At 33.8% G+C, this 207,337-nt stretch overlaps 12 protein-coding genes and 3 long non-coding RNA genes across 25 annotated transcripts; 7 read left to right on the forward strand and 8 right to left on the reverse strand.

Annotated features, from left to right (window-relative positions):
• The first annotated feature begins 15,788 nt into the window (after positions 1-15,788).
• On the forward strand, positions 15,789-17,096 carry LOC135133074 (uncharacterized). The gene is made up of 3 exons (XR_010281141.1): positions 15,789-16,302; positions 16,350-16,963; positions 17,020-17,096. It is a non-coding gene; the product is annotated as an uncharacterized LOC135133074 (long non-coding RNA).
• Positions 17,097-23,300: 6,204 nt separating this feature from the next.
• LOC135132215 (uncharacterized) lies at positions 23,301-24,162 on the forward strand. The gene is made up of 2 exons (XR_010280983.1): positions 23,301-23,965; positions 24,103-24,162. It is a non-coding gene; the product is annotated as an uncharacterized LOC135132215 (long non-coding RNA).
• A 10,269-nt stretch (positions 24,163-34,431) lies between these two features.
• On the reverse strand, positions 34,432-35,635 carry LOC135133057 (uncharacterized). Its single transcript, XM_064061308.1, has 2 exons — positions 35,024-35,635; positions 34,432-34,972 (listed from the first exon to the last, which is right to left on the reverse strand). The coding sequence occupies exons 1-2, from the start codon at positions 35,530-35,532 to the stop codon at positions 34,459-34,461; spliced, it is 1,023 nt and encodes a 340-aa protein (XP_063917378.1). The 5' UTR covers positions 35,533-35,635; the 3' UTR covers positions 34,432-34,458.
• Positions 35,636-62,664: 27,029 nt separating this feature from the next.
• Positions 62,665-92,850, forward strand: LOC135133168 (filaggrin-like). 4 transcript variants are annotated; one of them, XM_064061461.1, is made up of 6 exons: positions 62,665-62,800; positions 70,962-71,060; positions 81,711-89,288; positions 89,322-90,820; positions 90,881-92,089; positions 92,143-92,850. In XM_064061461.1, the coding sequence occupies exons 2-6, from the start codon at positions 70,997-70,999 to the stop codon at positions 92,452-92,454; spliced, it is 10,662 nt and encodes a 3,553-aa protein (XP_063917531.1). In that variant the 5' UTR covers positions 62,665-62,800; positions 70,962-70,996; the 3' UTR covers positions 92,455-92,850. The 4 variants fall into 4 exon arrangements, with proteins under 4 accessions (XP_063917531.1, XP_063917533.1, XP_063917532.1 ...); XM_064061463.1 differs by having other exon boundaries at positions 81,711-87,272; positions 87,567-90,820; XM_064061462.1 differs by having other exon boundaries at positions 81,711-82,277; positions 82,509-90,820.
• Positions 92,851-93,088: 238 nt separating this feature from the next.
• LOC135132698 (uncharacterized) lies at positions 93,089-111,342 on the forward strand. 3 transcript variants are annotated; one of them, XM_064060871.1, is made up of 3 exons: positions 93,089-93,153; positions 99,254-99,419; positions 110,417-111,342. In XM_064060871.1, the coding sequence occupies exons 2-3, from the start codon at positions 99,269-99,271 to the stop codon at positions 111,259-111,261; spliced, it is 996 nt and encodes a 331-aa protein (XP_063916941.1). In that variant the 5' UTR covers positions 93,089-93,153; positions 99,254-99,268; the 3' UTR covers positions 111,262-111,342. The 3 variants fall into 3 exon arrangements, with proteins under 3 accessions (XP_063916941.1, XP_063916942.1, XP_063916943.1); XM_064060872.1 differs by lacking the exon at positions 93,089-93,153 and adding an exon at positions 99,123-99,204; XM_064060873.1 differs by lacking the exon at positions 93,089-93,153 and adding an exon at positions 99,131-99,196.
• LOC135132462 (uncharacterized) lies at positions 100,177-101,143 on the reverse strand. The gene is made up of 2 exons (XR_010281034.1): positions 100,999-101,143; positions 100,177-100,944 (listed from the first exon to the last, which is right to left on the reverse strand). It is a non-coding gene; the product is annotated as an uncharacterized LOC135132462 (long non-coding RNA).
• A 950-nt stretch (positions 111,343-112,292) lies between the features above and the next one.
• On the reverse strand, positions 112,293-117,371 carry LOC135131612 (uncharacterized). The gene has a single exon (XM_064059423.1). The coding sequence runs from the start codon at positions 117,369-117,371 to the stop codon at positions 112,293-112,295; it is 5,079 nt and encodes a 1,692-aa protein (XP_063915493.1).
• A 1,266-nt stretch (positions 117,372-118,637) lies between these two features.
• LOC135132139 (pickpocket protein 28-like) lies at positions 118,638-124,820 on the reverse strand. Of its 2 annotated transcripts, none has more exons than XM_064060108.1 (11): positions 124,628-124,820; positions 124,524-124,574; positions 124,267-124,473; positions 123,959-124,210; positions 123,801-123,906; positions 122,187-122,528; positions 121,864-122,134; positions 121,750-121,809; positions 121,505-121,697; positions 118,833-119,070; positions 118,638-118,772 (listed from the first exon to the last, which is right to left on the reverse strand). In XM_064060108.1, exons 1-10 carry the CDS (start codon positions 124,741-124,743, stop codon positions 118,851-118,853), a joined length of 1,818 nt encoding a protein of 605 aa, XP_063916178.1. In that variant the 5' UTR covers positions 124,744-124,820; the 3' UTR covers positions 118,638-118,772; positions 118,833-118,850. The 2 variants fall into 2 exon arrangements, with proteins under 2 accessions (XP_063916178.1, XP_063916176.1); XM_064060106.1 differs by having other exon boundaries at positions 118,829-119,070.
• Positions 124,821-127,174: 2,354 nt separating this feature from the next.
• LOC135131614 (uncharacterized) lies at positions 127,175-132,343 on the reverse strand. Its single transcript, XM_064059424.1, has one exon. It carries the CDS (start codon positions 132,341-132,343, stop codon positions 127,175-127,177), a length of 5,169 nt encoding a protein of 1,722 aa, XP_063915494.1.
• A 2,234-nt stretch (positions 132,344-134,577) lies between these two features.
• LOC135131615 (uncharacterized) lies at positions 134,578-137,529 on the forward strand. The gene has a single exon (XM_064059425.1). The coding sequence runs from the start codon at positions 134,578-134,580 to the stop codon at positions 137,527-137,529; it is 2,952 nt and encodes a 983-aa protein (XP_063915495.1).
• A 1,804-nt stretch (positions 137,530-139,333) lies between these two features.
• LOC135132143 (uncharacterized) lies at positions 139,334-140,507 on the reverse strand. 3 transcript variants are annotated; one of them, XR_010280974.1, is made up of 3 exons: positions 140,330-140,507; positions 140,083-140,279; positions 139,334-140,033 (listed from the first exon to the last, which is right to left on the reverse strand). XR_010280974.1 is itself a non-coding variant. In XM_064060113.1 (3 exons), the coding sequence occupies exons 1-3, from the start codon at positions 140,459-140,461 to the stop codon at positions 139,833-139,835; spliced, it is 516 nt and encodes a 171-aa protein (XP_063916183.1). In that variant the 5' UTR covers positions 140,462-140,507; the 3' UTR covers positions 139,334-139,832. The 3 variants fall into 3 exon arrangements, 1 of the variants encoding a protein (XP_063916183.1); XR_010280975.1 differs by having other exon boundaries at positions 140,083-140,265; positions 140,316-140,507; XM_064060113.1 differs by having other exon boundaries at positions 140,083-140,265.
• Positions 140,508-141,197, forward strand: LOC135132142 (uncharacterized). Its single transcript, XM_064060112.1, has 3 exons — positions 140,508-140,827; positions 140,876-141,035; positions 141,084-141,197. Exons 1-3 carry the CDS (start codon positions 140,582-140,584, stop codon positions 141,176-141,178), a joined length of 501 nt encoding a protein of 166 aa, XP_063916182.1. The 5' UTR covers positions 140,508-140,581; the 3' UTR covers positions 141,179-141,197.
• LOC135132140 (protein HGV2) lies at positions 141,173-180,543 on the reverse strand. 2 transcript variants are annotated; one of them, XM_064060109.1, is made up of 4 exons: positions 180,380-180,543; positions 142,070-142,562; positions 141,560-142,014; positions 141,173-141,502 (listed from the first exon to the last, which is right to left on the reverse strand). In XM_064060109.1, the coding sequence occupies exons 2-4, from the start codon at positions 142,560-142,562 to the stop codon at positions 141,332-141,334; spliced, it is 1,119 nt and encodes a 372-aa protein (XP_063916179.1). In that variant the 5' UTR covers positions 180,380-180,543; the 3' UTR covers positions 141,173-141,331. The 2 variants fall into 2 exon arrangements, with proteins under 2 accessions (XP_063916179.1, XP_063916180.1); XM_064060110.1 differs by lacking the exon at positions 180,380-180,543 and adding an exon at positions 148,201-148,398.
• LOC135132141 (uncharacterized) lies at positions 148,413-180,386 on the forward strand. The gene is made up of 5 exons (XM_064060111.1): positions 148,413-148,771; positions 161,224-161,606; positions 167,313-167,625; positions 179,039-179,158; positions 179,213-180,386. Exons 2-5 carry the CDS (start codon positions 161,574-161,576, stop codon positions 179,620-179,622), a joined length of 876 nt encoding a protein of 291 aa, XP_063916181.1. The 5' UTR covers positions 148,413-148,771; positions 161,224-161,573; the 3' UTR covers positions 179,623-180,386.
• Positions 180,544-181,224: 681 nt separating the features above from the next.
• On the reverse strand, positions 181,225-185,395 carry LOC135132297 (zinc finger protein 184-like). Of its 2 annotated transcripts, none has more exons than XM_064060342.1 (3): positions 185,302-185,395; positions 184,711-185,099; positions 181,225-183,579 (listed from the first exon to the last, which is right to left on the reverse strand). In XM_064060342.1, the coding sequence occupies exons 1-3, from the start codon at positions 185,357-185,359 to the stop codon at positions 182,626-182,628; spliced, it is 1,401 nt and encodes a 466-aa protein (XP_063916412.1). In that variant the 5' UTR covers positions 185,360-185,395; the 3' UTR covers positions 181,225-182,625. The 2 variants fall into 2 exon arrangements, with proteins under 2 accessions (XP_063916412.1, XP_063916413.1); XM_064060343.1 differs by lacking the exon at positions 185,302-185,395 and adding an exon at positions 185,210-185,248.
• Between the last annotated feature and the right edge of the window lie 21,942 nt (positions 185,396-207,337).

Consider the following 207,337-nt stretch of genomic DNA (forward strand, 5'->3'; position numbering starts at 1 on the left):
GTGCAATTTTGACTTTTTTTTTTCAAAACACTTATACTTATAATTCTTAGGCTCGGCAAGCGTGCGAAGTATTCACAATTATTAGATAGTGTTCTTTGCTGGTTAGATTTATTACATTCTTATTTTTAGAGCAAGATAATAGGTTTAAGAAATCAATAATATTCGAAATTATTACGTTGTAATTTTTTGCTTGCTTCGTAGAACCTATAATTATTTATATTTCTACTGATAAAAACTTGAACCATCTAATAAAATACAGGTTTAAATGACACAGCACTTCCGGTGACACCAGTGAAACACGTTCATTAGAACATATATCACCTAAACAAGTTTTAATTTATTCATAAAATTATTAGGTATCCATCCCATTATATAACGCTTTGAAAAATGTGGGTAATATTTCTTTCTCATGATAGTTACTTGCACAAAAAAAAGATTTACCTATAACTTCAGAAATTTCATCAGTCTTTATAACGCACGCAAATATTTGAGGAAGCTGATCCCCTCTTGCATAAATTAAATCAAATCACAATTTTTACTAATTAAATGCAATTCGAATAAAAAACTGGAATGTTGCCAACCCACCACAGCTCCGAATTCTCCGTATTACTGATAAACAAAATTCAAAATAATTTCCCAACGAAATTTTATCTAAAAACGTCGAAGAAACATCCATAAATAATCATAATGGCCTGTTTTCCAATCATACACGTTATTTAAATTAAATTAAACATCGCCGGCCTAACCGCAAAACGACAAACAATCCGTCTTCGAAAATACGAAAACCGTTAGCGCAAGTGATAAAGTTGTTTGTGTAAATAATATTAATGGTAGGTCATTTGTTCGTACTTTAGCGATTTTTAAGGCAAGAGGAGCACTTGGAACGTTATCCGGTCAGGAGACCACCTGCTGGAACATATCCTGGAAGGTTTGTAGGACTGCTGGGATCTATCACGGTTTCATGTAAATCACGTTGAGATTTATTACATTTCGGACACTGTGCACGTGAAGAAGATCGCAGTCACGATTGCATAAACCATCTAACTGCAAATAAAATGATATTATTAATATTAATAGGGTTGTTTCAAGAAAGCTGCATGATCTTGAAACGAGATAAGAAAAAGGAGAACTCGAATTTATACCGAGAACTGGCAATCAATATTGATTTTAAGAGTTCAATAAACTAATGATAACTTATTTTTATGTGCAAGTAATGTGCAGAATTTACTTTGAATAGGAAAAAGTGTTCCCATGCAAAACAGCCCACCAACAAACACTGTTGATAATTATTTTTTAAATATACAGCTGTATACAAGGTGATTTCGAAATGTGTGCAATAAAAAAATGGGGAATAGCTTACAATAAGATTTATTGCACTGTGGAAAGTTCACGTTCCTAGCGACAGGAGTGTCTAGAAAAATTGTTTGAAATTAAATATAAATTGTTAGTCACGGTTCTGGTAGTGTTTCTTGACCTACGATAACTACCATTCAATGAATGGCACAGAACGACTAGGATTAAGAATCAAAAAGGCGGCGCACTGATAAGTAAGTGCAAAAATACGATAAGGCCCAGTTATGTTTCAGATGGTTACCGGAACTTGATAAAATCAAAAATAAGATGGCAGGACGACAAATCTCTAAGAAGTGGACCCTCGATTTGGCAATCAAAGAGGGAAATACAACAGGGAGAGAAGCCATTGCTCAACGAAACAGCAGTTTATGAAATAAGAATATCAACAAAAAGAATAAAAAAATATACGATTTTTTTTTTATAACAGGAGAGTTAAGAGCAACCGAAATGGACCTTTAGAAAAGATTCGCAGGAAGGTCCAGAAGAAAAAAGTGACAAATGGACGTATAAGAGAAGTTATGGGAATTAAACGTTCCATTATTGGCAATATAATAACAACCCATCTGCCAACGACCAATGGATTGCTAAACATACTCTAAAATAGCAACGAGAAGTGGAAAGAAAACGGGATACGGAGAAGCTAACGAGAAGATATGGATAGAGAAGTCAAAGAAATAAATTTAGAAAAATATCTATGGAACGATTGAGGAACAAGACAATATCTTTTGGCAAAATGTTCCAATCATTAAAGACTCTATTCGTTATGAAGCTCTGTCTTACAGTGGTGCGAAATTTGTCTCTGAGCAGTTTAAGTGGACGACCTCTTGTGCGATCAGGTGTGTTCAGTGGAAATAGACTTTTAATTGGTGAAAGATCGTTGCTCAACGCCTGGTATACCTATATAGTTATAAAGTCGCCTCTTTTACGGCTTTCAGCGAGAGAGCATATATTAATTTGTTTCAGCCTATCGGGGTATGATGGTCGATTTTTGACGAATGGAATCCTACTGGCCTTTCGTTGTACAGCCTCCAAGAGGAAAATATCTCTTTGGAGGACGGGACTCCAGATTCCGTTGGCAAATTCCAGGATGGATCTAACGTACGTTTTGTAAAGCTTCGAAAAAACTAAGGGACTGTCTTTGACAAATGTTTTGCTTAAAAGAAAAAGCATTTGATTAGCCTTCTTCGTTACCTGCAAGGACCAAAGGAGGATGGAGCAAACGTGAACACCCAAAGCCATATGACATTCAGTGGTGGCAAGCCCGGAGCTTCCGATATTATACACGCACGTGTCGGGGATTTCCCTTACCAAGATGCAAGGTAACGCATGTGTCTAAGATTATGGGCAATAACCAAACTTGAGACCATTTGTGAATCGAACGAAGGTCAGATGATAAGGATGAAAAATTGTCGTAGCTGTTGTTGAGCTTCATGTCGTCTGCAAAAATGGCAAAAAACGATGTTGTAAATTGTTGTAATATTCTTAATGTCGTATGTGTACGCGATAAAAAGCAGAGGACCAAGTACGGACCCCTAAGGCACTCCACCCAGAACATCAATAGAAATTACCCCGTAGTCCAAGATGGTCTATTTTGGGTAAGAGTCGGCCTTTCGGAACTTTATCGAACGCCTTCGAAAAATCAAGATATACGATATCCAATGGTCGTTTCGAATCTGCATCTTTTTTCCAGTCGGACATATAGCACAAGAGGTTTGACTGTACAGATCTACCGGGGAAGAATTCGTGTTGTTCGCGTGGAATGAGCTAATGTGTCACTAGAAATGCATTTATGGATTCCATCACCTTGACCACAAGAGATGTTAACTGACAGGCCGGTAACTAGAAGCATCAAACTTATCCCTTTTTTTGAAAATCGGACGAATAATTGCCGTTTTCCAGTCTACGGGAACTCCTCCCGACTTGAAAGATTTTTCCAACAAAATTGAGAGTGGAACCGCGAACATTGGCCGAAATAAGATCTGGACCAGGGGATTTGTACGTTTTTATTTTCTTTAATTTACCTAAGACTATCACGCTAGAAAAACTTGGGTTTTCAATACAGTTCGGATTATACTTGCTGGACAAACTTAAATCCTTTAGAGGAGGCTCTACTATGACCCCTCTGGCAAATGTGTCTGAGTATATGTTTGAGTTGAAGTGATCTAACTGGTCCAGATGGTTTGGTACGAATATGTTTAAAAAGGCTTTTTGGATTTTTTTTGTCCGCTATGTACGCTTTTTGTATACAGATTTAGCTTCTCTAATAATACACGAAAGGTGATGTGAAAACTATCTATGGGCTTTGTAGCTGGATTCGGAACCTGTTCTTTTGAAGGTGCGCCACAGCAGTCTTTCTTTACGTACCAATGCTGGAGTTTTGTTATTGATCAACGGTTTGGCAGCCGATCTTTTAGAAACAATAGTAGAGGTAGGTATACTATGTGGAGGTGTTCGATAAAGTTGTCTTAAACAAATTCCAGTTTTCGGAAATCGATACAGCTGAGAGATATGATTCCCAATCCACTTGATTGAGCTGTTTTTCCAACGTCTTGAAATCTGTCACTTCTCTTATAATAACTGTAATGGTTCTCAGTCGCCTTGTACAGCAAAGCTGTATATTAGCCATAAAAGTTAAATGATCAGATTTGGCAACTGGATTAAGATATTCTAAGCTGGCAACAAAATCTTTTTCCGAAATTATTATTAAGCCAAGCACCGAAGGTATTTGGTTTAATCTGTACCTTGTTGGTTTCGTGGCTAACTGGCTGACCTGACTTTCGACCAGCAAATCCACCAGAAGCTGAGCAGATGGCGTATGTAAACGACTGCCGTTAATCGACCAGTCCAAAAATGTAGACTTTATCATATCTTCTAGTTATATCACCAATGTACTCGAATAACTTCCTATCATCGCTAATGTGCAACGATGGATGTCTATAGACACATCCTAAAACAAATGTGGTAGAGTTGTTACACAGCCTTATAAACAACGAATTTAGATCGCCATTACCAATAACAAGAGAAGTAACTGCGAAATCAGCGAGAATTTCATCAGAAATATACATACAAACATCACCACCTCTTTTCAATTGGTCTGCTCTGAAGATTTGGTAACCACGGAAAGAAATTAGCGAGTCCGTCGCCAGAGGGTGCAGCCACGTTTCAGAAAAAATAACCTAATAGATGGTTTGTAAGTAATTGTAAAAGTACAAAAGTCATCGTACTTTGCCATTAAAGATGCGACGTTAGTGTAAGCTATCAGACTGCTAAAGTAGTGACAGGAAAAGTTGTTATTTTTGTTTTTATTTATTGAGTTGAATGTTAGTTCTGTAAATTAGTAGTAATTTTTATACCTAATAATCATTTATTCTTTATGTATAGAACCGAGATATCGGTAGGGTCTGTGGTCGATTTGTCCCGGATTACCTCTTGCGACAACTTTTTTTTTCAGCTCAAGACGTTTTTTATTTTTCTTTGTACTTTTCTGCGCCTGTTTTTTGATGCTTTTATGAGTGACTACTGGATACACGTCGTACAACAAATGGAGTACACCGTCTACGTCTTCGATATTCTTATCAATCCTAAAACATCACTGGTGCCCAGGACTTTGTCCATAAACTCGGTCGTTTGGTCGTAGTTCAGTGGGTACTGACTGGGGCTACTTATTAAGTCTTTGGCTGGAGCAAGTAAGTCGCTTACTGGAATCAAACTTGCACACGAATCGCTCGATTTGATCTTTTAAACCGAATGGTTGTGGCTTTTAGGGGTAGAATTAAGATACAGAATTTCTGCCTCTGGTGAGGAATCATCTCCTAATTGCCTCTTTCCAGCTACATTCTTAAGGGTGGTAACAGATTTTGTAACCGGAGTATGAGGAGTGTCAACTTCAATCGGGCAGTGGTTAGCAAAATGATCGGTCATTTTACACTTAAAAAAGTCGCCAAAAGTAAAGAATACCCGGTAGTTTGTGTCCTCGTACTTTAGGACTAAATTTATCGTCACTATTTGCCTACGAAAGCTCAGTACATGTGCAAATTCGTCTTGAACTCTTGTTTTCATATTTATGAAATTTGTCATAGGAGTTACAGGCGTAAATCTTAAGGATTTAATTCTGTCCTCGAAGACGGTGTGGGAAATCGAGGGACAAACATTTGACAAAATAATTCGATGAGCAGGATTTATTAATCCACGTACGCCAATGCTCTTGTCGTCTACTTTGATGGTGGAGTAGTTTTCAACTACTTCATTTAGTAGCTAAAGTTCATAGAAGAAACAGCACACAACAACAATGATACAAAAAGGGATTTTGAGAAGATAAAAGGAAATGCACGCAAAGAAGAAGAAGAGACACGAATAAAGAACAAAAAAAGGGAATAGAAAGATTTTTTACAGCAAAATAAGATTTGTACACCACATATCAGAAGATTAAAAGAATTTTGACCAAGGTGATGATGAAAACAGAAAACAAAGTCAAAGACCTCTTCAACGGAAAAGACTAAATCCCCACAGAAGAAAAAGCCAGAGTTTGGCAATTATCTTGCCTTAGTGTCCAAGCATTTACATAGGAGAAGCAGGTGGAAACCTAAAAGCAAAAATGAAAGAACACCTTAACTGAATATTCTAACGTCCAACAAAACTGTATTAAATTTAGTAGCAACTTAGTCAAAGAAAACACGAAGCTCCTACAAGACAACGGGAAAAAACTTGTAACCCTGAAGATGCCAAGATTCAAAACAACGGAGAAAAAAGGAAACAATTGTACTAGTGACCACACAGACCCAATGTACAAACATAAAGAGAAGATAGATCAGTTTTGAAAGAGAATGATGAATGAAAATTAAGATAAAGACCGATAGTTGTATAGGTAGATTTGGATGGCGTTTATTCTCTATTAGAAATGGCGATTCATTTTTGCATACCAAACACTGAAACACAAATTTTTATTTTATTTTTTTCAGAATCGTATTCCGTTGACAAGTACTGTTAGTGGAAAATATCCAAACCACAAAATATCGTCACAAAGCCAGGTTTCTGTTAAGAAGTAATAGTTACTCACAATCTAGAAGACAAGGATAAAAATTGTTGATTTTTGAGTTGAAACCTCTTACGTTTTGAAAAGAATTATACAAGTCTTGTATATTAATTGTACGTTGGATAGTTGTACATTTTTGGTTATCATTATGGATATTAAAAATTTCTGGCACACCGTTAACACATTTTAACTTGTTGTTATCTTCGCCGCTATCTTTTCTGGTTTTAAATTCCCTACGAAAGAAATCAGAAATACGATACAGTCAAGTCTCGGATTTTGTATTATATTAGTAAGCTTATAATTCTTTGTCACATAAATAACAGTCGATGCAGTTTTGTATTTTATTAAATGGAAATGGGCCTTTTGTTCACTAGCAGCCAATTCCACGACATTTATGTATAATAATTATTTCGTCGTTAACTTCATCTTCGAAACTTAATATCTTTAAGAATTTACTGAGATGATCATTACTTATTTCTACAGATTCAGGTCGATTACTGACAATGATATTGTTTCCCTGACATTATTGATCATCGACCTCATTTATAATATCTTCTTCCGATAGTGTTCTTCCAGTGGAACACGCTGATGAACTTTGACCGATAGTTTTCATGTCGGATCATTAGTCAAAAAACTAGCAGTGAAATAAAAGCCTTTTGTTATCGGGGGTTCAAGTTAATGACAACGTTAACATTATTATTTTAATGCTGGCTTGATGCTTTGTGAGAGCGCACGAAGCTCGTGACTGTGTCTTTAAAAATAAACTAGTAAGTTACATGACAAAGCAAAGCATGCATTTGTGTTACACACAATTTTTATGTTGTAAATTACTTAATTCATATTAATTCGTATATGATAGATTCCCTGCATTATATATTTGTTATGAGCGCTCTCTAAGAAATCTATCCATTTTTGAAATATGTTAAGTTAAGGGTAATTATGAGTCAGCTTTTCTTCGTAATAAGATGTTATAAACTATTAACCATTAATCATTATTTTCACTGCAGTAATTTTTTTTTGCTGTTCATATAAAAAGTTTTAAAATTAACTCGAACAGAACCAAGACGCTTAACCAGAAATATCGCTAGCGGCGTTTAGTGTTCTGTTTTGTGAATCATTCGTGTCTTAACCTAACAGTGTTTCATTTCGGGTTTCAATCATTAATAATTCATATCGCTGAAAAGATATTTTGATTGTTCTCATTTGCAGCGCAAATGATACGCCACTGGTCAACGCATAAGTGACAGAGTGTAATGTCTCAACATGTATACTTCTCATAGTATTTTCATTCTACAATATTCCTTTTACCAGCCATGTAGAATGCGAATGTCAACACTTTCAGTAAGTTTTCGGATGAGATAATCACTTTCACACTTTAAAGAATACAAAATTAATGTATTTTGTTACCTACTTGAAATCTTCATTTAATTTTTTTATTTTTTAGTTCAGGGTTTTGAGATTATTATTTAAGAAATATGTTTGTAATGAATGAGTGAGATAAAAGTGGTCGATCTCATTAAAGAAAACCTTTAACAAAATTAATTACCTAATCAACTATATTTGTTTTAATCAGAAATACTAGTACAGCTAGATACATATATACCATGCCATTCTCTACAGAATATAATGTAATAGTATTTTCGAAATGTACTTTTCCCAGATTTGTATAAAATTTATTATTTTGATTTTAAAAAGAAGTTAATGTACCCCTGATACTGCAGCAGTTTTTAACACTCGCGTAGTTATTTGTTTTAGCATTTCTGCAATAAATAAAACCCACATTGTTCATACATAGCTAACAATTAATTAATGATCCTATTGTTATTTGTTGCTAATTAATTAGTAGTATTTATAACGGTTTCCATAAATCATAATTGACTTAAATGCCCGTGATTCGTGCCCACTGCCTACCAGTTACTATTAATAAATAAATTATGCCTCCTTTTTTATAAGTTGCTTTGATATTCGTCTAGCTTGACTACCTAAAAATTTATTACTAAATTAAGTAATAAATATATTTTTTTACCATATAAGGAACCTCAGCCGAAGCCTAATCTTGGAACATCATCGCAATAAGTCAGCATCATCCATTATAAAAATTGGCAGTACATGTCCCGACTATGACAATACATTTGCAGAGGTTCAGAAAGTTCAGCAAATTCCATATCAGAATTTATTTGATAGTACCGTTGAGGGAAACGTGTTTAGCGAATTAAAAAATCAATTTCGTGCTCAATTCTCTTACGCGATTTGTTTTGTGCACCGGATTTTTCCGATTTTATGGCTAGCTTAGGTGATAAAACCCGAAGGAACACCTATAAACATGTCAGGTTCCGCAATTTGGAATGTCAACAAACTGATGTTTGTTAGGTTTAGGACCAGTGGCGAATTTAGGACTTTTCGCCCACAATTCCGGAAAATCGGCCAAGTTCGTCCGTTTTGGGAAAGAGCCAATATATTATACAGTTTTTGTGGGTTATTGTAACAGGTGTTTGACCCCCGCAGCCTTAATTCGCGAGCAATGAGATTGCTCGGGTGTGTTTATTCGATTCAGTGGGCGTCTTGGCCTAACTCTTGGGTTGGATTCGTGTTAAAAACAAAGTACAGTTACAATGGGTCATAAGATCGTTTTATGGGGCAGTTATCACTTTTTATTCGCAATTTAGTTTGAAATAATGTTTGAGTTCCTGGTATTTCCCGGTTTACCCGTTACGAGAGAAAATTAAAATGTAGGTAAGCAATGTGAGCATGTCCTGGAGAGCAATTTTGTTAGTCTTCTTTTAACTGTATCAGTTGAAAAAAAGATTTTTTACAGTTACATTTTATTCATATCACTTTTAATTAACAAAAAGTTTTTATTTTCTGATATTAAATATACGATGTGCTGCGTTAAGTGAAAAAAGTATATATATCACTTCATGAAATGTCACTTTTTTGTAATAAAATGTCAACATTAAATTTTTTGACTTATTTGTCACTTTTTTATATTTATATGTCGAAAATTTACTTTTGCGTCCTTGACCTTGATTGAGTTTTTGACCAATATTTTTCTAAATAAAAAATCCAAAGGCACCGTAATTGAACTCCACCTACACTGAACATCGTTATCAAACATGACGGTACCAATTTTTTTCTTACTTGAGGAAAAAAGTAGCACTTTCGTTTTTATCAAATCTGCAGGATTTGATAAAAATTTGCAGATCCTCTAACAACGAAAAAAGATGTTTTAACCTCAAAACCACTTACATAACCAATTATTTTTCTATATGGTCGCCTAAAAAAGTTATGTGTACCTCGGCCAAAGCGAACTTTTTCGGCTTCAAACTTCAGATCGGCCGAAAAAGTTCTTCTTTGTAGCCTTGAGACGCAAATAACTATTAATTTTTTAAATACTAGCTATACTGATACTCTAATAGAAAGAGTTAATATCAATAAGTCATTTTAGGCCTTACTGACTTCTACTAGGTATATATAAGAATATGAAAATGTAGATTACCCTTTTTGGTTTATCTATCTGTTTGTGGTCCATTTCTTCGTTGCAATTCTACATTTTAGACAGAAAATCGCCTAAACTTTTTCATCAAGTACTTTGAAATTGTAAGTTTATTTTTCTTAAGGTTTTCGGAAAGGTGGTAAAGCCGGTACAAGATTTTGCACAGCATATTAAATGTTGATACATAAATCCCATATAATAAAACTGTAAGGTCTTAAAGATTGTCCTAAAAGATAAAATTAAGATTTAGAGTTGGCGAACAATAATAATAATTAATAACTAGAAGACTTGAAGACGTCAGCTGAGAACATTAAATATTGACCTGATAGTACCACGTTTTTAGAATAAGATAAAATTTTTGATATGAGGTTGCATGCATAAACAAATTTGGGGCATTTTTAACTTTTAATTACTATTTAATTGCTTACAAAATCGTTTTCATCAATTTGTCAACGAATATACTGCATTTAAGGAAAATCAGAACCGTTTTATTTTGGATATGATACTGATTTCAGATAACAACCTCAGAATTTTCCTTATCAATCGGAACATTTGTCAATGTAGTTAGTTATAAGTTCAAAGTTACAGTTCAATCGGATGTCAAATCGTTCTGCAATTCAAATGCTTTCCAAATTTTGAAAAATTGACCAAAAAGACACGCGAAATGACTGCCAGGGCTCGGGAGATAAGTTTGACGTCATCGGTGGATCACACAAACAGTCTGAGGGACCAAAGAACTGCTCTTCACGAAAGGACAAGCCAACCAGGACCCTCTGATTATCCACAGTCTCCAAAAGAAAACCGTGGAAAAAGGAACTTCGCGGCCAGAGAAACTGAACCGCTATCTGCCAGTAAGCAGTAAGACCAGGAGCAGAATCAAGTTGTCTACGTGCTGCAGATAATTCTCCTGAATATTGACATCAATCTCATCTTGTAAATGGAAAACTTCAACAAAGGATAATGTATGTAGAGTGTGAAGATGAGCGAATCCGAGACTGGCTAGGGCTTGCTATTAGCGACCTACACTATGTACCAAGTCTTTCCTTAGTTTTTCAAGCTCAAAGAAAGCCTTGGTACTTGTCTAGGGACTCTATGGCCCTCACGGTAACTCTGAGGCTCTTAGAAGGCTAGAATCCTGGAGTAGGGGTCCTTGTTGAGTCATCTATGGAATAGAACGTATCGAGCCAAACATAACCTGGCTCGTAGGCTATGGGGAACATCCATAGCAACCTTAAGGGCGGGGTTTTCTGTGTCTTCAACCCGGCGACTATAAAGTTGCTGAGTAGACAGAAAGATGAAAATGCAGAAAATAATAGTCACGGGCCTAGTGAGTAAGGGCCGGCTGTCATTTCTGCAGCTCAACTTGTATCGCAGTGTCGCAGCCTCAGCCTACTTCTTGATTTCAGAGAAGATGTTCTTCTGAACTACTTTACTACAACAGGTTCGGATATTCTGAACCGTAGAAACGAACCAATTTTCTTCACAAAGTGAGAAAAGAGTTTATCGACTTTGAGCTCAATAGGATTTGATCATGAAAACAAAGCCTGACATGCACCGACACAACTAAGTTCATGCGATTATTATCGATACATCCGATTTAACATTCAAAACAATGAAGAATCGGAACGGGAACATTGAGATCCAAGAGCCACAAACTGGGACTCTTATAAGAAGGCTCCCGCGAAAAAAGTCCTGGGGCTGCCAAATGAAGTTCGATATGTAAAAAGGTAGAAGAAATAGCCCCTTGATACTCGAGGCCATTGTCTGGTATTATAAGGAAAGTTGCAACTCTCGTAGAATCGACTGTGCCCAATGATGGAACTTTCGCCTTAGTATTCTGACACAGACTGCAAGGAAGCTCTAGAATAGAATGTGACTTGGCAATTCACTGAATTCTTGGAAGATCTATAAGAGGGTTTAAAAAGAATTCAAGTTTGCAATTCGACGCAGGAAAACCGACAAATGGAAGGACTTCTATTTATCGCGCGTGCGTATACAAAAAGGGGAACGTTAGCTGTTGTATGGGGCGGTCGCAAAGTGGCGGTGATCGGTAGTATGCAGAATCCAATAGGACACTTACGGTGTGGTACGGTGGACGATTGGGGGGCCAAAATCCCGCCGTATATGCAACTTCGTAGTAGATTAGTTGGTTTATCAGTTAAATGCAACTGGACTAGATAATCAAAGATATTAAAAATGTTTGTAATTAAATATTGTGTCATTTCTAACGTTTAACGTGGGTTTCTTCTACCAGGCAGATCGATTTTTCCAACTGTTGTGCTCCTTAAATTCGAAACGTAATTTAAAGACTTAATTCAAACATCTCTTTTCAACTATGGATCTCTGTCTTTCTTTTACTATGTATTTTTAACATTGAAAAGTAAACTAGTTCTAACGCAAATCAGTGTTATGGTACATTTCTTATTAGCGCCATAAGTTTATAATGAACTAATTCGTGAATATGGCAAATATAGGTTGATAGCATTCACATTTATTTTTTAACAAATATGTAAGAAGTTGTAAAATAAAAGCGAACTTGATTTCTTTTAGACTGATGGAATTTAAATAGTATTTAAATTTAAAATTTTATCAAAAACGAAACCGGATTTAATTTAAAGCCATCGTGCTATGGTGTCTTTGGTTCTAATGGAACTAGTCAGTAAGTCGAACAGTGACACAAATTTATGGATGCAACGATTCATGGAATCGACGTTTGCTATTCCGACCATGTTGAAAAAGCTGTTACGTGTGGTCTTATCTATGGGTTGTCAAAAAATTATGTCAGTGTAACATCTGCTTTTATATCTAGGTATGTTTTTACGAAAAAATTAGTACGCTGAATTTGTGATAGAAAGGAAAAGGAAAAAAGTTTCTAAAAACTGTTTGCTTTTAGTTAATATATGTATCGTTTAAAAAACAGAAAAACTAACATAGAAAATGATACAAGAGAGAAAATTGCATAAATAATATATTGCGGTAGGAGATTAGGACGTAAGTCTGGTTTTTAGGATGAATTTTTTTCTTTTTATGTTTATTTCAAACGTTCTGTCGTCACGGGTAAATTTTAAAGTGTTGTTTTGAATCGGTAAGATGGACTTAATTGTAGATGTTCGATAAATGTTAAATTCAGCTGATAGCATCAAGAATTTCTAGTAGTGCAAGTATAAGTGAGTTCATGGACGTTTGAATTTTGCCTTTTTTTGTGTTCCTGAATTTCATTAGTATAATTAGTAATTGGTCAACATTCTTCTTTTATTATCTGACGAATAAAGAAAAAAAAACAAACAGAAAACTGAAATAGTTATCTAATGGTGGTTCTAAAATTAGATTGTATTCTTATCAATAGAGTTTCTTGGCACATAATGGAAAAACTTTAATTCAGTGTTTATTCTTTTCGCATCTGGAGCAATTAAGTAAACGTGACAAGGTACTACTTTTCTTCTTCAAAAATTTTACCATTGTTGTGTCGTTCGACGTTAATAAAGTCCGCTACAAATCACTGCTAATAAATTTATCTATTTTAAATTATCATGTTATCACATTTTTCATTTGTTTTGAAAATATATGGTACCAAGCATTCAAGTTTAATATAGTTTCATACACTTTTATAAGTAATTTTGGTTCTTTTAAACTGAAATTTTTGTTTTTGTTCAATTAATAATTTTATCCCATTTTAAATACTAATTCTAGTTATTTGAAACTACTCAACACTGGATGGCACTTAGATTTAATATACTTAATATCGTTTAACGACTAATGAAGTTTCTGTTCCATCACATTAGTTTTAAACAAAATTACTTTACTTTTGTAATCAACTAAAATTAATGACTTAATTGGTCTAAGAAACAGCTGAGGTATTTTTATGATTATTGACAAATGCAATTTTATTGCATCTGTTTGTCGTTTATTTACAAAGGTTTTAGGAAGTTCTAAATTTAGAATGCTTTTAGATCATTAACAACAAAATTATTTTTATATTATATTATTATTATTATTTCATTGTGATGTTAGGAGGTTCCAGGTTTCCGGCTATGTAGAATTTTTTCCACGTCAAAAAATTAATATATGAAAAGTTTTAGTTTAGAAAATTAAATTTGTGATGTGAAATTTTGTAAAATTTTGGGATGGACTAAAAGCGTGCAGCAAAGTACAAATCTGCGCCCAGTAAACGCAGGACGTTCATGGTTTCTCCAGGTTTGATGAGATTACAGATTAACTTTTCTTTAATAAACTGTTAGAACAAGAAATGAAGCTTATAAGTTATTCTAATGGGTTGTTTTACTTTTCATCGTATCACAATTCTGGGAACTGAAATTAATATTCAAAACAAATCAAACCTGATCCGTTCATAGTAGTTTCATAAAGTTCATATTTAACCCGACGCAACATTCTTGTAGCAAATAGCATTTGTAATACAGAAAACATCAATAAGAACCGACTGACATGTACCTACAACACATAGAAGTCGTATTATTTTTCTTTATTAAGTTTTCCTTTCTTGTGTTGCTGCCACTAAAATCTAATCAACTCGAGATGGATGGAGACGCTTTTTCGTCATTCCTGACACAAACAAAAGAAAGGGGAAACAGAATAAAAAGATCACTATTGAATTGTATTATAACACGCGGTCTTTCTTAAAATTTAAAGACCAACGAAAGTCATAAATCATACAGACTTAATTTGGACCAAGGTTTTTTACGTGACCCATCGTGCCATGTGAATACATAATAAATAATCCTTCCCTTACTAGTGCATCAAGAAGATCGTGATAACGTCCTAATGACGTCACATTTTGGATGTTTGTGCCTCGTTTTCTCGAATTGGTGATTTTTTTTTAAAGTCACACTTTACGCCTTGATATGTATGATTAGTAGAGTAGTTTGGTACAGACCACGGTGTATAATAAGTTAGGTGTTACGACGAAGCGTATTCACCGTGCATCGACTTGACGCCGGTTTAGTCACGATGAGCGGTCGAGAGAGACAGACAGCGGCGGCCTGTAACCTCTCACTTAGATCTGTTTAGCAGCGTTTGGCGGGCTTTTTCCCTCTCTAGGTGTGACAGATTTTGCTAGGTTTTCTATGCGATTTCTTACTTGTTTTTTGATTTATCAATAAAAATGGGTAAAAAATGTGTTGTGCCTAATTGTTCTAGCGAATACAATAGTAATCCCGAAAAAGTGTCGGTGTTTCGGGTACCTAAAGACAGATTACTGGAATGGCACTTTTATTGCAGTAGTGAACTGCTGCTTTTGAACAACACTTTGCACTAAAAAATACTGGTCGTCGCTATAGTAATAGTAGGCATTTTATGTTGAATTTTATTTTTACTTAAAACAATAACTTCCTTTTTATCGGTTATGTGTTATGTTTAACATTCAAGGAACAGCATTTATGTTTATTTTCAGAGGGTTTTTGAATGCGATATGTATTTTTTCTTTATTCCACATAAACTATATTTATTGCAGAGATTTTTCGGCACAATTCGACAAGCAGGTTGTGCCAATGGACATCCCTTATCTACAACTCTTTGCAGCTATACCGAATGTTATCGGTTTATAAATTATTAAAACCTCCGAAATTTGGTAATTGCACACAGATGCAGGAAAATAGTATGCAAATCATTCGTTATCATTTAATTACTCCAAAAATATTTTTGAAACAAATACCAGAATGCGGGAAAAATCATGTTGAAAAAATAAAAAGGAAAATTAATAGATATTTACGATATGTGTATCGTAATGTGGAATTTTACGATACGCGATGGAAAAATTGTCCAACGAGCCGAAGGCGAGTTGGATAATCCATCAAGGATCGTAAAGAAATATTACGATACAAATATTGTACAACGTTTTATCTACTTTCAATAATTTTCATAAAAATTAACACAGATGTTTTTGTAATTTTTTAAATTGTGTTTATGGAGAAAAAATAAGGCGGCTAAATTAGTAACCGTAGTTACTGATTTGTTTACGTTTTTCACAAGCGTTCAGTGAAAGCAATTTATGTGCAAAAATTAGTGATTCAGAGGATAATTTGCCTTCCGATATTGAAGTGGCTACTCAATCTGTCATCGATACGTTAGTTCCTGGTAAATCTAAAGAACGTTACGAGATAGCGTACAAATATTTTGATGAATGAATGGAAGTTAAGAAAATTGGTGACGTTTCTGAACAAGGTGATGCATTCCTATTTTGCTGAACAAGCAGAGAAGTTAAAACCATCCTCCTTATGGTGCCGATATTCCATGTTGCGAACCCTGGTGTTGATTACGAAGAATGTTGATATTTCTGAATATCATCAGGTTGTGGCTTTCTTCTCGGAAATCAGAAGGTTCCCGACCCAGAAAATCGTTTATTTGTTCCAAAGAAGAGATAAATCAATTTCTTAAGAAAATGAATGATAAGGATTTCTTATTTTTGAAGGTAAATTGCAACTCATATTGATAAAAAACAATCTCAAATTTATATAGTTTCAGGTTGTTTTGATAGTCGGAGTGTTTGGTGCTTGTCGACACGAGGAGATCACAAATTTTACGACACGAGACGTTAGAGCCGAAAAAGAATTTAGATACAGATTCACCGATTAACAAAATAGACGAACAACTATTTGAAGATGTCACTACAACTAAAATTGTTGACATCATTTATTACTTAGCTGGATTTGTCGCAAAAAATTGTACAATACTTCAAAATGTAATATTTGCCGTGAACAGTTAAATATATAACAAAGAGGATCCATGTTCTAGTACATCTGAATTTACTAGTACAAAATCCAGGGGGTGGTTAAACCATCCAGATTTGTTAATGTTTAATATGTTCCGATGGTGGAAGGGATACTTATGAAATATATCTATTTTGTGGATGTATTCGATGCAACAATTGAAGAGCTATTCGTAACAAAAATTTTTATGACTATTTACTTTCCTTTTTCTTGTGAAGAGCATAGAATGGAAATATTTTCAAAGGCAATATATTTTTACACAATTATGCAAATTAAACAATTTTATAAACAGGAACAAGAGAAAACAACCAAGGCATGTGCAGAAAAAAGAAAAGAGTCTCGATTACAGACTACGTAATAATGGTAAATTTTTATTTCTCAAACAGTAAAGCAGATATTGGTTAATGGATATTTTTTAGTTGTCTTGTGAAACGAACAGAAGTGAGTGAAACTAATATAATATGTGAAGACGAAAAGAACTATCTTTAACAACGAGTTTACATTCATCTTTTTAAATAAATTATTATTTTAAAAATGTTTAAAGTTTTTATTTTAATACAACGGATAATTCATTTTGATGATTTTTGGACCTAAATGGCTTTAATTCCGACAAATACTTCTGCCGTCTCTTTCCCGTCAGTGCGATTAAATGATGGCCGCCCTCTTCTGTTTCTCTCACTCCAAATCTGTGACTAGTTGGGGACACGTTTCACGCGCTCGTCGGAACACCTAACTTATTATACACCGTGGTACAGACCAATGACTCGGTAAGCTCTTAAGTAGTTACTGAAATAATTATATCGCACGTTTCCGCTCATTTTAGTATCTTTTGTAAAAGATGTTTCATGATCACTAAACGCCATCATTATGAGAAAAAAAAAAAACAGAGTATTCAGAAAACCATTTCCATAAAACTAGTGGAAAGTTTTAGTTGTTTTAAATAGCCATTTAAGAAACTAAATCCTACCTTTGTAATACATATTCTCTTTTCACCATTACAAACAATATGTAATATTTGCTATTGATGAATAAATTGCTATTTATGAAAAGGCTTCATTTCCTCTAACGAGTGTAAATTTTATGAAATGAGCCAAGTAACTTTTGTTAATGCTTAAAGTTACACCAAATTTTTTGTTCAGACGATTTAGAAAACCAATTTTAGGTCAAATTAAACCTATATCTAGATGACAGAAAGGTCAGTTCTTTATAGCAAGGCTAAGTGCAAAGCATTAAAGTAGTGAATACTTTTTTTAGTGAAGAATACCTGCCCATGTGCAGCTATTTACTGAGGTAATATAACGTACCAGTCATCATAAAATCTTTATGAGCCAAGATAATGAAAAACTGAAAAAGCAACGTGATTCTGTAACTTAACAAAGTTCATTTTCCGTAAGTTGAATTGTCTGGGTCCTTTGATTACTGTGGAACCAGGTAACATTTTTTTTAATGTTAACATATCTATAAGTTATGCAACTATTAAACAATAAATAGCACAATGCTTAACACCTCTTCTTGCCTTAATTTTCCAAAGGAAATTTTCATGGGAAGGCAAAAATTTATCTATAAAAAATATTAACCACATACAGTTATTATTTCGGTACCTTCAACAAGCTTACGACCATTATAAATTAAAGATTACATGGCCTAGTAATTGACTTTATTACAATTTTAACATCATGACAATAATAAACCTGCTTACGATTTTTTGGTGGTTGGTAAAGATTGTAGTTTTACTTCACGAAATTACTGCAATACAATCATGTCATAACTCATAAGGTCATACTCATAACATACAATTCGTTCTTCCCTTTCTATTTGCTTGTTGTTTTTCTGTCTGTTGGCGATTTTGTTGTACAGATAAGGTCCGAAACATAATCTTCTAAAATTTTGGGCGTATTTGATGAAAATTTATATATTCATCCCCCATCAAAAAAATTCCAACATTATTTTTAAGATCTATGATCCAAGATTTTATGGAAAGATAAATAGAGGTACGCGCTTTATTGTGGTATCAATCAAATGTAAATATACATTATTTATAAAAAAATTTTAAATGTCATAATTTTCAAATATGGATATTATATTATTGCATCTTACTCTATTTTTGGGTCCCTTCTTTCTATATGCTTTTAAAGAAGTAAGGGTTCCCCACTGTCAACTTTAAATAGAAAATACTTAACAAAAAAGAAACAGAACGAATAAAAACAGAATAAGACGCAGAAATAAAATACAAGTGTTTTATTTGAAAAACTGAAATCTTGTTGTGTATTACGCCTTATAGATGGAATATTCTGTACAATTAAATATAATTTCAGTGCATAGTCCTCAAAGAAACGTAAAACTTTATTTTTTAAGTTTTTTATCTACATATATTTAACATGAGATATCGAAGAGTGTGCGCTTAGCGACTCACTCTATATATTCATCAACAAACTAACACATATTAATAAAACATTTATTTATTCATCTACCACAAAAAATTTATGATAGCATCTGAAAAAAAAAAATGTTGTTCTAGTTTTTACAACTCTTTACGGTTTACGGTGAATATAAAAAATAATCTTATTTTAAAAACAATTAATTCAATTTACATGAAATTGATAGAATGCAGTAGCTATGACGGTTGCATTACATGTATATGTTAAATTTGGTAATAAATCTTCATTGAATATTAGAGATCCTCTAACATTCATGGAAAATTGGTTGTAATTTACAAGAGAGGGAAATTCTGTATAAAAAAATTTTAAGTAATTTTTTGTTAATACTAAACCACAACATTAGAAATTACTGCAACAAAATGAAACAGTTCTATGTATTCAAATATTTTGTGAAAACGTAGTATATCTTCAAAAAAAAAAATATAAGCGTAATTTATACTCTAAGGTTAATCATAATCAGTTCTTTGGCCATTGGTATTTTTTTAGTGTTTTATAGCTCGTAAAATATAAAATGCAGGTTTCTCGATTCCGTTTGTTGGTGACTTTATTAGACATTTAATCTTCGAAACTACAGATTAGTATAAAATTGTAGGTGGATTTTAGAATTATCTTGATTATGGGAAATAAAACGCTAACTAAAATTTGTTTGTGCATTCCCTCTAAAAAAAATTGGTGACGACCTCCCAAAACTTTGTAATTAAACTGCATTTTAAATGCGGTTATTAACATTTGCTTTTACCTGTGGAGCAACAACCTATTTCCATTTTTAGCTTTGTGTATAAGAATTCTTATAAAAAAGATATGAATCATCGAATTGTATACTGGATTTCTTCGAAATTTGGGTAACATGGATATGTTTTTTTCCCAAAAAATTAATGTAGGTATATTGTATCGACTATCGCAGAAATAGATCGTTTAAATTACTTAGTTGTGTATTGTTAACATTAAAAAAAATATTAGTTTCTACTCAAAAGTTAATGACTCTTATTTTATTATTAGTTCTTTTTTTGCAATTCTCCTTTAGACGCCGAGTTTTGAAAAGAAATATGTGTTTTTTATAGTTTAAAATAGATTCTTATTAGAAACAGTGTTTTACGAGTATTATTAACTATGTCATAAATATTTTATGTACAGCTAACATCTTTTATTATTTCGACCAGAAGCTCTCTGTACTTCATTAAAAGCGACCTTTATAGCTGGCAAACCAGTATTTATAAATCACATCGTGTATTTGTTATATCGCACCATCGGCATCAGAATTGGAACTACAAGATGAACAGGATTATTAAGATGAAAAATGTTGTTATGTTAGTTATGCGAAGGAACCACAAAAGGATGAGTTGAAAATACGGTCATTGTAAATGTAGGATGGCCAAGCACCACCTTATTATAACAAAAATTTCGATCGACGTTCGCAGTTCTTTGTTTCAGACAGACCTGAAATAAAAAAACGGATAGCGATGGATTCAACATAAGATGAATCACCACAGGTAAGTGAATGGTAATAAAACTAATCAACACAAAAAGATTCTCATTAAATTACTACTATTAATATAATTACTTAACACATATCAGGTTATAATTTATACTCCTATGATTTTTTTTTTTCAACATGATATTAGAGTGTTTGCGCAAGAGTATTGTTCGTTATACGTATAACCATATAAGCAGCGCATTTTACTATAACGGGGGAAGAACACAAATTTTACTTTGCTTATATGTGTTAATAAGTTGTTATAGTTATAAATGACAGATGTTATAATAGTAATAAGTTGGGTTATGTGGTCGATTACTGAAGTTTAACACCTACTTCCATGCGCGAGAGCATAACGTCGAGTTTTCTGATTGGCTTCGTTATTTTTAAATAATGTAAGGAATCGGTGTATACGGTGTATATTACACCGGTCGATATGATTATAACCATAACGACGTGTTTTTATAAACGAAAAAGTCCCTTGCGCAAACACTATATTTTCTGTGAAATGTTACACTAATTGTAAGTACGACAAAAACTAATCAGTTCAGAATTGGCTTCATTTAAAAGGTTTGTCATGAGTGATTTAGTTAATAAAATAGTATTATATTTAATCAACTGTGCATTTTAATGATGCATATAATCGTAGATAAAACTCGTTTTCATATTTAACGAGTCTCCTTGCACTTTTATGATTCCTTAATTTTATTTGTTAAATCAGCTTAGAAACGAAGAAAAATGGTGAATATAAATTTACTAACAGGAATGTAAAAAAACAGAGCCAGTTAAAGCCTCCACAGAAATTAATCTAGAAAACAACGCTTTTAAATGCATATTATTTTCCATTAATCCATAATAATAAATTAATCGGAGGGCTATATGTTAAACCAAACAACTTTGATGCACATTTAATTTTAAAATCTTAGGAGTCACTAGGGCGCTTTGAAACGTAAAATTTCTTATAAACTAACATTGTCGCAAAGCCCAATTCACATCATAATGTGAATTGGGCTTTGAAGAAGAGGGTCCGTTACAGAAAGATATTCGTTAAGACCTGTTTTGTTCATTTACATTTACATTCATTTAGAAAAATAAAATTAAAAAAACTACTTAATACATATCTTAAAGTGAAGAAAATCTTATTACAGCGATGCGATGGTATTAAATGTTACTGCTTATCCACTTAAGCCGATTAAAAGATAGGTGTAACAAGAATCACGTATACTTAAAAAAATCAAAACTGGCATTTGCGTTAATAGATTCATAAAATAAACGAATAGCTGTACTAAGTAGGTAAGTATATAAGTAAAATATGAATTATACATTAAATTAGAGGGATCAGAAAATTCGTAAATTAAAGAAAAGAAATAACTCAACTAAGCTAAACATAACTAAAACTTTTTAAAAGCGTTTGTACATGATATCGTTTCTAACAAAGAACTATGGATATGTATGCTCAAAGACAACATAAACCAGTGAAACTAAAAGAAACATCTTTTAGTTTAATAGTAAATAATTAATAATAATTTAATTTAATTTAATAAGTCCGCTTACATAAATAAAATTTCATTTTGCGAATATAATTTTTTGCCGTTAAGCCCCTTATAAATTAAAATAAGATATGTTTGTTTTAAAAAAACTACAAGTAAAAAATCACGTTGTTCGTATGTTTCAAGTACATTTTCCCAATGAAATTTTGTGCTGACGTCATCAATTTTTTTTTACAGATGTATAAATCACTTTGAATCACTTTAGATATGTACCGAAAGGACACAAAAAACACGATCAAAGACACCCATGGATTTTTGAAAGCTGCCTACGATAGTTGCATTTCCAACGCAAACTTTCAATTATTAACAAAACGAAAATTTTATCAAAGACATCTTCAAAAATCCATGGCTGTCTTTGATCAAAGCAAGAGCAATAAAAACACGATCATGTTTTTATTGCTCTCTCGGTACTACAAGAGTAATGTGTTCTCGGTATTTCAGACAAATGAGACAAGTCGTTTTCGAATCAATGAATAAAATATATTGCTTCATTAATCTTTTTGAGACACGTACTTATGGTAACAATTCTAAAAAAATAAAAATACATTTCAATTAAAACTATTTACAAAATTTATAGATGACATAATTAATTGTTTGAAAAACACGAATAGATAAGTTAATTCTATTTGGCAGCAGGGCCGGCTCAACACGGTAAGCGAAAGATGCACCGCTCCGGGGCTCCCGTGACAAGGGGCGCCGGGCGGCGGGCGCCGCCTATGCTTTTATACAGGGTTTTCATAAATGATTATAGGGTCGCAGTAGGTTATGGATGTGTGCCGCCTTTCGCTTTATGTGTACTTTACTAAATGTGTCCTTGGGCACGACAAGCACCACATGCATCTGTATAACTGGTTGCCTAAATGCTTCATGATTAAATATCGAAAACGCATGCGTCAATACACATGTGACTAACATAACAAGGCGATACTGGCGATAACAAGTGAAATTTTTGGTTGGCTGTTGATATACACACGCACAAATTCCAATAACTAAATCATCCACGGAAAAAGAAGTTCCACGTTTAGGAGTATATTTGTAATGAAGTGCAGGAGGCGAAGCGCCCGTGTGTCCTTTCAAAAAGTTAGCACGCGTTGGTGACCATAAAAAGTTAGGTTATGTTAGCAACGGCTGCAATGCTGCAATTAAAGAATGCACGAATGCGAAATTTAACAAATTTTTGTGGCAAAAGGAAGCATTTGCATAACATTTGAAGATGAGGAACGTGATCAGAAGATGCTGTAGAAGAGCTTTGCACAAACAGTTTGTGCGAAATCGAGAAGCGCGTGTTCTGCGCGATGTTACGGAGTTAGATAAGCGCAAATGTAGTTCATTTTCAAACTGTTTTTCAGAAGTTGAAGGCGCATTGATGACCAGTGGGACCAAGGGCCTTTGGTGGTTAAATATGCCTTTATATACATGGACACCAGATGCATGTGCTTAGAAAGATGATTTTTGATTAAGAACTCAGAGCAAGAGTATCTTTAATGGTGTATACAAATTTGACAAACAACGCATTTTAATGTCTGATAACTACATTTCCTATCCATCAGTTCTACTTCATGAAAGTTAGTTTTGGTTTGTGAGTGCATTAAATGTTTTACAGCAGATTCTTTAGCTACATTATCAAAACTTATCTGGGTGGCAAGTTTATGGGACTTACTGACCAAAAGGTCATGGTGAATAGCTGTAAGTCATAAAGTAGATGAAATTCTTGACCAAGATGTATCCTTCAGTAGTTTCTTCAAAGTGTCTAAATATGTTTCCAGCCCTCTATTGGTTTACCACCAAAATATTTGTATTTCAAAGATCTGTGCAAAGATTTGGCGTGCATGTTGGTGTTAATGCCTGCGTTCTTTTGATAACACTGGGCCCATGACTTCATGCGCTCTTTATTTTGAAAGTAGTAAGTGTTTAAATAATTCACAAATTTATTTTTTACCAAAAATTTAATCAGCTCTTGCTTCAGTCTTATAAATTTATTTTCATCTGTTTCTTTTAATACATAATCTAATTTTGTAAGAATCTGATTTATTGTTCCAGGCATTCCAATATGTAGCTGTAACTATCATCTGTCATGAAATAATTGGGTACCAGAACCGATATTAATGATTTTATTTCACCAACCAGAACCTCTTATATGTTGGTGTCCTTTCAGTTGGACAGAATAAATGTTACTGGATAATCAATATTTTTATCATCTAACACATGGACTTGTGGTCAATTCAATGTCATAGAGGTTTGTCCCATGTGTGCCATCTACACAAATGATTTTGGCGCCATATTTTTTTAACATATACTCCAGCTCGCTGTACATGGAAGCTAATGCAGTCATTTTTGTGGAATTTTTCATGTTCTGATGCACAAGATTTTCCTTACTTCATTTACCAGATATATTATTTTTTCTGCAATGTGGGGAATGTCTTTCATAGTCAGAAGATTAAATCTGGTACATGAACTGAATTCTAGATTTTTAACAGTTTCAATTATTTTTTCGTGTGTTACACCAGTGCGAATTTGTTCAACTAGATATGTCGTTTCTTTTGTAGTCAGGGGTTAACAGCGAAGATCATTGTGATGAACAACATGAATAGCAATAAACTGAACAAGTACCACTGAGGAAGAATGATCAAAGTGAGCTGTAATTCGTGAAGGACAGACTCCTTGCATTTTGATACTGCCACTAATTTTAGGAGCTCGTATATTACATTTACTAACAGAATTTGCTAGATTACTTCTGACATTCATAGTAGAAAATAATAATAATAAAAATAATTCATAATGGAATAAACAAACAAATTTATTGTGGTTAAACATCACAGTAAATGTTGAAAATGTTCACCATTTAGTTCAAGGCACATATTCACTCTCTTTTTCTTACTTTCAAAAATGTTCTGTAACATCCTTCCATCAATGCTTTGAACCCATCGTTCAATTTCATGTTGCAACTCTGCCAAGTTATTCATTTGCCGTTGAAACACTTTGTCTTTCAAATATCCAAATATTGAAAAGTCCAATGGCGTAAGATCTGGGGAACGTGGTGGAAATGCATGCTGCACTCCTAAACTTATTACACGATCGTCATAATGTTGTTGTAAATATTCCAATGTAGCAGGTGCAGTGTGTGCAGTCGCGCCGTCCTGTTGAAAGTACCCTAACTGCAGCTCTTCGTCATCAAGTTGTTGAATAAATGGTTCCAAAATCTGTTGCCTATACCTCTCTCCAGTCATAGTATCATGAAAGAAAATAGGTCCATATATTCGTTTACGAGAAACTGCCAACCATACTCCAATTTTTAAAGGATGAAGAGGCGTCTCTACAAAAACATGTGGATTTTCCGCGGACCAAATTCTAAAATTTTGCGAATTGACATAGCCAGATAAATGAAACCATGCTTCATCACTAAAAAATGTAAGGTCCAGTAACTCGTCATCATGAAAAGTATTCTGAAACCAATTGCAATATTCTACGCGGCGTGGAGGATCTATTGGTAAAAGTTGTTGCACAGTAGTTATTTTGTAAGGATGCATATGCAATCGTTTTTTCACTACTTTGTGACATGTGGTTACGGGAACTCCTGACTGTTGAGATAATCTTGTCAAAGATGTTTGGGGATTCTGCTCGAGTCTTTCTCTCAAATCATCAACAACTTCCTCAGATACTGCAGGTCTCCCAGAAGATTTCCCTTTGTTGACATTGCCAGTGCGAACAAATCTGTTGATGACATCTCTAATGTGAGCCTCTAATGATGTTTCTTGAATTTCCAAATCAGGGTAATTGGCCAAATATTCTTGCTTACAAGCGGCTACAGAATACAGCCACGCTCCGTCTACGAATGTCCCATTGCGATAATAAGACATAACGATGAAAGTGTTTTGCTCAACCGAATAAACCATTTTCACGGTCTTCGCTTCGAGCACAAAGTTTTCGCACGCAAGCACCAAGAGCCTTGAGAAAGGCTATTTTGTTGTTTTAAACTTGGATCAACGAGAATTACTGTAAATCACACTTGGAAAGTGGTAGAACAATAAAAGCGATGATTTTAAGTGACAGGTTACAAATGACAAGTGAGAACTGTCAAATGAGACAATTTCAGCAAAGCGGCATTTTTGAAATCCATGGCCAACTACGCCCTTAGAATCATTTATGAAAGCCCTGTATTAACTCTATAAAAATAAATTAATATTAGATTTGCATTGAATCACTACGTACAAAACATTATAGCAGGAACAGACCAAGGCGCCCATCGAAAACTTTTCAGAAAAACCTACATTTTAACATTTCACTATGAGGAGTGGTTCACCACAACAGGTCCTAAGAAATCAATTCCTGGCACTTTCTGACTGTAATAATTGAAAAAGAGTGCGCCTTTGGGTTGGGTGATTGGACTTTTAGATCAATACCGACAAAAAATCTGATTTATGATTGCATTATCTCGGTAACAATTTGACGAGACAGCGGTGTGACCAAAAGCAGATGTTTTTCCTAACATTTGTCACGTTTGTTTTTACCATAAAACTCCATGTTGGCACATACTTAAAAAAATTATTTTCCAAGTCTAGTCGGTTGGTTGTGGTAGTTGTTCAACAGTTTTGTTATATTTTTCACTGTTCCTGTTTGTAGCAGAATTTGGTTCTGTGTATCATTCCGTGGGTCTTTGTCATCATTAATTTTAAATTTCGATTAACATTGAGGTGAGTCTAAATTAAAAATAACTTTGAAATCGTATCAATTTTATACAATATTAAAAATTGAGAAACTTTTGCAATGTAAATATTTTTATACTTATACTATGTATAAGATTGTTGCCAGCAGCTCAGCTTGTGCGTAATTCGCGATTAGGACACATCAGTTTTCATCTCGTTCACTTCCCCCTCCGCAGTGAACTTAAAAACTTAAAAACTCATTAATCCTTTCTTAATGGGTGTTTATGGCACAAAAGGAACCTACTGTCCAAATTTCATGTTTGTAGCTTCAGTAGTTTAGGCTTTGCGTTGATGAATCAGTCAGTCTGTGAGTAAGGACAAACACTTACTAGCGTTTAGAAGGCACAAAAGTTGGTAAATATCTGTAGTTTATAGTTTCTTATGTATCAAGAGTAGGTATTATGAAGTAGTTGATAGTTCACCTGAGGGTATAAACTTCAAATAATACCCGTGATAGATACAAAATTTTATGTCTGACCGTTTAATTTTTGATATTTACAAAAAAAAGTCATCTTTGCACATTCTTTTATTAGTAACATTTACTGTCGCGGACTTTTCTTTAGAACTTTTAGAGGGGAACAATTTCATCATACATGAGTTTTACGTAACTTTAACCGTTTAAGCAGCGTAAGCAACGGAAGCTGTCAAAGGAGGAATAATTTTCCCGTTTTTCCGAATTTTTCATTGCTACTTCGCTCCTATTGATCGTAGCGTGATATTATATAGCCTATATGTAGATACGATAAATGGACTATCCAACACAAAAAGATTTTTTGAATTCGAACCAGTAGTTTCTGAGATTAGTGCGTTCAACTAAACAAACTCTTCAACTTTATAATATATACTAAATACTAAATACTAAATTACTAAAATATACTAAAATACTAGAAAGTATCTCACCACAAAAAAATGTGATTAAAAAATTTTATTTGTTTCTTTTTACAAAAATTTTTTTTAGAGGGCGTTGAACAGTAAGTTGCATCGGGGCGCCTGGTCCCTTAGAGCCGGCCCTGTTTGGCGGTTTACCATGTTCACGATAACCTCACTATGTGTTTGTAATTCCAGAACAATCTCTTTTTTAACTACTAAGATAAATTGTAAAATTTTCGACTTTTTCTTCCCGAACGTAAGCTAAGCCAGACTAGTAATCGAGTCCATTAGGCGACCCCTAGAGTACGAAAAAAGTGATATTCCGTTTTCGCCTGCTTGTCTGTCTGGCTGTCATCTGTCTGTTCTGCGAGCGCCTGAGTCCATTTTTATTAGACACGTAATCTCTGAAACACTGGACGACTTTTGTAGAAGGAATATCTGTAGATGGTAAAACGCGTTCATCAAAATTTCGTTTATCATCCTCACCAACAATTTGATGACGTCGGCTCATTATATTGCATAATTAACATTACCAAAATAAAATGAAACAATATTCTTCCTTACTTGTGGTTTACGAATATTTGTTTATTGTTTAATCCGCGTTTTTCGGGTGGTAGATTTATTTTTTAATAATATTCAGAACTTTTTGTTCGGTTGTGGCTTATTTAATAATTTTATTCCTCTGTGTTGAGGTGAGAAACTCATTCAAATAAATTTCTACGTGACCTTCTTTCGATGTATAAACATAAACACTTACACACTAAACACAAGTTAATAAGTCTGTTATTACTGCTGAGAAGACATTTTTCCTGTTGGTTATCTGCTTTAAATATATTGGGTTGTAAATCAGTAGTAAATGAAGTTCTGTCCAAATAATACCAGTTTTTTCTAAAAACCGACATCCACAAGTTGCAAAATAAGGTTAGCTCACTAAACTACAGTTATAGAACCACATTAATTAGCATATTCTATATATGATTTATTTACGAAAAGTTTAAGGTGGCGAACACAATAGCTATTTACGAATATATATCAAGTTGCAAAAAAGTTGCAAAAAAGCGGAGTTTTGAACCCTGTTACATACAAGATTTTTTGCAATTTTAAAGAACTAAAGGTAAATATTGTTACGATGATCGGCGATTAAAATCACCGTGGGTAAAACTCAACAATTTATTTCTTAGTAACTCGAATTTACACGACTAATTACACAGCGATTATGTACAAAATAATTCCAACGCAACTTGACTGGCTTCTCTTAATATTCGCTGGACTCGATTCGACTGAATAATTACACTAGTTTACAAATTTAAACTTTTTTTCGTATCCAAAAATAAAAAAAATATTTTTTACTTCTAAATTACTTGCTGATAACAAATCCAAAAACGGATTATCCTTATCACGTCAGGTTTTTTCATAAATCAAAAATAATGAACTTTGCTCTTACCTTCACGTTAGTATCAAACTGATTCATGTTAATGCACTATTGTCGCATAAAAAATGTCTTCGAGATCGTGCAAAGTAAGTGCAAATCAGTTTTGTTACGTTTATGGTAAAATTATAGTACCTAAAGCAAGACCTGTTCAAATATGCTTAAAAAGAAGGTATCAAGGATTTTGGGACGAAAATGTGTTACTGTTGGTCTATTATAAAGGAAACTGTCAGTACTGTCAATAAAAGAAACGCTACTGTTTATCATTTTTAATTTTCAGTCATAATGTTTATAATATATACTGGGTGTTGCTTTTATTGGATACAACCCCTGTAACTTCTTTATTCTTAAAGATAAACCTGTATTTCTTTGAGCAAATTTGTATCATTTTAAAAGATCTTTGTGAGGCCAACCTCACATTTTTATTATCACTTCCCGTAGAAAAATCAAAAGCAAGCAATTATTCTAAAATCAATACTTGAAAAATTTTAAATAAAACATTGATGACAATCTAGTAGCTTGAAAAATTGACACACATGTTATTTATTTACGTAAATGATCTTTTAAAATGATACAAATTTGCTCAAAGAACTATATGTTCATATATATTTAAAAATAAAAACGTTACAAGAGTTGTATAAAAGAAAAGAAATACGGGGTATGTTTATATAAATATCTCAAAAACCTGTCGTGATAGATTTTTTCTGCTTTCAGATTTGAATTTCCCGAACCCAAATCCTTTAGATTCAACTATTTTTTTCTTTGGATATAAAACCTTGTAAACTAGTGTTATTCTATTTAAACCCATACTTCCTTCTAGATGTTCACCGATCGGGGTCTTTCGGGAATGCCTATCGCGAGTTCCGCTTCCAGGCTTTTCTTTAGCGAACGCCGTCCGCCCATCGTCACCGACGATGAGTAGAACCCATATCCTCTTTCGTAACAATATAAATAAATTATAATTTCAAAAGCTTAAACTTGGTGAATATTGTGCGCAAATATGCAGCACTGCCTCCATCTCATACTTCTCATCAGAGATTTTGTATGAATTATAAAAAGGGAAAATGTACTGTTCAATCAGTGGGCATTGATACCTTCGGTGGACTTCCAAGTAAGATTGCAAATTTTCTCAAACTACCAAATGCAGAACTGGTCACTGCTTCCGACGAATTTCAGCCTCTTTATTGGCCGACCCGGGGGCTGATATGTCGGTTATAAAAAGACATGGTGCTTGGAAATCATCAAACGTTGCTGAAGGATATGTGGATGATCCTTTGGAGAAGAAAAAGAAAATATGTAACTTGATTGTGGGCGGAGAGACACCGAAAACCGTCAGGTTGCTTCGTCTTTGACAACTCAGTCAAATATTTATATATCACATGAAGTGTGTGTATCTTTTGCGGTGTTTGTTCTTCTAGTTTAACAAATTGTACGTTCTACATTAATTATAAATAAAATTTTCGTCAAAATTTCAATTATTACTTTTTCATATTGACACTCCATATGAGTACACCATTTTAGTCTACTATCTAGATGTATTCCAAGTAACTTAACAGTACTACTATTGGTACTCTTAGTGTCAATCAAAATTTTTTGTGATTTATTATCATTAAGCTTTAGTTTATTCATTGTGAACCAATCAGAAGCTTTATTTTCTAAATGAGCTGTTTTACGCAGTAGGTGGTCTGTATCACTATCCGCATACAACAGGGTGAACAGGATAGTGTCATCAGCAAAAAATATTGACTTGTCAGGCAGCAAATAATAGTACAAGTCATTTATAAAGATTATGAATAATAATGGCCCTAAGACACTTTCCTGCGGTACTCCTATACTCACTCTTTCAAGATTAGAGCTGACTCCATTCACTTGGACTGACTGAAAGCGATTGTCGAGATACAATTTTAAGAGTGCTAACGGGGTGCCTCTCACACCATAATATTCTAGCTTCATTATTAATAGATCATAGTCTACGCAGTCGAATGCTTTACTTAGGTCGCATAGACGTTTTGTCTCCCTTTTCTAAATTATCGACAGCGTATGCAATAGCCTTTCTTACAGCCATAACCGTGGAACAGCCTTGCCTAAAACCAAACTGTCCAGGGCTGAATAAATTATTATCATGAAAAAAAGAATCGAGCTTCTTTTTGATTTCTTTTTCTAGCACTTTACCAAAAATAGGTATAATTGAAATTGGGCTATAGCTGTGTGGACTATTTCTATCACCTTTTTTAAATACAGGTATAACTTTTGATAGCTTAAAGACATCCGGGAATATATCTTTTACAAAACATTCATTTATTAAAGTTGCTAATGAACAAGTGACCATTTCAGCAGTACTTTTTAGAATTTCAGCATTTATATTATAGATATCAAAAGATTTGGAATTTCGAAGAGATAAAATTTCGTTAAAAAATTCAGATTCAGTGACAGGCACTAGGAAAAAGTTTTTATGTGTGGTAGGTGTTGCATACAATGTATCCTGGGCTTGTGTAGTTATACTAGGTAACTTTGCTATCAGCTGCCTAGCCACTGAGGCAAAGAATTGATTAAAAACGTCCGGCGTTATGGCCAGAATATTAGTGTCAGTAAGTTTATTTCTCTCATAGTTAACAATTTTTCAACAGTCTTTAGCAATGTTCTTTGTTAGAAACGTAACATCACTCGTTTTATTCCCAGTAATTTTATCATGGGATCTAGTTTTCTTCGTCATTTTAACTTAAACGAATCCAGAGCCTCGATAACACGTGTCGACCCGCAGCTGGCGTTAAATGGAAACAACAAATCAAGACATCAAGATTTGTGGAAAACCTTAAAATTGAATAAGAATATTTTACATTTAAGTTAGAAATATCAAATCCGAATGCTTTGAAATTTTACAAACGTTCTAAGTTTGTCATAGTAAATCGTTTATAAAAATGTATCTTTGGAAGACCGACATTTTCGTTTTCTATGAACTATTAAAACAAATTACAATTTTTCCATTATAATAAATACTTTCCTTAATTTTTGTTTGGGGGCTTGCGGTGACTATCATCATGTTACCAAAAGGACACAATTTTGGAAAGGATCTGCTAAATTTAGTTTCTACATTTCTATACAAATAGAATTGTTGATTTTGTTTTAAGTAAAATGAAACCTTACATTTTTTCTTGAGCATCTTAACATGCAATGGGAATAGAAGTTAATACAAGGTAAAAATTAAACTTTCTTGAAAGTTTGAAATCACTGCACAGCAACAGCATTGTTAATCCAGATTTAAAAAATTGTGCAATCGCTTAGAACCCAACTTGGCATTAGATTCAATCTATGCGTCTTCTCCATCAAAAAACCACAAATCTAAATTAATTCCAGATGAGTTATAGTGATTACTTTCAATAGATAGATCTTTCATGGCGCAACTATGCAAACGAAACTGATAGCTCGAAAAAGAATGCCAGCGGTTAATTGAACTGCTCTAACACTGAATAATCGCTTGTCGAAAATTACGACATCAAACAGTAAGGAAGCATTCATTGCATAAATGTTTTCGATGATAGCTTTCACTTCCAAGTTCATTATCAGCGGCGATTACCGGTATGCATGCAAGATGTTGACAGCCTCATTTGATTAAGAAATTATGAAAATTAAAATAAATAATGGGCGGTTATACAAACAGTTAAACATGCGAACAATAATTTATTTAAAATAGAACGGTGCAACACGATCTCAGCATGACTTGTTTCAAACTCGTATTAATACACAGAGACGGAAAGAATTCACAATTCGTTGGCCGTTTTAATTATAATAAAATTTGCCCGAAACGAAGCGACTGATGCTTATTGTTAATTAAAACGACTTTTATAGCCCATTCGTTTCTAAAACGCGACAATAAAAATAAAAATATGTGGAAACGACGTCTACTGACAAAAATCTCATCGAATCGAAAACCGGAAAAAATGACATCTGGTATTTGATTATTTCGACGTGCGAAAAAATCCAGTGCTTTGGTGGAGTTATCGTAATGCAACAACATTTTTTGTTACATGTGTTGTTATCCTTTTTCTGCGTGGGCTAAATTGCCCATAAATTGCGATAAGTCGTCAAATTGATACATTTCACCAAAATAATTTTAGTTTCTGGGAAGCATACCGATTAAGATTATTTTTTTCGGATCAATTAGTGTAATGGTGTCAATAATCGTTAGATTTTATGTTACGGTTATTGTCAATAATATTTTCCATTTAAGTAGGTATCCGATAATATTGTTCCTACTCGTTTTACTGGTTAAGCGAAGTAATATTTTTTGCTTAGTTGCTTAAAGGCATGTTTGCGAGCAATTTCCATACTATTTTCGAGATGTATATGAGAGAGGAATTGATGAAACTTGCTAAACAACAAGAGTTTAAAATTGAAGAAATCAATTTCCTCTAGGTTCGTCGGGTCGTTGGCAAGGTCGTTCGTGCTATTTAAACTTATTAAATGTAAAAATGTTGGAAAAAATGTAGACTCGTGATCTGATTTGATATAAAAAACAATATACCTACTGTAATTAGATTACATCTAACACTCTGTGATATATTTCTTCAGCCTTAGGACTTAACCTTGTTTGTTATTAACGAATTCATATTAGTAATAACAAAAACATTTTTTTTATGGATAGCCGCAAGTCTGTGAATCACGAAATTATTAAAAAAGATACACTTTTTAAAGGATAGATAGAAGTTAGGCGTTGAACAACATAAACAGTTTGTTATTAAATATAAAATATTTTCTTGATTCTGAAACAATGTTGCTGAACTACTTAATTAATAATTGAATAGATAAGGATTTATCAATGACTCACTGAATACAGAAATATTTAATATCATCTAAGGAATGTCTTTAGATAATATTAAGATTTATATGAAGATGTCCGGCTAATTGATTAAATGATCTACTAGTGAAGTTTCGTATTTTCAGTGTGCATAAACTTTACAAAAACAATATAAAATACATATATTTAAAATAAGAAAGATGGAAAACTGGTCAAATATTAAAGAGTCCATTTCGTTTTATTAATCTTGAAATAAATTGCATAATTTACATAGGATCATTTTGACGAAATCCGATTTAATGTTTCACAATTTGTAGAACAAGAAAATGTGGGTTCGACTTCGTCTGCCCGTCTGTTTGTTGACAATTTTATTAGATAGATTATTGCACTCACATGTCACATGATGTCAACTGACCAATCAAACGCGTCAATATTTGTAAATTCAACCAATCAGCATACAATTACGTGATAATTGCACACTGTGCAATTACCACTACCGATAATTATCACTAGCCAGATGTGCCAACTATAAGATAAGCAAGTACCAGTTAATTGCAAAAAAAAACAAGAGGTTACTAACCAAATATTTAATTATGAAACTAAGAATTGTAATTAATTATGGTACAGTTGTAGTAATTTACAGGGGTTTGTGTGCTTGGTGAAGTAGTAACTATATTTTTAGACATTTGTACCAAAGCAGACGGTGCGCAATTTGTGGATTTGTTATTAGACTCTTCCATAGCCGTTGAGTTGGCGCGTAATTTGTCAATCATTTGATAATGATGATCTCCATCGAGCTGAAGGTATGGTTTGATGGAGAAAGTATTGGCATGACCGGTAATCTTTATAAGCTGTTCTTCACCGACTCCCGCTTTTGCAAGTTGCGACACTGCAGTTGACCGTAATGAATGATTACTAATCTTCTTTTTCTTTATGTCGATGCCTATTTCTTCTGCGGCGGTTCTTGTCCATTTCCCCATTTCATTCCTTCCAACGGGTGAATTTTTGAACCATCCTACAGAACTAGGTTCTCTCCATGCAGGATTTGGCGTTAAAAATAAACGATCGGTGGTTATATGTTTACCTCTCTTGCTCAGCATTTTTTTGTAGAGCCTTAAATAATAAAATAATTATTATTTTGTATTTGAAACAGTATTTAATTACCTAACAGGGCAAATTCTAGGATCTGTGGTGTTTGTTGCAAGCCATTTGCTGTCTGTTAATTTATGGCTACCTCCTTGAGCTGTTTTGGAAAAAATACAATTGTATTCTATTCGCCCCGTAGGCAAACCACAATTATCACTTTCTTCCTTAAAATGTTTGATAGTAACGTTAACACCTTCACATCCCCTCCAAGCTAATTCTAATCCAGCCACATAAAAAAACATTTTCTGTAAACCATCTGGCGTGTCTTCGTTATAAATCTTTAGAATCTTGTTGTATTCTTCTAGAGTCAAAATTGAGGAACTAGTTTTGCGTTTTTCCGGTTGTATTTGTAGGTTCCGGCGTTTTGCGTCGCGTGCATTTCTACTACCCTTGAATTCCAGGTCAACAAAAGGATCAAACTTTATACCAAATTTATTGAAATACAGTTCTTGCAACTGCTTTGCCGTTACATTCCACATCGTTTTTATTACTGCTTCTTTGTAGTCATTACCATCGACTTTTTTCATATTGTACCCCCAATCTTTGAGGATGAATGCTAGTTTTTCCGTGGAAGTGTTTCCATCAAAAACATATTTGCGTTCACCGCAAAACTTCTCAAATTGCCTCCAGATTGAATTTCGTGAGTTCTTCGTATTTAGCGGCGTAATGTTTGTAATAGAATCATCAATTTCTTTTGGCGTGTTACGACCAAAACGAAAATTGGACATGGTTTTTTAAACCCACACAAATTTTGCAAAATGGCTGTTCTTATTTACTTGCGTCGCCATAGTATCGCACACCAAACTACTTCGTAAATCATTATAAAATTATTTTTAAAATGTTTGTTCTTGCAATAATCTGTTGAATATATTGCGTGCATCACAATGAAATCGATAATTTTGAACAACAATAATCTCTCATGCTTGTTGCCTAAGAAAAATGCACTCGTGCTAAAGCACTCGTGCGTTTTCAATGCAACAAGCATTCGAGTTATTGTTGCTCAAAATTATCGATAACATTGCGATGCACTTAATATATTATAACTGATAATTTCAGAAACTAGTTGTGAAATTGTAGAATACTTTAAGAAGATTTTGACTGAGATGGTAGAACGCCCAAAATTTTTATAATACATATCCTGTACAAAAAAGTGACGAATTACTTAAAAAATCTATCTAAAAAGGCTATAGGTCATTATTATGAACAGTACGTTCATTACTATTTAACTTTATCGTGTATTACAATCATACAAAAATTGAGTTGAGATTTACAATTGTTGAATAATATACACACAATTTATTTATGTATTCCTCTCGAAAAGTTAATGACGTCATCCTAAAAAATCATTAAATAACTATTTTACGTGTAATTGTAATATACCCTGCAAATAATAAGAAGCTAACCAAAATTTGTCGGCTTATCCCCACCAAAAGCTTGGTGACGTCATCGTAAAATGTTCAGAGAAATCTTAATATGGGTTATCGTAAAAATAAATTTAAATGTCTCTTCACTTTTTTTCAGAAAGACTCAATTTTATTATGTTGAAAACGAATCATTTAATTTTACTCTAAATTTCTATCTAATATTTATGTTCATATACTCTGCGAGTAATATGCATACAAATTTGTGTCAGATGCGAGTAAAAAAAATGTTTGACAATTTTTTCTCAAAATCGTATTAAATTACTATTAGTGGTCTAACGTATATGTAAACTATTGCAAACGTATAATATGTATTTCTTTACGTAGAATAACTGGACCATGAAAGTAAAATTATGAATCAAGATTTTATTTTTCATTCAACGGTTTACTCCAAAAACACAAAATTCCAAACTATAATAAAAACAAAATACTATTTTACGTTGATCTAAGCAAGAACATAGTGGGTAGGATGAAATATTAATTGCTTTCTATTTTTATCTGAGTTTAAAATATTAACCGTTTTAAATTTAAAAAATAAACAATTTCAAGCATACGCTCGGGCATATCCTGCGGTGTTGTTAAATCGAATATTATGGTTAAGGAAATATCTATTGTTCTCTTTTTATCTAAAATCTCTTTTCATAATATTATTAATGAGTCTGAGTTTCTTAGGATGAAACACCCACTCTTTTAGGTCGAGCTATCGTGTAACTTCACAAAGTTTAATGAATGAACTGTCGTCGCTTTTGTAAACAATTGCGAGTACTAATGGTTTTTTTCAATACTTTCAGTATGCTATAATAATCGGTGCTATATTTTTTAAATTGTGACCACCCTGCGAGTTCTTCTTGCAAATAAAAAATCTCTTTCTGTGCAATGATCCATGATATATATTCTTAAAAAATTTCTGAGCAATGTGTTATTAGCAGTTATTACGTTAATGTACTACAGTACGCACATTAGATGCGACATAGTTGTCCTCACAAAAAAGTTGAAACTTATTTAATTTTTACAGACAGTGAAAAATACAAGAAAAGCAACAAAATATGATCATTTGTAAAAAAAAGTAATAATAAGATAAATTATGTATATTCCAGTTTTTAAATGAGTAGGTTTATAATACCTGTATACGATATTCACAACTTGCTCTACAGAATTGCTTGGAGAGTAATTTTGAGAAATGTGTTGACGGCGAGCTGCCACCAATTTTGCTTATGAATGCTTCCATGCAAATTAATACGTTAATAACACTTTATAAAGATGTAAATTTCGTTTTACGCATACATACTGTCCTTGATATTCTCTACAGATACTCCACTTACTATTTGTAAATTCTAATATAGAAGTATATGGTTTACATAAAAACATTTTTTTTTTTCAAAATAAAACCGTATCGATAATTATAATAATAATATTTTATGTCATAGTCCAAGTTGTTAAAAAATGTACAGGAATTAAAAAGTAAACTTCTTTATGTTTTGTCAAAATGTATGAGTCCAGAGCTGTATTTGGGCTTGTTTTGACAGTTTTGAACGTCTTGACGCATTGGTGATATTAGGAATCGTCCTATTTTATAAAAAGGAGATCACTGGGTTCTGTTCTGGTGTTTGTAGATTCAAGAAATTCGTTCAAAACCTTTAGAAACCTAATTTTTGAAGCTTTGTTTTATGATTTCGATCGTTACCTGAACACTCTGGACTCGAAAATATCAAGACAACCTTCAAGTTTAGCTATAAATAATATTTTGTCAAACTTTTTGAGTTCCGAGCTATATTTTGGCATCTTCTGACAATTTTGAACGTCTTGAATGTTGAAGATTTGCCAGATAGATAAACTTAATAACGTTAAAATTTCGCGGACCTACAAGAATAGAGACTTTTTATTCTGACTACAATTCCAATTACCCATTTCCGTAAAATAAATACTTAGTGAAAAATAGCTTATGCTAGAAGATTTTGAAAATTATCCAATCATAGTGTTGTTTTAAGTACCTACTGTAGAATCATTAAATTGTTCCGATACATTTTCAGATGGAGGATAACTTGGAGCCTAAATGAATGGTCTATATAAAACTCGATTTTAAAGTATTGTCAAAGACGATTCCTAATAATTTGAAGGAATTGGCGACCTAAGAATCGTTTTATTTCAATCTAGCGTAACACCTTTAGTCTTATTAGTGAAAATTGTAGAAAAAAAATGCAGAAGCAATATTTTCATTGTTTATGCATAGTTTGTTTTACCCATTTTTGCATTGTCGAATATATTGTGCCCTTTTAATAATATCACCAACGTCTGTACCTGTAATAATGAAGCTAGTATTATCAACACAATTTAATATTTTCTTTACCAATTTTAATAAATTATTAACACAAATATAAAGACACTTGACCCAAGAATTGATCCATAGGGTACCATTATACCATTATAGTGACTGTATAAAGAATGCGTCTAATCATCCCCATCAACAATGTGAAGACATCCCCTCAAAATTTTGTATATTAAGCATTATAAAATAGTTGTGACTTATGAAACCGCCTTGAGTTGTCATCGTTATTATTTTACAAAAATATTTACTCAATATTCGCTATATGTTTGATATAACAAATATCTGGCGCACATGCGAAGCAAATGTGTCGTAGCTGTGTGAGTAAAATCGTCTTGAGGTCTGTCCGCTGAGTTCGAGTGAGATCTACATCTGTGAGTTGTCATCCCATTTTTGTTAACAATATTTGTTCTAAAACATTGAATTTGTTTGATGGTTTGACTTCAGATGTGAAGGAAGTTCCGTCTAAAGAAGTTTAGATAATTATTTTTTCTTACATTGTGACTGGTATTACCTTTATTGTTTAATCAAATTTTGGAAAATCAAATTTTATAATTTTATACTTCAAGGTCGAGGGAACTTCAGTCAATTTTTTAGACATTATGTATACAGAAGAAAACTTTCCGGATATCATAATCATAGTTGACATAGTTTAACCGCAATAAATTTGTTTAATGAATTAGTTTTATTTTTTAATAAGATATGAAGTATTTAGGCAACCAGTTATACACATACGTCTGGTATTTGTCGTGAGTCCTTAGGCATTTAGTAAAGTGCAAAACTGAGGCAGCACGTTTCCATGACCTAATTCGACCCTATAATTATTCATAGAAACCCTGTACATTCATTTTGGAATATACAATGCAACAATAATCGTAACGTTAGGTTTTGCAAATGTTTTAGCGAAATTAAAAGAACAGTTGCTGAGAAAATAAAAAATCTATATATCTTAATTATACATTTATGTGCTTGAATCCTGATACAAGGAACAAGATCTGAAAAATAAAACAACTGTAATAATCTATCGAGATTTGTATTTTTTAAGAAAAAATTATTTTATATTTTTTCTAGATAACATAATTAACATTCTTCTGACGGGAAATATAATCATTTTGTAAATACAGTGCAACACTAATCATAATGTTATAGGTTATAGTTGTACAATGTGATACCAATGAGTAATAACAACCGGAATTTCGAGAAAATAAAGATAAATCAGGGATTAAGAAACCATCAGCTTTTCTGCATATTTCAAGTGAGATTTGCTTTCCAAAATTTTAATTGTTCATATTTTGGAAGGAATGAACTCAAATAAAGTTAGAAGTAAGAGTGGATTAATAAACTACAGATGTAGAAATATTATATATTTTGCACATTTTAAATAGGAATTACTAAGCAAAATTTTTATATGACATTTTATATTTTTTTGATGGAGATTGAGAATGATAACTTGGTTAGGGTTTTACCATCTACACAATAATCCTAAAATACACCTATATTTTGACAACAGTCTGTTTAGTAGTTTTGAACATTAACTGCTTGTCGACAACATAGGAGCAGAAGGATGGTAGACAGACAAATATAAGCAAAAGATTTACTTTTACGAACTATGAAACTTCGAAAAAACATTAAATTGGTCCCTAACTTTCTTTTGTAAACACCTTTTTTGGTTTACTCCTTTTGAGTAAGCTGCGAGCTTATTAAAAAAGCAGTTGTTTTATTAATTCAGACACGACTTTGGGACGAATCTTATATAATTTGATTTGTGCAGAAAAAAATGCAAATTTTAAACAGATAAAAATAAAAGTGTCAAAATGGTTTTTATTCCAGAAGACTTTACTTGTAGCAACGTCAGTAAGAAAACATGTTTTTTTTTACTGTTAGTGTAATAAAACATCTGGAAAAATTTTAGAATTATTTCCATATGTATATAAAATAGGATACTGATACCATTAAGATACGACAACGGCATAACATTATTCTGTCGTTAAAAGGATGTGTCAAAAATTACCATGGCAACGCCATTGAAATGCAAATTTTAAAACGATGTTCTTAATATAATAATAACACATAAAGCTATGTAGTCAATGTGTAAAACAAATATTTTTATAACAATTAGATTAAAAAAAAAACAAAGTCCCAAAGAGTAACTTGACATTATAAATTATAAAATGCAACAGTGTTATTTTTTTACGATATGTTACACTGATTAATGGTCTCTTATTTTTGTTGCTTCGTTTACTGAACTTATGTTATTGAAAGGGTCAATGATATTTAAAGTTGTTGACTTGTTTCTGCAACAAAAAAAAACTTCAGATGCCTCCCATTATATTACTTAGAAGTCATCATTTTCTAAGGTCGAAATATAGACACTTCAATTTCAACCGGAAAATTTTAATTATACAAAAGTTTTTTGCCAACACCTTCCATCAGAACCTGAATCTGGCGGTCATATTAGATTTTCTTTTAATTATAATAATTAAACGTTTACATTGCATCTGTTGATGGCGAGCTGTCTAATCAAGGACAACATTCCATATTTATCTCCTAATACACTATAAATGAAAAAGTTAGTAAACAAAATTAATCCTCGCTCTTAATTCAAATTTTTAGTTCAGTTTTCAGTGTTTTGACAGGTCTTATCGCTAAGGTTAAGCTCCAGTGGTGATTAAAAACAGTACAACAGCAACTAATTAAGGAGGATTATTAGCAACATTTAACTATTTTTTGTGGAGATTATTCTAAAAAAAAAAAAAACTGAAAAAGGATACAGACCAAATACAAAAGTAACTACCTAATTGGCAACGCAACGGGCCACCTACGGCATCAACCTGCCGACTGTTGCGTAATTTTGAAACCTCCTAGGCTTATTATCTCTGATCAGCTAATACACCGAGACGAATTATATCTTTCAGTAAGATAGTGTACTAATGCTATTTTTAAACCACTCTTACTGGTTTCATCAACGTTAAAATTATACACCTAACATAATTCGTGAATTGTAAAAATGAATTAATTAGCACTTTCAGACAAAAATACGGATTTTATCATTTTAAAGGACAGAACACGATGAGAGCATCAGCAAAATTTAAGGTAAATTTTAATTTACTTTTTTCTTTACGAAAGGATTATAGTGTCGACTGCAGAAAGTCCAAAAGCACCGACGAAAGCATTAAATATGCAATATGAAAGCCTGATAAATTCGTGATATTTATGTAGAATTTCCAATTTGTTTTCTATACAAACTTAAGAAGGCAATTAGTTATTGTTATTTTTATTTTTGGGCCGCATATTCACGTTAGCCCACCATTGTGAATGTCGACGTTCGAACCGTAACAAAAGCCCCAAACCGCAGCATATTTTTTATAAAGTTTATCTCTGAAGAAGTCGTACTTTGACCCCTACACACACTCATTTTTAAAGTTCCAGGTATTATTTTAGTTGATAATTAATTCTTTGGCGGAACAACGTTTTGCATTTTGTTCTTCCCACGTTGACACTGACCTAGAGCCATCAGGTCATAATGAAACGGTGCCAATCTTAATTTGGCAAATAATATTTCAAGACTGTCTTAAATTGGAAAAACATGTTATTTTGGTACAGACGTGTAGAGATAGGAAGACTGCCTACACACTAAAAGAGAAATAAATCTTTTTTTGAGGTCCCTAAGAAAAAGATATTAATGTAAGTTAAAGTGGTTGGCAAAAAGCTGTGTCAAATTTATTTTGATACATTTGTTGTTGTAAATTTGGATTAGGATAACAGCTTTTAAGCGACTCTGTTAGCTAATTAAAAATTCGCATACTTCTGATATCCACCGGGCTACCAAATAAATTCATAGATGACTCAGCAGTCCAGCGCTGAACTCATCATTCTACTAACAAGGACTGCCGTAAATTTCTTAGAGAGTGCTTGGTAATTTATTGTATTCTTAACAGTTTAACAGGCAATTTACGCTGTTTTTCCACAATAAGCTATTCGATATCAAGGTCGTTTATTCATCCTTCATAAGAATTCTACGTGACTATGAACACTGTAAGTTTCAAACGTTGCCTCAAAAATTTACAATAAGTATACCTATTATTTAAAAAACAAAAAACTAAAAGTTGGAACAAACATTTTCTGAGATGGAGTTTTTGAAATATAGATAAATTACACGGATAAATTAGATTCAAACGTTATTCAGGTATACTGGACACAGTGGGTTTACGACATTGAATTTTTCACTACCCTTGTCAACAAATAATTCAGCTTATTAGATAGAAATTTATAACACCATCCCAAACTTAAATAGAGGCTATTTTTTATATTTGGCTGGCACGCTTCTCTAAACAGGGTCGGCTTATCCTTCGCGGTGTAAGTTTTTAAGATCCTCTTTAGTTTGTTCATAGACGACGGTATTCAAAAATTCAAAACATGAAAACCACTATATCTCTTGTAGCAGTATGCTATGGGTGTCTCTACTTAGTGTTTACTGTCCCTACTTGAATACATTTTAAAAGAGTTATCAATTAAAGAGTTACATTATATAAATTTTATACATTTGTATCTATAGATTCAAGTTTCTGTATATTTTTCTTCAAATGTCTCCAAGATAGTTAAATGTAAAGTTAACCCACATTTAGTTTGCTTGAAGCAAAGGCTATCGAGAGAAGTCTTTGCAGTGATATTAGAATTTTGCTCAATCGTTTTACAAAAGTTAAATTCTGGCACTTTTTCTGATATCAGTTAAGCACCGGTAAAGTTGAAAATTTCACAGCTTGTGTTATTTTTGTATAAACTAAAATTTTGTGGTGTGATTATGAAGGTTTAGACGGATTGTAAAAAGATCTCTCTAGTCTTCAACAAACATATATAGGTGTTATATTTTAAAGAATTGAGACTCATAAAAAGGAAAGGGCATAATCATTTAGATAACTTTTTTTTTGTTCATTACATTTTATATATTTTTAACCCACATATACCCCTATTGGTCCTGCAAATATATTTTTTCAAAGAAAAACAAGTTTTAAATGTTAGACTACGTACTGAAATTTTTAAAATACGTCCCTGGCAAAGCATTCTACCTGCTATTGCCACACTGGACACCCTGGACGACCGAATATATATATTATATTCTTTCCTCCATGGGAGACATACAGGGTATTGATCGTTAGCGAATAACGACCTTTGTCATCGAAATTTTGGTCAATGTCACAGCCACCGAATTGAATGAAGTGACGTCCAGCAAATTTTAAAAAATTTGAAAACCACCCCCTTCTGAAGTGTGCATGTTACGCTACTGACTGACGGTCCGTTATCAGATTCTGATGACTCACCATCTTGAACTTAAAAAAATCCATCTGTAACAACCTTTGTTCTTCAACGCTAGGTAATAGCAATCTCACACTCAGTGTTTATTTATATTTATACATCGAAAGAATGTGACGTAGAAATTAGGTTGATTTGAATGAGTTTGTCTTCTAAACACGCAAGACTAAAATTGTTAATTAAATCACAATCAACAAAATGTTCTGAATATTATAATTTTTATTTTATCATTATTATATAAATATATACGTGCGTATTCTTCACATTTTCCAGAAAATAGGGTGACTCGTTCTTAATTTGACCAATAAAAAATTTCTGACGACGTCATCAACATGGATAATACTAGTCACAGCACAAAAGAATTGTAGTCACAGCGTATTACCAGTACAAGAAAAAACAAGGACACGTATATCAGCTTGGATTGGTGCAGTGTAACTAAAATTAACAGTATTGTATTCCCAAAATTTTCTGAGAAAATGGAGTGAGTCGTTCCTGATTTAATAAAAAAAATAAATTGACTCATTCATTATTTTTTTTTTACCCACCTGTTTAAGCAAATTTAAAAAATACATATGAATACAATGATAAATCGCAAGTAAAAACTCATCATATTTTGCACATTTTGGGTAGAATTTATTCGGCAAAATTTTTAGATGACGTCATCAATTTTTGAGGGGAATAAACAGATATGTTTTGATTAACAATTTACCAGGCCTAGAATAAATTCAAAACGTCTACAAGATTTAAAAATATGCAGTTTTGCAATTCTTGATTTAATCAATAAAATAAGTTGACTCAGTCATTAATTTTTTGGGGCACCCCGTATAAACAAATCTAAAAAATTCTAATGCAGTGAATTAATAATTCTGTACTATATGGGTTTTATCAGAATTTATGGAAACTACTCTTTTTATAACTAAATATTTAGCTTGTTAAGTTAGATTATTTTTCTTGACACGACAAGAAGGCAACACTTGTTAAAAAAAAAAAAACTAAGTACATTTACAAACATAACAAATGCTTATAAAACAACGTACCTAAAGGTAAATAAAACTGCCGTCTCTTCGACGCTCTCTTAAACCGAGTCATTATCTTTGCTAGAACCTATGAAATTGTTTCAGTAATTTATACAGCGTTTTTACAAATGATTTTAAGGGCGTAGTTGGCCATGGATTTCAAAAATCCCGCTTCGCAGAAATTATACCCCATTATGACTGTTGTTACTTGTCATTAATGTCAAGTGCAACTTTTTTCATCTGTCATTTAAAGTCATCGCTTTTATTGTTCTAATGTTTTTCACGTGTGAATTACAGTAAATGTAGTTGATCCAAGCTCAAAACAACAAAACAGGCGTTTTCGAAACTCTTGGTGCTTGCGTACGAAAATTTTGTTTTTGCGTTAGGAAGCGAAGGCAGTGAAAATGGTTTATTCTGTTGAACAAGACACCTTTATTGTTATGCCTTATTCTCGTAAACGGAGAGTAGGTGTAACCGCTTGTAAGCAAGGATATCTGGCGAAATACCTTGATTTGCACATTCAAGAAACATCGTTAGAGGTTCACATTAAAGATGCAATCAACGGATTTGTTCGATCTGGCAGTGTCAACAAAGGGAAATCTCCTGGTAGACCTTCAGTATCTGAGGAAGTTGTTGATTATTTGAGACGAATTGAGCGAAATTCACAAACATCTTTGACAAGATTTCCTCAGCAGTCAAGAGTTCCCGTTGCAACATGAAATTGAACAATGGCTCCAAAGTATTGACGAAAGGATGTTACAGGATATTTTTCATATTAAAAAGAGAGTGAATATGTGCCTTGAATAAAATGGTGAACATTTTCCACATTTATTGTGAAGCTTAACCAAAATAAATTTGTTTCTTTTTGTTGTAATGAATTAGTGTTATTTTTTAATAAGATATGAAGAATTTAGGCAACTACTTAGATGCGTGTAGTATCTGTTGTGAGTCCTTGGGCATTTAGTAAAATCTGCATAAAGTGATAAGCGACACACCTCCATGACCTACTTCGATCGTATAATCATTTATAGAAACCAACAAGAACAGAAGCTGTACTGGATATTTAAAAAATACCGAAAGTACAATTGACACGTATTGACTTATAAATAAAAAGTCCCAAAGAGATGTCAGAAGTTACTTTTATTGTAAAGAACTGAAACAATGGAGGTAATTTAAAACCATTGATTCTAGTTGCACGGCCATTAGGTAAATGCATATACCACATAAACCTTGGATGATTCCCCTGGTAAAAAGTATCACCATCAGAGCATCAGAAATTTTTTCTGACATATCCTATACATTTATAAAATTGATCGCAGCTTCTAAGTTGAAAATATATTAATATACAACCATTTATATTTATGTAAAATATATTATACAGAGAGTTGATACAGTTCTACACAAAATTCATATTCCATTAAATGGTGTTTTCTTGAAAAGTCCTCGAAAAGCTCAATTTTATTTTTAAAATGACACTATTTCGTCAAATTTCTTTTTTCCACTCGCATATCTAAAATGTGAGTTTAAGTTGACATCTTGACGGTGTTAACTTAGAAATACTGACACGGGCTGTGACTAAACAATAGTTGAACAAATACTTCATGATGCTCATGACGTTAGATATTATTTTTTGTAAATGTCAGAGTTTCGATAAATATAGTTTTAATTTGAAGTCGTAGAAAAAGCTTTGTACGTAACACATTTATAAACTTCTCTAGACACTCTTTTTTAAACACTCCCTCCGCTCGTGGTTAAATAAACTTGTGTCTAAAGAAGCGTTTAGAAAACTTGTCACATAATATACTACTCCTATTTTGTAGGCAACCGTTTTTGCACATTGACATTATCAACAATTTTTTTAATGGTAGCCCAAACTTTTGCTTTCGGATTTTGATATACTTTTTATTACTTAAATGGTCGCCGAAAAAAAAGTGGCTCCTTACATAAGCATCTTTTTGAGAAAAGTCCTATTACAGTTGGAAAAACAAAAATTCGATTTATTAATAATACAATTTGAACCGAAGTTCTACAATAAAGCAACAACAAAGCTACCGTCAATGTCACCAACCATTTGGCACATACCAGCACGTGTGTAAACATTTTTAATTGTCCTATCCCGTATGATACTTGCCATTTCTTTTCGAATTCGGTTCTTGAGAGATCATTCAAATTGTTTGGTCTATGGCCTGTCGTCTTAAAAAATACAATAGACTTGTCCAAGAATTTTTCAAGAAAGCGTCAATTAACGAAATTATGAATTTTGTGCGAAATTTTATGAACACTCTGTATATAAAATCGACGATCGCTTCTAAAATTTCCGAATTAAAAATACTTTTTATTAGACTTTTTCTCAAGAAAATATGGAACGCTTCGTACTCCATAGAGCTTTTATTTTCAAAGTCGTTCTTGTATTTATGCAAAATAGATATATTACATAATTATATATAATTACTTCTATATACATATCTACATTTTCCCACAACCACATACAGAATTCAATTCAGATAGCTATCAAGGTTTCTTCTTTTCCATCACCAAATTCTCTATAATTAGCTGCTCAGTTACCACTGCGTGCCCATACATGCCCAAAGGTATCTCGCGACAGAATAAAACCTCTAAAATTGTAAGCTTTTATTAAAAGTGAAAGCCTGTATCAGGTTCAAGTGCAAGGCACTTGTAATTTATATGTTACGTGATCAATTTCACTTTTAACCGTTCCGACTTCCACAACTTGCGTTGCATAAGTCGTAAACTTGACTTCCATGCAATGACAAGGTCAGCTCTGAAAATAGGATGCCGTCTTCAGCGATCGTTGAAATCTCTGCAATAGTTTCAGCATTTTCGCTCCTTAGAGTCCGAGGCAGCCGCCTGCAAGATATGACGTCATAAAACGTGCAAGAATCCTGGAGAGCAACTACCTTTGATGTCCTTAAATTAAAAATAATTACAGCTTGTTAACTAAGCGATTTAACGTAGTGAAACGTTTCATGTTATTTTTGATCAGATATCATAAATTCGTCACTTCCGGCGTATGCGAAGACACGTTTTTTCAGGAAGACATATCGTAACCTCAGCAAATTGAATTAGCAGGATATGTTCATTTTTACTTGCAAATTATGTTCTCATATTGTAATTATGCATGGTTCCTTCAAGCCTATTTTTTCCACGTCTGAACAAATTAACAATTGGTGTAATTGTCTTCAGTTTCCGTTGGTGATTCGGTCCGCTCCAACACCCTTGAAGGTTTTTCTGGAATTTAGCGCTACATAAATTCTGCGGTCCAGACCAGATGAATAAATCACAATTTAAGAGGCTGATACCCATCTGACCCGTTGGAGAGGACTTAATCCTAGCCTGCTAGAACCCTGTAGATAAATTTACATGAGGATGCAGTAGAAGTTTAGTTTTACATCAGGTTTTTCCTTCTCGATGTCACAAAATACAGTTATAATGTCACATAAGTTAGACAATTTTTTCGTGTGGTACATACCACTGGTGGGTGCATAACACTTTCGGAATTTATTGTTCTGCTATACAGTTATTGTTATTTACTAATAACCGATTGTATCTGTCCTACTTGAGGATTTTATGCTAATTCAATGACATTCTTTGCAGTCTTTATGTTGATAGCAAAGTCGTGTTGGAAGGAAGAAAAAGAGTTGGGATTTACCGAACTGTCTGGAACAAAACAAATGGTTCCTCTTTGATAGTAGTGACGTTTCTATTTCCAACAACTTCACAGTGTGCCGAAGAGTTCTTTTGATTTACGAGGATGACTCGACAGACCGTAAATTACCAATGATATAGTTTGCCAATTTATTGGCCATCATAAAAATAAAAGACAACATATGTTTCCCAATTACTTATCTAGCTAATTTGCCAGCACCACAAAAACGTTTAAAATAGCTATTCATAAATCATCAGAATCGATTACTTCACTGAAATCGTTAATTTAATCGTTTTTATGGCAAATTTAAATTCGCGAGAATCTGGGCCAGATTCTTGTTTATTGCGGTTAACAAACTCCGTTTTGGGAATCAAAACAATGAAAAAAAGTCGTGGTTATCGTTCAAGTGCAAATTGTTGCGAACAATTAGCACAAGTGCTCTAAAATGGGCAAGACCCTGGACTTAGGTCAGGTAAATTTTGGTTGCAACGAACTTGTTTAAGTGGAGGATTTGCGGTGCACTTGCCATTTAAAAAAAAAGAGAAAATAACAATAAATGTTTCAGGGTTGAGGATTTCCGCAGGGGTCATTCCTCGAGCTGCTTATATTCATGATTATGTAAATTCAGGCCAAGAATTCTGTTGAGACTAACTGGCTATTACTTTACGAGATGACACATTATTTTAAACGGGAATTATGTTGTTGATGAATTAATTTATACTGTGGACGTGACACCGTAGAGGTACAGAGGCGTTGAACTAGTTTTGTTCTGAGCCAAAGGCTTAATAGTTTAAAAGAGCACATAATTACCTAAAGCTAGATAACATCAGGTTTATAGTTACATATGAAGATGAAAAAAAAAAACTATGCTAATTGTGAAAAAACACAAAGACTTTGATTAGTAGCCACTTTAGATCCATTGTTGATTGTATCATGCTATGTTGTAATTTAACAGCTACCAGCTTCCTAATAAAATTTTCACTCGTGGTGATGATAATAAATACATGTAAGTCACGATGTAGGTATGCTGTGTCGTTGAAAATAAGAATGTCTGGAATTCAAGTTACAGTTCTACAGCAATAATTCTTTGTATGATTTGCACCCAATAAGCACACTGCAGGTGAGTGCATCGTGAATCAGTTTATCTAAATAAATGTTTACCGCATGAGAGAACCCAGAATTTTTATGTAGGATCAACAGATACACATAAAATATGTATCAGATTTATCTAGCTGAAAAGAGGCAGTGGTAATAGTATTAGTATGAACTTTTAAAATTCGTAAAATATTTCGAGATTTGCAACATTTGTAGGAAGTCAACGATTAAAAGTATCCAGCTGAGTGCAAAGGTATCCTTTTTCATCAGATACGTATGCATGGAACTGGTTAAATATATCGTGATTTTGAAATCTATGATATGCATTTTTTTCATACTTACCTTCATTAGTAATAATGAATAATTTCTTTTAACGAAAATTAAAGAAAACTGGTTACTGTGCTCTCTTGCTTTATTCTTAACCCTGCTCCTGAAGATGCCACTTATGAAAGTGTGCGAAACGTTTAGCCCAAAACTCAATTTACACGGTTCCAACCCGGAAAACGATCATGTATTGATTCCGATCGTGAAGACCTCCGAAATTAACTTTAGAAGTGATCGGATAAACTTTAAAGTGCTTTATTGTGTAAACGATATTCTTAAAATACATCTCAAATTTCAGAACAATCAATCTAGTAGTTTGTGACATTACTTACTTAATAAAATCACCCTAAAAGAACACGCAAATAGTAGATAATAAACAAATGGAAAAGAGAGATCTAATTAATTGTTCACGTACGAACTATAAAAAAATCGAGAAAACATGGAACCCATCCGTCAAATAGACCCTAATTACAATATTTTAAAAGTAACCAACTGTCAATTTTAATAAATTTTTAAAGTTTTTTGTTTGTGTTTTTGTTTTTTCTAATTCCTTATGTCATTTTATGAAAATCGTAGTAAAAAGTAAACAGTAATTGCACTACTGGCTTCTGTTCTTTCCCCAATATATTAAGAAAAGCTCCTTCCACAACACTTAATTCGTTAAAATACGAAAAATAGTGAGATACTGAGAGTCTGGTGCAAAGTAATTTTTTTTTTAATTTTAGAAAAGTCAATCAAATCAAAAATTAATCTATATAAAGAAATATAAAAATCTTACAGCAAATAAGTATGTTAAAAATTTTAGTAGAAGCAACTAGCAACAGGTTGCTTTTAGTGATAACTTAACTGTTATTATTTCATTTGTTTAATTAATTTTTGCTAGATTGCAGATTCTGTACAATAAAAAATTTCCTTTATCTCAGGAACTACATAATAAATATTTAAAAAAATTTGGTAAAATAACTAATAAATTATTTCAATTAAATAATAACGCAAAACTATTGTACTGAATAGTAATTTGGCGAAATAAGTTATCTAGTATGTTTTGTGTATCTTATAACAGTGATAATAACTCACTAGTACAAGTTACATTAATTTTTATAAAATTCCAAAGTTATTGCACACAAAATAAACGATAATAATTAGAAATTAAGAGTTGGAAAATTTAGGTCGTCATTTTGTGACATTTGTTTAAAAATACATATATCAATTACACAACACATTAACGTAAATTATTTCTTATTTTTGTCTCATTTACTAAAATGGGTTGTTTTATTCCGAACCCATTACTTATGCGTGTGGTTCACAAATATTTTTGACATGATTAGAAATAAATTAGCTGAACTAACTTCTTGGAAAAAAATAAATATACGAAACGACAATACAAATACAATTTTCCTTTAGGAGAAAATTTCCCGAAGGAGGTCAATGAATGAATGTCATTATGCCATATTGTGTAATTATTTTTAATAACCACTAAAGCAGTCTTTTAAGAACAAGCATAGTTGAAAACAAATAAAATTGTCTGGTTAATTTCACACCATATTGTACTGATAAAGCCAATTTTTAATTTAACAATAATTATTTATTAACATAAATAATTTTTAAGATGTATACTAGCAACGAAAAAACCAACTGATGTTCGATGAAATCGTAGCATTCCCAAAAAAGTAATGAAAAAATCAAATCCATCAAATAGGAGGTCTGTTTGTCAAGATTACTATCATGTAAACATAACTATTAACAAATGAGAGAGATACGAACATAAATTAATAATATATAGATTCCAGTCTGTGTTAAATGTGGCATGGCATGTATATGTCACACAAATGCTAATTTCAGAAGTCTATGAATGCATGACTACTCCACAAATTCGTGTGTAATCAGTTTGATAGATTAATTAATATACAGTGTCCAAAAAATGGGGATAAATTCAAGAATAGATCTACGAACTTGACAATCTATTAGAAAAGCTCCAACTGATGAAATTATTTTTACTTCCCTGGAGATGCCAAAGGGAAAAGTTGTAATACGATCATTTAATGTGAAATTTTATATTGGTTCGAAATTTCGGAAATATGTCCATCGCATGTACTTTAATGTAGATTAAATAGTCACCTATTAGTACTTCTGTATCCATTATAATTTATTATGGAATTATGGCGAGTTGGATAGCATAACAACAGAGTCAGTCAATGGCAATTGTAACATGACTCTTACTGGTTACTGGTTTCGTTATAAATGTAGGGATTGTAGTTGAAAGAATTGCTAGAGTTGAGAGAATAGAAAAGAAATGGCAAATAAAAACTAGTAAAGTAGTTAAAAACAAAATTATAACAAATCGAAAATTTTCCTTTGATCGTCACATTTTATTTCTTTACTACTCCTTCAATTTTTTTTTTTTTTTGGCAATGAAATACGAATTTTAAAATTGTCCTGAAATGTAAAAGTACGCTCCTGACACCTCTTTAATTTACAAGGCAATCAAATTCTAGTGGATACAAAAATAACAATACGAGAATAGTTTTAATGTTACATATACGAGTAGTTACAAAAAAAATAACTTTTTCGAAAGTTAGCTAAAAGACGATTTTCACTTCCAGAGCACAAGCGAAGGAAGTATTGTAATAGAATCCATTGAACGAAGGGATATTTCCTGTCTTCTCCACGTTCCATGACATGCTATAGTACGAAAAAATAGGTGTGCTGTTTTCAGCAATCTGTCTGTCTGTCCTCTTCGTCTGTCAGTGTTGATTTTTATTAAATCTGCGAAATTACTAAACCGATTGGTATCAAATTTTCCAAGTATGTTAGTGCAACAAGTGCACTGCACGTGTTCCCCAAATCTCACAATCGTGGCGAGCTGATTTGTCTCAGCTGTCCATCATGGGTCGAATTCTTGTTAACGACCCCATAAAAATCACCTCTTCCGAACCTTCCCAGAAAATCCCAACAAATAGATCCATATACTTCCTTTTGTCCCATCTCGCTATATCCCATCCTCTCCCCATGTGGTACTGGATCCTAGGGTTAAGTTTATGGTACCACATGTTCAATCTTTTCCCAAGGAGTAGTTAGAAAATAAATTGCGTCTCAAGCGTGCCTAGCTCTTTTTGTTGAATTTCAAGAAAACGGCACAGTTTTATAGCGACCATGATGGATGGGCACAAAGGCAGAGAAGGATTTTGTTCGAGAAATCCCCTTATCAAAATTGAGTGATGCGATTCCCTCGCTTTGTAAATATGTACAGATGTTTTGGTAAAAGAAAAGGTTGGAAATTCGGATGGATGACAGGCATAGATCTAGCCTACCACAGATGGAATGAAGTTTGCGATTTCACCTGGGGAAACAGAGTCACAGGTAACAGAAGGTTTGATGGGTTTGAGATCTATGGCTGGCTATCCTAGTTAAGCCAGTGGCCACTCTAAAGAGCTGTTCGATAGATTTGGTTTATAATGTGAATGTTAGGGACTAATTTTTGATACGAAAATCGACGGCGATTTGGGCGGTTTGCTGGTATAGTTCGAGAGAGAACGAGAAGGCACTTCTTTTCAACACAGGGGTTACATCCCATTCGTTTTTCTTTGTTAGCCCCCTTTTGACGTCGGGTGGAGTCTCCACTTTTGGCGAAATAATAAAAGCGTAGTTTGGTCAATTTTTATCAGTTTGGCCGGGATTTTGTAGTGTTCGACTCGTTCCTTCTTGACGCGAAATTTGCTGTTTTAATTTTAATTTGTGTTCAAAGTATTTTAGTGTTCATTTTTGTTCAGTGTTTAAATTCTCTTTTAATTTTCTAAATTTTGTGGAAATCACGGTGAGCGATGATTCATTTGTTCCTTTTGCTTTCTTTGTAATTTTAACTGATTTAGTGTGTACAAATAAATAAGAGTGACCGATTTTCAACTTAAATTTGGACTTTCTTTTCGAGAGCTTTGCGGCCAATCCTTCCGTTTAAAATAATAGTGCATTGAAACTGTGGTACCAGTGAGTGTTTCCGTGCCCTCAAGCTGCGAAAAGAGAAGTTTCGAAGGGTAAGAGAATTCCCACCTTTCTGTGATGTGTGATTAACACTTCTCAGGTAGAAAATCAGATAAATTTACGCTACCCGATTTAGGATAATTTAATTTTTCTAACTAAATTTATTTTTTTTATAACTCTTACGCCTTACTAGGCTGGTTACATTAGTAATATCATGTAGATGGTAAAACGCTAACCAAAATTCCTCTAACCATCCCCACCAATACTTTGTTGACATCACCTCAAAATTGTGTACACTAACTATTACTAGAATTTTGTAAAATAACATACTCCTGTATTTATGGTTTATGAATGCGCCTTGAATTATTCCCGTATGCATTCGGATTTTCGCAAACGAAATCTAAATTAAATCTTCTATATCAATATAAACGGAATGCTTGCAGTTGCTCTGAAACGTGTCGAGTAGGGTGTCCTATTTACAATGTGATTGGTACTAACTAAATTTTTTATCTGACGTAATTTTCTTGAATTCAAATTTTAATCATTTTCCGAAGAACCGGGATAGTTCAGGTATATTTTATACTTATTTATAGTCAAAAAATAGTTCTGCCTATTTAAGCTATTTAGACTTAGACCAGTTATTTTCACATACACATTTTAGGTTCCTCTATATTAGGTTCTGCATTATTTATTTTCCATTTTTTTGTTTAAAAATTTCTGCAGATATCGAAAACACTTTAATGGGTGAAGAAATTTATTTTATCGATTCTGTCTGATTGTCCTGAAATTGCAGAAAAAGGAAATAATGTGTTATTTTGCACTGTGCAAATAAAATTAACAATAAATAATTGTTTTTAAGAAAAAAATGGTAACGCCATGCCAAGATTATGTTACATTTTATTTCGCATTAATGTTTTATCTATTATTTCGAAATTCAATTCAATTATTTTTGCTTTGACTTATATGATTCATTGATAATGAATTTATTTAAAATTTTAGTAAGATACAAATATTGATTTAATGTTTACAGCACATGGCTAAATTTTATTAATTCATCCTCTCAAGAACTTGATGACGTCATCTCAAAAAATTATTAGTCAAATATTAAAAAAACCCCGCACAATGATGGCGTTACTTTATTAAAAATATATCAAAAGGTATAGATATAGAAGATAACATCAGAACGTCTTGTTTTAGTTATACAGGCTGACTTATAAACTTATAAAAATGCCCAAAAACCATCGCTGTTGACATTTTTTTCCAAATTTATTTTTATTTTAAGAAAAAACAGTTACTAATTCAAGCTTTCAGGTTCTAAAACTTAATTTATCAAAAAATTTTAAACCTTAAGATGGCAATATTTGGCTTAGGTACCTTACATTAACACAAATTTATCTTAAATCTGTATCTAGTTGTTGTATATTATGTCGTTAAATTATTAGAAAAAACAGTTTACGATTACAAAGTTTAGTGATATTTGTGCGTAGTTAAATGTAATTGTCGCTGTATAAATTCTTTTTGTTAATAATCATAATATATTTCAGAATTGTTTTAATATTTATACAAAATTCTCAGAACATAAAATCATCGCCTCTTTTTAATTTTAAACAACAAAATAATTATTACATAATTAATTTTTGCAATTACATCACCAAAATCATTTAAATTCAAAAGATAATCGATCGCAGCAAACAACTATAGAACTGTAGGAAAATTTAACGCAACCACGTAACTGAAATATGTTGGACAAGCGCGTTCTCGTATTATTCACGTCACAATTTTATTTATTTGTTAGATCATCATTTAAAGTTTCAAAGCAACGGCGTTCGCAAGAATTACTAGCTTCTCTATCGCATCAACTGTCATAAACAACTCTTTCCACGTTGAAAAAAAAACTTGATAAAATGTGAGTTGAAAATTCCCCAACATAAAGTTCATACTTCACAATTTACCTTTTTTTAATGAGCGCCATCCAATCGCCCCCCCTAGTGGTCAAAGAAGGTTTACACGTTTTACTTTCATGCGAGATACTTATTACAACCATATACATATCGGATATTACATCGATGTCTGTCTGCATTTATAATGAGCAGCAAATAAGAAAGTAAAGTTATACCAAGTTAGAGAAAAATGTGTCCCGACTTGGCAACAATTCCAGATGACCGAAAATACAATTTAAATGTAAATTGATCTAGTCGTAACTGTACCATGATTTCAACCAAATAGTTGCCCCAAGGTACAATTTGCATATTAGCTGGAGTCGTGAAAAATAAAGTTTTCAGCAAATAAGTCTGAAAAACTTTGATCAAGCAGGTTGCTATTCGGAATGAAAGTAGACATAATTATTTAATGCTAGTTGTTGCATTTCTGATGTGGTATTAACTTGTCAAGGATGATGCTATAAGTAGGGGTAAGGAAACTAGAGATATTCGTTAATTAGATGTTAAAATATAGCAAAATTGTTCTAGAATGACAGTTGACAATAAAACTTTGCAAATTGTATGTCCAGATTTTTTTTCTTTTAGTGGATAATTCATATTCGTAATTATACAATAAAAATAAATTAATTTTAGAATTTTAATGGGAATATTATCTTCCACAAAAAAGCTCTTGAGGTATTTTTTAACTGAAATTTAAACAGTAAACCTCTGGTTTTGGTTTTCATTTTTATGAACTAATACCGAAGTGGGTGACACTATCTGCAACACTTTAAGTTCATACTTATACTCAACTTCGAAAAAAAAGATGTGTTATTTGATACAATCAAGAGTCCCCTAACTTTAAATGCGCAACTACACATAAATTTTTACTTGGCTTAAATACGTTTTATACAAAGACAGTTAGCTTTATCTTGTTTAACTTATTTTTATTTTAAACACATAAAAAAGTTATAAAAAGTTATATCTTTTAAATGCAGCTAGGTTCCAAAACACGAAATACAAGTCATGACATTCAAGTGGTGGTCTCTGGCTGAATACGGGCATCTTTAAAAGATGTTCCGAACCTTCGATTGTTCCATCATTTGAATGTAAATTGCCAAAGAATATATCAGCGGAAAATTTAAATACCTTATATCGGTATCGGTAATCTAATGACTCATTCATCACTCATCAAGTGTACGTTGGTGTTACGGACATCCATTAAAAATATCCCATGATATAAAATTATATACAGGAAGAGAATTTCAATTTTTTATTTCAACCCAGTTCATAAAACATTAACCATAATGTCCCATGTACCTATCTGTTTCTGCTCTTCAACAACAATAATGAATCAAACTATCAAAATTTTGCTATACTTTTTTGTGTGTTGAGTCTCATAAGTTTGTAGAATACGAAAGCGCACATTTCTTGCCATTCTTAAAAACAAAATTATTTGAAATGTGCAGCGGGACCTTTGTACGATTTATCGTTCATTTAGATTTTCAAATGTACTTTGAAATATACCCTGGATAAATCGATTATTTCTTTGTTCTCATTCGAATGGGTAAAAATGTTAAATGATGGTTAAAATAAGTGTCAAAAATACGAAAACAACTTTCCTCAGCCTCCCTAATGTTTTTGCTATTTGATTTATTTACGTAACCAGACTGACACACCATACTTATGTTAAACACTGACAGGAAGTGAAGCTTTTTTCATTATGATGAAGTGTATTTTTGCACGACCGGTTTGAAGAGTTAGGTTTGCATTCATCATTTACGGACTCAAAGTTTTTCAACAAGCAATCTGCAGAGTAATATTTTGTGGAGCTCCATGCATAGCAATTAACTGTACACAAAATTATTTTAGGTCGTGGATAAAATTTTGTACGGTACAGGTGAGCTAACGTTCTATTTTCGTACTCGGGTGGCTCCCACTGCGAATAAACTTCACACATAATAATACTTATATCTCACTTATATTATAAATAACGATTATCTACGACAGTGAGATAAATTTAAATTTTCCTACCCAATGAAGTAATGTTAGATTACCGCACTGATTTTCTAATTATATAAAAAGAATCGTTCATTTAAAGTGATTTTAAACAAATTTTGAAGTAATAGAGAAGATTGTGCTGTTCTATACTTATAGCTAAAATTTAGCCATTCGCTGGATGAAGCTTATTACGATCCGTTCGAGAATCTCGGGAAGTAATAATGCTTTTATTTTTTCCACTTTATTGTTTACTGCTTTTTATTCACATATTTTTAACACTCACACCATGGTATGAGTAGTGACTAAGCAGATACTTTTACTTTACTGTAGTCAATTTAAAAGCACGATTGTGCAAAAAATACTGTGCACATTGCGATCAAAACCTTGCATTGTTGAAGTTTGAAGATCGGCAAATATTTTCTATGGCTAAGGAATATATACATATTCATTTAATTTTTACAACATATTTTCCGTTTACATACAATACACATAATTGCAAGTAATGTTTGAAAATATAATCCGAAAATATAATGTGCATGGTTTTGAAAAATAAAGAAGATATGTTACAAGAAACACAAGCAATTAAAAAAAAGTGAATGTCTCCAGAAAATACTAGAAGAACAAGGTGAAAGATAACTTTTTTATGAAACAGGTGCGCTTTTACTTTAAAAATAACTGAAAACATTGAAATAAATATTTTGATTTTTAGTACCTGACAATTTAATTAAACATATAGTTTACAAAAGTAGAGAGTTGTAGATGCTAAAATAGTAACAAAAATTATCTGTACTCTAATAACTCTGAAAAGTTCACACCTCAACTCAAACTGTTTTTTTTTCTGCGATTTCATAATCCACTAACATTTTTAATGGGCTACTGTAAAGAAATAAAATTTGTGTAGTTGAATTTTACAATTTGTTTTTTTTTACAGTTTATAGTGGATTTTTTCTTTTTTGTTGACCCACTTCATAACGATGATGGCATCTAAAAGTTTACTAAATAAATAGAATATATAAATAATTAGTCTAATGTTATTTAGACAGAACACTCTTGGTTCCTGGAGTACAATCAGGTAAATCCAGTGTTTTAGATAAATCATAAACTTTGATTTAAAAAAAAATATTTTTGTAAATCAATAATGTTTAAATTGTTGAACTCGAGTTAAAGAAGCATGCGATACATACATTTCAAGTGAGTTTTTCATAATAAAATTTTGTGACGACGTCCCCAACATTTCAACAATAGCTTTTAATTTAATTAATAAAATAAATGTCTTCATTTTTTTTCGATACACCTGTGTAAGCAATTTTAAAAGATATGATTGAACTGATAAACCACACTCATCATGTTATGCATATTAGATATGATTTTAGATAGGAAACGTTGTCATCAATATTTTTGAAAACATGAACAAATATATTTTGATTAACAATTTCTGATGCTTATGATAGCCTTAAAATATTTCCGAGATATCAAATCATCAGTTTTGTAGTTTCTAAGTGAAACTGTAAAATGTTACACAGTATGTTCTTTTTTTCGAAAACCCAGTTGTCTAAGTAAAATATAATAGCGTATTAACAAACTACAAGAATAGTAGGAGTTTACTTTATAAAATTTAAATAGGTTTACTTCTTAAAAGTTTGAAGTGACGTGATCATTAGGTACGTTCAGACAAATTTTGGTTAGTGTTTTACCATCTACATGATATTTTTTCAATATGTATATATAAAATTTGACAACAATTGCTCCACCAGTTTCGGAGATAAAAATAGACACAAGTAGACAGACAGACAGACAGACGACAGGTGACAGATAGACATGACAATGCAGTACTTTTGGACATTATCTATACTAAATAGTATAGATCCAATGAAAGGCTAATTTCATGTTTCCCTAAGAGTCTGCAACAATAGGTCTTCCATTTCAATCTACTTGTCCGTCTGTTTGTCTGATTGTTTATCTGATTGTTTTTCTACCTGTAATTTGTAGTTGTTATTATATTACAAATTTTCGAAACTTTTTTGGACCGATGAAATTTTAAATCCATTTTAGGTATATGGTGTAGATGGTAAAACGCTAACCAAAGTTTGTCTGATCGTCCTGATTTTATGACGTCATTGGATAGTGTACCTGCTAAAATAAGACCGATTTTGGCAAATGACATACGTTCCACGAAAAGAGAGGGTGGGTGGGCGGGGCTAGTACCTGCTAAGATAAGAGGGATAAGGTACCTGTTAAGACTGATTTTGACAAATGACATATTCTCTAAGAAATTTAATTCAATTATTATAAGAACTTGAGAAAAGATACTAGAGGCTCCAAAGCACTTTCAAATATTTTCCAAACAGGAATACCTAGAACCTCAAAATTGTTTTAATTTTTTCAATTTTAAACTAAATGCTATTAAATTTTATTACATAACATACTTCTATACCTTTTACGAATCCGCTTTGACATCAAAAATTTTGAGAGAAATTAAAATTTTATTTTCCAATTTAATTTAGAAACTGTTGTGAAACCTTTAAGTTTATGATGATCATAATAAATGGTTAATATGTTTATTCCTTCCAAAAACTTGACGTCATCTCAAAATTTTGCTAGAAAAATCCTTTCTGAAATGTGCAATATATTATGATGATTCTACATTTGTGGTTTATCAAGGCAATGATATTTTTCAGAATTGCTGTTTATACATGGTGACTCAAAAGACTTACTATAGGAATCAGTTTATTTTATTGATTGAATCAAAATGAGAAATACAGTATTATATAGCTATTAGTATTGCACTATACCTAGTGAAAGGGATATGTATCCTTGTCAAAATTTTATTACGAAAAACTCACTAGAAAAAAATCACAAAATCAAATTTTGTAATTTATTTCTCAGGAACCAGATGCGCCAGGGAAGTTTTCTCTAAATAACTTTAGGCCAGATTTGTAAATGTGTAATGTTAAGACGATATCTGTAAAGAATTAATAAACGAACTGGTTTATTTAATTTTTACCACAAAAAAATCTTCTGCCTATTACCGTTATGAATAGTATTACATTTTCTATATCAGAAGTAACGACCTGATTTTTATCAAAGAATATATCAAAAACCATAATTTTTATTGAAAAATGTGCTCATATTACCTGTCGTCGTTGAGAAGTGAAACAATTGAAATACACAAATTTTTCTTTTACCTGAAGAACTAGTACTCTTCTATGATTTTCTACAAAAATTACTCACTCTTTAGCAAAAATAAATTGTAATAATGGTGTTGATGTTATAAAATATGCTCTTTTTAAGTTGTTCGTAAAGTGCCATAGTTTGAGTTGAACTGAAATGTTAACAAACGAAAATAAACTAGGTGTAGTAACAAAACTCTTCTCCAATACTGCAGATCTTATAGAGTCAATGCAGAAATTAATTTAATTTACTTAAAATCCAATTTTAATTATTGAAAATGTTGTAGTTTTTTGTATTCAGAGTCTTTATGATTTTTGTGTTCAATTTTCTGCTTTTTTTTTGTCAAGCTAAGCATTAGTATTTTATGATTATGAACTTACTTAGCACAAAGAAAAAACGGAAAATTTTACAAAAGGTATTATACTTAATTCCATTCACAGAAAAATTAAATTAAATTAAATTAGACATAGCACTTACTTTTACGAAAATTCAACTTTTTAAAGTGTGATTTCTCAAGTAACGATGAATCTCTCCCGTAATCTGCACATACGCACAGACAGTTATTAGTTGTAGGTATTCAAAAACCACAAATTAGCATAAAAATGTGGTTAACTGCATTATACAGAGTGTCAATAAATGATCGTCACATGAATTATCACTACCACCCACTCGTGCAGTAACATGCCTCAACCGATGCTACGAAACGTCAGTTTAACAATGAAATTATAAATGTTATTTCGACAAGGCGGCAAAAGTCATTGCCCACTTTGATATGACGACAATTTAAATGTATTTGTGCATTTGTTACAGCTATATATTTTAATTATCATTTATTTTAAAAATAAAAATAGTACCTATTAGATTTCAAACGATTATCATTTATATATGTTTCGTATATTATCTGAGTTCAAATAACAAAAATAAATCTTCCAATTAGCAACTACTACGTTAATTAAAAAGTATTCTCGAATTATATACTACTGACTCCTGTCGCACTCATTCATCATAAAATTAGACTCAATAACGCTCATTAAGCGGCGTTTAACCGCATAATACTCGCTCTCACCATTAGACGTCGACTTTGTGCATCTTAATAATGGTGATTTAAACGCCACCGTCATGCACCAGGCCATTTTTTTCAATTACTGATAAATGAAGTCGATCCCGCATGTTAAAGGAAGTCGTTATGTCAAAACTGAATTGATTGCATCTTTATGCAATCAATAATCTGAATTTATCTGTGCATAGGAAACAGTAGATCAGCCTAATTGAATTAAGCCCTTAGAAGCGATAAATCCAGCTTTGTGTCTTCATTTTTTCACAGAGATCTCGATGATCATCTTCAGAAATGCGAATACTGACACGGGCAATCTGGAGGGGGCTCCTATAAGTATTGCGACCACCTGAAATAAGCGAGTACTAAACGTGCTGTGACATCTTAAAACTCGCGGAATCTGGAGCACGTGCTGTATTTACACACAATCACCCAGTAGAGGATACTCAGTGCCATCGAGAAACTTCGACGCTAGTGCAGGACAGTGCTCGGCTGAAAAACGCGAGTTTTCAGGAGGTAAGCGCTAGGCGTAGGTTAATCGAATTTTTTTTCAGGTTTGCTTGTCGGAATGTTGTATTAATTTAGTGTCGAGTTTTTATCCTATTGTTTTAATAAAAATCACTAGTAATTTTAATTTAAAATTTAAATCATGCATTCATACTCGATAAAAGTATTAATGCATGTTATATATTTTTATAAATAAAAATGAAAAGCAGCATTTGTATAATAAACCTGGATAAAATTTCATTTATTAAAACAATTTTTTACTGAAAACAACTTTAATATTTTTTTAAATTTTCAAATAATACGATCTTCAGATTTTTTTATTTTCAAACTTTTTTACCAATAAATTTTATAAATATATAAAATGTTTGTGTCAAAAAATATAATCAATACACTGACATTAAAATAGAAACATATTTTTTTCTAAATATTAACTTTAAGATTTGCAATAATCTGAAACAATTGCAGTCAATTTCAAAATTTACAGTGTGTTCAAAAAACAGGATAACCGAATCTTTCAAATCTAAAAAAAATATAATTGTGTTATCATAATTATTCAAACCACATTCTAGCTGACAAAAAAAAATAAATAAAAATAAAAATAATAATGAAAAATTTTGAAATCTGCATTTTTGCTGCTGATGTTGAGTCTGGAATTTATTATTTTGTCTATTTTTCTTTTATTTTTCTTTTTATTATTTAGGTTTCTCAGCGAGGATTATTTTCTTACAATATTTGTTTGTCGTTTATTTGAAAGAATCAAGGATTAGTTTATTTATTCATTTATTTATCTATTTATTTATTTTCTTATTTATTTATTTTATTAATAAAAATAATATCTGCAATCTGCAAACGTATCACAACAAAACTAGTCACCCTTCTATGGTACAGAGTGAGTCACCCAAAGGAGAAACCTCAAATCACTTTTATATATTTAAAAAAAAATGTAAAAAATTAGTTTTATTAGCTTCACATTCAATATTCGTAAATTATTGTAATTTTTCTTAAAAAATAATTTTCTGACTAAAAATATAAATATTGAACTTTGCGGAGTATTTTTTTCAGAATTTTATAGTATAATAAAAATTCAGATTAATTTTAAAAAAATGTAGGCGTTTTATTTTTTGATTAAGTATTTTGCTTTCCATCCATTCCTTCGTGTTAGTGAAGTGATGCATACATAGAACTTATTCGTCTTGATTTATAAACTAAATTCCTTTGGCATATGTTCATAAATAAAAAAATGCGAGGTGTCCCCTTTCAGCTAACTCACTTTGTATAACACTAGACACTAGTATTTAAATTTCAAACGACTATTAACTACTTGTTACAAAATTTAGTTAGTAATTCTATTTCCATTGCAAAGACAAACATTTTAAAAAGTCTTGACTGTTCTACTATGTTTTTTTCGTGGCAAAGTAACATAAATTATGTTTTAAAATTGAAAAATTGAAATTCAGTTAAGTATTTATTCTATAATTTGTACCTAATATTTGTATTATGCCTATCAAATCATGTGTTCAATGTGTCCACAATAAACCTAAAATATAATCGATGGTAGTTAACAATGCGGAATGTTACAACTTAACCTCACTTTTTCATATAATAAAATTAATTAATAATTTCAACAACTCTCTCAAATGTCAGTTAATACAACGTATGGTTTAACAAAACACATGCGTAGTCGGTATATATAAACAGTATATTGTCTATATATACAGCAAAAAGTCAGATAAAAAAAAATAGACAAGCATAAGTAAGTGTGCATTTTTTGACGAAAATATGTTTTAACATCATCAACTTTTTAGAAGAAATTAACAAATAGATACATCAATTTTCGTTATTGCGATATACATCACTGTTAGTGTATATCAAAATTTCATTAGGTATAATAAATAAAAAATGTGAGACAATATGCCATCAATTTTAATTTTTTATTAATTTTGAAATGTTCCTTGTAAGTCTAAAAGATAATTTAAACAACCTTAGATGAATCTTTTTGAGTTAATCAATAAAATAAATCGTTTTTTTGAATATTTTTTGAATAGGCCAAGTAAAAAAATTCTAAGAATTTTTTTTAAGATGCCGTCAACAGTTTTCTGGAAGGATTGAATACATAGATAATGGGTAGTCATCGCTATATCAGTGTTAATTGTTTAACTAAAATTAGCAAAACTTTTTTAGGTAAAACAACACGCCAACACTGTTTCGTGTTTTATCATGAAGGTGATAATATTTAAGCCTATTTAGAATTTCAAAGTAATTGGTTCGCTAGTTTCGGGGATTACCAGTTTAATAAAATAATCAGCAAACCAGTTAACAGACGATATCGAGATGGAAAGCCGCATTTTTGTATTACGTATTTTGTATTTTGTAGTAGCATTTACATGATATCAAATGTAAAAAAATACTTTCGATAGCTAACAGTTGACTACAAGAATCTACGATAAAATATTCGTTAAAATTTTTTTACAAAAAATAAAAAACACAAAATCTTCAGTGAATATTTTTTAATTTTCTATTATCTATGGCAAAATATGCGATATTCGGCAATCTTTAATTAGGTCATGTTTAAAAAATTACAAGCCATTCCAAACGCGCTATACCGTTATTATTTTCTTGAATAACTATTAAAATAAAGATAAAAGCCTATTTTATTCAATTTACAGAAAAATATACAGATAATAGAAATAATAAATTACATAATATTATATAAGGTTATAAAAAAAAATACATCTGCCATGACGCCGCAGGACTCTACCGTTCTGCCCTCTCATTAAAGTCTCATCTGGAAGCTTCTCCCACAATTCCAATTTAAGCAGAAATTTCGGTTGCATTTATAATTTTTCGCCGCCAGCGCTCTTGCAAATTTCAACTCTGTCACGAAAACTCCAACGTAAACAAAACCCAAAGTTCAAGAAAATGAACTTGGGCTATTATTAATAAAATCAGCATTATTATGAAACTACGACAAGGACGCAACCGTTACAGGTGTAGCAGTCAAGTTCACCGCCTATAGATTGCATAAATAATCACTGTTTTATTTAAATAATTCCACCCAATTCGTTAAATTGGTTAGTCATTCGAGTTAAACGAACTCAAAATGCATCCGAAGGCCGGCGCCTCAGTAAATAAACCCGAAATTGTATAACCGCGAACTCGTCCAATAAAGTAAAGTTTTTCACTGCGTCTTATCTAATCTCCTCGTCAATCGCCGTATTCAAATTAATAGACGGTGGTTTTATCGCCAGCCAGTTTTTGCCGAAGTGCTAAATATCAATTAACGATCCTCGGATGATTTACAAGCGGATTTAGAAAACCCGATCCTTGCTTCGTGCTTCGTAAAGAAAGTTTTTTTTGTCGTGCCGTAATTGTCCATATACGCATTTTTACAGAGGTACTGGTATAACAGCTCGGTGGTAAAAACTTGATCTTAAATCTTTGTAAGTTGGTATTGTTTGGTGGTGCTCATTCAGTCTTGCCAATTAGACGAAAAATCGACTGGCCGACGAATATTTTATTACGACATTGAGGCTTCTTTATGGCCAATAAAAATATGGGCATGCGAACCGGCTCAGTACCATTAACATTGTTAAGAAGTGAGTCTTAGTTTTTGATTTTTTGCTGGGTAATTAAATAATTGTTTTCGCTGGTGTAGCCTTGACGACTGTGTCCCTGGGGCGCCGATGAGATCGAGTCAGATGGAATTTATTAGATTTAAAGATAAGGTGTAATTAGGGGTTGTACTTCGTTATGCTGAACGTACTTGAAATAAAAATTCAAAGCGGAAATTGAGACTTTTTGTTATGATTTATTGCCAGATTTATAGGTTGCGAGAAGAGGAGTACTAAAAATAGAAGTTCATTGATTTTATTTTCAGTTCAGGGTGAATCATAAATTATTATCTTATGTCGATACTAAGACATGACTAAATGAATTTCTAATGGGAAAATTCGATTCTCATTTACCACGGTAGTTTAATACATCTTATCATTTTTACAAAAAACCCATTTAATTATTTACACGATTTACTTATCGGCAAAAACTTTTACTTTTGTAATTAATGCCACGACTTTGTATTTTAAATAAAGAAGAAATTCCACACTGCAACCTGTTAACCGAATATAGGATATAACATAACATTTTTAACAGTTAATGCTGCAATTTTACAAATCTGCGAAATGTATCTTATTATTGTTTTATTAAATATTATTATTCTTTATTAAATATATATTTTGTGAAGGCTTTTTGAAAATATTTTTTTTTAAACTGCGCAAAATTGAATACTTCCAAAAAATACATACAGTTGTGTGATTATCAAAAAAATTACTTTTTTATGACGACTCTTCATTTAAAGTTCTTTGTATCAAGCTTAAAATATAGGTATACTTTTTAATACGATTTTTGCTTAAAATCAAAATATGCAAAAAAGCAATTTATTGAAAAGTAATGAGTTTAGTATTATGTAAAGAGGAAAAAACATGCAAATATACAACAAAATATTGTTTAACTGCAGCATGAAACACTTTTGACGCTCTCTATTAATTTTTAACTCGATTACGCCTCGTGAAAAAACATGTTATACAGGCTGAACCTCAAAGCGTGCGATCCTCTATATGTATTCCATTAAATATTATACGTTAAATTTGTATGATTCTTTGAGTACCATATATTAAAATTACTTACAACTATACAGAGTGTTATGTATTCGAGGCATAGCACACAACTTAGCTTTGTAAATGGAATGTCCTATAAATTTTTACGTATTCTTAACATCCTTTAGCTAGGCTTTATAACGATAGCTTATTTTTGACATTTCGAAGTGATGTTGCGACATTATTGCGTTTTTTTAATTTTTTTTTTTAGCAAAGCAAGGGTTTACAAAAAATCGCAATGACGTTATTTTTAAAATCTGTGTTGCAATAATTTATGGAGAAATAAACAAAGGTACGCGCTTTGTTATGATATCAAGGACATTAAATTTTAATATACAATAAAATTTACTCATATAAAATACTCCATCTAACTTTTTTTTCGTTTTTTCATAAGATTTTGTGTCTCTTAAAGAAGTAAGAAGTAAAAAATCTCTAGAAACCACTTAACAAAAGAGAAAGAGAACAGAATAAGACACAGCAATAAGATACAAGGTGGTAAATGTGAAAAAACTCAAACATGGAAAACTATTATTTGAAAATTGTTGGAATTTAATTTTTTTATCAACACTATATATTAAAATCCAATTTTATTTATACCACAATAAAGCAATTATCATTATCAACAAAATATTATAATCCAGATTCTAAAAATAATCTTTCCCCCATTCCCATTTCTAAAAAATTTCAGGAAAATTGGAATAATTTAGTAAAGAGAACACTCTGTATAACTGAAAATAATTTTGTATAGGGTCCTTAAAGAACTGTACAGCTGGAGTCTCAGACTTTTTTCTATCTATATGGTTGACTCTCCTGCAATGTAGTTAAAAAATTAGTCGAAGGCTATTTAGAAAGAACTTTCCTCGCCACTGAAGTATAGTGCGACAAAACTCGCTTCTTTGAAAAATTATAAAATTCGATTTTGTGATTTTCGTTTTGTGATAGCCTTTGTAAAATAAAAACCAATGCCTCGTAGGCGCAAATTCAAAGGAGGCGCGATCCGCACTAGTGCGGACAATATAAGATATATTTAAAGCAGATATGCAACGGAAAAAATGTAGATATTCTCAATTTATCAGTTTGACTGCTTATGTTTATACTTCCAAATAATTCGATTATTAGCACGTCCAGACTACAAGTATCAGCATTTGTGTTAAAGAAAATGAAATTTGATTAATTTTGTCTCCTCAATACTAGGAGAGGACAAATTAATTAATTAAGCACATTTAATTATTTTCCCCCACAGAAAAATGGATATCTAGCGTTAACACTCAGAAATTTTGAAAACATTTAATTGGCAAAATTGTTAGATGACGTGATCATTTTTTACGGGAAGCATAAACGGACAAATTGTGATTAACATTTTACTTCCAATAAGGCAAGGTTTCACAGCATTTGGTTTTGCAATTTTAAAGTAGAATTGTAAAATGTTGTTACACAATTTAGATTTTTTTCCCAAAAATCTGGAAGTTTGTGTTAAAAATTCAACACGGATTCATAAATTACACATATAGGAATATGTAATTACATATATAAAATTTAAAGAACATTTATTGAACAAAATTGTCAAATTTTATTAATACCATCCCTACGACACCCTTAAAATGTTTGCAAAATTTGAGAGCATTCGGTATTGCAGTTTCAAAGTTAAATTGGGAAATGTTGTTAGATATTCAATTTTGATTTTTTTTTTAATCTGGATGTCAACATGTGAAGATTTTTTTTACATTATTTGCACACTAAACGTAATTTTCTATATATAATAATTTGTTTATATATGCGAAAATGTATTTTGGAAAAGTGAATACATTTTTAGGACATGTTTCTCTTAGCCTACAAAAAGACAAGAATTTTAAATTTCTATTTTATTACCCTAAAGTATACGAGGTAATTTAGCGCAAAATTTCTGATAATAATAATCTCCAAAAAAGCTAAATTCTGACCGAATTATTATTATTGAACACATTTAATCGTTTTCAATTAGGAGTATTAAGTATTTGTTAAAGTAATAAAAAAATTGAATATGTAGTATACACGGTCCTCAAAAAATGGCGCTATGACACATTGTTAAGCATTGTTTATTGATTAGCAGAGAAAAAATATTTTAAAATTTCTTTTCCATATTTCACTGTATTTTGATTCATTACTTAATGTTGGGCACACAAAATCAGTCGGAATTTCACTGTTTAGAATAATTTTGGAAGTATTTTGTCCGTATTCATCGTTTTCTTCATTTTATAATATCAGACAAAAGCGGTTAATTTTCCTCGAACTTGGACTTGTGTACCCTTAAGTTAGTGTGCCATTTTTTAACTATCCCGTATATTAATTAGTAAATATTACTTCAAAACTACTATCTGTTAAATAGGGTACAAACTGCACAGTAAACAAACACCACAATCTATTTAAAAATATAAAATTTAATGTATCAGTGTCATTTACCAGAAATGAAAATAAATTTTGCCTTTAAAGGTTACTACTTTATTCTTTAGATTTTTGTAAAAAAAAGATTGCGCATTTTAGTACGAATAATACTTGAAGTATCAAATATTTTATATAGAAAATTTCAAAATAAATTTGTAAAATTCCAAAAAAATAGTAGAAATTAAATAAAAGCACGATTAAATGTACATAGAAAATATGGTTATAATAAAAAATAACAGTTTTAATAAATTTAGCTTTCAAACTTAGGACGTCTGTAATGTCATTTGTGATGTTTTTTATGATAATTTCAAACATCAAGGCTCTAACACAAAACTGCACATATTTTTCTTCGACGATTTATTCTTGTTTCAGTTTATATTTTTACGCTGAGAAATGAATTCTTGCCAGGGAAAATTAGTAACTTCTTAAAAATGTACAGCACTAGGAAAACTATCCACAATGACGCAAATCCTAGAACAACAGTTACCGGGGTGTGCCATATAATTGTTCCCATAAAAAAGTTTCGCATATCTGAATATTTAAAGTCAGGTCTGCAAATAGCGGTCCTTGGAAAGGCCAATGCCGATCTTAATCTCTTTTTAAAATTCACCAAACGTATTTTAGGTTAAAGTAAAAATTATGGCTTGTTTACCACACACAACCGTTGACCAAAACGCTATTGTCGATTTCGTACAATCATGGGCCCGAAATTAATCACGTCAAACCCGTTCCCTGCAAACTGTAAATAAAAGCAAAGTGACTCCGTGGAAACTCTCCATTAAGGGTCTGATGGCAGCTTTTAATAACGAGATAAACTAATCTCTTCGCGATTTCGTAATTAAGAAATGAGCCATCCGAGAGTAATCGCGTTATGTCAACTTCTGCGACATGTATCGTTTCATTAGGTTGGTAGTTAGCTGGAAGGTCGATGAATATTAATCCTTGCACTAACTAGCGCTAGTGTTTTTCAGACTGGGATTTTTTTGTCTGATTAAAAGTGAGAGTTCATCGACTTTTGGCTTTCGACACATGCAATACCGGCATCAACACATTTTTGGTAATTTCCTAGTTCGTTAACACTTGTAATTATGTTACAGATGATCCGAACGAAGACTAATTAAGGAGATTTTTTATGGACATAATGAAGAGCTTGTGGACGTTGGTCGTCTGTCTGGCGTCGGCGTCACCGCTTACAGGTACTTGGTCTCATTTATTAGTTGTATGTGTCGCAATACATATTCTCATAAATCATTTTGGCTCTCTTGGAACAACTCTTGTTGGTTTATCGGTTTCATCTTAACACTATCAAGTACTTAAGGAGTGATTAACATACGGAACGGCAAACGTACCTTGCCAAAGCACTCTAATGAGACATGTGATGGATGTTCATTGTATGAATTCTAATGAGTGGATATTAATAATACAAACTAGTAGAAACTAATAGTTCCGTTAGAAGTAAAACTTAATAATATTTGATATTCTTGAAAACGAAAACACTCGTAGTAGAATCGATTAGTTTGTTATTTCGTTGACTTAATAGATGTGTTTGTGAAATATTTTTTCGTAATGTTGTTTCTAAGAGTAGGTATACAGTTATTTTTTATGAATAAACTGTAAATTTTCCCGGTTGAAGTTACGAACGCCATTGCTTGTGGCAATAAATTACTGTTTTTTTATTATTTAGGGCCAGATTTTCCATAATTAATTTTAGCAGTAACGGTAAATTACACTAAAAATGATAAACGTTAAATGATTGAATACAAATTTTTAAAATTATTTTTTCTACAAATTAAGGAGCACGTAAGAATTTGCTTTCGCTTTTAACTGACATTTTCTAAGATACAAGTACACTGTCACTTTGGGTTTTTCTGAAGCGTTAATCAATCAGTGGATTTTTAACAACGTCTAAAAGAGTGTTCCGTATATAGGGCCAAAATTTCCACATATTTTCAAGTTTCCACCCGACAATAGGTATATTTATTACAATAATCTAGGGGCTACGAGGTAGTCATCAACTAGGGCCTCTATTGCCGATCCAATTATCATAATAAATGTTTTTTGGAATTAAAAAATTCAACTATTTTCGAAAAATCAGTGGAATCTCCCTTGTCCATATTTTTATTACAAATTTAGAACAGAATGTAAAGAGAATAAACAAGTCAAAAACTGTAAAAGCAGCCATTAAACTGTAGAGAAAATGTTATATGAGTCTGGCTCGTAAAGCGTGTCTATTGGTTGAAGAAAACTCTTAACGGCGTTCTCCTTCATGTCGTGCGTTAACTTCCCTTCGCAGGGAAAAATGTATCACTTTGCATTCAAACTACGCGATTATTAATTTGGTCCTCATTCTGTATTTTTTATTTCTGAAATATCTGGAATTCTTTGCCGTAATAATTTTTAGTTGAAAAAACGGAAGATAAAATAATAATGTTCAGTAAATTTTTTGTAAAAAAATATTATATTATTAATACATGCACAAAATGTTCATTTGGCCCATATTAAAAGGTCACTTTATCATTGTTATCATTTGTGTAAACTAAACACTCTATACCTACATATTTTTTAAATACAAAAAGTATCGTATATATTTAAATTTTTTAATTAACTGTGCTTTTTGTCTTATCACAAAAACGTATAGTATGACAGAAAAAAAAAGATTTTAATTGAATAAAAACAGCTCTACTGTTGTGCCATTGTTTTTAGAGGGGTATTCAAAAATTAATTAAAAAAAATTATGTCTTACTGTTTAGGAATTATTTTATTTTATTTTTCTAAATAATTGATGTAAATATTGACCGACAAGAAATCTTGGGTATACCAATTCAGTAACTCACCGCAAATACCATGACACACTTCACATATTACAATAATCGTACCTTCGCTATATACCACCATTTGTGTCCAATGCCCAATTTCACTCCCATTTTCAGCACCTGTGTAACCCAAAACTTAACAAAACAATATGTGTCTTCAACAGTGAAAACATTCATACGAACATTTAACATTTTAGCATTTCATTTTTTTATAAACTTTAAGCTGTCATCAAACAGTTAATTTTGTCTTGTCCTCTCGAAATTTGCATATTTTTGCAATACTTGCATATGAATTTGTAATTTTATACGACTTCAAACACTTTGTCATGCTTCTTTGATCAAGCCTAATGCTGAATAATAAATTTAACAAATAAACAACCACGATGAGTGTTAATAACATCTTAACTGTCTATCGATATATTAAAACCTGCCTTGAAGTAGCTCCGACGTCAAAGAAACAAAAGATAGAAACATGATTTTCAACTATCTTGGAATACATGTAATGTAATTTTATAATCTTTGACTGACAGATATCTCATTTGGAAACGTTCACCTTCAGAAGTAATTGTAATGTAAATAGGTACATTTTTCCTCTTCGGAATAACTCGCTTAAGTTTCATTATGCATAACAGTCAGTATAAGAACATCGGAGTTATGAGATGTGAGTGAGTAAGACAAATTGGACTACTTTACATAAAGGAAAAAAATCAGTCTTGGATTAGCCAGCATTGTGTTTTTCTAGTGGAATAATAATGGCCTTGAAGCAACTATTAATTTTATTTAAGAATTGGTATTGACACAAGGAAAATTATAGTTATCTGCTGGAATTGGCGTACATTGTAAGAATGCAAAGAATTTTATTTATGGTAGTTATAAATTAGATAATTTAACATGCCTTAAGCTGTAAACAGGGCATACACAAAATTTTATTCTAAGAAATAGAAACTACTCATAACTTTTAGTTTCTATATCCTGGATCTAAAATAAAATGTTTTTTAACAATAGACAATTAAAACGTAGGATATTAATTTGGGTTTTTTTTGTAACATTTCTAACATAAATTTACATTTAATAACGCAAAAAAGCTTTGCATTTACAACATAAAAATTTACAAATGTACCTTAAGAAAAATACAATACGTGAATATTGTAACAGTAACAGTAATAATAAAGTAGAATGTAATAATTAATAAAGCAAACAACAGGTCAGGTAATCACTCTGCTAGAATGACTAATAGTTTTCGTTTGAGCACGGTCAGCGATACATTAAAAAAATTAAGACAATTGCAAAAACTGTTAACCACCGTTAGCAAGTTATTCAAGGGGCAATATGTTAAATATTTTGTAACAAAATTGTTCAATAAAAACAAAGCATATACAAAAATTTGTTATTTCTTTTTCAAAAATATACACTTTGACACCTAAGCCCAGATCAACATAAGTATTTCAAAAATTTATTTTGTGTGGTCTCATTTCTGGATATATGAGTAGTATAGTGTGGGCACCGTACTATACAACAATACTCCAGAATTGTTCTAATAAGAATACGTGAACAACGTAGTACAATAAGTATTCTCACTGAGGTAAAATTTTTGGAACATATTTTAATACATCCCAGCACTCTGTTGTCTTTGTCTCAACATACCATATAGTTCAACTTTCAATCTAAATAAGGTCCTAGCTCTCGAACTGGGTAAACTGTAGACGCAGTAACATTATTAATTCTACAAAATCAAACTAGCTCAACCATCTTTCTGCTAAATTAACTGATTTACATTTGTTTTAATTTAATAACATACCACCTGGTGCGATCACACCAATTAAACAGACGACTAATGTCACTCTGCAACTCAAGTTTATATTTTTTACACACTACGTTTTTAAATCATCGGCAAAAAGCAAATATTTCCGCTCTATATCAGAACTCAAGTCATTTATAAAATTGAGAAATAAAATACGACTGAAAACTCAACCCTGAGGCGCCCCAGATGCATCGTGATATATTTCAAAATAAATGTTATTAATGAGTTCTACTTGTTGGGTTCTATTAGATTACTGTGTCAAATGTTTTACTAAAATCAGTGTAGATAGCATGAATTTCATGTCCATTTTCTAATACAGAGGTAATATACATAATTAACAAAATTGAGTAAATTGGTTACAGTAGAACGTTTCCTAACGAATCCGTGTTGTTGATCAACTATATTATCAAAAATGAAACATAACTGTAAGTGGACAATTGACACAACTTAACAGCCACTGGTTAAAAATTAAGCAAGGAGGTTTCGCTAAAGATAAAAAATAAATTTATAAAAACCTGACGGGAAATTGTCAGATCCACTATTCTGGTTGGGTTTCAGCTTTTTCAGGGCTTCTGAAATCTCATCAAAGTTAATTGCTAGATGTAAATGAAAAATTCCGTTTCAAAAATATAATTATTCTAATCTTGAAGAATTGCTTCTTTGAACTGAACACTTTTCATAAAGGGCAAAGCAGTTCCGATTTTTCAGATATGTAATAAAAACCTTTTAATGTGATATTCTGTTCCTTTTGGTTGTTGAGATCCCAAACCCGTTTTAAATTACAAGTTTGATAAAAAGTAGAATTCACATAGCGACACACCACATGGTGGGTACACTTTTAAATCAACTTCCATAATAATTTGACAGGCACGAGGAAAATGTTAATTTATATGTATACCTGTAATGATAAATTGATCCAATTTTGTTCTTTGTTGATATAGTAATCTAAGATGTGTTTTAATTTAAGCTGGTCCTTGATATTAGATCTTATTACAATTTATTAAATTTATAACTGTGGGAAACAATTGTCACAAAATAAAGATATCCACATAAATTTTTAAACTGTCACCCTTATGTTGTCATAATACAGGATGTTCTGTTTGAAATTTTAGATTTTTTCTGAAAAGTAAAACTCAGTTTTATTGATACGGACACAAAGCACATACCTTTGTTTACCTATGTATAAACTACTGCAGCAGAAATGTTAAAAATAAATTGAAATAACCTGGCAACGTCGCAACGGAGAAACAAAAATGCTTGTAGAGCATTTAAAAAGGGCCAATTAGAATACATGATAGTATATTTAAAAGCAAGTTTCTTAAGATGTTATTTTAAAGTACGAATCGCAAAAATGGATAACGAGTGCCATTTTCAAAAATTTTTTAAATTTTAGGAGATTGCGTAGTGCTTGGTGCAACAAACGTCAGATTGTAGCGTTTGAAGTTTAAATTTTCACAATTTCAAATTATTATTAACAATCTTTCGCCCCAGCAGTGTCTAAATTTAAACTTGCCTGGATGCTCCAGAGCTCCACAGGTGCATTAGATGAATCACGCACCAGTAAAACGGTTAGCACTGGAAATCATTTTCAGCAAAATATTGTGACAATCACCTTACCCTGTATAAATCTAAGTACCTAAGACACATCCAGTGTTACGATTAATGTGTATAATCTTAATTGTAAACTTCATAGTAAAATTTAATTTTAATTAAAAATATCATTTCGTTCTTTTGACATTTATTTTATTTGATGACCACCAATTTTGATCAAGTTTGTCTAGAATTATAAGAATTTTATGGACTCCCAAAGTTAATTCATTTTACAGCCCTGTTGTCAATTTTATTGTACAGCTGATGAGCGGGGCGAACTCAGGTACAGTAAACATCGGCTTTCTCCTGACAGGCTCTTTACCTGTACAATAGAATTGACGACAGGGCTGTAAAACGAATTAACGTTGGGAGTCCATAAAATTCTTATAATCCTGGACAAACTTTACTAACATATTTTACACCATTCGACTGCTTTATGGATCGGTCATGAACTCGAAATAGAAAAAAATATAAAGAATTCTATTGAAAAAACTAATTGATATATAAATAAGAGTATATAAATACGAATTACAAAATGTGATGTAACTCCATCTAGTTTTTTGTTCTCTTAAAATATGTAAATACGAAAAACCCAACGTTGTCATTTAAAAATTCTGCAAAATTTATTTGCATCTAGGGTCTCTCACCTTTGAAGAACAACTATGTAGCATGTAATTTTAAGAATATCTTAAAAAAATGTGTTTGATAATAATTATTGAGATGACATCATCATGTTTTTAGAAGTATATATATAAACATCACTTTTTATGCAAGAAATTGAAAAATTTTCGGGGACCCTATCTCAGAGGAAACGAGCAAATGAGTCTGGGAGTCCCTTGTGTGTTTCTTTTTTTTTTTTTAATTTAGAGCCCCCTATATATTATTTTTGTAACAATTTGAAAAGATCTTGGAGATTCCTGGTGTTGTTTTTTTTTTTTTAAAGAGTTTCAAAAAATCTTAGGGGCTCATAGTTTTTTTTAAATTTTATATTCCAACAAATCTCGCCTTGAAAAATCATATTTTTTTTGTGATAGATTGTGATAACATCTATAACATAAAAATTAGTGGCGTAGTAACACTAGGGGTTCATACGAAACAATTTTGAATAACGATTTACCTTGCTTACGATAAATTTTAAAACATTTCTAAGATTTCAGGGCATTCAGTTTTGCAGTTTCAAAGTTGAATTCCAAAATGTTGTTATAAAAATTTGTGTTTTTTTTAATAGTCTGGATGTCTAAGGTAAAAACTCAAATCCATGAGAATCTCATTTTATAAAATTAAATCATATTTAATATTGTACATTTTGGAGATGACGTCATCCCATTGTTTGTGGGGACGATTATGTCTAATCATCTCTGCCAGTAATAGGATGACGTCATCTCCAAAATTTACAATATTAAAGATGACTTTTGATGAATTTTGGTAAGTTTTGTCATATAGACGATAATCCTAACATACATATACAATTTGACAGCAATCGGTCCAGTAGTTTCCAAGATTATCTGTTTAATAAAAATTGACACAGAAGACAGATAGAGAGACAAATAGACAGACGGAAAGGGGAGACCTATTTTTTCGTGCTGTAGGGGTCATGAAACGTCGAAAAAACAAGAAATTACGACGGATTCGATTACAGTACTTCCCTACCTTACACACGGGAAGCAATAACATTTGTAGAATAATTTTACAATTTGTCTAAGAAAGTGAACTTGATTTATTATCTGTACTGCAGTTCCAATAATAAATTTAAATTAATATATTCTAACGTTTATTTCGACGGAAATTTTAAATAAATCTGTTATGTGATCTCCAGATGAATTGTAACGATTGATGCTTGATTTTTTTTAACCCGTCTCGTCATAGTAAAAAATAGTTTGTTAAACTGCAGGTAGGAGCATAAATATCATATTACACACTTCAGATGGCATTTGCTTGAAAATGTTTTGACACTGCACACTGTTTTAATCATTAATAATAGTAATAACTGAATCATATGTTATAAATCTTCTGAATAAATAAATCTGAAAGCCCACCCGGTCTGTATTTCGATGATTATCTAAATTTTTAATAAAATCGACGACTCCACACATTTTCGTATTCCAAGATTTATAGGGCAGCAATAGAATATGAAATTAGCTCTTTATTAACAAAATGTTAACTTCGACAGCCAAAATCAAAGGGTATTTTTGGCATACTTATGTCATTTTCCAATATTTTCAGAAGCCTTCAATTGGTCTTGGTATTCAAAATATATGATTAAAAAATTTCAACAATGTTTCAACACACTTACAATACTGATTCAACAGAGAGGATCACATGGGCTCATAAAACGACTTATGTATTCATAATTCTTCAAATCTTCAATGTTTATTAATCTTGAGAGTTCTTTTTTCCTTTTCAGTAACAAAAAATAAAATTTTAGGAAGTCCCAAAATATTGCTCAAAATTACTATACTGCTTTGTATATCTATCAACTGTTATTACTTTTTTGTTAGAATCAATGACATAAACTGGTTCAAAAGATTCTCAAACTAGTTAATCAGTGACGTCATCGTATGAACCAGTTTAGCTCTAAAATGCAGCGAAGTGATCTACTCCGATCAAATCAATCGTAAGCTAAAGGCAGATATAATGATCGCTTGTACTAGAAACATCTAAATTACGATTTTTGAAAGTCATCTTGAAGGAACAATGGTGAATCAACCCAAAACCCGCATTATTATGATATAATCATTATAATCTATAGCATAACAGATTTACAATAGGAAACACAGTGACAACCCATTCTATTAATAGATGTAGCGAAACAAGTCCGTTGTAGATATTAATTTCACCTAGACACTATCACAACAAACTCGTCTAATAAACCGTAAGTGTAACCTTGGTCAGGCTATACAATGGTAGTCTATTGAACCATTCATAAACCCGCTAATCTCCCACTACAGAAAAAAAACTGGATGTAATTCCCAGCCTTGTCCTTTCAATTCAAAGGATACTAATTTGTTCACGAAATTAACACTGTGCAAAATCGATCCATTAATCACATAACACGAAACAAGTAAGTTAGGCGTGACCAAATAATAAAGCCTTCTACATTTGTTGCCATAAAAACTCACCTCCCATCAAGATTCAAATTAATTAAACAGAACGAAATATGCAAAAGCTTTAGCTTGTTGTGGCGTTTGTCTTTTTGTGCCGACTGTAGTTACATACGTATTTGAGATATTCCTATAAATAGTAGAAACCATTATCCTTGATACTGGAATCCTTAATGCCTTTGCTGCTGTCGCGGCTCGTCGGGAAGCCCATAACAGGACGGAATATGAGGATGGTAATAAGTTGCGAACAGTATATGGACAAGTTTGGCCAGAAATGTAGAAATTGTTTTCAACCCACTGCAAACCCAAGCTGACAAATCAACACGATAAATGTAATTAGTTGAGTTGATTTATGCGCCCATATTATTACTCTTATCTATAATTGAATAAGGGTAAATTTGCTCAAAAGGATAAAGCTCGCAATTTACATATTCATGGTTTGTGTCGGATTTCTCCTTTTCAGCGTCATAAATACGACAAAGATTTTCCATAATTCATACTTGTTGCACGAGAACATCAGACAGTGGGATAGATAGCGTATTTCAGAACTCGTTGTTTGCGTGGTAATTTATAGACAATAGTGACAAACGTACATGCAACTACATTTGCTTACATTTTACCACTATGTGTACAGCGTGTACGAACTTTTCTTCGCTGGAATAAAATAGAAAAATTATCGTCTTCTCGGCGTCTTGCTAAAATATTTCATTAGAAGAAATGTGATAATGAACGAGTTATAGGCGAGGATCAACCGCAGATCACGGGTTAAAAACCTTTTAATTATATGCAACTGTGAAGTTTTTTTTGTAATTTATTACGTCGGGTCAATACGGCTGCTGCTTTGCGTTTGTGTTTGATATTCTAAACCAATAACTTCCATTAATAAAAAAAGTTTGTGTGAAATTTCATACACTAGTATTCGTGCGTTGTCTGGTTTTAAAATGATAAATGGAATTCATTGTATGAAAAAAGATACTATATGTATTCACTGAAAATATTTTTATTTACAGTTGGTCCTGACTAAGTTGCTCCCGTTGGCCTTAAGAATTTATTTTATAAAACAACACGTCGGTTAAGCAACACTTGTATATGAATCATATTGTAACTTTATGTTTAAATTTAATGCAGTTTTTCGACACAAAACGATTTTACTGTATCTCATTTCCGACAAAAAAGTCGGTAATGTTTCTTTAGTAGTGTCCGGAGTTTTGTAAATTGAAAACAGTGGCGAAAACCACGTTCCAAAATTTCTGTAAATAACTGAAATTTTGATTTTTTAAAATGTAAGGAAAAATTTCGCCAAAAAAAAGATGACGGTAAACTGTTCTTAAGAAAACTGCCAGAAAACTTATCGAAAAGTTATATGCAAAATTTCATAACAATAGGACTGTTAACGATGGAGATATTTCATTGTGAAAATGTACTGAATACCCCACAACAAAAAAACGTAGGCCTTAAATACACGCAAATTTAATATTCACTTAAGTTAATAAATATTAATAAGAAGGTACGGGACATTAATAAGAGTCCGAAACCCACATTAAAATAAATTTTCGGCTTTAGTAAAAACTAAGTCTGAAATATGCGAAGTCATGTTTCATGTCACATTAAGTTGCAAATTTATTAATCAATATATCTTCATAGGTTGTAGGAGAATTAATTACCACTGCACACAAAATTAACTTATTAACAGCTTTAAAAAATCAACAATAAATTAAGACTGCTAAATGAACGAAAATGTCTTTATTATATGATGCATAAAAAATATTTTTATAACTCTACTATTAGGTGGAATATGTTTTCTACTGAATAACTTCACAAGCCAAAAGATTAATTTAGATATTTTGTGGTGTCAAACAAGCTTGCATTTTTTGTAAAAATCATCTATAAATTATCACTGTTTTTTTTTGAGTTCTGTAGTCCATGACAACACTGTTTACAATTTAGGTAGCTGTTTGCTTGCATTTTAATATGAATTATGTGACTTTTTTTATTTGAGTTATGAATGATAATTTCTTCCAGTAAAATCGTATTTCTTAAATCATTATAAATCATTAGTTAACGATTAAACAGTATACTAACAGAATTATTATATCATAGTTGCTATGCTTGAGCAATTGTGCAGATTATAGATCAAAATGCTTAAAATGTCAAGTTGTATCATACTTTTGCACATTCACAACACATATCTGATCTTAAATGGTTGCAAACACAAATTTACTCTATTCTCTAAAGATTGATCTTTGAGATTTTTAAAACTTTGACATTTCTAATTGGTTAATTTTAGCATTTTTGAACCGATTTTTAAGAATTTGTTATATTTATTTTTAACACTGTTTCTGAAACGTCAAGATCAAATTAGTTCCATCACACTATCATTGTTAAAAAATGCGCTATAATATAATAAAAAAAAAACATACCTAAATCAACATCAGCACAAACATTTTTTTGTGTTTTGTTTTTGTCAAAAAAAAAACACTTTTTTACCTTATTTCTGTAACTATCGAACTGTTGATATTAAAACCATGTTTTTTATTTCAGCAAATTTGTTGGAAGAATACCCAATCGAGTCAGGCCAAATTACCCAATACGCATCGACGTTCCGATGTCCCAACGAAGGCTATCATGCAGATCCCCAAAACTGCCGTATATTCTACAGATGCGTGGGCTCAGGCAATAATTTAACACCAGTCCAGTTCGAATGTAGTGAAGGAACAGTGTTCGATCCTGCGATAAGCAGTTGCAATTACCCATATGCAAGCAATCGCGAAGAATGTGGCGGGAATGGTGTCGATGGTGAATATGGCAATGTTCAGAGTTCTTCGCCTTCAACTTGGACAACTACGAGCAGTTCATCTACTTGGGGACCACCCACAACTCAGTCATCCGCTACAACCGTTTCTAGTCAAGTCGGTGACAAATGTACTCAAGAAGGTTTCCTAGGCGATAGCAAAAACTGTAGAAAATTCTACCGCTGCGTAAATAATGGACAAAATGGTTTTATACAACACGAATTTTCTTGTGGTTCTGGAACAGTTTGGGATCCAGCGGCTGTTTCTTGTAATTATCCGTGGGCAGCACAAAGAACTGGTTGTTCTATTGAAGAAAGTAAGGATCAGGGTTCAGCACTGCCTCCACAAAACGACTTTGCTGCACAAAATATTAATCAGTCTAGTAGTAGTCAAAATGCTTCGTCGTCTTCCACAAATAGCAGTAGTAGTAGTAGTAGCAGTAGTAGCAGTAGTTCATGGACTCAATCTAGTTCCTCCTCGTCATCTTCTTCATCTACTACATCATCTACTAGTTCATGGCAAAATCAACAAAACGCTGCCTCCTCAGGTCAACAACAAAGCGGTTCATCTAACCAACAGAGCAGCAGTTCAAATCAGCAAGGAAGTAGCTCTTCCAATCAACAAGGAAGCAGTTCATCGAGCAGCGGTTCTAACCAACAGCAAAGTGGATCTTCCAACCAACAAGGAAGCAGTTCCTCGAATCAACAAAATCAAAGTAGTAGCTCTAATCAACAAGGAAGTAGTTCCTCAAATCAACAAAGTGGTTCTTCATCATCTGGCAGCTCTAATCAACAAAGTGGCAGTTCATCTAATCAACAAAACCAGCAAGGAAGTAGCTCTTCAAGCAACAACTCCAATCAGCAAGGAAGTGGCTCCTCCAGCAGTAGTTCAAATCAGCAAGGCAGTAGCTCTTCTAATCAACAGAATCAACAAGGCAGCAACACTTCAAATCAGCAAAGCAGTTCTTCGAGTGGTACTTCTACACAACAGGGTAGTAGCTCCTCGAATCAGCAAGGAAGCAGCTCATCGAATCAACAAAGTGGAAGTTCTTCAAATCAACAGAGTGGTAGTAGTTCATCCGGTCAACAAAATCAACAAGGAAGTAGTTCTTCCAGTCAACAAAATCAGCAAAGTGGAAGTAGTTCTTCTAATCAACAAAATCAACAAAGTGGAAGTAGTTCTTCTAATCAACAAAACCAACAGGGAAGTAGTTCTTCTAATCAGCAAAATCAACAAAGTGGAAGTAACTCTTCTAATCAACAAAATCAACAAAGTGGTAGTAGTTCATCTAATCAACAAAATCAACAAAGCGGAAGCGGTTCTTCTGGTCAACAAAATCAACAAAGTGGAAGCAGTTCCTCCAACCAGCAAAATCAACAAACTGGAAGCAGTTCCTCCAACCAGCAAAATCAACAAAGTGGAAGCAGTTCTTCCGGTCAACAAAATCAACAAAGTGGAAGTAGTTCTTCTAATCAACAAAATCAACAAAGTGGAAGTAGTTCTTCTAATCAACAAAATCAACAAACTGGGAGTAGTTCATCTAATCAGCAAAATCAACAAAGCGGAACCAGTTCTGGTCAACAAAATCAACAAAGTGGAAGTAGTTCCTCCAACCAACAAAATCAGCAAAGTGGAAGCAGTTCCTCCAACCAGCAAAATCAACAAAGTGGAAGCAGTTCCTCTAACCAGCAAAATCAACAAAGTGGGAGCAGTTCTTCTGGTCAACAAAATCAACAGAGTGGAAGCAGTTCCTCCAACCAGCAAAATCAACAAAGTGGAAGCAGTTCATCGAATCAACAGAATCAACAGAATCAACAGGGCAGTGGTTCATCTAATCAACAAAATCAACAAGGTGGAAGTAGTTCATCAACTCAACAGAATCAACAAGGATCGAACCAGCAACAAGGATCCAATCAGCAAGGAAGTAACCAGCAAAGTTCCAATCAACAAGGAGGAAATCAATCAACCGGCTCTGCTTGTAGTTCTGAAGGTTTTATTCCTGATGATAATAACTGTACTAAATTCTACAGATGCGTAAATAATGGACAGAACGGTTACACAAAATACGAATTTACGTGTAGTTCTGGACTTGTATGGGATCAAAATGCTTTGTCTTGCAATTATCCAGGGTCAGTAAGTGGAAAATGTTATTCAAATACTCCCCAACCTGGACCATCTGGTGAAAATCAATCTGGACAACAAACTGGTAACAACAATCAAGGAAATAATCAGCAAAATAATAACAATCAGCAAGGCTCGAATCAACAAGGTTCAAATCAGCAAGGCTCGAATCAGCAAGGCTCGAATCAGCAAGGCTCGAATCAACAAGGTTCAAATCAGCAAGGCTCGAATCAACAAGGCTCGAATCAGCAAGGTTCAAATCAGCAAGGCTCGAATCAGCAAGGCTCGAATCAGCAAGGCTCGAATCAACAAGGTTCAAATCAGCAAGGCTCGAATCAACAAGGCTCGAATCAGCAAGGTTCAAATCAGCAAGGCTCGAATCAACAAGGCTCGAATCAACAAGGCTCGAATCAACAAGGCTCGAATCAGCAAGGCTCGAATCAGCAAGGCTCGAATCAGCAAGGCTCGAACCAGCAAGGCTCGAATCAGCAAGGCTCGAATCAGCAAGGCTCGAATCAGCAGGGTTCGAATCAGCAAGGCTCGAATCAGCAAGGCTCGAATCAACAAGGATCTAATCAGCAAGGCTCTAATCAACAAAGCAATAATCAGCAAGGCAATAATAATCAACAAAACCAACAAAATTCGACTCAACAAAATCAGCAGGGCCAAATAGTCAACAACCAGTGTGTATCTGAAGGTTATGTGAAAGATGATAATGACTGTCGAAAATTCTATAGATGTGTCAGCGATGGCAAAAATGGTCACACAAAATATGAATTTAATTGCGCGGAAGGAACTGTTTGGGATGAAAATAGTTTCTCCTGTAATTACCCTTGGGCGGTTAAAGGTAAATGCGCGACGGCTGGTCCTGAACAAAATCAACAACAAGGGACAAACCAAAATAATAATCAACAAGGATCTAACCAAATTAATAACCAACAAGGTTCTGATCAAAATAATCAACAAGGTACTAATCAAAACAATAATCAGCAAGGTACAAATCAAAATAATAATCAACAAAGTTCTAATCAAAACAATAATCAGCAAGGTACAAATCAAAATAATAATCAGCAAGGTTCTAATCAAAATAATAATCAACAAGGTTCAAATCAAAACAATAATAATCAACAGGGTTCTAACCAGAGCAATAATCAGCAAGGAAACAATCAAAATAATAATAATCAACAAGGGTCTAATCAAAACAATAACCAACAAGGAAGTAACAACAATCAACAAAATCAACAAGGTCAACTTAGCGGATCTGCTTGTACTAGTGAAGGTTTTGTTGGTGACGACAACGATTGCTCTAAATTCTACAGATGTGTGAATAATGGACAAGGAGGTCTCCAGAAATATGAATATAACTGTGGTCCAGGTACCGTTTGGGATCAACAAAGTTTTTCATGTAATCATGCGTGGGCAGTCAGCGGAAAATGTGGTTCGCCACAATCTCCAGGGAACAATCAACAGGGACCACAGCAGCCTGGAAATAACCAACAAGGACCTAATCAACCCGGAAATAATCAGCAAGGCCCAAATCAACCAGGAAACAATCAACAAGGTCCTAATCAACCCGGAAACAATCAACAAGGTCCTTACCAACCTGGAAATAACCAACAAGGGCCTAATCAACCCGGAAATAATCAGCAAGGCCCAAATCAACCAGGAAACAATCAACAAGGTCCTAATCAACCCGGTAACAATCAACAAGGTCCTTACCAGCCTGGAAATAACCAACAAGGACCTAATCAACCCGGAAATAATCAGCAAGGTCCACATCAACCTGGAAACAATCAACAAGGTCCTTACCAGCCTGGAAATAACCAACAAGGACCTAATCAACCCGGAAATAATCAGCAAGGTCCACATCAACCAGGAAACAATCAACAAGGTCCTAATCAACCTGGAAACAATCAGCAAGGTCCCAATCAACCAGGAAATAATCAACAAGGGCCCGCTCAACCTGGAAATAATCAACAGGGTCCCAACCAACCACAAAATCCTAGTCAGGCTGGTCAATTGAATGGACCCAACTGCGCTTCAGAAGGATTTGTCGGTGATGAACAAGATTGTTCTAAATTTTACAGATGTGTGAACAACGGACAAGGTAATTTACAGAAATACGAATATACATGTGGACCCGGAACAGTTTGGGATCAATCAAGTCTATCCTGTAATCACGCTTGGGCAGTCACTGGTAAATGTGCAAATGCCAATCCACCTCCAAATCAACCAGGAAATAACCAGCAAGGTCCAAATCAATCTGGACAAGGACCCACTCAGCCTGGAAACAACCAACAAGGACCGACTCAACCAGGCAACAACCAACAAGGACCAAATCAACCAGGAAATAATCAAGGTCCAAATCAACCCGGAAATAATCAACAAGGCCCCAATCAACCTGGTAACAACCAGCAAGGACCATATCCATCAGGTCCTAATCAACCGGGAAATAATCAACAAGGTCCCACTCAGCCTGGAAATAACCAACAAGGGCCCTATCAACCAGGAAATAATCAACAAGGTCCCAATCAACCTGGACAAGGACCTACTCAACCCGGAAACAACCAACAAGGTCCATATCAACCAGGAAATAATCAACAAGGACCAAATCAACCAGGTAACAATCAACAAGGACCGAATCAGCCAGGAAACAATCAACAAGGACCACATCAACCAGGAAACAACCAGCAAAATCCAAATCAACCCGGAAATAATCAGCAAGGACCCAGTCAATCCCAAAATCCGAATCAGTCTGGCCAATTAAGCGGGCAAAGTTGCGTTTCAGAAGGATTTGTCGGTGACGACCAAGACTGTTCAAAATTCTACAGATGCGTAAATACTGGAGACGGTAATTTGCAGAAATACCAATATACATGTGGACCGGGAACGGTATGGGACCAATCAAGTTTGTCTTGTAATCACGCTTGGGCAGTCAGTGGCAAATGTGCCAACGCGAATCAACCACATCAACCAGGAAATAATCAACAAGGGTCAAATCAACCAGGAAATAACCAACCAGGCCCCAATCAGCCAGGAAATAATCAACAAGGACCATATCAGCCAGGCAATAATCAAGGTCCTAATCAACCCGGAAATAATCAGCAAGGACCCAACCAACCTGGAAATAATCAAGGACCCAACCAACCTGGAAATAATCAAGGGCCCAACCAACCTGGAAATAATCAAGGTCCTAGTCAGCCCGGAAATAACCAACAAGGACCATATCAACCAGGAAATAATCAAGGTTCTAATCAGCCCGGAAATAATCAGCAAGGGCCCAATCAACCTGGAAATAATCAACAAGGGCCAAATCAACCTGGAAATAATCAACAAGGGCCACATCAACCTGGAAATAACCAACAGGGACCATATCAACCTGGAAATAATCAGCAAGGGCCGCACCAACCAGGAAATAACCAACAAGGACCACATCAGCCAGGGAATAATCAAGGTCCTAATCAGCCCGGAAATAATCAGCAAGGGCCCAACCAACCTGGAAATAATCAAGGTCCCAGTCAGCCCGAAAATAACCAACAAGGGCCAAACCAACCAGGAAATAATCAGCAGGGACCAAATCAACCTGGAAATAATCAACAAGGACCTCATCAACCAGGAAATAATCAAGGCCCTAGCCACCCCGGAAATAACCAACAAGGACCAAATCAACAAGGCCCCAATCAGCCGGGAAATAACCAACAAGGACCATACCAACCAGGAAACAATCAAGGTCCTACTCAACCCGGAAATAATCAACAGGGACCAAATCAACCAGGAAATAACCAGCAAAGCCCAAATCAACCAGGAAACAATCAACAAGGTCCTAGTCAGCCCGGAAATAACCAACAAGGGCCAAACAAACCAGGAAATAATCAAGGTCCTAATCAATCTGGAAATAATCAACAAGGACCAAATCAACCAGGAAATAACCAACAAGGACCTCATCAACCAGGAAATAATCAAAGTCCTAGTCACCCCGGAAATAATCAACAAGGACCTAATCAACCACAAAATCCGAATCAAACTGGACAATTAAGTGGACAGAATTGCGTTTCAGAAGGATTTGTCGGTGACGAACAAGACTGTTCGAAATTTTATAGATGCGTGAACAATGGACAAGGTAACCTGCAAAAATACGAATACAGTTGTGGACCTGGAACTGTATGGGATCAATCAAGTTTGTCTTGTAATCACGCTTGGGCAGTCAGTGGCAAATGTGCAAATGCGAATCAACCACATCAACCAGAGAATAATCAACAAGGGCCCAATCAACCTGGAAACAACCAACAAGGGCCACATCAACCTGGAAATAATCAACAAGGACCAAATCAACCTGGCAATAATCAAGGTCCTAGTCAATCTGGAAATAATCAACAAGGCCCAAATCAACCTGGAAACAATCAAGGTCCTAGTCAACCCGGAAATAATCAAGGTCCTAATCAACCCGGCAATAATCAGCAAGGACCAAATCAACCAGGACATAATCAACAAGGACCCAGTCAACCTGGAAATAATCAACAAGGTTCTAATCAACCTGGGAACAATCAACCTGGCAACAATCAGCAAGGCCCAAACCAACCAGGGAATAACCAACAAGGTCCCAACCAACCGGGAAATAACCAACAAGGCCCCAATCAACCTGGAGATAACCAGCAAGGACCAAGTCAACCAGGAAATAATCAACAAGGTCCAAATCAACCAGACCACAATCAACCTGGAAATAACCAACAAGGCCCCAATCAACCTGGAAATAACCAACCCGGAAACAATCAAGGACCCCATCAGCCTGGAAATAATCAACAAGGACCACAGCAACCAGGAGACAACCAACAGGGGCCAAACCAACAACCTAATCAACCTCAAAATCCCAGTCAATCTGGACAATTAAGTGGACAAAACTGCGTTTCAGAAGGATTCGTCGGTGATGAACATGACTGCTCCAAGTTTTATAGATGCGTAAATACTGGGCAAGGCAATTTACAGAAGTATCAATATACATGTGGACCGGGAACGGTGTGGGATCAATCAAGTTTATCTTGTAATCATGCTTGGGCAGTCAGTGGCAAATGTGCAAACGCAAATCAACCACAACAACCAGGAAACAATCAGCAAGAGCCAAATCAACCTGGAAACAACCAACAAGGACCAAATCAACCAGGAAATAACCAACAAGGACCACATCAACCAGGCAATAACCAAGGTCCTAATCAACCAGGAAATAATAATCAGCAAGGGCCGCATCAACCAGGAAATAACCAACAAGGGCCATATCAGCCAGGCAATAATCAGGGTTCTAATCAGCCCGGAAATAATCAGCAAGGACCCAACCAACCTGGAAATAACCAACCAGGTCCTAATCAGCCAGGAAATAATCAACAAGGGCCACATCAACCAGGAAATAACCAACAGGGACCATATCAACCTGGAAATAATCAGCAAGGGCCGCACCAACCAGGAAATAACCAACAAGGACCACATCAGCCAGGCAATAATCAAGGTCCTAATCAGCCCGGAAATAATCAGCAAGGGCCCAACCAACCTGGAAATAATCAAGGTCCTAGTCAGCCCGGAAATAACCAACAAGGGCCAAACCAACCAGGAAATAATCAACAAGGGCCAAATCAACCAGGAAATAACCAACAAGGACCACATCAGCCAGGCAATAATCAAGGTCCTAATCAGCCCGGAAATAATCAGCAAGGGCCCAACCAACCTGGAAATAATCAAGGTCCTAGTCAGCCCGGAAATAACCAACAAGGGCCAAACCAACCAGGAAATAATCAACAAGGGCCAAATCAACCAGGAAATAACCAACAAGGACCATATCAGCCAGGCAATAATCAAGGACCTAATCAGCCCGGAAATAATCAGCAAGGGCCCAACCAACCTGGAAATAATCAACAAGGGCCAAATCAACCTGGAAACAACCAACAAGGACCATATCAACCAGGAAATAATCAAGGCCCTAATCAGCCCGGAAATAATCAACAAGGACCATATCAACCAGGGAATAATCAAGGTCCTAATCAACCAGGAAATAACCAACAAGGACCATATCAACCAGGGAATAATCAAGGTCCTAATCAACCCGGAAATAACCAGCAAGGACCAAACCAACAAGGACCATATCAGCCAGGAAATAATCAAGGTCCTAATCAACCTGGAAATAATCAACACGGGCCAAATCAACCGGGAAATAACCAACAAGGGCCATATCAACCAGGAAATAATCAAGGTCCCAATCAGCCCGGAAATAATCAACATGGACCAAACCAACCTGGAAATAACCAACAAGGCCCCAATCAACCTGGAAATAACCAACAAGGGCCACATCAACCAGGAAATAATCAACATGGACCAAATCAACCTGGGAACAATCAAGGTCCTAGTCAACCCGGAAATAACCAACAAGGGCCAAATCAACCTGGAAACAATCAAGGTCCTAGTCAACCCGGAAATAATCAAGGTCCTAGTCAACCCGGCAATAATCAGCAAGGACCAAATCAACCAGGACATAATCAACAAGGACCCAGTCAACCTGGAAATAATCAACAAGGTTCTAATCAACCTGGGAACAATCAACCTGGCAACAATCAGCAAGGCCCAAACCAACCAGGGAATAACCAACAAGGTCCCAACCAACCGGGAAATAACCAACAAGGCCCCAATCAACCTGGAAATAACCAGCAAGGACCCAGTCAACCTGGAAATAATCAACAAGGTTCTAATCAACCTCAGGTAAATCTTCACATTTTTATGCAAAATTAGAAAGAACTACTCCAACCTATAAATTTTCAGGGACCTAATTCCCCCACTGATTCTTCTACACAGTCCCCGGTATCATCAACAACAATATCAAGTTCAGTAGGAGACACCTGCACGCAGGAAGGTTATTTGGGTGACACGAGAAATTGCAAGAAATTTTATAGATGTGTAAATAACGGAAATGGTGGCTTCACAAGGTATGAATTTGTATGTGGTCCAAATACAGTTTGGGATCCTGACGCAATTACTTGCAATTACCCGCATGCATCAAAGCGAGAAGAATGTCGCAATTATGTAGAACAACCACAAAACACATCATCAACTAATTGCCCAGACGGCACTAACACTACTCCCGGATCAACCACAGAAAGTACGACATCGGGTACAGAAAGTCCCACAACTGATATTAGTGGTAGTACTGGTGGCACAACCAACACAGAGCAGTCCACCCCCAGTAACACAGGAACAGATAATACCACACCAGCTAGTACTATTGGTGAAAGTAGTACCACTAATACTATTCCGGAAAGTACTCCCGGTAGCACCATAACAGACGGTACAACGCCAGGATCTACCGTTACTGATGGAACTACAGGTGGAACTGACAGCACTAGCCAAAGTACTGTAACAGATAACACTACTCCAGGAACAGGTACTGCAACGGACAATACTACTCCTGGAACAGGTACTGCAACAGATAATACTACTCCAGGAACGGGTACTGTAACAGATCATACTACTCCTGGAACTGGTACTGCAACAGATAATACTACTCCAGGAACGGGTACTGTAACAGACAACACTACTCCAGGTACGGGAACTGCACCTGGAGAAGGCACCACTTCTGGTGGTGGTACAGAAAGTACAACAGCGGGAACAGATGGAAGTACAGGAACTGATATATCAACCACTACGTTAGGTACCACAGGAGGAGAAAGTACGACTGATTCATCCCAATCAACTACAGCACCATGTCCCATTGGGCAACTAGAAGGAGATCAAATAGCTTTAGTTTGTCCAACTGGATTCAGACGGCATCCTAAATACTGCAATCTGTTTTACCAGTGTACCAAGAATCCAGACAACCACGACTTCAAAATCCTCGTTCTGAGTTGTCCAGAGGGTACCATTTATGACGATGAAAAAATACAATGTTTGCCTCAAAATGAAACAACAATGTGTAATGGACAAATTGCTCAAAGCTCATTCTACAAAACACTCACAGATAATTCTCTCCCTCCTGTAAGTTTTACTCCAAATTTTAATTACCACGACTATTTTAATCTTGTTTCCAGATTCCAGTCAACACTAGAGAAACTCTTTGCCCCAACATCGGCTTTTACGAGACTGATGGAGCCATTTGCGCGACAACGTTCGTTAAATGTCAACGTAACTATGGCTTCAGTGGTAGAATGGAAGCTTATATGTACCAATGCCCACAAGGGTTCGTTTATTGGCAGATAAGCAAGCAATGCGAACGGCCATCAAGGCTGCAACACTGCAGCGGCTACGACATTCGTGATACCAGATGGGAGATACCAGTAGAGACAATAAATGTCTCATTAAGAAGAAGAAAAAGTGCCAGTTTATTCGATACGATCTTTTAAGTAAATTTTGTTGCCAAGTAGATTATAAGTAGGTAGTACTATCGAGCACTGAACGATCGAAACAATTCTGTACTTGACAGGAAATTTAGTAATTTATTATTTAATCTCTTTCGACTGATAAACTAATACAATTTTCTTTGAACTGCCATGATTAGTTCGAAGTAAAATGTAATTAATTAAATATATGGCATTTCCGAAATTTTCCTCAAATTTCGAAAATGCTGTTGATGCGGGATGGTTCTGGGATTATTTATTTCAATTTATTTATTTATTCTAATGCTGTAAACTGTCTCGGAAAACAATTACCTGCAAAATATTTTAGTGCATAAGCATCGACTACGCATTGCCAGTGTATACAGTATGTAATAATTCGCAATAAATCTTAATATAACACGCTTTTCAATTTTCAATCACCGTCGAAAATTTCAATACTAAAAAATAAGTATAACACATTTTCACGCTTCATTAAAACTGTGATTCATATGTTGTACACACAACCAGCATAAGCAGTTTTATTTTGAATTCGTTTCTGATTGTTTTGTTTCATAATAAAAACATGCAAGTGTTGCAGATTAAACTGTGTTTACAAACAAAACTTCAGCTACGTTATCACCATGTCTAATTTGTGACAATAGTACGAATCAGCTAAGTCAGTTAGTTGTATGACTTAATTGTGTCAATGTGAAATGTCACTTTATGGTAAGTTTTAAGTAAGTGAGTGAAAAAAATTGCTTTTTTCGTGTTTTCGTCTCGAAATGTGAGAAATTTTGCAGAACTGGACAATAAAAATTGTCTTTAAAATAGTTATTTGTGTGATAAGGCCATAAAAAGAACTTTTTCGACCGATCCAAAGTACCCAAACTGTAACCGAGGCCTACAAATTAGAATTTTCTTTGCTGAGGTACACATAACGTTTTTTAGGCGACCATACAGAAAAATAATTGATTATGTAAATAGTTTTACGGTTAGAAATTCTTTTTTCGTTGTTGGTGAAAAAACCCTGGAGATTCGATAAAAACCAAAAAGACTATCAATAAGTAGAACATTTATTCGGACTCTTTTGAGGGCTGCACATTATTCTAATTAAAGATCTCCCGGGGAAAAAAGTGGAAACCACTAAACTTACAATTTCGCCTTGTTAACAACAAAATGTTTCTTATACATGGTTTTACAAGAATTAGAAGACATTGTTGAAATACTGCATTTCTGCATCCGCCAAAAACACTCATGTCATTTTGATGTAACTAGTTTATGCATTATTGTCGCTTGAATGTTTGAAATTTAAAAGATTTGTCATATTGTATCCAGTATCAGAATACCCGCAGTATAAAAAATGACACACTTAAAAAAATAAGATTACAATACTTAAAGGTGTTTCATCACACTTTGTAACAATAGATGACATTGACGTTCAAGATTTTCTGGTCGCGACTGTATTGTGATAAAAATCAAGGCAGACTCATAAACTACAAATATTACTACGCTTTCGTTGCTACACTTACCATTACTTTTATTCAATTTTGTCTCTCCTCCTATTTTTCTTAACATACTCATTTAGCACGCCTCGAGTCTCTTTTTCTGATCTTCAGTAAGGACCCACGATTCATGGTGATGAGTGATTACTGAGGAGCATAGACACTAGAACTCTCAATCACTTTGCTCGGAGCTACTGTAGTTGGTTGGTACCCTGTATGTTTTCACCTTGTACTTCGAGTTCACATTTTTTTGCTTCATTGTTATTGTTAAAATTTCTATCTAAATTGATATTCCATCATTAATTTTTTCCATGTTTCGATTCGTTGTTGTAGTCCCTTTATGTTGTTTCCAAAGAATAGCAGAAGATCGGCGTATAAAAGATCATTTACGTATATAGGCTGTAATTTTCTGTATCCTATATGTTGTTCCTTTATGTGGCAGTTTATGTTTTTGGCGATTTCACTGATTCCTCTCTTGTAAATTGTGCTTCATTTTTTCCCTTTGTGAATGCTTTTTCCGTATCTATTGTACATATCTTATTTTTCTATTGGTCGGCAAACCTTTCTCGGCAATTTGCGTCACATCGAGATCCCTCTGAGCTTTATTGCTATTATTCTTTCATGTACCTTGTACGTTTCCGTCTGTCTGTCTATATGTTTGTCTATCTGTCTGTCTGCCGTCTGTCCAGATTGTTATTGGACAGATAATCTCCGAAACTACCCCACCGACTACTGTCAAATTTTATGTGTATGTTAGGAATATCGTCCAAAAAGAAACGAAATTGTCCAGCATCTTTTTCTACTAGTATGAGCGGTGCTCCTGCAAGATCACGTTAGCTTATGTATCGCCTACAGTATTTCCTTTGGAACCCCTGTGCGGACCGCACCCGCTTGGAATTTGCGTCTCTGTGGTACCCTGGAACAAGGGAAGTGCTGTCGAAATAACCTTCGACCAACTTTTACTTCCTGAGCGTACGCTTAGAAAGTGAATGCTGCGGAAACTAGCAGTTCTAAGGTTATCGTAAGCATGATAAATCGCTAATAAAAATTACGTACTTCTGCATGTGTGATTTATGAATCCGTGTTGAGTTTTTACACCTGGCCTCCGGATTTTTGGGAAAAAATGAAGATTGTATAACAATATTTTACAATTTAATTAATTGCAAAAACCGAATGCTATGAAATCGTACAAACATTTTGAAGTTAACACAACAGTGATAAACAGTTTTTTAAAATTTGTTCGTCATTTTATAATTTTACCGAATTCTTCAAATTTATGAGTGTTTTTAGGAAAAAAAACTGAGTGTGGTTGATTAATCAGTCCTCTCCTCGGGTTGGAGAGAGAAAATCAATCAAATTTCATTTTCTTTTAACCGCTGATGCTTGTAATCTTAATGTGCTAATAGTTGAATTCTTTCGAAGTATAAACATAAACAGATGAAGTTAAGCATCTGCCAGAAAACTGAAAATATCTACATTTTTTCGGTTGTTTATTTGCTTAAATACAGGGTTAGTCATGAGAGAATTACTTCTGAAAATTATTTTTACGCAACCCAAAATACGAATACCATGTACTATTTGATACTAACTAAATTTAAAATAAAATGCTTAATCTATGATTGCTTGAGTTTGGCAATCACATTTTGACAATTGTGGAAAAAGAGGTTACGCGAGTGTCCATGGTGGTACCACAGCCAGTCGGAAATCTCCTCAGGCGCCGCTAATAAATTTGTCAGTGTGCCTCTTAATCTTTTGCAACCGATTAATCACGAGAAAATTATTTCTAAAAATTCTTTTTACGGAATTTTATTCAAAGGTTACAACACAAACTCAAACAAGTAAGTAAATAATTTAACTACTAATCTGTTGAGAATGTTGGGCATTTTGGGGGGATGCTACGGCTTTTTTGTAAATGGATGGCCGAAGAAGTCCAGAGGTTGCAGATTTGCACTTCGAAGAGGCTCTAGGTGACGCAGAGATGGCGAATTAACACATGCACATTAGCGGCGAACAACATTGGTAGAGCACTTACGGCTTCAGTATAGCCCAGATTGATCTAACTGTATGTCGTCGATCGAATGGGGCTCTAGAGGCGAGTCAACGATGAAAAAAAATGTTAAAAATTAATTAACGTCAAAGTGACACTGCCAAAGTCAAAGCAATCATGGATTAGGCATTTCATTTTAAATTTAGATAATATCAAGTGGTACAGGGTATTAGTAGTATGGGTTGCGTAAAAATAATTTTCAGAAGTAATTCTCTCGTGACTAACCCTGTATATTTCATATGGTCCATACATCGGCGGACCGCGCCCCCTTGGAGTTTGCGTTCCCGCGGCTCTGGGGCTCCGGGGGTGTTAACTACGACACTGATTTGTCTGACTATATTTCAAGGACGAGAAAAGTTGTATCGAAATAACCTTTACAATTACTAAAATTTATTTATTCATCTTCTCTAGAAAATTTATTAAATAAACGTGTTTCTAAATGTAAATAAGATTGCGCTTTAGTTTTGTTTATTAGAACTCTTTATTAGATTGTCACAGAAAAAGTAATATTTGCAGAATAACCTTTCATAATGTGTCTATGAAACTGGATTTGATTGATTATACTTTAGGGAAGTTCTGTCTAAATAACTTTGAACCAATTTTTTTCTTTAATATTTTGCAAAATTCCAAAAGTCGTTCTACACAATCAGAACAAATTGACCTCTCAAGTGTAAAGTCGTTAAAAATGCTAATAAAATTCGGTTGATGTATGAAAAGCTAAACCTTAAATCCATCAGGAACTTTTAAAAACTATTTTCTCACTGAAATAGAACTTTAATAAAATGATTTAATGAACTGGTAAAAGATGTAACTTTACTTTCAATAATAATAAAAATATATTTATTATAATACTGTTTTCAAGGTCCCAGAAAAAAAATAGTAATCTAATTATTCTCCAAAAGAAGAATATAACAACCACTATTACAAAACTAAAGGAAGAACGTCGACAAATATCGTTATTTTGTAACAGAGAACCAAACAAAAATACAGTAGTATAAAAATAAATGTAAATGGCAGAAAGATAAAATAAAATATCTAAACAACGATCAACAAGTAGGCTCGAGAAATCTGGAAATGCTCATAAGTGTTTTATTATTATTGTTACAACATAAATACAGATTGAGACTATGTCTACAAATCTCCAGGATTAACAAATAAATATTCGCGAGTTTATGTCACTATATTTAATTTCCACAAGATTGCCTCAATAACACAGGGGAACAAAAAAAATCAAATTTTATGCGGTATTGGCTTTGATTGTACTTTCAGTTACTGCTATTGTTGTAGTAATCTGTTGTGTGATCAGAACATTTGAAATGACTCTAGTTCGCAAGATATAGCTCTTCACGAAAATTCATCCAAACATGGTATTTTCAAACATTTCCCATCAAATCTTTCTGTTTCTTTATTACAGCTTTATCTTAGCGGTCAAAAATTTCTAGGAGAATCATGAAACAATAGAGAATCGCCATTGCGTTGCCAATATCCTAGATAAATATTTGAAAAATTAGGAATTAACATGAGCATTAAAAATTCATTTGTTGCTTAACCATTTGGGCCCATTTCCTAACAGTCTTAGCGATTCCAGCTAATAGCAGTGAAAATGTTGTCACCAGTACGTAAGGGTAGTGGAAGAAAGGTACTAAGGCCAATGGAAGCGCAAATGATGACAGATTACTGTTGAACTTCAAAAACAAATTGTCTTAATTCGAAATATTGTAGAAAATCCTACAAAAACATGTTTTTCCTCTTTTATTTTTATTTTTGATTAATAATAATGTATACCTAACATATATTAGCAGTTTGGTTTGAAAATACCAGTCTTAAAATAAATTTCATATATTTATTACATATCTGAGGTCGTATAATGAAGATCCATTTATCTCAAAAACTAGAGTCAATTCCGCAAATCTAATATTTTTTTCGTATTCAGCAGAGTTTAAATACCCAAAATCGACTCTCAAAGTGGTTACCGCAGATCCACTGTTCCCCGGTGTAATTTATTGATTCTATCCACTAAAATCTCTCGAGTCATATTTGTTAATTAAATGTGACAGATGCTGAAAAACGTTTTCATCGTACGATAAAATTGTTTGAATATGGTTAAAATAACGATCAAATTTTAATTTTTAATCAAAAACTTGTCCCTTTAAATTTTTGACATATACCCTCCCTCGAAGATAAAACAACCATCAGGAACAGTATTATATTGCTTGATTATTACTTATTAATAAAGGCCACTTACTGTTCACCTGTTTTTTAACTCCCGACATAAAAAAAGGATGTCGCAACTTTGAAGGCTTTGTCTTTGTATGATATCGTAGCTCCCAAACGAACAAACGGATTTCAGTGCTGCTTTTTGTTTGAAATCTAGTTTAATCTTGATGGTTCTTAGCTATGTTTGATGATAATCACTTCAGCCATTTCAAGATCATCAGCTCGTAATACAGTTAGTGGTCAGCACGTCGACCGTCGCGGCGAATCTTAACCAATTTCACACTTCTTGAGGGGTCATTGTTTTTGTGTTAAATATTAACACTTGACATTTACTGTTCTAAGTAAGGAAATGTTGAATTTGAAATCTTATAGACGTATAAATTTTTCAAAAATCGCAATATCGTATTATATAGATGTTCTAAATGACAAAACTGTCAAAACAAACACAAGGCAACTTGACTTAAATTGCAACAACTGTACTAACTAAAAATTATAAGAACTCAGAATTTTGAACGGAAAGTAGTTAGTATTTTCCGGACTTTCTTTTCACCTTACCTTTCTTGAACTATGCAGTTGTACTGTAGTACTTTGGGTAACATTTTAATACTAAAGTGATAAGATTAAAAAAGATTTGCAGAAAAATATAGGACACTCTTTTTGCATGCAACCACTTTTAGCTCTAACACAATGATTTGTCTATCGTAGCACCAACCAAGCTTATAAATTAAAAATAGCAAATATTTTAACGTTTCTTTTACGTTGCGTTTACCGCACGTAAGTTTTTATACAAAAAATGATAAACATAAAAGCAAATCTTCAATTATAATTACAACTACAAGTGCTGCTGCTTTGTCTTGTATACTTTTAGCGCAAGTTGATTTTATTACTAAATCATTTGCATTTTTCGAGATACCTTGTTCAATAAAGTTCGGTTGTACAATGTCAGTGTCAATGATTTAGAGCGTCATCATTACATAAATTTATATTTTTTACATGCTTTATTGTAACTCGGTATTATGAAGGACGTTTTATCCTACATTATAATCATTTATTGTTGCAGAATGAATAGTTTATAATGCCAAAACCACGGACCGAAGAGCAATTTCCATTGCTTTTGGTTTTAGTGGGTGAGCAAGATGTTTCACAAAATAACAAAAGACTTTTCGGAAGAGGAAGATTCGATGGCATCACTTCTGGAGCTACTGCTATTATCACCGAATGGCCAAGTAAGTGTTTAATATTATTCAAAGATCAGTGCACTATAAAAGCATTAGGTACATAGCTCATGTTACGTGGCTAACTTACGTTTGAGTGTTAGCCATGTGTGCATTTTTATTCAATTGATTATGGGAAATTTAAAGTCGAAAAACAAAAAAGGAAGTAAGTATTGCCTGAATGGCCGTCATTTCTCCGTCAGTGGTGGGCCTAAATAATAATAGTAGTTTACTGCTTTACTATCTATACTATCTAATAAAACCCAACAAAGCCTGCCATAATTATAACACAAGAAAGTTCAAATAAAAATCCCTTGCAGTTAATAGTAAAATATTCGCTCAATTAATTTATCCTTATTATTATTTTAATTTTAATATAACATAATAATGAAGACAACATTTGTTTAATAAAACATGTTGCTATTTTAAGGCTTGTTAATTGCATATCCCACTGCTAAGGAGTTTTTGTTTGAACAAAAGTTACTATCTACGTAAATTAATTAACAAAAATATTATAAATATTTATACCAACAAAATTAATAATTTTAAATTAATTACAAGTGTTTTCCAGAAATGGAACGAACATTTTTATTGTGGAATTAGGTCACTTGCTAGTGATAAAGAATAATCGATTACCAAATTTACATAATTTAAAATAACTGTGTCAAGGGAGTACCTTTTTAAAATCCCTTAAAACGAATTCCTACCCTACAAACACGAATATCTTCTACCTTACTTAGATAAAATCCTGGTTTGTTTAAATAAAATACGATTTTTCATAATTTTTATTCTATAAGTTAAATGTATCACAACAAAAAATATAGAATTACTGGTAACATATATGGTATTTAATCTAATCAATATAGTGAACAATTTTTCTGCTGTCATCAAGAAAATCTAACGCACTCTCATCAACATTTTTATCTTTCTTAAAACAAATAACAAGTTTAGTCAAATTAACAATTTTCCTCAAGGCGTTAACATGAATGTACTCAATAGGATTGTCGTCCAAATACAAAGCTTGTATGTGTTCTAATCCTCTAAACGTCGTTTCGTTTATCCTGCTTAAGTTATTCTCATTTAACAGTAGTTGCTGCAGATTTTTCAGTCCATTAAACGCACCGTCTTCAATATAATCGATCTTGTTTTTAATCAAGCTCAAAATTTTCAAATTTGGAACACCTTCGAAGGTATTCGATGAAATATTTGTAATCAAGGTATTCGTTATGGCCAAATTGTCTAATTCCGTGAGATTGGCGAATGCACCTGGTTGAATGAAGGTGATATTTTCTCCTAAAAACCATAACTCTTTGCGGGATTTCAATTTTGCAAAGGCATCCTTAGGGATTTCCCCATACGAAACATCGACGTACAAGTAATCGGGATTCTTTTGTTTTTTAAACTTCAATGGATCGTCTTCTTCCAAGGTTTCAACACTGCAGACAGTTCGATTGGGCATTCCCGGTTCAACGGTTACTTTACATTTTGCATAGATATGTCCGATTTGAATCAACAAGAAAAATATGCAGTATTTCATCTGAAAGCGACTAATTTTAGTACTAACTGGAACATTTGCAATAACTACCTTTACTTTTCTAAATGTGCAGTATGTTGAATGATAAACACAGCGAGCACAGTGAAGAATGTGATGTTACTGAAACGCTTCCTGCAACATTTTTAAAAAATATTTACACAATTGGTAACTAAATAATAATTCTTATTTCATTCTTGTAAATAAATATTTTTAATTGAGTCTGGCCATATTATTATCAAGAATTCGGATAACTTGGTCTTGACCTTTACACGTGATTCTTAAATGTGATTATAAGTGGACCACGTTAACCAAAAACGTACTAAGCGACAAAATTGCAATAATTGAGTAATACTAGAGTAAGCTTTCATTAAAAACTAAAAATTTGTATTAATGTCTGAATAAAATTTTTGCCTTAAGAATACATGACTTTATGAATGTAGTATATTTTGTTAATGGCATCAAAAATACCCAGTCCTTTACAGTTTTAAAGAAGCATTTTGGCGCTTGGTTCTTTTTTGAGAAAACCATGATATTAAATTTATTATTCCGTGAAAAGGCACTAAGTAATTTTTTGAAAAATATTATATATATTTATATTAATTTAACGACCTGCTATAAAAAGGAATAATATATGCCATGAAACAAAAACAAAAATGATTAAGTTAAATTTGTTTCCCTTAATTCGAAATCAATATCATTTGAAAAACCCTCCACATAAAATTCACAGTTTATTCCCCGTAAGTTTTTGTAAAAGAGTTTTGCATCCTCGGGAATAAAAAGAAATTATGTTTTTAGATCTGCCAACTTTTTACGCGATATTGCTTTTCCATTGGGCCATAATGTAGACAATTTTCCAAAATTTTTAAAAGTCTTTTCCTTTTATGCATCAAAACTTCATTGTAGATCTCATTTTCCTGATTACTTTTCATAAAAATAGAAAGCGGTTTATCTTTAGTAAGTTTAATCACTCTTGTTTTCAAGCGTCTAATTTTTTGTTCATGTATGCCTTCTATTTGTGACACTAGACTCTAAATCGGTTTCACTACAAAAATGTTCTTTCTGCATAAACTAAACAATAAGTGGATTGTTCTTTCTAGTATTGGCGTAATCTTGTGGCGTATATACTTAATGACTCCAAAATCTTTGTCATTTGGTAAAAAACTATGTTCCGAAACAAAAATTTCAAATAAATCGTTTGTTAAGTAGAATGTAGTTATAAAATTGATTTTAGCATGAATACAGTTTTTATATTACTATTTTGACGCCCACAAGAGTCAGACCACAGAGGCAGTTCTGTTATATCCTTTTTGGTAACATTTTCAGTAGGTATTAAGTTGTTAAGACAAGATCCCACCTTTTGTGCGCCACGACCTATTTTCTTTTTTTGCAAATAAAATAGTGTCCTTTCCTTCTTTTACCGGAGTAAATACCCTCGTTATAAAGCCAAAATTGACGGTTATAAAACACTAAGTTTGTAGGTTAGTTACAAGGAAACAAAGCACTGCACAACTAATTAAAAAAAGTGCTGTGTCGCTTGGTACCTTTTTGATTAAAACATAATCCCAGATTTATTAAAGGCGCATAGCTCTACCTCAAATTTTGGTATAAAAATAATTAAGACAAATAAAGGATTTTTACAAATTAGTTTTTGACATTAAATTCTGACTGTCACGATGTTTAACTCATTTTTTGCAATTTGGCGCTTAGTACGTTTTTGGTTAACATCGTTCAAGTGTAACTATTCTAAACTCTGTAGTCATATACAACTGGAAATAAAAACGTAGTGCTTCGTAACTTAAGATTTAAGGAACAATTTTTCTTTACTCATTTATTACTGAAGTGGCTCATTTGATCTCAGTGAACTAAAGTAAAAATAGGATGACACCGAAATACCAAAACTTCAAATTTTGAAAAATTATTTAGGTTTAATTTCTAATGAAGATTTTTTAAACAATTCGCCACTGTAAAGCATTGATTTGAAGTATACAAATAAATACAATTTATTTCTGGTTTATAAAAACACTAAGGGCCGGTTGCATAAACGCAAATCAAATTTAATCTCTGATTAAGAACAACTGTAACTATGATAATAACAATCGTTACTATGGAGTTAATCAGAGATTAACTTTGATTTGCGTTTATGCAACCGGCCCTTAGTGTTTTTATAAACCAGAAATAAATTGTATTTATTTGTATACTTCAAATCAATGCTTTACAGTGGCGAATTGTTTAAAAAATCTTTATTAGAAATTAAACCTAAATAATTTTTCAAAATTTGAAGTTTTGGTATTTCGGTGTCATCCTATTTTTACTTTAGTTCACTGAGATCAAATGAGCATTATTGCAGTTAACTAAAGTAGTTCATGGACAATTTAGTAGATTATTATTGTCTTCATTACTCAAAGTTTTGTTTGCCATCTTATTTTTGTCGTTAAGTGAGTTTTCAACATATCCCTCGGTTCCTGCACTTCCAGCGTCCATAGCGTTTCAAGACATCGACAATAGTTCAGGAATCCGCGAACAAAAACGCAGATGTACGTCTGAAAGAGTGTCCGGTATAATATAGCACATCCGTTAAATTTTAAAAAGCTGCAATTTTTTGGGGTAATGTTAAAAGGATATTTTTCCCAATTGACGGAATCGTACAATTCTTGTCTTCGAACTGAACAAAAAATCCTGAGAATTTCTTTCAGTGTTATTTTTAATATTTGCAACTGTAAACATGATTGAAGAACCCAAATCGGTTACGTTATTGGTAAGAAGTTCAAGTAACTCTTTACCTCTACAAGCTCCTGCTATGCCCAAGATTTAGGCAACCCAAAAACATCTATCATACGCATTTCGAATGACGATAACGCGTTTTTCGCAGCCCGTGTTTATTCACAACGTTTTCCTGAAAGAAGAGCCCCTACAGAGACCATATTTAAAAGACTAGAAAGTTTCTTGAGGGAGAACTGGTCGTCTACGAAAAAACCCCGAAGACGAACAGCTAGCGGTGTTGAAAATAAAGTGGCAGTTCTAGAAATGGTTAGCGAAAATCCCCATTGCAGTCAAAAACAATTGCAGCAACTGTTGGCGTTAGTAAAACGTCAGTGCAATGAATAATAAATTTCATCCCTATCACCTGACTTTGGTTCAAGAACTAAAACCCACTGACTACCGAAAAATGTTAGTGCAATGTTATTAGAGAAAAACAGAATTTAGATCCTCGTTTTTATGATTTCGTTTTTTTTTCCTGATGAGGTAAAATTTTCGAACAATGGTGAGGTTAATAAACATAACTGCCACTATTACATCCAAAATCTTGCCTTACTGGATTAGAGAAGGTCACTTTCAGGCAATTTATAACTACTATAAATGTTTGATGTGAAATACTCGGAAACAACATTATTGGTCTTTACTTTTTTCGGGAATATTTAAATGGAAATTTATATCTAAATTTTCTTCGTTAGACGTTACCGGTACTCCTGGAAAACATTAATTTGGAAATCCGTCAAAATTTATGGTTCCACCAAGACATTTTCACAGAATTGTGCGAAATTACCTGCACGAAATTTTTCCTACTAAAGCAGCCCCGTAGCTACGGGGGGGGCAAGATGGGGCTGAGCCCCCCTTAGCAGTTGTGGTTGCCCCCCCTGGAAGACTTACACATTAAAAATTTCAATTTAGTAATAAAATTTCAATATAATGCCGATTGCTGAAGCCACCCACCCGCCCTTTATTTTATATTATTTGGCAATATCACCCTAACGTTAATGTTGACCGTATAAAAAAAGCAACTGTCATGTCACATTTTATTCCATAGCCTACTACTAAACATGCAAAAAAATAAATATTACGAATAAAGAGGTACTTACGTGCTCGTAGAAGCTTTAATGAACTTTAGGAAATACAACGCAAAAATACACAATACAAAAAAACGACATCTCATTACTTTTTTTTACAATTATTCATGTGTTCTTGTTTGTTGTCATGGCAAACCTACAGGGTGGCCCTTTTCTAATATCTAACACTTCCCTTCGACCCGGGGTTGTGCTAGATCTAGCCGCTCCGTGAAGGAACCATGCTTTATACTTGCTAGACCCTTGGTGAAGATGTCACCAATCATATCTTCCGAAGGGACAGGTTGTATAGTTAATGAGTCATTCTTCACCACTTCTCTGATGTAGTAATGTCTAAGGTCGATGTGCTTACTCCTCGCATGCTAGACCGGATATTGAGCCAGTCTCAATGCGCCTTGGTTGTCACTGAATAACACCATTTGTGACAACTGTGCGAACCCTAACTCCAGCAGGAACTTCTGGATGAAAGTGGCTTCCTTGGCTGCTTCTGTTAATGCCATGTATTCAGCCTCTGTAGATGATAATGCCACAGTTTTTTGTTTCCTGGAGTCCCACGGAATTGGTCCCTCTGCTAACATGAAGACAGCATCTGCGTAGCCTCTTACAGGATCTGGGCAGTTTGTATACACAAGACCATAGTTCAGAGTACCCCTCAGATATCGAAGCACTCGCTTCGCTGCTGTCCAATGGACCTTGCCATGACAGTTATTGAACTGTCCCAAGGAACTCACTGCGTGGCTGATGTCAGGCCTAGTCGTGATGGCCAAATATGTCAAGCCACCTATGAATTCGCGATACGGGAAATTCTTCACTTCTTCAGCGGTCGTTGGTTTGACGAGCTTTGTCTGCGGATCCATGGGAGTTGATATCAGGTTGCAATTCTCCATGCCGAAACGTTTGAGGATGTCTAAGATGTAACCTCTTTGGTGCATAGTTATCTTCGACTTCTCAACTTCAAACTCGACTCCCAAACAATAGCCAACATTACCGAGTTTCTTCACTTCGAACTCCTTGCACAATTTTTCTCGAAATTGCTTGATTCTGTTAGAATCTCTTGACATTATCAGTATGGCATCGACGTAAATAACAACTATCGTTGCATCTTCCCCTCGTCCAACACAATATACGCACGGCGTTGGTTGGAATCGCACCAAGTTTTCGCAATAGCTTGTCCAACATCATATGCCAGCTTCTACCGGACTGGCGTAGGCCATACAGGGACTTTAGTAGGTGACAAATTTGCTTGCCATCCCTAAAGTCTTCCAACATTCTTGCGGCTTTCTCGCCGACTACACTTGATCGGCCTCGTTTCTGTATGATAGACTCAAGAATATTAGCTAGATTGGTTGGAGGTCTCATAAAGACCTTCTCTTCGAGGGTACCATTCAGGTAAGCATTCGCTACATCGAGCTGTTCAATCTTCATGTCGTGAATTGCTGCCAAGGATACGAGCAGACGTATAGAGCTCATTCTAGCTGCAGCAAACGTCTCATTAAAATGTACACCTGGCTTCTGGTTAAAACCTTGTGCCACTAATCTGGCTTTTCTTTTATGTAGCATACCATTAGATTTGTATTTATTTCTCAAAATTATGCGACTCCCGATGATCTCTTCTCCACTGGGGTACTGTACCATCTTCCAAGTATCATTTTTAACAATGCTTTCTACTTCTTGGCAGATAGCTTCAAACCATTCGTTCGCATCGGCACCGTTCAACGCTTGATCTAATGGAATTTCGGAAAGAAAACCAAATACTGGTGCTTCGCTTGCCCACGTGGTTTCTTCGGTTCTGAGGTTGTATCGTTTTCGAGGTCTTCCCTTCAAGCCAATTCTTTCGATTCGCGGACGGCCTGGACCACGTCTAGTTGATGCCGCTTCTTCTTGATCGAAATGTTCATTCTCGGAACCCTCTGGTCGCTATCTTGGATTTCTTGTCGATTGTCTTCGTCTCCTTCTTCCAGATCTTGAAGAACGAGATCTTCACAGTCATCATTCAACTTTAAATCTATTTTCTCTATAAATTTTACGACTCGAGCTATGTATACTCTTCTCTCTTCTGGGAACCATACTCTAAATCCCTTGACTTCTTCTGAATATCCGACGAAAACGCCTTCCTTACATCTTGATCGGAACTTATCTGGATTTGGTTTCTTCTGATGGCATAAAACACGACAACCAAAAGTCTTAAAATAGCTAACGTTGGGCTTCTTGCCCGTCCACAACTCAAAAGGAGTCAAGAGGTACGTGCTCGTAGAAGCTTTAATGAACTTTAGGAAACACAACGCAAAAATACAGAATACAAAAAAACAACAGCTCATTACTTTTTTTACAATTATTCATGTGTTCTTGTTTGTTGTCATGACAAACCTACAGGGTCGCCCTTTTCTAATATCTAACAATAAACTCAAACAAATTGGTTGTTACTTGTTACCTAGTGTTTCTGGCCACTGCACGAATTTTTGGATGCAGTACAGCTGTTTGTGAATCTACATTCTCTGTTTTAACCGGAATAAATCGTCCGGCGCGTTCAATGACGCATCAAATATTGGCAAACTTGGTTTTTCTGGCTTTTGAAAAGTACCGTACCAATTCTTTAGACTTCGACAGGTTTTTACGAAAATTTAATAGCGTAAAAAATCGACTTTTACAATTATTTTAATGTTCTTTCAAAATGTAAAAAATGAGAAAAAATAAAGTAGTATTATTAAAATATGTATATATATTTACATGAAGCCCCCTCAGTCGACAAACTTGCCCCCCCTGAATAAGTTTTCTAGCTACGGGGCTGTACTAAAGGTTCTATTAATCCCGCCCCCCCCCCAATACTACAATACTCCAATAAATATCGACCATTTAGAAGACAAAATTACCGAAGCATAAAGAGCCATTACTCCCGAGTGTTAACACATCCTTCTGGAATATGATTTATGCATGTGAGAGAAACGTGGGTCAACATTTCGAACATTATTGCATTAGTAAAAAATAAAACGTGTTTTTATCTTCCAATTTGAAATTTTTGTCAAAACTTTTGACAAGTGTTAGGTTACTATGTTTAACGCTCCAATAATTGTAATTATAATAATATCCAAGGTAGTGGTGAAAATGTATTTTGGGTTGCGTTTCAAATTTATTTAGGCTCTTTATTACTCGTGGACCACCCTGTATATTCTTGTGAAAATGTAACATTTGTGTACCTCAACGAGACATGGGTTTTTCAAAACCGTATACGATTCAGATTTGAAAAATAATCTCAGCAGAATTACAAGTGAAGGTTCAATAACATACAAGCAATAGAGATAATCACAAAACAATGGACGAAACACCTTCTCAAAACTGGGTGATTAATCAACTTATAACTGCTGAACAAGCAACGAGAATGTGTGGTGGTTACGGGCAATGCATCATTCGGTACAGTTGGACAAACAACCCACATTTCTAGCAGAAAAAGTCAAATTAGCTTAGCAAAAGTTTGGCTAATCACAATATTGAATTTGATGACAATTATTCAAAAAAAAAAAAACTCTGGGCATTCAGAAAATTTGTACTTCAGGTTCGATTTGAATCTGAAAAGGAAAGTCAGTTGACGAAAAGTCAATACAATTCTTAAATATTTAACTATACAGGGTGTTTTTGAAATACGTTACCAAAAATTAATGAAGGTCTTTGGCATCCTTAAGGAATCGAATTGAGTAAGTCTCAAACTTTTTTTAATGATGAAAAAAATCACCTCTAACCACCTGCTTAGAACACCACTGATGAAAATATCCACGTAAATTGATTGCATTTAATTTGAATACAAACCTAGCAACGAATTTAAAATTATTTTGAATCAAAATGCATAGTAAGCAAAGGTAAAGTCAGATTTGACAAGTCGAAAATCCTTGGATTTTGAAAAGTAATCTTGCCTTTTAAATTAAGAAGCAAGTAGTGAAACGAAAACGATTTATTTTTTATATAAATTGCTCAAAATGCCGACCATCATTCGCAATGCATGCCCGAGCTCGACGAATTAATGATCCTTGCGCTCTTCTTATCATGTCTGGATTTGCTCTGATAGTAGCCGAAACATCATGAATCCTATTTGTCAATTCTTCAATGGAATTAATAGGTGCCGCATAGACTAATTGCTTCATATGCCCCCATAAAAAATAATCACAAGAATTTAGATCTGGTGACCTAGAAGGCCACCGTACTGGACCGTTTCTTCCGATCCATTTTCTTGGAAATGTTTGATTTAACCATTCCCGCACGTCATGTGTATAGTGGGCAGGGGCTCCATCATGTAAATACCACATATTCCTCCGGGTAGCTAAAGGTACATCCTCTAAAAGATTTTCCAACGTATTATTCAAAAAATTAAGATATGCAGCGCCAGTTAACCGTGGAGGTAAAACATATGGACCTATCAAGTGATGTCCTACCATACCAGCCCACACGTTTACGCTAAATCGTTCTTGAAAGTGCCCCTCATTAATTTCATGAGGGTTTTCATAACACCAAACGTGTGTATTATGGCCTTAAATACCCCGTCTCTCGTAAATGTTGCTTCATCCGTCGACAGCAAGCTTCCAATAAACTGTTGATCTTCATCATTTTTTTGTAATAACCACTCACAGAACGTAATCCGACGAGGTAAATCTGCTTCTTTGAGAGCTTGTACTCGTTGCAAATGATACGGATGGAGTCCTTGTTCTCTTAATGTACGCCAAACGACAAATGGGGAAACACCAACTCTGTAGGACAGCCTTCTGACACTGATACTTGGGTTTTCTTCTACCATATTTAAGATCTCAGGTTCAGCAGCTAATGTCCTTCCAGTTCTCTGTCGGCCACGATCTGTCATTTGGGGACGATACTCACCGTTGTCTCTAAGATGCTGAACGGTAGCGGTAAATGTATGATGATCGGGCACAATTCGTCCAGGAAATGTTTCCCTATAAAGACGTTGTGCTTCACGCGCGTTTCCAAGGGCCCTTCGATACAGTAGGACCATATCAGTTAATGCAGCATTTGTGTAAACCATTTTAATACAACCGACACAAAATTGACAACAGTACCCTGACAAATAAAATTTTTATTGTTGCTAAGCGAACAAGATGGCATTTTGAATTACCTTTAATACAGTGGCGTACTGGAAATTTTGACCGAATATTCGATTAATTTTATCTCGAAAACGAAAAAACTTTTATATAAAGTATTTTTTGTCAATTAGTTCTATTTATTATCACCAATTACCTGCTCTCTTTTGGTAGTGTATTTCAAAAACACCCTGTATGTAGATCCAGCTGAACACATAGTTAACCGCTTACTTGTGCCAATTTTTTCACTATATCCACAGATTAAGGCGTCAAAAACAACTTTTGGAGTCAAAATTTATTAAAAACGTTATGTACCTACATCTTGAAGGTAATGCTTCTCAAAACACTTCTTTTTTACTAAAATTGTATCTTTATGTAAACTGCTTTAAAGACAAGAAAAATGCTATTCTAGAGTTTATTGGGACTAACATAAGACGCAAATTCTATCGCTACGTCATCAAGCGTAGATTTTGTGAAACCTGTTTTAAGTCTACACTATTTTTAATTAATGTTTTATTTAAATATTCTATACACTAAACCTATTTGTTGTTTCAGATTACCTAAGCTCCTGCTGGGTGACAGCTTTAGTCTGTGGAGTCACTCTTTTCTTCGTTTCTGTAATGTTGTCATCTTGTATGACATTCCAACATCACACGAGATCACCACGATGCTCTTCAGATTCTCACTTAATTGCCAACAAGACAATTCATCTAATCCATACATCGCACAAGTGGCAGCCTAGTCAGCTAGATCTGTTGAGAAATATTACAAATGCATTTCCGAATTATCAGATCCATCTTCTTGTCATCACTAACAAAAGCTGGAAGCTGATTAAAGTAAAGAGAGAAACAAATGAAACCAGACTTAACCAAACGCATCCATCACTTGTCAATGCAAGTGACAACACATTGGATGACATAGCAAAGAAATATCCAAATATAATCATCACTTATAAAACGTATCGGAATGTTTTCGTAAATAGTCCATTATTCCTAAACTGGATTTCCTTGAATCACCAAATGAGAATATTTGCCATCAGAGTTTTAGAAATATGGCAGAATGGCGGCCTCAGCTATGATTTACTGGAATACAAAACTCACTCTCACAGAAAATATAAAAACTGTACCAATATTGCTGAAATGAAAGTGCAAAGCTACATAAAAAGTGGCTACAAAAGATATGAACACCTACAACCAGAGGTTGTCTCGATAGACCGAAATGGATTTCACATGGAATGTAAAACGCCTTGTCATGCCTTTTTTAGTAAAGTTTTACAGAAACTGAGAAAAGCTGATGAAAATTCGTCGCCGAGAGATATTTTGTATGGGCCAATGTACACTTTCTGTAAAGCTGGGGTGATTGATAAAGAATTTTGTCACATTCAAAATATTTTATTTTAATAAAAATGTAGACAATTTTTGAGTTTGTCTAGTAATATCTGTAAATTTTAAAATGAATCTAACAAAATACTTTTAAAAATCTATACTGCTTTTAACTTAAAGGTGTGGAATGTTGATGTCTTCTTCACGGTTTTGCACGGCTTGCGTTACTATAGCCGGAAATGAAAGCGTGTTCCAAAAAGAATACAGGATCATTCCCAGCGGGTAGGTTTTAGCTAGAAGTTATTCGATCACGTTTGTCACTACTGCTGCTTTACAAGGTTATTGAAGCTGAATTATCGAATCATTCATTCAATCATTCCTGGAAAGAGAAAGTTCTAAACTAAAATCGATCAAAAGATTTGTCGTAAGATGCCCGGCACCCTCACAAACGTCCTAAGATTCATAGAAGATGCCAACATCACGCAAAAACGTCAACCACATCTCCCGAAAACTCCAAGAAACTGCTGACACTTATGTATACAAGGATCGGCTCAGGGCAGATTAGGAAATAGTTAACTTTATATTATAATTCCAAACACTACCTCTGGAGAATCTGTTTGGGGTTTTAGCTGCTTTCTTTATTTTGTTTATTTCAGATACTCGAATCCATTGATAAGATTGCGATTCTGATCCAAGTAAAAAAAAACTGATACAAAAAAGTACAACTTCCGTGATTTGTTCGACTCCAATGATTCTGAAATCATTCCATCGTATTTTTTTGTTTTGTTTTGCTCTTTTAGAAATAAATTTTCGCATTCTTCGTGGCTGGCATCGTGGTTCAAGTAAATATTGGTGTTGGGGAATATTTGTTGATTCCCAACTGCTTGTGCTTTTACAAGCAGTTCTGTTGGAGCACTGGAGAATTAAGTCACGGGGTACTTTCGACCAATGTTGTATTTCCTAACTCTCTTACAGTACTAACTTAAAACTAGAATGAAAATGAACAAGACACCCCCGATGCGTGCGCACGGGGTGGGGGAAATATTAGAAAATAGCGTCAAATCACAACATGCTCCCCGCGCTGAATTTAAAATTAGATAAAATTTAATTCAGTCTGTACAAGGCACTGCACACACTTTCGTAATTGGCCTTTTATACACTCCGCGCACAGTTTTTACACTTAACACTCTGCATTGACCGTCCTGCCCGGGATGTAATGCAGTAATCCTAGCGAGGGGCCATTGTAACGGTGGAGTGTTGTCCTCTTTGAGGATGACGAGATCTCCTGGTGCAGGTTGACGGGCCGGTAAACGATTCCACTTGCATCGCTGTTGTAAAGTGTGCAAGTACTCCCTAGACCATCTTTGCCAAAAGTGTTGCCGTAGTTGTTCCACCAGTTGGTAACGGGTGAGGCGATTACAGGGCACGTCCACGAGGTTGGGTTCCGGAGCGGCGATCAGGGGGGCACCAATCAAGAAGTGTCCGGGCGTCAAGGCGTTGAGATCATTCGGGTCATTGGAAAGAGGGGTTAAGGGACGTGAGTTCATGCAGCTTTCGATCATTGCCAACAAAGTGCTCATTTCATCAAAATTTAATAATGTTTTTCCTATAACCCTCTTAAGATGACCTTTGGCGGTTTTGACAGCAGCCTCCCAAATTCCACCCATATGCGGGGAATGTGGAGGTATAAAATGCCACTGTATATTTTGAATGCTAAGGATATCTATTACACTCGATCTAAACTCACTACTTTCAAATAATGTCTTTAATTCATGCAGATGGCGATTAGACCCTACAAAGTTAGTGCCATTGTCAGAGTATAAATGACTCGGTTTACCCCGGCGTGCTATAAATCGCTTAAGTGTATTCAAGAAAGTGAGGGATGAGCACCCGCAAACCATTTCAATGTGAACCGCTTTGGTACTAAAGCAGACAAATATTACAATGTAGACTTTGACTGTTTTGGTGGTACGCCCATATCCATTTTTTATAAGAAAAGGACCTGCATAGTCCACTCCGGATATACTAAATGGCCGCGAAGGCGTAACTCGGGACTTCGGAAGATTTGACATTAAGTGTTGATAAACAATGGGTTTGACACGATAACATTTTAGGCAATTAAATATCACTCCGCGAACGGTTGCGCGAGCTGCAATGGGCCAATATTTTTGTCGTAAGGCAGATAGAGTCGCTTGACATCCCGAATGCGCGCTTTCATCGTGATATTTTTTTATTATTAACTTGGTGACTGGATGATTTTTGGGCAGTAATAATTGATGTTGTTGATCAGGTAACAGTTCCGAATTATTTAATCGATCGCCGACTCTTAAGAGTCCGAATTCATCTATGAAGGGGTTTAAATTTAGAATTTTGCTGTTTTTAGAAAGTTGTTTGTGATGCCGTAAATTGTGCAGGTCTTCCGCAAAAACTTCGGATTGCAAGCTCTTGATTACGACATCGTGGGCCCGTTGCAATTCTTCACAAGTTAAAGAACCCTTTATTGTGTTTTTCTTGTTTGTTACGCTATGCTTAAAACGCAAAATATAGGCAGTGACTCTGATAAGTTTCACCAATGAAGAAAATCTATGTAGTAAATGAAATGGATCCTCAGGCTTTTGATTAACGATAGATAAACAACAAACCGCCTTAATTTCGGGAATCACTAACTGCGGATGTTCTTTAGCCGTAAAATTGATGTGCTCTGTATTGGTTTGAAGAAATTCGGGTCCATGCCACCATAGGAGCGACTGATTTAACCGAGACGGAGTACAGCCCCGTGACAGAATATCGGCGGGGTTTTTGTTTGACGGTACGTAATGCCAATCAGCATCTGCCGAAAGTGACTGTATTTCGGCGATGCGGTGAGAGACAAAAACCTTTAAGGTCGCGGGGTTTAAACTTATCCACGACAAAACAATCGATGAATCCGTCCAGTAAAATTTTTCTCGAATCGTCACATTAAGAATCTTTGTCACCTTATCTAACATACGAGCTAATAACAAGGCCGCGCATAATTCTAAACGTGGAATTGTTAAACATTGTAACGGAGCTACCTTACTCTTAGCGCATAACAGATGGGCCCGATAAATACCCATTGAATCCCTCGTGCGCAAATATACACAGGCACCGTAGGCATTTTGGCTAGCGTCGCAAAACCCATGAAGCTGCACAGCCTCCAAAGTGTGAATAACTCTACGCGGTATTGAGATATTATCTAACGCACCGAAATTTTTAACAAAACTTTCCCAACTTGTATGTAAATCGGCAGGTAAGCTTTCGTCCCAATTAATCTTCAAAGCCCAAATTTTCTGTAGGATAATTTTAGCGGTTACGGTTATGGGTGATACTAATCCGAGTGGGTCGAAAATCTTGGCGATGGTACTCAAAATTGCTCTCTTTGTTACTTGCGGTTGGGACGATATTTTACCATTCGTAGAGAACGTAATTGTGTCGGTATCGTTATGCCAAAGCACCCCTAATGTCTTTGTGGGTTGCTGTTTGTCCAAGGACACGGTACTTTGCATATTTACCTGAAGATTACTCACTAAGCTGGGGCAGTTGGAATTTATTTTGTGCAATTGAAAACATCCCGATTGTAAAATGAAATTTACTTCGGTTAACAATTGTGAGGCTTGTTCAATGGTATCAGCCCCTGTGATGAGATCATCGACATAAAAATCGTTATAAATTAAATCTGATGCTATGGGATATTGAATTTTTGACTGATTGGCGAGTTCTATTAAACATCTTGTGGCAAGAAAAGAAGAGCTAGCAAACCCATAAGTAACGGTGTTTAATTGATAAACCTTGACCGGTTCGTTAGTATTGTGACGCCAAAATATTTGTTGGTACTTCTTATGGTCATCATGTAACAAGATTTGACGGTACATTTTTTGCACGTCGGCCGTAATTACTATTTTGTGAGTTCTAAAACGAATCAAGATGCTGAAAAGGTCCTGTTGTAAGTTGGGCCCTGTCAGTAAGTTGTCATTTATTGACTTACTGTTGCTGGTTTTTAAAGACGCGTTAAAAACTACTCGCAGTTTAGTCGTGGGAGAAGATTCATTATAAACTGGGTGATGGCTTAAAAAATACCCTGAATTGTCTGGGTTTGGAATTTCAGACATGTGTTCGAGCGACAAATAAGCATCCATAAATTCTGAGTATTGTTTCAGCAATTGAGGATTTTTGTGCATCCGCCTTTCTAAGTTGTAAAACAATTTTAACGCGCGGTCCCTTGAAGTACTTATATTCGGAGGGTCGTTTATTAGGGGTAATTTAACTATAAAGCGTCCGTCTGCATTTCTGGAAAGACCTTCCCGAAAGTATTCTTCGCACAGGTCATTGCCACTAACAGGTGTACCTTCCGCGAATTCTTCTATTTCCCAAAATTTTTTTAGTTCATTAACCAGGGATACATTGATTACGTTACAAGAGGCCGTTTTCTGATTGTACCTAGCCGCGACAGCGCCCCCCACTATCCAACCAAAATGTGTTTTTTGTAATATTGGCCCTTGTTTACCAAGTCGAATCTGACCTATGCACATGAGATCCCAAAAAATCTCGTTACCGATTAAGAGATCGACCGGTTGCGACACATTATACATAGGGTCGGCCAACTTAACATTTGGAGGTAAATTGGCGAGTGGCGGAAATTCTGTAGAAGGTACGTTACCTGTTATTTCGGGAACAATTAAAAAATCTAATTTGGCCTCAAATGCGTTACAAATGGATGAAATTTTGACCTTCACAGCTTGTTTAATAGTAGACGAAGTGCAACCTATTCCTATCAATGGCAAATTAATATTGTGTAAATTTTGTAATCCTAAGATTTTAACCGCTCTTTCAGTGATAAAATTAGAGACGGACCCGTTGTCTAACAATATGCGAAATTGCACTTGTTTACCGTTCTTACCTAAAACATTAATAACTGCGGTAGAAAGAGTGATGTTTTTGTTAAGAATTTGCCCACAATTGCTACTGGTAACCTTTAATGAGGATGTTGATGGTTCTGATTCACTTGAAGAGTTTTCAAAATGCAACAAGGAATTATGGCGTTTATGGCACTTTCTACAATTACTAGAGGCGCAGGTTTCTAATTTATGTCCACCTCTAAGGCAGTTTACACATAATTTACGTTTTTTAATTTCAGAATATCTCTGCTCTACAGGTAAGTCCAAAAAACCTTGACAATTATAAATATTGTGTGATTGTTTGCAATATGGGCATATGGGTTGGTTAACGGTGGAATTGACTAAATGCGAGGAACTACGATTATTAGGAATTTTATTAAGCTTCTGAAAACTATTTGAACTTGACTTGAAACTGTGGTTAGCTTCAAATGCCTCCCACATCTGGCACCTCTGCGTTAAAAATTGGAACATTGATTCCATATTTGGAATTTCGTTGGAAAGAGTGCTTTCCCATGCGACGGTCGTATGTTGATCGAATTTTGCCGCTATCATATGTATAAGCAAATCGTCCCACTGGTCGGTGGGACGTTTAATGTTTTCTAGGGCCTTTAGATTTGTGTGTAAAGTCTGTAACATTGACCTAAGTGACTTTGAATCTTTATTGTTAATCGCGGGCAACGTAAAAAGGGCGCGTACATGATGTTGTACTATTATCCGTTTGTTTTCGTATCGCTTTACCAATAATGACCACGCCGATTCATAATTTTCTGTAGACGGGGACAAATGCGCTATAGTTTGCTGCGCCTCTCCCTTTAGGCTGCCCTTCAGGTAGTGGAATTTTTGTATTGGATTCAGTTGACTATCGTGAATTAATGTTTTGTATGAATCACGAAAGCTGATCCACTCGGTAAATAAACCCGTAAAAGTGGGCAGTTGGATGTCCGGTAATTTTACGTTAGCTGAAACTGCGCTGCCGTTACTAGAATCGGTACTGCTGTTAATTGCATTTTTTGCCTCGCTAATTATTTGATAATAATCGTCTTCGAAATTATTAAGCTCATCTTCTGTCGCTTGCGTTTCATCAAAGACATGTATTTGCGTATGATAATCCTCAAATTCTTGCAATAATGAATATATACCTTGCAATCGCACACTAATTTCGTCGCGTTTATTTTTGTTTTCTTCTTGATTTACAAAATTAATGAACCGAGTAAGTTTTCGTCTAACATTGGCTCTCTTAGCTTTGAGGGCCTTGATTTCGTCCGCATTAGTCATAATTAACGAATTTAACTTATTACTTTTTACTAATTTAGCGAAAGAAAGATGAAACAATAGGTGTATGTGACACTAAATTGGCAATGACAAAGAGCACGCATGAACTTAATAGGAATGGGAATATAGGACTGACCTCGCCTTTGCTGATGATGTCCACGGAGCTCCTCGCTGCCTCCACGCCGTATCACGCTGAAGTTGATCGACGTCGGTGTGTTTTTGATGATTATAAACCGAATCGAATATCCGGCTCGAAGGACCAATTAATATGTTGGGGAATATTTGTTGATTCCCAACTGCTTGTGCTTTTACAAGCAGTTCTGTTGGAGCACTGGAGAATTAAGTCACGGGGTACTTTCGACCAATGTTGTATTTCCTAACTCTCTTACAGTACTAACTTAAAACTAGAATGAAAATGAACAAGACACCCCCGATGCGTGCGCACGGGGTGGGGGAAATATTAGAAAATAGCGTCAAATCACAACAATTGGAATTAGTTGGCTTTAACTCCATTCAATGACATCTTCTACGAAGTGACACGGAGGATTCTGGATTTTCTGGATTTTAATTATATGGGGGCTAATCGTAGCCAGCCTCGCCTTTGGGCCCATTATGCCTTCCCCAGCTCCATATCAGGGTCTTCTCGTTCCTCTATTCGTCAAGCCCCCCAACTTCGTGAATGTACTTGAGTAATGCAGGACGTGGGAACTCCATAATTTTTGCCATACTAGGCCAGATGTCCCCTAGTATGGATTGCCTGTAAGAGGATAGCGCTGGACACTCACGAAGAATGTGTTTCTTCGTTGCATACACGACAGATTGGATTGTAGCTAGTATATGACATACCGAGGCCGAAAGTATTCCATTCCTGTGATGTTACTTCCATCTGTTAAGTGGAAAGTGATAGATAAGTGACATATGTCACTTTGCACCCTTGAGATTGAACTGAAGTATGTAATAGCTCACTTTCAGACTTACTAACCGATTATGAATAAAAGTATTAACTCTTGTTGAGGTAAAAATTTCGGCTCTGCGACAGTGTTTTCAGTGACATTTTAGAAACTTCAATTTCAGAGTAGTTCACAAAAACGAAATTTTAGACAAGTGTAGTACTTTTCAACTGTACAAATAACTCTCATCTTAACAACACAGACGAAATTTCAGAAAGAATGAATGAATATTTCACAATAGGTTGAAATCTATAGCAGTATATAATTCAAAAATATTCTAATCTAATGTATTTTTAATAATACAACCAGATTGGTGCTAATCAAAATGACAATATTTTTATTCATGACTCTCTCAAGAAAGAGAACTTGATACTGCAGTTATACATTCAGCTTGAAATAATACACAGATCTTGAATCAGTTGTATGCACTTAAATTTTCATTTCCAGCAAATTACTAAAAAAATTGTTATAATGTAATTAAGCATTTTCTACCATTAGTATAACACATACCTACATTTAAAATTATACCTTCCTAATATTTCAGCCACATGCCATACTTGATCTTGTTACAAAGAAGTCGTATAGTAAAAAAATAAATTAGTTCCACGCCCGACACCATAGACATTCCTGTAAAAAAACTCGAAAAGCCTCCAATATTCGAAATTAATTCTGGTATTCCACCCCATTCGTTTCTAATGACGGAGATGAAAAACGGCTTCTTGAAGTAAATAGTTAGAAGAGATAATTCATCACTATAAAATAACGAAAGAATGTTTTTCTAAGCAATTTTGGCATAAGAAGTGTCATTTTTCACAACGTTATGAAATGGTTTACTTTTCGTAACTAGTTACAAAATATATACTCTACATAACAAAACAGTAACAATCTGGGTTAAAATTCCTTGTGAAATTTTGAAAACAGTTCCTTAATAATTTATTTAACAATTTATATTCGTGGTTCTTACTGTACTTCTAAATGCTGAGAAGTCGTTACAAGTCTTAAGACTTAAATTTAATGAAACGTACAACATAAATTGTGATTGACACAAACATTCAGGTACGAAGACATCTTTAATTTTTAAGCATTCTCTATTCTCTCGTCTGTTGTGTTGATTAAATTATATAAAATAATATACTCCTACTCCTACAGTTTTAGTTTATGAATCCTTATTGATTTCTTACCCTAGATAGAGACAAACGTTTTAATCTCGAAATTGTGCAGAAAATAAATCCCATTTAAAATGTATCTGTACTTATGATTTATCAATGCATTAATAGACGAAAGACTTACAGAACATTTTTCAACATTTAATGTAATTTTTAACCGCAATAAGTTCATTTCTTTATGAAACATTTAGGCAACCAGTTATACAGATGCGTGTGGTCTTTGTTATGCGTCTTTGGGCATTTAGTAAAGTTCAAATCTGAAAGGCGGCACGTATATTCATGACCTACTTCAACCCTATAATCATTTATAGAAACCAAGTAGATTAGGATATTAGGATTAATAGAAGTGCAACATTTTTGGACGAACTTTGTCACTTTAGTCCGAATGGTATTTTTTCTCCAACCTAGATAAAAAAAAATTGGAATCGGGAAGTTTAGCCCTATTCGCTCGGTTAGAATTAAATTGAATAATAAAATAAATAGCAAGAACAGATGTAGCCATTTTCCATATTAGTGTTGAGTTTGTGAAATTTTCATAAAAATGAGTTCATATGAACTGATCAATTTAAAATTAATGACATTGACGATGTAAAATCAGCTTTGCTAATTAAAGTTCATCAAACTAAAACCAAAAAGTCCCGCTCATTTACGGTTTCGGGAGAGAATTATCTGCGGTTTTTTTCGAAAGTATGTTGCTCTGCGGCCTCCAAATATTGAAGAACGACGATTGTGTTTATAATATATTGTTACAAAATAAACCCATACGCCGCCCCGGTACGACGCCTACGGCGATGATGACTCATTATCGATGACGCCGGCCGGAGAAAAGCCTGGAAGCGGATGTCGCGATGGGTGTTCCAAAACAAGCCTAGAAGTGATGACGGAGACTTTCGAGAAGGACCGCGCGCCTGTTTAAATGGGGAACCACCGTCGGGAACAGTTAGTGTCGGAATTATTCGGTACATAATCGTGTAAATTGGAGTTACTGAGAAATAGAATTGTTGAGTTTTACCCACGCCGATTTTATTCACCGATCAACGTAACAATATTAATGGAAAATGTCATCAGGTAGTTGTCGCTATTCAGAAAATCAGTGCCGTACCTCCGGAAATAGCAAAATTCTTAAAACTATAAAATTGGAAAGAATACACAGGACACTAAATGCGAATATCTTTTGCCACACTTCTTGGGGACGCAGGGGGGTGACCTGACGTGTCTTAAAAGACACGGAGGTTGGAGATGCAGCACAATTGCAGAGGGATATATTGAGGAATCACGTTTCAGCAAAGAAACTATTGCCAAGAAAATATTGCTATCTGATATACCCACAATGCTCGTATCTGATGTCACAAGCTTTCAAATCAAAATGCTGAGACTTATTCTAACGCTACTGAAACTTTGTATTCTCTACAAAATGTCAATGTTTCCTCTGATACTTCTGTCAGTAATTTAATAATTAATAAAAATGTTGTGGACTATTCCAAGAATGATACAAGTTCTAGTTCTGACAGCTTATTTATTTTGCACAGTTGTTCAAATTGCACATTTAATATTAATATAAATAAATAATTTCAGATTTTACTTGCTATTCTTCTGATAAAAATTTAGATATTTTTTCTGCTAGGATTATAAGTTACTATTTTTAGTCCTAGCAGAAAATGTGGCGAAATTTTCTCGTAATAACGGGAACGTCAAGTTTTCAGACGATTTACAGTTAAACATGAGTTAAACAATGTCATATTTTGTGACGGTTGGAGAAAAAATATTTAATTTACTTTCCATAAACCGGCCCCAGATCTTTTTTTCTTCGAAAAACAGGATTTACTTCATCGTAATTTTGTTTAGCACAACAAATAACTTACCTACTCTTTTTAAATAAATAATTTTGGGTTAACATTTAGATTTATAACAAACGTCACCTGCACACTACAAAAAATTGCGATTTTGTTTTTTCAAAAATACTCCAATCAGATATTTCGGTTTCAATATCGTGTACAATTATTATTAATTAAATACATACGTGGTAGTGTTGAATCCTCCTGTTTCGTTGAAAAATGTTTCATACCATTGATTTTCATAATAATCTTTCCAATTCCAAGTACCTTCAGTAAAACTATTGAGATACAAATAAGATGTACACCTGGGGAGACAATCACAATAGGTGGTTTCTTTTTTTTGATAGCTGGCCTGTGATTCTAATATTCTAAGTTCATCTGAAAACTTTAATTAAGTTTGCACAGACAATCACATTTCTTATTTTTAAACCTCTTGATCGTTTTGCACAAACAATATTATCTGCACCACAGATCGGAGTATTTTTCTTCCCTAAAAACATAGGTATCGCAAAGTTTAACGAAAAATCAGAAGCTATTATTATACTTGGCATGTAAAACTCCGTACAATTGCAACGTTTTAACATCATTTCTGTCCTACACTCAAGGTAACAGTTTTTATTAGTATATTGTGTAAAGTACTTCAGAGGTTTTTCATAAGGACGGTAACATTTCCTGTAAGAAGGTGGCATTTTCAACACTCTTTCATGCGTTGCAATCTTATGTAAATCGACCACCACAGTCACAAACTTATTCCGTGGAACCAAAAAATAATACTTCGATGGATGTGGTATGTCAATTGGACGATGTATTATAACCTTGAATATAAATCAGTACTTAAAAACTACAAACAGAACATAAGACACAAACTTTGAAACCAGTATACACTGATTTGCACTTAAAAGTTTCTTGTAATTTATTCGCTTTTAAAACTACTCGGAGACCGTTGTGATTACCAAACAGTAAGGCACGATTAGGATAGGTGTCCAATCTGAGAGGCTTGTCATCTTCTGTCCACCCCATTGTGGGTTTGCTTTTATAAAAGTTTCGATGATTATACACTTCACTGGTAAAAAAATCTTCTCGGGTCCTCATATTAAATGTGTAACAAATTCCCACGTCTGTTAAAGTTGGAAAAAATAATTCCGAACACTTGTGTCGTGTTCCAAAAATGTCACAGGTTAAAAAAATTTCGTCAAGAGGTTGATATATCTAGTTGAAAAGAAGAAATCAAGTTTTGTTACATTACGTGGGGGTGGAAACCAGTGGCGGCTCGTGAAGTTTTCTTCAGAGGAGGCTCAAATTTGAAAAGCACTACTTTTTATATCTTTCATTATCTGAATAATTTTTTTTTTGTCATGCCCACGAAAAGAACACTCCTGCGTTGATAGATAAACTATTGCATCGATTAGTCTTTTCAAAATTGCCTTATTTTTACCAACTTTCTCGTTATAGTTCTCAATATCCCTCTTATGAGCGGAATCTAAAGTAGTAGAAGAAAATATGTGTTCCTGTGATTTTTCATGCCTTTCTATTGCTCATGACAAATTTTGTAAATTATTATAGCCTGTTTTATCCCAAACGGAAAATTTATCACTTGTGAATAATACACAATTCCAGCAGTATAATTTGTTTCTTAAAAAACCGAAGCCGTTAACCATTTAGTTTTATTATAATTATTTTCATGAAATGCTCTGTTTTGCTTTTTACCTGTCATTACCATTAATGGCAGTGGTGGTGTTGGTCTCCCCTTTTGTTTTATAGCGATCTTTGTATTACAATCAAAGCTACTAAATTCATTTTTTAATAGATAATTTAAGTATCTGCACATGAGACTGAATTATGTTCGTTGCTCATTCTCGTTAAGTATAAGTAATATTAATATGCCGATAATACCAGCTGTTTTTATCGATCAGAAATAAAACGCAAATAAATGATACAAAAAACACCTTAGGCTTTACGTAGGTACTAAAGTCTAAACACCACTCACCACTGAATAGAGAGCACGCGAAACTACCTCAATGTTTTTCCAATTTACACCCGATCGCTCCAATTAATAAGAAAGAGATAAAATTATCCGTGCGACTTGATCTGAAAAGAGATGAACTAGCCGGAGGCTAGCGGCCTGAAGCGGCACCCTGATCAACGTTTTAGCCAATGCAGTACCGAATGACGATGCGTCAAGGTTGCGGTCTCAATAGTAAGATGCATTCTGGGCGGAGGCTAGCCTTTATCGCTGAAGCCAAACGCGGAGTGGTGTGAATTGTGATTGTAAGGGCGCAAATATAATTTTTTTCGACATTTTAACCTGATATCTGATGAAAGTAAATTAAATCAAACAACATATTCTGAAAAGTAACAAATGTCTACAAAAATACAAATTCTTTCATCGAAAAAATTAGAGGAAGCTCAGCCCCAAAAAACAGAGGAGGCTCAGCCTCCCCTGCCTCCTCTGAGAAGCCACCACTGGTGGAAACTTCTTACTTGATCTATTAGCTCAAAGAAGTCGTCGTGCAAGATGGTGCTACCAAAATTCCAGTCCTTCTTTTCCTCTGCACACAGGAGAACTATATACTGTGCAAGAGTTAGCCTAAAATACTTTGTTTAATATAAAGACAAAAATCAAAATAAATTTCATTTACGACTTTCCCGGAGGTACGGTTTGGTTAACAAGCATATTTTGTATTTCCTCGGGAGTAAAAGCATTGTAAACGAATTTATTCTCTGGGCAGATCGTCACAGATGGAAATACATTATAAAGTACTGCATTGTCAATATCGTTAGAGTTATAGCTAAGAATAATGGGAGAAGAGAGTCCAAATTGTATTATAACCCAAACTATCAAAATTGCACATGTTATCAAACTTAGACATACAACCCATCCCCAAAATATCCTGAAACACAACGTTGGTACGTTACACTACAGCAATATTTTTGCGAGACAGCTTACTTTTCACAGGTGGTACGTTTTTCGCCTAGGTATCTAATCCCGTGAACGTCGGAATTGTAAATAAAATGAACGGCATGTTTCCGTAATTTGTAATATCTACCTTCAAAATCAGTCTCATGCTCCCTTTTTTTCTGTGCTTCTACTCTTCTTAGGACTTCTGCCCTTTCTAAATCATTCAAATATAATACGATACGTTCTTGAAAATAACTGAAAAAGGTTGGTCATTATTTTATGGAAAATGTAACATTTTGTTGTACGATCGATTGCGATCTATTTCTTCAACATTTGTACTCGCTGTCGGAGAATTTCTACAATAAAAAAAACATTTACGTGATAAATGCAAAATTTAAAATGTTGGTACGATTTTTTGGATGCTGCTGCTTCTGAATCTATTGCACCTTTAAGTTGCACCCGAGGCTTACTGTAAGGGGTAAGCGGTTCAACAGAATTTGTTTCCACTACTTCTTTGTTATTCATTTTTTGTTATTATACATTCGACTGAAAAACGGCAAAAAAGTAGTACTGTAAAAATGTCAAAATTTGCAATGACAGACATGAATTTTCCTGTATAATCAACTCAACCATGTTATCTATCGGGTGTCTAAATGAAAACCTGATCTCACTAGCTTTTGTTTATTATTTTTTTCACAACTGCACATTCACGGATATTTGTTATACGTGTTACGTCTATTAAAATATCTATGAAAGTCTCTCGTTTTGCCACGAAGACTTTTTTTTATTAATAAATCAAGGGTAGCTCTCCCCAAATTTTTCACTAAAATTTTACCGTCGTGACATAGAGGACGATTTTTTATTAAATATTCAACCGAATTGATTATTTTTATTTAAAATCAAACAATTTCACTCGCGCAGATAGAAAATTAAAACCCGCAATTGAGTTACTGCTCATGGGCAATGTCGGAACAGGGCGCGTATTCTCTAATTCAGAACCAAAACGTAAGGTTTTGAAAACGCTTAGCGTAATGTGAGACGTCAAAGTCATGACAAAGCGACAAGCACATCGTCAGCCAATTTAATTTGGTATTCTGTATTGCCAAACGTTTTCCAATAACCAGTCGTTTCGAAAACGGTGAGCACTTGCTGGCAACACAGCATAACATCTCTGTCAATTCTATTTTTTTTTATTGTTGATAATCGTGACTTTTCTAACTTTATCTAATATCGAACACAACAAACATTACTCCGCAATTGCAAAAGCGAATGTTATTAGAATTCATCGAAGTTACTTTTGATATGTTTAATGCGTTGCCTACAAGAAAGTATTACGGGTTGAACAGATAAAATAATCACCCTGTATTGTTTACCTTTTTTGCAATAAAAAATTGGATATTTCAACAGAACTTCCACTGTCCTTGAGATACGGTCCAAAAAAGCCCGCTTCTTTGAAAAATTATAGAATTTGATTTTACAAGTTTCTTTTATGATAAGATAACCTCTATAAAGTGACAACCAGTGGCGCCGCAAGGGTCCAATAATTTCCAGGGGGACGTGGTCCATACAAATGCAGACAGTATAAAATATATTTAAAGCCGATAACCAACTGGAAAATGTGTTTCTCAGTATGCATGCTTGAATTTTAAGAAAAACCATTAAAGAATTTGTGTTAAAAAAATGAAATTTGGTTGATTTTGTCTCCTCAGTACTGGGAGAGGATTAATTAATTAAGCACACTCGTGCTTATTTCCAAAAATGTAGCGTCTAGTGAAAACTCATACATTTGAAGAACATTAAATAGGGAAGTTTGTAAGATGACGTCATCATTTTTTGGGGAGGCCATAAACGAATAAATTTTGATTAACGATTAGCCATGCTTTCTAGAATCGATTGCACGATTTCAGAGCATTCGCTTATACAGTTTCAATGTTAAATTGTAAAATATTGTTATACAATGTGGTGACCGAATTTAAATCAAAATTTTCGCGCTGAAATTAATTAACAGCGGCGCGAAATCACATTTAGATAATCTGAATTTGAAAGAGAAAAAAATTCAAGAACAAAAAAAAAGAAATCGTTAAACATAGGCAACCAAATATGCACGTAGCACTAGAGGATTTTAGTTAGAGGGTTGGTAGAGACATGACCGACTAGTATAAAGATTATGGCCTGTCCAAGAGGTACCATACGTGTTGCCATCTATTAATAATTACACTTAATAATTTAGCAAAATTTTAATTTGACTTGACATTATGGGATTTCAAAACGTGTAATGGTGGTTTGTTTCGGTATGAATGGCTTTGTGCCTTTCAAAAAGCGTTAATAATTCTTTTGTCGTTTTTGAATTATTAATAGATGGCAGCACGTATGGTACCTTTGGCATTCCTTTGGACAGGCCATAATCTTTATACTAGTCGGCCATGGTAGAGACAAAGGGCGGCATGGTGTAGCGTCAGTCTGAATGTGTTTTTGTGATTGTAAACACGTAGTAAGAGCTAGTTTAAAATAGTTGGTTTGGTAGTTAATAAAAGGGAGGAAGCCTGTTTTGTATAATATTCGAAGGACCATCTGCCACGAGCTATGAGGCTCAGCAGAAAAGAAAAAGGCCGTAGATGCCACTAACACTCTTTATTGAACCTCGTGTTACAATGTCTTAAAATGCTATGAAATTTGTTCGGACCCTGTCCCTTGCGAGAGGCCCGTCCCTGTCGTTCGAAGGTGGGGGTAGGTACCCGGTTTCCGTCTCAACATCCCGGCCCCCTTGAAGCGTAGGTTTCAAAAGTGTAAAGTTTTAAAATATTACAATAAATGTCGATTAATGTAACAAATACAATAAGTTCCAAATGGAATATACATTCCAGTAAACAATAAAAAAAAATGTAACAGTGAATACAAATAATTGTTCGTGCAGAATTGTTGATCACTTTCACTGCTAACGCAAAATGGCCATAAATCACTCCCGAGCACATGGTAGCACACACAATGTTCGCACCGCACGTTTGACGATCTTGTGGTCCACCCTGACGGAGACCACCCTGGTGACGCCGTCCTTCCCTGGATGTAGCTCGGTGACGCGGCCCCGCTTCCACGTGAGTGGGGCTGTGGTGTCCATTAGCAGGACCAGACTTCCCGGCATCAACCTGGCAGATCCTTGTTGGCTCCATTTGGTCCGATTCTGCAAGGTACTCAAATATTCCTTCGACCAGCGCCTCCAAAAGTGTTGCCGCATCTGCTCCACGAGTTGCCAGCGAGTGAGCCGATTGGTCTTGACGTCAATGAGGTCTGGCTCCGGAATCGAGGTTAGGGGTGACCCGATCAAAAAATGGCCCGGTGTGAGTACGTCCAAGTCGTTAGGATCCGCCGAAAGCGGGCACAAGGGGCGCGAATTCAGGCACGCCTCTATACATGCCAAGACAGTAGACATCTCCTCAAAAGTCAAAACCGAGGGACCAACTATTCGCTTTAAATGATATTTAGCAGATTTAATTCCTGCTTCCCAAATGCCTCCAAAGTGAGGCGCCCGGGCAGGAATGAAGTGCCATTTAATATTTTTGGTTTCTAAAAATGTTTCTATGTCGTTACTAACTTTACGCTGCTTGAACATGATTTGGAGTTCATTGTGAGCCCCGACAAAATTAGTAGCATTATCTGAATAAATATTAGATGCTACGCCCCTACGAGACACAAATCGCTTTAATGCCGCCAGAAAATTTGCTGTAGTTAGCTCTGAAACTAATTCTAAATGAACAGCCTTAGTCGACATACAAACAAAGAGCGCGATGTAAGCTTTGAGAGTTTTTTTGTTGCGTGTTTTACCATCTTTTATGATAAGAGGTCCCGCATAATCTAGGCCGCTATTTAAAAATGGCCTGGCTGGAGTAATACGCACGGATGGTAGGTCACCCATTATTGGAGTTACCTGTTTCGCCTTAAATCTAGCGCAAATGGTACAATTGTGTATTACCTGACGGACCAGGTCTTTACCTGCGAGTGGCCAAAATCTTTGTCTTACTGCCGATAAGGTGGCTGTTGGTCCCGAATGTAGTTGTATCAAGTGTTCTTCCTTTATAATTAACCGCGTTATATGATGTTTTGGAAGCACAATCGGAAATTTTTGATCAAATTGAATGTTCGAATTACGCAGCCTGCCACCTACCCTGATTAATCCCGATTTATCCAGAAATGGATTTAATGTTTTTAATTTGCTATTAGAACGCACTTGTCCTTTAGTACCTAGATTAATTAGTTCTTGTGGAAACTCTATACCTTGTACAAGATGCAAAATGACTAGAAATGCTTGCGTCAATTCTAACAGCGACAACGAACCTGTCCGTCTGTCATGCTTATTTCTACAATTATGAATAAATCTTAAACACATGGCCATTACTCTTTTTAATTTTGAGATGGAGGAATATCGTGTTAAAATTGGAACTTCAAAATTGTTTCCGGATATGAGTGCAACGCCCTTTAATTCAGGTACTTCGGTAGGTTGTAGGTGCGGTTTTGGCCAATTTTCTGACGATTCCCTTAACCAATACGGTCCGTGAAACCATAAATCACACTTGAGAAGCTCACTGGGATAAGCTCCTCGCGATATTATGTCGGCTGGGTTATCCTTTGTGTTTACATGTTGCCATGTATCCACAGTGGATAAATTTTGGATTTCGCTTACTCGATTAGCGACAAAGGTATTCAGCGTCGATGGCGAGGTTGCTAACCATGCCAGTACTATAGTAGAATCTGTCCAGTAAAAAACAGAATTGATTGACAGTCTTAAATTTTTAATCACGGTATTCGTCAGCCTCGATAGTAATAATGCTGCACATAATTCGAGCCGCGGGATGGTTATTGTGCGTAATGGTGCAACCCTTGATTTGCTGCATAACAAGTTACACGAAATCGTACCGTCCGCGGCGATGGTACGTACATAGAGAGAGGCTCCATAGGCACGTTGCGAAGCGTCGCAAAAACCATGAATTTCGATAAGACAATACGGGTATTTGTCGATTACACTACGCTGAGTTAAGCAACTATTTAAAATAGGTAATTCTTTTAATAATTGTAGCCAAATAGTCATAGTTTCAGAGGGAATTGTTTCATCCCACCCTAATTTTAACTCCCATAATTTTTGAATAATTAACTTGGCCTTTACAGAAACTGGGCCAACCAGGTTTAAAGGATCGAATATTTTGGAGACAATTGATAGTATTTTTCGTTTTGTGAAGTTTTCATGCGACCTATAATCACAATTGATGTTATACCTTAACGAATCCTGTTTACAATTCCAATAAAGACCCAAAGTTTTTGACTCCCCCTCTTTATCAAAACTGATAAAATCATTGTTTTGACCGTTTGTATCCGAAGTATTCAGGGAAATATCATCAGGTAAAATATTTGAGTTGTTCGACGCCCATTTCCTTAGTTCAAAACCCCCGCTTGTTAATACCTGTATTAATTGATCTCGAATTTTCACAACTTCTTCTATTGTGTCGGCCCCCGTGAGTACATCGTCCATGTAAAAATCGTGTACTATTACTGGATAAACCTTAGGGTATATTTCACGATTTTCATCGGCTAACTGTTGCAAACAGCGTACCGCAAGAAATGGCGCCGAAGCGGTGCCATAAGTCACTGTATTTAACTGAAAGACGCGTAACGGCTTATGTGCGTCCTCACGCCATACTATTCTTTGAAATTGTCTATCTTCCGGAGCTATTAATATTTGTCTATACATTTTGTTAATGTCGCTCGAAATTACGTACCTGTGGAATCTAAATCTTAGCAATATGGAAATTAGGTCATCCTGTATTTTTGGGCCCACCGCTAGTATATCATTCAGACTGATATTACTCGATGATTTACAACTGGCATCGAATACGACTCGGATTTTGACAGATTCCCGAGTTTCGCGAACCACTGCGTGATGAGGTAAATAAAAACAATTTGAATCAGTTATTGATGCTAATGGTATTGGTTCCATGTGTTTTAACTGTTCATACTCTTCCATAAATGACCTGTAACGCTCTTTTAAAAGAGGGTCGTTAATAAACTTTCTTTCAAGTGCCGCAAATCGTTTTATGGCTACCTCTGCAGATGTTCCTAATCTTTCGGACGACGCCTTGAAAGGTAATTTTAGGATAAACCGCCCGTCTACATTTCGTTTATAGGTACTCATAAAGTGTTGTTCACATTTCCGCTCTTCTTCGGAGAAAGGAATATTTGCGTTGGCAGGCCATTCCTCAATTTCCCAAAACCTTTTAATTTGTCGGTCTATTGAATTAAGAGACAAATGGCATACCGAGAAGGGTAAAGGATTATGACATTGAACATCGCCGCCTGCCAACCAGCCAAGCGAAGATTCTTGGAAGTGTAGGGAACCATTTGTTGTTTTTATTTGGCCCATTTTCATTATTTTCCAAAAAATGCCTACTCCTAATAAAAGATCTATTTCACCCGTTTTGAAAAATTCTACATCGGCCAGGTTTAAATTAGACGGAATTTCTAAATGGCATTTCTCCAAAGAGATTAATGGCAAATTATTAGTAATTTTACGCAAAACTAAACATTGTACTTCATAGTTTGGCGAATCATCATAAACAGATTTAACGATAATTTCGCATGCATCACGACTTCTACCTTGACAATCGCCAATGCCATTGATGACCCAATCAGTTTTCTTAGTTTCAAGCCCTAAAAGTTTTACCGCCTTTTCAGATATAAAATTGTGTTGGGATCCCACATCGAGTAGAGCTCGCAATTTTACCCAAGTGTTTTTTGCACTTGAAACTAGTACAATCGCTGTTGACAATAAGGCCTGAGTACTGGATTCCTTACTCATTGAATGTGAAACAACCGAATGACTGTTGGAGTTATTATCGCTAGTTGTAGCGGGATAATCAATATGTAATAAAGAATTATGCCTCTCATTGCAAAATTTGCATAAACTTGCCTTGCATTTATCGACTGTGTGGTTTCTTCTAAAACAGTTCTGACAAAGCTTTAATAATCTGACCTTATTTAATCTTTCCATTATGGGCAATGCAAGAAATTTGTAACAATGGTATAACGTATGAGATTGCTGACACAAAAAACATTTTAACGTATCCTTATTATCATTGCTTAGACCTGTGTTGCATGCAGTAGTTTTAGTAACGTTGTTATTTGATTTCGCGAAATGCTTATGAAAATTCGAGGTATTTTGAACTTTATGATTTGCCATGTCATGTGAATTTAACGATTCTAACAGTAAGGTTCGTTTTTCTAAAAACTCTAGCAGTTCCTTCAATGACGGTACCTGATTTGATAAACCTGATTCCCACTCCCTTTTTGTAAGAAAATCAAATTTTGACACTACAATGGGAACAACAAATATATCACACTTTTCGGTATCTTGCTGAAGCACCTTTAGTGCTTCCATGTTTACTTTAACGGTGTCTAACAATTTGCGCAATGAAGAGGCTGAGTTTTTAATTATTTGTGGAGTATTCAAAATAGCTACCACGTGCTCTTGAATAATTAACCGCTGATTATTGAACCGTTTTTCTAACAATTCCCACGCGACCTTATAGTTTGAAGCTGATACGCTAAGCATTTCAACAGTTTTATGAGCATCGCCTTTTAAACATGATTTTAAATAATGAAACTTTTCGATATCACTGTACAACTGACTTTCGTGAATCAACGATTTAAAGGTGTCTGAAAATGGGGTCCACTGCAAATAATTCCCCGTAAACGACGGCAATTCCAATGTGGGCAACCTTACCGGGTTAATTACTCGCGATTGATTAGTGGTATCACTACTACCTGAACTACTGGTTGACGGTGGGATCGTTGATCCATCGTCGATCAAAAGCTGCATGTGTGCCTCTAAATCATAATAGGTGGTTTCGAACTCATCACGCTCTTTGTTTTGTCTTTCGCTAGACTCAATTAATTCTATCTGATTTTGAATATTATCAAATTCTCTAAAGGCTTCGCGCAAATTTAATAATCTAGACCTAATTTGATACGTACGAGTATTATCGCTTGCGGTGAATTTTTCTACATAAGATTTGATTCGCGTTACTTTACCTTTTATTAAACCTCTACGAGCTATTAATACTTTAAGTTCTTCTTCGGTCATGTTTTTTTTTTTTTTAAGTTGAATTGAAAATGACTAACAAATATAACTGTTTATATGGTGGTACAAATACGGTTAGTTGACTTAAGAGGAAACGCACCAACTGAATTAACATGCACAAAGACTTACCAATTGCACTCGACCGCACCTTGACTGGGGACACGCCACTGCAGCCTGATGAGGTATCTTCCATAAACTTCCCTCTGATTCGATGATTACGATCCGGCTCGAAGGACCAATGTTTTGTATAATATTCGAAGGACCATCTGCCACGAGCTATGAGGCTCAGCAGAAAAGAAAAAGGCCGTAGATGCCACTAACACTCTTTATTGAACCTCGTGTTACAATGTCTTAAAATGCTATGAAATTTGTTCGGACCCTGTCCCTTGCGAGAGGCCCGTCCCTGTCGTTCGAAGGTGGGGGTAGGTACCCGGTTTCCGTCTCAACAAAGCCTTTGTTTAACGACAATCAATCGTAATTTCTATAACGACACAGTTTTCCCCAAACCGCGCGGCTAATTCTTGCGGCTTTTAATCGAAAAAGTGCGGACTTCTGTTCAACGCGGAACACGTGCTGTAAATTTGTTTTATTGTTTGTAAATTCACCACTCAAGTTAGTTTTTCTTAATCGTCAGCTAGTGCAAACACAATTTAACAATCAGGATTATTTAAATAAACCACTTGCTAGAAGATTTCATAAAATTCACTTAGTCAGGAAAACACCTTTGGTGTTTAATTACGAATAGGTTTCTGGATGCATATACGTAAGTGTTATATTATAACGCTTCTTAATTCTTCACACAAGATTGCTAATATTGCATTTACGGCAGTTAAACAAAATTCATTATACTGCGAACTGGCGGAGGGTTAAAATAATTTCATCACTGAGGCATGTCCTCACAACCCTACAGATTGATTACTTCATTGGGGCTTGTCCTCACAACGCTACAGATTGATTACTTCATCGGGGCTTGTCCTCACAACGCTACAGATTGATTACTTCATCGAGGCTTGTCCTCACAACGCTACAGATTGATTACATCATCGGGGCTTGTCCTCACAACGCCACAGATTGATTACTTCATCGAGACATGTCCTCGCAACGCTAGAGATTGATAACATCATCGAGGCAATTCCTCGCAACTATAAACCGAGACGCTTTTTCCTGGCAACGATGATTGGATATTTTTGTGTTTATTTATTATGTGTTTTGTTGGGGGAACCAGTTGGCGGTATTTTAAACTCTCAAAGTAAATTGTTTTTTTTAAGTAACCAATCACTTAAATCATGACATAATTTAACATAATGTAAATTCTTTAAAGTCGTTGATAAAGTGTGGCAAGTATTAATCTCATGTAAATTTTGTTAACTTTGCAATTGTTCACCTCATACAGTATTTAAATTTAAAGAACCTTTATTCGTGTTCGGGTTTCGGTTTTACCTTGCAATGTATCGCTTCCGATTTTAACAACTTTGTACATAGACTCCGAACCGTCAACAACAAGTAAATACAGTGTTACACAGCACATGTTTGTGTTTCATTTATATCAATCTTTTTCGGTACGTATGTATGAATAACAATCATACATCCAACAATGGTCCTTCGAGCCGGATGTCTCCACATGTGTGATCCAGTGCTGTGAATTCAACAATAAAACGCGGTGGTGCCATTTTTCGACGCCTGTATCGGGAGACGTGATCTACCGGCCATCGGAGTTCCCTACCGGACAGGAGAGCAGCGAATCCAGCCCATCCAGTCGTTTCATCCAAGGTTCTAAGTGACCTTATCACGTTTTTGGTAATTTTCGACGCCTGTATCGGGAGACGTGACCTACCGGCCATCGGAGTTCCCTACCGAGCAGGAGAGCAGCGAATTCAGCCCATCCAGTCAATTCACCCAGGCTCCAGGTGATCTTATTACGGTTTTGGCAATTTTCGACGCCTGCATCGGGAGACGGGATCCAGCCATTGGAAATTCCCAACCGGACAGGAGAGCAGCGAATCAGTCTAGCCGTCCCAGGTGCCAGAGGGCCTTATTGCGGTGAGTGGGTTCCAACTATTCCTTTTCTTTATCTATTTCCGGTCAAGCACGCATTCGACCGTAATTGTACGTCATTTTATTTAAATTTCATTGGCAAGTACCATTTACCTTGCCCGAACTGTACCAGTTTTACGTATTTCAACTAAGCGGTTTTTCAAATGGTTATGACGCGTTCGCAAACTTTCGATGCTCCACACATGGCAGGCGCGGAAGGTGACGACAATGCCGAAACATTTTCGGACTCAAATCCTACACCAGAGGATGCAGGAAATTTACAAATTTTACTCTTAAAAAGAGATCGCATTCACGACGAAATATCGCGTTTCAAGTTGTGGTTTGAAACAAACAATTACAGTACATCCGCTTCTCGACTAAGAGTAAGATTGCGCGATTTTGTACGTATTAAGGCTCAGTTTGACAAAATCCATTCTCAGATTGAAGCTCTTGATGATCCCACACAACCGATGCAAGTGTACGAACTTAATACGGTCACATACGGGATGTCGTCAGCTCCCTATGCTGCGATCAAATGTCTAAGATTATTGGCGGATCAAGTGGAATCAACATTTCCAAAAGCTGCCGAAATAATCAAAGACAATTTTTACGTCGACGATGTACTCTGCGGGAGTTCCACCGTAGGGGAAACAATGGAACTTCGTGACCAATTAACGCAAGTGCTTTCCCAGGGACGTTTCACTTTAGCCAAATGGGCTTCCAATAATCCTAATATTGTACCACAAGAAACACCGAAAATGTCTGTTGTAAAATTTGACCAGGTGGACAATGAATCGAAAACCCTTGGTTTAGTGTGGGACACTCAAAAAGATGCGTTCAAATATTCAATCGACAATCTTTCAACTACGGGTAAAGTTTCTAAACGAAAAATTTTATCGGTCTCATCTAAACTTTACGATCCTTTAGGTTTACTAGGGCCAGTAACAGTTCTAGCTAAAATACTTTTGCAGGAAATATGGAATTTAAAACTTAGCTGGGATGAAACTGTGCCATTATCAATTTATTCCTCCTGGAAAAATTGGCTGAATGATTTAAAAATGGCGAATGAAATCACAATTCCTAGGTTCATATTTGAAACGGATGCCAGTGTCGAACTGCACTGTTTTTCTGACGCCTCCATTAAGGCGTATGGCGGAGCTATTTATGTACGTTGCATTAAGAAAAATGGTCAAGTTAATGTTAACTTACTTTGTGCAAAAAGTCGCGTGGCCCCCTTGAAGGCGACACCATTGCCCCGTCTTGAATTGTGTGCGGCTCTACTAGTATGTCAACTATGCGATGCAGTACTTAAAACAATAAAAGTTCCGATTCAAAATAAGTACTTCTGGACCGATTCTAAAATCGCGTTAGCGTGGATTTCATCCCCTTCTAGCTCACTGAAAACATTCGTAGCCAACAGAGTGGCTGAAATTCAAAATCTTAGCAGTATAGAAGAATGGCGGTACGTACCGTCTATTAGTAATCCTGCCGACATAATATCGCGAGGCACAACAGCCAACAAATTATTAAACAACGATTTTTGGTTCCACGGGCCTTCATTTCTTTCATACACAAACGAATTTTGGCCCATACAAGAACCGGTCAGCAAAGTAGATTTACCAGAACAAAAGCAGACTACCTCACTCTTAGTAAACACAGTTCCTGAATGGGAATACTTAAAACAGTTTTCTGATTTTATTAAATTACAACGCTCAATAGCTTATCTAAATCGATTTGTAACTAATATCGGGAATAAAAATAATCAAAACTACGGGCCATTATCATGCTCAGAACTTGATCTAGCTTTAACAATCATTTTACGCCACATACAATCAACCGAATTTGACGAAGAAATAAGAACATTATCAAACAATTTGCCATTAAAACCGAACAGTAAGCTTCTATGTTTGAATCCGTTTTTAGACAAAGACGGAATCTTAAGAGTAGGCGGACGCTTAAATTTGGCTACCACTATTTCAGATTATAAAAAACATCCATATTTGCTACCGAGAAACCATCATGTGACAATGTTAATCATTTCTCACATCCATTTAAGTCACTTACACGCGGGCCCCCAGGCCACGCTAGCGATATTACGGGAAAAATTTTGGGTCCTTACAGGCCGCAATGTGGTCAGAAAAATAATCCAAAAATGTATGCGCTGTTACAGACTAAAACCACAGCCATGTAGCGAACGAATGGGTAACTTACCGAGCTATAGAATAGAGCCCAGTAGACCATTTTCTAAAACGGGTTTAGATTATTGCGGCCCAATCAACATCAATTTAAATCGCGGTAGAGGAAGGCCAAAAATATCGAAAGCCTATATAGCAGTCTTCATATGCATGGCAACAAAAGCGGTGCATTTGGAACTCGTGTCAGACTGTACCACCGAAAGTTTCTTACAAGCTCTGAAAAGATTCGTTGGTCGACGAGGAAAACCCAACGACATCTTCTCTGACAACGGGACAACTTTCGTCGGCGCAAAAAATGAGATGCAACGACTTCTCAGTTCGCGGAATGACCGTAATTACATAATAAAATACTTGACAACTGAGCAGATCAATTTTCATTTTATTCCGCCTTCCGCGCCACATATGGGGGGTATCTGGGAAGCGGCAGTCAAATCTGCGAAAAATCAATTGAAACGCGTTATTGGTACAGCTTTGTTTAATTTCGAAGAAATGCAGACGTTGCTAATCCAAGTTGAAGCATGCTTAAATTCGCGTCCGTTAACCCCTATATCCAATGACCCAAATGATCTGACTCCTTTAACCCCCGGCCACTTCCTCGTTGGAACCCCTCTAACTGCTGTTCCAGAGGACAACGTCACCACGCTCCCAACGAACCGGCTCTCCAGGTGGCAACAAGTCAGTCGCACTCAGCAGCAATTCTGGAAACGGTGGTCAGCAGAATATCTGGGCCAACTTCAAAATCGCCCAAAATGGACCAAGGCCAGCCACAACAACATAAAGGTGGACGATTTGGTGATCATTAAGGAAGACCACACACCCCCGCTTGCATGGAAGATGGGACGCGTCACTACAGTTCATCCCGGTCAAGATGGCCTCATTCGGGTAGTGACAGTGAAAACCGCGAATGGTGTGACTAAACGACCAGTGGTTAAACTATGTGTGCTTCCGACCGAACCATAAACGTGGTTAAATCTATAGGTGTTTAAATCTATTTGTTTTTTGTATATATGTGTTTTATATTCCCTTTTGTCAAAGTGCTGTATGCACCCATTATGTAAATAGGTACTTATTATGTAGTGATATTTGCAGTTTAAACTTTGTCATGTTGAAAGTTAGTTCTTTCAAGGCGCCGGACCATGTTCGGGTTTCGGTTTTACCTACCAACCGCAACCCTTGTCAACAAGCGTCCCCAACTTTCTCTTCTACCTGCAATGTATCGCTTCCGATTTTAACAACTTTGTACATAGACTCCGAACCGTCAACAACAAGTAAATACAGTGTTACACAGCACATGTTTGTGTTTCATTTATATCAATCTTTTTCGGTACGTATGTATGAATAACAATCATACATCCAACAATTCGACAAAACATTTTGATTAAGGATAACTTTAAAACGTTTGCAAGATTTGAGAGCATTCTCTTTTGCAGCTCTAAAGTTAAATAATTGCGACATGTTCTTAAAATTTTTTTTTTCCAAAAATCTGGATATGGTATATACAAAATCAAACCGTATTCATTAACTAAACCTGTAAAAATATGATATTTTATACAATTTAAATAATGTAAATCAGTAGTTTCAGAGATTATCTGCCTAATAAAAATCGACAGAGCAGACAGTCACACGGAAAGGAAGGATCTATTTTTTCATACTCTAGGGGTAATGAAACGATGAGAAAACATGGAAGTAGCCATCGAGCAACTGCCCAATGGACCCTATTACACTACTTCCTTCGTTTACGCTCGGGAAGCAAAAATGAAAATGCAGTAATAAGCTTTAGGACAATACATCTTCAAAGATTTTTAAATTGTCATCACAGACGAAACCACAATCAACAGTACGCCACATGAAATTTCATTTTCAAGAAAAATCTTCTATTTCTATGGATAGTAACTATACAAATCTGTTCTGTTCATCTCTCCTCATTTCTCCGTTACTGGAGGATTTGGACAAAAAAGATTCAACAGTACTCACTCACCTTTGTGCATTCACTTTCCACTTAGACCTTGTCTGCAATGTAGAAATATACTCACTTTTCCACTTTTGGATAAATATAATTAATAATTTACTGAATTCTCCAAAATTTGTGAATAGTTCTGAATTACCTTGAGGCAGAAAATGTGCAGGAGTCAACAGAGAAAGAGAGTGAAAGAAGTATAGTATGGCTACTCTCATGTTTTTTCCACGTTTCAGAACCCCTAGGGTACAAAAAAATAGATCTCCCGTTTCCATCTGTTTGTCGTCTGTCGTTTGTGTCGATATTTATTACACAGATTATCTCCGAAACAACTGAACCAATTGTAAATGTATATATTATGTAAATCTTATAAAAAATTCTTCTATACTTGTAATTAATCCGTCTAAATTTTTTACGTAAACATCCACACTTTTGGAAAAGGAAATCTAAATTCTAAAACATTTTATAATTTAACCACCTGCCCATCCTCATCAGTAATATACTGTTACGAAATACGCCCTTACGTCGCCCCGGTACGACGCCTGTGGCCATCGAGAACTTTCTGGTCGCACGCGGGTGATGAGTGATGACTCATCGAACGCGAACACGGCATTCGTATACAGACAAGTCTGGAGCCGGCTACCGGAAGTCTCGATTGCGGGGTCTAGAAAAAACCTAGAGGCGGCGTTCGAGATCCGTCTAGAGGAATGCAGGGATTCAAATAGAGGCCACCGTTGGGAACCATTGTTCATTCAGCTAGTTGAGGCAAGAGCGTCCAGTGAAATTCGCCGGAATAATTTCTGTACATAATCGTTGTCGTGTATATTCGAGTTAGTAAGGAATACATTGTTGAGTTTTAACCTACGCCGATTATTCACCGTTCAACGTAACAACACTATGTGGTCATTAAATAAGTACACTATTATGTGTCCATGTGGTCTAGAGATCATAGCTATTCAGAATATACAAAACGTTTATCTAACTTTTTTAGGTATCTATAGGTAGTACTAGAACCAATATCAGAACTCTAAGGAAGAAGAAAATATAACATTTTACCAACCAATGGCAGTGACGAAAACTAACTACTTATTAGACAATTAGCGAAACCACGTTCCATAGAACGTACAACACGCAAAACCTAGAAAAAACTGTTATATCTATAGAAACATAGGGGGTTTGCACGTTAACATAAAATACGTTGTATGGAACGTAATTTCGCTAATTGTCTAATATTATAAACCACGTAAAACCATAAAAACAGTAGTTCAAATCTAATTGGGTTAGTAAATTGTATTGTGCTTAATAATTAATAGTCACAGTACTCCATTTTGTGCCAGAAACAGCAAAATACGCATAACCAATTGTAGACCACAAACATTGAAGTAAATAAGCTGCTCTTGTTAAAGTTGAAGCCATCAGTAAAAAGCCGCAGAAATAACGTTGTAATTTCCATTATTATAATAAAAGCGTAAAGAACTAAAAATGGCAGAAAAAATACTGGATTTTTCTGAAACAAGAACAACTGTGAAATATGAAATCCTTTAAGTCACACTTACGGATAAAACTCCAATAACCAAGAAAAGATAGTATTCAAATGATACTAGTAAAGCAATAAGTTTGAGGTCTCTTTCCATCGTCGGCTGTATAACTTTTCCAAAATCACCTCGCGCCTTAACTAGGTACCCTGGCAAAGTCGGTCCGCAACGCACAATCATGGCGATATCAAAAACGCTGAAAACCTGAAAGATGAAAACTGAAGTGTTTGGTGATTCGCAGTTTCGACACACACAAAGCAAGATTTACCACGCCTAGAATTCCTAAAATTAAGGTGTAAAAATCCGATATGCACAAAAAGGGGTGACTGCAGAAGTGTCGGATGAAATAGTAGTTGCGTTTCAGATGTGGTCCGATAATTGAGTAAAATGGTATTTTCATTCTGAACTGAAATTTTTGATGGTTGACATTTTCTTCGAAATTTCGACAGAAGTTGGCTGTTGTTTAAAGGGTGTGTCACATATTTTGACTTTTGAAAATTTGAAAATTCAAGATGTAAGCATGAGTACCAGCACAATTTTCATCAAACGCCCCTTAAATTACTGTAGGAGTTTAGCAGTGGTGAAGGAAAAATACAAAGAGTATTCGCCGGTTTTATCTGCTATCATGTGGACAGTGTCTGGACTGTACGCTGCTGCCCAAAGTAACTTTAACAGCAATATTACAGGGATTACTTTGTCTTTTCCCGTATCTCAAATCTTAATAATGCTAATCGTTTCCGCTATGCTTTGCAAAGGTTTAGCTACAGTAAGTGTTATTTCAAAGAAAAAACATTTTTTACTTAAGTCATTGCAGAACAACATCATGCTGGTACTCCCTTGGCTTAGTGTAACAACTTATGCTTTGTATTTCAACCACTACCTAGGACTACTTCAAACATTAACAACAGTGTTGCGCATAAAGAAATTGTCTTGGCTGCCCTGGTTCAACTTATTTCTGAACATTTTGCTACTGGGTTAGTATTACTCACGATTTAACGATTTCTCACGGTTTGACATTTCAGTGATACGAGTAACTCTCACAATAAGGGTACTTCAACTATGTATACACTTATGGTTTAAAAAGAAACTAAAGGAAATGAAGCAACACTCGTTTTGAAAAAATAATTTATTCTTTAAGAAAGACAAATACAAAGAACATTTTAAATTAGTGAGTCTAACAATGAAAACTTATCCTATACGCTAACAAATACAGCATGAGAACACATTCCTTAATTTATTTTTCATGAAAAACAGACAAGGTACAAACCTATTATGGAGAAGGTTTTTTAGCAGGATTTTCCTCCGTGGAATCTTCCTCTTTCCTCTTTCGCTTGACCAAGTGGGAAATATCATTAACCTGCTTTGATGAAGAAGCGTCTGACGTTCCATTTTTTTTAGGAGCGTTTTCATCAACGGAAACCGTTAGTTGTTTATTCGCAATCTGTAAATATTTCAAAGTTACGAAAAAATACCGAAAGTAAAATATCGTCAAATATACCTCAGTCTTCAAGTTCTGCATATCGGCAACCTTTTCTTGTATTTCAGGAAGTAAATTATTCAGCTCTTCGATTTCTTCCGCATTGGCTTCTTTATGTTCTTCATCCTTCTCCAGACTTGCCACCTTATTTTGTAAATATTTGTACGAAGCGTTAAAACTTCTGATAGCTTCATCAATCTGTGCATTCGTCGAGTAAGCACCTCCTATTTTATAGTAAGTTTCGGCTAAAGTTCTACTATCATCCCCATATAAAGTTTTCTGTATTTTTAAACCCTCTTCCATGTCATCAACAGCAGATCTAAAATTACCGCTTTCTAAAGACACTTCTCCAAGGACTATAAGTGTTTCGGCTAAGTTCTTTTCACCATCTGTACCTCTCTTGGTAAAAATTTTCTTAGCTAGTTCTAACACTTCCCATGCTACTTGCAAATCCGTTAATTCATCTTCAGCCTCACCTGTTATAACAGTAATTATGTAACATAAACCTTGAACGTATATATTCGATATTACCTTCTTTCTTTTCTGAGGAACTACCAGCCTCATTATTTTGATCCTCATCAGTTTTCTCCTCTTTTTCTTCATCATTTTCTTCGCTAGACGCCGCTGACTCTTCTGGTTTCACTTCTTCAGCTTTACCAACATCGCCATTAACTTTTTCTTCGCTTTCCTTACTTTCCTCTGTTTTGTTCTCATCTTTTTCTTCTTCAGGATCGGTCGATTCGGTTTCGTCAACGTCTGACTCTTCTTCGACATTTTTCAAAACTCCTTCTCCAAGAGGTCCACTTTCTTTCCGCGATAATTCCAATAGTGATTTACCATAGTAAAGATAGACATCTCCGAGGGAATCATGTATTTCACTACCGTGTTCGACTGCCAGCAATTCACTAGCTCGACTAAAAGCACGAACAGCTGTGTCGTAGTCTTGCAGGACATACGCTCGAACTCCTTGGCCGTATAGTTCTTTGGGGTTGGAATTTTGGGGGTCTAAAGCAACGTCTGCCATCTGAAACAAATTAAGAATATTCTGTTCTTAATCTGTAAAGACTCACTCTCTCAACACACGATATGTTAGGTTAAGTACGTGGAACGTTAATAAATGCAGAAAAAGTAGGCGTTTTTACAAGAACTGAAGCAAGAAACTGATAAGATCTATAAATTTGAACTTCTCTAAAAGACTGTTTAAGAAAATAATTGCTTTGTGAAATAGGAATCGACCACCGAGATTTTTTTACATAAAATAAATGAGTTAACGGATTAAATATTTGTTTTCTGTTGTCAATTTAGCACAGTTCTTAGGTATACGTAACATATAAGTATTTTTTAAAAGCCTGCCTACGATTTGATAAACTATACAGACGAAATATTCAATTATAATCTAAAAAAATCATGGATTCAGGACAAACATAATATATTGTTCTGAACAGATTATTGGGGGGTTTTTTATTTGACAAGTTTCTACATTTTTACAAGTGGAAATGCCCTTTAAAAGTTTTGGCCTTTATATTTAATGACTTCATAGGCAATCTTGACACCTTTTTGCTCACATTTCATTGGTTAAAATTACAGAATTAACAAAGCGTGGTTTAGATTTAAAATCTTGACATACTCTTTTTTTGACTTCTAATTACTCTTCTAGTTTTATTTAAATAAAAAATGTCATTAAGAGTATTCGTTTGTAATTTTGTAGGAACCTGTTTAGTTTACTTTTTCTTAACGGACGTATGAAAGTTTGAACATTACCATTTTTCTACAAAATTTATTCAATCTGCAAAATATTTATTCTAATGAAACATGGACTGTTTAGAAATTTTCTTCACACCGAATTTATTGTGTGGATTTCGTGTAAATAAAATGTTTTATTTTGAACTGGTTCCAACATATCCATTTAAATAATTTGTAGCTACGTGAATATTCCACTTTAATTTTATGAAGTTCACGAGCTAAATTTGTTTTGACTTCATAAAGAATATGGAGTAAAAAAATTAAGCCTAATAGATCATAATCTGTACCATCGGTAGAAATAAAAACTGGAAGACAACAAACGATATTTAAATTTTTTATAATAGGAGTATGATTTTATATTGTTTATGAATCCGCTTCGACTTATTTAACTTCTAGAAGTTACCGCCAAAAAAATTAAATTTGCAAAGTCAAACCATTTTTAATTTAAAAACAGGTATAACAAAAAATTACAGAATTTAGAGTAACTTTGTAAATATAAATAACACTATTACTATTTGGCAACGTAAAAGAAACTAATTTCTCTTTATTGTTCAAAACGCGCAGAATCACGATTCAAACATGACACGGAGTCGAATGCGTGGTTGTGAATATGTTAAAATACGTGAAAAATTGAGATTAAAATAACTGAACAAAATATAAATTTGCAATCAAATATTTAATTGAGCTTTAATAAATCTGTTCTAAGAATTTTAATTTCAACGAACTGAAAAACTTAAAAAAAAAAACGGTTTTTTATCATTGATTCTTATTTTTTCTTGATACAGTTTTTCCAACCCTGTACATCGAGAAAATGCCCTTAGTCATTCTTCAAATGGACCTGGGACGTTTTATGTTCTGGAAGTAAAAATCCACAAACTTTCCTTGTATTGGAAACACAATCAATACCACACCGGTTCGGCTTCAAAACTAAGAAAAGTTCAGAGAATGTAATTATGAACTGTTTTTACTTCCCAAGCGTTTCAGATTCTCTCGACATTTCGTAACCTCTAGAGTTCGAAAACATAGGTCTCTCGTTTCCATTTGCTCGTCTGTCTGTCTCTGTGTGTCTATTTTTATTAAAGAGATAATCTTCGAAATTATTGGATCGATTGTCGTCAAATTTTATATGTATTTGGGAATATCATGTCCCACCAACAATGTGATGACGTCACCTCCAAATTTCGGCTTACAAAATGTTGTAAATTTTATAAAATAACATTCTCAAATACTTGCTTATTAGCGATCCTGATATTTATGAAAAAATTAAAATTGCATAACATTTTATAATTTAACTCTCCCAAAAAAAAGTTCCGAATAAATCCTATCTTAAAATATGTAAAACATTCTGAGTATACTTGTTATTTATCAATGCATTCATATGCTTTAGAATTATGTACTTACACACACAAAAAAAGACTGATTTATTTATTGATCAAATCAAGACCGGCTCAGCTCATTATCCAGAAAATTTGGGAATACAATAATTATTATTATTAGTATTACACTGCTCTTATCCATTCATCTTATGTGCCCTTGCTAAAATGTTGATCACGTCATCACGTTTTCTAATGGAAAAATTCACTAAAAAAATACGTATAGCATGCTTCTTAACCTTTCCTTTAACGCTATATATAAATATTTTGATTTTAACTTCTAGGGGTTATCACAAAAAAAATAAAATTCTAAAAATCTAATTTTATTACTTTTTTTTTAAGTACTTCAAAAGAGAGGAAAGTTCGGTCTAAATAACCTTCGACCATTTTTTCTATGTTTATCTTCACCAGAGTATTAAAACGTACGGTGTGATTTTTTTAAATTTCTGATCTAGTTTTCGTGACCCATTACGTTTTATCTACATTTCCGTGTCAAGTTGCTACCTATGTTTCGGGCGAATTTATTTTGTCAACAAATTCTTCGGTGACTGGAGCAGAAATTTAAAAAATCACCCGATATACAAAAAAAAAAAAAAATACCATCATCCTTTTGTTTGAAAGTCGCAAGATCTATTTTAAGGAAAGTCCTTTTTTTTATAAAACTCATTGTTTTTTTGAAAATCTTAATAAAATTTAAAAGCATAAATTTTTTTGAAATGACATCATAAACTTTTTAATCGAATAAACATCGACCATGAGATATGACATCTACAATGTAATGTGAATAACAACGTTAGTGCTCTGAAACTAGATGAATCGATCAAAGCATTTAATTTTAATATACTACTCGCCGAAAAAATCGCAACACCAAGAAGTGGCGGTTTTTTATTGACGAAACTTTGTGGAAATATGTATCTATGTTTGATAATGTACTGATAAAAGTTACAACAGATTTTACCGAAAACGGAAGCTTATAAATTTTTTTCTTTCTTATTGTTCTCCGCCACTAATAATTTCTTTGCATTACTGTTCACCATGGGAATTTGTGTTTTATTGTGCTATCTGACAATATTAGTACTGTCACAATGTCTCGTGTGCGTAGACGTCGAAATTTTCAACAACTAAGTCTGTTAGAGCGAGGTCGCATTTTGGGACTTCGCGAAGCAGGGTTGTCATTTCGGGAAATCGCTGCTCGCGTGGATCGAAATGTTTTAACTGTATTGCGATGCTGGCGAGCATGGCACGAGGAAGGTAGAGGTCACCGAGCTAGAGGTTCTGGGCGCAGGAGTAGCACGAATCCACGTGAAGATCGGTACCTACGAACATTGGCAGTAAGAAACCGACATGTGTCTACACGCAGGATAGCAGATGACTGGTATGCGGCGGTTGGTCGGCCGATTGCGATGAGAACAATTTACACCCGCATTCAGTCTTTTGGACTAAGTTCCTATCGTCCCCATTTGGTACTACCGCTAACTCCAGAACATCGCCGTCAACGCTTGGAATGGTGCCGCGAACGTTTAGGCTGGGATCTTGAGTGGAATTCAGTAGTCTTTTCAGATGAATCCCGCTTTTGTTTAGGCATGCACGACGGTCGGCAAAGGGTTAGAAGATTTCGTGGAGAACGAAGGAATATTGCTTTTTCTGTGGAACGGCATGTGGCTCGAACTGTGGGCATAATGATATGGGGAGCTATTGCATATGGCAGCAGGTCACCTTTAGTCATGATTCAAGGCTCTATGACAGCTCAACGATATGTTGATGAAATCCTGGAACCGGTTGTTATACCGTTTGTTCAAACCATCGAAGATGCCCTATTTCAGCAGGACAATGCCCGGCCGCATATTGCACGGGTCTCTTTGAGGTGCTTAGAAGATGCCCAAGTGCAAATTCTTCCTTGGCCTCCTCGTTCGCCGGACCTATCACCTATTGAACATGTGTGGGACATGATCGGCAGAAGGCTAGGTGAATTACCACAGTATCCACAGACTCTAGCTCAACTTAGACATGAAGTCCAGGTTGCCTGGGAATCCCTGCCTCAGGAGGATATCAATAATTTACTTAGAAGTATGCCACGGCGAGTTGCAGAATGTGTAAATGCAAGGGGTGGACCGACACATTATTAATTTTTTACAGTTGTTGTTCGTCGAATTTTAAACTGCAAATGTTATGGTGCACTTCTTTTGTTAAGACAATGACACCCACAAACTTTAGTTAAAATAAAAACACTACTTCTTGGTGTTGCGATTTTTTCGGCGAGTAGTATATGTATGTATTGAACGAACGTACTGGGTAACAATTTCAAAATACAAGAGAATTATTGCAGAAAAATAATGCAAACAAGAGCAATTTTTTAATAATAATGGAGTATTTAACGAGGATTTAGCCACCAACCATAAATGTGTTAATTTTTGATATGTCGAATGTAACACTGATCATAAGGTTAGTATTAGATCAGAATTTAGAAATTACAAAACCATCCTGAATCCTGATACAATCAATATAATACAAACATTCTTACTGTTTTTGAGACACTGTAATGCGTAATTATAAAAAAAAAACACATTAATAAAATCCAAGCATTATCGTAATTCGGCGAACATTTTTTTTAATGACGTCATCAATTCTTTAGAGGATGAATCAAGTTTAATTAATATTTATAACTAAATGAATACTACTATCTTACCTAAATTTTATTTTTACTCTTATTGGTATTACCTAAAACTTAAAAAACAGTCGGTTCGTTGATTTCGAAGATTACATGTTTAATAGAATTGCCAACAGACAGATAAAACGCAAGAAAGCATGAAATTACACCTTCGTCAAAATGACCCTGTTAGTGTGTTGGAATAGTTTCCTTAGCATTCGCTCGAAACGTAAAAACAAGAAAACATACACTTTATTCAGCTTGTATAAACAAATTGTATCTACTACCATATGTCGGTTCAGACATGTTAACATTTTTTTTTGTAAAATAACGAATTTCTGTCTCTCACTGTTGCTCCTTAGTTAAGAAAACGTTTTCAAATCAATGACATCTTAATTCTAAGTTACTTAATTTCTTTAGCAAACGAAGCTCCCACACTTCCTGTCAATGTTTTAATATTTTTGATGGAAGGAAAAAATTAAAGTTACAAAAAATAACAAACTTAAGAAGTACAACATACATAAGTACAACTCATAGATAAATTTGTTGATATCCTGAAAGAATTAGATTAGAATTAGAAATAAAGAAAATTTGGTGTACAAATTCACAGAACTACACAGAATTTTAGCATAAAAACACTGAAAAAGGAAGAAGATTCTAAAGCACATAAAAGAACTACTGAAAGGGTCCAAGACTTTTGTGCCAACTTGTAGAATTCAAGTATGTTTCCAACAAACAAAACTATGATCTTATGATGATTTTACACTTGTTATAATGTTATACATAACTATATCCTCTTATTTTAACTTCATTTCTCAAACTCTTGGACTTTCGATGCAACAAGTACGTATAAAATAACTACCTGCATATCATTATTTTTTGGAGTGCCAAATATTTACCTTAAGTTGACTGATCGGTTAACCGTTGGATGAACTTATCTCCGCGCACATTTTGCACTACCAGCGACCTCCGCCCTGGTTAACACCCAAAAATGAATTCTTAATAACCCACTAAACAAAGAAACAAAAAACCGGAAATGAGGATGGTACGAATTCGGCGAACACTGAAATGAGGGTTGAAAAATGATTATAATGACCCTGGTAACGAGACGCCCGGCGTCGGCGTCGTATCGACGTCCAAAACAGACGTTCACAAGATACGCAACGCGGCAAAGCAGTAGTGCTTTGGCCTTTGCCTGGGTTAGCTATCGGGGAAAACTCCGATGAGAGATGTGAAGTTTCGTCTTGCGTGAAACGCACAATTTTCTTTGTAGGCATTTAGGACATGACGCTCAAACTGTGACTAGCAAAATCATCCAAGTCAATTAAGTCAAATTAATCCTGTCGTTTGCTGTTAACCGTTGTAATCAAAAAACATAATTCGAAGCTCCTCAACTTTGACGTTCGAGCTGTTGAAGTTAATCAAAATTCTTAGCACGTATCAAGCTGAGAAGATCACGTCTAGTTCGAGGTAAGATTTTCCTGCGAATCATTTCACATGTAGACGTCTTACTCGACAAAAGGGAAATTTATTGAGGCACAAACAAATTGTTTTTCGTTTGGGGTTAGATTTCGCCGTTTCACCTTGCCGGAAATGAGGAACTTGTAAGGTATTCGGATAGACACCTTGGGGAAATAACATTCCACACAAAAGTTCTTTAGAACACTGCCGGTTCCTTACATTTTCCTTTTCGCGAAGCGAATCCTACCGGAAACAGTTCATTTTTCATTTTAAATTCCCACGAAACACGGTCATTGAAAAAAACAATCAAGTGGTGCCACCATAAAATTCGTACAGCTATCGTAACTGCCTGTTATTGTGGAACCGTAATAATCGTTCGTCAAGTCCCCGCTTTATCTCAACTTGACACCTTTGCAATTATGAAGATTACCTTGTCAGCGTACAACCCTTCTGAAGCCATACTTCTCAGGTCGATGCCTCGCTGACGTGTATCATTACTCTGTTGTTGCGGTGACATTACTCTTTAACACGTCTTTAACACTAGAACGACGGAGGCGGTCATTTGACCGCTTTTGAATTTTTTATTCTTGATATCTCTGGTTTCATAAAGTTTTTCGTTATTATCCTTCGTGACAATTATTTATTTGTTCTTGATTGTATGTGGAAAAAATCGCAATTCAATAGGACTGTTCGTCACCTGTGTGGGGATATGTCTTCCTAGAAAGACGGAGTGCGGTCATTTGACCGCTGCAATAGAATCGCTTCAAAAATTCTCGAAATAATTAAAATTACCTGATACCCCATACTGTCAACATCTGGACATAATTTCCAATAAGATGGTTGGTAATTTTCGTGGTAATTTAATTTATTTTGGCATTGCACGTAATTAAATTCTTTGGTTTGGATCTTGTTTTTTTCGTGAAGGGTGTGCTTTTTCTTGGTGATTTTTGCTTTGACAATGTCGGAACATTCGGTGAGAAAAAATATGACAGATTTGGAATTACTCGCAGAATTGAATAATTCGCCTCAAGACGGATAGTGGTAATGTATATGACACAAAAGTTCTGAAGTATAATACTATCACGCCGACTGTATATCAAGGGAAAAAAACAAAAATGTTCTGCTTTTGAGCACAATGCATCCTGATATGATAATTCAAGATAATCGAAAAAAGCTTCTGGACACCATAGTCTATTGCAACTATACAAAATATGGCGACGATATTGTGGACCAAGTGACTAGAAAAAATTCGTTCAAAGCGGGATCAAGGACAAGTTATTTATAACATTTTAGACTTGGCTGTAATAAATGCATGGATTTTATATCAGAAAGTGATAAAGAAGAAAATAAGCAGACTAAAATACCTCTAGAAATTGTGAAAAGAACTCGCAGCAAGTGACGTTGGGTCAGGTCAGGTCAAACTAATAAAATCACCTACTGCCTAAGAAAAAGTTCACAGGAAAAAGAAAACAATGCCATGCAACTAAATGCCGCAATAAAGCAAACCGAACGCGTGATAGATGCAAAAATAATTTATGCGGAAAATGTAATAATGTTACAAATTTGTTGTATGCAAATTGCTTTGAATCATAAGTTTCATTTATGATTTCCACTTTCTAATGTTTATGTTACTGTTATTTAGTTATTTAATTAATTTTAATAAAGTAATTACGCTATTGGCCACGTTTTACTGAAAAAAAAGTACAGCGGTCAAATGACCGCAAGCCGTCCGTAGAGGTATGCGTTAAATGCCGTCCTCCTAGTGTTAAACATAAAGCAACTCCTACAAAAGGGAAATGTTTATCTTCGACCACAACAAAAATCATTTGTAAATAAGAAACAAGCATTCGTGCAACAGCCAAGCTATAAGACGCGTCGTTAAAATTAGAATTTGACTGTCACGGATTGTTACGAGGTTGAATGATGATATTAATATTTGACTTGAACTTCAAAGTGCCTTAAAGTTCATAGTTAGGGACGCCGCAAACTTCTATAATATTCATACATGAAGTACATAAATTTCAATCAATGTCGAAAATGTCAAAGCTCCCCTAGAAGTAATTTAAATTTTAGTAGTGTGTCAGTGAGGCTTCAAACTTTAATCTATGAAACTCTACAAATACAATAGACAAACTTGTTTACAATAGAAAGACGATTTAGCAACTTAGGTTCAAGTTTTAAGATATGGTCAGGCAGTGTGAATAAATACGTCCAATGAGAAAAAACAGAAAAATTGGTCGCAGAGTATTTCCACAGAACTTCCCTCCGACCCCTGGAATATAATAAAACATATCTAGGTTATCTAGAAAAATTATAAAATTTGATTTTGCGAATTTCATTTTTTTGATGGAAACACCAAGAAGTTATAATAAATATATACATGTAATGTTAAAGTAAATGTAAAGAAGCTTGCTACGCGTATATTTCAAATGAGTTTTATTTAAAAAAATTTGTGATGAAGTTATCAACATTTTTGCAAGGATATGCAAGTATACCATTTAAATAGGTGCACTGTAATACTAATAATAACAGTACTGTTTTCCTAAATTTTCGGGACAATGGAGTGTGCCGTTCCCGATTTAATCGATAAAAAACATTGACCCAATCATTATTTTTTTTGCTAGCCTGTATAAGCAATTCTAAAAAATGTGAATTTCAATAGGATTAATCAATAATGGAAATTCAGAATTATTTTTTTCGAACTCAAAAATACTTACTAAAATCATTCGGTCACTTGTACAGGTTCACATATTTACAATCTTGTGACAAAGCAATCGTACACTGTAATAAATTTCGAAAATTGAAAATAAATTTAAAATTTGGACCAATGCTGGAATATTTTTTTAAATTAGATTAAATATATCCGAAAGATACAGACCTGGAATACAAAAAAGCTTTCGTCGTTTGACGGAATAAATGCTTTTCTTTTTGCTCCAAAGCTTTCAATTTGTGATTTAAAGGCACACAGGCTAGAATATGTCGAAGAAGCAATAGCTTGGACATTAATGACATCGATTTTAAGCGACTATAACCTTTATGAAGACTACATAATGGCGAACGTTGCATTTAAAGCAAACTCAAAAGGTTAAATACCTTTTGCTGTGATTTAAAAAAAAACCTAAAAGGAGGTAATGAACAAACTGTTGTACGACAGAAGACAAATTTAAATAATAAATTTATTGTGTTTCCATTAGTCCTCCGTTTTCCTTGGAACAAAAATAACCAGGAAACTTTTACATTCTTTGATGTTGTAAATTAGTGTCGGTAATAATTTTTAAATTAAATCGTGCGTCAACAAGAGACGGTTGGGGCTGCTAGTCACTAAGGATCATTTTTCATTCAACACTCAAACTGCCACTTCTCTGATATTTTCCAACAGCCTGTCGTCCAGTGAATGGTTATACATTTTAAAAATGGTGAATATGAATATATCCATTAATTTTGTTTCGCTGTGAGAAAAGTGTTTAATTTAAATTACTGTGAAGAATGTAACGATTTTACTTAATTGAATACTGGTTGAAATATTACTGATATGCAGACATATGTCGTACATTTTTGCAAAAGTCAATGAAATACAAAACAACTTTTTCCTCCCTCCGAAATTCCACTATTGGTACGTTTCCAACAAAATATGCCACCAGACAAGTTTCCCAGACACACAAAAAGTTATAAAATGACATTCAAAATTCACCTTTAAAAGCAACATAGTTTCTCTTTTGGCTAAAAATAACACTGTACGGAAATTGCAGACTCTCAGAAAAATTCTTTTCATTATTTGCCTTTCTATAAAGTGCTACAATAAATCACACATTAATTATAAACAACAAAAATCGCTTCACGTAAAATTTTGTTACAACGTCTTCTACGAAAAAAATTGATCCAAAGTCATTCACACAGAACTTACCTTGGCCGTAAAGTACAATCTTATCCGGCTTATTTGAAAATTTATAAAGTTTGATTTTGCGAAAATCAATTTTTTCTTCACGATAATTCGGTTAGCTTATTACCATCTAAACTTTTTACAAGGGAGCATCGATCGGAATAAAAAAAATCACTTGTTTTCCAGGCCTTCATTAGTAACCCTGTACGATCAGGATGTCGGGAGTTGTTCTGGTTTTTTAGGTATTGGGTGTGGTTAGTTAGACTGAAATCGACAAGAAATAGCATCGACTGATCCTTCGTAAGAATCTTTGGTAAAATAACGGGTTACAGCACTTACATTAAAAATTAATTTCTGTTTGATTATACATTGTTTCTTGAGTTTTTAACAATTTAGAGAGAAAAGATCGAACTATGTTGATATAGTGATATTTTTTTTTAATAATGGTAAATAAATTGGTCCAAATACTTGTATAAAATGTAACACCAAATAACAAAATTATTTTGCTTCGGAAAAAATCTCCAATTCTTGGACTCTCTTTCAATATTCCAAAATACACTTATATAATATTGTAAAACAGCAAAGCAGTCAATTTTTTTGTACAGTCACTTTGTTGTTAATCTCCAAAACAAATTGAACAGATTCCTGTGCAAATTTAGACTTATTTTAAAAATATCATGTAATTAATAGAACCAAAATAGGTTTTCTGGGAAAAAAAAACAATTAAAATTATACAATATTTTCTCAACTACAAAACATTATTTTCAAATGCTGTGCACGCTTTAAGGTTATCGTGACCATGGTAAATCGATAATCGTCTCCAAAAACTCGAAGTAGATCTCATTTTAAATATGCTGAATAGCATGTTGCCATACACGTATTTTCTTCATACACTCTCGTTTCTTAAATCGTTTATATAGGTTTTTGCCAAAACCAGGATGGTTCGAGTGAACAATCTAGACGGATTAATAAACTACAAGTACTTGAGTATGTTACTTCATAATTTAAATTACATTTACCATGCAAAATTTTGAGGTGAGGTCATCAAAATCAAACTCATTTTTATATTCGTAACATACATATCAATTTTCACAACAATCGGGCAGTAGTTTCAGAGAAAATTTGCCTTAATGAATATAAATAATAGACGATAGAGACTAATTACAGTAATGATCACTTATAGCGAACCCAGTTAAAGCGAACTTCCTGATATAACGAACCAACTTGCAAAGTACGAACTGAAGTACCATAAGATACGTGTTATTTTTTTCCGATTATAACGAACCCGCTTATAGCGAACTTTCGGATAAAACGAACCAAATTTTTAATATTTAAGAAAAAAAAAATCGTTTATAACGAACTTTTTCACCAGTCAGCTTTATCTCGACAATGGTCAGGAACACTTTTGTGTGAATCTATTAGATCCCGTCAATTTTATCAGTATGGCATGGCAAAAAGTATCAGAACAAACAATTGCTAATTGTTTTCGACACGCTGGGTTTCTCCAGTGTGAGGAAAAATTTGAACCCGGGGTGGGGTTTTGTTTCTACCGATACGATACGATACGAAACGATAAATGACAAGGACGAAAATATAAATTTTAGGTGCGAAAGAAAAATACGACCACATTTTATCGCTACCGATATTTTATCGTTATAGAAACAAAATCCCACCACAGAAGACGAACTACTATTGGCTGAATGGCTGAGAAAGCACGAAAGCAATTCGGACGATGAATTTGATATCGACTTCGAAGAATACGTCCATTTTGCCGATATTTTAGTGAAGTCTGAAATTTTGGATGATGCTCCTATTGTAGAATTAGTTCAATGCAACATTCAAACAGAAGATGATGATAACGAGAAGAATAAGAAAAAGAGGGAACGATCCCAAAACCCTCTTAAATTAATCTTTCTCACAAGAAGCAACGTAAAATTTGAGATTATTTTAAGTAACAACTTTTATTTTTAATCAACTTTTTATTAATCAAGTTTTTTTTTTCTTATATGTACTACTGTATTATTATCTTTACATGGTTATATTTTTGTAATACTTTTAAATGTTGCATCCTGAAATACATAGTTCAGTTTATGAAAGTATGTATTGATTTTTTTGAGATCATTTATAACGAACTTCGGATATAACGCACTACTTTTCCCAGTCCCATGAGGTTCGTTATAACCGAACATTACTGTATTTGAAGTTTAGTTTTAGTTGTCTAACAGTATATACAGGATGATTCAAAAATCGCGCACTCACTTTATGAGACGTTGTTGAGAACCGTTTATTGAGGAAGGAAAAAATAATTTAAAAGCCCTTGGGCCCAAATATAGAAGACATAAAGTGGAATTTTGTAAAATTTTATTAAATTATAAGGGTATTAAATTGCAAATTTCCATTGTAACCAGTTAAGTTCATAAAACTGATTAGCTGTTTATTTTTAACCTTTAAATTTTAACACTCTCTGATACAGAATTAAACTTATAGGCCTTCAAAGTTAATTATAATGTTTCTTTTAAACATTTAATCGTATTTTAATTCACTACTTCGCGAAATTTTTTAAACATTGTTCGGAATGGAACTCATACTTTTGAACTTAATAGTGTTGAGTTAGTGCGCCATTTTTAATCACCCTGTATATTTAAACACTGATGATTCTAATAAAATCGTTTGTATAAAGTAAGAAATATTTATGGCTCACAACAGTTCACTCGAATTTGTCTGAGAACATTTAGCAGGTAGTAGTATTAGTAAAATAATGGTCATTTCCGTTCATGAGTAACGATGGTCCCTGTCCGGACCTGGATTATAGTGCTTTCTAACATCTGGGGATTACCGGCACGCGACAACTTAAGTTGTAAATATCTCTTGCTATTATACTACTATCTGTCTCGTTATTGCCAATAAAATTTTATAGGGTACAATGAAATTTCCAAAGCTATACCACATTAATCTCTAAATTTTTCCTTCAAAAATTGCTCTGAAGTTATTTAGTCACTTCCTACTTCCCTGAAAGCTTATGTTAGACAGTAGTACTTAATAAAGATTTATTTACTCATTTTTTTTTGTATCAAATAAAAGAATACACATTTTAATTTTGACATAATGTTCATGTAATACTGTTTTACGAATTTCAAGAAAATTAAAAATCCAGTTCGTTTTCGGAATTGAAAAAATAAAAAAAACAAGGGCTGAGAATTACGAAAATATGCATACATAAGTAGTCGTGAAAGTTAAAATCATATCACTAAAATGGCAACAACAGATTAGATTTTACTTCCCGAGCATACGCCAAGGAAGTATTTTTTTGTATACAAGCGACTGGTGATATTCATGTTTTCCAGACGTTTTATGGCCCCTAGAATACAAAAAATAGTTTTCCCGTTTCCGTCTGTCTGTCTGTTTGCTGTCTGCCGCCTGTATCAATTTTTATTAGACAGATAATCTTCGAAAATACCGGACTGATTAAAGTTTTCGTAAGGATGGTAATTCGTTGACGAAAATATATCCCTTTATGCCCTCCAAAATAATACATATAACGTCATCTCAAAATTTTGCTGAATAAATCCTACCTTAAGTACGCAAAATATCATCACTCTATAGTTGTGCTTTACCAGGGCATTCATAATTTTTAGAATTACCTATACAGGTATTTAAAACAAAAGTGAATTATAATGATCAAATCAAAAACGGTTCACCCTATTTTCCGGAAAATTTGAGTAGACCGTACTGTTATTAGTATTATATTACACCTATTCAAATTGATATAGGTGTTGATAACATCATTACAAAATTTTGCTATGGAAAAACTCACTTGAAACATATACACAGCATTCGTAAAATCTAATTTTATAATTTTTCGAAAAAGCTGTATTTGTACTCAAGGAGTCAAGGGAAGTTGTACCGAAATAACTTCAGACCTTTTATTCATTTAGTCCTATCTCAAAAATCTCACAATTCTCATTTCAATCGACATCCATGTTTAAAAATTTTTAACTTAACGAAAAAATAGACGGCACTTTTCCAAAAATTAATTCAGAGCAACCTGCACCTGACAATTCTCAGTTTAAAAAGAAATTCTGTCGAATTTCAAGTATATTTCTAATTATAAGAGAAAAATTTAAGCTTCAAGAAGAACTATAATAAAAATTTTAATGAATATAAATTAAATTGAAGCACTTATAGATACCGACTGTCTCGGGTAGTGGGTGTGGTTTGCACGAATCGGCAATACGACCGCGAAAACTCTCACATAAAACAAAATGTTTATAAGCATTATACTCTATCGACTAAACAAAAGACTAATCTTGTACCACTTGTATTCCTCCAATAATAATTCAGCAAATATTCAGTACAATTATTTTCTCTACACTCTTGCAAGTACAAAATAAACACGCAACAGAATACCTTTGAAATTGTATTTCCAGCCGATTTTTTTCTGCTTTTCAAGCATCTTAAATAGATTATGTAAAAGTATAATTAACACGTAAAAATACCGAAATACTGCATAGGGTAGTGTTGTAGACTTAAGTCACACGTCAAAGAGGTGAAAACTGCAACTCCTTACTACGTTCAGTGTAATAAACAAAAAATTAATTGTTAAAAACGGTAAAAAAACGCAAGATAAAGTGAATACGAATAAAGGCAAATATGTTTCTTTAATATTTAGAATTTCAGAGAAACGGAAAACTTTTGCAAGCCATTTTATCTTTTCCTAGTAACTTTCTACTATATTTAAATGAAATTTGTACTTATTCAATGCTTTCAATGCGAGCAGTGGCCCAAAAACTCTTTTTAAGAAAAAGAAACTGCTGAAGTTTATGTGTAAGTAGTTGAAAATGGTTCTTGGCAGATTTTAATAAATGTCACATTTCCGAACTAATGAAATTCGAATTACAATAAAAAATCCATAACGTTAGGCAGAACTTCGCTAAAGAAAGTTTGAATGAAAACTGTAGATACTTATTAAATTATGTACATAAATTGCAGTTTTTTATTGCTTTTGCACTATCAGCTTTGTATGAAAAATAAACGTCTCTTGAAACACAACAGAGTGCTTCTTTATAACTTTATTTATATTGATGACCAATTAGTCGTATTGATTTTAGAAATCACTGTGACGTAATTGAAACTATTCCAGCATCCATAATACTACTTCATTAACTGGCCTATTTGAAAGTTGCAATTAACGTCAAACTTTCCATAAGGATTTTTTTTTAAGTTTTACAATTCATTTTAGTGGGCTTACATTTGATCTTTTTTCTTTAATTCACCACTGCTATTATCATTAAGTAGCCCAAAACAACATTTAATCATCGTCAATTTTTAATTGTTCTAAATTTATTTAGTGCTTATTTTAATAAACGAGTGAATATGTGAATTATGAGGTATTATACCATATAGAGGAAAATGTCTCAAATAAATTGGTGGTTCTGTGGAATTTTGTGGCGACTAGTCCAAGCAATATTTTCTGCCTTCTATCCCGAAACACAAATGCTTCGCGTAAGAACATCTCGGGGAATTATTGAGCCAACTAAATAAATCCCGTTGTATAAAATCACTTTTAGATAAAATAAATCTTTTAGAATTAAAATAACTATGAATTTAACATCATTAAACAAACATACATATTTAATAAATATTAATGAATTTTTAATTTTATAATAAATGACTAATAGCACTTAGCACATGTAGCACCCATCAAAAAAGGTTTATCGTTGTTGTGATTTTAAAACCACAGTTATTGATAATTATGCTCTGGCAGTATCATAACGACAACAGGATATGATGCATAAAACATATTCTACCCTTAAAACCAGTGAATTCTAATTTCCTTTGTTTTCGGTCGCATGGTGTTAGTTATTTATGTGGGGTATCCCACGTTAACATTACATTACCTTGCATTATAAATAATTTAGGTACGTTTTACTTTGGACTAAAATGAAACGTGTGAAAACTGTTTTAGAGTTGCATGTAACAATTTGCGGTAGTAATATGTTTCTACACTAGAACAACATTAAGCCAGAATTATACTGGCACAAGAGATATAGTGATTTTACGACTTTGACTCCTTCACTCCCCTTATCAACGAATAACGCAGATTATGATTAGATGCAAAACCCTAAACTACGCACAAAAACATAATAAATAAGCAAATGGCACGGCAACACCACCTCTCGTCGATTGTTAGATTAGAATACGCACGGGCAGTTTGAAATAATGATCGTTGTTATGGTACATACTACGAAAGGTGTTTTCTTATTGGCTCAACGTACTCGTGAAATATGAAATTCTCCCATGTAATTGGCTGAAGTTGTGAAACACAAATTCATATTTCACGATCTAGAAATATGGATACTATTACTAATCGAAAAAACTTTAATAATGCGAATATTACCTCCAAAAATGTATTAAATATCTATATACATGTCCTACATCTACAAGGAATGAAATATTGTTTGTCCGCGGATGATATACTTTTATTTTCTAGTTCTGTTCATTCAAAATGACCCAAAAATGAAAAAATGAAGCAGTTTACTTTACTACTTACAACAAAAGAGCTAACTTTAATCAAATTCTGTAAAAAAATCATAACTTCACAATGCATTGAAACACCAGCACATGTTTATTTAAATACCTGTGGTTTAATCATTATCTATCTTTCTAAATTAAAAATTACTAAAAAGTTTTTATCAAAAAATACCTTCTAATATGCATATGACATTGGTTTAGAATTACTATTTATTCTCTAATCATTCAAAATATGAATATAAACAACTAACAAATAATAACGACTTATAAAAAACTTCCTTAGTAACTAACTGCCAATTAAAGTTAGCCTGTGATGGCAAATTGGACCAAGAGGGGTTTTAAAGAAATAATTAAAAAATATAGATGGGGGATTCTACAAAACTCGGGTAATTTGTGTGTTCATATGTACTTTCGACAATTAATTATCAAATATACTGAATCATTTTTAATGTTCATAAATTAAAAAAAACCAATACTAAAGGATCATAATAATCATAAACGTGTTGCACCATGTTTTTCTACGGCATCAAATTAAAACCATAACAATTTAATTATCCTCGAAAGTATGCAAACAAAATTGTTTCCAAAATATTTGCTGTTTCAGCTTCCTCATTCATTTCCGGTGGAGTGCCGATGAAAATGTCTTCATTTTCAGTAATGTGTACATCCATCTTACTGAAAATGAAGACATTTCATAGGCACTCCACCGGAAATTAATGAGGCAGCTGAAACAGCAACTGTAAGTTAGGCAACCGAGTTCTTTTCAGAAAATTTTTAATTTCTATATATTTCAGAATACTCTACGAAGTGTAAAGACCAACAAAATTTAAATATGTAAACAATATTTTTCATAGGTCATAAGGACACGTGTTGTGATGCTCAAAATTTCAGTCGTTTGGTCAGTAATATTGTTATAATTTTTTGATAACTGTTTTTGATAAGCTTTTATTTTATTCCCTTTTGTCTGAAGTTAATCGCATGAAAATGAAATAAAACTGTGTCATTTTAATCAAGAGGTATTCTTTTTTCCATGAAATTCATCGGTCCCTTGTCGTCAGTCCTTAGATGGTAAAAGTAATTTAGTTGCATTTGGATTTTAATAATGAAGACGATTTAAGTTTATTTTTGTTATTTTAATTTTTCATAAGAGTATGACTTTGTAAGACTAAATAGATAACAATACGGCATAAGAAGACTTCTTTTAATTTTATAAGAAATTTTAATTTGTTAAAAAATAAAGCACTATAATTAAACTTAGATTGAGGAGCAATTTTGATCAATTACTTGAAATTGATAATATAACGATTTTTAATAAAGTTGTTAATTTTCATCAGTCTCTTGATTTTTTGTCCGTGCCTTAGAGGCAAATTTGACAAAACCCTTATTATCTCCTAAAATACTTTATAAAGTGTTCCTTTCACACTCACTTTAATCAACCCGCGGTCCATCAAAACCGTTATAAACGAATATACTTTTAGACAAAAAACTTGAAATTCAAATTCATCTGCAAAGTTACCTATGATTCATAAAAGTACCCTCATATTCTTCATCAACTCGATGGAACCATAAAAGCCAGATGAAGAAAAAAATTATTCAGAATCACAATTATGTAAATTATTAAGACTAAAAACAGTGGTGTTAAAAACATGAACCATGTTTATTCCTCCAGACGAAAGTTAATTAATTTTCCCAAAAATATTATTCATTCTTATGCTTAATTTGTCACTTAATTTGCATAAAAATGAACAAGATGTGTTTCATTATGATGACAGATAACCCTGTTAAATATTCTAAACAGCACGGCCATTTACGCAAAGCTGTTTTACTTTAAAGAGAACGAGAAACGGCAGGTATAAAATATTTGCTAATTTGAGCCAACACAGAGTTCATATTTCATGACCAATTTCGCCCCAACTAAGATTAACGAGAAAATTTCGCTTAATGAAACGCAATACGAAACCCATGCGTACCTAAAATAAAAAAACGTTCAACGACCCCTACAATAAAGCCGAAATGGAATAATAAGCTTACTACAACTCCACATTTTCAGGTGACACACGTCCTGACGTCAGTCGAATGGAATCATAATAAACACGATATCACCAACCGAGGGCGTGTTACCCTATTTCATTCGCTATGGCTGTTTAGACCTTGACATGCCTCCAAACGAAGAACTACAAGAATCGATTTCGCCCACAAACAAAACTTTATCAATAATGTGAAAAAAGAACGGATCATCGCCACTTCTGGAGCTAATAAAGCTGATAATCTTCCTTGCAACATTCGAAAGAAACATCAACCATTCAATCCTTAAAATACTTCTTCCAGTTCGTCAAGAACGCCATCAAGCTGAAGCACCAACAAGAATACGATCTCCTCATAGTCGATTGCGACACTTTGATGGAGAATACAGAAACCGAGGAACAGGGTTGGGTAAGTTGTATTAGACCAAATTCGGCATATGCACGTGGAAAGGAAAGGGTAAACAACATCCGCGACCGATGAAATTGGAGACTCAATTTTCCGGAGCTAAATCAAATTTCTTGATCCTAAACTAATTTGTACGGGTGGAAGTGGATGTGCGACCTAAGAAACGCAGTATGAGGCAACATTTTGTAATTAACTTCTTATACTAAAACAATCAGAAGTGAAGTTTACGCGTAGGTTTGCATACTAAGCGTTTAGAAAGTCGAGACAATAAAACAGGCAATTAAGTCTTGGGATACTTTTTAAACTACTGTTTTTTGGAACAAACAACTGATTGATCTTGCTGAATTATTACAAAATTTAAAAATGAGCTTTTCAATTTTCCTCCGTAACTTCCACTGCATTCGGTGTAAATCCGAAGTCATTTCCGTATCGACCATGTATAAATAAAAATAGACGAGATATAGGAGTAGTTATTTGCGTAAAACCACCCTATAACCATAACATTTTATTATTTACACATTCCTAGATAAGAATGGCGATTTATAACCATGCTATTTGGGAATGACATTCATTTTAAAAATAGGCTTAACATGACAGGAATACTAAAATCGGTGGTTCTTAAGTAATACATCGCAACATTTCCGAATCATTTTTTTTTTTCTATTGCACAATGGAGGGAAATTCCGCAACGTATAGTCGAGACGGCCAAATAATGAACATTGACGCGTTTAGGATTATGGCCATGATAATCTACAGCCATGAGCTTCTCTCCGAGCGCTTATCTGAAAGGAACAAAGGTCCTATGAATCAAATGTACAGGAACGCTTGAGGAAATAAATAACTGTTATTGTAACCGTCAAAACACACATACAAAACCGCTTACCTGAGAAGACCGTAGAGCCCTTTGTGTAAGCCAAGCAACCCAAAATCAGGCAAACGTTGTAAATCGTCACTGTTATACTGTAACATCACTTGACATACACTTTGTAAAATTTTATGACTTAAGCGGCTTGAGCCAAACCATCCTTATAAGTCAAACTGGCTATTGTATAACTTAACTCAGTTCACAGCTCCATTATGGCAACAATGGACAGTAATAATCCTTGCGGTTCGGGTGCATAAACCTTACAATACCCAGTTTGACTTATAAGGGTGGTTTGGCTTAAGCCGCTTAAGTCATAAAATTTTGCAAGGTGTATGTGAAGTGAGGTTACAGTATGACATGTGCAGTTTATTTGGGGCTTCGCACTTTTGGAAACAGAAAGTAAAGTCACTGTTTGGCCCTGCCGACTATAAGTGATGGCGTAGTTGCACCAATGGCATAACAATATCTCCACGTCCCACAGGAATAATCTAATTATTTATAAAGGGATGGACTGGATTAGTGTATCGCAGGTAGATGTTTGACCGAAACTAGTTATGTTATGATCGTTCTGATTTACAACTTTAGTCAAAGTTTGTTATTCCTGTGGAACGACTAAATTTGGTATTCGTCGCCGGCATGAATAGCCGTCTACAGATTGTTGTGAATATTTAATGCACTTTTAATAAGTTTTTGCTTTCTTCTGACATCAGTTTTTGTCGGTTTTTAATAAGAAAAGAACTAATTAACTTATCACACTACATTTTTTCACCATTGGTCACCCAAAAAATACGACTATTGGGATGTTTTTATTAATATACTTAATCATTTATTTCTGCAACATGTCAATATGTTTGTGTTCAAATAAAAAAAAAACTATAAAGTTCTAAATAATCAAATAAAGCAGATAAAAAAAATAACTAGGAAAGTAAAAATAACAAGTGTGAACGAAAAAACTGCAAAAAGTAAGCGTAAAGAGTACAATTACGACATTACATTTTTCGGACATTTGTTCGACTTGCCCATTAAAAAGTTTGATCGGTTTACAACTGCTTTAAAGAGTAACTAAAGAGAAAAGAAGTGTTAATTTATGGCACAATTCCTACATATATAATATATACAGGGTGAGTCATTAAGCCCGCGGTCCTCGATCTTTTATTAATTATTCAGAAAAAACATTAAGGACCAAAGTTGTACGGTTTTTATACACAGTTTTTTTTTAGGCATAGCTCATAACTTTGTTTTAATACAACACCCTATATGTATATATTTATATATCCATTACCCTTTCCCTAGGTTTTCTAATAATCATTGTTTATTTTTAAAATTCCCATGCAAAGTTGCCACGTTATTCCAATTTTCTTGAACTTTTTAACAATGCGAGGTTTTACAAAAAAACTGCAATAGTACTTTTAAGATCTAATTTTTCTGGAGAGATAATCAGAGATATGCGCTTTATTATGGTAAACATTAAATAAAATTTTAATACAAAGGGTGTTTACAAAAAATCTAAAACGTCACAATTTTCACATACCGAAAAAAATTGATAATTGTAACCATTTAATATAAAAAAACTTATTACTCTTTTTACAAATTTCAAGAAAATTGGAATAACATAGCAACTTCGCAGTGGAATTTCAAAAATTAATTTCGGTCATAGAACCTAAGGAACTTGAACTAGAAAATGTAAAAAAAAATGTGTTCCATTTGAAAAAACGAAGTAGTGTGTTTGACCTTAAAAACAAGTCTGTACAATTGAAAATAATTTAATAGTCCTTAAAGAGTCGTACAACTTTGGTCTTTAACTTTTTTCCATTTCAAGTAATTAATGAGATATCGATTAGCGCGTTCTCAGTGACTCACTCTCTATATAATTTAAACGAAATTTAAGCATATTTTGAAGGTAAAAAAAACAACTTGAAAAAATACCATATTTTTAATTAACCGATTTCACTCACTAAAAGGTACATTTTACATTTGTAAAAATATGTTACAATGTTACTTTACTTACTAGTAGTATTAGTAATTCAAACCTTTTTCACTCAAACCGATTTCACTCACTAAAAGGTACATTTTACATTTGTAAAAATATGTTACAATGTTACTTTACTTACTAGTAGTATTAGTAATTCAAACCTTTCTATCATTGGATGTTAGGCTACTCTTGTTACAGTGTTATAGAATTTAATGATTTTGAATGGTCTGTCAATCTAGACTAAATTTAATTTTAACCTACAGATTTCATTTAGATACGTAATGGAACTAATTAAAACTTATTGATTAGAAGTAGGTAAAATTTCTAATTTTAACTCACAGAATTGTTGACTTAAATTCACAGCACACATAAAACTGTTTTAGTATATTTTAAATAAATAAAATAAACAAGTGTTAAACTCCCGACAAAATAATTGATCCTTAGGAAGTCTGAAATTAATTAAAACTTGCTACGAAAATATAATAAAGACCATATCGATTAAACCAGCTTTCAAAAAAAAAAAAACAACTGATATAAGTTCACCAGTTCCATACACAGACAAAGGTTTCAAAGTGATAAGACCTCAATTCAAATTTCTTAATTGAGATGCCTGTAGCTACGGCTACCTGTTCCATACCATGGACTTTGTCATTGATTTCTGGTATGACGGCAGTTTTTGGATCTCCAGAACGTGGTGCGTCTTCAACGGATGTTATCCCATGTTTAAACTCGTTTTCACCCAAGGAGAGTGGCTTTATAAAAAGAAAATGAATATCCCAATGTTGGAAAAATCCTTTCATGAATTTCGTGATTTTTCCTACCAAAAAGAACTGAATCACACTACAAAATGCAGTTTCCCTTCCGATTAAACCAGCTTGCAAAGAAAAAAACCGCATTGAAATCGGCTCATTCGTTTGGAAGTTATGGTGCAACAGACACGGATACAGACAGCTGATGATCTTGAAAAGTCTAAAGCGATTTTCATCAAACACAGCTAAGAACCATCCCGATTAACCTAGCTTTCAACGAAAAAAACCGTATTGAAATCGGTTCATCCATTTGGGAGTTGCGGTGCCACAGAAAAGATCTGAAAGTTAAAAATGGCTGACATTATTATCATCAAACGTAGCTAAGAACCATTCCTATTAAACCAACTTTCAAGCAAAAAAAAAGGGATTGAAATCGGTTCATCTGTTTGAAAGTTCGGGTACCACAGACAGACATACAGAAACAAAGAGGTCAAAGTTATAACAATATTAAGCAGTTCTTGTCTACGGTATGCTCCCGTAATTCCTATTATTAAAACGACCTAAAAAAAGGAAAACGATGATTAAATTTGTAGTGACTAGAAATTAAAACGACCTAAAAAAAGGAAAACGATGATTAAATTTGTAGCTCATACTTTTTGCGTTAAGCGGTCCTCGTCATTGGCTGTCTTTGGAAACTTTTCGATGTCTTGCTTGGTGAAGCTTTTGGATTTTTTGGCGCGATATCCTTCACTCCGTCGTTTCAAAAATCCAATTAAATTTGTATATTTACTTAAAGCAAGGTTTTTTTTTGGATGAAATCATTACTCTTACATTTTCAGCCACCTAACTTTTGATTGAAACTTAGTCGCGCGACCAAAATTATAATTTATTTATATCTACGTTTACTTTACTTACTAGCTATTTGTAAAATAAAGTAATACTACTTTATTTCATTTAACTTCAATTTTTTTATATTCATAAATTTGATTTTTTTATCCACTGAAAATTAAATAAACACCGAATGTACTAAATTGAGCTTTTTTGTTCAAGCTAAAAGCAATAACGTCTACAAAATTTCAGTATCTGTATCGGTTTCCAAGATATGGATGTCACAGAGCTTTATCTGGGACACCTGTACCTAAGATTTTTTGCCGTTTTCATATTCATAATTACTATGGTATGTGTCTATGCATACATCAATAAGAAATTTTCATCAACAATTCGTTTTTAAAAGAAATGAAACACGAATTGAAATTATGCAAGTATGCCCGAGAAAAATAAATATATAATTATGGCCACTCCTACTTTATACACAGTTCGTTTCACGATCAATTTGTAGTTTATTTGCATTCACTAACCATCATGGTTAGTAAATGCCGAGTCCATTTAGCAGACATTTTTAGAGTTAACATCATCTACTACATTGTCTCAATATGAGCAGAAAATACACTAATAACATTCGAGAATGCAAATGAATTTATCAATCGAGTATCAAACAATGTTTTTTCGAAAACTAAACAGCTCCACATTAGCGGAAACTCAAAAAAGAATTACGAGAATCCAATAAAATGAAAGCAAAATCAAGTGAATTTTTGAATCAAGACGATCCATAGCAACGTAACAAACAATAAAAATCAGTTCTTTTACGTTCCAGAAGGAAAAAGTCTGCCGTTCTATAGACGAGTATAGAACGAAAAAGTGTTTTGCGGTGATGTGACAAAAAAGAATCACTTTGCCCACTGAAAATTTAACGAAAATGTCAACATTTGACGACAGTTTTCGAAAAAAAAATTTTTGCAAAAATTCTCAAAGTAATAGAAAGTAATTTAAATCTGCATTTACCGCCTCCTGTGATAATAACCACTTAGTTTGCCTAATATGATTACCACGCACCTTCTTATTACTCTTGTTATTAAAAAGACGTTTTGGTTTTGAAAAGCTCACCCCACAAAATTAACCTCAACAGCACAAATTCCTCGTTTTAAACAAGCTCCCGATTCTTTGTCGGTAAAAACTTGATAAACAGCTTAAGATCTCCGCATTTATTAAGCTTCTAAAAACCCACTTAATGTTCACTTTCCTTTCCACGCCGTTCGCAAGCATTGTGAAAAAACATTCCATAGATGCCTAGTCCTGCGGAGGACGAATCGGGATGGAACTGCAGCGTCCACCCGAGCGTGTTTTTCTTGTTGGGGACGCTCCTGTTGACAACCTGCGCCACAGGGATGTTATGCGCTGCCATTATGACCGACCATTGGGAGGAGGTTACGTGGGACCGCACAGCTCTGGAACATTTGGCCAATAGTTCAGTCAGGTTGCGATGGCTCTTGGACGGGATCGTTGCCAGAGTTTCCACCAATGATGATCGGGACAAGATCCTAGCTTTTCTTGTTCCTATGCACGGAGGAATCTGGACGCTGTGTGTAAGCCTCACTGGTAAGACCTAGCTCATGGTTAATCGATAGTGCATCACACTTATTATGTCGTCGCGGGTTCATTTGCATGCTACTCGCGTTTTCTCGGGTATCCAAGAAAAAAAAAAAACGATTTAGTTTTCATTTCGTTGTAAGAACGGTCGTCGGCTAAAAGCTTAGTGGACTTCGTAGGAGGAAAAAACGCCCAAGATCAGCTATTTTTGCAGTATTCTAAATGATTCTTAATGGAAAAAATTACTCAAAGGAACGTTAACGTGTCTGCTTACGAGATAACAAAAAATCGTTTTTCTATCTATACAATAATTACAAAGAAGGTTTTATGCTTTTATCGCATTCGTCTAATTTTTATTACACAGAACTCTGAAATTAACGAAACACTCACTCCGAAGGTTTAAGTGGTGCTTTATATCTAAAAAAAAGTACAGTGACACTACGATGGTGCGACAAGTTCGATGTAAATAACCCGACAGATTTTATTTCATTAAGTTCCTTATTTAATCATGAAAGCTTATCCAGTAGATTCCATTAAATTTAAACGCATTCTCCGAGACTGTCTTATCACATTAATTCTACTTTAAGCTATAAGAAAGCGTTTATTAGTGCGACACGAATAAATCCAAATGTTCTCAAGTCTGCTGAATTTAATTCAACCAGCTATTTTTCAAATGCCGAGTGGAAAGACGAGTCGTCTTTTCCAATTTGTGTTGATCCGTTGCGTTTTACGCAAACATTCGTTCATTTATAATATTTATCATGTCTTTTTATAAAATTTAAATATATTTTTATATAACAGTTGGTGTATAAAAAGCAATATTACTGGCTCTAAAGACGGTTTGTTACTATAATTCACGATTTTTGCAGGTCTACGGTAATGTGAAAAAGTTCGGAATAACCAATCCGTTTGCAAGTAGATAAAAGTATAACAAAATAAGTCAAAACAACATTAGAAAATGTGTGTTCCAATTAGTGATATCTTGCCGACACTTTCTGCAAAAGATACTTTATCAAGTTTCGAACAAATTAAAGGAAAATCCACTTCTAAGATGTTACAATTATTATAGAAAAGTTATTTTTCTTTGCTTTTTACAAGGAAATATCGTTCGTTTCTAAATAATAACCTTTTTAACTTTAAGCAAAAATGAACAACTAAAACTGTATGTTAGAACATCTTTTCTTACAAGTCCCAAAATCCTTTAATTTAGAAAACTTGGTTGAAGATTATTTCAACAGGACTTCCTTCGCCCCTGAAGCACAGCCCAATAAAGCCCGCTTTTTGGAAAATTAAAAAAAAAAGATTTTCCGAACATTTATTTATGATAACCTCTATACATTAATACAAATATAAAAGATAAATAAAACCCGTAACAGTGAAAAAACTAAATCCTATGAATGTGATTTGACACCCTATATTTTTTGTTTGTCTACAACATCCAACTTTTTTTTAATGACACTATGAATTGTTTACAGGTTCTTGTAGAGCTTGTTTTCCTGAATTCATTAATGTATTATAGTGGGTGTTGAAAAATCACTCACAGTATGCGTTGAAATTTCATTTGACACAAACAGCGCATAATGTGAAATTCGAACGCCTACTCTGAGTGATTTTTATTCAATCAAAAAACCCGTTGCTTTAATCACCCATAGCCCGCCACTATCTGATTCGAACGCCTTATGTTACGTAAACACATTTGTTTATATTCTGGAGTAGCCATAATAAAAAACGGACTAACAATTGCTCCAAAAATATGAATGCATTAGTGAGTTTTCTCATACGAGAATATTCCGCTCGGCAAGGACAAGTATGTCAATTCCGACACTTGCAGGAGTGTACCGTTCTTGAGATTTGATCAATAAAAAATGTAATAGATATTAGCAGTAGCAATATAAAAAACAAACACTTTAGCTTACGCTCAAGAAGTAAAAAATAAAATTTTCCAACGAGTGCTGGATGTATGAATCCATTTATAGACACTGTATTAGTATTAATTAATAATCTGTATTCTCTGTATTATCTGTAATTAAAAATATTTTATTTAAATTTAACATTTCTAGGATCACCCTCAATACTTACAGCGAAAATAGCAAATTAAAATAAAACACTAAAAAATAATAGAGAGACTAAAACTGAATTATATATTTCAAATAAAGATACTAAAACAGTATCAATAATAATTTAATTAGTCCTCAAATAGTTAAAGTATCTAGTAACCAATGCGAATTGTACTAATAAAAAGGTAAAAATATACAAACAAACGAAAAAGAAACTAATATAAACAATATTTATGGGACAAACAAGGTATTAAAAATAGTAAAAATAAACGTTGAGGCACATTGTGGTTAGCCATTTACCATGTCTCTGACTCCCACTCAGTCCGCTGATGGTCACTTTCGTTCTAATGAGGATATCTGAAGTTAGGTTAGATATGCTGTTCGACTTAAGAACCAAGACCATTTTTAAATGAGTTTACAGAAGAAGCAGCAACCAAATGTTTAGATAAATTGTTCCAGAAACGCAAGATTGTGTTAGACAGAAACCCTTGAAGAATTTTAGTGTTGAAAATCGCTATTACCAGATTGAGTTCGTGTTCGCGTAGCCTGGAATATGAATTAAGATCATATTTAGGATTTCTTTTCTCAATATGTAAAGTGACACATTTTGAACTATGTAATGGCGATTGAGGACAAACTAAATTGGCATTTACATTTAGTATCATCTACAAAAAAAATATATTACTTAGGTCCAAGATCCCATGGGAAAATTGGTGGTCTAAAAATCTAAAACCACGATCCTTGAAAAAATAAATCGATGGTCTTTTCACTACAAATTGTTCAAGTTTGTGGAATCATCTTGATCTCGGGATTATCAAAAGTTTTTGCAAAATCATCTGGACTTTAGATGCAAGGCATTAATCTTCGGTAATTTACTTGGAAAAGATGACTTAATAAATTAATCCACCCGGAAAAAACCCATTCGTTTGATATTGTGATGGGTTAAGGAGAGCTCTCTATGGTTAGAAACAATAATCGTTCCATGACCTTAAAAACAACAAAAGTAAGGCTAATAGTTCCCAAAAAGGCTTTTGATCACAAACAACAAAGCGATGCAATAACACTTATCACTTATAAATTATATTACTGCAGGTTCAACTGTAAAAAATCGATCTTTTATTATTACACAGAACTGTCCTAGTCCCGGAAGTACAATTAAATAAATCCACTTGTTCAGAAAGAAGAATATAAATATTATCCTTCAATCACCCATACTCCACCACTGCCTTTAATTCGAACGCATTATGTTACGAAAACACATTCTGTTGGCTTATTTATATTACATGGTTTGGTGCAGAGTGTCAATTTGCACTTCTCCACCGATGATAGAAAACGGAGCCTCGATTAACAATTACTGCAATAATAAAGCGCAAGGCTATAATTTGTGTTTCTACTGAACTTTCGCATCGGAAAATGTTCTGATCAACATATCAGCAAGGACATACATGTAAATTCCAACACGTGCAGTGTAATACTAATTAATCATAAGAAAATGAGAAACTGTTCTTAATTTTATCAATAAAAAAATTGGAAACACTACCGGAAATCGAATCGCCCCTCCACAGGTCCAGAGTTAGGCTTACAGACTGCATATTAGTGGATATTATGTAACCAAAGAAGCACAAGGTTTAAAAAATAAAAATTGCAATAACAAAAACAAGGCGGATTCATAAAGCACAAGTACATGAGTATACTATTTTATAAAATTCAAATGGCGTTTACTAAACAAAATTTTAAGGTGACGTGATTACAGCGTGGGTGAAAATGACCAGACAAAATTTGGTTACTTTTACCATTTACACAATATTTCTAACACACATATAAAATTTGACCATTCGTCCGGTAGTTCTGGAGATTATCTGTCTAATGAAAATCGACACACACGGCGGGCAGACGGCTGCATATAAACAGACGGAAACGAGAGACCTATTGTTTCCTACTCTAGAGAGGGTCATGAAATGTCCAGAAAACACGAAAATAGGCATTCGTCGGATGAACCCTATTACAATGCTTCCTTAGCTTACGCTGGGAAAGTAAAAATGTACTCAACGAAAGAAGCATCCGACAAAAAAATACAGCTGCATTTTACACGTCATAATTTAGCATGTATTGTGTCTATAAAGAAAATTACAACATACTCATATTTTATTAATAGTATATTATTAGCCAAGGTTGCAGAGCCAAGCATTCTAGACCGAGCGCAAATTAGAACCCGAGACGCGCAGCGTCGAGGGCTCTGAAGCGCGAGGTCTAGAAGTGGCTTTGCAACCGTGGTTAATATACTATTTTTTTCACTAGTAGAAACCATAAGACAATAAACTGAAAAAATAAACGTTCAATTTTTTGACGCAATATGAATTTGTTTTGATTTCTAATCAAACTTAATCTAAATCTTCAACACAAAGAAAACCGTTTATACGTGTCGCTGAGTTAATTATTTTACCTTCTACCGTCTACCAACTACCATGCGTATACTCAAGTAATGTTTGTAGCACACATTTGTTCATTTTTTAAGAAATAATCACATCAAATATTGCGTACATAACCTCAATTTTTCTTTTTGAACCGGTGGTCGCAAAAATTGAATTTGCTACCTCTAAATGAGTCGACATTTGCATGCGGCATGGCTGCTAGTGAAAAAAATTCTTTTTAAGTCATGTGCTATCAACTTTGAGAAAAAGCCCTAGATTAATCCACAATGGCAAATTTATAATAATAGTTTTTTTTTTACATGAAAAGCTTTCTTTACACACAAAATGATATTAAAAATTTTTTAATGATTCCTCATTTTTTTGTCATTGTTTCTCCTTTTTATAATTTAATATTTACTTAACTGTTAATGACATAATAAACTTTAAAATTAAAGGAGCGACTTTTAAAGCGGGAACCAAACCACATTAAAATGAAAATATTAACTTTATCGTTAAATTTCATTTATTATTCAAGTATCCAGGAATAAATATTTGGATAGGATTGGGACGAAAATGAAACAAGTGGCACAAGGGTCAGACACAAAAGGTCGTAGCTTTAAACACTCGTATAACAAACATTATTTAATAGAATTGATATTTATATTGTAATTCTACTGCCGCTTTCAAAGTTACCTCGGTCACTTTAGTTTTGGTGTACTCTACTTGAAGTTCGTTATTCTGAATTAAAAACCTATGACTACCTACGACTAATGTCAACACAGTTTAGATTTCCATTAAATTTATAGATATAATTGTGAAAAAAATCAAAATATATATAGCTAATATTTTTGTATAATACATAATCGTGAATCATTGATGAGTCCTATTATAGAAACGGAAAAAGAAATAAACTGGTAGTCAATAAATATAAAATTGTACTTTATCAAGAACATATGGAATTTATATGTACAGACGCGTCACATATAATGAAAAAATACTCTTCAACTTATGGTTGATGAATCGTCTTCATTTTTTAACCTAGGCATGAAAATTTTCAAAAAAAAATCCAAACTGTATATCAACCTTTTGTAAGTGACGGTAACTACGATTCTTTTTTTCTTACACTGCTACTACTATTATCTATATTTTTTATGCATAGATTTATCACAAATAAAATGTCACAAAATCATTAGCATTCAAAGAAGCAGGATTTGTTCGGCCCATGATAAAACCATAAACTGCTTTTACAAATATTAAAAACAGAGTTGACTATTAAACTTATGAGGTTTTTCCTCCTTCAAAGTTAAAATCCGCAACACCAATTTCTATCACATCAGTGTCCACATACGTTTTCTTGAAAAAATTGAAAATAAGGCTTTCACAGATACCCTCCACTAAAATGATCCCAAAAGTTCACTGCCACTTTTCCACACCATTACAAAATGAGATAAATCCAGAATCAATTTCTGTTAAAAAGGTTTCAGTAAAGGAAACGCTCTCTCGTGTCTCACAAAAGCAACTCCCAGAAGAATGATAAACGACTTTGCAATAGGGCAGTACTATAAATTTGCTGAAAATTCATCCGTAAAGTGAAGCAAGAAGCTCTTAGGATATTATGCAAAAATGCGACGTTTCAGCATCCTTTTAGCACGGAGACTACAAAAAATTAGATTACAATCTTGTCATGTTATTCCTGAGATTAAAACATGGAGACGATTTACAAACTAAATCTCTTAATCTCATCAGCAGTAATTAGGAAGTTCGCGGAGTTTACACCACGAGATGATTTAATCGGATTACTATCTTCCTTATCCGTTGGGCTTTTGGCAAGCAACTTATCCGCTACAAAGTCACTGCACACTAAATCTGAAATTTAGTACGTGACTTGCGGAAATTACTTACGGAGTAAATTTGATAAATTAAACACTGATCTGTTTTTACAAAAACGTGCAAACGGGTAAATAAATTCCCAAATCTACTGCTTCTACTAGATGTTCATTTATTTTTAAGTTTATCTTACTCAAACAAGTGATAAAAAAAATGTTTAACAGGAAATATCTACACAATCAATATAATTCAATTCAAAAATATATAGGTGACGTCATATGTCAAATATTAATCACGTCACAAACAAATAAATAAGTACCATCAAAGAAACATTTAAAAACACTTATTAAACCTACCATAAGTAATTTCAAAAATACGTAGAAATAAATCTCTCGAATCTCTAGATAATTACTTTTCCAAATCCCACAAAGCCTGTAATTTAAAATCTGCAAACCCCAGACCATTAAGGCCCAACTTTATTGGTATTTTTATTGTGACCGTTAAAATTTATTGCCGAGATACACCTTTCTGTGATTGACGAAATAATTCAGAACAGTCTAGATTAAAATGCTGTTGTGTAAGTCGTCTTTCGTAAACAACGGCATGTTTTATGGTCGCTATCAAAAATTCGGAGCATTAAATAATAATAAAATAACCACTGCTCCGCTCTTTAAAACATCCTATTAGTCTACATTAAAACTGTTTAGACAAGAACGAAAATATTTTCCCTAACCCCCGGGGATCTTCACCCCGGAATATCGCCGTCATTTAAGTGAGGCTTGGGATATGAATGTAAATAAGTCAGACGGACTCTTTTATTGACACTCCTGTGTAACCAATGAGATTTACGCTTAGATTTTCGCCGATCAATCATTGTCTGTAGTAGCAGACTACATGATACGGCAATCTTGTGGGTCATTTATGAAATACGTAATCGATAACATGTAATATTTGTGGCGGTTGATATTTCTCAATTTAGAAGGGAGCATATTTTCAACGTGTAACCTCTGAACTAGATCGATGCAAAGTTTTTAGAAAAATTACGTTGAATAAGGTTAGATTGTCTACATAAACCGCTTATAGAATCAATTCCATTTTGCAATTTTTGCGTCATTTTAGATTTCCTAATTTTTTTTAACAATATAATTCAATAACAATTTCCATATAAAAATCGGCACAAAAAATCTTTACACCACTCGCGCAAAGTCGTGCTTTTACAAATCTTCGCTATTTGTGATCATGAAAATGAAAGAATATAATCAAACCCAGATAATCAGACAACCGAGAACCGCGAGTTCGAATTCCGCCTTGGTGCTGAACTTTTTTTCTCACCTTTACAGTTTTTTTTTTTAGATTACACATATTATTTAATTTATTTATTCCTGTGATGTACGTATATTAACAGTTACCTTAAATTGGGTGTTCTGGCTGAAAACTTGGAAAAAAGATATAAACCACTTGGCAGTGACAGAACTACAAGTGATAATGCCAACCGATATCGATAATTATAAAAAAATCTCTAGGTTTTTGCCGGCCTCGGCCGCCAATTTTTTGGTTTCTGACCATTAGAGACATATCGATAAACACGTCAAAAAATTAGTCTAACGCAGAGTCAAAAAAGTCCAGTGTACTTAAATAAATGATAAAATTTGATTCTGCAAATTTGGTTTTTGCATCAACAAATATATTAAAATAATAAATATGGGATGGTTAATAAAACACATATTGATCCATATTATTTCATATATTTTACATAAGATTTACTGTTGTTGTATGGCAAATGGTCCAATAGTTTCTTAGTTAATTTTTGTTATGGAAAAAGTCGCTTGAAACGTATGCATAGAATGCTTCTCTACCTGTAGTATGACAGACCACACGTATCTTTATTTTAACTGATTGAGGTTATGATAAAAAAATAAAATTCTTAAAATTAAGTTCCATAATTTTTCTCTGTTTCTTGTCTCGTTTCTGCAACAAAAAATGACGCCATTAAATATTTTTAGACTAAGTCGTCTTTTTATATATACATATTGTTATAAGTTATGCAAAGAAATCTTGACAGACAATAAAAATTGCTACACGACATCTCTGCTTAAAAATTGAGCACCTAATATTACCAGCGATTTTTCTTCATACTTGGAAAGATGCAAATATACCTCCTTACGACCAAATGAAAAATGAGGTCGAGCAAATCTCCCCCAAAATTCCCCCAACTAAATTACACAACATTTCTTTTTGCTAACTTCCTTCCTTTTAATCAACGTTAGAGTTTGTTTCTGGAGAACTGTTCTCACTTCATCGGATTAATCCGGTGTATCGTAAAAAATGTGCTATAAAAAGAGAACGTGGGCCTAGCTATAATCTATACTGTAAGACTAGACTCATGAAATATACCTTTACCAAATTGGTACATGACACAAAAAATAACCAATTATAAACACATAATTGTTCAATTGGGTAAAGATGAATTTTTAATTATAATTTTAAAAATTTTATTTTTTTATTATAACCCCTATTAGTTAAAATAAAGATACGTGTGGTCTGTTATGGTACAGGGAGAGAAGCATTCTACGCATACATTTCAAATGAGTTTTTCCATAACAAAAATTTGTGATTACCTCATCAACATTTTAGCAACAACATGACTTATATGTCGTAGACAATTGTCATCCCGATATCAAACTCAGTTTAAAAATTATTCGATGTGACAGGTGGATGACAGCTTTCAAAATTTATTTAAGAAACGACATACGAAAAAAAACAAAAACTGGCGATATTACATTCTTGAGCAGATTTTTAATTAGACAGCCGGAACCAATAATAACTACTTTCTAATTTTTGGAAAAATCATTTAATCAATAAAAAAATCCCATTTCACATTGCTTCGTATTATGTATCTAAAGAACGGCTTTACTCTTAGAACAAACAAAATACAGATGGATTCATAAACCACAAGTACAGGAGTATGTTCTTTTATAAAATTTAAGTAGCATTTACTATACAAAATTTTGAGATGACGTCATCAAAATGTTGGTGGAGATGATTACACAAATTTTGGTTAGCGTTTTATTGTCTGCACGATATTTCTAACATCCATATAAAACTTCACAAGAATCAGTCCGTTACGTCTAATTAAATACATACAATGATTTATAGTAGGGGAAACGAGAGACCTGCTTTTTCACATTCTAGAGTATGAAAATCTTTATAGAGATGACTTTCACGGTGCTGCATTATTCTTTGAACTACCTAATTTTAAGAATATGCTGCGCATGTTACAAACCGATGGGGATTTTACGATTTTTAAATATACCATTTTGTAATTAAAGAAAGAACGAGATATTTTTAATATGAAAAAAAATTAGTCGAAGATTATTTTGACAACATTTCCCTCGCTCCTGAAGTACAGTGCAACAAATCCTGCTTTTTTGAAAAATTATAAAATTTTATTTTGCGATTTTTGTTGTGTGATAACCTCTACAGGAAAAACCACAAAGGCGAATTCCAAGGAGGCCAGATCAGCAGAAGTGCGAAGAATATGAAATATACTTAAAGTAAATAACCAATGGCAAAAAATGTATGATCAGTACTTGCTTAACTTCTACTTTTGTTTCTACTTCGAAAGAACTCAGCTACATATTAGCACGTGCAAATAACAAGCATCAGCGACAGCATTTGTGTTAAAAAAAAAAATGAAACTGGATTTTGTCTCTTCAAAACAAAGGAGAGGACTAATTAATTAATTAATTAGACTACAATAGAGCAAGACGATCCGAATATTATTTTGCGTAAATTGCTGTTATTATGACAATTATTATTTGATTATTATTAAATATAGACGGACTCGACATCACGGTATACACTTTCGAGACAATTGGATGAACAGTTTTTGATTTGATGAATAAAAAACAAAACAAAAAAAATTGAACATGTCCGGGTACCGAATTCGAACCCAGAACTTTCATTTGTTTGGTTCGCGAATACCTACTCCACGAGAGACGCTAGTTGAATTTATTATAAAAATTATAATAACAATAAAAACTATCAAGGTGAATTAATGAACCACAAGTACAGGAGTACATTATTTTATAAGATTCAGATATTTTTTACTGCGCAACATGTTGAGTTGACGTATAAAGATTAGATAACTTTCGGTTAGTGTTTTACCACTTATGATAACATAAAAACACAATTTGACAACAATCACTACGGTGACAGTTTTGGATATTATCTGTTTAATAAAAATTTACAAACGACAAACAGACGAAAACGCGAGACCTATTTTTTCATACTCCACAGGTCATGAAACTTCAAGAAAACATGAAAGTACCATTTACCAGATGAATTCTATTACAATATTTAGTTATGTAGCTTACGCTCGGGATGTAAAAAGTACAAATTTCTCCTTCAGCAACTAACAAATAAAGAAGAGGGGCTTCTTTTGTATATTTTACGAAAATATTAAAAACGATGGTTTGAATGTGAAAAATGAAATGTCCAATATTCAATCTAATTCAATTCAAAATTTGCTTTACATAAACCACCATCATCAAAGAGCCATCCGACTGAGTCCTTTGAGTAGATAGCTCTCTCTAGATTTCAAAGGGATATTATTATGATGTATGTATCAAAATACGACAGAAAAAGTTTCCTCAAAAAAACGAGCTACAGTCAAATCGGCATTAAAGGTCGCAGAACGTTAAATTATTGTTACTGTTATTAGAAATGAAACTACCTAATGATGCCATTTTTTTCAAAGTAAAACTAATACATCATCATAATTAAAATTTACACCAAACTATTATAGAAAAACGCTTTTTAATTTCATTTGAGATAAAAGATGAAGCCATCTAATTCTTCGAATTTTTTTTAATACAAATATTTGGACTTAAATCAAACCGCTGAATATTTCGAGAATTGGCAAAAATTTATTTAGGCGTAAATGAATTTCATACCCGTGATACCCAAAAATAGTGCTCAAAATTTTATCAGTTACTCTAATATTTCACTCAATTTAATTTACACAGTTGCAACAAATTTATCAACTTCACGTTGAATGACTTCGGTTCACTCTTTTATCATTTAAATTTTAATAGCAATCTAGTTGAAAAATACTGTTTATTTCAGAGGAAGAAATAACATTACTGGGTCGAGTAGGATTTCCAGCAGTCCAGCCCTGCGTCAACTATCTTTCAGGGGGCATCGACGGAGTCAAAGGGTACGAACCTCGAGGAGATTGGCAACACAGTAAGACCATTACTTATTAAACATTCACAATACCGAGTGACTGATTTATTACAGGAATGCAAAACTTATCAATATCCTGCGCCCTAGTCTGCCTAATAGTTTTAGGAAGTGCAGCCCTTGTCGGCGCTTTCGGCGTATTCCAGCACCAAATCAGCGCAGTCTTAGTCACAGGAGTCATGTATTTATTGGCTGGATCATTTGCACTTTTCACGTTAACAATAATACACTTCAAGAGGTTACACAGTAAACCTGGTGGTATGGATTCTGATGGAACCGCAGATGGGGTGGTCAGCCCAATGGGTGGAAGAGGGGTGACTGAACTGCTTCCTGCCCGCATTTTTACGACCTCATGGTCGTTAGATCTGGGATGGGGAGGTGTCATGTTATGCGTAATGACATCCGTTTTGTGGATTTTATTATCGAAAATAATGAGGTTTAACCCCATATCCAGCATGATTAACTGAGCAATAACGGTTAATTATAATCAGTAGCTTTAATGGGGTCATTTTATACTGTCACTTCATCGACTCAAATTTTATACTTCATTAATTTACATTAACTTAGAAAATAACTACTGATTACAATAATCTTTGATAAATGTGTACAAAAGTACGGAAATGAGAAACACGACAACATTCTCACTGTCTATACTTAAAAATTCAAAAAACCGTCTCCATCGCAAAAATGCTTGCATTAAAAGTATAATCAACAAATGTGGTTTTGTAATGAATGTCCATATACATTGCTGATTTCTGCATTCAGAATTATAGACGTAAAATGACGCAAAGCTAAGAAGCCGTCCAAGCAATCTAATATAAAAAAACTGGCCATCGATGGACCTGCTTCTTATCGAATAAACATCAATCAAAAATCCCTGAAAATAATTGTTAGCAAGCTACTTATTGCAATTGTTGTTGATATTTTTCATTATCAATTTTAACTAATTCTAACAAATTTTATACACTTTTGGCATACAAAACGGGAGCAATAAAGTAACAAATTGAGGTTAGGTTGACCTAACCAAATCGCGCAATACCTGCCTTCAAGAATGCCTGCATATATTTAAAATTTAAAACGTATATTTTTTACTGTTGGAGTTGCTTGCCTTTGCTCGCTTTTGTATCATTAAAGCCTCGTTGTATATATTTTGCAAAATAAATATTTTCAATGTTACCATAACCTAACTTTCATTCCACACACGATCTCAGCTACTCGTCTTACCTTCTATACAATTTGTTTAACAACACGTTCACCAAAAACAAAAACTTAACAACTATCAGTCGTTACACTTTTATTAGCTTGTTGCCTCTTCTTGCAATTTTAACGGTTGATGCAAAAACTGGCAAAAACCCGCCTAGTTGTTAAATTTTAATCACAGAAATGACAGAACACAGAACGTCAGAGCGCCAACTTTACAGAGATTTGCCAACTTAAAAGAATTAAAGATACTTTTGAAAATGTGTTTAATAAATTTTATTTGTATTAACTTTTAGTATGCAACTGTGCTGATGATTTATAATTTTACTGAATAGTTAGTTTTGATGTGTACTTAACTAATAAAAATCATTATTCAACTAAAATGGTTTATATGTACAACTTTGACGCGATTACACTTACCCACCAGTGATTATGCAACTCGTTAGATAATCTACAAAGCATTTTCTTTAATTCCTGTGTATGAAGAAATAATTGAATCCTAGAGAATCCGTATGTGAACTGCATTCTTTGTAAAAAGTACATATAAGTAATATCATAAGTAGAGTGCAAATAGTATGGGAGGGGCATCTTGAAACATCACAAGATGTTACTTAGGCTATACTTATCCACTGAGGCATTCTAAAAACATGTTCGTTTAATTATATTTTACGCAGTTAGTATGCTTCTTTAAGGGCATAATTATTACAGTCCATTTACGAAAAAAATCACTGTTTTTTTCGCCTCATAAATTCGCAAGTCTAGACGCTTTTACGTCTTCTGCGACGTTTGATTGGTGTGTTTTTGTCAAGGTATTTTCACTCTAATTGAAAATTAAAGGGAAATTTAAAAAAGTTCAAGTAAAATGGGTTTTAAGTTTTATTCTTCATACATAATAAAGCAAATACATGGGAAGCTCTGGGCTACAAGCAGTACAAAAAAGTATTTACACTTTTAACTGAACCATTTACTGATGTAAACTTCCAAATGAATAAAATGAGATTGTCCAGTGAGTTATAATGTAAAGTGTAAATTCTTTCTGTAACTAATTACTAATGATAAAATTATTTTCACTTGGTATAGACATGTACTTTGACTTAGCTTAAGATTATATGGCATACATGTTTGTACTATTTTTTATTGTTGTGTTGTATACTAAAATATTCCTTTCGGAAATAAGTTGTTAGTTAACGTTACAACAGAACTTGTTTTCCGAAAAAAAAGCAAAATTTCTGTAGTACAGTTCTAGTCTATGGATACATAAAATACGGATTAGTCATGTTAGTTATGCTGAAACCTTAATCAAAAATTTAATTTTTGCTTGGTGAGCCAATCTTTTATGGGTTGAACATTTATATTAGAATACTGAAATTACCGCTGTGTTTATTGCTTTTTGAAAGCACACTTAGTTGTTTAAAACAAACTTTCAGATTCTGGAATGTTGTTAAAACTATCTTTTTAAAAATAGATATTAAATCCATACAAATATTTCTCGATATACATACATGCTTATCGTTATATAAACACTCTTCATAAATTTTCTGCCTTACAAAATATTTTTGTTATACTCGTTCCTTACTTAATAGTACCCAAATATATAAATTTAATAAACATAATATCAATATGTTCGCAAATCACAATAAATTCTACGCCTAAAATAGTGCAAATTTGGAAAGCCTCATCTCCTGAAAATCTAAAATTTACAAATGGCAGACTTTCAATTGCTTATCATTATATTGGCAAATAATACTCGTTTTCGTCTAAATCTAAAGTTTTAAACAAGTCTATAATATACAAAGTAGAAAAAATAAATTGCAGCAAAATTTAATACCCTAATTTCGAAAGTTACAGTCACCATAATATAAACTTTGCTGCATAAATAAACGCTGAACAATAATAAATACAAAAATAAACAGAAAATAAACAACAAATAACAACTATTTTTGTACTATTCCTTTAAAGCAAATTTTGTACCATAAAATAATCTTTTTGTATATACAGAGTTAAAATTTTTATCACAATTAAAAATACAGTGAGGTAGTGTCTTGACGAAAACTGATACCCTTGGAATGACTAGGAATAAAAAAAGACTCTGTATACATTAAAGTTTAGGATGCCCAACGGCAGCAACAAATTTGGATTCGACCAAACAATTTTCCAGTAGAGACTAAACCTCAAACGTTATTTTATTGTTAATTTCACAGCCAATAAAACAATCAAAACCATCAGATATCCTAAACTTCGCATTAAAAAAGAAAAAACGTTCGAGATAATTACGATAGTATACCTTGACTGACTGTATTACTAGACGGCGTAGGTGCCGAAACTTGTAATTGGAGAGCTTGAGTATTTCCTTGTTGAGAGAGTTCAGCCTTTACTCTCCGAGCAATATGTGACCTGGTGTGTTTCCTCAAATGATCCTTTCGATAAAACCCTTTCCCGCACTCGGTACAAATATGCCTTTTTTCTCCCGAATGTATAACAAAATGCAAAGTCAACTGTTCTTTGCGCTTAAAGGCCTTGAGACACACCGTACATACGTAAGGTCTTTCAGGATTATGCGACTGCTTGTGTCTCGTCAAGTGGTCTTTCCGTTTTAATCCTGCGCCACAAATATCACAGACAAATCTGCGCTCTAAAGTGTGACCAACTAAGTGTTGCTCAAGAAGCTCTTTTTCGGGATAAGCCATGTGGCATTCGGGACAACAGTACAACGTAGAGCCGTCCAATGCTGTCGTTAAACGAATTTCGCCAGGCTTAGGTCTAGGTTTCTTCTCCTTTTCGGGTTTTTTCTTCTTCTTTTTCTTGGGTGGACTCGACTGGACTTGGGCAGTGTTGATTGATGATAAATTATTGATGGAACTCGTTCCCAACGTATTGGAGTTTGTTGTTATATTCGTGTTTAAATTCGTACTCAGACCGTTCACGTTCAACGGATTGTTGTGGAGTAGGTTCAAATTGGGTTCATTGTTTTGACTCAGCTGTTGGGCACTTTCTTTTTTTATCGTCTCAGCCGAGTATTTGAGGAAATGATGTAAACTCAAAGGTAAGGTGGATGCTGGCAGGTGGGACAAATAATCAGCGACTGTTGACCCAGGAGTTGCTAAGGACTGCCAAGTGGAAGGCATCGAGGTTGCCGTGTGGTTCTGCTGCTGATTTTGAACCTGTTGATGCTGTTGTTGGTTCTGTTGATTGCGTCTATCATTTTCTTGAGATTCTGTCTTATTCTGCAAAAGAAATTTTGAATAGACTCTACGACTGAGGGAAGAAATACACACTCAATATTCACAAAAAGATAAAAAACTTTTACTTTACAAAATACCTAGACTTGAAGTATTTACACATAATCAAGAAAAACTAGTAGACACAAAACAGTGCCACAAAAATATAAAAAACAATTAACTGTATGTATTAAAAAAAAATATACATTAAGGTTGAACTATGTTATTTTATTCACAGTGTTATCGAAAATACTTTTAACTGCTTTTTATGTACAGATTTTTCAAGAAATATATTTCACTTACAAATAAATGTGATTTTTTTGTTCAAAAACGACACTGTGTGGTAATAGAAAAAAACATAAATCATTATTCTTATTTTTTGAATGTAATATTACTGCCTTATTTTACATAATTCACCTTCTCTCCAAATTTCAGTACTGGAAAGCGATTCATCAAACTTCAATAGTCGTTACCCCTGAAACTATGAATTTCAAGTGAACATTTTTTGTTTACAATTAACATGTTTATACATTCAACGGCAAAGTCTCTTTTAAAAAGAAACAGCACTAAACAATAAAAAAACTAAAAGAAATATAATAAAATTTCACAAGTATAACATTCTACTCTACCCTCAATGTACGTTATTTTTGTAATTTCTTTTTCTTTCGCCCAACTTTTTTAGATTACAACACTTTAGTGGTGTTGTTTAGTGAGTTAGTCACAGTAAAAAATATCTGAAAATTATAAATATTCTTCAACTTCGTAATTCCAGTCACCTATTGACATTTATTACTGTAACAAATTTTATACATATCTATACTAAAAAGAACTGGTAAGTAAAGAATCATTTTGACAAATAAACCAAAAATTATGTAAAAACAAAAAGTTCCATCAAGAAAAGTATAAATGACCATGCGGATGTCTTAGAAATGAAACAGGCATTTTAAAATAATGGATAATGAAGCCTCTAACGTCTTTCATTGGGTGGTTTGTATATACTGTTATTATAGTTCCTTATCAAAATATTACTGTAATTAATGTGCTACTTGTACATTTCGTTAAAAAAAGGTCCTGTTGAATTTTACTTTGCAAGCGCCCCCTTCTGATCGTTTTCTACACAAATAAAAACTCACTCACTTTGTCATTGTTTTGTTTTTCCTGTTGCTGGTTTTGGTTTTGTTGTAGCATAGCGGCACATAATTCCTGAGCCAGCTCTTGGTGCTCATAACCCTGTCGTTTTTCTTGTCGAACGCTGCTTTGGTGGCCATATATTGACTGGTTCATATAATTCGTTTGATATTTACTGGTGTTGATCATTTGTTGTTGAGTAGGAGGATGGTGCTGGGTAAAAGAAGGTACTCCATTTGCAGTATATCTATTGCTATTGTTCTCCTGAGTTGGGCATAGGGTACTGGAAGTGTTTTCCTGAGAAAACTTTGCTGCGAATTGATGTATTGTGGGGATAGCTGTAGGGAAATGACCTCCAAACGGTGTGAAGTTCATCATGAATCTTGTTTTTATATTGTCTGGAAAATCAATAAGCTAGACTTCAATTACACGTTAAAATTACACACTTCTATGCTAATGTTATGTTAATCTTTAAATAGATGTAAAGAATAATCGTTACCCGCCATACCACTAATGTTTACTACAAGAAAAATGTCGCACTATTTACACTAACACTGTACTGATTATACCAAAAATCACGTTTGTCATCGACTTACTTACCATAATTCCAGTCAGAAATTGAAAGTAATTGGGTGATATTACTCACGCGATCAAACATTTACAAAATCTCTGATGTTCGCCATTCTGATCGGCATTGAAGGGTTGGGGAGTAAGGGTTGCGATTCGAATTTCCGCGGGAAAGTTACCCTTGTATAAATGTATTTATAACTCATCAGCTCATTATTTCATGAGTTTGAAAGTTAACCCACTATCAGAAACACTTCAGGCGACAAAAGTTAAATGGGTCTATTGATGTTTGGTACGATAACTTTGCTAACATAAACTGATAATGCACATTTGTTGGCTTAAAACTAATTATAAATATTTTTTAATTCATTAGCTGCAAGATTAAAGATAACAAAATGAGCACAAAATATCGCTTTAATTATTTACAATTAATTCCGCTTGTTGAAAAATTATGTGTGCTATATTCCAAATATTTTTTTTTATTTCGACATAGTTAATTTAGTTCAGACCCATTTCAAAATGTATTTAGCATGACGGGTTATTAATGTTAAAGATACAAACAAATAAATAATTATATATTGATTTTTTTAACTTGTATTTAATGATAAATATGCAAATGCAAGAGTAATTGTGGTTTGACCGTCCTTTTTTTAGGATAGGCTGTGATTAATACATGCATGCTGATCCCATTTCTTTTCAATAAACGTAAGCCACCTAGGTACCTAGTACCTATTATGCGATTATGCCCGACGTGCGCTGATCACAGAGCCCACCCTAAATATAAATTTTGTAGATTACCATAAAATAAAAAAAGTCATCTAGAAGGCGATGCTTTTTTTTAATAAACCGAACAAGGTACGCGTTGGCGTTGCCAACATCATCATATTAACCTTAATTTCATTGTCTACTGGAGAATTTTTAATCATATGGTACACGTAAGGATAATCATAGAAAAAATAGGTACACTTAGCACTACATTTTAATTAGTTTTACAATTTATGGAATAACAAAAATGAGAAGTTTTATTAATTTTGACGAAAATCTGATTTGTCTAGATTTTACTATTTATTTATTTTGTGTGTGTTACAGTCTGACTGTAGTGACTGTTAGAAAGAAATATTTCCAACTATACTGGAAATTCTAAAGAGCGCCTGCTTGTAGATATTAATTCCTATAAATTCCACAAGATATGACCTGAAATTAAAAAAAAAATGTTATCCACGCTACTTATTGTGGTGAATAACCACTTCCGGCAACAAAAATTCAACGTCAAAAATCTCTTTTAAAAAAGAAATACAAAATTTTTAGTTCCTGCAAATAACTACCTACACGTGATTGATAAAATGGCAGCAGTTTTGACTGTTCGCATTTTTGGTGTCTGTCGTCACCAATATTAAAGACAAGAATTCTGTCATTAAAATAGTGATTACGTCTACGACTATAAACTTGGTAAACTTGAGGCCTGGTTGATTTTTTTTTGTTTCTTACAAAAATGGAAAATATATACTTATGTCTCCAACAGATGGAATCAACAGGTGCATGTAATATTTAAGTTTACTTCAAAGCAATTACTCCTATTAAATATCAAGGAGTAGACGAGCCATTGTCCAAGAAGATCAGCTGCAATTTTACTGGTGAATGAGATTGGCGATACTAAGTAACTTGAAAAGATCAGTTGAAAATTCTTGGAGAAGAAAAAATACCACAATAATTATAAATTACGGTGGGATTAAACAGTATTCACAAGCTTAAGTACAACATATTAAACTGCGGGTCGAACCATCACCTCTTCACCTATCTGTGATGCAGACAGCTAGACGAAGATTCGTCACAATGCGCTGATTTCGTCAGCGGAATAACACGACAGCGAGAACCAAAAAGCTGATGGAGACCAACTCTGTGTTCAATATGGAAAAATGATAATAAAAGAGTGCAGGGAACACATAATAACCCAGGGCGGCTGGATCACCTGCGATAATTTGGTCTCCAAGACCACACTTCGTCGCCATATACAAAGTGTTTGCGAAATGCACCGACAACAAAATTGGAGGGGTTCCCGAGAGCATAAGGAATGAAAAAAACTCCTGTTGTATTATCAAAAGTTGCAAAGTAAATTTACCCTTTATCCAAGCTTTATTCGCGCCACTGTAAGAGATGCAGATTCAATTAATTCACGTTTTGTAAAAACATAGCAACCAAAAACTGACAACGAAAGGTGAAGTTTGAAAAATCTCAAGTAAAAAGTCGTCCCGGATTTTTATTAGATAGATAATCTCCGAAAGTACTGGGCCGATTGTTGTCAAATTTTGTATTTATATTAAACATACCATGTAGATGGTAAAACGCTAACCAAAATTTGTCTAATCATCCCCACCACTAATGTGATGACGCCACTTCAAAATTGTACATAGTAAATGGGTTTTAAATTGTATCAAATAACATAGTCTTATACATGTAGTTTATGACTCCGAATTGAGATTTTACCCGAAATGTTCAAATTTTTGGAAAAAAAAATCAAAATTAGGAAACAACATTTTGACATTTAATTTGGAATCTGCAAAACCGAATGCTTTGAAATCTGCAGATGGTTTACAGTTATGATAAGCATGATAAGTTTTTATTCAAAATATATTTACTTGTCCCCTCCAAAAAATTGATGACGTCACCTCAAAAGTTTGCCGAATAAATCCTATCTAAAATATAGAAAATATGATGAATCTGTACTTGTAATTTATCATTCCATTCATATTTTTTGGATTTGCATATACAGGGTGACTCAAAAAATTAATGAATGTTTGAATATATTTTATATATTTAATCAGGAACTACAAAACCAAATGCTTTGAAATCTTGGAGATGTTTTAAAGTTATCATAGGCATGGTAAATTTTTGATCAAAATATATTTGCTCATTCCCTCCTAAAAAATTGCTCACCACTCCAAATTTTTTCCGAAAAAATGCTATCTTCAATGTGCATTGTGCAAAGTATGATGAGTCTATAATTGTGATTTATCACTGCATAAATATTTCAACCCCAAAAAATTGATTACGACGTCTCAAAACACTTTTATTAGAACATTTCTTTCTTAATGATATCTACTCATCAGACCAATTTTCAGTTTTTTTTTTGTCGGTGCATTTCGCAAACACCTGTATGTATTTACTCAAGCGAGGCAAATTTCAAAATCTCGAAATCACTGGACAAATAATGCCAGTGTTTCCAGTGGCGGCTCGTCAGGGGAGGCAGGGGAGGCAGTGCCTCCCCTGGAAAAATTGACTATTAGTTTTTGTTTTAATATCTGTTAACTTCAATATATTTTAAAGATATAGCAAATAACTTTTATAGAACCCTGTGATTTATTAATACGCATCTTGGTCACATATTTGAAGTACGCGCTTTCGACAGGAATAAGCGCTGATCATCACTGTGTAGGCCAGCTTCAGACGGAGGCATGCCTCAGCTAGACGGATATCTTCAGTATGATTAGTCAGTGGTGCTAATATGTTTTTGAGAAAGACAATAGTCATCAGTGCTTTATCAAAGCGCCAGCGGAGGCACCAACGCCTACCGTCCTTAAGCCAATCAGATCGAATTTTTTAATCTCCCGGTGAAACGGCACAATGCTGAACAGGGATGTTGAATGCATTTAGTTGTGCATTAATTAGATGCAAGGAAAGGTGTTCACCGAGGTTATGTATTAAAACTTTTAAGTTAACTTGAAAACAGTAGGACAATGAAAATCTCAGTTTTGGAATGCTGATAGGAACATAAGAATCCCTAACCTCCAGAATTTCTTATAATGTTTAAATATTTAAGCACGGTTTTCTTACCACGAACAATTATAGGTCAAAGATTTAGAACCTCTCATCCACATTTGAGCAGAACTTTATTAATTAATTGATTAATATATTTAAATCAGCCCTAGATCATATGAATTTTATTTTAATCCTAATAAAGCAAAATCTGTAGTCTTTACACCTTCTCGTTGGTTTGTGTGAAGCAATTAGGTAAATGTTTTTTATTCGAGAAGTGTACCCATATAGAGATGTTCCTGACTTAGAGTTATTTGTATTGTTTTCATAAAAACGAATAAACAATCTGTCTTTTAACAAAAGTAATTGCGAACATGTTAATTAATACCTGCCGCTTTTGAAACGAAAGTGTTGCCTCACCTAACGAAAAGACCACGAGCCGCTACTGAGTGTTTCTCAGGAAGAAGTTTTTATTTTGATTGAAGAGATGACAGAATCTATGCAGAGCGCTCTCATCAGAAGAGCACAGACAGCCTAGCAGTTTATCTCTCAAGTTTGTCAGTTTTGACATTAAAGTCATAAAAGACTTAAATAAGTGAAATACCAACGCAGAAGATGTTTTAATAACGAACAGAAGATAAAAACGAAGCAAATCAGTTCAGAAGATGTTCAAAATGCTGTCCACCACTTCTTTCACATGCCTGAATACGGTTCCTGAAAGATCTTCTAACTCTCATAAGCATCGCCGGCGTTATAATATATACAAGCGACAGTTATTCGGTGTTTCAGATCTTCTATATTGTTGACAGGATGTTTAGTAGACACGATTTTGACCATTCCTTATAAAAAGTGATCTAGTGGAGTTGTATCAGGACTTCTAGGGGAGCAAGGATTAATTGAACTCCTATCTATCCACTTATTCGCATACACTGCGTCTAAATTGTGTATCACGTCTCTGTGGAAATGCTTGGTGTACGCCATCCTGTTGAAATCACATGTTTTGTATTCATTGTATATTTACCTCGGCTAACGATATTAGCAGAATGTTTCTCAGAAAATTTAAATACACTTATTGACCGTTTAGTCTTTCACAAAAAAAGTATGGTCCTATTATAATTTTTTTCCACATTATTCCACATCAAGCATTTGTAGAATAAACTCTTTGAAAATGTCCTTTGCGAATCTATCGAGGACTATTCTGAGCATAGTAGTGACAATTGTGTTTATATACACCCCCATTGTTGCTAAAAAATGCCTCATCACTGAAAAGCACATTTTCCAAAAAGTTTTGATCTAAAATGGTTTGTTCCCAAACAAATCGACAAAAATTAAGTCTTTAAGGCAGTTTGTCAAGGTGATATGATAAAGTAAAGATGAAACTTATTTTCCTTGGCAATTATGCAAACAGAAAACTGGCTAATGCCTACCCTTCTTGCCAATTCGCGTTGTCCCACATAAGATTCCTCCTCAAGAATTTGAATGATTTCTAGTAATGTTCCTCACCGGTAGCTACCCTTTGCATTGATAACTTAACGGGGGCCAGTTAGCTCTCAAATGATTCTTCAATCTTTTTAATAATCGTGTCAGAAGGGGATGCATTCTTCAGATATTCTCCATACACTAAAATCATATCTGTCTTGTCATCATTTAAATGGGTACATTTTGCACTAATTGTAATGAATTTGTAGAGTTTGTCAAAAAATGACAATGATGATTCATGGGCATCGTGGATTCACACTATGACTTTTTAAAGAAGTGTAGCGAAGTAAACTGTGAACAATGTTTCAGGCTCATTATTAATAGTGAATCACCGTGTATATATGGACTTAGAAGAATTCAGTCAAAATCACATTCCTTACCGATGCCAATCACATCACTTCAATAATCCACATCATTCTCTTCTCTTTGTTCAAATTCCAAGAACTGAATCGGATACATTCCTTCCCAAAAATAGACAGAGTCATCCGAATGCTTCAACACCAATTAAATTCTAAGACGATCCGAGGTCAAACGCAAAATCTGCGTTCAAGAACGTTTGGTCTGGCCGGTAATGACATAAACAGGAAACGGCACTAATGTCAATAGATCTATTGAATACATGAGTCCATCCAATTTAGTTTTTTGATTCGTCCGTCTAAAACCCAGAGTTTGGCTACGATATTCAACTTCGGCACACGACAGTAGCGGCTCGTGGTCTTTTCGTTAGGTGAGGCAACAATTTCGTTTCAAAATCAGCAGGTATTAATTAACATGTTGGCAATTACTTTTCTTAAAAGACAGATTGTTTATTCGTTTTTATGAAAACAATACAAATAGCTCTGAGCCAGTAACATGGGTACACTTTCCGAATAAAAAACATTTCATTGGTTCACACGAACCAACGAGAAGGTGTAAAGACTACAGAATTTACTTTATTAGCATTAAATATTAATTCATACGATCTAGGGCTGATTTAAATATATTAATCAATTAATTAATAAAGTTCTGCTCAAATCTGGATGACAGGTTCTAAATCTTTGACATACAATTGTTCGTCGTAAGAAAATCGTGCTTAAATATTTAAAACTTTATAAGAAATTCTGGAGATTATAGATTCTTATGTTGCTATCAGCAGTGCAAAACTGACATTTTCATTGTCCCACTGTTTTCAAGTTAACTTAAAAGTTTTAATACATAACCTTGGCAATGCACATGCAGTGAACACCTTTCCTCGCGTCTAATTAATGCACAACTAAATGCACACTAAATGCATTCAGCATCCCTGTTCAGCATTGTGCAGTTTCACGGTGAGATTAAAAAATTCGATCTGATTGGCTTAAGGACGGTAGGCGTTGGTGCCTCCGCTGGCGCTTTGATAAAGCACTGATGACTATTGTCTTTCTCAAAAACATATTAGCACCACTGACTAATCATACTGAAGATATCCTACTATCCTGAGGCATGCCTCCGTCTGAAGCTGGCCTACACGGCGATGATCAGCGCTTATTCCTGTCGAAAGCGCGTACTTCAAAATATGTTACCAAGACGCGTTTTAATAAATCACAGTGTTCCATAAAAGTTATTTGCTATATCTTTAAAATATATTTGAAGTAACTGATATTAAAACAAAAACTAATGGTCAATTTTTCCAGGGGAGGCATTGCCTCCCCTGCCTCCCCTGACGAGCCGCCGCTGGCACACGAGCATGATCGAAGAACCGTAACATACGTGTGTAAGGTCTCATCTTGAATATAATTCTGTTGTTTGGTCTCCCTTATATAATGTTTATATATCTATGTTGGAGCGTATTCGTCGAAGGTTTCTGAAATCTGCAGCTTTCATGTTGAATGGTACTTATCCTCTAAGAGGATATCCTCAAGAAATGCTTCTTGATCGGTCCTCATTAGCATCATTGTTCACTCTATAGTCTTTTTATTTAAAGTATAATCCATGGGCTACAAGTGTGTCCGGTAATTCTGTTCAACATCAGGTTTAAGATTATTAGAACTAACGCGCGTAGTAATCAGAACACATTTTATCTACCTGCTTCACGGACTGATATTGCACTTGGTTCACCACTTTTTCAAATGCTGCAGAACTACACATACATCGAAAATCAGTTGGACACATTCAACTTTACAGTAGCTGACATTAAAAGACGATTTGAACATCCCACTTAGAGCAAAATAATTTCATGTTCAACCTTGTCCTGTAAATGGGTTTTTTGCCCGTTGGACATTGTAGCTTATAATAATAATAATAATAACATATCGAGCTCACCCCTGCGGTCAAACCGATCGCATTCTGATCTTGCCCTCGTGATGCCACATTGTTGGCCGACCATATGTTCTTAAGCAGTTAATATGGAACTGTTACGATAGATCAATGAATCCCCTAATCGGGTTCACATTTTTCGGTAGGTAGTATTTAGGCTCTCTGTTCCGTCTTGACAAGAGTCTGTTCTCTCGGGCTCTGCCTAATTCTTACAACCGGACATTCTTCTACTAGCAAGGTATGCGTTCCTAACACCAGAAACCCTATTCCATATGAATGGTTAGATTAAATCTATCTTCCCAGGATTACCTACTACTTGCTCTACTATATTTTGCACATAACGCCGTGATAAGGACATACAGTTCTTGCGATCAAGTTCTTATAAGTCAACATAAGTCATAGACGTAAGTATACCATACAACAAGTTTGATTGTAAAGAGATTGTCGACTTTCGACCACGTTTTTTAACATGTCAGGCAAAAATTGCAGTTTTGGTAAAATTGAGTACCTACAGATCTGTGATAAAATATCTTTTTTTTTTTGAAAAGTTTGTCTGGCAAAGAAGTTTATGCGGATATGTTGGATAACTACACTAAAAGCATAAGGGTCGTTCATTTGCCAATATAAAAAATTGGACTGCAAAGTTCAAGAGAGATAGAACAGCGCAACAGATTGAACAGCGTGCCCGAAGACCCGTGTCTATGTCAACTGCAGAAAACATCGATGCTGTACATGACCTAATTTTAGAAAATCGTCGAATTGGGGTAAAACGTATAGCAGAGATTTCTTATGCACGTGTTTTCCATACTGTGTATCAGGAAGTAGACATGACAAAATTATTTACAAAGTGAATCCCTAAATGCATGAATGGGAATCAAAAGCGGCAAAGAGTGACAACCTGACAACCACCAAATCATTTGCAAGCATTTTGAAGAGGATTCATCCAAATTTTTAGGCAGAATTATAACAATGGATGAAACATGGATCCATCATTATAATCCGTAAACAAAGGAGCAGCCGCAAGAATGAAAACACAAAATGTCTCCTCGCCCAAAGAAATTTAAGACTCAGTAATCTGTACGAAAGGTGCTTGCACGTTTTTTTGGGACAAGGATGGTACAATTTTAGCAGAATACTTGGAAACTGGGAAAACTGGGACGATACCATACTATTCTTCATTATTGATTAAAACTGCACGAAAACAATTATCGAAAAACGTCGTTGAAAAATATTAAAAGGTGTGCTGATTGCCTTGTAGAAATTTGACGAACTCTGCTTTGAATTGCATCTCCTTCTATAGTAGTATATGAAGTTATTAATACTGTGGTGTCCAAGTTTGAATTAAAAATTCGCGCTAAAAGAACAGCGGCGCGAAATCGCGTTTGAATAATTTGAATTTAAAAAATGAATTAAGAAAATCGTTAAACATAGACAACCACGTGCAACTTTAGCATATTTGCTGGTAGTTTAGTAGCTCGTCTAGGAATTTTGTGGGTAGTAAGTTGGTGAGGGGGTTGATAGTAAAGCAGATTTGTTTGGTTGAGATGCGTCCCTTGTTTTGCCTGGTGTAGGTGCAACCACGCGGTGAGCATTAAGGTTACCTAGATTAAGTTTAGTTTGATTTATTATTATTATTATTATTATTATTATTATTATGCTGAGCGACTCTACAGACCCGTGCCGCGGGCGTAAAATCACGAAAAAGCCCGTGCGCTTGTCGGGCTTAAGAGTACGCAATCTGCTTCTATAAGTACCGTGTCCGGCCTAAGAGCAGTTCGTCTTTACAGGGGGAAATTGCCGTCGTATCCTCGAAAAGATTTCACCAAATTCGGGCTTAAGCTCCCGACAAACAGATGGGGACTCTATGCATTTTGGGAAAAGAAATTCAACTGATTTCTAAATGAAAAATTACTGGCTGCATAACTCAATGCTTCAATTTTGCCGAACGGAAAACTTTTTCGAATCCATAATTCAGAGCAACACTGCTAAGGCTTGTGAATCAATCAAACACTTCTTATACCCGAAACATGGATAAGAGAATTTTTGAGGTTAGAACTGCACATTTACCTTAATTTATTCTCCTGTTAAACCAAGGTGTGCAACTTTCATAAATTCAAAAATAGTACATAAGCGAGAAACATTTTTCCAAAAATACGGAACTGTTACTTAAAAAACATCATTTTTAACGAATACAATTTACTATTCAAAAAACTTATATTTGTTTATAAATTGATTTTTTTGTTAGTTTCATTTTTCTCCAGTAATTAATTTTTCACTCACATTGTTACTGTCAAAATCATTTATGATTTAATTTACTTTGGGTTCAGCGAACAATGTTTTTATAGATAAACTTGATTTCTTCTTTTGACTTTTGAAGTTAATATAAATGGAAACCTATTTTTTAGCTTTTCAGTTAAATGATTGTTTCGACAAATTCTAAAATAGTAAATATACGTATAATTGTAACAAGAACGTACTAACTAGAATAATTTATTAGAAACTAATAAATGAAATATTCTCAATTCACACATATTAGTGGTTACATTTTTTGTATTTTTTGAATATTACTACGATGATTCACCACTCAAGATGCTGCTTCAAAAATTTTATTAAACAGGAAATAAATTGCAGTCATTATAATTATTTAAACTTTAAATACAACTCATATCGTGGGTCCGTTATCCTTTTCATATATATCCCATCATCAAAAACAATACAACAAGAAAAATAAACCAAGAAGCTGTTTTGGGAATACGCTTGTCGGAGAGGAGTACATTTACAGTATGCTGTTAAATTGGAGAATACATGATTTAAAAACAGTACAAAACTCTAAAAACTACTACTAGATTTGGTCATCTTATCTAAAAGAAGTTTCTTAGGCCCGAAAGCATGGATAACGTCAAAAATTTTGTGATAAGATTATTTAAGAGTTTTTGTTTGGTTTTGTCAAAATGATTTTAAAATCTTGCTAAAAACAATGCGAAACTTAATTTCCCTACTTTCGTTTATTGATTCTCGAGTTAATCAAATGTTCTGAATTTAAGAAGAATATTTCCCTAAACGCGATTTGTTTTTACCAAAATTACCAGGGTTAAACAAATCGAATTCTCGTTAATTAAAAAGTATGTGGAATAAATACGTAAATTTGAAAAACAGTTTCCTTTATTTTGCAATAAATGTTTTCTAACAAACTGTTCAACTAAAAAGCACAATAAGATTTTGACTTCAAGGGCAAAATTTAATATTCGTCCCTAAAAAGAAGCGCGATATTTTGTTAAGTAATAAATTACACATCAAAAATGGAAACGTATCATTACGTGCTTATCCCCGAAACGCCTCTAAGAGAAGTCTCTTAGGCGCGAAGGCAGAGATAAAGTCAAAAATTTGGAGGTTAAGTTATTAGAATTCACGTTTGGTATTACCAAAAAGGTGTTGCAATTTCGCATTCATGTTACAAACTGTAATACGAAACTTAAATTGCAGATTTTACGTTCACTTATTCTCAAGTTAACTGCACGTTTTGAAATTAAAGAAGTATTTTTTTCCATATGACATGTTCCGTCATTACCAAAATTTTAATAGTTAACTCAACAAAATTAATTTTTCTGAATATCCTACCACTTTCTAGAATGGATGCGTAAATTTCAGACACTGTTTTCGTTGTTTTGTGACAAATTTTTGTAATGAATCATAAAAATTAAATTTTCAGTAAGAACTTGACTTCCAAAGCAAAATATAATATTCATTCCTAAAAGGAAGCGGAATATTTTGTTATGTAATAATCATTTATGCATCAAAGATAAAATCGTATCATGACGTGCTTATCCCCGAAACGCCTCTAAGAGAAGTCTCTTAGGCCCGAAATCAGAGATAAAGTCAAAAATTTGGAGGTTATGTTATTAGAATTCTCGTTTGGTTTTACCAAAAAGGTGTTGCAATTTTGCATTCCTATTACAAACTGTAATGCGAAACTTAAGTTGCAGATTTTACGTTTACTTATTCTCAAGTAAACTGCACGTTTAGAAATTAAACAAGCATTTTTTTCCATATGACGTATTTCGTCATTACCAAAATTTTTATAGTTCACTGAACAAACTGAATTTTTCTGAATATACAAATTTCTAGAATAGATACGTTAATTTTAGAAGCCGCTTTGGTTGTTTTGTAACAAATTTTTTGTGATGAATCATAAAAGTAAAATTTTCAGTAAGAACATGACTTCCAAAGCAAAATTGAATATTCATCCCTAAAAGAAAGCGGAATATGTATTTTGTTAAGTATTAATTATTTATGCATCAAAGATGGAATCGTATCATAACGTGCTTATCCCCGTAACAACACTAAGAGAAGTCTCTTAGGCCCGAAAGCAGAGATAAAGTCAAAAATTTGGAGGTTATGTTATCAGTATTCTTGTTTGGTATTACCAAAAAGGTGTTGCAATTTCGTTCATGTTACAAACTGTAATACGAAACTTAAATTGCAGATTTTACGGTCACTTATTCTCAAGTTAACTGCACGTTTTGAAATTAAAGAAGTATTTTTTTCCATATGACATGTTCCGTCATTACGAAAATTTTAATAGTTAACTCAACAAAATGAATTTTTCTGAATATCCTACCACTTTCTAGAAGGGATGCGTAAATTTCAGACACTGTTTTCGTTGTTTTGTGACAAATTTTTGTAATGAATCATAAAAATTAAATTTTCAGTAAGAACTTGACTTCCAAAGCAAAATATAATATTCATTCCTAAAAGGAAGCGGAATATTTTGTTATGTAATAATCATTTATGCATCAAAGATAAAATCGTATCATGACGTGCTTATCCCCGAAACGCCTCTAAGAGAAGTCTCTTAGGCCCGAAATCGGAGATAAAGTCAAAAATTTGGAGGTTATGTTATTAGAATTCTCGTTTGGTTTTACCAAAAAGGTGTTGCAATTTTGCATTCATATTACAAACTGTAATGCGAAACTTAAGTTGCAGATTTTACGTTTACTTATTCTCAAGTAAACTGCACGTTTAGAAATTAAACAAGCATTTTTTTCCATATGACGTATTTCGTCGTTACCAAAATTTTTATAGTTCACTGAACAAACTGAATTTTTCTGAATATACAAATTTCTAGAATAGATACGTTAATTTTAGAAGCCGCTTTGGTTGTTTTGTAACAAATTTTTTGTGATGAATCATAAAAGTAAAATTTTCAGTAAGAACATGACTTCCAAAGCAAAATTGAATATTCATCCCTAAAAGAAAGCGGAATATGTATTTTGTTAAGTATTAATTATTTATGCATCAAAGATGGAATCGTATCATAACGTGCTTATCCCCGTAACAACACTAAGAGAAGTCTCTTAGGCCCGAAAGCAGAGATAAAGTCAAAAATTTGGAGGTTATGTTATCAGTATTCTTGTTTGGTATTACCAAAAAGGTGTTGCAATTTCGCATTCATGTTACAAACTGTAATACGAAACTTAAATTGCAGATTTTACGGTCACTTATTCTCAAGTTAACTGCACGTTTTGAAATTAAAGAAGTATTTTTTTCCATATGACATGTTCCGTCATTACGAAAATTTTAATAGTTAACTCAACAAAATGAATTTTTCTGAATATCCTACCACTTTCTAGAATGGATGCGTAAATTTCAGACACTGTTTTCGTTGTTTTGTGACAAATTTTTGTAATGAATCATAAAAATTAAATTTTCAGTAAGAACTTGACTTCCAAAGCAAAATATAATATTCATCCCTAAAAGAAAGCGGAATATGTATTTTGTTAAGTATTAATTATTTATGCGTCAAAGATGGAATCGTATCATAACGTGCTTATCCCCGTAACAACGCTAAGAGAAGTCTCTTAGGCCCGAAAGGAGAGATAAAGTCAAAAATTTGGAGGTTATGTTATCAGTATTCTTGTTTGGTATTACCAAAAAGGTGTTGCAATTTCGCATTCATGTTACAAACTGTAATACGAAACTTAAATTGCAGATTTTACGTTCACTTATTCTCAAGTTAACTGCACGTTTTGAAATTAAAGAAGTATTTTTTTCCATATGACATGTTCCGTCATTACCAAAATTTTAATAGTTAACTCAACAAAAGGAATTTTTCTGAATATCCTACCACTTTCTAGAATGGATGCGTAAATTTCAGACACTGTTTTCGTTGTTTTGTGACAAATTTTTGTAATGAATCATAAAAATTAAATTTTCAGTAAGAACTTGACTTCCAAAGCAAAATATAATATTCATTCCTAAAAGGAAGCGGAATATTTTGTTATGTAATAATCATTTATGCATCAAAGATAAAATCGTATCATGACGTGCTTATCCCCGAAACGCTTCTAAGAGAAGTCTCTTAGGCCCGAAATCAGAGATAAAGTCAAAAATTTGGAGGTTATGTTATTAGAATTCTCGTTTGGTTTTACCAAAAAGGTGTTGCAATTTTGCATTCATATTACAAACTGTAATGCGAAACTTAAGTTGCAGATTTTACGTTTACTTATTCTCAAGTAAACTGCACGTTTAGAAATTAAACAAGCATTTTTTTCCATATGACGTATTCGTCATTACCAAAATTTTTATAGTTCACTGAACAAACTGAATTTTTCTGAATATACAAATTTCTAGAATAGATACGTTAATTTTAGAAGCCGCTTTGGTTGTTTTGTAACAAATTTTTTGTGATGAATTATAAAAGTAAAATTTTCAGTAAGAACATGACTTCCAAAGCAAAATTTAATATTCATCCCTAAAGCGGAATATGTATTTTGTTAAGTATTAATTATTTATGCATCAAAGATGGAATCGTATCATAACGTGCTTATCCCCGTAACAACGCTAAGAGAAGTCTCTTAGGCCCGAAAGCAGAAATAAAGTCAAAAATTTGGAGGTTATGTTATTAGAATTATCGTTTGGTATTACCAAAAAGGTGTTGCAATTTTGCATTCATGTTACAAACTATAATGCGAAACTTAAGTTGCAGATTTTACGTTCACTTATTTTCAAGTTAACTGCACGTTTTGAAATTAAAGAAGCATTTCAAAATCATTTCTAATAGGTAATTTTAACTTTAAAAATAAACAAGATTGAGAATTGAGGATAACTTTCATAGCATTAAGTAATCAGTTTTTAAATGTTTCTTTTAATTAAGGTATTTCACATTCATGATCATGATTATAATAAAAGAAACTCCCATAAAATCTATTATTTTCATAAGATGATCAACATAATAAAATTTTCTGTGATGTAAGTACACGAAGTTTTATTATTTATTCATAAATTATTTCTAATATGTAATTTTAACTTTAAAAATAAACAATTTTGAGAATTGAGGATAACATTTTGTATTTAAACAGTGTTAAGGCATTTATTTTTAATTTTCGCAGACACATTCAAACCAGATGGGTGACCGTGTATTTTATGGTGTTTTTACCAAAAAGGTCGGGACTGTCAATTATCACGGGTTGTTAGAAATCTTGAAAGGTATAAAACGCACTAAATTTTATGCGTCATGCCGCCCATCTGGGCGACCCTATGTTTTATGGTGTTTTCACCAAAAAAATCTGGACTGTCAATTATCTCGTATTTTTAAAAATATTCAAAGTAATAAAACGCACTAAATAAGCGCTGCAAAGGCAGGGTGATGAAATGTGGGTAGACAACGGAAAGTAGAGACAAATTAACTAAAGAGAAAACGAACGCCTGATGAGAGAAATAATTTGGTTACGATATCAGATAGATGATTTAGATTTGAGGTAACATAGTTTAACCTTTTTTGTTTGTACGACAATCGGGCTTGAAATTGAGATTGTCGAGAGATTTCGTTTTTTCAATTTTTACTTCCCGAGAGTGAGCCAAAGAAGTATTGTAATCGGATCCATCGGACGAATGGCCAATTTTATAGTTTCTCGACGTTTCATGACCTCTACAATACGAATACATAGGTGTCTCATTTCCGTCTGTCTGTCGTCTGTCTTCTGTCGTCTTTTGTCTGTCGTCTGTCGTCTGTCGTCTCTAATGTGTCGTCCAGACACGTAACCAGCCCTTTATTTTGGAGGGGCCCAGCCGGGCACTAATTTCAAATAAGGGGGCCTTTAAAAAAAGTGTTCATTATTATAAATCAATATTTTACTTGAATTACAACCAGTATATAAATTTAATGGGGTGCAAATAGTTGAAATTGACCAACACCATGAGAATGCATTTAAAGTCTGCGTGCCAATACTGCATAGTGTGTAAAAGGCATATCAGTTGTACCGGCTAATTGCTTAAAAAAGTTATCGACAAAACTGTTCACAGCAGTATCGCATTACTCAGAGAGTTATATTACAAGATAAGAACATAAGACTACTCACAGATAAAATTTACTTCTGACCTGAAATTTCGAATTTTCTTTACTTTTAAAATTTAAAATTAATTTAAGGGGGCACCAGGGGTGGCACAGGGTTTTGCAGGGGTGGCCTCCCCTTGGTTACGTGTCTGGTGTCGTCTGTCGTCGATGTCAATTTTTTTACCACTGTACCGATTTTTATCAAAGTTTACGCATATCGTATATCGTGTAGATGGTGAAACCCTAATCAAACCTTGTCTAACCATCCCCACCGTGTGATGACGTCACACCCAAATTTTAGTTCACACATGTTGGTTAAACTTTATGGAATAAGATACCCCTCACGTGTAGTTTATGAATCCGTCTTCAATTTTTACCTCAGACCTCCGAGTGTTTAGAAAAAAAATACAGTTCATAAATTTTTGTTAGACAGATAATCTTCGAAACTACCGGACCGATATTTGTCAAATTTTGCACATATGTTATACATATGATGTAGATGGTAAAACGATAATCAAATTTTGTGTAACCATCTCCATCAACGCGGTGATGACGTCACACCAAAAATTTACTTAATATATGTTGGTTAAATTTTATGAAATAACATACTCCAGCACGTCTAGTGTATGAATCCGTCTTGATTTGTTTCAGAAAAAAAAAATTATGAATTGATGTTAGACAGATAATCTTCGAAACTACCGAACCGATGTTTCTCAAATTTTGCATGTATGTTATACATATCGTGTAGATGGTAAAACGCTAACCATTTTGTCCAATCATCGCCACCAATGCTGTGATGACGTCACACCAAAATTTGACATAATATATGTTGATTAAGTTTCATGAAATAACATACTCCTGCACGTGTAGTTTATGAATCCGCCTTGAATTGTTTAAAAAAATATATGAATTTTTCTTAGACAGATAATCTTCGAAGCTACCGGATTTGACTATGTTAAATTTTACATAAGGTATTAACTTCAAATTTGTAATTTAGCTTTTACCACTAACCCAAATTGTCAGTGGTGTTGTACAGATCTTCCTTACCCCATTCAGTCAATTGCAGAATTTTAAAATTTTATTTTTAATTTTTATATATTGATAAATAAAAAAAAACATGAACGATCTGTTAATGTACAGATAAAAAAATAGTAAGAGTAGGTTTCATGCAAATTTTGCTACAAGAAAATTTTCTGATGACGTCATCAAAACCGTCGCTAATAAGACACGTGCATATGTTTGGGTATGCGTTTTTCAACAATAACAGAAACTGTACAGAATTTTCAAATTTTCAATTTGATGGAGAAAATATTTTTGGTTTGCTTATTCAAATAAACTGATTAATTTTTTAATCTTTTCAATCACTATATAAAAGCAATTCTTAATTGAAAAGAGGACTGTCAAAATTTACAATTTTTTAGTACCTGAACTACAATTATAACGTTAGTCGCTCAAAGAAGCGCGATATTTTGTTAAGTAATAATTTACACATCAAAAATGGAACCGTATCATAACGTGCTTATCCCTGAAACGCCTCTAAGAGAAGTCTCTTAGGCCCGAAGGCAGAGATAAAGTCAAAAATTTGGAGGTTATGTTAGTAGAATTCTCGTTTGGTATTACCAAAAAGGTGTTGCAATTTTCCATTCTTGTTACAAACTGTAATGCGAAACTTAAGTTACAGATTTTACGTTCACTTATTCTCAAGTAAACTGCACGTTTTGAAATTAAAGAAGCATTTTTTTCCATATGACGTGTTTCGTCATTACCAAAATTTTTATAGTTCACTCAACAAACTGAATTTTTCTGAATATACAAATTTCTAGAATAGATACGTTAATTTTAGAAGTCATTTTGGTTGTTTTGTAACAAATTTTTTGTGATGAATCATAAAAATAAAATTTTCAGTAAGAACATGACTTCCAAAGCAGAATTGAATATTCATCCCTAAAAGAAAGCGGAATATGTATTTTGTTAAGTATTAATTATTTATGCGTCAAAGATGGAATCGTATCATAACGTGCTTATCCCCGTAACAACGCTAAGAGAAGTCTCTTAGGCCCGAAAGGAGAGATAAAGTCAAAAATTTGGAGGTTATGTTATCAGTATTCTTGTTTGGTATTACCAAAAAGGTGTTGCAATTTCGCACTCATGTTACAAACTGTAATACGAAACTTAAATTGCAGATTTTACGTTCACTTATTCTCAAGTTAACTGCACGTTTTGAAATTAAAGAAGTATTTTTTTCCATATGACATGTTCCGTCATTACCAAAATTTTAATAGTTAACTCAACAAAATGAATTTTTCTGAATATCCTACCACTTTCTAGAATGGATGCGTAAATTTAAGACACTGTTTTCGTTGTTTTGTGACAAATTTTTGTAATGAATCATAAAAATGAAATTTTCAGTAAGAACTTGACTTCCAAAGCAAAATATAATATTCATTCCTAAAAGGAAGCGGAATATTTTGTTATGTAATAATCATTTATGCATCAAAGATAAAATCGTATCATGACGTGCTTATCCCCGAAACGCCTCTAAGAGAGGTCTCTTAGGCCCGAAGGCAGAGATAAAGTCAAAAATTTGGAGGTTATGTTAGTAGAATTCTCGTTTGGTATTACCAAAAAGGTGTTGCAATTTTCCATTCTTGTTACAAACTGTAATGCGAAACTTGAGTTACAGATTTTACGTTCACTTATTCTCAAGTAAACTGCACGTTTTGAAATTAAAGAAGCATTTTTTTCCATATGACGTGTTTCGTCATTACCAAAATTTTTATAGTTCACTCAACAAACTGAATTTTTCTGAATATACAAATTTCTAGTATAGATACGTTAATTTTAGAAGCCGCTTTCGTTGTTTTGTAACAAATTTTTTGTGATGAATCCTAAAAATAAAATTTTCAGTAAGAACATGACTTCCAAAGTAAAATTGAATATTCATCTTAGATCATATAATAAATAGATACCAATACTCAAACTGAAAGCTGTGACTAGACATGAAGCTATCTGTTGTCGTTTTCTACGTCAAGAAGAGTAGTATAATGCTATCCTTGTGTGATCACCACATCTTCATCTTTGTTAGATGCATTTCATCTGTATATGTCTATTTCACTTCTATCCTTGTACCGCACCAGCACAACAAATCGCTTTTGACAGATGTTTCTTCTAACCTCTCTTTCGAGTTGTTGTACAGAAAACAATTTTAGAATTTAGAACAAAGATCCTATTTTAAGTGATGTAATCATAAAGGATCACAATTGCTGCCCAATAATTTACTATTCCTTTCATTATCTACTGTGAATTATTTATAAAATCAAGCTGTCAACATCTTTCGTACGAAGTTAGTTCAGACATACTTCCTAAAATTTAGGCGCGCAAAATTCAAATAGTGATCAGGCAAGGATAGCTTCATTGTAATCCCTCCATGCACGAGAGAGATGTGTGACAGGAGGATGTCGTCACAGGCTCTGCTAGGGAAAGAACACGGCATGGTGGTATCTATTTATTATATGATCTAAGATATTCATCCCTAAAAGAAAGCGGAATATGTATTTTGTTAAGTATTAATTATTTATGCGTCAAAGACGAAAGCGTATCATGACGTGCTTATCCCCGTAACAACGCTAAGAGAAGTCTCTTAGGCCCGAAAGCAGAGATAAAGTAAAAAATTTGAAGGTTATGTTATTAATATTCTTGTTTGGTATTACCGAAAAGGTGTTGCAATTTTGCATTCATGTTACAAACTCTAATACGAAACTTAAATTGCAGATTTTACGTTCACTTATTCTCAAGTTTACTGCACGTTTTGAAATTAAAGAAGCATTTTTTTCCATATGACATGTTCCGTCATTACAAAAATTTTAATAGTTAACTCAACAAAATGAATTTTTCTGAATATCCTACCACTTTCTAGAATGGATGCGTAAATTTAAGACACCGTTTTCGTTGTTTTGTGACAAATTTTTGTAATGAATCTTAAAAATTAAATTTTCAGTAAGAACTTGACTTCCAAAGCAAAATTTAATATTCATTCCTAAAAGGAAGCGGAATATTATGTTATGTAATGATCATTTATGCATCAAAGATAAAATCGTATCATAACGTGTTTATCCCCGAAACGCCTCTAAGTGAAGTCTCTTAGGCCCGAAAGCAGAGATAAAGTCAAAAATTTGGAGGTTATGTTATTAGAATTCTCGTTTGGTATTACCAAAAATGTGTTGCAATTTTGCATTCATGTTACAAACTGTAATGCGAAACTTGAGTTGCAGATTTTACGTTCACTTATTCTCAAGTTAACTGCACGTTTTGAAATTAAAGAAGCATTCCAAAATAATTTCTAATATGTAATTTTAACTTTAAAAATAAACAAGATTGAGAATTGAGGATAACTTTTATAGCATTAATCAGTTTTTAAATGTTTCTTTTAATTAAGTCATTTCACATTCATGATCATGTTTATAATAAAAGAAACTCCAAAAAAATCTACTATTTTCATAAGATGATCAACATAATAAAATTTTCTGTGATGTAAGTAACCGAAGTTTTATTATTTATTCATAAATTATTTCTAATATGTAATTTTAACTTTAAAAATCAACAATTTTGAGAATTGAGGACAACATTTTGTATTTACTGTCTAAACTCTTTTTACCAATTTTTAAATTGCATAATTGAAAGTATTACATTAAAAATTCTTTAATACATTATAAACACAATTATGATAAAGAACCGGACGAGCCAGCGTTTTCTTTTGCCAGCGCGGCGTATTGAAAGTAGGTATTGCTACAGTCGCTTTGGAATATTTTTAAAATTTGGTACAAAATAAAATAAAATACATTTACAACACATTACCAACTGCAATACGAGTATTTCAACATCATGCGCGGTGTTAAAAATGTTTGTGTTTATACATCGGAAGAATGTCAGTTAGACACTTCTTTGATTTGAATAAGTTTATCGCCTCAAAACAGCTGACTAATAGTTGTGTATTATACAAGACGATAAACAAATTCTTTATCTATGAGTGAAAAGTGTTAATTCACGAGTGGCAATAGCCATGAGTGGATTATTTTTCACGACTAGATTAAGATTGTTTATCGTCGTGTATAATATTTTACTATGTCTGTACTTGTGCAGAGACTGTTTATACTACTAGCTTGTTTTTCCCCAAATTTAGAAAAACACAGCGTCTTAACAAATGCTTTATTCGCTGCTCCCTTTTTACAACGGATTCCGAACACTCCGTGCAGTCTCCGATATGGAATGACGCTTGACGCATGGAACAGTCAGTCTGTGGGAATTTCTTGGCACGTCTCCTGACCTTGCAAAATTGGTCATCTTACTCGTCGGGCGATTAGCGCAAGTTCAACCTTGAGTTTCGAGTCGCAACACATCGTCAGCGGCGCTAACAAACAAGACGGATATGCTGCTCAAGCCCTTCTGGCTCAAATGTAACGGAATATAAAATTTATTTGTTTTTAATTTGATTATTACAAAATTACTATTTCGTTTTCAACTGAGCGTTTGTTGGCACATACGACTTCCAGCCAAGCAGCCACCTGCATTACTGTTACCAAAATAGTAATTAAATAGTCAATTACTACTATTTTCTAATTTGTTCTATTTATGTTAGTATAGAATATTATCATTAAAAATGTGATTTATGTGTTCGTGAGATGTAATTAAACACTTTGCAATGACTTAAAAGTGAATTTATAATTTATGTTATATCAAAATCTGACGTTTGATAATGTAGATAAATGGTAAAAAAATAATGTAACGCCCTCACACACACACACATAAAAAACATGTTTTCTCCAAATTTTCTCTCCTACATATAGTTCAATAATTTTAAAAGTGTACCGCACACTTTTGAAATTACTGCATTTGCATTATTATTTTTTCAATTTGCTGATACAGGGTGATGCAAAAAAAATAATGAATGACTCAATTTAGTTTATTGATTAAATCAACAACTGCAAAACCGAATGCCTTGAAATCGTGCAGATATTTTGAAGGTATTGCAGCATGGTAAATTTTTAATCAAAATATATCTCTATCTCCTCAAGAAATTGATGACGTCATGTCAAAATTTTTACGAATAAATATCTAAGATATGCAAAATATGATGAGTTTATACTTGTGATCCATCATTACATTACTACTTAAGACGGGGAAAACCATTCTTGAGTTACTATTTAAAATAAACTGATTAATTCTTTCATCTTT

This window comes from Zophobas morio, unplaced genomic scaffold, assembly GCF_036711695.1.
Source record: "Zophobas morio isolate AGI-343-1 ecotype UQ-CSIRO unplaced genomic scaffold, CSIRO_AGI_Zmor_V1 ptg000021l, whole genome shotgun sequence".
NCBI lineage: Eukaryota > Metazoa > Arthropoda > Insecta > Coleoptera > Tenebrionidae > Zophobas > Zophobas morio.

Excerpts from the sequence above, each read along its gene's own strand:
- LOC135133057 (XM_064061308.1), bottom strand. The coding sequence starts at position 35,532 with ATGAAAAAAGTCGATGGTAATGACTACAAAGAAGCAGTAATAAAAACG. Across the intron at positions 34,973-35,023 it reads CCTAGAATTTGCCCTGTTAG|GCTCTACAAAAAAATGCTGA; the intron begins GTAATTAAATAC and ends TTATTATTTAAG.
- LOC135133168 (XM_064061460.1), top strand. The coding sequence starts at position 70,997 with ATGGACATAATGAAGAGCTTGTGGACGTTGGTCGTCTGTCTGGCGTCG. Across the intron at positions 90,821-90,880 it reads AAGGTTCTAATCAACCTCAG|GGACCTAATTCCCCCACTGA; the intron begins GTAAATCTTCAC and ends ATAAATTTTCAG. Across the intron at positions 92,090-92,142 it reads CAGATAATTCTCTCCCTCCT|ATTCCAGTCAACACTAGAGA; the intron begins GTAAGTTTTACT and ends TCTTGTTTCCAG.
- LOC135132698 (XM_064060871.1), top strand. The coding sequence starts at position 99,269 with ATGCCAAAACCACGGACCGAAGAGCAATTTCCATTGCTTTTGGTTTTA. Across the intron at positions 99,420-110,416 it reads TATTATCACCGAATGGCCAA|ATTACCTAAGCTCCTGCTGG; the intron begins GTAAGTGTTTAA and ends TTGTTGTTTCAG.
- LOC135131612 (XM_064059423.1), bottom strand. The coding sequence starts at position 117,371 with ATGACTAATGCGGACGAAATCAAGGCCCTCAAAGCTAAGAGAGCCAAT.
- LOC135132139 (XM_064060108.1), bottom strand. The coding sequence starts at position 124,743 with ATGAATAACAAAGAAGTAGTGGAAACAAATTCTGTTGAACCGCTTACC. Across the intron at positions 122,529-123,800 it reads TCTTTGAGCTAATAGATCAA|ATATATCAACCTCTTGACGA; the intron begins GTAAGAAGTTTC and ends CTTTTCAACTAG. Across the intron at positions 119,071-121,504 it reads GGAGGATTCAACACTACCAC|TGATGAATTATCTCTTCTAA; the intron begins GTATGTATTTAA and ends GTTATTTTATAG.
- LOC135131614 (XM_064059424.1), bottom strand. The coding sequence starts at position 132,343 with ATGACCGAAGAAGAACTTAAAGTATTAATAGCTCGTAGAGGTTTAATA.
- LOC135131615 (XM_064059425.1), top strand. The coding sequence starts at position 134,578 with ATGGCAGGCGCGGAAGGTGACGACAATGCCGAAACATTTTCGGACTCA.
- LOC135132143 (XM_064060113.1), bottom strand. The coding sequence starts at position 140,461 with ATGAAAATACCATTTTACTCAATTATCGGACCACATCTGAAACGCAAC. Across the intron at positions 140,266-140,329 it reads TTTTAGGAATTCTAGGCGTG|GTTTTCAGCGTTTTTGATAT; the intron begins GTAAATCTTGCT and ends TTCATCTTTCAG. Across the intron at positions 140,034-140,082 it reads TGGTTATTGGAGTTTTATCC|AAAAATCCAGTATTTTTTCT; the intron begins GTAAGTGTGACT and ends TTCTTGTTTCAG.
- LOC135132142 (XM_064060112.1), top strand. The coding sequence starts at position 140,582 with ATGAGTACCAGCACAATTTTCATCAAACGCCCCTTAAATTACTGTAGG. Across the intron at positions 140,828-140,875 it reads TTTGCAAAGGTTTAGCTACA|AACAACATCATGCTGGTACT; the intron begins GTAAGTGTTATT and ends AAGTCATTGCAG. Across the intron at positions 141,036-141,083 it reads TCTGAACATTTTGCTACTGG|TGATACGAGTAACTCTCACA; the intron begins GTTAGTATTACT and ends TTGACATTTCAG.
- LOC135132140 (XM_064060109.1), bottom strand. The coding sequence starts at position 142,562 with ATGGCAGACGTTGCTTTAGACCCCCAAAATTCCAACCCCAAAGAACTA. Across the intron at positions 142,015-142,069 it reads TTCCTCAGAAAAGAAAGAAG|GTGAGGCTGAAGATGAATTA; the intron begins GTAATATCGAAT and ends CTGTTATAACAG. Across the intron at positions 141,503-141,559 it reads TGCAGAACTTGAAGACTGAG|ATTGCGAATAAACAACTAAC; the intron begins GTATATTTGACG and ends AAATATTTACAG.
- LOC135132141 (XM_064060111.1), top strand. The coding sequence starts at position 161,574 with ATGGAGAATACAGAAACCGAGGAACAGGGTTGG. Across the intron at positions 161,607-167,312 it reads AAACCGAGGAACAGGGTTGG|ATGCCTAGTCCTGCGGAGGA; the intron begins GTAAGTTGTATT and ends AACATTCCATAG. Across the intron at positions 167,626-179,038 it reads GCTGTGTGTAAGCCTCACTG|AGGAAGAAATAACATTACTG; the intron begins GTAAGACCTAGC and ends TGTTTATTTCAG.
- LOC135132297 (XM_064060342.1), bottom strand. The coding sequence starts at position 185,359 with ATGTTTGATCGCGTGAGTAATATCACCCAATTACTTTCAATTTCTGAC. Across the intron at positions 185,100-185,301 it reads AATTTCTGACTGGAATTATG|ACAATATAAAAACAAGATTC; the intron begins GTAAGTAAGTCG and ends TTGATTTTCCAG. Across the intron at positions 183,580-184,710 it reads AAAAACAAAACAATGACAAA|AATAAGACAGAATCTCAAGA; the intron begins GTGAGTGAGTTT and ends TTTCTTTTGCAG.